Consider the following 248,230-nt stretch of genomic DNA (forward strand, 5'->3'; position numbering starts at 1 on the left):
CTTGAAGCCCTTTCCTCTTGCTCTTTCACTTGTTATCTAGGAGAAAAATCAACCCCCACCTCACTACAGCCTCCTTCCAGGCAGTTGTAGAAGGCAATAAGAGCCCCCCTAATTCTCCTTTTTTCCAGACTAAACAACCCCAGTTCCCCTAGCTGCTCCTCTCTAGACCCTTCGCCAGCTTCTTTTTTCTTCTCTGGACACGCTCCAGCACTCAATATCTTTCTTTATAGATTTATAGAGTAGTTTATCTTGGAAGAGACCTTTAAAGTTCATCTAATCCAGGAGCCCAAAACTGAACACAGGACTTGAGGTGGAGTGTACAGGGGGACAATCACTACCCTGGTCCTGCTGGCCACACTATTTTTGATCCAAGCCAGGATGTCATTGGTCTTCTTGGCCACCTGGGCACAGCTGGCTCATCCAGCTGCCAGCCAACATCTCCAGGTCCTGTTCAGACAATCTTCCTCAAGCCCATAGCACTGCAAGGGGTTGTTGTAACCCAAGGGCAGGACCCGCCACTTTGCTTTGTTGAACCTCATTCAATTGTCCTCAGCCCATGGATCCAGCCTGTCTAGATCCCTCTGCAGAACCTTCCCAGCCTCCAGCTGGTCATCACTCCCACCCAGCTCAGTGTCATCTGTGAACTTACTGAGGATGCACTCATCCCCTCAGTGTTAAACACAATTGGACCAAGCATTAAAAGAGAGCAAGTGACATGGCTACCAAAAATGTGCCTCATAAAGTATTTCCCCTAAGAAGAGGGGAATTTCAGTCTTGATCTGCACAAAACACACGGAGGACAACCTCCAAAGCAACAAAACAGATCCTAGTACATTACCTGTACTTAGGAGAGATGATCTCACGGTACAAAGCTACAGTGCTGAGATGCATCAGGAAATGGTGAACCCATGACATAGAAGAGGTAGATACATCTTGGCTTGTTTAGCTGAACAAAGCAAGGACTGGGATAACAGTGCTGATTTACATATAAATACATCAGGAGAGCAAACAGGGGGAAAAAAGATCTATTTAAAATAAAAGACAGCATGAACACAACAAATGGCATAAACTGAAACTAAATAAATACACACTGGTTGAAGAAAGACTAGGGTGAAAGACCTGAACAACTTCCAGTTAGTGCAATGAGAGCAAAAAACACACCAAGAAACATCCTTCCACATGAACCATTTTCAGCTCATGGAAGAGTTTAAAAGAGAGAAGAGATATAAATTGGAGAATCAAGAAATGCCCTCCAGTTTTACTCATCTGTATGTGAGAAAGAACATGTAAACTTCTTGAAGACAGTAAAACCTGTCTGGTATGCTACACCAAAAACTGCCTGGTTGTCCTTTTAGCACCTGGCACTTCCTTTTTCTCACCAGGCTGCTGGTGTTTCACTTGTAACAATACACTAATTGAATAGCACACTGACAGATTTGCATGCCACAGTCCTCCCGCTTCTGATTTCTTTGTTGTGTTTGTGTACATCTAAGCCCAGAGAAAAGAAAAGGGAAAAAAACTCAACAACAACTAGCAAGAGAAACAAAGCAAACACACATGCATACAGCACTTCCAAACTGGTCATGACACCAAACAATAGTAGAAAGGGATAACTACCACTCTCAGGGCTCTCAGATGAGCAGGTCGGCAAAGCAGACACAAGGAAAGGGGATTTCGAGAAACTAATAATACCTGTGCCTGAAATGGGAGCTTTGCTGTAAAGAGAAAAGAAACATATGCTTTTCAGCTGGAGTGGATTTCTTATGTTGCTCAGAAGTGACTGGCTCATCCTCAGTGTAAAGGACTGGTGTTGTATTAACTGTTCTGTATCAGTTTCCCTCTCGAGTCCCCTGCCTGAGCCGCTGGGTTATTTCATTTCTGGCAGGCAGCACAAACAGGAGCCTGGGGTAACTCAAGTCCCTGATGGTGCTGAGCAGACATCCATCTGTGCTTCCTGGCATGCATATCTATACCCTGTCAGGGCTGGATTGGCTGGGCAGTGTTGGTCAGGAGCTGGGACAAGTGGTGACTGTGGACTGACAAATGCAAGGCCCTAGTGTTCACAGGGTAGCACATCAGCTGAAGATTCTTCATAGGATCCCTGATGCCTGCCCCTTCTTCTCTGTGAGCTGACCACGTCCAAAAGGGAACACCAGAGTCTCAGCATCCTGCTTATTGAGGGCAGAAAGTCCCCTGGGAGCACATGGGCCTCAGGAAGCCCTGTGAGAGCCCCGGTTGTCAGAGCACAGGCAAAATGAGTGCTCTTGCAAGTAGTTTAACAAATTTTGGGTCCATCATCATTCTCCCTGTTCTCATGTGGTATTGTTTATGCTTAAGCCAGCATTCTGAAACAGGCACTGCCAGGTTCTGCATCATGACGGCAACAGAGTTGGCTCCTTTATTATGTATCCATTCCTAACTGAAAATAAGGCATTTGCCCCTGGGGAAGAGGGAGGTGAGCTACTGTCTGAGTTTTTCTCTGTACCACCCTCTGCCTCACATGGTTTCAGAGCCAACATACACAAAGTTTCCTTTGCCTTCAACCTACGTACCTGAACACAGTCCCACTCCCAACTATTCCCTCCCTGCAGTTGTTTGCCCACTTCTCGGAATTGTATTTCAGCTGTCTATGGCCTAGATCCAGTGGGGAAAAAAAAAGATCTCCCAACACCAGAGCTGTTATTTGCCTAGACCTAGATTCCTTTGGTACAGGAGCATTTGCTTCCTTGAAAGACCAAGACTCACACCTGAAAGGTAGATTTTCCTGAAACTAGAGCTGGAAATTATCCCCAAACCCTACATTTAAGCAGAATAACGTCAGGGGAGTCTGGACCTGCTTTGATCTTTATAGCATCAGCCCCTCTTTCTCCAAGCTCAAAGCAAAGCAGATTGGGACTTGCCATCTTGGCCCAAATGAACATCAAGATAGATGCTGAAGGCTTCTTTGTTCCTTGAGTGTCAACTGTAAGTGTGAGTCATTGTGGCTTCAGGAAGGAGGGAACCTCTCAGACAAGGTCTTTCTGAGGGAGAGATGGGAATTTATAGCTGATGCAGAAGATCCAGTTTTAAAGATATGAAGCTAGATTCTCAGGGGCACTTGTCTCCCATTGATTCCTAAGTACCTTATAACATCCATTCATAATGACTGAATCTGAAAATAATTTCAAGGGAATATGAGTGCATCGTTCCACTTTGTTGCAGTGCTTAATAAAACTAAATATCCATGTGTCGCCCAGATAACACCTTAAAGCTCAGTTGTACTCTTTATCTCCTGATAAACCTTTCCCCACAACCAGATCCACTTTCTTGGGCTGCAGGTGTGATCATTCCTCTCTCTGTACAGCTCTGTATTTTTTTCTCATTAAGTGAATTCATTGGGATTTCTTACATGAGGGTGGAGCAACTTAACAATGAACAACTTGGCAAAATTGGGCTTTATTTAATTACTTGAGGATTTGGCCCAACATACTGGTACAACATGAGATGTATCTCATGATCTTTCACTTGCGTAACCCTCTTCCTCTTGTTGTTTATTGTCATCCCTTGCTGGGTTAGTTCCTTGGGGCAGAGACCTTTTATTTAATTAGTCTGGAAAGGGCCTGGCACACCTACAGAGCCATATTAATAATGAGAAACAGTACTAACCTACCCACAAGAAGATGTGAGCTTCCTTGCAAGATATGTGACAGGGTACAACCACAGTGATCAGTCACACTCTGACCAATAGGGCTCACCTTGGTTTGTCTTGGGTGGGAAACTTATCACTGCCATGTCCCCAGGCTCTTTCTCCTCTTATATTCGGAGAAATGTCATTATGACAGATCATCTGCTGATTAGATTTACCTCAAATAATAAGCTAATAAGTGTTTCTTACACCTTCTGGAACTCCCTTTCCAAGCATTAGAAGAGGGAAAAAATAGTAGGTGGACAGCAGGTCTCATGGAGCTCGTGTCCAAGTGATTTTTATCTGCTAGTTGGTTGACTTCTAACAGGGTAGCACTAAGGTTGCAGCAGGAGATCCCTTATTAGCGGAAAAAAAAGAGAGAGAGATATCAAGAGTGAGAGAGAGACAGAGAGAGACAGAGAGAGACAGAAAGGAAAGAAAGGAAGGAAGAAAGGAAGAAAGGAAAGGAAGAAAAGAAAGGAAGAAAGGAAGAAAGGAAGAAAGGAAGAAAGGAAGAAAGGAAAGAAGAAAGGAAGAAAGGAAGAAGAAAGGAAGAAAGGAAAGGAAGAAAGGAAAGGAAGAAAGGAAAGGAAGAAAGGAAAGGAAGAAAGGAAAGGAAGAAAGGAAAGAAAGAAAGGAAAGAAAGAAAGGAAAGAAAGAAAGGAAAGAAAGAAAGGAAAGAAAGAAAGGAAAGAAAGAAAGAAAGGAAGGAAAGAAAGGAAAGAAAGGAAAGAAAGGAAAGAAAGGAAAGAAAGAAAGAAAGAAAGAAAGAAAGAAAGAAAGAAAGAAAAGAAAGAAAGAAAGAAAGAAAGAAAGAAAGAAAGAAAGAAAGAAAGAAAGAAAGAAAGAAAGAAAGAAAGAAAGAAAGAAAGAAAGAAAGAAAGAAAGAAACAGAAAGAGAAAGAAAGAAAGAAAAAAGAAAGAAAGAAAAGAAAGAAAAGAAAGAAAAGAAAGAAAAGAAAAGAAAAGAAAGAAAAGAAAGAAAAGAAAGAAAAGAAAGAAAGAAAAGAAAAGAAAAGAAAAGAAAGAAAAGAAAAGAAAAGAAAAGAAAAGAAAGAAAGAAAGAAAAGAAAGAAAGAAAGAAAGAAAGAAAGAAAGAAAGAAAGAAAGAAAGAAAGAAGAAAGAAAGAAAGAAAGAAAGAAAGAAAGAAAGAAAAAAAAAGAAAAAGAAAGAAAGAACGAGAAAGAAAGAACAGGAAAGATAGCAAAAGAAAGAACGAGAAAGAAAGAACAAGAACGAAAGGACGAGAAAGAAACAAAAAAGAAAGAATGATAGAATGAGAAAGAAAAAGAAAGAAAAAGAAAGAAAGAAAGAAAGAAAGAAAGAAAGAAAGAAAGAAAGAAAGAAAGAAAAAGAAAGAAAAAGAAAGAAAGAAAGAAAGAAAGAGAAAGAAAAATAGAACAAGAAAGAAAGAAAAAGGAAGAAAGAAAGAACAAGAAAGAAAGAAAAAGAAAGAAAGAAAGAAAGAAAGAAAGAAAGAAAGAAAGAAAGAAAGAAAGGGGAAGAGGAGAAGAGAAGAGAAGAGAAGAGAAGAGAAGAGAAGAGAAGAGAAGAGAAGAGAAGAGAAGAGAAGAGAAGAGAAGAGAAGAGAAGAGAAGAGAAGAGAAGATGAAAAAGAAAGAAAGCTTATGCAAGTGTTTGTGACTTTTTAGGTGCCACAGACAAAACAGAAGCAGGCAATTGTTTCTGTGGTATCTGATAGGGCATAAACCGATTAAAGCTGTTCCTACAGGTAGGGCATTCAAAATATCCTTCCTGCATGGATTCTTTAAGATCTAACAATGGTGGACCTAACATTGTCTTTCTTTCAAGAAAATCTCCAGCTCCAGTACTGTACTGTTGTCCAGCAGCTCACAGGAGCTGCATATCTCTAAATCTACAGTCCTGCTGTTAAATGTGATTGAATTTGGTTAATGGCTTCCAAAGATACCAGGCAGACAGACACACAGACATGTACACACATCCCGCCACATAGTATCGTCTCATGATCCAAATTTCCATCAGAAAGGAAGCTTATGGAAAGCAACATGACCAACTCCCCCTTGATCACACCCCAGGTGTGAAACACTGGTCTGCACCCACATGGAAGACCAGACTTTGCCAAGAGCCCAGCGACAGTCGGCCCAACAGCCCTCATTTATCTGTGCGTCACGCTGTGCCAAAAGCAGCATGTTTTCCTTTGTCACTGCTTAAGGAAGAGTCTGGAGGTGTCATTGACTTTCCCTTTTTGTCCCATCCAGCAAAGCCAGCATGGCAAAACAAAACTGGAAGAGCACGCTACATGTGTGGTTTTTTGTTGTACCTATGGCACAGCCTGAATTTCAGAGGCCATGTTTTGGAAGCTTTCTCTACTCTCGGCACCTCGGAAAGGCAATATGCGTGTTACATGAACTAATTTCAGGCACAGGTTTTTCGGTCAGATGTCAGAAGGAAGAGTTGAATCCTGCTCAGAATGCAGGGGTTTGAGGGTTGGGGTTTTTTAAGCTGAAGAGAGCCCCAAAGTTGTCAAACCCTCCCACCCTTCCTCAGTTCACCTGACTCTTTTGAGAGCTCCCACAGGCTGTGGATGTCAGCTTTTATCAGAGACAGAAGATAATCATAATGGCAACAAAACTATGCTGAGAATAAAACTGAAGTCTATTTAAAAATTTAAAAAAAAACAGAAGGAGAAAAAAAAAAACAACAATGCACACTAAAATATTCCATATGCTCTTATGGTGGGTTGCCCTCGGCACATAGAGAGAGATTGTAACTAGGCACAATCTGATAAGGCAGAATGCAACTGTGAGCTACTAGGCAACCACTAAAAAAAGAGGAAGAAAAAGGACAGAATCAGCATACACACAAAAAAGAATAGGGTGGAAGACAGAGGTGAAACTGAGTTTCTGCACATAAAATATCACTGTTCATGGACGACCAGATGTTAATAAAACTTTGCAGGGGTTTCCATGCCATGACTGAGGCTGCAGTCTGGATGCTGCACAACAATGCCTGTTGTAGCCTAGCTGGTTTTCTTTCCCTTTTCCTTGCATGGTGGAGAAACACACGCCAACCGCATAATCACAAGGCACCTTCAGCACCTCCTTCTCCCTCTCTTTGTAGGTCTCACCCCACTGTCAAGCCTTGTCATTAATAGAAGCCTTGATCCTGCCACATGCAGCACGCACGGGATGGCCGGTTCTCACACGGGGAGCTTCTCCTTGCATGGAGAACAGCTTTTCACTGGGATGCCAAGGAAGGGTGTTGCGCTGCGAAGATGTCAGCCATGGCCTGCAAAGCCAGTTTTGTTCCCATTTTATGGCTTCCCAATAAAACTCACGTGTTAGCAGATAATTAGAAGTTAAGCACTGGTGGATCTAGACCTGAGATCGTGAAGGATTATTGCTGTTTCCTAGCACAAGAGGTCTGGTTGCTGATTAGGAATTTGACGCTCTATTGCAATTAATAATAATAATAATAATAATAATAATAATAATTCACTAGATCTAGGCTTGCATCTCTGTTTCAAACAGAATTCTTACTGAAATTAAGCAGGCTTCCACGCATCCTGAGAAAGCGTGTCTCCTTACAAAATGGAAATGTGATCCTGCAGTCCTACCCTATGGTAGCAGTCAGGCCCAGGAACAGCGCCAAAAAGCACAGCAAGATGAGCCTGTACAAGGGCCATTTTACATAAAGCAGGAGTAATCATGGAAACATGGCTCTCTGGATTGGAACCAAGCCCCTGAGTCACAAACCGGGACCCCCCTGTTGTAGTTTCTGTAGAAACACAAAGCAACGTGGGAACACGGCCTCATTGGAAGAGACAAAGGGCAAAATCCCTTATTCTGGATTTTTAAGGCAAGTGCTTTCACACCAACCTGCTCTTTGGCTTTGAGCAAATCACTTTGCTTGCTTAAGTTTGTTGTTTTTTTAAATTAGTACTGAAAATGGGTTTCGACACATTTTTCCTCACGGGAGTGTTGGGAGGCTGAGTTAATAAATGCTTGCCAAGCAGTAGGAGATTCTCAGATGAATCTCACTTCCCCTGGATGTGTACCATGCTCATTGTGGCCATGTCTGAACACTTACGCATGTATAATTAAGAAGGACCGTGATAACAGAAAGTGCAAAGTGCTGCTCCTTTCTCACTGCATAATCATGTCTTGGAGGTGGGTGGCCCAAGAGGGAAGCATTGCATCAGGTGCAACAGAGCTTGCTGCTGAGGTATGTTCTGAGAACAGTGAGTTTTTGTCTTTCACCAAACTGGGGCTCAGTACAACCTTTAGATTTTTCACTATATGCTAATTAAACCTTCCCTGGGCACTCAGCTATTCCCTCCAGCCCCTGCTTGCTTTCTGTGCACAAACCCTCTACAAGCCTACACAAGCACCCATCAGCTTTCATTATAATTTACCTGCAAAATCCACACACTCCTGCTTTCATGTAAAAAAAAAAAAAAAAAAAACACTAAAAAAATCCTAAGATATAAAAACCATCGTGAAAGCCAGTGAAATAATCTGTTGCCTACAAATCAGGCCTGTGATGGTAGGAATTAGACCTCCCACATCACATTAGCTTGGAGGGCTCTCCCTTCCCCTTAGCCTGCAGTGGAATTCCCGTTCCTACCACCATGGTGGAAGCCAGCCCTGGCCCGGTGTCTGCATACCACCCGTCCTGTAGCTGCAGCATGTTTACTTCAGTATTAAAAAATCAGGAGTGGGGGAAATGGCTGTGAACTAACAGCAGTCTCTTTGTCGTGTGTGGCGGAGGCAGGGCAGGTGGAAGAATCCCACCTTGGTCGGAGGCCAGGCTGCATGGCCTCCCCATCTATTGTCACCAGGAGCTGGGTGATCTCAGGTGAGGGCACGTTACAAAGAAGGAAAAGGCAGGCTGTGTAAGGCAATCCAACAAGGTGGGATTAATGCATCCTTGGCCTTAAATACTCTATATGATACAGTTCCCACTTTTCTATAATAACTGCTCTGTTGTCCCTAAGGCCTCACAGCAAAGAAGGTTCCATCATGAGTTATTATAACATATAGCTGTGACACTGTATCCTCTCAGTGCTGCTGGTTTCACATTTTGCATTGTCAAAAATAACCCCACACACGTGTAGGCAGCTCTAGTTATCACAACGTACTTGCAAAGTGGGGACGCCTCCCAGCCGAGTGGTACAATTCAAACCCACAATGTCCTCTCAGAGATGAGGGCCTTGCATGGCCCAGTGGCCATCCCAATGCTGTGAGGAGCACGGGCTTGTTCTTGCCACATGGGTGTTGTTTCCTTTTCCTCATTCATGTCACCAAGATGGTCACCATCCCAAAGGCTCCCACCAGCATCCTTTGCCCTCATGCACCAGCCTCCCAAAGGAAGAGAGGAAGGAGGAAGAAGACCATGAGCAGAGCCAGTGCTCCAGGTTCCACCATCTGCAAAAATGAGGGCTTGAAAATACTGACTCAAGTCAGAGGGTGCCAACTCACCAAAGCCTGTGCCGCGCCCTCTATTTTTGGCATACCTGAAGCAAACACTGAGGAGCCTTCAAAATGAGGGCTGTGCAGTCATTAGGACCTAAGAAATGGCTTGCAGGACTCTGCCAAACTGGGTACTGCAGCAAGAGCTTGGAAAAGGCTGGAGTCAGCAAAATGTTTTTGGAGAAAAGGTGCAGTAGGATCTCAGATATCTGAGCATTTCACACACTGAGGCTTCCTAGAGTGTGTAACATGGAGTAGGTAGATGCCAGAGCCATATGAACTCATTGCCCCCTGCACATTCATTGACCACAGATACAGCTTTGCAACAAAATCCTGAGACAGGTATTCAGTGGTGAAGCTAATTAACCCCCCAGAATTCCTACTCCAAACACTCCCCTAAATATGCAGCCGCTTAGATTGCATAGTAAGTTCAGTAGTAGCTTTCCTGCTAGAATCTTCCTGAGGAAAGGAAGGCTGAGAAAAGAAGAGCAGGAGCACACAAAGAAGGATAAACAATTCCCTTTAAGAAGTGAAATGGTGTACAGAAAATCCAGTGAAGGAATAATTTAATCAGATTCAGGCTCCCTGAGGGAGACCCACTTCGATCAGGAGCAGACCATGCAGCGACACAGGTTCCCATCCAGAGACATCTAGGATTTTCCTAGGGACTGGAAGGGAATCTTGGAGAACATGCTACAAAAGGGCTTACAAATCTACTGAGCCCTATTGTGTTCATTAGTGCAGTAGTTAATTAAGGGATTGTTTTGAAGAATCCCGAAGACTGTCAACAGGACATCAATATACCAAAATCAGTCAGTTTATATTTTCCATGTTCACATCATGGGAAGGACAGTACACACCACCACATCCAGGAGAGAAACAAATGGACAGATCTCCTCTCCTTGGAAATTCTTGGGCAGAGAGGATATACAGAACGTGACCATGTGGAAAGTCACTTATGAAACAGGCACTTGTGTCTCCTGAATATAATGGGCCTGCAAGGGCAAAGATGACTGTTAGCTTTTTGTGCATAGCTAATTAATTTGGTAAATGATTATGAAGAGTCAAAAGCAGTACTCATAGACCTGTTGACATGGCAATGTTTTATAGTTCCTCCCATTGAAGATCCAAGTCCTCACTTGGCCTATGCTCACATTCAGAGTTCATATCTCACTGGTCTCATTGGATATTCCATAGGGTAGGAGGTCAGAGGGCTGCCAATGCCCAGTGGAAAAGCAGCAACCCCAGCGATGTACCCATGAACCCAAGGGGTTCATGAACCCCTTGGACAGCTGCATGTTTTTCCCTTGTGGTTTGCCAGCAAAGGAGATACCTTCTCTGTGATTCCCAGCTATGAAATGGTTGGCAGTTCCCTGACAAATCAAGCTCCTCGCTTATAATCCTCCCCTTTTCAGTTACCCAAAAGTCAGATCATTATTTTCCATAATGGGTAATGGCTTGCCCGAGGGGCAACTTGTGATCTCCTGGGATTGCCATATAACTAATAAGTAATTGGTGGTTTAGGGATACTGTTAAGTATTCTGTTTTTCCTGGGAGCCATCAGACTAGACAAGAGAAATTATTTCTAATGGTGAGTGTATTAATCACTGAAAGAGGAGATTTTAAGAAGTGCTGACAAATATCAACCTGTAAAGAGAAGAGCTGAACCTGTCTTCAGATGCCTCAAGGAGTGAAGGATTCACTTCCCTCACCCATGAAGCTCCTTCTCACGTTATTTTCTTTTTCAGGAAAATATTATGCTTCCTTCCATTCTGCTCTCTACAGAGAGAGAGGTCAGGTGGTCCCTGTACCACCTCCATCTGAAGGTGTTCAGACAGCTTTCAGTAACACTGGGAGGACCATGACTAGTGTTTTCAGCCAGCAGCAAGCCAAAGGCAGGCAGCAAAGGCAGCTGCCTTCATAGATACCCAGCTCAGCAACCTGGGGGGCTCACATAACCTGCAGCTGGAAACACTGCAACGCTTCTGAGCCACCCAGGACCTCGTCTACAGGGACGGGCTTGCTACAGGTTTGCTGCGGTCTCTTGCCACCTCGCCGTACATAAATCAAACATAATTAAAGACATAATCAAACAGATTCCTGAAAACAAGCCCTGACTGTAAAGTTTTGTTACAACCCCTAACACACCTGCTGGTGCAGCTATCGCCTGGCTGTGCACTATCAAAGGTGTAATAACACGGCCGTATCCTGCAAAAGCTCCAGGGGAAAGCTTGAACAGAAAAGCCTTCATAGTCTTAAGGCAAGGAAAATATTATTGCACTTCCACAAAGCAGCTTCCCTTCCTCCAGAATAACCACCTCAGGACTTTCATCTCAGTGAGTTCTTGGCATTTATTATTTTAGAGTTTTTTTGCATCGGGAAATGATTATTTTCTTTCTTGCTCCGAGATCACTCTTTATTGTTAGTTAAATAAATAAAATTGATGGAGAAAATAGCAAATGCTTAGCAAAAGTGTGTTTCATCAAACTGTCTGATCCTGGGGATCCCAGGTATTCATTCAACATGGAAAACCTACTCAGCTGGATTTATATATATATTATACACGCACATATAAATACACGCTTATATACCTCATAAGTGTGTGCACATTCATGTGATGGCTAATATCAAGTCTCTCTCTGTCCACTGCTGAACGTGATCATGTTTCTTGAGTACAGACCTAAAGTCTGTCTCTTTCATAGGTAACAAAGAGGGAAAGTCCCAGAGACTTCCATTGATTTCATTTCCCTTGAGAAATTTAAGTTTTGTCTGCAAGAGTGGCAAGCACTTCACTGGGAAAGGAAAGGAAATGAGATCATGTTCCCATCTGCCTCACTCTGTGCTTCTCTAGCAAAACTTCTCTGACAAACTCAGGGGAGATTTATATGGCTTGCAAACTCTGACAAAAAGTAATGAACCTAGGTTTCACAGGAGCTTAGAATAATCCCACACACATCCCTGGGTATACCATCACTTCTGGAGCATCCTTTCATGCCAGGTGGCTCCCTGATGCCTTTCAAACCCAAGGACTGCGGTTTCATGGAGCAGATGAATATTTGCTTTTTATTCACCCTTTGATCAAGACCAGCTCCAGCAGCAGCGGGCAGTGGGTTCTGACAACTTTCCTTTTGGATCTGACCCATTTTGGGTGCTGGTTTCTGCAGTAACTATCCATGCATGCTTTAAGGCATGTTTTTGTTCCTCATCTATCTATTCACTCAACAAATTAGCACAGTCTAGTCTTATGCAAATCAGAGGTTCGATTTCCTTGTGTACATTGAAACTCTTCCTCTGCCTTTACCAGCCAATGCACAGCTACTGCTATTTCCCTGCTCAGATGGGTTTTCATGGCTCGCTGCAGGCTGTAGAAATTAATACATGGGAACACAATCCAAGTAAGCTAAGCATGTGTTTTGCCACATACAGAGAGTAAAACATGGGGACAACAAAAAGATGGGAGATGGGGGGAGAAAAGAAAGGGTCAGACTCATTTGCTTTCAGATGACAGAAAGCAAAACATAAAGAATAAAAAATGTGATAGTTGGAGAGGAGAGGATACAACCAATTACCCACACTTAAATGCAAATGCAAAATGACAGTTCCATATTTGATGCCCTTAAACAGAAATGGAGGGTACCCTTCACATGTGAGAGCAGAGTAGGGGGAAAACAACATGTAATTTCCTTTCAGTAGCACCTAGGGATCATAGAATGATATAGGTTGGAAAACACATTTAGAATCATCAAGTCCAGTGACTGCCATTCCCACAAAACCATGTCCCTCCCTAAGTGTCACATCTACATGTGCCAAAGAGCCCATGGGTCAATTTTCCGGACAAAAACCAGAAACCTGTTTTTGGTGCTGACAGAAGGCCTGGAGAGTGTAGAAATAAGAAAAACTAAATGAAGGAAAATTTTATGAGGCCAAAAGAGGGATTACAAGGAGACAACCCCACAGCAGACCATGGGCTTGATCCTAGCCCTATAGTCCATCTCCAGACTCTGACCACTGGACAATAAAACCTGCTGCCCAACTGCTGTTTTCACTTATTTCAGTCAAGGTAAAATGGGGCCTGACTTCCATGAAACTGTAATTGTGTCAAGGGAATTGTAATGTGTCCTTTGCCAGCACAGTTAAAACACCCTAACAGATGTTATTCTGATGACAGACATCAAAATAAGTAGATAGATTAACTGACAGATAGACAGAAAGAGATTGAAATAAGGAAAATACATACAGGGAGGGAGTGAGAGAGATGGATAGATAGATGAGCAGGAAGAGCTGGGAATATAAAAGATTATATAGATAGATAGACAGACAGATCTTGGCATAAAGCACTCACATCAAGGTGCAGTTGGCAGCCCTGATTTAATGCATCATTTGCTCAAAGTGCTCATCTCCCTCCCTCTGAGTAAAACGAGGTTGTTTGTTATGTGTTACAGAACAAATCCGTGTGTGGGCTCCCTTGGGGTCATAGGATTGCATGAGGTGAAGGGCCTGATCCTGCCAAGTTCCCAGCACCCTCTCTCCCCTCTGAAGCACAGGGTGAAAGGATGATGCTCAGCACCAGCACCCAAAATGCCAAAGGCCCTGAGAGCCCTGGCCAGTGCTGGAGTAAGCACCAGGAGGAAGGAAGGAGGGTGGATCATGACTTACCCACATCATCTCATAACCTGCCTCAAGATGTATTCAAATTATAAATAAGTAGTAAGATTCCTTCTGTCAACACATTTCAATTTAGGACTTCTCTGGTTTGGCAAACAGTTTCACAAGAAAGCTTCTTACAATACCCAGGATGGTGTGAACACAGAGGACTCATGGCCACTCTTCTGCATCACAGAGCATCCTTTCCAATTTCACCTGAGAAATATTTCTTGTAATTTGTTTAAACTTTGAGACTCTCAGGAGGTTGCCTACCCTTGATTTTCATTTAAAGCAACTATACCTTGTTTTTGTACTGCATTAAACCCCAGCATTAAGGTCTTTTTGCCAATCCGAGTCTGAAGCCTAACACAATGTTTTAACAAAGACAGCTTTATGCAAAGCTTAGAGCTGGGGAAAAGAAACAATGCAAATAAAAGACTGTAATTCTCTTATTAAATAATCTTGGTTTATTCTCCCTGACTCCTGTGCTGTTGGTCCCTATCTGTTGGCTCACCTCTGCTTTGTTTTAAGATTGGTGTAAAATTTACCCTGTTTCAATGAGAATAGAAATTTTTGTATCCTCAATAAAAACTTGGCCAGGGCTGAACTAACATTAGTTCTTCACCCAGAGGGTGGTTGGGCACTGGAACAGTCTGCCCAAGGAAGTGGTCATGGCCCCAAGGCTGCCAGAGGCCCAGGAGTGTTTGGCACATGGTGGGGTTCATGGGGCTGTCCTGGGCAAGGCCAGGAATCTGATTTAATGGTCCTTGTGGGTCTCTTCCAACTCAGGATATTCTTGATTTTGTGATTCTAGTTTAGGAACAAAGATTTTATTTTGCCCTCTTTGAATCCATAAGCCAGACCCATTCTCAGTCACCCACAAGAAAGATTCAGTCTTTGCACTCAGGACAGCGAGGCTGGGGGAACGTTTGCACTCAGGAGAAAGGCCCCACCTCCAAACCTGCTCATGAGCAAGAGCCATCCTGAGCCCTGCAAAAACGTGTTGGAAACCTCCTCAGACCAGGCGGCCCTTTGTGGTATTTCAGCACATCCTGCTTCTTGTCCTACCTTGGAGGAGTGAAAATGAAAATATGAATATACTTTCCAAAACCTCAACATAGTTTTGGTGCAAGGGTGGAGAAGAGACAAAGTTGTGGTTTTGTTTGCATTGCACATCCACAGAAAGTTCAGCTGGGTTTTTTTTTTTTTTTTTCTTTATTTTTGCACCAGTGCCTGATTACCCACTGTGAAATGTCCCAGACAAGGCAACATTGTGGCTTGGAGAGTGTCATTTATCCATATTAAAAAAATCATAATTTCTAAGCCATAGTTACTTGTGGCTGCATTCCTGACCGCTTTACATGGACAGACAACCCCAACAGTGGTGCAGAATCACCTATTGTGGTTTGAGGAGGAAACAGTCCAAGAATTTCAGTTTTACTCCTTGCTTGGAAAAAATGATGGTCCTGATATCTCTAACGGGGTCACATAAAATCCTGCATTCATTTTATGGTAATAGCTTTCTTCCCTTGGCACTGTGTGGCAATGCTTAATTAACAAATGCTCAGACCTGAGGAAAGACATGAAAAATTGGAGATATTTGAGTTGTATCACCAAAACTATTTTCAAAGAGGTCACCAGTGGTGATTCACTTCAGAGAATTACTGCATTTTCCAGCAGCAGGGCCAAGCATAATAAATGCAGAGGAAAAAAAATTATGAGAGTCAAAGCAAAGCAAAACGGGAAGTTTGAAGGTTTTCATTTGGCTTTAATGAAACAAACAACAACAAAAATCGTTTGAGTCAGCTCAAAACATTTTCTTCATCTGAAAATGAAATGTTGAGTACCATTTGGAAGTCATTTAAAAGTTTTCTTTCTTATCTCTTTCTTTTAATATAAATTAGGTCAATCCTTCAAGGAAAATGCCATTTGGAAATGAAAAATGCAAAAAGCTTCAAATAGTTATTTTTCATAAAGGAAGCATTTTACCCCTGTGACATGATTTTTAAACACTTCCCTTATTTATTTAGGTGACAAATTTCTTCAGCAAATTCAAGCAGTGTTTAGTCCCTGGTAAAAATATTCTGTTTATTAAAACATATATAGTGCCCTCCACACCATAGATTACAAAGTGCTAATTGCTTGTCACCAAAAGCTGAATTCAGTAAGTGAGCATGAAACACGACAGTGTTCCCAATCATCACCAGTGCTCTGGCAAAAATACCCAGCAAGTATCAGGCTCTGTATCAAACCAGACCAGAACCAGAGTGTGTTTTGTGGCCATTATCCTTGGGAAGGGGCTCACAGACAGCGTGATGAAAGAATTCAGGCAGGAGTTCAGGTTCACCACTGAACTTGTGCAGGTCTACAATAACATCTGCAGACTGAAAAGCTGGTCAAATGTCAAGAGAAGGCTACAGCCCATGCCCCTCACGTTTTCTCTGGTGGTTCTCATGGCAGTAAGGGCCAGACGAGGTCAAAAAAGTGATTAGAGGGATGGAACTCCTCTCCTACAAGGAAAGATTTAGACAATTGAGTTTGTTCAGACTGGAGAAGAGGAGGCTCCAGGGTGACCTTATTGCAGCCTTTTAATACCTGAAGGGGCTACAAAAGCTGAAGAAGAGCTGTTTACAAGGGCATGGAGTCGTGGCCAAGGGGGAATGGCTTTAAATTGACAGAGGACAGTTTTAGATATTAGGAGGTAGAAATTCTCTACTGTGAGGGTGGTGAGACTCTGGCAAGGGCTGCCCAGAGATGTTGTAGCAGCCCCATCCCTGGAAGTGTCCAAGGCCAGGTTGGACAGGGCTTGGAACAACTTGTTTTAGTGGAAAGTGCCCCTGCCCATGGCAGGGAGACTGGAACTAGACAATCTTCAAGGACCTTTCCAGCCCAAACCAACCTATGGACATTCGGGAATCTAACAGAAAAATCACTTGTCCAGTGGTCATATGGACATTTCTCATAATAGAAGCATCTCTCAGCTTAGTAACTGGGTATTTGCCTACCTGAAAAAGTGGTGATTGGTATGGGAACTATTGGAGTGTTCAGGGGTTTTATCTTTTATCTTGAAACCTTGGGGTCAAGTCATGCCTGTCCCACTTGTGAATATATGCCATGAATTTTTTTTTTTTTTTAATACAAAATGCTGTTACTCTGAGTGTTCCATAAAAGGTAAGGTTTATTCTTCCTAAAGGCTTTGGAGTACTTTTGGCTGAATGGCCACGTGTGTGTCATGTTGGATGCTGGATATTTTGCCCCCAGGGTAAGGGGTACAACCCACGTATTTATGCATGTGCTAAAGTACAGTAACCCTGACCACCCTATCAGCCTATCTCACTATCAGCACCTCCATCTGCCCGTATATTTTATCTCATCATTCTCTATTTATTTATATTGCCATGATATCTGAGATCCTGCCTACACTCAGCTGCCAATGTCTCAAGCTCGTGTGCTGCACGGGAGGGGAAGGCATGAGGAGGGGTGCAAGGCTCAGCCTGGCCAGACATAGTTGTATAACAAAGGCAGATTTGCCTCTACAAAGTACAAAATCTGTGTGGGTTTGCCTTTTTTTCTTTCTTTTTTTTTTTTTTTTTTTTTTTTTTTTGGCTGAGTTGTTGTTTTTCTGCAAGGTGATCGTGTGGGGAGGTGCAAAAAAGTATTCAGCTCATTTCCAAACAAGCTCAAATTCACCCAAGTGGTGTCAGAGTTGGTTGGGGTTTTTTTTCTCTCTGATATTTGTTTTTCAAGCATTCGCTCCCCAGCCGTGTTGTTTGCTCGTCTCTCAGTGTTAAATACAGGGAGGCAACGTCTAATTGTGGTTTTCCTGAGGGTGCTGAAACACATAAAATGCACACGGGCTTGAGGTCAGTGTCCTGGAAGTGTCAGCTTTCTCCCTCGGAGGAAGCCAGTGCGAGTGGTACCTCGTGAATCACTCTCCCAGGGCTGTATACCTGAGATTCTCAAATTCTGCCTGAAGGAGGGGAGGAACGTGGCTCAAATGCTATTTATCACCCCTGTCTTTCAACAGCACAAGCGGAGTCATCCAACATCTGCAGCACCGCTGAAAGGCTCCGTCCATGTTTGCTAGGAAGGTCACGCAGAGGTAACTGAGCACTGCTGCACTTAACCATTTCTCTTGACCTGATGGGTTGTTCCCCTCTTAAATCAACTTTGGGCACAGCCTGCCTATGTTCCCAAGAGATTTACTCTTTTTTACTAATCTTTTTAGGAGTGGGAGATTAAAGGCAAGGTGTGAAAAATTTCGTGAGCTCTCTTCTGGGGTTCTCTTGTCAGGAACTCCCATTTCCTGGCTGGCAAGACCTCTGTTAACAAAAATTAGAAATGTCAGCACTGTTTTTGTTACAGAACATTTGATTCACACTGGGTCTTACTTGTAAGACCCAGATGGCCTTACAAATGTCAGTGAGTTGTGCCCCATGTCTAGTAGGTGGAGCTATTATTAGTAGTAGAACAAACATAACCAAGATATTAGATTGGGATTTACACCCCTACGTTCCTGGATTATGGGGGAGCAGCTGAAGGACTTGTGAAAATACACAGCTTTGGCTCATGTAGGCTGACTTCTCTTCCCTTGCCAGTACCTGATGTCTTGGAAGAATCTGTTGTATCACAATATTTTAGCAACCTTCCAAAAGTCTGTCCTAAAGAAGTAAAACAATTCACATTCCATGAACCTGGCAAGATACCTACCCTTCAGGATGAGGTTTCTGAAACCATCTGAGACCGATTCCTTGTCTTGAAAAGAACCTATTTCTGTCCTTGGAACCTCGATGTTGGGGCACTTAATTTGTTTTGGAAAGACAGTGATGGAAAAAAAGAGGAGAGGAGAGGAGAGGAGAGGAGAGGAGAGGAGAGGAGAGGAGAGGAGAGGAGAGGAGAGGAGAGGAGAGGAGAGGAGAGGAGAGGAGAGGAGAGGAGAGGAGAGGAGAGGAGAGGAGAGGAGAGGAGAGGAGAGGAGAGGAGAGGAGAGGAGAGGAGAGGAGAGGAGAGGAGAGGAGAGGAGAGGAGAGGAGAGGAGAGGAGAGGAGAGGAGAGGAGAGGAGAGGAGAGGAGAGGAGAGGAGAGGAGAGGAGAGGAGAGGAGAGGAGAGGAGAGGAGAGGAGAGGAGAGGAGAGGAGAGGAGAGGAGAGGAGAGGAGAGGAGAGGAGAGGAGAGGAGAGGAGAGGAGAGGAGAGGAGAGGAGAGGAGAGGAGAGGAGAGGAGAGGAGAGGAGAGGAGAGGAGAGGAGAGGAGAGGAGAGGAGAGGAGAGGAGAGGAGAGGAGAGAAGAGGAGAGAAGAGGAGAGAAGAGGAGAGAAGAGGAGAGAAGAGGAGAGAAGAGGAGAGAAGAGGAGAGAAGAGGAGAGAAGAGGAGAGAAGAGGAGAGAAGAGGAGAGAAGAGAAGAATGCAAACTCTCATGTCCTCTACATTTTAGTGCTCTTCTGGCAAGATTGTCTTAGAAATCTTCATGCCAAAAACCCAGTGTGAAGAGGTACAATTATTGGACAGCTGAATTGATAACTCTGTCATTTAAAGCCTTTAAATTTTTATTCCCAACCCAGAAGTCCAGCTTCTCACTCTGCACATGTATGCACACACACTTTTTACGTGGCTCCATCATTGTTCATGGTTCTGCCTGGACAGAAATGTGTGATGTCATTCATGGGTACATTCAATATGTCAGTCATAGATAAAATAAAGCTTCTCTTACACTGGATATCTCTATAGGGTGCCTAAAAAGAGCAGCAAAATGTCACGATCCCTGTTAATGACGGGATTTCTGAAGTCAGGCTGTGTTGGTCAAGCTCAATTATTGATCACAAAGATTAAGTCCAAGAATAATCTGGGTGTGTAAAAAATTACCCTTTGCTAGAAATGTCCCTCCTGTTGGAAGGATTCCATTTAGAAATGGAATACAAAAAATTAAACATGGTTAACACTCATTTTTCATTTTGTGCTGAATTATTTTAAAATGCATTATAGGTTAAGGCAAAATATTTTGTTCAACTTGACCCTAACATTTTCACATTAATTTGCCTTATTAATATATTTTTTGGTTGGTTAGCTTTTTTTCTTAAGTAAATCCCTTTTTTATGTAGATTGCTTTTACAAAATGAAATATCAAAAGTTTTTGCTTTTTAAGCATTAAAGTAAATACATTTCCAAATGAGAAATATTTTGAAAATATAGAAATTATATATTTGGGGATTAATTTCCCCACAGCTTTTTTCTGTCACCTTCAAGCTCAGTTTTGAAATGAGTCTCATCCCTTTCACATGTTATTTTTATTTAGTAAAACCAACTTGAAAATAAAACCCAGATTCAGGGAGACTACAAACTTATTTGACTCACCAGGAACTTGGCTCCTGTGAGAAGAACACAATGCAGTGCAACAATCTAACAGTCTTTAGTAGCCAAAATTATTTTTCATGTTATTAACATCTAACTTTTTTTAAGATTGACAGCTGAAACAACTACTGATTTTTCTGCACAGCCATGTTTTGTATGTTGGCATGGTTGCAGATTTAGAAGATCTATCAGGATTTTAATCTCAGAAAACAATATTTCTCAGACAGAGCATCACCTTGTTCCTGCCATGGCAAAGTACTGCAATAATAGGTTTATTGTAGAGGGGCTTTTGGCATTTCTGTGGTCACTGATTGGGGTTGGTACTATTATGGCAGTGACTTTACTCTTGTCTTTTAGCTTTAAAGCTTTTAACCTCACCCTCAGAAGTGCATTGTTATCCTTGCATAATGAAGGAGATAACAATACTTAGCATCTCAAATGCTTTCACAATGTTTGATGACATGAGGCTAATTAGCTCAATTTTTCATTAGTTCTCATCAAAAACATGAGAACCTAATAATTTACAGAATTAGACATTGGAGCCTAAAGGTCTCTGCCACCATCCCTGATAAAGTCAAATCTAATGTGAGCAAAGAAAAATAAATATAATTTGTAAAGGCCACTTCATAGGTTTGTGTCTACATGACCATAATATTGCAACAGGTTAAATGAACAAGTTAAAATAGGCCTCAGTAGTCCTGACTTGATTTTAAAACTTTAACAATGCTTTACCATGAAATAACATCCCCTTAAGATGTGTGAAGCATTAATTTTATGTAGCTGAGAATCAAAGTATTTATGTGTTTGTTTATTTACCTATATAATGGCATTTCAAGCTTCTTTAACATCATTGCTGTGTCTGGGTGCCCTCCAAATACATGCTCAGATTTAGATAAGATAAATATTAAAATTATTTGTGTCTATAATTATTGCTGCTGCTGCCAGGAGCCCTTTTGATACCAAAAAGAAAACCTGATTAATGCAAATTAGTTGATCATAATAAACATAAAGAAGAATCACTGCAGCACTGAGCACAATTTTGACATAAAAACAAAGATGTGTAGATCTGAAAATGTTTGGGCCTCAGAGGCTTTAATGGGATGCCATTTTGGGTGAAAATTTTTAGAAGAGGAGCATTATGAGTCTCTCTCCTAACCTACCCACAGTATTCCTTGGAAAATCCCTTGCAGTCAAAGAGTGCATGGCCACTTCCAAACTAACCAGAAAATCTTCTGTGGGAAGGTCAAAGACAGGAAAGTCATCCTTGCTTTGCATGCAGTCAGTTCTGGCTGGCACTTATCTCTCTCATTTGCAGATATTGGCAAAGCCCACATCTTCAGTAGAGCTACTCCATGGAAAGAAATGGACCTTTCCAGGATGTGGATGGCATCCTAAAAAGGCTGTCTGAAATGCGCATAACATTAAAGCTTTAGAAGTGCCTTTTTCTCTCGACTTGCTGTCGAGAAGCTCCAGGCAACTACTGGTAAGTAAACCTAGTATTTGTATCCTGGAAAACCTTAAGCCTGAGGACATGTATTTTATTAGATATGCCTGAAAAGGTCACGTCTCCAGCAGGACATTTAGCCTGGTCTAAGGACCTAATACCAAGCCTGGACAGTAGAGAAACGTGCAAAATGGTCCTGGTAATGAACAGTCAGAAATTTGTTGCAAGAAACCTCAGGTTTTTTCAATGTCCCAGTGAGTCACTGGCCAGCTCCCAACCAGCACTGATGCAGGTTTTGGGGATCAGAGGATTCTAAATAAAAGCCTTTCTAAAGAGGATTCTAAATAAAAGCTTTTTCTCAAAACCCGGAACATTGCTACTGGATACTCACTGCAAAGATAGTTTGAACACAAATGTTGCTCCTGTTTCATGCAGCTCAACTAATAGGTATAATTCAGACATAACTTCCCAGATTAATTCCAGCCTTAGTGTCACAGCTCTGACACCATCGAAACCAATTACACTGGTACAACTGAGGGCAGAGATAGACTTCTTCTGACTACCTAAAATTTTAAAGGACCAGCCCAAATGATGACTCCAGTCTAGGGGTGTTGCCCTGTTCTTTTAAAAGTTTTAAAGTTCTTTTAAAAGTTTTCTATACCTTCTGATGTTTACATATTTCTACTAGAGCTTCTCACACACTGTCATGTAAATAATGATTGTTTTACATTCCTCTCTGTGAGAAGCGAGAATTAAGACTATTAGTTTGACCAGTGTCGTTAGAGAGGTGGCAATTTCATCCTCCAATCCACTACCACTTTTAGAATTCAATATATTACAAAGTCAAAAATAAAGTTCCCTCCTTTTGCTTCCTTTTGCTCTTTTGATCTTAGTGTGCATGCATGAGTAATTTCATGTCGTAGTGCGACATAGGAGTAATTCCACTTTCCCTAGGTATAAAGGAGGGAAAAAAAAAATACTGGGATACTGGTACCAAAAAACCAAACCAAACCAAACCAAACCAAACCAAAATGAAAAAAAAAAAAAAAAAAAAAAAAAAAAAACAAAAAAGAAACAAAAAAAAAAAACAGCGACAGAGAAGGATTAGACAACTCTTTTTCTTCTGTTTTTTCATTACCTGCACATGTGCTGTGAACATTTGGAAGGAAGGCTCCACATTCATAACTGCCTCTCACTGAATGTCAACTGAGTGTGGTCAAGATTACATCCCAAGTTTGAATCTCCTCCTGGGAGTTTCTTTTTGAAAAGCCTCACACACCAGAGCAGGCAATGGCATCTATTGATCACCTGTAAAAGGTTGTCTGTTCCTTTGAGGACCAAGAATGGCTGACAGCCAGGAAATCCAACCTTCACTCAGGGCTCTGCCAAAGCCGACAAATGAGGCAGGAGGCTTTCCATCAACACCTCAAGGGATAGGAGAGGGTTTTTTCAGAAGCCATCTCTTCCACAGAATCAGGATTTGGGTTGATTCATATTTCTGTATCAACTGCTGAATCAACTGAATCTATCCTGCTGCACTTATTGCTTCAAGGTGCATTGCTGAACACAAGTAGCAAATCTAGCCAAGACTAGAGGCCTTAAGGATGGATTATTCCCATTATGAGATGGGAATAGACTCAGAAATTAAGAAGCAGACACTTGAGTGCAGGGTCTTTTGAAGAGATATCATGTGGTTTTATATACCAGAAAGGTTTCACTTTGGTTTAGCAAAAGAGATGCAGAATAAATTATTTTGAAAGTCAATCTGATAATGTTTGTGGGTGCTCACCCCATCACTTGATATGTTTCAATGTGCTATAGCTCCTGTAGACTCACGTGTGAGTCTCTTACACTGCTCCTAATCCCATATTACTGCAGGTAATGGGAACATAAATATCTCTGTACCCATAAACTGTGGAGAGGGCACATCCTCCACCTAGGTTATGTTAACTACCCTGTTCCTAAGCCATAGTCAGTCACCAAACTGAAAAATTGTCAAAGATTATGTTTAAATTACATTACAGAGCTATCTAAAAACACCTGAAATCTTTCTGATTATCCTGCAACTGTAGGAATATGTTTATATGGATCAATCTCAGCCAGAGCACTTATCAAAATCAATAAACTCCTATAAGCATGATAGATGTTTTCCCTTCCATGTGCCTTGATTGTCAGTGACTACAGACTTCCACTGCCTTAAAGGAAAAATGGCTCATTCCTAAACCAGGAGATTTATGCTGGAGAAGAGAGAAAAATTGTTTATCCAATAGCCTGAAAAGAGAATTCAGTAGTTCCTGAGAGTGAGCAAGAATGAGATCTGGAAACTGATTTTAGCAACACTGACATGAAGATCTGGTCATCAAAGTCTGAAGACACATTTGATTTGGAGAGTTATTCGCTCTACATGCACAGTGAAGATGCATGACATCATGTCAGAGAGGTGGATCAAGTAGACCAGTGGGAATGGAAAGAAAATTCCATGAAAACATGGGATTTTCTCATCTCTCTAAACATCATAAATCACGTCTGAGCTGCTTAGTCACTCTGTGCTGATCTATCATACTCCAGTAAAGGAAGCACTTAAATGCTTGACTATCCTGAGGTCTTTGAGAATGCAAGGAGGTTTGAAAATCTTGTTGCCTCTTCTCTTCCATCTCAATTCTAAAAAAAAAAGAAATCTTCTAAAGACCAACTCCTTCCACTCAGATAGGACAGGAACAGTTTGGGCAGATATTCTCTGCATCACAGACAAGTGAAATCTGAGGCCTGCTGCTAAAGTCAGAAGCCAAGGAAGACCTGGGTGTTTTCCACTCCAAGGGCAAGAGCTGAGAGACAGGGCACTGAAACAGCCACTCAGAGCAGAGATACAGAATTTGCTGCTCAAGGTTTGTGTGATAAAACTTCCAGTCAATTTTCCAATGAAGTGATAAGGAGAGTCGTCCCCACCAGAGCCTGCACACCAGTTTTACATCTCTTGATGCAAAAGGACAACTCTGTAAAACAAAAAACAACCATTCCCAATGTGACATCCATGAAGTACCTATGCAGAGACAACAGGGACAAATATGCATTATCAAATCCATAGGCTTTCACCTTCCTCTCTCATGACCCCTTTGGAAAAGGTCTCTAAATACAAATAAGGTTCACAAGAGCAGATGGAAGCATAATTTTTTTTGGATGTCCAAGATTTTAGAGAAAAGCCACCCTACGGAAATTAACAGGCAAGAATATCCCTTGTACGTCCATGGATCCAGTACACAGAATGAAAATCCTTATAGAAAGGTTATCAGTGTCCGACAAACTTAATTGGGGTTTCATAAAGGAAAACATCCTGCCTGCTATTAATGGAAAGACCCTGGGTGACTGTTCAGAAATCCATCATATGTTCAGTCCCTCCTTCCTCATTTTTGGCTTTCCCATGGGTCTTGTTCAATTCCTGCTTGAGGATCCTCCTTTCTCTGGGCTCAGCATAATTTTATATTCCCCTCCACTTCCTGTCCCATACTGATACTTTTAAAAAAAATCTATTATGAAGCAGCTGCAATCAAGAATAACAGTTCAGGACCTGTGTCTATTCATTACTGTTTCCTCAGAGTCCCTAAATATAGTTTAAAATTTATCACAGAATCTATAAATCTGCTCCAGTGCTACGCTGCAGGAAGTAAATTCATCGGCCATCATTTCTGCATGCGTGGAGAAGAGGGATGACCTTCTGTAACTGGCTTGAGGTTTTGCAAGGCAGGCAACTTCACCTCTTGCAGAGAGGGATCCTCTGCCCTCCCTAGCCATGGGCAGTCTTGGTATGTGGGGGAACATAACATAACATAACAGTGTTAAAACCAAGTCATCATCAACCCCCTGCATTCACAGCAGCCCGTACTGTGACTTCTCCATTTCTTCTGACTTCTTAATTTTTCACAATGGCTGCAACTGAGAGAAGAAGCTCCTCTATGCCTGGTGAATATCAGGGAAGAGTGTAATTAAAAGCAGAAGTGGAGCTGAAGGATTGTATTCTGACTTGGAATAAAGAAATGCAGGTCTGCAGACGGCAGTGCTACCTGCAGCAATGGGACCAACCTGAGTTATGCACTGGGTGATTTGTGATTTAGCAGAAAAAGAGTTATCCATTCAAGAAGCATAAGAAGGTTAATATGATTCTAATACAGAGTGAAATAAACAGTTGCACTGTAATATTACAATGAAATAATAATTGGGAATTAAAATGGTCATGGGCTAAGTCTAAGTACGCATGCAGGTGGTTCACTAATTATACATGTTAGCATGAAGACCAGCATTTTTGCAAGGAAAATTTCCCTGAGCATTTCAGTCACTTTTGTCTTCCCAGAGGACAAGTTTTCATTAATTATTTCAGTGCTTCTGCAGTCGACAGTAACCCAGAGTGGAAATGTAAAAGGACAGGTTAAATAACCAGGTGTTTTGTACCTTGAGAGAAAAAAATGAGTTGAGCTTCAGGTCAAAGCTTTAATTTAAACTTATAACAAGGGAAATATACTTCTACAATAGAGTGATCCAACATGCAGCCGGGAGTCTGCATAGCCTCAGGGAATTGTGTGAAACAGGTATAAATTTGCTATACATTTGTGTTGTGCCTTGGTTTCTGTAGAGCTGTTGCTTAGATATGCACACAGGCGCACACAGAACCAGCACAGACAAACAGGTGACACAGGGGCCCTCCAAGTCTCTGGGTATAGACACACCTATGCACAGGCACAACACACATTCCATTTCCTTTGTGACAAGGTGGGAGTCCATACCACCCATAAGCTCCACCTGTAGCTGTACATGTGCATTTCTACAGAAGAATTCAACTAAAAATTACATTAAAAAAAAAAAAAAAAAAAAAAAAAAGCGTGACGATTAAACAATCAGCCACCAAAATGTTAGGAAACACCAGATTGAATTATTCACACTCTCTCCTCCTCTATTGTTCCTTCTACATATGACAGTCACACTGTTTTTTTTCCTTTACCTCATTCAGGGCACAGGGAGGACATTGCCCTTCCTGAGCCATGGACCTGTATTTTGCTTATTCCTCCCTCCTGCTTTCCTGCAGACATGTCAAAGCTTATGGGTTTCCCATGGTGCTCATCAATCTGCATCCAAACATTGCACAAGTGATGGATTTATCTTCATAACATATCTTCTCCCCTGATTTAGGGATGGGAGGAAGTGGAAGAAATTAAGCACTGGATTTGCAGATCAGGTAGAAATGAACATTGTATTTTTAAATAATTTTATATTTGATATTCTGAAGGATAAACACAGGCATGAGACTCTCTGGCTTTAGATGCCACTGAGAGTTCTGCACCCAAAAAGCAGAGTTCAGGGTGTGAAATTTGGCATCTTAATGATGATCACACATTTAGTACCTGTTTCCATGTGACGAGACTGGGTTGAATTTTCCAATGCCATATAGGACCTCTATAGAAGGGGTAAACAGGCTTAAATTAAAGGCTTCATTTACAGGGTTTTTTCAATAAGAACTTCTTTTGGTTTGTTTAATACCTCCTAAGCTTTGCAAAAAACAAAACAGGTTCCCTCTTGTCCCTTCATCACCCACCCTGATTCTTCCACAGATTAAAGCCAGTCTTGAGTGAATCAAGAGTCTCAGTGACCAAAAAGGAGAATGAGAATTTGTGGTCCATGAGTCTGTGGACATTAGAAATACAAGTGATTCTGCAGGGGAAAACAACCTATGCTGAGGACTCAAAGACCATATTTTTGGGGTAACTTCAGCTTAGTTTTATTCTGGCCCTGAGGACTGAGTTGCCATGAGTGTAGTAGGTGGAGGTCCAAGGAAACCATGCTTCATGAGCCAAGGTAAAATCTCAAAACCACATTGCTAATCTGAACCTAAATGCAGGTCTAGATGCATCCTAAGTCAACCTGTGATTCAAAAGCACAGGATAAAAATTTAAAGTTTGCAGATTGCGCTAATTGCAATATTTCTATTTTCTTCAACCTCAAAGCACTGAGGCTGGTTATCTTAAAACTATCCCTTCAATATCACAACAGCTGTGTGCACTGTGTGTACCACTATGGGAACAGTAGAGCTAAAATATTAACTGAGCTCCTGGAATCTTAGAATGTTCTGAGTTGGAGGGGACCCACAAGAACCATTGAGTCCAACTCCTGCACAGGACAGCCCCAGGAGTCACACCATGTGCCTTGAGGGCATTGTCCAAAAACTCCTTGAACTCTGTCACAGTTGGTGCTGTGACCACTTCCCCAGGGAGGCTGTTCCAGTGCCCAAACACCCTCTGAGTGAAGAACCTTTTTCTAATACCCAACCTAAACCTGCCCTGACTCAGGTTCAGGCCATGCCCTCAGGTCGTGTCATTGGTCACCAGAGAGGAGACATCAGTTCCTGTCACTGCACATCCCCTTTGGGTGAGGAAGCTGTAGATTGCTATGAGGCCTCTCCTCAGTCTCCTCTTCTGTGGGCTGGGTAAATCAAGGTGAGAAAGTTGAAAATAATACACAGGATGTCTCGATTCAAGTCTCCTTGCATTACTCATTAGGAATCTTTCCACTGAGTTCAATGGAGTTTTGCTTGGAGTAAAATGTAGCTGCAACAGACACAGCAGCACAGCAGCTATTACTCACTCAAATTCCCAAAAGGAATTTTGCCTGCAAAAAGACCACGAGATTTGACCCCACTAATGACTTCCATGGTGTTTTCTGCACAATATAGATTACCAAAGTGGAGCCATGACTCAGAGGGTTTTCCTGCTCCAACCTGCCCATCATCAGCTCTTCCCTGCAATCTCAGAAATGAAGAAAGGCAGAGTGGCCATTCACAAGGTGTTTGCCCAAGAACAACAGCTCTCAGCCTGTTCTGTAAACCAGATTTTAGTCATCAAAGGGAAGAAAAGAAGGAATAAAAGTCCACCCAAGCAAACAAAACAAAGCAAACGTAAAGCATAAGCACAAACACACAAACAAAACCCTTCAAGACATTAAAATTTGCTCAAAAAGAATACAATTTTTTAAAATAAAAATTAATTGAGAAATTGATAGAACACTAATGTTACTTTAGCATCTTATGTGGTAGTTGGGGGGATGTGATCTTAGGGATTCTGTTCATCCTCCTCTTGACATTGAAATATAAGATAATTGATGTAAGAAGTCTCTAGACAAAATGTATATATTTCCTAGAGTATATGCAGACAGAGTGTCTCCATTTGTGTCCTTTACAGGATGCTCATTCTCTGGGCTGGCCCCAATCCTGCTTCATTTCACTCAATGCCCCTAAGACCTGTGAAACAACATCAGAAGGAAACTGCAAGAACGTATTTCAAGAACTTTTGAGGAAAAAAGGGTTAGAGAGAGAAACTCAGGAGCTAGTTCCATCTAAAGAAAATGGAAAAAAACCAAAATAATTGCCGACTGCAAAAATCTGCCATGCAAATCCTCCTCTAATTTTTGCCATTACTGAGATCCTGGAATCAATATTTCAGTCCAACTGCAATCTGTTGATGAGCAAAAGGAGGGAAAGGTTGTAGCATTGCGAATTAAAAAATAATAATCTCTCAAGCTTAATATCAGCAAAGATGATTATTTCCTTTGATTTGTCAGGCTAATTGAAAATAGCTTTATAGTTCACAGATGATTAATTAGGAGCCAACAAGATCTCCATTTGCATCTCAGTAATTCTTCATTCTGTTTTATTTCGACATTTAGTCTTTATGCTGAAAATATTCATTGAGAAAGCAGAAAGGTGATTAACATAAGATTTTAAATGTGTACCATTTGTTCTGATTTTTTTTTTTACACATTTATGTCAACAGAGAAGAAAGGAAAGAATATACAACATTACAAAATGATTACTGCTGGTTCTGCTTCCATCTGCCAAATCGTCCTTTACGGTAGACGTACTTTAACCAGGTTCACTTTGAAACAGGAGAGAAAGAACCCAAATAAAGGTCAACCCTTCGCCCCTCCTCCCCCATTCCCAAATCACCAACTATCTGACCTCTGTATAATCATCCTGGAAGTTTTGAAGTGTTTTATTCCTTACATGCAACACCCTCGCACATGTGAACCATCCTGCAGCAGCAGATTAGACCATGCCACCGTTACCCCTCCCTCCAGAGATCACCCAAGAGAAAGTGGGTTCAAACAGCTGTGACAGATATGATGGTATTTTTCCATCCACCTGGCATTGAAAGGCAGGAGTGCACATATTTCTGGGTGAAATATTTCACTCTGCATTAAAAATATAAAAATAATTTGCAGGTCACGTTCTGTTGAGGTTTTCTACATTTGGGGGTTGTATTTTTGTTTGGGATTTTTCAAGCATTTTCTCACAGCCTTGGTAACCTCTGTCTTATCACACTGCGCTTAAATCTCCAGCAAATGGAGTGGTTTGATAAGAAGTTTAACCCTTCATTTGGAAGGTGAATTCTCAACCCTTATGATAGTATAAAGAAGCTGGATGAGTAAACTCTGAAAACTAAAAGAAGGATGGATTCCTAAGGATTAAATGACCAGAAATGAAACAATAAGAGCCAAACTCTGCTGTTATCAATAGTAATATTCATTTAAATTGTACTGTTTCAAAGAGAGGTCTTGCAGGATGAGACTGGCTAATGACCTTTGAATTTTTCTGAATTTTCTTCTCTCATCAAATCCAGCCTTTCATAATGAATTCTGCCTATTCCTCCAAGAGAGGGACAGACCTGGTCCATCCTGATTTCACATCAAGATCTCAACTGTTGCTTATTTGATCTGTCACTGAGTACCCAATGAGACAGAGCAGAATGTGCTTTTCCATCTCCTGTCCAAAACCCTTGCTTTTTTTCAAAAGCAGCTGGGATCATAAGCACCCTGCTGTACCTCTGCACTTATCCCAGCCCCAAATTGTCCTCAACACCAGTTTGGTCGTGTTTGCCTAAGACCCAAAGGGACCCATCCCACCTGGGAGCCCGAAATCACACAGGGGCAGTGGCTGGGCTGCAATTCAAGGGACAGGGAGCACACACCGGACAGTGGGGTTACACTAACATGCAGTCCATTTATTTTTGAGGGTGTTTTTTTTCCTTTGTTCTGTGATTTATCTTTTTTTTTTTATCAAGCCACTGCAAACATTGCTTTGGCTGTCAGCATGAGCGCAGAGACAGACATTCCCGTACCCGTGGAAACTATGTAATAAATACCATCCAAAAAAAGCTAAGAAAAATTAATAAAGAAAGAAAAATATTCCTTTTCCCACCCCCAAGCACAAAACACTGTTAAGTCAACAGAATTTAATCTAGTTTATTCTCAAAAAAAAAAAAAAAAGAGGAAAAAATATGAAAACAAAACAAAAGAAAACAAAAAAAAAAAGCAGGTCTTATCACTAGCAGTAAATAAATTTGTACAACCATTCAGTCTGTATAATAGGATGAAATAAATCTACATCTTTCTTATTTTGGTGCGTTGAATTATACATACAAACAACAATTACAGGAACTTGTTCACAATGCGTATAGACCTGGAGAATGGCTATCTGAAACCCCCTTGGCAATGTCTGCATGTTAACACTGATTGCCTGACACCATTGGTACCTCCTACGTAAAAGGCCCGTGGCCCAAAATGAATGATCTCCCTACAGGTTTTATTTATTTAGTTATTTAGTTAGTTAGTTAGTTAATGCATCATCAAAACCGTTCTAGCCAGCCCCCTCCCCCTCCCCGGAAACGAAAAAAAAAAAAAAGAAACCAAAATAAAAACTAACCAAAAAAAAAAAACCCAAAATAAAAATAAAATAAAAGGAGAAGACATGACTGGCAGTTGGTCCATTTGTTCATAAGACCGCGTTTCCTCTTGGTCTGCATTGTTTGTTTTTCTGGTTTTTAAATTGTCCTCCCATCTTCTTTTTTTTTTTTTCTTTTCCTTTAAAAAAATTCTCTTGGAGTCCTTCATGCCTTTTTCTTTACAGCTCCTCAGATGCAATAAAGTCTTCCTCAAATGTACAGTATTTCTTACAATATAAGTTATATGCAATGTTCAGCGTTTTTTATTTTATTTTATTTTATTTTTTCACAGCACTAGAGATCCTGTCCAATAGGGAATGCAAGTTCTGAATGGCTTATTCACAAATGGTATCCAGATTCAGTGGGTAAGAATACATAGACGCCATAGTGAGTTCCTTTAAAAAGTGGCAAACATCACTTTTTTAAAACTTTTTTTTTACTTTTTTCTCTTTTTTTTCTTTTTTTTTCCTTTTTTTGTGCTTTTTGTAGTTTTTTTCTGCATTTTTTAATTTTTTTTCTCTCTCTCTCTTACGCCTTCAAATAACTTTTTTTTTTTTTAATTTTTTTTAATTCTTTTTTTTTTCCCTCTCCCATTTGATTCGGGACGTCAGACCCATAACCACACGCCTGCAAAAATGCAAGTAGTATATAAAGTAAATCTCATTTTGAGACCGTAAGCATTCAGCAGGGGAGTCTCTTGCTAACCCATGGCAGTGACCATACTGGAGGGGTGGTGAGGTCCGAAGGAGAGGCTGGATGGAGGATGCATCGGTGTCGGTGTGGTCAGCATGTGGCTGGAGTGACTGAAAGGTGAAATGTGGCTGATGGAGGACATGTGTCTGGAGAGGGCGGCGGGGTTAAAGGAGCTGCTCTTGGGAAAGTCTTCAAGGTTGTCATGGACCTTTTTGCACTTTTTGGATTTGCTAGACATCTTTCGGTTTCTGGTCTGAATTCCTTCTTTCTTCATAGTCAGGGGTCTGTTAATCTAAACAAAAATCAATTATTTTTTTGTGCTTCCATCCCTTCTCCCCAAATCACCATGGGATCCATGTACCCTATGCCCCAGCCCAGCAGGACCAGCTGGTCACAGCCCCTCTCCTCCCCTGTACACACCATGTGCTACCCAACCTCTCCATTTCCATCCCAAAATTCAGATCCCTCCAGGAAATCCCAAGCTCAGTTGAAATTTCTGAAGACAAGACAACAGAAAATTGCTGGCAGAGCCACACAGGAGCAAAACATATGTGAATAATTCACAGCAGCTGAAAAATTTCAACTATCTGCACATTAGGTAATTGCATTGTGTTTAGGTATGAAACCAATCATTACCTCCTGGAAATATTCCCCACAGACACTGTCTCACCCTGAGGCTTCCTGTCTGATCTAAAACCATTAGCAGCAAGAACTGCTGGCATTTCAGTGCTGTGAGGGGTCTCAGGCTTTCACAGCTCCATTAGGAAGCTGGGCAGCTCTTCACAAAAGGGACAGGTTTTTGTCTTATTTTTCTTCTTTCCAAAGATTTTGCTCTGATCATCCTTTCTGGTTTTCTTTAGCTAATCTGATTTTATTTCTAAATGCTTCCAGGTTTTTTTTTAGGGAGGCTGAAACAGGTATCTGTGCTGACCAGCAAAGCATTTTCTACATGCATACAAATGTATCTCTGGGGAAAATAAACATTAAATTCTCCTCCTGAAACTACACAGCAGAAATGTTCATCCATGCATCCATCAGGGTTAGGAAATGGTAGCAAATGATCTGTTGGACGCGCTGTAAGAAATTCTTATTATTCTTATTACTTGAGGCTGTCCTGTGCAGGGCCAGGGGTTGGACTTTGATGATTCCAGTGTGTCTCTTCCAACTCAAAATATTCCATGATTTTACGATTCTATACTGCACAGAGAGCCAGCATCACAACATGCACTAGCACAAGTGACATGAAATTCCCACAAACCACACTTGGGAAGGGATTTATGCCTCCAGTGTCCCTAAACAACCTTAAAAATCTGGGCTTGAGAATGTAAATGGGTCTTGCTCTGGCTCCTCTGCAGGATTTCACCTATAGCAGAAGGCAGTAAAATCACCCTGAGGCAGAACCATTTTTTATAATAAATGTGAGCACATGATGGTGCTGATGGATGCTGATTCTACAAAAGTTAGAAAAAATTGATCCACTGTCCACCAGGATCTGCTGTGAAGGACAATGAAAAGATGTTCCTGCAAAGGTCCTGAGCAACTCTTTGTCCATAAGACCTTAAATCAGCACAAGGAACAAAGCACTCCCTTCTTCCAGATCATAGCAAAGTTTCACTAGTTGCTCCTCAGCCCCTTTCTAGTCCCTTTTCACAGCATGAGAATCATTCTTGGATTTCTCTCCCCAGGGAGTCTGGGACAAAATAGCTCCCTGCTACATGCAAAGATGGAATTATGGGGAGAGGAAGGACCAGGCTCATCTCTGGTTTGTCATTCCAGTCTGAATTTGTGAGCCCAGGCTCTTTTTACCAGCAGTGACAAGAGCCTTCACCTCACCTAAAAATAGGTGAATAAAAGGCTGATTCCTCTGCCTCTGGATAAAGGAAGCTGGAGAGAGCAGCTGTGCTTGCCACCAGCTAAAGGTAGGAAGGAAAAATCTGCCCAACAGCCCTGTGGCAGCAACAAGCAAAATTTAAAGTGTCGTGGGTTCCAAACACAATATAACTCGCTTCCCTGGCTTTCTGTCCTCACTGAGGGAATGAGTATGCCCACAAAAGGAAGGCCCTTTGCTCCAGACTGGGATTGTAAAGCTTTGCCTGGCCTGTTTTAAGTTTTTAACAGGGATGTGTTGACCAGGTTCAAAGCCAGGAAGAAGTCCCAGCTAAGCCCCACTAGGCAGCAACATTAGAGGAGGCCAGGAAGTGCCAATCCCTGACAAATCCAGCTCAGATCTGGGGAGGCACACACAGCCCCTGCCCCACCAGCTTCAAATGAGGATCAACACAAAGGCTCAGGGGCAGCCAGAGCCAATTTCCAGTTGAAGCAGCAAAGTTTCAAGCTTGGGAGCTGGTTGTGACAAAGTGACATAAGCCTGGTGGTTGGCACTGGGGCTGTTCTGGGTCTTGGAACAAGCACCCTTGCTTGATGTCATGTCCCACAGGACAGTGAACACTTCCCCAAAGCAACATCTCTCCTGTTTCACTCAATGTCTAAGAACAGGATGGCCCAGGCCATGATTTGTTGTGAAACTCAAGGATGTGAACACCAGCTCTGTGTCAGGATGATGACAAAGCCATGGCCAGCCTCACAGCTGGGGTCAGAGCTGCCATCCAAGCTGTTGGCTGGCCACATCATCCCAGTGTAAATGGTCTCACACTCTGAGCAGGTAACTAACCCGAGAGCCAAACAGATAAAGACTCAGATAAATGTCAGGAACCAGCACAATCAAAGCGGCAAATTTTTTCCAGTGACTTCAAAGACCAGTCACAGCAGGGTAAAAGTGGACCCCAAAACATCAAAGCCAAGGACCCATCTCTGTTTCTGGAGTAGAGAAATGAAAGACCCGGAGGGAAGACCTTCTCCGTGAAAATTCATTCTGATAAAAATGACAAACACATGCAAAATTAAAATTAAACCAGCCCAACGCATGTATATGAAATGCATTAATTTCGGATGGAGCCAATTAATTATGGGCAGGAATTATGCTCTTTGTTTTATCATATGCAAAAGACTGACTGCTCTGCTCTCGGGATACACAGGCCTGCTTTAGGGTATTGTGAAAGGGGCCTTTTCTGATTAATTTTACCAAAAATAATGGCAAATCCCTCACTTCTATGGGCCCAGGCCAGCCTGCTGTGCACCTCCAGGAAGGTATATCCCCCCCTATCCCTGAAGTGTGAGAAGGCTCATCCCACTTCTAAGGACTAAAATACCAAGGATGAGAACCTCATATTCAGCAGATCAAATCCAGGGGATAGTCTTAACTATTATAGGTCTGATCTTGCTCTGACTGAAGACAATGGGATTTTGCCATTGACCTCAATAAGGTCCTGTCACTGAAGTGGGTTTATCCTTCAGACACAGTCATTACAACGTTGGGTTAATCTTCCAGGCTGGCTGTATCTTAGAGAGCACTCTGGGATGCCTCTGGGATGAAAGGCACCGTATCAATGTGAAATATTACTCATTGTTAATACTGGTGTTAATGGAGCCAGCTCTTGTTGAAGTCAGTGGGAGGAATGCCAACAGCTTCACTAAATGCACCCCAAGACTATTATGATTATTGCTTATATCCTACTGACAAATGGGTTTGCTTAAGCTGTGGGAATCAACAGTAAAACAAACTGATATAGCTCCATGAAAAAATTAACACCATGGAAAAAAATTAGCCTTTTCACTGCAATCGTTCCCGGTGTGGACATAAAATCTGAGTAAGTTTCAACCGCAGATCAATCCATTAAAATATCCTAATGATGTTAAGGTCCCAGAAAATTTCATTAAACCCAAAGAAAAGAAAAAATGGCGAGGGGGGGTGGATAAATCAGCAGGCAGGAATTTGCTACAGCCTAGCCTGAAACAGGGTTAAGTCAACTTCCAAGCATCCAAAGACCTTTCACTGGCACTGGCACAACATCCATGCTGACAGCTGCTTGGGAGGGACATGCCACAATCAGCCTCTCTATTTCTGACCCCTCTCCTGATGGAAATCAGGAGATAATATACACACAGGGATCAAGACCACACTTCTCACCACAGTCATAACTAAATACTTTAGTAAATACTTCACTAAATATTAAATACTTTGGTAAGTACTTTAACAAAATTAAAAAAAAAAAAAAAGTATCTACCCACTCATATCTGGATTTTAGTATCATTGCCTGGTTATTTTGCTGCACACAGGAGCTCAGTCCTCTGGGGGTTTCATTTAAGCAGGATCCATTAATGGCGTTGCTCATAAGACAAGATGCTACTTGACTTTGGTAAGTAGCTGTGCTGAGCTTTTAAGCAGCTGTTGGTGTTTTTAATGAATATGAAAATGGTTCCAATGTGCTCAAGGCCTGCCCCATGTCACAAATTTCACAGCTGGATCGGCATTTCCCTAAACACTGGATCTAGGGGTCAATTCAGGCCAACTAGTTTTGCAGTGTTAGTGCAAAAAATAAAAGGATGTGCCCTTGCAGGCACATTTCTGGAGAACCTCAGCACTCAGACACCACTCTAAACAATTCAGGAGGAGATTTCTCAAGTCAGATGTCTACAGTGGAAGTAGACACATCATAACTCATCATCCTGCCATCTTTTGCAGGCATGGGGAGGAGCTACGCTGTCTTCAAGGGTAGAAGTCACCCCATTGAAACACAGGCATCCACCAGCACCAACTGAGAAAGGCCTATTTTCTTCAAAGGGCTTTGCTGGCTACAGGAGGAGCAGCTCCTTAGAGGTTTCCCAAGCTATATGATTTAAGCCCTACCACTGGTGGTTACAAGGCCAAAATGGGAACAGAGCATAAGCATAGATCCACTGCTCAGTGAAGCTGGCTGACCTTGATCCCTTCTTGCCAAGGAAATAGCAAATGGAATATTTTCTCATGATATTCTCGTGATATTCTGAGTTTTCACTCTGGGTCCAGCCCAGTGTGTTTTCAGTGACCACACTGAGAGTTTGATGACAAGCTTTACTTGCTACATGAGACTCAAAGCATGCTGAGACACCTGCCCCCTTAAAGGTAAACACATTTTCCTTTTTTCCAAGAGAGATGCCTCCCATGAAACAGGTGAAAAATTAGCCTGGTTGTTTGTTGGGGTTTTTTCCTACTTAATCCAAACTTGTTTACTCATCCTAAAAAGCCAAACAGTTTGAAATAACAAATGGAAGGGACTGAGATACCACAAGGTTTGGATGCCCCATGAAACCCGATACATCTTTGATGTGTTTCCATGGGTGGACATAAGGGCAAAACATAACCCCAGATTTCCAAACCAAACACAAAGCAATCAACCACTAGTGGAAAAAAAAAAATATCAAAGCAGAGAAATTGCAAGTCTTTTCCTTCTTTTGACATAATAATTATTCTAATGCCACATGTGGAATGAGAGGAACGGGAGTAGTCTTAAGTCTCCTTTATTAGCAGTATTATTCAGTAGAAGACTTTTCAGGTCCCTTTAGCTCTTTCCCTGGGGCACATATCCCTGATTCCTGCAAGCTGGCTTTGCATGGAGATATTAGATTAAATCTGCCAGCCATTTCATTTCATTTCATTTCTCCTTCCCTTCCATGACAGATGCTTTGAAATTCACATCACAGGTTAAGCAGACTCTGCAACCCACTAACTAAATCAAGGCCTTTTTTGGTTTGGGACTCATTTGCATCAACCAGCACAAACACAGGGCCTAAATAAATCATCTTTGGGGACAGGGCAAAGGCAGCCACAAACCCAAGAATGATCTAAATAGTTTCTGGCACGTACTTCTTTTTTTTCCAGAGTTTGTATTTGCTGGAGGAACCAAGCTACACATTGGAGGGGTACCGGCTTGCAGGACAGTGTGCCGTCTTTTCCAACTCTCTGAGCCCAATCAGCAGCAGGTAATGTCTCTCTGTGTTGACCTACCTCTCCTTTCTTGGCTCAGGCAAGGAAAAGCTCTAACATTACCCATGGACAGCCTTGTTTTATACCTCCCCAAGTTGGATAGGCTACATTCAAGAGGCTGACGACTCATCGCTCCAAACCCCAAGGTCCCCAAAGGGATAACAGAGGTCTCGGCACCACCCGAGACTGGAAATCCTCAAGTTAAGAAAGAGTTTGGATCATTGAGCACCAAAGCTGAGGCCCCATTATTGAGTATTACAGTCACACTTACATTGTGCAGCTTGTAGTAGAGCCCACAGGCATTACAGACGGGATCGCCGTTGGCATTTCTCCTCCACAGGGTGGTAGTGGTGGTCTGACAGTTTGCACAGGACGTGCCCGCCCTCCTGGCTGCAGACTGTGGGAAGGAGGGAAAGAGAAGAGAGGAAGAGAAAAACACCCATGTTAAAAAAAAAAAAAATGCAATCAGCAAAATTTCTGAGAAAGAAAACATCAACCCTGCAAGACTGACGCACATCAGCAGAGGCCTCCAGAAACTGACTTGTGAGAACAAATAATAATTGTGAAAAAAAATCCCCAAGGTACTTTAATCCCAAATTATATGTGAACTGAATCAGGTGCCAAAGGGCATCCTAAAAGTGAGTGCTAAACCTCTGATAGAACTCATCAAAATTAGCAGCACTGGCACAGCCCATTCCAGAGGGGAAAATGTTATTTAAATGCCAACATGTCTTTCCATCTTAATTCTCCCAGACCCCCCAGGGGTCTAATTCTGCAGTCAGGGCCTGAACTGACAATTGCTGGAGTCAAGGCGTGAGTCACTCCGGCTCCAGCGAGCGCCGGGTGAGAGCCGGGTGGGCAGCTGCTCGCCGGGCCCGACCGCAAGCACAGCCCGGTCCCGTAAGCTCAGCTCAGCTTCAAAGGAGACAGGCTCCAGATCGGAAATAACACTGTGGCAAAGAGCAAGAATCCCAACTTTTTAATTACACCCTTTTCTCAGCCCAAACATTCATGTTTATTTAAGGATTGGTAACAAGCCTGAAAGAAGAATTTACCGTTTCATAAAGGGGTAGGAACAAGAAAAAAATCTACGTGGCAAAGTGTATACAGAAGCTTTTTTTGTTAGCTGTGATAATGACTTAGCAAAGTCAAATTTAGTAAAGTTGCTCTTCTTTCACATGCATAAATTCCTACTTATCATTTAAAAACTGTAACTTTAGCAAACAAATTGTCCTTCTGCCTCTGAAGGAGGAGCAGGAGTTTTCACTGCTGTGTGAGTGCGTATGTGTGTTTGCGTGTGTGCGAATGCCTACGGCTCCTAAAAAAAAAGACCTTTAGATCCCCATCCTATCTATTCTTCATCAATATGACATGGTCCCAGAGCTCTGATTTCATCCCGATGCGTTGCTTTCAATGGAACTGCTCATGTGCTTAAAGTTAAAACATGTGCTTAAGCGATTTGCCAGATCATAGCAATGCTTGGCACCTTGCAGAACTGAGCCTTTAATGCTCTCTTTTGTGCTCTTACTGTTTCAAATTTACCCCTCACCCCACACAGCCGCACACTGTAGCACATCCAACGTTAAAAAAAAAAAAATAAAAAAAAAGAAAATACCACATCTTTGGATACCGTACAACAAACCCAAAATGCAAACATGGACACTGGCACAGCCTTAGCATTAATACCAACTCTTGTTAGGTCATGTTGCAATTTTAATCATAATTGAACGCGGCGTAGGTGGAGAGAGGACGGGTTGGTTTTGCTTTAGATAGGGGAGGATTTTTTTTTTCTTTTAATTAGACAAAAAGGACTGTCTAAAAAATAAATAAGACAATGCCCATGAGCACTAGGAAGCATCACAAAGTGCCTGATCTGACAGCGAGTGGCTCTCTCAGGCTGCCCGGTGGGACAGTTCCATTTTGCCTGACCATAAACCACTCTGAACCAAGCCAGTCCCAAGGAGGCCTTTAGCTGACTTCTCTGTGCTGGTGACAAGCAGGAGCAGGGGACAGCACATGGGACTTGAAGAAATCCCAGGACCAGCAGAGAAGATGAAACATCCCACCATGAAGAGCAGAGCCCTGAACTGATGCACGCACACCTCCTGATCACGCCATGGACCCAAACTGGACTCCCTTCAAAATCACCAGGATAATGAAATGTGTTCCAAAGGCAGCATGGAGAAAACAGCTTGCAAAGCCAGGTTCTCACTAAAGAGTTGGAGAAGAGTCTGCAGCTCACTGGCCCCAAACTCCAGACACTCGGCATGGGTGGCTTGGAGCGTCACGAGGCTGGATTGAGTCTCTTGGTGGCAGCTTTGCCTTTATCAGACCCAAAAATCAAGCCTAAGGAAATTTCTAAAAACCAGTGATATTTGGCTCAGCCCACACAGGGGAAACATCTCCTTTGAAGATATCTGGGGTTTCTACACAGCACTTGCCGTAATTTCTCTTACAGCAAGCGCGTTCAAAAGACACGCCTGGTCACCACCTTGCTGCCTTCAAACACATTCTGACATTAAATAAGCAAATAAATCACAACATCTACTGTCTTCTCTTAAACTATTTCCAACTACTGTGTTTCATTTGCAAAAATTCAGCATCATTAGCTGAGTATTTTAAGCTCTTTTGGTCCCAGGCTGCACCTTCTATGCTGTACCAACTTCTACTGGGGACACAGGCAGCGGGCAGGAAACAATGAATAATAATGCTATTGTAAAGCTCCCAGCAATGGCATCCACTGACGCTAATCAACCACTCGGGCCTGGCCATGTCAGTAATGGGATGACTAATTAGCTGCCCCATATCATCTATAGGGCCACAGCCCATGGCACAGCTGCCGGTGAGCAAAGGCACAACTTCACAAGTGCTAGCAGTGATGAAAAGGTGAAATTGAGGAGGTTGGAGTAACCAAGTACTAATAAAGATCCTTAATTAAGGGACATTTTCAGTGTCTGCATTTACCCACAAAGCTCCAAGCATCATTTTCCTAAAATAAGATTGCATGTGCATGGGCCTGCTGAGAAATTGACTACAATCCTTCCAAAACCAGCTTGGCTAGACATGGAAACGGAGAGCTCTGCATCTGCATGGGCAGGGAATGGGAGAAAAAGTAAAGATTTGTATCTCAGCAGCAATGGGGCTGCCACTGCCTATGACAGGGACAGGAATGGCCTCCAGGAGGGCTGAAGACGTTTCAGGCAGTGATGGTGTGGTACCACCTGCCTGTTCTTGATCCCTCTGCCAACATCTCCAGGTCTTCCACCTTCCCTCTCGAGATGAAGCAGAGCTGTCTGAGCCCCCTCAGCCAGCAAGACTTCATCCCTGTCACCTAAAGGACACCCTCACTAAGACGCCCATTGAATTTAACAAGGCTTGGGCTGGGTTCTCAGCATCTAAGAATTTCTTTGCTTCCTCTCTCCCACCCATCAAATCCTATCATTAGTTTCAGTGCAGCTGTGATCAGAGCCTATGAAACCACCCCGAGGTTACGCAGCAAACTTGTGGCAGAGGGAAGGAGCTGGATCCCCACCCTCAGCCTCCATCCACAGCCTTGCCCAGCCCGCCTGCCTTCACAGCAGGAGAGATCCAGTCAAGCCACAGCTACATGCACGTCCACATCCAGGCACAGAAAATGCAAATGCAAGCCCAGCTCTGGTGCCTTCTGACTATTTTTTTTTCAGAGGTTAGCAAGGGAAATTAATATAGGTGCAAACAGCATCAGGGACGTTTCTCTTTTTTTTTCCTTTTCCCAGGCAGTGCTGGGGGTGGGGAGTTGGTGGGGTGGGGGAAGTAGAAAAATCAAATTTCACATTTAGCAAAGGCCGCATTTAAAGAAGGGGAGCTTTTTGTAACTTTAACTAAAAAGTCCAAAGATTGGAACGATAATGCAAGACAAGGTCTCTCTTTACTTCTTTTCTTTCTTCCTCTTTTTTTTTTTTTTTTCCCCAAGAATGACCTTTTACTATGTATTTATTTATATAGTTCATTTTACATGTGCCGGGCTCAGGGTGACTCGGGACATTCTTTCGTGGTTCCATCAGACACTTTTTGAAAGCTCTCCCCCTCTTTCCAGCCGCTTTCCTATTCTGCCTCCCCCTCTGCTTGTTTGGATACGCTCAAGCTCCTGTGTGTTTGGACTGGGGAAACGGAGCTGTTGTTTAGGAGTTATCTCCAGGGCTCAGATATCCGGCAGCTTTTTCCTAGGAAGTTAACTTTACACATAGAGAGAGAACGAGGAAAAAAAAAAAAATAAAGAAAACGAGGGCTGTGTGTTTAAGACAGAAGGGCCGGGGGGAGGAGGAGAAGAGAACAAGAGAGCTGCCCAAAAAAATCAAAATTCCAGTCTGTACTTCCCTCCCTAGAAAGCTTTTCCTCTTTTCTAACAAGGCTATGAAAGATGAGAGAGACAAACATTTTCCTGTACGGGAAAAGCCTGTAAAGGAGGGCACGGAGAGGTTTCACACGCAGGAAGTTTGGCGGGGTAGAGAAGCAAACCCACATCTTCCCCAAAACTCACATGGCCAGACAGAGTTATTGTTGATGCCACTCACAGCGTAGCCCTTCCTGGGAAGGTACCCTGCAAATGCTTCCCAGAGCCAGAGGGAACAAAGCTGATACAATTTTATGGGTGTCTCACAGGTGAGGAAGCTGATCCTGACCTAAGAGCTGTGAGCACCTTCAAGGGGAACACGAATGAACCAGCCTTGTCCTGCCTGCAGGGTCTGTCCATGCTGGGCACAAGCCTCACCAAACTGGCCAGATCCAACCATCAGCTCAGAAATTCCACAGAGAGGTGATTCCTCCACATTTTAGGCAGCCCCCAGGAGCCCTTCCACGTCTTTAATCCTGACAAAACCAAATGTGCCTCGATTCGAAACATTCAATAACTTCCCAAGCAGGGACCATAATTTTTCCCCTGCTTGATATATTTTTCCCCTTGTGGTCTGCCTGATTATTTGCCAAATACACTTTAACACATTTACATTAAGCCATGCCCACAGCTTCCAGACCTTTTTGTGGCTTCCAGGGAAATGCACAAACAGATCGCTGGGGATGCTGTAACGTATTGCCTGTGCTCAGAGCAGTCACCAGTCTTGTAACTATTATTTCAAACATTTACCCACTCATTTTGTCTTCCTCCAGTTTCTGTAGCCTGGGCACACACTTGGCTTTGCACACTCACCATCCTCTCTGCCTCATGTCCTTGTGACACCTTTTGAGACCCAGATGGCACAGACATAAATGACCACACCATGTACCAGTGGCACCAGAACCTGGTGGTTCCAGCTTTTTGCAGGACCAAGGTCTGTCTGATGCCCCAGTAATGCTCCAGATCCTGTTTGGGTCCCTTCTCCATGACACCACCAGCCAAGGGGGATAGAGACACATTAAGAACAGGAGGGCAGAAGTTTGGAGAGCCCGGGAGAAACCCTGTATTCCTGATAATCTCTTTGGACACTGGGAAATTATTATCCTGCCCTTAGTCCCTGGAACATCTCACTATCCTCGGGTCACCATCCAGAAGCACCGTGTGGAGTTGAAAACTCCATTCTGGTTTGCAAGAAGCCCTGGATATTGATTTTTAAACCTGTTTTGCAGTTTGCAAGAGGATCAGACAACTGAGGCCCACAGCAGCTGGGCCCATCTCTCCAAGCATCCCTCCCTCCCAGCCCTCTGACACAATGGGACCAGTGGGAGCTGGCTGAGGTTCCCTGTCCATCCTGAGCGGCAGATAGGAAGCAGAAGTTGCAGAAGAAGAAGAAGAAAGAATAAAACAGAAGGAGACTCACCAGTCTTCTCTTGGGTTTGATCAGGGGCCGGTTCTGCCCGTTCATTTTGTGGTAGAGTCCACAGGCGTTACACAAATAGTGCCCAGTGCCGTCTCTTCTCCACAGAGGGGTTGAGGTAGCCCCACAATTTACACACTCCCTGCCTTCTGGAAACAAGAGAGCACATGGTTCACTTAGGGAAAGCAGAGATAAAAGAGGCTGAGGAAAGCCCCCCTCCCCAAAACAAAACCCACAACCTCCCAAGAGACCCAGCCATGCCAGACCCTGTCAGGCCCCCCCAAGCTCAGGATTTCCAAGCAAGGGTCCAAAGCCATGAGTGGACGATGTCCCTGGCACAGTCTGGTGGGCTCTGGTCCTGTTCCCCTCCCCAGTGCCGCTCCACAGGCAGCATCAGGCCTGTGTCCCAGCAGCAGGGAAGAGGGATGGTGACAATGACAACCCAAATGCCACGGTGGCTCAATGGACTCCCCAAAGAAGCTCTCACTCCTCCCATGAGTCTTTTTGGAGGAGTAGGGGGAGCTGACAATTTCCCCTCACCCTTGGATTAAGGGCTTCTACAACTCTGGAGACCCCATGTTTCCGTAGGCACCAGAAAAACCCTGGCAGGCCTTGCAAGAAACCTCCAACCCTCTACACCCAAAATAATGGATACAGAGTTTAAGTCCATGACCCCCTTTCTGATGTGTATGAGGACCCCAGTGTCACTCCTTGAGCACTCTTCCAGCTCCCAGGGGCATTCATGAGCCTGGAGGGCTCTTCCTCTGGTCTCAGGTCAAACCACATCAAGGACCCCCAAAATAATCACAAAACATCTCCCCAGCTCCAGCCAATACATAACAACTCCAACAATATCTGCTACTGATTAATTTGAAATTAAGCTTCTACCACCCAAAACTTTCAGAACCCCCCCTGCTTTCCCCACATCTGCAGCCTGGTGGTCCATCCTGGCTATCTGGGATAGCAAACAGCCCCAAGCCTACCTCATAAGTTCTTTCCCTCCTTCTTCTCCTTCTTTTTGGGCACCTCTTTATCCTCTCCCTGGCTATTGCAGTGGGAGATCTCCCCCAGCCCACCAGTTCCCAGCTTGTAGGAGGGAACTGGGAGTGTGCAGACCCTGCCTCCCAGCTACTTTGAGAGGGTTTGAGGGGGTTTTTGTTGCCTCTTTGGTTTAGTGGGGGAAGTTTTTTGTACCTAACGTCAGTCGTGGCCCACCTGAGAGCAGTGGCAGACCTCAGCCGGGCAGAGCAGAGCAGAGCCAGCTCAGCACAGAGCCGGCTCCCCGCTGCCCCAGCCCGTGCTGCCTTCGAGCAAGAGGCATCCGTGCCCTAACCACAAACGGCAACCGTTTTTCCAGAGCCTTCGCACTGAACCCCTCTTCTCTCACACCTCCCCAACAACTACAACAACAAAAAAAAAAAAAAAAACCAAAAAAAAAAAAACCCAAAACATTTGCAGCCGTCTCTCCCTCTTTTATCCTGCAAAATCACCTCCTTCCTCCTTTTTCTCCAGCTCTAACCCTCTTTGTCTGAGAGGTCCTAGCTTGCTAAGATCAACTTCTGAAGGGGAAAATGAAAGAGAGAGAAAGAAAAAAAAAAAAAATAGGTGTTGCTGCTGGTGTTGGTTTATCACGAACCGCAATGTCTTTCTAGAAGGTAAAGCAACAGAAAGTGGCAAAAGGAAAACAAGAGGGGAGGGCGGAGGGGGGGGCGAGACGGTTTGAAAATACCGCGCAGCCGGTGGGTGCCCCGGCGGGAGCTGCGGCTCGGCGGGCGCCGAAGCGGCCGGGGGATGCTCAGCATCGCCCTGGGCGACAATAAACCGGTCCCTACGCCGGACATAGCACCCGGTCCGTACCGGGGCCAGACGGGGAGCCCGTCCCGTTAATACCCAGGTCGTTTTGTTCCCCTCCGGTTAAACGGGGCAGCCGCTCCCGGGCTGTTTGAGTCTCTGTCCCTCTCTTTTGTTTCACCCCATCTCTCTCTCTCTCCTGCTTTCATGTACAAAACATACAGGTCTGGGTTTTTTTGTCACTCTAACCGCATCCGGACTCTATTAAAGTTCCTGGCGCTGGATAAACAATGCAACTGTCGCGTGCAGCAGTCTGAAAATAATTGGATTAGCTCAAACATATCAGCTAAATAGAGACAGTCCCTGCTCAGACAGACAGAGTAAATGTCACCCTGGAAAAACCCTGAAAACTGATCTCATTCATGCCAGGCAACCCCGCAGCAGCCTCCTCGGAAAAACAAAATAGAGAGAGAAAAAAAAAAAAAAATAAAAGGGGGAAAAAGAGTTTTGACTAATCGCCCTTTCCTCTGCACACAAACACACTCCCCTCGGCTCACTCCCACCCCTCCGTGCACACAAACGTCCAAGCCCGGTGTGTTCAGGCGTCGGGAGCCGGAGCCGCGCAGCCTCTCGCACCCCATTCCGCGGGGTGCGCACAGAGCTGGGGCCCTCCAGCTCCCGCCGGGAAAGGCGGCCAGGGGGACACTTTTAGGGACTCTCCTTGAGGGTGATCCAAGCCCCCTGGCACGGAGCTGGCTGGGGCTGGGGGCTGCGTGGGCGAACTCTCCGCAGCGCCCCGGGGAAAACCCTCCTCGCATCCCCGGGCGCCGCATGGGAAGAGGCCCTGGGAAGAGCGAGGCGGAGGGCGGGCGGGGGAAGTTGGCCGGGATTTAGCACCATTATTAAAATACAGAGAGATCACTAATGCTGCGGTTCCCTCGGTTTCGCTTCCTCCCCGGGCTCCGCAGCTGAGCGCACCGTGGGCACCGGAGGGGCCGGATCGCCCCCGGGACTGGAGCCCCGCGGCACCGGGTGGGTGGTTTGAGTTCCTGGGCCTGTTTCTACCCCCAGCCAGGGCTGGACAAGGGGGAATTTGGTTATAAACCTAGCAGAGCAACCTGTGGGGAAGGTGAAGTGTCGTGTGCGTCCCCCACGAGGGCTTCAGCCCCTGCTGCTCATCACACGGATGCTTGAGCACATGTCCCTGCGTGCGGGGGGGAGCGAGGGGTCAGCCCTATCCCTTTGCCCCCCACTTTTCCCCCCCAACAGCTTCCTCTCCCGAGCAGCGGGAATGAAGAAGCCAAAAGCCCTACCTGTGCTTGACCGTGCTTTTGGTCGCGATTTACACCCAAACCCGGTTGGCGATCCTCCTAAGAGGCTACTGGGGGGAAAAAGTCCAGAGCCATATTCTGGGACATACGGTGGGTAGGTAGTGATGGGATGATGAGCGGAGGAGGTGGCTCCTCCTAAAGAGGCCATGCTGCTCCGAGAGTGAGAGGACTCCAGCTTCATGGTATCGGCCAGGGACACCTGGTATTTGATGCATTCCTTCTCGTCCTGCCGGGTGGAGCCGGTGGAGCCAGGGGTGGAGATGGACGGATCCGGGGACACATCTTTAGGAGGGGTCGGCGGGAAGGTGAAAAGGTGCGGGCTGGAGTGGCCGGCGGATAAAGTGGAAGAGGAGGCGGGTGGGTAGACGGAAAGGGGTCCCGGTGAGCTGTGATGGATGGAGGTCTTGGAGAAGGGGCTGAGGTTCCAGGGGGAAGCGCTGTGATGGCTGCTCAGCGCCTTGCTCCCGTCCAGCCAGGGCAGCGAGCCGTGCAGCAGCGGGGGGCGGCACACCTGGCTCCCTGCTCGGAGAAAACACGGAGACACGTCGGTCACATCCCTCTGCCACCCTGACAAAGTCCCCCGTGGGGGTCCCGGGACGTGCATCCCCCACCACCACCCCTCGTCCTTCCCAAAGCGCTCAGCATGCCCGGGGGGAGCAAGGAAAATTACATCTGATGAGAAACCCCGTTCTTCATAAAAAATTAAATTTTAAAAGCTACAAGAGCACGGGGTGGCAGCTCCGGTCCTGTTGAGGAACGGGTTTTGGGGTCGAGACCCTCCAAGCAGGGTGCCAGCCCTGTGACACGGGATTTGGCGAGCTCTGCTTCACTCTCTCCGTTTTCCAGGCAATCCCACGAAGACTTTGAAGGAAAGATTCTGCGTGAAATTGCCAAGTCCCGACTGCAGAAATATTTCTTTCTCTTAGCGAGAAAATGATTTCCCAAACAGAGCTATAAACCCTGGGAATTCTCTGGTCAAACGAAGAAGACCAGAAAATGCCCACAGATATGATTAATAACCTTTGCAACAGGGCTGATAAACTTTGCAAACCACTCAATTTGTCTTTCCTTCCTCCATGAGACTGTACAAAAATGTTAGAGGTCTTTTTCGCGATGATATGGCACACGCAGAGGGTACCAACTGCCTCAAAAGAAATGCTCCATACCCTTTTTGTGACAAGGGACACTTCACTTGTCTACTAAAATACAGACCTGAACTTTGTGGGGGAAAAAAATCCACTAGATTTCTGCAGCCAAATCTTTTTCCCTTTGGTTATAAATGTTCCTAAGGTATTGCACCTAGTATTTTTAATTATTTTTGGCCCTTGCTAAACAAATACAAAAAAAAATACGTCCTAAGAATTAAATCTATCCAAATCCACAGCAACTTGAGCGGATGGCTGTAAGATGGAAAACACAATTATTCAATTGGAAGGACGCAAGTTTGTGTCTGATAACAAATGCCTGGAAAGTCTCTGACACCTAGAGATCCTTAACCTCTGTAGGCACTGTGATATGTGCATAGAGATTGCTAAATGTGCAGAAGGAGAGATGCAAACACGGATGTATAGATAGTTATAGGGTGGACACATATGTTTGCATGGGGAGCTTCTAGGTGTCTAGAAAAGCTCCAAACTGGTTTTCACCATACCAGGCACTCGTGAACAATACTGAAAGTCGCTGCTCAAAAGGAAGAGAAGGTGGGTTATACGAATAGAAAGGGTCAAGATTCATTATCTTCTCCAGGAAGTAGCATAGTAAATAATATTCAGGCTAGATCAGAGAGACCACATTTCCACTTTCTGCTGATATATTGGGGAAAAAAAGAAATTAAAAGGGAAGAAAAGAAAGAAAGGACAAAGACTGCTGATCCTTAAAAATAATTGTTTTAAAGGGACTAATAGCAGAACAATGCAGTTACTGAGCGGAGCCTAATGCAGGCTCACACTCAACAAGTTGCTGAGGGCTGGGAGCAGCCTCCTGAACCCGCTCGGCTCCATCTCCACTCTGCTCAACCCATTTTCTCCATGATTTTGGGGTTATTTCCACTGCAAACCTCGGGGATTTAGGTTTTGCCAAGACAGAGATCACTGTCCGGCTTCACAAACCACCCTCTGTTCTTTTCCCTCCTTTTTTTTTTTTTTTTTTTTTTTTTTTTTTTTTTTTTTTTTGGTATTTTTTTCCTTATTTTCTAAGCCATCCAGGTAAACTCCAGCTATAAATACTGAATCTCTCCACTTCTTCATAAAAGATGGCACCAAAGTACTCAACACATCCCTCCGCAGACCTGGGCCCCATCGGCCCCAGGTATTTCACCTCCTTTCTAAGAGCTGTGACCCAGGAACAAGATTCACACTGTGGATCACTACCTTCCTGCAGGACCCTCAGGACAACACACCAGGTCTGATACCTAATTACACCACGGGCTATATTTTTTTTAGTTTATTTCTTATTTTAAACCCACGCCATGGTGCTGCCCTGGGTATGTGTGCAAAACTTTTGTAGCAAGCCTAACAAGCTCACCAAGTGTGAATTAAATAGCCCAAGCGTGAGGACAGCGGGGTCATTTTCACACCCCTGCTCTCCAGCTTGCTTTGCTTCCCCAGAGCAGCTTAATCGTGCAAAAACTAAACACAGTATGAAAACACTAACTGTTAACCCAATTAAAGAGAGGGGGGAGAAACCAGAGCGAAAGAGAAGGGGGCAAGAGGAAGAAATCAAGAGCAAGATGAAAAAGAAAGAAACAGAAGGAAGGCGAGCAAGAGGGAAAGAAGAGAGAGAGGGAAGAGGGATGTGAGATAAAAAGAGAGGATGAAAGAGAGGATGAAAGAGAGAAAGAGAGAAAGAGAAAGAGAGAAAGAGAGAAAGAGAGAAAGAGAGAGAGAAAGAGAGAAAGAGAGAAGAGAGAGAGAGAGAAAGAGAGAAAGAAAGAGAGAAAGAGAGAAAGAGAGAAAGAGAAAGAGAGAAAGAAAGAAAGAAAGAAAGAAAGAAAGAAAAGAAAGAAAGAAAGAAAGAAAGAAAGAAAGAAAGAAAGAAAGAAAAGAGAAAAATAAAATTTAAAAAAAAAAAAAAAAGAAAGAAAGTGAAAGAAAGAAAGGAAGGAAGGAAGCCCGAATTTTTATTTATTTCCAATAAGCCAAACCCAAAATCCACCCGTGACGTAGCTTCCCCGCCGGCAGGAGAGGGTCTGCCCGACGGCAGCGGGGGGCTCGGGGCAGCGCGGAGCCACCGGCACCGGGGCAGGACCGGGAGCGGCCCGCGGGAGCCGGGGCTCGGCGGGGGCACTCACCGTGGTGGGCCGTGGGGTATCTCTGCACCGTGGCTCTCACGGAGTTGCCGTAATACGGCGGGACGGGGTTGCCTTGTCCGTCGATATTAAAAAGTACATCCACTTCCTCGGCGAGAGGATACTGCGTGGGGTCCATGTAGGTATGGCCAAGCGAGGGGTGATGCGAGTCCGGGTGCTGCCCATTGAGCACGGCCGGGTGGTGGTGGCTCACCCACCGCGGCTGGTCCGTGGAGACCTCCATCTTCCGCGCTCGCTGCTCCGCCGCTGCTCTTCCTCCTCCTCCTCCTCCTCAGCAAGGCGCGGAGGGCTTGAGATCGGAGCGGGAGACGCTGCCGGAGTTATGCAGGGCGGGGAAAAGTGCTCGGCGAGTTTGGGGATGTTTCAGGTTAGGTTTGGTTTAAAGTGGAGGGAGTTGGGGGTATGGTGATAAACGATCGATTCCAAAAAAAAAATAAAAAAAAGGGGGAAATAATGAAATAAAAAGGGAGGAAAAAAGGGAAAACAAAAAAATCTCGGGGGAAAAATTTCTCTACGAAGCGAGATCCCCTCGTTTCTTCCGCTCTGTTGCAGATGTTTCTCTTCTTTGATCACCTGTAACGAGAAAGAGGAAAGGGAAGGAGCAGAGAGAGAGAGAGAGAGAGAGAGAGAGAGAGAGAGGCAGGGAGAGAAACGTACTTGAGAAGTTCTGAACTTTAGCACCTGACTTTTTAGGCAGGAGCAAACCCATCCCATCCCTCGGCAGCCATCCCTGGGAAGCGCCTGCTCTGCCCTGGACCCACCTCTCCCAGCGCCTCTTTCTCTTTCGCTCTCTCCCGGCTCAGAGCGGAGCCCAGCAGCTCCCACCGCGCTCCTGCCGCCCAGCTCTTACTTTTCCTTGGGTTTGGGGTTTTTTTTTTGGCTTTTCTTTTTTTTTTTTTTTTTTTAGGTCGTCGCGGTTGTTTGTTTATTTTTTTATTTGTTCCATTTGCACCTGAGAAGCTCCAGTGGCTTAAGCCGGTGAGAACTTGTGCCATTCGCTGCTGAGCAGCCCAGAGTCACTTTGCTCATTAATTATTATGCAACCGAGAAAGGGGGGAACAGGGGGAAAAGAGAAGGGAGGGAGGGGGTAAAGCGATGGGAGAAGAGAGTGGGGGTGAAAGGAAGGAGCGAGGAGAAAAGGAGGGTGGGGAGAGGAAGGAAAAAGAAAAATTTAAAAAGCGACAAGTTGCTCAAGAAATTCCGCACAAACCTTGGTGGAGAAGCAGTATGTGACCCAGGAGGGATGAAGCTGAAAGTGCTTGATCAGATCAGATTGTGCTCGCTCGCACTATTTTTTTCCCTACTTTTTTTTCCTCCTCTCTCTCCTTTTTTTTTTTTCTTTTTTTTTTTTTCTTTCTTTCTCTTTTTTTTTTTTTTTTTTTTTTTTTTTTTACAGGGAAGGCATTCTTTCTGAAAGGAGCAGGATGGCGCCAGCCGGCTCAGTGCTTACAGACAGCTGTGGCGAGACGCAACTTAAGGAGGTTCCAGTGTCATGAGCCCGGGGAGGCGGAGCCTGAGGAGGGGACCGGGCCGGGCGCTCCGGCCGCCCCCGCGCTGCCCCCGCGGGAACCCCCCGGCAACAAACTTCTGTTCATGCCCCCTCCACACACCCTTTCAAAATTTATTTTTGAAAACTTTCTACTTTTTTTTTTTTTTTTTTTTTTTTTTTAAGGGGGAAATTAAGTTTTCCCGCTGTCCCAGAAACTCTGAGAGTGGCCAGCCCGGAGAGATGGTGCGTGGAGGGGACGGGTTGGCTTCTCCGGCGGACAGCCCGGGGGATGCCAGCGGGCTGGGAGCCCCCGGGAGCAGGGATGTGCGGGCAGGTGCAGGACCGGGGGGCTCCCCCCTGGAATAAAGCTGCCTCCTCCAGCGGCGCGGCTCAGAAAGGATTTAATTATTGTTATATTTAAGGATACAAGCGCACAGCAACGGCCAAGTTTGTACACGCGATCTGGGGGGGGTTTAGGGTTTTTTTTTCCCCCCTTCCCGCCGCACTGGGGAGCCGGGGTGGGCAGGAAGGGCCGGGAACGCCGAGCGGGGCCGGGCGGGACGGCACCGAGCGGACCCCCGGGCGCCGCGCCCGGCCCCGCCCCCCCGCGGGCTCGGCCAATGGGCGACGAGCAGGAACTGGGGCGCCGGCCTCGGGCGGCGCTGATTGGCTGCGAGCCCGCGCCCCGCCGGCCCCCGGCGGCGCTGATTGGCTGCGGGCCCGCGGGCCGGCGGCCGCGCCGGGCGCTGCGTTGAGCCAGGGCATCCCCTAGCGGCACCCCGGGGTGATCCCGGCGGGGACGGGACAGGGACAGCGGGGACAGGGGGACAGGGACAGCGGGGACAGGGGGACAGGGGGACAGGGACAGCGGGGACAGGGGGACAGGGACAGGGGGACAGGGGGACAGGGGGACAGGGGGACAGGGACAGCGGGGACAGGGAGACAGGGGGACAGGGACAGGGGAACAGGGACAGCGGGGACAGAGGGACAGGGACAGCGGGGACAGGGAGACAGGGGGACAGGGACAGGGGAACAGGGACAGCGGGGACAGGGGGACAGGGACAGCGGGGACAGGGACAGCGCGGACAGGGGGACAGGGGGATAGGGGGACAGGGACAGCGGGGACAGGGGTACAGGGTTAGCGGGGACAGGGGTACAGGAGGGGACTGCGGGGACAGGGACAGAGCAGGGGAAAAGGGGAGAACCAGGGACAGAGGGTGGGGAGAGAGAGACACACAAAAGGCGTGGAGAGAAAGGAAAGATGGGGGGGGAAAGGGAAGAAGGGAAGAGAGGGAGAGAGAAGAAAAAGAATGAAAGAAAAGAAAAGAAAAGAAAAGAAAAGAAAAGAAAAGAAAAGAAAAGAAAAGAAAAGAAAAGAAAAGAAAAGAAAAGAAAAAAAGAAAAGAAAAGAAAAGAAAAGAAAAGAAAAGAAAAGAAAAGAAAAGAAAAGAAAAGAAAAGAAAAGAAAAGAAAAGAAAAGAAAAGAAAGAAAGAAAGAAAAAGAAAGAAAGAAAGAAAGAAAGAAGAAAGAAAGAAAGAAAGAAAGAAAGAAGAAAGAAAGAAAGAAAGAAAGAAAGGAGGATGATGGAGGAGGGGAAAAAAAAGGATAATATTAAATTTTTTAAAAAGTACTAGAACCAGTCACTCACTGCGTGCTCCGCACGCTGTCTCCGCACGCCGGCCAGAGCGCGTCAGCCCCGGTGCGGGAGGGAGCGGCTCTCCACAGTTTTTGTACCGGGGGTCTCGTTAAAACCCGAGGCTCCGCAGCTCCGGGGCCGCCTCCGGTCAGCGGGGCCGGGCTGGGCTCAGCCTGCGGCCGGGAACCCGCTCCTCTCCTCTAAGGCCAGCAGAGCCAAGCCTCCCGTCGGAGGGATTTATGGATGGATGGATGGATGGATGGATGGATGGATGGATGGATGGATGGATGGATGGATGGATGGATGGATGGATGGATAGTTCGGATCCTCGAGGACACCCGTTTTAAGCCCGAGTTTCAGCCCCCGGTGCAGCCCATCGCTGTTGGGCGTGGGGACAGAGGTTTCACACGTGAAAGATGCGCCGTGAGCATGCACATATATATATTTCTTAAAAAGAAAAAAAAAGAAAACCGACCAGCGTATAAGAGCCGTGAACCACCCACGAGTTAGGGTCGGTGCGGCCCATCCAGGGGGGAACCGCGGAAATGTGCCGCGTGGGGAGCGCCGAGGAGCGTGGGCAGGGGGTGACAGGTCGCCCCCAGCCAGAACTGTCCGGGGGACGGGGCTCGGTGCTCCCCGAGCTGTCCAGCCTCGCCGACGCCGCCAGGGCCGAGCGAGGAGCCCCGGGCAGTGGGAACCGCTCCCTGCAGCCCATTAGGGGGAAGGGGGAGAGAGGAGGGGGATGCTGATGGCCCTTCCCGAGCCGGGGGCTTTAACCCGCTCCGAGAAAGCTCGTGTTTCCTCTCTCCCCTCAGAGGACTCGCTTTGCCTGCAAGGTTTTACTTCGCGGGGTGTCCCCTCCTTTCCGTACTCCAGGAATTGGGGCGCGCTAGAAGGGGGAAACGGAGGGGAGAATGGCGCGGTCTGTCTGTCTGTCTGTCTGTCCTGACGCACTTTCCGGGATGCCTCTCGGGCTCTCTCCGCACCAGAAGGCCCCACGGCCGCCCCCGGAGTGTGGGGTGCCCCAGCACCAGGGTGGTCTCCTGCCCACCCCTCCTCCCCCGGGAGTGGGGGATTCCTTGGAGAGGAGGAGGACAGTGAAGAGGGGAGCAGCGTTCAGGAGCACAAACTTTCCTCTTCCCGCCACCCCCCTCCCCAACTTTTAGCATTTCATGGACGTGTCTCCCCGGGTTTGCCTCTTCATCCCTGCTCCCCAAACTTCCTCCCACCCCAAGCACATCCTGCGGGACAGAGGGGTTTCCGACACTTGGGAAAAGTCACTTTGTGTGTTTTAACATTGGTGGGGGGAGGTTTAAAGCTAGCTGAGATCTTTGGGCAGGTGAGCTGAGATTCCCACCCCCGCTCCCTCCGGCACTTACAGCCCTGAGACCTACAGCCGTGGGATCACAAGAGGGGAATTTCCATCCAAAGGTCACAAAATTGCTAAACCATTTTAAAACGTGCCTTTAGCCCTGTCCGGAGGTAGTGAGGAAACTGCTTTCCTTCAGCTGTTTGGAGGGCAGGGAATTATTAATGCAAAATGAAATGAATATTTTTTTTAAAAAAAACAGCAAAATGAAATAATAAATCAACAGCTACGCCAAGTCCCATCGGTGGCAGGGGGGAAAAGAAATGGGAAAACCCTGAGGGCTCCGTCCTGTCACGACAGGGGTGGCACGGCGGGACCCTGTTCCCCGCCTGTCCCTCGCAACCACAGCCCCGGTTACGGGAGGAGGACACTCGCTTTCAAATCTAGTTTGCTTAGGCTGTCCCTTTATTTTCAAGCCGTCCTCGATAGACTCGATCTTCCTATTCCCCTCCCAGCCGGGAGGAAGTAGCGGTGGGGAGTGCAAAAACACCCCTTACCAAAAAAAAAAAAAAAAAAAAAAAAAAAAAAAAAAAAAGGAATATTTAAAAAAGAAAAAGAGCAATCCCATCATTTTCCCCGTCTCCTCGGATTATCCTGTGATCCCCGGGGGTTTTGAGAGGAGCGCTGGCCTTGACCGTCCTTTTCCCAGGCTGTGGCTGCAGATCCATCACCTCGCCCCCTCCACGGCAGCCCCCAGCAGGGTTTCCAGTGACAGCGCGGCGTTAATAGGAGCCCATTGTTGGAGCAATTAGCCCCAAGCTCACCACCAGCCGCCAGATAAGGGTCGGGGGCTCGGGGGTTAATTCTGCCGGGGGGGGAGGGGGCTGCGGGGAGCGTGGCTCCAGCATCCCTCCTAGCTAGGGGAAGGATGGCAGGAATTGGGATAATGCATCTAAAAGGCCACGAGGAAACGCTTTGGACACTTTATTTGTCACTTAGAGACCCAAAAAGAGGGAAATTCAGAGGAAAAAAAAAAAAAAACTCACAGATAAAATCAACAAAAACAAAACCCCAGATTTGGTGGGATGGGGCGGCCCCCCAGCCTACCGCTCCCCTAAAAGTGACCAGTCAAAGGGCACTAAAGCTACCGCCTCCCTTTTGTTTTTTGGGTTTTTTTTTTTTAATCTCCCTCGGGTCTTCTAGTTAAAGTAGGTACAGGCAAGGTTGTTCTGGAGCCGGGAGCCGGGGCCAGCCGCTCCTCCGTGCTCGTTGGTGCCCACCGCCGCGACTGGCACCTCGGGGCGGGGACAGGCAGCCTCCCCCTTCTCCCCCCTCTCCTTTAGCCCCCTTTTAAACGACAATTGACTGAAAGGGGATTAAGTTACGTTTGTCGGGCTGGGCTTTTTTTTTTTTTTTTTTCCTTTCTAGGGTACCAGAATAGTACAGGTAAAGCTGTACAAACAGCCGGGAGCGAGGAATCGGGGGGTTATGGAGAGGACACGGCCCAGGGCAGAGCTCCGAAGATTATTATTAATTTTTTTTAATTTTTTTTTTTTTTTGCCTGTGTACAGCAACTTGCTCTCTTACCGAGGGAGAGAGACCCGGGGTTGTGAGCCCGTTGCCACCTCCCCGGCTAGGGCAGCCCCTCCCGGGGCACGGAGCCTGCCAGTCCCCGGGACGGCCCCGCCGGGAGGGTGTTGGGCCCTGGTCAGGCTGCTGAGATAATCTCGGCTTAAACAAAGGCGCAGAGAAGAGGGAATATTTTGTTTTCCTCTTTTTTTTTTTTTTTTTTTTTTCCCTCCCTTCATGAATTAGGCAGGAATTACGATCCACTTCCCCAAGGCCACCCTCTCTTTATCATTTAAACGGTAAGCAGCATCCGTCCAGCTAGGAGCAGTAAATTATTACTAATAATGATAATAAAAATAATAATAGTAGTCAAAGAGAAAGAGACACTGACGTTTCTGCCTCTCTCCTTTCCCATCCCACATGAGTCTTCCCTTCCACTTCGAAACCAGCCAGATGGGTGGTTATTCTCTTTTTTTTATCACTCTCGTTGTTTCTCTTTTTATTTTTTTAATATACGTATATATTTCCGTTCTTTTCTAATAATTCAGTTATCTCCCCTTCGTGAAGATCGGGAGGAAACATAAACACGCACACAAAGAAGTGCCGAGCCATGCAAATTCAAAGAGAGAACAAATCATCGGCTGATTACACCGGGTCCAATTTTTTCTCCCTTCGTGCACCACCACCCACCACAGACGCGCACACTTTTTTTTTTTTTTTTTTTTAGCGCAAATGATGCTATTTGATGGAGGGGTGGGAAGAGATAGGGGAAAACCCTGGTCTGCCGTAGAACAGAAATTCGAAGAATTAAAATTGGGAGGAGAGAAACAGGGACTTTTCTTTCCCTCCTCTCCCCCCCCCCTTCTTTGAAGCTGAGAGAAGGGCGACTGCCCCGGGACACTGCAGGAGTAAAAAAAAAAAAAAAAAAAAAAGGTCTGAGAAAGATCAAAAACCGGCTCCGCAAGTCCCAGGGGCGACCTCTCCCCCCGACACATTCCCCAAACCGCGCGGCAGAGGCGCGGAGAGGAGCCGGGCAAAGGGGAGAAGGGGAGGGGGACTCGTGTCACCCCTGCTGCCCGTGCCCCGTCCTGCTCCGGGCGGCAGCACCCAGGCAGGACCCAGCTCCCTTCCCTCCTTCCTCCCCCACCTCCGCAGACAGCCCCGCTTCGAGCTCAACCCTGTGAGTCCCTTTTCTCCCTTCCCCCCCCCCACCTTTTCCTTTCTCTGACAGCAAAAGTGCGCTTTGGCAAGGGGTTCTCCTTCTCCCCTTTTTTCCCCTCTCCAGGCTGCGGGAGAGGCTCCCGACCCGGGAGCGGGTCCCCGGGTGCCCGGCACCGGCCGCTGCTATCGCTGCATGGAGCTGGGCAGCGCTCCCGAAAGGCTTCGACCCCACAAATTAAAAAGAAGAGAGGAGAAAAAGCCAGCAAATCGCCTAAACAGCCGCTCCAAATTGCGGCGAGCTTAAAAGAAATGCTCAATAGGAAAAAAAAAAAAAAATATATATATATATATATAAAAATGAGGGAGTCGGGGGAGCCGGTTTGTTTCGGATTTCTCGATTTTGCTTTATCTCTCAGCAAGTTTTGAGCGATAGATTGAAGCATCTTGCGGGGTTTAAACCCGGCAAGAGCAGTTTTCCTCTCACCGCACGGAGAAGGTGAAGCTGCCGACGTGTTTAACGATTCTTTTTGTCTATTTTTTTTTCCTTCCCCCCCCCCTTTTTTTTTTTTTTTTTTTTCCCGAAAGCAGAAATTACCACAGGACTTAGATAAAGAAAAAAAAAAAAAAAAAAAAAAACCCACAAATTTCCCGGCGGCTGGCGTGAGAGAAGGCGACAGAATTAGCACCAGCTCCTTGGTGAGATGCAGGGGCATATCCCCGGATTAAAACCGGAGCGATTTACTCCGGCAGGCGCCCGGCTGCTGTCAGTTTAAAGCCGTCCTTGCACCCCCTGCACCCCCCAAAACAAAACAAACCCCACAGACCCCAGCGGCTGTAACCCCGCACGACACGGCCGCCCCGCACGGTGACAACCCACTCCGTGAATGTGGGGCTCGCGTTTACCCTCACAGGCTCCAAAATTCAAATAGCACCGAGGGTGTCAGACTGCACACGACTTCTTTTCGCCCTAAAGAGAGGGCTACCGCTCTCCAAATTCCTCTGAGGAGCACAAGAGGCACGCCGAGATGCTGTCCCGCCCCCGTCCAAGCACAAGGCGATGCCCTCCGCATCCCGGGCGCCGAGAGAAGCCCCCGGCCGGGTGCTCCCCCCTCCTCCGCCTCCCACTCCCTACCTGCCGGGAAAAACCTCCTCGTCTTATTTTCCCCCCTTGAAATGAAAACGCTTCCCTCGGCTCTGTAAAAAGAAATTCACATCCCCGGGAGAAGGAAGTGCTTCGCCCCAGCCGGGAGCAAAATGCCGCGGCGGGGTGGGGGTAGAGCTTCCCTCTCCCCTCCTTCCTTTCCGAGAGCCTGTTTCTCCTTCCTGAGAACCTGTTTCTCCTTTCCCGGATTGCCGGGAGCCTCTCTGTCCCCCCTGTCTGTCCGGGCACTCATCCCGGTGCAGCCGGGGAGCTGGGACCGGTGTCCGCCTCAGCAGCCCCTGCCCGCGGCACCGACAGGTCCCGGCTCCCCCGCTCCGCACCTGCGGCCCATAAATAATGGAGAAAACAAGCAGGGCCGGTGGTTATTAATTATCCGGTTTCATTAAAATCCGTCACCCGGAGCCCGCTGCCTGTGTACGGACACGTGAGGGTAAGAGGAGCTGGGATGGATGGATGGATGGATGGATGGATGGATGGATGGATGGATGGATGGATGGATGGATAGATAGATAGATAGATAGATAGATAGATAGATAGATAGATAGATAGATAGATAGATAGATAGATTTTCTCCCCTTTCTGCTTTCAAAACGCTCGATGACAGATAATGTGGATTTTTTGACAGCACAAGCCATTCCCATTGCTCCCTCCGGAAACATCCTCCACACGGTTTGGAAGGTGAAAAATTCTCCTACAAGGCGGGGAAGGAGGAGAGAGACTTAATGCAGGGATGCCGGGAGAGAGAGGAAATTCTCCTCCCGCCCTTCGGCGCCCAGTCCTGCCGGAGCTCACGACGGCCCAGCCCGGCCCGGCCCGGCCCGGCCCGCAGATCCCCTCAGCAGGACCAGGAGCCGCGGGGAAGGTGCGTGTCGGGCCCCGGAGCGGAGCCATCTCCCTCCTCATCCCAGCCTGCCTTAACCACACACCTCTAGGGTAGCTCTGCTTTGCGTTTCTAAGGTAAAAAAAAAAAAAACTGAGAAATATCTGCCTAAAATCGCCCTAAGTAGATTCTGTTAAAAGCATTCTTGTTATGCATTATGTACAGATATTTTTAATCTGAAGAGATAGAGTACTACATGTACAGGGTATTTTATATTATACAGCACATATCAACCTAACAGAATCAAACCGAATCGGAATTATTCGTGGGAAGAGCACAAAACAGCAGCCATCGACACACGCCTGCCTGCATGAAAATCGCTGTACACAAAGTAATACACAGAGTATGGGTCCGGATATACAATATAAATATACACAAATATATATATATATATATATATATATATATATATATTCATATGCACATAGGTACAAAGCCAGGCACAGAAAGGCCCCACATATCCCTCAGATATAAATCCATTCCCGTCCTGAGATTAATATTTCTCATCCCAGCTGTATCAATGCCGTGTCCCATCTCCCAGCCCCCGCCAGCCTAGCCTCACCCCCAAAACCCACGGGTAAAACATCTTCTTCTCCCCAGCTTCCCAAAAATCGTTCCCTTACGGATCTGGGGGTTTTCCCCAAAGTCACCGAGAAAACTCGACTCTCCCCTCCATCCACCCCAAGCAATAAAGGGGGGTCGGGGCTGAGTTTCAAATCCTTGGAGCCGAGCTCCCGTCCCAATGCCCTCCACGTGGAGAAAAGGAGGATATATTTTTTAAAAAAGAAAGGAAAAAAAAAAAAAAAAGAAGAAGAAATTTAAAAAAAAAAAAAAAAAAACGAAAAAAAAGGAGGAGGGTAGGATGGAGGGACACACAAATCGGTGTTCACTGACCTGGGCAGATGCTTTTGATTTTGTCCGGTTCCGCTGGAGCGCTCAGAGCAGGAGTGCGGGAGGAGCGGAGCCGCTGCTGGCATGTCGCAAGCTCTCACCGAGGGGGAAAACCTGGGGGAGCCGCATCCTCCGAACGCCCACCCTTGCCCTCCTCCTCCTCCTCCGGGCTGGGCTGAAGATCAGAGCTCTTCCGGGTTGGGAAAGGGCAGAGCAGGAGTGAGAGGAATATGATGGGCCATTTCTTTACACACCCATCGATGGGGCGGGGAGGTGGAGGTGGGGGGGACAGGGGCAGGGCCAGGGGGACGCGCCAGGTACAGCGGTGTGAGCGTGATGTAACCCGTCCCGGGAGCAACTGTCAGAGCCAGGAGCCGGGAACGCCGGGAAGAGAGGGGGGAAATGTAATTAAGCGTATGATCATACAAATAACGCCGGGGCTCGCTCCGCCGCGTCGAAAGCTTTCGAGGAAAAGTGGTGACATTAGCGACAAGGGGCTGGTTCTTCTCCTCCGTACCCCCTTCTCCTCCCGGGGGGATTTTTAATGACCCTATTCTCCTGTCTTTTTTTTTTTTTTTTTTTTTTTTTTTTTTTTTTTTTAATTTTATTTTGCGTATGTGTCTGTGTCTGTATCTCCACGATACAGACAAAAAAAATAATAATAATGATGGACACGCATCCCCTGGCGCTTCGAGGACGAGGATTGTTCCCCCTCTCCCACTCCTCCTCGGAACGAGGAAGGCTCCCGGCCGAGGGCGGGAGCGCAGCACCTTTACAGGGAGATCGTAGGGGTTAGCCCCAGCCCTGGGGGTCCTGGGGGTCCCCCTCTCTCTCCCCTCAGACTCGCACGGGATTAAACCCCGGGGCCGATGAGGAGCGAAAGGGACGGGCCGGGGGGATCTGCAGCCCCCTGCCCGCTCCTCAGCCTCCTTTCCCCGGGAACACCTGGGGGTTTTCGAGGGCTGGGGGAGGAGGGAAGATAAACAGCCCCCTAAAATGCTGTAGGGGGGCAGCAGAAGCCAGGGAGCGGGACTGTGGCCACGCCGCAGACTCCAGGGGATGCCCCAGATCTTTCAGCGATGAGGAGATGGAGGAACCGACGGGGGAAGGGGCGAGGGGCTCTGATTTTCCACATTTAACCCTCCACTCATGTCACTCTCCCAAACCTAATGCTGCAGCCTCAGTGTTCTCCCCCGCTGGCCTCGATCCACGAGCAGATTCGCTTACAAGAAAACTTCCCCAGGTTTTGGTGATGATATTTTTATTCGCTAGGGCTGGGTGCTCATTTCGAAGTGGGTGGGTGGGTGTCCTGCCACCAAAACCAGACAAGACGTGGAGGACCAGCCTGAGGCAGCCGGGAGGGGGCTTATCCACGGAAAACACGTCCGGGAATGACCACTCTCACCTACCGGGATGGGCAGCCACCTCCGAGGGCGAGAAGTGGGGAGGGGGAAAAACACCCCCCACGCTGCACATCTACCCTCGGTGTGAAGATGCTTCCTCGGGAATAAACCAAGAATAAAGCTTTATTTCCGGGGCTAAACCAGGTGCGTGCGGCAGATCCCAGGCCCCACGGGTGGGTGCTGGGGGGATGCAGAGCCGCCCTCCCCGGCCCCGCTCCGTGGGACCCGGCCGAGACCCCCAGGGCACATCCCGGCAGCGCTGAGCCCCGGCACTTCAGAAAGTGGGGCGAAAATTGGTCACCTAGGGGGAAAAAATAAATATATATGTATATACACACCCTCCTGGTCCTGGAGGGATATTGTTGGGTTTTTCTGCTGACGTTGGGAGTTCGCTATCGCTGCTTCTAGAGTGACTCTCTGTGAGGTGAAAGGTAACGCGATCGCCTCCCAATTCTATCTTTAGAAAACACATTCAATTAAGGTAATAACTTAAAGCTCATTAGAGGCACGAAGGGAACCGTCCCAGCGCCAAACACCGATGGAAACAGCTCGGGTACCCCAACGGCGGGGGGAGGAGGGTTGAGCCCATCTCCCATCGACAAGAAATGTGCCTTTTGCTAGGGAAAGGCTTCGAAAAAGAGGATTTTAAAGCCACGAGGTTTGTGTGGTTTGGACTGAGCCGTGTGGACGAACCGGGGATAAATCCTTGCGGGGTATGGGATAAGAAAAAAAAAAAATAAAGATGAATACAGCTGAAATCACTCGGGGTGTGTTTTCCTCATCACAGGGCTGGGAAAATCCCTGCGGAATCTTCTGCTCCCCAAAACAGTGCTGCGGCGGGGAGACGAGATCAGCCTGGAAGATGATGCCGGATCCGTCCAAAACTGCCCAGAAAAAGAAAAATAAAATAAAAAAAGCGTGGGGTAGGGAGCTAAATCCAGGCTGTCTGAGCACATCGTGGTACTGGGGTGGGGGCGAGGTGGAGAAACGAAAGATCAAGGATCCTTCTGCAAAAACCGCTTGGGAGGACCGCGGAGATGGAGTCCCCGCACTATTGTCTCTGTTCCTCCGGCTGGGGCTTGATGGGGGGCGGGAGGGGAGAGAAGGAATTTGGGCACAGGCGCAGGCGCGTCCACACTCATCCCCCCCTCCCGCATCCACCCCGCACCGCGAAGTTCATTTCCAGCCACGATGGCCGGTGATTCAAAGGTTAAACATAACTAATGAGGCTTTAAATGGCACCCGGGGTTTATCATAAATATCACAGACCCGCCTCGATGCCTGCAGTTGAGGTCCGAACATACATTCAAAGCAATAGTCAGACACCCGGAGGTCATTTAAATAAATAAATACACGGGAAAAGAAATTATGCGCATACACACATATTTGTCCGTGTTTGTATATATATATATATATATATATATATATATATATATATATATATATGCAGTATATACATATGTGGAATATTTATATGGTGTGCGTGTACAGTGTACACATATATATATATATATATTCCATATATAAATATACGGAAATTTTTTTTTCCTTGTGTTTTCCAACTTGCTAGGGGAGCCTGTGATTCTCCCACTGCATGTGCTTGACCCCACCTCTTGCTCTCCTCCTGGCACACATTTAGACGGGTATACACCGAAATAAATACCTACACAGACACAGACACACACACACACACACAATCGATTTCGGCTCCGCCTGAACCGAGATTTGCAGTCGAACCCTCCCTAAATAAAATCCATACGTTATTGTTAGGGATAACCGCTCTGCCGGCTGCACAGAGGAGGCTGGGGATGTTTTATTTGCTATAATTAAACTGCCTCTCGTGTTCTGGAAAGAAAACCCACCCTCTTAGCCCCCACCCCGGGTAAAAGTTGCCAATAATCAATAATTCCCCCTTCGCCGGCTGTGAAAACACACTCTCGGAGAGGTTATTTTTCTAATATCAGTGTTGCAATCTGCGTTTCCAAGGAGGGGAAGAAAGCACCCTCCGTCTTGATCTCCCCAAATCAGGCGCTTTGGCATTGATCCTGCGCTTTGTGTGCGCGGAGTATATTCGCTTTAAAACGATTTCCATTAAACGCGGCCGCCTACATTGGTAGGATCGACCTAATGACTTTGTGGGAGCGCTGGGGAGGGACAGAGGGGCCGGGGGGGACCCTCGGAAATTAAAATAATCGCTCCCCCCCACCCTCTTTCCCCCCTCGTCCACATCTTCCATTCACCCAAATCAGGGACTTGGGAATAAAGTCAAAGCCAGACCCCAACAAATAGCCGCAATTGTAAATTCCTATCCGTTACAACCAAGGTGCAAAATATATTTATAAAAATATATAAAACACGTGGGAGAGGAGAATTTTAATTAAATCTTACTGCGGCTCTAACAACATCGAAGTGATATTTCATTCGGAGCCCGCCTCTTGCTTGTGTTTTATAGCGTTTTCTTGCCTCTGACTTTTTTTTTTAAATATTAGACGAGGTACAGAATTATAAATGACTCTTTCCTTATCTGTGCTGCTCACATATCCAGGATCAGAGGAGCTGATTAAGAAAGAAGTCAGAGGCAACGTTGGATTCATAATGATTCGGAATAATGAATCCTTATCTCTGCTTTCCAGATTATCACCCTTTCAGCTCCCAATGTTTTGTTACATGGGATAATTTATTGCATCTAATACATCACAATGAATCTGATGGCGGAAAGCGATGGGCAACGTTGGGGGAAAAAATTCGTGGGTCCTTATTTTAGTTTAGTTTCATCCTGGGGGCAGCGAAACTGATTTTTTTTTCCTTTTTAATTGGGAAAATATAAGGTAAATCTGATAATAATAATAATAAAAAGAAGTTGGAGGGGGATGATGAGGAGCTTTAATTAGTGTGTCACTTTCAGACTGAAATTAAGAAAATCGACCGGAGCTTCTCCTCTCGGTGGCTTCGAGATCCTAATTTTACATGATTTATTTTTTATTTAAGGGGGAGATAATGCATCATAAACATTGAATAAAGCACGGAGCCGGGTTAAGATAAAATAAAATTTGTATCTCTCTTTCCCCCCCCCCCTTTTTTTTTTTTTTTCCGAAAGGGAGGGCTGCCAATAATGTTCTTTTTTTTTTGTTTCCTCCCCGCCCCGTTGCCAAATAAATACATGCATAGCAAAAAATCGATAAGATTTCTGCGAGGAGTCTCTCCCCTCTCTCTTCCTGTGTCTCTGCCTCCTTTTTTTTTTTTTTTTTTTTTTTTTTTTTTTAAAGGCATTTCTCATAAACTGGAGAAACTCCGAGTGTTGCTTTGTATGCAAATGAACTCTGAGCTGTGTTTCTGGCTGCTGAAATGAAATAGGGGATGGAGGGCAGGGTGGGGGGAAACATTCACCTGAAATTATTGATATTCGTGTGCCTGAGGAGGGGAAGATCTGCTGATATTTTGCTGGATTTGAATGTATTCGTTTGAATTCTTGAAGGGAAGCAGCAGCCGGGCTCTGCCTCCTCACCTGCGCAGGGAAAAGCTGCATTTCAAACATTTTCTGTGGCGAATAAACCCCCTTTGCTCCATTCCGAAGGATGAGGGGAGGAGGGAGGGATTCCCACAACAGTAACAACTCAGCCCAAAACTTGATCTCAACAAAAATCACCGCAAGGGTCAAACCCGATAAAAGGGTTTGGGATAACCCCCTCAAAACCCTGCGAGGGGCTGGGGGATGCTCCCGACCCGTGCTAGAGCATCCCCGCCTCTGAGAAAATGGTGCCTAAAATCCTCTTCGTGGTCAGTTTGCTGCGTCTCGATTGTTTTTTGGTTTAGGTGGGTTTTTCCTTATTTTTCTTTTTTTTTTTCCTTTGTGTGCAGCCACTCCTGATGCTAAAATTTCTGGGGACAGGTGCTGGCAGCTCTGTCCTGCCTTGGTTTAAGTTTCCCTTGCTCCTTCTCATCCCTTCCTGGCTCTCATGGCACAGGGACGGTGTTTAATCATTAACCAGGTCTAGCACGGTCCTTTTTTCCAGGAAGTGGGAGCCGCTTCTAAAATGAGGTTGAAAAATAACTTGTTTTTCCCTTTTGCCTAAAGGGAAAGGCTCCCACCTGGGGTCTGGAGTGGGGGGGACCCCACGCCGCCCCCTCCCCGCTATAGAATTCATCGTTTCACATGCGGTGTTTCACAAATCCCATCCAAACGCTAATCTCGGCTTCCTTACTCTTCCTCCTCCGTACATTCTGTGCAATATTTGTCAAGGAATTTCAAGTATCAATTATAGCCGCAATTTTTGATATCCCCCCTCCCCCCCCAATCTGAAGTGTAGATGATTTGATAGGAATATACATATATATAATACCGGTTCTCCCTCAGATGAATTTATTGGACCGCGTCCCACCCTTAGCTGAACATTCAATATTCCAGCATTATCTCCACACTTAAACTCGCTTTCTCCATTTCTGTGCCAAGATAAATTTGCATAATATTTGCAGTTGTAATTAGCTGATGAACATCTCCCAGCCTTCCCCTTTGTTTTCCGCGCGTTTGGTCTTCAATTGATGCCACTTTTGATCTTTAATATTACAGGATCCCGATAGAGCATTTTATATCTTATCTGCAGCGCATGAAAGTCGCGCAGAAAGGGAGTGAGAAGGGGGAAAAAATGGGGAGAAAGGAGAGGGAGGAAAAGGCACTGAACGAAGCTGAACTAATCAGAGTTTCGAAAGGTTGTTTCAGATGCCTGAATCCGCAGTTACGGGCCAAATGAGATAAATGGTGAAATTAGAGCCATTTAAAATAACACAGGGCTCGATCAGGTGAGGTACCGCCAGCATCTCCAGCATCTCCGCATCACCCGAGAAGGGCGCCGAGGGCTCCGGCGGCAGAGCCGGGCTGGGGACACGGGGTGCCGGGGTGGGGGTGGCAGCGTGTGCGTGTCCCCCTCCAGGATTGGGGACGGCGGGGGGAGGCGCCCTGCCGACTTTTAGGGACGCGAGCACCAAAGTTGAGCTCTGTTTTTTGGTGGTTTTTTTTTGTTGTTTTTTTTTTTTTTTTTTTGGCGTGGAGGGGGGAAGGTGTGGGGAAGATGCTTTTCCTCACCCAACAACTGGGTCGGGAGTAGCCGGTACCCCCCGACCCCCGCCCCCCGGAGCACCTTGAGTGAGCAGCCCACCCTCAGGGTCACCTCCGCTCGCAGAGCCGGGAGTAAAGGATGTTATCACATCGGGAGGGTTATTAAACCGCTAATGAATGAGTGTCTGTGAGACTCTGGACGGGCTGGAGAGACTGCGGGAGGGGGGTCGGGAGGAGAGGAGGCAGAAAGGCTCGATCTTCATGCCAATCTCTGGAACAAATAGCTAACATTTAACGTTTACACCCTGCTTGGCGACGAACTGGCGCTCCACGGACCCCTGATCCAGGCTAAAATGTCCAGAAAGCCTTTGGAGAGAACAAGTTCCTAGCTATCAGGTTCTTCTGATCTCTCTCCTCCTTTCATAGGGCTTTGGTTTCAGGCTGGACTTGTCCAATGTCTGCTTTACCGCTGCGCGCTCCTAAATGAGTGTCAAGGAGGCGAATATCAAATAGCAGAGAGGTCAAGGCGATTTGGTTAACCGTTGGCTGGGCTGATGGCTTTAAACTTGTGTGGGAGGCTGGGGACGTGGCAGGGGGGAGGGAAGGGAAGGGGGGAAGGAGTGGGAGTGGAGGGGAAATAAACCCGATAGAAGTGAAAGCAAGGAGGGGGAAGGAAGAGGGTGGTGGCTTAGAGAACCCCCCAAAAAAGCCAGGGTCAAGGGTTTCACCCTGCTGGAGGGCTGTGGAAACCTTGGGTAGAGGGTTTAGTGGTGGCCCTGGCTACTGTGGCCCTGTCCATCAGAGGGGAGTGTGTTTGGGAGCGTTTGGGAGCATTTAGGTGATGGATGAGGGTTGATGGCATCCACCTTTGGGCTTGTGCAGGCTGGATCCTGGGTGTTTTCTGTGGGAAGCTGCAGGGTGTGGGTGGGTGCACCCCAGATGAGTGGGTGCAGCCACAGGGGGTGGGAAATACGGGGGATTTTGCAGCGTGTGGTCGGGGGAGGTCACACTGAGTTTGTGCTGGGGGAAAACCCACAGGTGCATCTGAGAAGGTGCCCTTGGGCAAAGGGTGCAGGAGGGAAGGGCTGAGCCTCAGTGGGGTTTGTGGTCCTGGGGGTGATTCTGGGCATGAGGGCTCTGTGGGCATGTATGACAATGCCCAGGTAGGACAACGCCATCAGGGTGTTAGGAAAAAGAGGGATGTGCAGGAGTATTTTCCTATCATGATGGAATGGCAGGACAAGGCAGGAGAAGAGTCCATGCACAGATGGAACATAAAGGGATGGCTGCAAAGTGACTGTGGCTCTAGCTGTAGAGTGTGGGATGGGCTGTGGGTGTGGGATGAGCAGTGCAGGGATGCAGGATCAATGTGAGGGGCCAGGTGCGAGAGGGACATGCTGGGTGATGGGCACAGGGTAAACCTGGGGCTCTCAAGAGCTGGGTGGCTCAGCAATGTTTTCAGGGGGCAAATCCCTTCCCTGAGTGCTCTTGCACTGCCCAGCATGAGCAAGCAGTGAAGAAACCAAAGCAAAATTCTACTTTGCCTGCAATAAGAGTCTACTCAAAATTTAAAAAACAAAACAAAACAAAACAAAACAAAATAGAGAAAGAATTTCCTGGAAGAAAAACTTTTCTATTACCGAAGTGGCCAGTGAACAGAACAACTACCCAAGGCCTTTTCCGGCCACACTCCTCAGCTCTGAGGCCACACAAGTCCTCCCTTCCCAGCAACCACATTTTGCTCCCAACATTAGCAGAAAACTCACTCTGGTCCCAGGTAATGTAAAGCTTGTCAGCTGAACCAAGGCAAACAATTGCCATAGGAAATGTGTGCACAGCCACACACGGCTGAGCAGCACCAGCCCTTGGAACCAGCAGAGAGTTTGCAGTAGCTAAAACCAAGAGGGCTTAGTTCCCATGCCCTTGACCGACAAGTTGCAGAGCTCAGGAGTGTGGCCCTGGTGGAAGAAATAGAGGTGAAGCCACTGGGACCCTCAGGATAAAGCTGGAGTCTTTATATTGCCCTGAATTTTGCATTTTGAATGCATTATAAGGGAAACTCTTTCTCTTTTGCTCTCCCTTTTGGAGGTACAAGAGAGACTTCAGGGGGTTCAGTCCCCTACAAGAACAAGGGATGCTATGACAGGCATTTCAATGAAGCCTGGTAAGGACAGGAGAGAGAATGAGAAAATTTCAGGATCAAATATGCATTTTGGATTCTTAAAAAAAAAAAAAAAATTGTTATGGGTTTCATTGACTTGTCTGCTTGGGGCAGCGTGGGGCCCAGCAAGTGTGGGCATCACAAAAGTGTGTCCCAACAGAGAGGTGCCTCGTGTGTGCATTTGGACACCAATGTACAGGGAATGTGTGTGCAAGGGCAGGCACACCAGTGATCTCAGATATATTGTGTTTCATAGATATATTTATGTATTCCATAGCAGGCTGAGAGCCCTAGGTCTCTCCACCGTGCCTGCATGCATCCACATACATACACCCACCGAGGCTGCGTTTCCGGAGACATTCTCAAATAGAGCAGTGTAATTTCTCCGCTGATTTTGATTGACATGCTGTCCCTGGGATCATGTGTTAATCCCTTCTTCACTCAAGCCTTTTCATAACTCATTTCTCTCTGCTAGATGGAGACTCTGATGGTTACCGAGGCAACGATGATAGCACTAAGCCATTTCCCTCTCTGCACGGAGACCATTATTCCGCATGCATAGGCCATTTGCAACAAAGGTCGCCACAAAGTCATCCACAACACAGCACACGTTTATTAAACTTTTATTCTTTTTTTTTTCCCTCCCCCTAACAGAGAAACTAGCCAGCATATGTACAATATCTCTCACTTTTTTTTTTTTTTTTTGTGAGATCTTTGTAATATAGGTAATAATAACTGCAGCAGATATTATTGTACCCAAAGTCTGTATCACACAGATCAGGGGCTTAGAGTTCCTGGTCTAGAAAGATCATGCTTAGATGGTGAGGTTTTGAACCAATGATTCCTATTTGTCTTTTATTCTCCTATCAAACAGCAACTTTAATAGCAGTTGGAGGATAAAACAGCCGACAGCAATGATATGAGAGAGGTGTGAGGTGAATATTTGAATGTAAAACCCACACAGAGCTTTGCCCTGCACAACCAAGCACCTCCCAAAACCGAATAACCATCAGCAATGACCACCTCTTTTAATTTAATTTCTACCTGGTTCCTTACCTGGACTTCCTGGCTCTGGGCAAAAGTTGAAGGGGGTCTGTCTTGTGGAGCTGGTCCCAGGGAATTAAAAGCCAGCTCTGGCTCTATGAGAACAGAGTTTAAGTGCTGCTGGAAAGGCCCCCTGCTAACCTGAGGTGTCCCTCCCCACCAGTGAGGCTTTGCCCATATGGGGCCACGCTGCTGGATTTTATTTCAGCCCCATCCTTCTCCTCTGGAGACCGAACGCGATGCGACGCTTTGGGACGGCTTTTAGCGAGCAGCCCTTTCCCACCGGGAACGCCACGGATGGAGGCATAAATGCCTCGTGGTGGATTCATGGATTTAGCCTTGGAGTCAAGCTCAGCAATGTTACAGATCCCTGGAGTCTGTGTTTCCCCAGCCCCACCCCCTGCTCTGGTGGGTCTTGCAGCCTGACGGCAGCGGGACAGGCGAGGGCTGGGCGGCTGCTCGGACAGTCCTGCGGCACCAGGGCTGCTGCGGATGTGAAAGAGGAGGAGAAGATGGCCCACGGTGATAAGCTCCCAGGAAATTTCTATGGTGCCTCCTACTCTTCCCTGTCCAGACAGCTCCAGCTCTGCTCTGGGCTCTTATCTCTCTGTATTGCTGCACCTCTCTGGCCTCCCTCCTACAGAGTCCTGCTCAGCTTGGTGCAAACACACTCCTAATTGCACTGACCTGCCCCAAAGCCCTGATCCCATCTGCCCTCCCTGACTCCCATCACTGGCTTCACTGGTTTTAACACCTATTTCATTTAAATGCTCCATGCCGCCTCTTCAGCGCCCAGCCCTGGCTATTCCACTGCTCCTCCCTTTATCTTCAGTTTGGAAATTAAAAAAAAAAATATATAAATTGACAAGCTTTAAACATTCAGTTTACTTTCCTGGATACATGGAGATGCTTAAATGACTGGGAAGTCCACAAGAGCCCAACCTCTGCAAGTGCATGAAGTAAGTGCTGTGCTTGGAGGTGCATCTAAAGGAAAACGCCTCCAGTGAGTAACCATCACTTGGAGGCAGCCACAGTGGTTTCCAAACCAGCCCCTGTGCTTGCTTACAAAGTGTCTGTTTTGCAAGACATTCAAGTAGTCAGAGACAAACAGGAGCTGGGGTTAAACCTCCCAATCTGCCATTTATCTGGAGAATCACTTTCCCACTGAGGTACAACCACCGCAGGGGGGGTGAAACACCACTGGTCCAGCTGGCACATGGGAGGTTTATGGTGGGAAGTGACTCCTGTGCTGAGGGGCTGATTTAGCACAGATGTTTGAAGAAAGCAGCTGCCCTGGATCCACGGGGGTTGGTGTCCAAAGCCTGTCACTTCCACCTTCCTGAGCTGATGTGGAGCCAGAGTGAGAATTGTTCCACTAGTGGGGGGATCTGAGAGGGATTGATCCTGCAGACAAGGTCCTGCTCTCAGGAGGAGGCACTGTCTCATGGCACTCTTCACTGAATTCCCAAATCATATCCAGCGAATCTGAATAAAAGCCTTGGCTGCTGTTGCATCACTCCTTTCATGGGAAGTCCCCAGCATATGTGCCTTGATATTAAAAAAAGGAGTGAAAAAAAGTATTTATCATTATTTCTGCTCATAATGAGCTCTCCTATATCATTCAGGGATGCTTGAGGCCAGGAATTGCACAAGGATATTCACTTGTGATGCAGCCCTGGGACGGTGCTGGGACTTTTGAGCGAAGCGTGGCAGGTATATCCAAGCCCCCTGCACTAATTGATGGGCTCTCTATATATCATGCCAGATAAAGGGCTCTTGCACAGTAAATGCTGATGTTTAGAACATCCTGATAGTGTTTTGTTAACAAGAAGATAACAGGAGAGCAAGATACGTTTGTTTAGCTGCCTATAGATAAACCAAATAGGGTCTTTGTTAAGTTTTCATGACTGATGGCAGGTACTAAGTGCGATAAATAATACCCCAGGTCCTGATTGGAGCTACTGTAGCACAAATTCCAACCCATGGCACTGACCTGTGAAGGGGGGATGGAGGGGTTAAAGGCTACAGGAGTGAAAACCTGGGATTTTTTTTTTTTTGGGTGGCAACTCTTTTTTTCTGAACTGACAGTGGCCTGCTATGGCTCTTGCAATATCCCAGCAAAGTGGTGCCCACCAGAAAAGCAGGGAATGAAAAAGATGCTGGTAATAAAGTATTTATTTATAAGCAGAAGGGCAGAGAGAATACAAAAACATACAAGGAGAGGGTGGCACTGGATGGCAGCAGTCTAAGATCACCAGCTCATCTAGGATGGGATGCCCCAGAAATCTTTGGAATTGGAGGGTGAGCAAGGCTGTGTCGCAAAATCCCATTGAGCAGATCCCAAGCATCCTTCTCCCCCCACCCCAGGAGGATGCTGAGTCAAGGCAGCACCCACCTCCCTCCCAGGTTTGCCTGCCCAGGGTGCTTATTAGCACTTCTCCCCAAACCACCTGCTAATTGCAAGGTGGGTCACTGCCAGCCCTCTTACAAAAGACTGAATTGTTATTGAGAGGTGATGGGGAGGCCCTGAGTCACTGGAGAAGAGGAGCCATGGGGTCTGCCCACGATGCTCCCCGGTGGTGTCCCAAAGGTGTCCCCACGGATGCTCCAACCTGCCAAGGCCAGGGACAGATCCCCAGCAGGGGGAGAGCTGCTCAGCCAGGCTTCCAAAGCCTACAGCTGCAAAACCTGTCCAGGTTTGGAAGCCAGGCCATGAAACACCCCAATGCCTCTCAGGTGTTGAAAAGGATTGTAATTACAGTATCTTCAGCACAATCTTCCCTGAGAAGTCAGTAATTTGCTCCCCTTTTGTTTGTTTTCTGCTGCTTGTTTCATGTCTCGTTTCCTTCTTCTCGTGACTTTTAGGAGAGGAGGATGCAGGAGCTGCACTGGGCTGATGCTAAAAGCACTCATGACCCTTGGGTTGGTGCCTTCCTGGTGCCTCCTGCTGAAGAAGAGGAGGAGGAAGGCTTCAAACTTGACTCCATGGATTAAAACCTCTGGGATACTGTGCTCCTCAGCTACTGCTCTGATGGAGGTGAAACCAAAAAGCAGCTGGGGTACCCCCAAGCTGGTGCTGGTTTTGCACAGGAGCTTTGATGCCCAGCTGAGTGTCATGTTTTGGCTCCCTAAAAACTGGGAATTAGGAGCTCAGTGTCCTGCTTTTCACTTAAAAATGGGATGGGTCTGTGAGGAGGTTGTACAGTTTGGGTTTTGTTTTTCTATCTCAGCTGCTCACATGGGTATTTATTTGTCGGGGGTTTTTAAAACTTTTAAGGAGATGTGAAGGGCTGGAGAAGAAAGCACTGAACTGTGTTTGTGTGGTGTCCCAAATTATTTAAAAAAATACCTGGACTAGCCCTGTTCCTTGCCCAGGGATAGACCAAGAGCTGCTAATTTCCTAGTCCTGCTTCAGAGCCAGGGCCATGCCAAACCCAGTCTAAATCCAGAAAAATCTACAGTTCTCCCCAAGCAGAAACACTGAAAGAGGATGGAAACTTTGCACTCAAGGCTGGACTACACACATTTAAACACTCAAAGCCTGGAAATCGATGGATGGGGGTGGAAACTCTGCCCCATAACTCATGGGGAAGATCCTAAATTTGCATTTCACAACAACTTGCAATGTGGGACTCTGTGCTTCCGAGCGAGCGCTGGGCTTCAGAGCAAGCCCAGAGCCATGGAGAGGTGTAAATGAAAAGCTAGTGGATCTTCCTGAGACAACTTTGAACAGGCATCCAAAAAAAATGAATGTGTTTTCTTCTAATTAGGAGTGTTCGTTATATCTCATGGTGATCTACAAAACAAGCCACATGCCAGTTATTGCTGGTACAAGCACAACAATTCTGACTGTGGGAAAAAAGTATTTCCAGGCATGTAGGACACAAAACGTACTAAAGGCATTTTAATGACACTTTAATTAATCTCTAGGCATAGGTTAAACAGAGAATATCTAAAAAGGTGTATATGTGTGTGGGGGGTAATAACAAAAGTTAGGACTCAAATCAAAAGATGCTTTAGTACCTGCATATGTCATTAAATATAATTATATTCATTTAAAATATCCCCACGCACAAAAAATGGTGAACTGGAATGAAGGTTGCAAGCAAATCTCAGTAAATCAAGGCTGACAAAAAAATGTATCAAAAGAATGTTATGATTACCATACGAACAAAAACAAACCTGAATAAATTTAGAGTTAAGGTGAGACTTAAGAAAAGAAATCCAAAGGTGCTAGGTATGGAAAACTACCCAGTGAAGGCAGCTAAACCACTTCAACTCAGAGATGGGTTGCAACAACCTAAAGAAAAAGCAAGTGTGGATTTAGAAACACATTATCCTCACCCAGGACCACAGAAATGGAAATGCCTTTCTCAGATATCTGTTGACTGATAGAGTTTATTGCAATGATTTGGGAGACTCTCACTTCCAGGTTGCTCACCAGACCACAGAACTGTCTGTGCAAACACTCGTGACAAAGCAACTGGGCTCTCTGCAGAGGTGCATCTTTTGGTTCAGGAAGAAATAAACCTGATTTTACCCCAGATCACCACTTCCTGCCCAGTTTTTGCAAGGGCTTTGCTGAGCTCTACTTGCAGCGTATCCCAGCTGTGGTTTAGAGGTGCGTCAGGCAGCCTCGGGGGGAGCCCATGCACAGACATCTCCCCATGCCTTTGGTTTGGAAGGACCTTGCAGAGGGATCCAGACTTTTGCATGTCTGTTACAGGGAGATCTTGGCTGCTGAGCTCTATTTTTGGGATAAAAACTCAATGTATACTTGTGCCCCCAGTGACATGTTCGTGTAAAGGTGCCTGGAAAAGGAGTTGGACAGGTACCCAAGGATGAAAGAGTCTCAAAGGTGTATTCTGCAAGAAATGTCACTATTAAAGCAAGGATTAACTACTAGAGGGGACATCAGGTTTAGAAAGCAGAAGAAAGTTTCCTTTCTTGTACCATCAGGTGACCCCTCTGCAGACACTGACCCTCTTGGCCTCAGACAGCTCCGGCACCAGTTGTCAGCTTGGCGTCGATGGGAGCTCAGAGGTGCCTGTTCCCATCCTGGCTGTGCCCCCGACGTGCTCTGTGACCTGGCACAAATCACGTCACCGCCCTGCTTTGGTTTCGCTGCTCGTAACGCCAGCAGAAAACAAATCAGTCCTTGTTCACGGAAAGTGAGTGATGCTCGCCCGGCCCCACGATTTCTCCAGGCACATCTGATGGGAACTGCCACAGCTTTTGAGTCCCTAAGCCATTAAACAAATACCAACGCCGAATAGTTCCCTGGTTTTATTGCCCTCTCCCGGCAGTCACTGGGGACACCCAGCTGCCTTGCCCAAAGTATGGGAATGGCAAGGTGGGATGTGCTGCACCAGGATGGGAAATTTGACTGGATATCACAGGTAATAGAAGCATAAAATGGTTTGGGTTGGAAGAGACTTTGAAGATCATCCTGTTCCAACCCTCCTGCCATGGGCAGGGACACTTTCCACTAAACCAGGTTGCTCCAAGCCCCATCCAACCTGGCCTTGAATACTTCCAGGGACGGGTCATCAACCTCTACTCTGGGCAACCTCCCAGTGCCTCATCAACCTCACAGTCAAGAATAATATCCTAATATCCAACCTCAATCAGGATAACCTCTTTCAGGATAGAAAATTTGGAAGATCCACCTCCAGAAAAAGATAACAGGCACTTGCACAGAGGGGAAATGTGGTGTCAGACAAGTGAAAGTGAGGGACCCACTGCAAGGAGCAGGACACTTCTGATTGAGAGAAGGATAACCCAAAATGGAAGTAAACAGCTAAATTACTACCTTGTTGCAGAAAATCAGAGTACCTTGGGGGAGACAATGCCAAGAGCGTGTTCAGCTCTGAAACTATTTTGCAACGTGTGCATCCAAGGCTGGATTCATATCAGAGGCCTGAGCAATGTGATTTGGCAAGTGTTAACTCCATGACCAGTGCATGCCATCCAGAAGCCAGAAGAAAAACAAAGATGTGATGCAGCTCTGCAGCCATTTAAGCATGGCTTTGGTAAACAGAGCGGGTTTAACACTCACCAGAGCCTCGGGCACGGGCTAAGGCACTGGCTCCTCCCTCCACCCACCTGCACACTCAGTGACTTGTACAAAACTTGGCCTAGTCGGAGCTCTGGAAATTAATCTGGTCCCCCCTGTGTCTCTGCACCGCCCTCCTTCCTTGACACCAAACCAGCACGCTTGGTTCTGCTCATAAACACCACCAGACCACCAACCAAGACCAACGGAAAACAAGGAGCCAGGCGGGGTATCCCAAGATCTGTACCCTGTTAAAATCCCAGGGAATGCTTTCCAGCGAGCTGGTACAGCACAGCTTTGCCAACACGGGCACCTGGGTGTGGGAAGAATGCTGGCAGGGCGATGAACTCATTAAGGTGGAGCTCTGTCACCACCTCCTGCAGGAATCCGAGATGAGTCCATCGCTGCGCCGTATCCTTGTGCAAGTGGGTGTAGGAAGGATCAGTCACTGGAGCTCCGCGCTCTCCGGCTCTACGCGCCGGAGCCAACGCCACCAGGAGAAATAGGAGCCCTTTCCATGTAAGCGAACTGATCCGGCTGATATCAAGTGACTCATTAAGGGCTTACAAAACTTAAGTAGACCATACTGTTGCTCTCTAGTAGTGGGAACTTCTTGGCTTGAGAGGAGGATTTGATACCAGCCAAAAGCTCACCTTGGGCCTTCAGCAGCGGATCTGCCCTGGGAGGTGCTCGCAGGAAGTTGCAAACTGCTCCTGTTTTTACTCTAAAGAATTAAGTTTTCCAAAGATGCTGGGCAGGAAGGTCTGGCCCTGCACTTGCAAATGATGAACACCAAAGCCTGAAATGGAGGTGAAGAGGGGTGAAGGTGGAATCCAGCTGGACAAATACATCTGCTCTGTATTTTCTCAGTAGCTTAAAACATTTCACTCTCTGCTCTCCCCTTCATCCTATTCCCATCCAAGCTCTCCGACAGAATGAAAACATCTCATGCTGATTAGATTAATTAGAGACAAATGTACACACAGATAGTGATTGGACATGGCTTTAAACTAAGAGAGGACAGACTTAGATTAGTTATTAGGAAGAAAATTCTTGATTGTGAGCGTGCTGAGGCCCTGGCACAGGTTGCCTAGAGAAGCTGTGGCTGCCCCCTGGAAGTGTTCAAGGTCAGGTTGGGCAGGGCTTGGAGCAACCTGGGATAGTGGAAGGTGTCCCTGCCCATGGCAGGAGGGTTGGAACGACATGTTTTTTAAGGCCCCTTCCAACCCAAATATTCTATGATTCTGTGATTCTATGATATTCCAAGCAGCTAAATAGTAATCTTAAACACATCTGAATTGGAATCACTGTGACTTGGGTGCACAGGGCAAAACCTTATGGCCTCCACAGAAGTGTTTTTGTAGCCAAAATTTGCAGACAACAGAAACCACGGACACAGAGAATCAAATGGAGCAGGATCTGCTTCTAAAGAGGTTTGTAGGCAGATATTTTTCCCAATTCTAAGGGATACAAGAGTTTTGCAAAATAGATCCTTGTGACTTACTTAACGTAAGTAAATGACATCCTAATAAAGGTTAGGTGGGTGAACAGCAATGGTTGATTGAGCTTTGCCATGTTTGCTGTGAAACCTCCAGGTAGACTTAAACATCACCCCAGACAGCATGGGCTTGTGGCACATGAAGTTTACATTCAGTGAATTTGGAAGACACTTCTCCATTGCAAGCTTCCCCAAATTCAAGCATTTTCATCTGACTCTCACTGTGTCAGCTCAAGACATTGCACAGGTCATGGTTATATTCCCAAAACATCATCTCATGTATTAGAGAGCTACAACTCCTTCACTGGAGTCCTCAGCATGAAATCGATGAACATCCTTGCTTTGGGAAACATTGTTTTGGTCAGCAATCCTGAAAACAAAAAATGCACACAAGACTGTGAGGGCTGGAGGGATGTGGCTCCTCCTGAGCCGTGGCACTGCAAATCCAGCCTTTTAGAGAGTAGGTGGCACTGAGAGCCGATGGTTGGGTCAGGTTATTAGATATCAAGGCAAAGTCCTGGATTTTGGGCTTGACTGAGCATCTGTCTTTGCAGAAAATACAGAGAACAACAGCATCACTTCATCTGCAGCATCTTAATACATGCCAGCTCCAAGCACCAACGCAGACATTTCACAGCCCACAAGGCCCAGAGAAGGCAGCTATTGTACGAATTATGAGAGGCGTTTTTTGACGTCCCCGAAGTAATTTTAAGCAAGAAGCTGCTTCTCAGATAAACTCCACCAGATATCCCTGGAAGCAAAGAAGAGCTAGTGGGTGAATAAGGTCTTAATGTGAGCTCAGCTCGGCTCCTTTCACAGAAAAGCTCGAAATCAGTGGAGGAAAAGAGAGTTGGTTTCATGTTGGAAAAGTTATTGGAAGAGGGTCAAGTAAAGCCTGCAAAGCCAAAAGATCTCTTTGGTTCTGGAGGGTTGTAGATGGTTGCTGGCTCCCAACCTCAATGGAAACATATTTTCAGCTGAGGAGCAGGTTCAAGGACAGTTCTGTCACTGGGGAAGCTCCCAATGGCTCTGTAGTTTTATCCAGCCCTTGTGAAGGGTGTTATTGTTATTTAACCCATGGGAATGTCTGGGCTTCACAGAGCAGGAAACGTTATCCTCCTCCTGTGGATGGAAACTGGGACACGCTCTCATCCTGTGCCTAAACACATCACGGCAGAACTGAGAACTGTGCCCTGCTTTCTTGGTAGCAAGACCAAGTTGGTCCCTTTGAATCCATGCAGTAGTGACCATGTGGACAAGAAAAACCCACCAGCAGATGTGTATCACTAAAAAGACAATTCTTACAGCATTTATAAAAAAGTGTGTAAATTACAATTCAATAAAAAATAAACAACTGCACACCATCTCCTGTCCTTAATCCCTAATTAATTTATGTAAAAGGAAAATAAAAATTCTATTTTTTTTCGAAATCTGGATGCCAAATTAAAAAAAAAAAAATCCACTGCAAACAGTGCCCAGTCCCACACCTGGGGAGGGATCACCTTGAAGGAAGAAGGATGAAGGTCACCTGCACACAGTTAAGTAGCAGTGGCATTGGAGGCCCCAGGTGACACCAGGGCTGGTGACATGCCATCACACTTGTCATTAGTCCCACAGTAAGCTAATGACAGGCACAGTGAGATGCTGGCTTAGGGAGGAATTGCCAAGAAAGACTCTGGAATCTGTAAACCAAATTCCTGCTCATGGCAGCTGATGAAACCTAAATTTTTGTAAACGTGTTCCAAGTCTACTTCTCTGTCATCCCCTCGTTTAGGCAATAAAATAAATTATTTTCTGTTTGGTTTTGTAATGCTGTTTTGTAGTCATTATGGGAGCATTCATATTGAAAACATAACAGGGAGTTGTGTTCACATGAAATGATTTTCTCATTGTGTTTTACAAATTGCATGGAAAATCTTCCATCTATCCCAGGTTTACCTCACATTTTGTTTTCTGAAGAAAATTTGCCTTCTTGATCAAAGCTTGAGGCAGCAATCACTGAATAATAGAAATGCTTGGGTTGGAAGGGATCATCTGTTTAAAGGTGATCTATTTCCAACCAATATTGCACCAAACCTCAACTGTGAGCACGTTTGGTGTCACCATGCTGCAATGGAGTCCCCACTTGCTCAAGGCACCCAGCAGCTGCCGAGCTGTGTTGGCTTTGGCACGGGCCACCAGACACCTGAGTTAAGGGGCCGGGACTCTGGAGCAGACAAGGGCTAGAAGGAAAATTTAAGGGGTGAGTGCCAAGGGCGAACAAATGGTCTGGAAGCCCTCAGCTCTCCTCTCTCCCTGTGAGGAATATCACAGGATTTAGAGTCCTGGTGCAAAAGGTCACCCCCTACAGTCATAGAACCCTAGGATGGCTTAGGTTGGAAGGGACCTTAAAGACCATCTGATTCCAACCCCTCTGCCATGTGCAGGGACACCTTCCACTAGACCAGGTTGCTCCAAGACCTGTCCAACTTTGACATGGAAAGTTCCCAAGGATGGGGCATCCACCACCCCTCTGGGTAACCTGTTACAGGGTTCACCACTGTCATCATAAAAACCCTTTTCCTTACACTTACTCTGAATGAACCCTCCTTTTGTTTTGTCCTACCACCACAGACCCTGTTAAATAAAAAGTCTGACGCCCTTCCTTCATCCACTGCAAACCTGGAAGAGGCTGAAGCAGCACCTTGGAGGGAAAGCACCCTTGGCTCAGCTGCCACAGCTCACGATTAAAGGTTTCTGCTCACAAGAGCCAGGTACGAGCTGTTTGCCGGCTGTAAATCTCCCGTTACAGCCTCCTCTGCCATACAGCACACATGGATTAATAGCAGCTTTCTACTTTTGAGGTTACAGCTGATCCAAAAGTCCCCAGAAGAAAGGGCGAGTTTCCTAAGCAGCATGACTGACAAGACGGCGAAGAGGGAGTTTATTCAGAGCATTATCTAATTCATTCCCCAGTGAAGGAAACTCATCTACTTTTGAGACTTAAAACTTCTAAAGAAAACTGCTATGATCTAAAGAGATTGGCCATAAAACTATTTGTATTGAAAACTTAGCCAGCATGCCTTTAGTGAACTTCATTCATTAACATTCTTCCTGGCAAGGTTTCCATATCTCAGCGTTCATTTTATACTTTAATTTGGTTAGTAGGTCTTTGTTTAATCGTCCTATTGAAAGGAGAACAAAGAAGGTTTAGGTGATACAGTGAAGTAATACACTATATTTTATCTCTGTAAAGCCCAGACAAAGTCAGCAAGCTCTGATACCCTCTGATTTGTTTTTTTTTTTTTTTTTTTTATTCCCTTTCTCTTCCAGGACATTTGGAATCACAAATCAGTTGCAGAGCATAAAGATCCTCACTGTACTTAGCTGTGGACACCTTCAGAAGAGAAACACCTTGTCAAGCAGAGAAATGATGCTCTGAGCACAACATATAGCCCCAAAGGAAGATTATCTTGGGAAAAGGGCATTCCCATTACTTCGGGGATGGATGCTCTGCTTCTATATCTCTGTCCTCCAATAAAAATCAGCAGCCAAGATAGTTTCTTCCATTTCTGAGCTTTGTGCTTACTGTCTCAATATCAACTCCATGTTTTTTTTCTGGATGCAAAACTCATTACCAAGCTGCAGTTTTGCCTAATGACTAACCTGCTTCACAGCCAGCACCCAGCACAGCGACCCACAGGCACAGGCTGCCCGGGATAAAAAGGATGAAAAGGATAAAAAGGATGAAAACCTCTCCAAATGGAGCTGCTCCCCAGCCCCAACACCAGCCATGTGAGTGGGCAGCTCCTGGGCTGCTGTAAACTGACACAGCTCCAACTGACTCCCAGCTGACTCCAGATAAAAATCTGGCCCCAGAGTAATGGCAGGATTCAACAAGCTTTTCTCACGGAATAGTTTTTGTGCTCTTCTCTTGAATATTTACAACCCATCCCCACTGTCCTCCTTAAATCCACTACACACAGTGCATCCATAAAGGAGGAAAATTGTACCTGTCTACTCTTTATAGTGCAGCAGATGGCGAGTTGTCTCCTCACTGAAAACTCTTTAATTCTTTACTTTCTAAACTCTACACCAGTTCTACACCAACCACCCAGCTGCAGTGCCCCATACTGATGCTTCTCCTGATGAAGCTGCATTTCAAGGCAGGAAAACCATTCAGAGACGTGGTGGTGGCCCTCCCATGACATGCAGTGAGCAAACCAACCTGCAGCCCACCCACTGTGCCCCCCTTCTCATGGATGGTGGTGTCCAAAACACAAATCGTAAAAGGACTCATATCCCAACCCCAAAATCAAGCAGTGACTCTAGGGAGCAGCCCCAACTGCTCCCTCACTTTCCATACACCAAGTTTATGGAGAAGACACCCAACCCGTGAAGTTGCCAGTGGCAAATACAAAGGTCTGGGGAAGGAGCTGGGCTTGCTCAGTGCTGGATGGGGCCAGGGGCTGTAAAGAAGGTCCAAGCCACATTGCTGCTCAGGGATAACCATTTCTGCAATGATTATTCATTTATGCCACTGATTCCTGATCCACAGCAGCGTTAAGTGAAAGGGAGGCAGGCTCAGCACCAAGCGTGGCTTCAAACTGATGACCCGGAGGTGAAGGGCCCCTTCTCCCGTTACTAATCCCCTCAGCCACACAAGCCTCCTGAAAATGATGCTTTGGTTTTATTGCCACAGGGGTCATTTATAAAATCATAAAAGCCAGGTTAGGAAATCAACCCAGCAGCAGCAAGGCCAAGCATGCGGAGGAAGAGCTGAACAGCCATCGAATGGGGCAAGTTCAGCCCTCCCATGGCATCCTGAGTAATTCAGCTGACTAAATGTGAGAAGTTCTGACTCATGGAGAGGAGGAGGAAATGCATAAACAACTTATCAAAAGCTAACTTCTTTATTATTGCAACCAGAAATGACCAAAGACGGCGTATTTTGTATGTCTGCACATTACATGTGGAAAAAACCAAAAATCAGCATTGCAACATCCAACAATTCAAAATAAAATAGAATAAAAAAATCAAACCCAAGAACTTTCTTGACTGGTAATTAACAGGGACGGAATATAAACGAGATGGCATTGAACAAAGCAGGTAACAGTGCACTTTTAATAAACCAATTTCATCCATATCTCCACTGATTTGCAATTTAACAGTTCTATCAGCAAAGCCTCATTTCCCTAACTAGACTGGTACTTTTAAAAACATGACTAATTCACTCTCATTAATATCAATTTGGATGCATTTAAAAAATAACTCTTAATATCTGCACAACAGGCTAAAGGGTCATATTTCTCCAACATCAGACGTTCTCACTGCATTGGTTTAAAATACGAATATCCCCAAATTAACCAATGCAACCTAAAATTGATTAGAAAACAAAAGGCATAAATTGTTTTCAAGATTTATTCTTATTTAGTTCTGAGACCCATTGCACTACAACATCTAACATTGACTTTTATTTCAGTTTCTTTGCACCCTCCTCCCACATTTTCAACGGGGAATGTGACTGGGATCCAGTTTACTGGTCTTTCTAAGGGGATACACAAAGCAGAGGAACACACCTGCATCTCCTCTACCTAAATACAATGCTTTTGGCAAAGTCACTAACCACTTGTTAAAAAAAAAAAAAAAAGGAGAAAAAGGAAAAAAAAAAGTTCCAGCTACAGATTAAAATGCTGTAGCTGCCACCAGAAGTGCAGAGCCCCCCTGGCCTAAGCTCCCAATTCAGAAGGCATTTAAGCACATGTATAACCAAGTGTGGGAACAGGCTCCTTGAAGGCAATAGGATTACTCACTTCTTAAGAAGTTACCACATGTTTAAGTATCTGAATCAAGGCCTAATTATGGTGCTGGCCACCTCCTCGTGCACGCACAGCTGGGGCAGAGCTCACCAATCCCTCACAGCCATGAGGACAGGCGTTTGTCACACGGGCTTTTAGTGGCTATGTCTGTATTCTTGGGCAAACGACAACAAAAATCCTCAAGCCCTAAAAAATAATTAAAAAAAATTACTTTATAAATATCAGCTATTTACACGTGTGAAAATCTTTTAATGGGAAGTGTTTTTACACACTGATGAAATGTACAAGCAATGAAAAGTTACGTTGACAAAGACTTAAAAAAAAAAAACAAACAACCAAAAATCAAAGTATAAAATATATTACAAGTCCACTAAAAGAAATTCACACGGAAGAAAAAAATTGACACAATAGAAACTTTTTTTTTTAAAAAATAGAAGATATATCACAAAAGCTTGAACATGTTTATTTTATGTTAGTACTAAAAATCAAGGAAAAAAGCTTCATATATTCTCATCACAAAAATATTTACCAGCCACTTTTTATTTCCACATTATGATTATCTGGCTCAGCAAGACTCGAGGCTGAACTGTATCCAGACTACAGAAATCATTCCAGAAGGTTGTCTCGGTTTACAACTTACTGCAATTTACATTTTCTCCTCCTCTCAGCACCTTACTGCAAAGGTTCAAGAGGGATTAATAACAAATCGAGAAAGAATAGGACAGATATCTGTATTTACAACATTCATCCGTGTTGCTGCCGAGCCACAGGAGCGGGAGCGGTCCCAGGAACCACCGAAGCCTTCGCGGCGCTCCGTGCAAACTCCCCTTGCCAGAGGAAGGAAACAGCATCAGAATGTACCAAAATCCAATGCCCTGGGCTCGGACGTTCTGTGAAACCCAACAGCCCCCGACCAAGGGCATCCCCTCGCCCCTGGTTCACTGCAGAGACACAAACGACCCTGGCAGCCGCGGGGGACGCGGGCAGGGTGGATCCCTCCTGCAGCCGAGTCGGGGCAGGAGGCGCCGCGGTGACCGCACGATTTCAGTCCCCTGCCAAGCCTTCAGTGTGCCCTGTGCTTCCTCTTCTTGTGTTTTTTATCCTTCCTTTTGTTGGCACACTTGGAGCAGAACCACTGCATCTCTTCTGGGGGTGCAGCCGTAAGCCCAACGCAAGGCCTGTGAAGGACAGGAAAATATCACATCATCTCAGTGGAGTAACAATGCTTTTGTTTCCAAAAAAATTGCAACTTTCCAGTGGGAGACAGGATCTGGCCTTTGAATTAATACAGCAATTATCATTATCTTTACAAATATAATGATCAAAACCTAAAAAACAATGATCGAAACCTAAGAACTCTTGCTTTGAAACAAAAGAGAAATATCAAAAGGATACTCAGATAAAAAGTGCTATTTTAGTAGAAAATCTGAGTGTACTTTCAGGTGTAATAGACTAGATTTAAAATAATTTCAAATGCTTCTTTAACACATCTGCAAAAACCCTTATGATTTTATGTAGCTTTTAAAAAAAAAATTGCCTAAAAAGTGATTAATTTCCCCTAACCTTTTTATAAGAGCTGACATTTATATTACTGTTCACACAATGCTTCATAATTTGAACTGTCTATCTGTATACACTGTGCTCATAATCCTGTAGTTCTCACAAAATTACCGGAATCAGCAATATTTCCCAGCAGTTTCAAAAACAACCGTTATCACCAGTGCCCACTAATTAAAAAGTAACTCTCCTTCACAGCTTAAAATCTGCCTTTTCAAATTTCAGAGCAACAGAGATAAAAATATCTTCCAGATTATTAAATTGGACACAGTAAAGCTATTTAAATATTCCCAACGTCATGAACTATTAGAAAAAAAAAGTTTTTTTTAATAATATAGCCCCAATCTGCCAGGCACTGGCAGAGCAGGATGGATGAGAGGAACTTACCAGTGATACCAATCATCGCAGTCGTCACAACCTATCATTGGACTGCCATCATCTGGCTTGTTACAGCCAGGACAGATCCAGATCTGGTTACCCCACTCGTCTCGGATCTGGTGCAAAGAAAAGCAAAGTGAGCTGGTTTTCAGGACTAAGCAGGCAGGAAAATTGACATTAAAAAAAAAAAAAACAACCAACAAAAAAAAAGAGGTTTCTTGCTTATCTGGCTAAGCCATTCAGCAGCCCCTGTTGTTATGTGTGAATTCTCTGATCATGAGAGCTCAGTGTTACGTCTTAATTGATTTTCCTACACTGCTCATGACGACAAAATCATGTATTTTCCTGCACTGTCCTGTAAACCAGTAAAGCCAGTTACACCACCCAACCTAAGCACAGGCATTCACACACAGAGCCAGGGCTTAAGGACACAATTCCCTCTCTGTCTATACTTTTAAAATTCGACCCTGTTAATGGCAAGCAGGAGCCACGGCAGCCTCCTGCGTTAAGATAACAGTTCTTATGTGCATGTAAAATATACAGCGCCGTGTGTATATATTGCTGCATTACTTATTAGCCAAAGTCTTCAACTCCAACGAGCTGATAAGATCAGGATATAAAAAAAGTTGTTACTGAGTAACTTTCCATTCCCCTTATGACATTTATGTCGCTGTACAATTTACTAAAGGGTAAATGAAACAAGAAAGGCAGATCATTTACAGTACTGGGCAGCTGCTCACCGGGTTCATCATATGCATTTTTTTAATGTTTATATCCTGCTTGACCCATTGTTTGTATTTTTAGATTTCCAGTGGTTCTTGAACAGCTCTTTGCTAAAAACATACACGCAAAATGTCACAGAATCCACCTAAAGGAGTGCAATTAACAATACAAAGTACAAAATGTCTGGGGCATTACCCTGACTCCATCACTCCTTTATGAAGATTTGCACATTATCGCTGAATCTCAAAAGCAGAAACTGTTTTGTTCTCAGCTTTTGTGCATTTACACATATCTCAGGCAATAACTTTTTGTTATCTGTACAGCTTACAAACACAATATTAAAAAGTAGCAGATGAAAAGCCCCAAATGTTCTTAGTTAAAAAAAAAAAAAAAAAGCCACTACAACACGGTGGTCTGTACATCTTACACCACTTCCTGAAAAATCAATAGGAATGTACCAGAGCTGCAACCAACACATCACTCTTCCCTGATTCTTCTTAAAGCCTTGAATGTTTTTGTGGTTTAAAACTCAAAAATACAAGTCCTAGGAATACTTACCAGGGAACAATTCCCTTCCCAGCACAGATACAGAGCAGGCACTATCATAAAATTAACTCAATTTCCAAGCTGATTGAGTGCAATAATCATTCCTATCTACCATCTAATCTCACATCTGCCAAGTAATTTTTAAGTTGCTAGAGAAGCATCTGCTCCCCAGGTGAAGTGTCTGGGCTCAGAGTGAAGAGGTGCAGAGGCATTTTGGTGGGATAACCCTGCTGGGGAGAGAGGGGATGCTGTGCAATGGTGCTGCAGAGAAGGAATGCTGTGGGATGTTGGGCTGACGGCTACAAAACCTGCCTGAACACCTGGCTGCACCCCCATCATCCCCCAAGCACAGGCACTTCATTTCTGGTGCTGCCTGTTTTGGGCACTGGCCCTGTCACGTGTAGGCAGCACTGCCAGATGTTGCCCCATCAGAAAATAGACACCCTAACTTTTCCAAACTTAGTTTTTTTAGGTATTTTTTTCCCCTGCAGAATGCCTGCCCCAGGCTCTCAGGGGCTGGAGAGGGGCAGGGTGGTCTGTAAGCACAGAAACCTCTGCCTGTTTGCTAAACAAGAACTTGGGCTGCTGAATAAGGATATTAAAAATATTGCATAACTTCTCATTCCTCAATGAGCCAAGGGTCATGCAAGGAGGGACAGAGTGGGATTGCTGATTGCTGTGTTAATACAAACCACTGAGAGCTAATGAGCAGAGAACATGGACTGAGATGCTATCCAACAGAGAGATGTGTATCCTTTCTTTTTTGAACTATAAAATCACTCTCCTCTCCTCCCCTGCAGAAGGGAGTTGGGCACCTCTGTCACACTGGCTCCACTCTTATCTCTAGAACAGCTTTCTCATGTGATCTGAGGAAAATGATTTTGTCTCCTGGATTTCCTTCATACAAGAGGCTAATAGTTATTAATCATTTTCTTCTCCCCCAACCTCTCTCTGAGCATTTTGATTTATAAATCTGTCAGGTCAGGTGTCTCCCTGCATGTGCACATAGTTGGGTCCCAATGCAGTAGAACCTTGGTTTCAACTATAATGTTGTAAAACATCATTTTCACAAGGGCTTGGAGTGATAGGACAAGAGGGAATGGTCTTAAGTTGAAGAGAGGTAGGTTTAGATTGCATATTAGGAAAAAAATATTTACAATAAGGGTGGTGAGACCCTGTACAGGTTGTCCAGGGAGGTGCTGTACTTCCTATCCCTGGAACTCTTCGAAGCCAGATTGGATGGGGCTCTGAATAACCTGTCTGAGTGGAAGGTCCCTGCCTGTGGCAGAGAGGCTGTATCAAGATGGTCTTTAAGGTTCCTTCCAACCCAAACTATTCTGTGATAATCTATGGTTCTGTGAAAAGCAGAAATGACCTGGTGCCTCCATATCCTCTGAATTCTCCAAAAAGGTGCTAAGTGTGTTACCACTGGAAGTATCTAGGCAAAGTGCTAGGTTTTTCTTTTTAAAACTAACATAATCTCTCACTTATTTCTTTTCATAATCACAGAAAAAAAAAATGGGATGTAGTAGAGCATTTAGGAAATTATTCTCCCTTAAAGTAAACTTTGAAACCTTTGGGCACTACTGTAATAATAACAATGACAATAATACTAGTGCCTGTAATACTAAAAGTGACTGTGGGTTTACACCTGTGATACCAAAGGTGAGGCTGTGTTCTGCACCCTAAAGATATGCAGAGCCTGTGTGACGTTGTCCAGTGCTGTAACTAACTCAGGAGTGAAATGTAGCAGCTGTTTAAATAGAGACCAGTAACATGATACAGCAGTTTAAGTTAAGGGAAGCACCTTTTCATTAGAAATGCAGGGTGGATTTATATTAGAAATCAATACTAAAACAAGAATCATACAAATGAAAAAAAAAATCATGCATATGTTGCAATTCAAGCATGGCAAACTCAGTAATAAAAGTAAGCCTTAGGTGTTTTAAATGGTGAGATTTTTAAACAAGGTGTTACCAATCAAGCTGGAATTCAGCCAGGACAGGGAGGATAACAACACTGCTACCCTTGTGTTGCTTTTCAAGCATCAGGAATGCTCAGGACTTCATTTCACAGAGCATTTAAAGCAGAAATTCTCAACAGCACAGCAAGCCTTGTCCTACCCAGACATATATCCACATTCTTTTAGGGAATGCAGTTCCTACACCATGCTACTCAAGAGACTTTTCTAAAAGAATGAAGAATGCTGCCAGACACAGGCCAAGTTCAGAGCACGTGTCAAACACAACAAATGAAGTGTAGACTAATGAACAATCTACAGACTTCTGAGATGCACAAACATCTGCAATTTCTGTATGTTGAGGAAACCAGGAAAGAGATTAGTGGACTCCACACATTTCAAATGAGGGCTAAGTCAAGTTCTTGATGTTGTATGAGGGTTTTGTACTTTACCTGACTGACAGCAAAATCTATGGCGAGTCTGACATTTGAGGTTTCAATTCAGCACTTTTGAAAACACCTATAAAAAACCTCCACCTCCAAAAATAAGTGCTCTTCTAGCTCAGTTAGCAGAAAATATCATAGGGGATATAATTGGACTTGTTAGAAGGAACTTAAATTTGGAACTGGAAACCAATGAAAAATTCAGTCCAAGTTGTAGTGTTTCAATTAAGTTATTAATCCCTCAAAACATGGATGTAGAAACAAGGGTTGGATAAACAGCAGTTGAACAAAGAGCAACATCAGGAATCCAGGAACCATCAGTGTGAGATGATGAGCCACCCAGGAGCTCACCAATTCCAGGGAGGAATGCCCCTGGCACTGGGACAGAGCATGGCATGTGTTACCTACCACGTAAGTACTGACGGTCTCGGTCACCACGCTCCGAACGGGAGCTTTGGAGCCCCCAGCTGCTGACACGGCTGGGGAGGGTGGTGGGATCAGGACTGGTGAGATGGTGGCCTGTGGAGGAGGAGGAGCTGGAGCCGGAGGAGGGGTGACGTGAACGGGAGCTGGCAGCGGTGACGGCACAGGCGGAGGTGTTTTGGGCCGCGCCGCGGGAGTGGAAGGTTTGCCCTCTGGAGCTGACACCACTTTGCTGATGACTCTGTAGGACCAACATTGAGAATTGTTAGAGCTGATGGGAGAGAAAGCAACAATTGATCACCCATTAAAGAGAAAGAAAATATAGAGCAGCTAATTCACGTCACCCTGGAGTCACCAAAGAGGTTGTTTCAACCCCACAGAAGCAGTGTTGTCATTGCTGCACCCATCCATTTACAGGACAAAGCACAGAGCCATTACAAAGTGAATGCCAGGACACCCTGAGCCAGTCTGTACCTCACTGTCGTATAAATATTCTCTGTGGCTTTCCTAAACCTTGTTTCGTTAAGTTTTATTGCATTAGCTCAATTTGTGGGAAATATTAGAAAGGAAAGTTAATCAGCTGTGAACAGCACTGATTTTAATCTTCAAACTGAGAGACGATATCATCCTGTTAAGATCCTACATTAGGGGGTTCTGCAAATATTTGCTAGTTTGGTATTTCTTTCCCCAAATGTTTATGGAATCAGCAGTGGATCTAGTCAGGACAAATAAATGACGCACACTATACACTCAGCAGTTAAAATATTGCTACTTACTCGAGTAGCTGAAGTAGACAGGATGTAGCTGTAGTAAATACACTGTATAGAACAATCTTGCCCAGGAAGGGGGATACATAGAGGACCCAGTCTTTATTAATGACTGTTGATACACAGTGTTATTGATGTGCATGCAATTTCACAGACAAGCCAGAAAAAGCCCTTACTACAAGGCTCTAGGTTAGAAACATAAAGAGAAGGAAAAGGATGTTAAAAAAACAGAACAAAAACAACCCAAAAAAAACCCAAAACCTCAAACAAAACACAGAATAGGTTGATTTTGGTAATTAATTTAACAAATTTATTTATATTTGAATAGTAACTGTGGGAATGCAATTGATTTGTGATGTGTACGAGAGGGTGATTGAAAGAAAGGTTAGACATTCCAGGGACAAGGATCATTTAAGAAAGTAAAGAATTGAGACATCAGTAAAGAAATCATGACAAAAATCAAATTGCAAGAACTCCTGAGAACTAGGAATATGTGGCTCCACTGTCAATGGGAATTCTAAGTTCAACTTTAGAGTTTATTGCAACTCCAATGGCAGTATCACTACGATTGGAGACATTGTCTGAATTTCAAGTCAGTAAAATTCCAAGTCATCATTTGAGAAAGGCTTGAATAATACAGTATGTGATGCCTGGCTGAGATAATGGTGTTTTTTCTCACAAGATATGCCACTTGCACTACAAAATCAGAACTATGGTGAGTTATAGTAAAAACATACTTGGTAAAAGGAAACAAGAGCAATGAGTTTGGTAGTCCTGCCTAACTCCCTGCTGCAGCATCACACCTTCTAAGAATGAACAGGAGAAAACAATCAAAGAATGAAATCTAAAGGCTGACAGATGATTCTTCCATCAGCAACACTGAAGACATTCACACTACATATGTCCCAGTGATTGCTTCAGGTACCTAATGTGGGGCTCAGGCTCTGTATACGTGTCAGTAAAGTGCCAGACTGTGAGTCGAAGTGCGGGAGTCTTAATTCATGTTGTCTGTGACTTGCAGAAGGAAGGAAGTCCTACTATCAGGCCATCCTGGGAGCAACCTACGCATCAAAACCAGCCTCCTTCTCCTGTTAGTGGGGAACATCCAAAACCCCACTGTTATCTCTCACCAAGGAAGTTTTCTCTTTGGCTCATGATGTGTGTCTGGTTCAGTGAAAGTCTCAGTGTGTGGCTCTTGGGGCTCCTGCCAGACTTGCCATACCCAACTCAGATGCTTCTTCTGTGTCTTCCCCATTCCACAGACAGCCCTGGCTCCCAATGCTGAATGCCTGAGACTTTGGTTGGTGCCAATTCTCCCCTGGTTTGCAAAGTTATCCTCATGACTGGAGAGCCATCTCTCAATAAACAAACTCTTAGATATAATAAAAGCAAGGACAGGGACCCACAGCAAAATATTGGTACAGCAGAAGTCATTTGTATGGTTTCAAATATCATTGCCCCTTGTTTCCATGACTCCCTCTCTTACCTCCTGCAAGTAAACAAAGTCCTGCTAGGAGTTCTTCAGGGAGTCAACCGTCCCCAAGTCTAGACTAGGAGATGTATTAGCTAATAGGGATTTAAACACAACTTTGCACACAGTGTAAACAGTCTGAAAGAGTTATTAGCTAATACAATTTGAATAAGAGTGACCAGGCCCAGCTAACACATGAAATTAAATTACAGAGTTTCTTGGTCTAAAGCCAGGTTCTCCTCCTGCACAGGGTCTTGGAAGCCACTTCGCTAATAACTGCAGAAGCAGCAAGGAACACCACATGTGAAATCTTCCAAAACTACAAATATTCATTAGCGAGCGACACACGCTCATCGATTGGCTGGCATGCCTGAAGTGTGCAATTAGGACATGTTCAGTATATAGGGCAGCTTGTTTATCTTGATTTTAGAGCTCAGTTATCAAAACAGGAGATCGGCATTTCGGAGCACGCTTGGGCCTACCACTCCCTTGGGCTAATGGAGTTCAGAGACTTTAGACTCCAGAGTGGAGAAATGAATGGTTTTGTGCTGCACCATTAGAGGTGATGGGGTAATCTCAGAGAGGGTGGTTTAGCCTGTCCTGAAGAAGGGGCTGCACACACGGAATATGGAGGTGGAGAGAAATCAAAGGGAAATAGCAGTCCCACGACTAATAATTACTGTTACTTCAGACTTGGAGAGAAACCTGATATCAAAACACTATGCAAATGCTGGCAAGATTTATGAGCTCTGTTTTATAGACAGGAAAATTGAGGCACAGAGCTCACTGCAAGTAGGCGGCTCTCACTGCAGCAGAGCCTCGATCCTCCCGGTATCTGAGTCCTGCTGGGATTTAAACTCTTCCTTGGGACATCACCATACACATATTGGTACCTTCTTTCCCAAATGCGTTTTCGTGTGTCCAAAATCATCACTTAGTCTGCAAGTACAATACTGTATAAAACAAACTTTCACCTCCTTCTCCACACCAATCCAAGAACTCTAAAACTGAGGCTAAATGAGTGTTTTTTGCAGAAATCAAACACAAATGAACATCAACCACCACCACCACAATCAGAGTCGTGAGACAAGAACTGAATTTCTCTGCAGGCTGCTTGCCTGGCAATGTACCACAAACAGATTCTACGCTGAAAGATAAAAGGTCAATTAAAAGTTGTTTTTGAATCAAAACAGTTCCTCCAGAATAAAGGGGTGAGAAAACCTTTGGAATAGATGTGGTAATAAGAGCCTCCATAAATTGTGACTACAAGTTACCACTCCCTTTGAAAAAAACCCCAGAATTAATGTAAACACTGTGTATTTGGTTGTGTCCAACCTAAATTCACTTTGGATTGCCAGCAGGAGCTGTCCTGCTCACAGAACCTCAGTGTATTTATCATTGAACACATGCACTGATTTGTCACAGTGTGCTTGGTAATAACCAAGAAAAAATATCTAAATGTAATAAAAAGGATAAATAGCTAAGGGATGTGAAATTTCAAGTGGAAGGACAGAAGGACAGAGAAATCCTTAAATACCATGATTACCAATTATTTTTCCATATTGTTTTTTTATAACCCCTTTGCTGAAAGAGCAGAGCATAAAGCTTCCTGACAAAGGCATTTTTAAGTTATTTTTATTTCTCACAACCTTTTCCAGTGCAAACACCATTTCAACACAATAGGAGAACTAATGAGATCTTCTCATTGCCATTTCTGCTCAACTACATCAAGGATGTGTTGGGGCCAAGACAATAGTGTGTAATATCTGAATCTCAGCTGAGGAGCCAGATCTCATGGAATTAAAGGATGGATGGGGTTGGAAGGGACCTTAATGATCTTCCAGCCTCAACCCCTCTGCCATGGGCAGGGACACCTTCCTCTAGATCAGGTTTTTCAGAGCCTCATCCAAGCTGATCTTGAACACCTCCAGGGATAGTGAGTCCACAACCTCCCTGGGTAATCTGTGCCAGTGTCTCACCAACCTTACAGTAAAGATTCAATACTTATCTACTGGTTTAAAACTGTGTCCAACACTGCTCCAAGGGGAAGGAGGAAAAGAAAACTTCAGTGAAGTTTTTCTGTTTCTCAGGAGGGGAGAGTGAATGAAAACCCTTTTTAACCATCACTCTGGGGCAATCACCCTGTTCACAGTTATAGTTCCAAGCCCAAACAGGATGAACACAAAGTGTCAGCTTGCAGGCAAATGGCAAATTCTACCAAGATTTGAGGTGTTGCAACAGGTCAGTTGGTTTCTAATTGGCTCTAAGTGGCAGGAGTTGTAACATGCTACATCTGGAGCAAAATGAAGCTCCAAGGTGTGAAATGGTTTCCTATTTTTGAAAGTAATTATTTGATTTCATTCTGATCCTTATGGCTGAAAGCCCCATTGACTGCTTCACCTAAACAGAGGGGAAAGATGTGCACCAAAAGGAAATGGCTTTTCAAAAACAGGATATGGGCCACAGGGAGGAATGACTGCTATGGGCAATGAGCTCCAAAACAATGCTGTATCACTACTTTGAAAGGTCTAGTAAAAAAATCACAGCAATCTTTGTTTCTCAGAGGCAGAGCTCCCAAGAAGCTGTTTCTCTGCTCAGAGGAAAGAAGCAACATTTGAAAAGTCCTAATGCTTTTCCGAACCCATGACCCATTTCTAAGCAAGGAGAAGGAGCTAAATGGGTCTCTGTGTCTAGGAAAATGACACAATCAACTGCACTGACATAACTGGAACTGGTGCAATTCACTTGGATTATCAATCATCATATTGTCTATTAGCTTTGATATTCCCTTATTGATATAAATTCCTTGATGCTAGAAAGCAATGTAACTATTTTGTTTCTGAAAAATCTCACACCTGGAACTGAGATTGTTGCACCAGAAAAAACCTAAGCACCCTAAGACCTATGGGTAAGAGTGTCAAAAACACCTAAGGAAATCAGGAAATTTCCATATGGTTTAGATTCTTCAAAGATAAGAGGTGATTCTGAAAATTTTATTCCAGCCCTGGAGGAGAATCAGTGTGATTTAAGCTCTGTAATGTAGGCTAATTCCCATATTACTTTTAGAAAGGGAAATTTATTTGCTGTTTCATGCCCTGCTGAATATTTTATTTTGTGCAAACAAGTCATATTGGCAAACAGAAGCTCCACAAGAACACAGTGCAACCAACTTGTGAGTTTGTGGAGTGCCAGAATGCACCAAACCTCCAACGAAGCCCCAAGCAATTTTGCAAGTGGAAAGACCTCAGCACTTTAACATCACCTGCCATGTGGTATTCTTCTCTATCAAGGAAAATGAACTTTGAGCACTAATTCCAAGATAACATCCACTTTTTTGTGTGCCTCCCTCTCCCAGGTAAAGCGTGTTGATCTTCGGTGGTGCACATGGAGATCAACAGCTCATTCTCAATTTCAACAGAGCTGGGGAAGGGTCTGGAGCAGAAGGAGCAGCTGAGGGAGCTGGAGGGGCTCAGCCTGGAGAGAAGGAGGCTCAGGGAGGACTTTATCACTTCCTAGAACTCCCCACCAGGAGGTACAACCAGGTGGGGGGTTTGTCTTTTCTGCCAAGTAACAAGTGAAAGGACAAGAGAAAATGGCCTCTAGTTGAGCCTGAGGAGGTTCAGATTGGATATTAGGGAAAATGATTTCATGAAAAGGGTTGTGAAGCACTGGAACAGGCTGCCCATGGCAGTGGTGGAGTCACCCATCCCTGGAGGTATTTAAAAGACATGTAGATGTGGTACTTGTGTACACAGTTCAGTGATGGACTTTGCAGTGCTGGTTTAATGGTTGGACTTGATGATCTAAGATGTCTTTTACAACCTAAATAATTCTATGATTCTACTATTCTAACATTATGGCAAAGCCTCACAAACATCTGGACATTCAGCCCAGCTGACATTTCCTGCTAACTCCTTTGCTTTAGGGACACATGCACATTGAAACTGAATTACAGGTTTTCTACTGTTTATTTTCCCATTACTTTAAGCGAAACAGAGTTCTGCCCTTGGCCTTCACCCTCTGTATCTGTTACACCCAGAGTATTTCTCCCAACAACCACAGTTGATGACTCCTAAATCTCCCTCCCATTTTCTCACCGTTCTGACTTACACCTCTGGATGGTTCATTGCCAGTCTGACAAAACAAAACTGAGCTGGTAGCGTGGCGTCTTGGTATCTTTCATCTTATTTTTTCCCTTATCATCAATAACAAACATCTTCAATGTTAAAACCACCTGGCACCAGCCCCTTCTGCTGAGTTCTCAAGAGCAAAACCAGAACCTGGTAAAACATGTTTATGTCAATGAGCTCTTTGCAAACTTTCTCTTCTGTGTTCCCAGCAAACTGCCTTTTATTGTCATTTGCTTTGGGAAATGTTATGGGATGCATGATCTAGGAGCTTGCCCATAAACCAGTCCTATATCCACCCTTTTTGGTGGGAACTGGTATAGAACACAAATTGTATTAACTACCAGAAAGTTGTACCAGTATGGGTTTAGAAAATATTTAAAGCTGTAATTTTCAGCTTGTTACCAAGCTTGTTTTTGAAAGAAACAAGTAAGACAGATGGTCCTGGACTTGGAGATTCTGTAAGCTAAAGATCAATTGCTAACAGGACAATTTCACTAAATTCAGGTAGGATCATCTGTTCTTCTGTGGCTATTTCTTTATGGTCTTTTTGTCCACATCCAGCTCCCAGGAACCATTCCACAAATCCTTGGGTCTGTGGAGTTTCCTCACTTTTGTTTAAAAACCTCAGTAAAAGAGCGAGTAAAATAAGCACCTCTGTCAAAGACAAGAAGAAATCAGCACCTTTCTCTTGCAGTCATCCTCTATGAAAAGTTTATTTTTGAAACAAATACCCATCTGCCTTTCTAATCTTTCACATATATTTGATCAGTTTCTGTTGTGCTTCATAAGGGCAGCATTTACACAAACAATTCCCTCATGTGTCTAAACCTGCCAGAGGTATTTTTTTTTAATTGTGGTATACAGTATACAAGTTTTTTTTTTTTTTTTTTTTTTTTTTTACTCTTGAGCAATAAGCAGCAAAATCAAAGAATCTCACAGTCAGTTGTTTTGTTTTCTAATGACTCAAGCCTTTTTATGGATTCACTTTTGGAGTCATCACCCAATATGGCCAAAAGCAAAATGAAAATAATTTGCCACAGACTGCTGCCTACCATAAACAGGATGAATAATTAGTTGGGGTGGCTTCAGTAATTAAATAAAATAGAAGGAAGTAAAAAACTAAGGATGACATCTGAAATTGTAAATGCAATTCATGCTAAAAGAAGAAAAAGCTGCGCTAAATCACCTCTAGAAATATAAACAAAAATGATCATTTACTTGGTTTGGTAAAAGCGATGTGCTGTTCTTCACTTTTTTTTTTTCATGTAAAAGCTGCAATCCTGCAGCAAGGGAGAGGCTGGGGAACCTCCACCAAAGTGAAAGAGCTTTTTGGATGGATACAGGACCACACATGAGGATTTTACAGCAGGGTTTGGGCCAATATGTTACACTAAAAAAGAACAATTGGGAAAGGGATATGAATCATAGCTGAGACAGTATCTTCATTAAAATACATTCAGCATTTCAAAAGGCACCAAAAATCAGTCCTCCAGCTCTTATAATTTAAAAGACCACAGAACAGAGAAATGTGGGTATGTCAGTAAATACACTCACAAAGATTGATGAAAGCTGTAAAGATCACTGGAATTCCTTCAGCACACCTTGGAGAGGAGCAAGATCATTTTTCATTACTCTGCCTCCTCACTTAGGTGGTCTATTGATCATATCAAAAATGATTTCACCATTACATGCTCTTTTACAGCACAAGTTGGATTGACACCCAGAGCAGTAGTTCTGTCAGCGCACAGTTAACATGGCCTTTCCCTGCTCAAATAATTGGGATGCCCATTAGCACTGCAATAAACACAGACTTTTACTGCTTGCGCTCTATTGTTTAATTTTCCCAAACAGTGGTTAGCCCTTCTCCATTTTTCTCCCTGAAGTATCACTTTTTTTCCCCCCCCTCCTTCTCTTGAATTCCTCAATGAATTCTCCTCTGGAGCTTTCCCTTGAATAAGCAACGTCTCGCAGGGTAACCAACACCGCCCACAGCTGTGTCCCACAATGGCCCCACGCTGCTGCCACTCCGTCTGTCCAAGGGTTTGGTCACGGTGCCTTAACTGCTCCAAACACTGCCCTTATTCATCAAAACGTGCAGAAGGAGGGGCTTCCAGCAGGATTCCTTTACCTGTTTCCCCACCACAAAACAGTGCAATAAATGGAATGGGTCATGAGCTACTTGGCTGGTAATGCAAACCTAAGGCTTGACAAGTCAATAAAAAGCCAATCCTTCCCTCCCCAGCCACATGTAGGGAGCCAAGGCTGGAGGCAAACAATTTGGATATGCCTGTACAGCTTAATGAACCCCATCATTCAACTTTTGTGGGCAAACACTATGAAGACAATAATGTAAATTATCAAAGTCTGACTAGTGCACCACTAAATAGCACCCGAAGTTCAAAAGTTTCTTCACACCCTCTGATTTATCTGTATGAGAACAACCCTATTAAAAACTGAACCTCGTGAATATACACTAAAGATGATTCTGTAACAATCAGGTGCATTCTTAGAAGCTGCATAGGGCAGGATTCTAGTTTAACTCAAACTAGCAGCAAAGTCTTGGATATCCAGCTTTTTTTCCCCACAACTCACATAGAGCTTGAACAGTTTTAAAAGAACATATATTCATGTTACAGGAGCAACTCAGTGAACTTTGGGGAGCACCAACACAGTCCTTGCCTAATTTCTTTCTTCAGCCAGGTCAATAAGAAGCATATGGATGTATTTGTTAAAACCTTCTTTCTTCTTTCCTTTCTTGGTGCCATGACCTTTTAAAGTCTGATTGTGTACGTGTGCGTGCAGTTTTCCCAAGAAAATTCAATCTCTGGAGAGTTTGCAACTCAACTCTTTTGTAAATTAAGCTTGGTGTAGATAGAAGATCCCTCATTAAGGCATCTCTTTTTGGTGAACATACACTTGGTGGCACTCTGCATGCTACAGGTGAGATTGTATACTTCTGTGGGATTTCAGAAAGTGTGAGTGAAGAACTGATTTATGGCAACTTTGTGTTGCACTTAAAATAACAAATTCTTGAGCAAATAGAACTGAAAGAGGGAAGGCTTAGATTGGATATTGGGAAAAAAAAATTCCCTGTGGGGGCTGTAGAAGTTCTTGGATAATCAAGAAACTTGGTGTAATAAACTAAGTTCTCCTGTTCTCCTAGTCCCAAAAATATTCTTCTGGGCCACTGATGTTACACAGCAGAGAGGTCACATCTATGATCACAGGATAATTTCTCTATCTTAATCCTTGGTTTTGAGATCCTCTACACAGGATGTCAGCTGGTTCTGCTCATGGCTTTTGTCATGAGGGTATTGTGCAGCTGAAGGAGCCTCCACACAAAAATAAGTTGGCCTTGGACTGATAATATCCTACCAAGTAATAAAGATTTTTAGTAGGGCCAATTAAGTATCTGGGTAACAATTTTTTTTTCATCCCTTAATCCTTTTAGGATTTTATCTTACAATTCACAGGTTATTTAATATACATTTTTATAGGCACACACACATATATATTGAGCATGTGTGTGATTTGTTTTTGGAGAAAGTCACGTATCTACTCACTTAAAAAATACAGAAGACAAGGGGCAATTTCATTAGAGCAGCAGGTCAGGTTTACCAGTTAAACATTGTTAAAATGCCTGTCTTTCCCCTTCTTCCTGTCTGCTTTCCAGGTTCCCTGCTGATGGCAGAGTTATGATACAGGTCTGGCGTAGAAGTCTGAAATTTAAGGTAAATTTGGAGACCTGATTTCACAAAAAACATATATCCTGCTTCCAGGGCACAGAAACACTGAAACAGCACTCAGTGAGTAGTACTGTGCTTTGTGGTCTGGCATTAGTGTCAGCAGCCATGTGTTTTTCCTTAAAAGCTGTATTTAAAAATGTAGAATAAATTTATCGGAAGTATCAAACATTACAGCATGTACTTTTGCTGAAGTTTATGTCAGCTGTAGTAGCAGCTGGAATGTCAACACCTTATCAATAGATATGATTTAAAAAAACTTATGTGTATGAAAAATGATAGTGCTTAGGAAAAATAACAAGACAAAAAGAAGCCATGATGTAATTGAATAAAAGTATTAAACCCTACTCATCATTTGCAGTTCATTTAAAATTTAAAAGTCTGAGTTTTTTGTTGCTTGTTTTGTTTTGAAAAACGATAGCATCAGTGGTTCCTTCCTATACTAACTCAGTTAGCAATCTACCTTGATAACACTGGAATGGAAAAAAAAAAAGTGAAAAACCCTTCCAACATATCATTCAAATCATATCTAAAAAAGTGGTCATAAATATTTTAGAACCCAAGCAAACCAATAAGAGCAAGGCCCATTAAGGATAAGATCTTTTACAACAAATTAAATAAAACAATTTACTGAAGCCTGGACTTGAGATAAACTAGATTTACTAGCTGACCTTTTATTCATTTAAAGAACAAAATTAGCTCTAATTGCATTAGAATGGAATCCACTAAATTTCTTCTAATGTGGCATCCATGCAAGTATTGCTGTAATTGTTTACAACTAAGATGGAAATGCTTTGATAATAATCTACTTTCTTCTTGTTTTACTGTGCAGTTAAAACACTTGCAAAAAAACTCTTAAGTAGGGCAGTTTTTCCAATATTGGTTTGTCCATCCTTCAGCAATAATACATTTTCATGTCTATTAAACCAATGTTATTAATAGCCACTTCTTTTGAGCTGATGCATGTTGTAGGAACATTTGCACTCCAGACAAGCCTGAATGCAAGTATTACTTTGAATCTGGGATAAAATATGTACTTTTATTCACAAACACAAGAGAAAAGACTTTCCTGCTGCTGCTGTCACTCCTTTGTACAGTGGTCCAAGCAAAGGAGTTAAGAAGTAAAATTATAAAATCATAGAATGATTTGGGTTGGAAGGGACCTTAAAGATCATCCAGTTCCAACCCCCTGCCATGGGCAGGGACATCTTCCACTATCCCAGGATGCTCCAAGTCCTGTCCAGTCTGGCTTTGGACACTTCCAAAGGGATGGGGCAGCCACAGCTCCTCTGGGCAACCTGTGCCAGGGTCTCCCCATCCTCACAGGAAGAATTTCCTCCTCATATCCCAGCTAACTCTGCCCTCTGTCAGTTTGAAGCCATTCCCCCACCCCTATCCTTCACTCCTTTGTGGAAAGTCCCTCTGCAGCTTTTTTGGAGCCCCCTAGGCACTGGAAGGGGCTCTAAGGTCTCTCCACAGCCTTCACTTCTCCAGGTTGAAGAGCCCCAACTGCTCACTGCACTGCAAAGGCATTTTGCTCACTACTGCTGTGTTATTCAGCCAACTTGTGCTGAGTTTATGGTGTGATGTGAATCTCCATTCCATGCACCATCAATCTGACACTTTTGCTTCAGACCCCTAAAAGCCCTGTGGCCCCATGAAGATCTGTAAGTGCTGCTATTAAAGATGTTCTATATGAAGCTCCCCCAAACAAATAAACTTCCAGCTGAACAGGTACTTGAGTACTTCCAAAAGCCTCCAAACAACTCTTCTCTCTAACAGAGAAATTTAAATAACCTATTTCTCCATCTAGTTTCTACTCATATCAAATTCTAAGAATCCCTAAAAATTGTCCTTGCACCTTTCCATGTAGAGTCATGGTATCCTCAAACAATCCCAGTTAACTCCAGAGACAGACTAATTGAAACACAACATTTTTATATGACAATTGCCAGATATTTAGAACCTCATTACCAACACAGATGAAACATAAGTTTAACTTTTCCTTACTATAACACATTAAAAGGCATTTCTTTCTGCCTGTTATGAGATCCTCAGATGGGGGACAAGGTGCCAGTAAAGATGCAAAAATTAATCTGGAATAAAAGTGAGTTTCCCAAAAGCCCATGAAACAAGATGTCAGACCCACTAAGGGCTGGCAGGGATGACAATGATGCACCCACATGATTTGTAACAAACAGACGGAGTCTGAAGTCCCCCTTCAAAATGTGTGTCAAAAAACACTGAGGTGAGGTAAGGCTGGAAGATAACTGGTGCTAAAATATAGCTTCAGAACTTTAATTCAGAAGTTGAAAATATGAGTTCATTTCCTCCATATAAACACTCTACAGTCCTTGAAAAAGCAGAATTTAAAAGTATCCATGTCTCCTCAAGGAGGAAAATGGATCTGTGGGCTTTCAAGGGACAGCATGTCCAGCCATGCACATTCAAATCATGCTCAGCAGGACAGACAAGTATTCTGGAAGAGCTGGAACTCTGTACAGCAACCTGAGGCACAGAAATTTTAGATCACACTCAAATACTGTGAAAGGAAGAAAGCAAAAATGGTTAATAATTGGGGTGAGGGTGTCCCTTAGAAATCAAGGAATGACTGAAGTCCCTTAGCAGCTTCAAACCAGTAAAAGCCAGGTTTACCTACTGGGAAGAAGTAGGACAGCAGAGAAAAAGAAAATAATCATCAAAATCCCATTTAACTTCTAGCACAGAAAAATTAGTGATTAGGGGGTTTAGTTCATAATGGCTCATTAAGAGAAACAACTGCATTAGCACTACTTAATGTGAGGAATGGAAATGAAAGATCTGTGTGATGCTCATGTTTACCATTGGACATGAAAGTGTGCTTTGTGCCATGAAATCAACACGAAAAACCTGATTAAAAGAAACCCTTCACATACAACACAGGAGCAGCCTAAGAAGCCTGGTGACGCATGGTTTCCCCAGCCTCTCCGGCCTCCTGTTTATGCTGGATGATCTCAGGATAGGGATCACCCTATTTATGCTCATCCAGTACAAAGTAAGTATTATTTGTACAACAGCACCCAATAATTAGGGAGCTAATGAAGCAGCACTTGAAATGTGTTAGGTACACTCATGAATAATCATCAACAGTTATAATAAAACAGACGTGTATAAAGGAATTCCAACTGTTATGTTTTAAAGCATAAAACAACTGTTAGCTGGGGAGTGTTGTGAAACTTAGCTGTAGGTTACACTCGGGATAAGCATCCATTACAGAAACCTCACTAAATGTCACTGGAGGCATCATACCAGCCTAGATGGAGTCCTGTAATCCATGCCCTAGAAAGACATGGAATGGGACACACAGGAGGATGGATGGAAGGTGATGGGTCTCACTTTGCCGTATAAATGTAATTTGCCACTAATTTTTAAGCTTTTCCCACTGAAAAGAAGAGCTCCCACAAGTGCCAGAGGATGGACTGTGGTGAGCATACACCTCACAGATGGATTTATTTGTACTTACATCTTGTCTTGGCCTGCGCCCACTCTTAAAGTCAGCCGAGGAATAACCGGTGATGGAGCTGGAACAACTGGTTCCACCTTTATCTGTACAGGGGAACACAATCATCAATCAAAGACTGCAAGCAGACTCCCAAAATATATTAATTACATGAAAGCACTGATGGAGTTAACCAGAGTATATCAACTTAATGAGACAAAACTACGACAGACTAATCACTGCTCTCTCACACTTCGTCCCCCAGCATGGATGGGTCTCAGTCTGCAGGGAGTCCCAGCTGTAGCAATTCACAAATACAAACTCTAAGCTAAAAAAATCAACTTGAAATTTTGCTGCATTTGTACCTCCTGATACAATTTATTAGCAAATCTTCCTGATTAAGTACTTTTCTAGACACAAAACTTCCCAGTTTGTTTCTAAACAATGACATGAAATGCTTTGATCTTAGTTCTCAAACTTGTCAGGCACCCATTGGTGTTTGCACGTTTTTCTGAGATTGAAATTAAATTATTTCCCAGGTTCATCACATAAATGTACCGTGATTCTCTTGCATCAAAAGGAGAGACAAAGGAAGCAAATAAACTCCAAGCTGAAATCACCAACACCGAATACTTTATGAAAGTTCTTATCCACACAGGCTTAACAGCCATTGCATTTTACTGCAATTAGGCTGAGGTTTTTAATGACTATTTTTCAAGTGGCCTAGGATTCCAGTCTTGGTATCTGGCGGAGTTTAGACCACTTGAATATGCCCTTGAACTTATGGAACCAGTATATGCCAAAATTACCAACTCTCATTGATCTACTGGTTTGCAAAACCTGTACAGACTGACCACAGATGCTACAGCTGACACTCTAATGATTCTCCAGGCATTCATTACTCAACTTATATTCATATATGACAAGTACATATATGTTATATATATAGAGAGAGATACATATAAGAAGAGAGATGGAGACTGATCTCATTTTGAGCATGTGTGTCACCATATTTAATAAAACAACCACTTGGCTGAATCTGCTCCAGGAACTTAAGAGACAAAACTAATATGCATACATTAAATGGAAACCTGATCAAATCTCCAGTTTCACAAAGCTTTCACAGAAAAAGGGAGGGCAAACAATCAATGCAAAGCACAGAATGCAGTGTGGGAGAGAGCAGGCCAGAGTGGAAGGGCTCAAGTGGGACTTATTTTGAGAAAGGTAATAACAAAATCTTGTGCCACACATTTTGGCAAAAGAATTGGAGCTGCTCTCCAGGAGATGTCTAGGCCAGAGAGAGAAAGAGAGCACCCTGAGTGGTGTTCCTGCTCTAACACAGTGAACTGTGCTTTGCAATACAGCTCTCCATGGATATGGATTAGCTGATTTCACAGGCCTCTCTGCACTCTTTGTTTATGTAGAACCATTTTTTGTTACATCATTCCCCTGGAGTGTTGCAAGTGCTTTTTTCCTCTGAAGCTTCTAATGCCTGCAACAATTTCACTGCCATCTTCCATAGGTGAGTCTTCTCTATTTTCCCAGCATCTTAACCTGTAACATCACCCACTGCTTAGAGACTGAAACTGAACCCTGGTACTGGAGGCTCAGGACTATGGCTTTGCACAGCCTATCTTGCCTCTTTTCCTGCAGGTTTCTCCTCCTTCTTTAGTGCCTGTTTTGAATACAAAATGTCTCAGGACAGGCACTGCTGCTGCAGCTTCCAGCACACAGCACAGAGAGATGCCCACACCATTTATAAAGGTCCTTGGTCCATTCTAAACAATGGTGGTGTGGGCTCACGGGGCAGAAGAAAAGCACATAAACCATTTCTTTATGCTCGGATACCAACACCACAGTCTGCTAGGAGAGGAAAACAGGGCTCCACCCGAATGCTAAATTTTATCCTTTGATACAAGAGGACAGGAAGCATCTTTCTACAATGTGGGTTTGTGTGTAGGGTTTACATCATTAGACCAGGGAGAAAACTAAGGAGCATACAGAGTTACATCCTGCAGAGCTTTGTCTTCATCTACATTATGACAGGATTTTGATACAGGAGCAAGGGCAGCTTACTTTGGGACAGCTCTGGCAAGTGCTGCCCTGATGTAAGGATGGCTCCATTTCTCATGAAGCAGTTCCTCAACTACTTTAGTTTCCAGCTCAGCTTATTAAGGTTAGCTGAAACTGGGTCAGCAGCTGCTCCCTGAGCTGCTCAGTCACTCCTACAGCATGCCTGGTAATCTCTGGAGTACAAATGGGGTGTAACTGCTCCAAGTGTTTGCTTTTCATTTGGTGAAGCTCGCAAGGCAGTGCCCCAGATCTGCTTTTCTGGCTCCGTGGGCAGCACCCAACACAACTGCAGGGCACGGAGCTGCAGGCAAAGCCCTGAGACAAAGCTTCTCCTCCTTGGTGCCACCACCAAACACTCCCAGCACGAAGCCTTCAGCTTCTGTTTTCTGCCATTTATGCAGTGTTCTGTCTGCTGCCCTGTACCTTTCAGCAGCCTGGGGCAAAATTCCAGGAAAAGCTTGATAAAAAGCCTCAATTACCCAACAGGATGGGATGCGCACAAAGGTAATAACTACAACAAGGCTCAAAAATGGGAATACTACAGCTGAGTCAGTTTTTGTTTAACTACAGCAACATTGGAAATGGGACTGTGATATTTTCTCCTGGCCATCAGGAGCTGAAACTGCAGCGAGCCCACAAACTCATCTCCCAGGTTGTGCTCACACCTCCGAGGCGGACGCGCTGTGGCAGATTAAATGTCCAAGCCGTAACTTGATCATTTGCTCTTGCAGCACAACTTCTGGCTAAATAAGTCATTGTGTGATCTAAAAGCTAAATTAAGGAAACATGTACTTTTAGGGGTTAAAACGAAAGAGCAGCATTCTGGAGTAATACTGGGAATTGGGGCCAGCAGAAGAGCATTTACAGTGGATTACTAAGCTTCCCAAATCACCAAAGAGGTAAAGTCCAGCAATATAAGACTCCTTTGTAGCTAACTAAAAATACATTGTCAGTGGATTTGTCCAGTTTTATGTATAAGCAATACTTCTTTCACCTGAACTAATACTAGTAGTCATATAAGCCCCTTATTGCCATGTGCTGCATTTTTTTTGCTAATCTTCAAGGATTTAGCTTCTTTGCCACATACCTCAGGGCACCAACTGATAAAGCTCTAACTCTCCATTTTTCCAGGACACCAGCAGTGCGGCCTTGCAAAAAATGAAAATCGCTCAAGAGATTTAAAGGGGAAATTTATTTTTAAAATCCTGACTTGCAGCAAAGAGGTGGATTTAAAAAAAGCTTATCTCTCAAGAATCAGTTTAAATTTTAATTCTATCTGGGGACTCTTTCATGCATTCTAGCTTTAAAGTTTATCTTTTGACAGGGACTTTTTCCAAGGTAATGGGCAGCTTTGTCAATTTAATTTGTCAAAGTTTTTATTAGTGTTGAACTCCTTTTCCTAACATATACACATATATATACATATGTATATATGTATATATGGTGAGCCTATACTGAAGCTTTACAGTTTGTATTTGTTTATGTGTCCATTTATCACTGTAAAAGCAAAGTTGACACAGACAACTGCAGAAGAAATGCAAAACTGAAAATATGGAAAACAAGCAACTCATTGCCTCTATTTTACATACACCCATATTTAACTTAAAAAAGAAATCTCAGCAGAAATTCTCAACAAAATACTGCCAAAACTGCTCAGGCACAAGGGGCAGACAGATAAAATGGGGAATCTGTGTTTAAAATGCAGAATCTGTGTCTAAAACCAGACATGAAATTATCATGGACAACTGGGCCACCACCCTGTTGATCACCAACTCATCCACAGCAGACAAATGTTAGCTCCCCATATCACCCAGATTCTGCATGGAAAAACCATTTGTAAACTTAAAAAAAAACATATAAAGTTTTGAAATCAGCACTTTGTTGCAAGTCCAGCAGGTAACATACGAGTGGCAACAAAAGGAGAGTGAGGGATGTCCCACATCTGAGCTCGTACAAACTGAGCATTGCACTCAAAGCAGGATGTAAAGAGTATCTTGGTAAAACTGGAACTCACACAGTGCTTCCTAAGGCTAAGGATAGAGATTTAGGAACTCTTGAATCCAAGGTTATCACACAGGAAGACAATCTTCCTTCTTCTTTCTTTTCAATATTAACAATTTAATGTGTATTATAAGGTGAAGTGACAAAAAAATTAGAGCAAATCCTGAATTAGGGGAGCTGCTTCTAATGGGATTTCAAATCTGATAACATGCAAATATGCTGGTTTCATTTCTTAAATATTAAATATATTCTCAAGATTAGGTGATATTGGAAAGAAGAAATTATCTTTGGCTGATGTAAATCAGTAAGAGGTACAGGAATGGAAGGAGCTCAAACCCCTTGAAAATTAGCTCTCCCCTTCTGTCTCTCAAGCATAAGACTCGAAACGAAAGGTGACATTTGAACACTGAGACCATAATTTGATAATAATTTTCTTACTTCAAACAAATTGGAGCAACAAGGGGGCAGATTTGCTAAGAGAAGACTCAGCAACTCTTTTGAGCATGCGAGATAACATTTATTTGAAGGCAGTCTGCTTCTCATTTCTGTCCACCTGGGAATTTCCAGGCTTCTACAAACTTTGAAACAGCTTTGAAACAAAATTTCAAGTTTATATGAAAGGTGTAGGGCTGCTGTCCTTCTAGTAGAAACCTACAGAACAAACTTTCTGCATCACAACACTGTATCCCTTTGCTGTGTGTGTTGTTGTTGCATCTGAGCCTCAGCTTTTTCAAGCGAAAAGAAGGTTGAGAAAAGCCAGGACAATCTCACATTTCAAATTCACAGAACTAGAATTCCACTGTTTTGTTTTCCAAAGATGTGGGACAATCTCTGAAGCTCTTGGTTAACACCTTCCTTGGAGCTGTTATTATTAAGAAACACCAAACCTGTAGCCACACTTCTCCTCAAAGCTCTTAGACAATGCTCAGCAGCAAACACAGGAATCCATGTGGATTCTTCAAGCAAGTGTGCCATTTCCACTCATCCAACCAGCTTACCTTTTCATGTTTGTGTTTCTCCTTTTCTTTCTCTTTCTTTTCTCTTTCTTTCCTCTCCTTTTCCTTCTCTTTCTTTTCCTTTTCTTTGTCCTTCTCCCTTTCTTTCTTTTTCTTCTTCTCTTTTTTATCCTTCTTCTTCTCTTTTGGTTTCTCTTTGTCCTCAAATAGTTTTTCAGGTAGCATGGGAGACAAGGAAGGTAACATACTGGGCAGCCTCATGGCAGATGGTGTGCTGAACAAGGGCATAGACATTTCTTTGGGAGGTAACACAAGAGGTGCTGATGGCACCTTTATCTTATCTTCCTTACCCTTATCTTTGAGTTTCTCTTTGTCTTTTTTATCCTTGTCCTTTTTGCCTTTCTCCTTCTCTTTCTTTTTATCTTTATGTTTTTCTCTCTCTTTTTTGGTATTGCCATCTTTCAACTTCACTTTTGTGTCAGCATCCTCAAAGTCCTTTAGTTTGAATTTATATGGATCAGGATCATCCTCTTTGAGTAGTTCCTTCCACTGAAACTTTGCTTCCTTGTTTCCTTCCTTGTCTTTATCTTTCTCCTTGTTCTTTTCCTTGTCCTTATTTTTCTCCTTGTTCTTCTCTTTATCTTTTTCTTTTTGTTTCTCCTTCTTCTTCATTTTAGTTTTCAGCTCTTTTTTCAATTTCTTTTTCACTTCTGTCGATGAAGCCAACTTGGTTTTCTCCTCATAGACTTTGAGAAGAGGCTCTGGAGTTGGGGGTGAAGCAGAAGGAGAGGAGAAATAAGTGAAGTTGGTAGGTGGATTAGACGGTGTCCCCATGTTTGCCTTCCGAATGACCTCATCAATTGAGTCATCCATTGTCCATGAAATGTCTGAACTTGAAGTCCCACCTGAGACAGGTATTGGAGTTGCTCCCGCCTTATTTGCATTATTGGCAGGAACAGAAGGTTTAGGAGTTGTAGACTCTGAAATAGAAAGTCTTTTAGGACTGGTAAAAATTTCCCCTTCTGATTCGGACCCAGAGGAAAACTCGAAGGGATCTGGCTCTCGTTCTGCACATGCACGAGCTATCACAGCATCGATTGAATCATCAATGGTCTTGTCCATGACTGGGACTTTCTTCACCTGGTTGTCCATATTTGGCTTGGGGGCAGGCTCAGGTGGTGTCTGTCCCTGTTTCACTTGGATATTTTCCTTTCCTATCTTCTCACTCAATGCAGCCAGAGGGGTTCTACTCGGTGTTTCAGGCTTCACAGGTGGTTGCGGAACATGAGCAGGAACCTTTGGACTTTTGGGACTTTTTGGGCTCTTGGCGCGTCCTGGTGACTTTTTTTCTTTGGATCCAGTTTTTGGTGAACGAATGGGACTCCCAGATACCACTGGTGAAGGTGTAGTTTTCGGTGATTTTGTCTTTTGTCCTGGAGAACTTGTTTTTGACTTTGTTTTGGGTACGAACGGCTTTGCCTCTGAAGTTTTGGGGGTCGGCACTTGGGATTTTGCAATGGGAGCCAACATCGGTGGTTCTGGCGAAGGGGGGGCTAAGTCTGTACTGTCCTGAACATGAACTGGAGAAAGCATTGGTGGTACTTTTTGTGTATTTATTGAGCTAAGAGGCTCACGTGGTTCCACAGTTCCATCCAAGCTGTCGCCTTTGGAAACAGACAGTTTTGGCCTTTTCACAGGTGGGAATTCCTCAGCATCAGGACTTTCTAATGGTCTCTTGCTCAAGTAGTTCTCATCATTAATTGCCTCATCCTCTTCCATATCTCCTTCTTCTTCCAGTGGGACCTGCATGGCCTCTGCAGATGTACCTCCATCGGTAGGAACCTGCTCCTCTTCCTCTTCTGCAACAGAGAACATTTAGAAAAGCATTAGGATAATTGAAATGTTTTTTACAGAAACAAACAAGCACCAGAGCAAATATTCATGTGCAGCTCAGCCCAGAAGAGACAACTGGCCACCTAAGGGCTTCTTACTGGTCTGTCTGGAGGAACATGTGGCACCTCCTGTGTCACATCAGCCACCACTGGAACTGGCAGGTGCCCTCACTGCAGTGTAACTCTGAACCCATGAGCAAGGGAGGAGAGGGCAGAGCTCACCAATGGCAGAGCAGGCCCCAAGTGTCAGCTCTACCCAAAACCACCCTAGTAACTTCTTCATTCATTTTTAAATGAAGGGAAAGTGGTTGAAGCATTTTTTGCTGTAATACAGTGTCAAAGCAAAGTGCCAAAGTAAAATTAACCAGAACTGTCTTTCTTGCCTATATATCACAAAAGTTTGACTGCAGATTAACTACTAGGAAAACATCTTCCTAAACCTAGTTTATTCTTCCTGAAACAGCACAGTCTGAAGGTTAAAGCAGACGACTAAGCCCCATTCAACCTGCCAGATTCTGTCTCTGATACCATCTTAAGAGCTGCTGCAGGTGGACATTATCTATTATGACTTTATGGGAACGCCCCACATCGTGTGTGTGTGTTGGTTCAGATCAGGAACATGCCTTTGAAATGCATTTTCCCATTATCTCCCTTACTGTTGTTTTGCTTGCATCATGGGACAATCCTGGAGTGCATATGCCAGCTTCCTGCAGCAGTGAAACCAAAATGAAGGAGGAATTCACCTAGCACACTTCAGAGCAAGTGGGCACTTGGGCTTTGAGATCAAAAAACAGCTTTTGAAAACACGATAAACCTGAAATCTACACAGTGTAGACATCAGACATCAATTATTCCAAACCAGTATGGATATCACCTGTATGATTGTTCTGTTTTTTTGTTTAATAACAATTATTTTTTTCCTTACATGCAACACAATCTTCAGACCCACATATGACATTATGGTGCAGAGAAAGGAGAAAATCCACTTGAGATCTCCCAACAAATCCACAGTAGATTTAAAAAGAGAACCTCTGATCTCCACAACCACAGCCAAGCACTTTATCCTCTTTGATACACTTCCTCACTTTCAAAATGGAATCATCCAAGCAGGAAAAAGGATTCTTAGTCCCGAATAAGAATGTCTACACAGGCATTAACCTGACACATTTGTATTTGGAGTAATTACATCATTACACCTCTGCTGGTTAACATTCCTACACAGACAACCTCCTTTCGCTTTACCCCAAGTTTCTGTTTGCCCACCTGCAAAAACTCATGGCATTTTGTCCAGCAGAGTTTCTGAGGAAAGCTATCCAGTGCCCCAAGATTCTCATATGAAATATGTAGTAAAAAACATTTATGAGGACAGTGGCTAAAACCAAACTTCCTAATGAGCAGGTGGCTTTAACGAAGAAAGCACCAAGAAACTTGAAACTTTCCACTAAACTCTATTTAAAATTCAGTAAGACAGCATCTTTCTGAAATATCTCTTTTCAAGGAGTTTATTTTCAGGTTTTCTGTGCTGGTGTTTCTCTACTGTAATGTGTCAATGCTCTGATTTAGGAGAGTTGAGTCAAGAGCCCTGGGCTGCAGCACAAATCTTGCCAGCATCACAAATTAAGTAAAATGAGCTAGCAAGTCTGGCTTTTGCCAGGGCCCAGAGGATTTACAGCAGCCAGCCCAGAGAGGAGACTTTGCCTGAGGATAAAGTCTTAGCCTTCCGTGAAAAACAGAAATGTTAGGGAGTTAGGTTTTGCCTGGCTGGGCACTGACATTAAATTTTTTAAACTGCAAAGTTAGAGTATAACTGAGAAATCACTGTGGACTGAGCCTGCACCTGCTATGGGGGAAAAAAAAATCTGCTTCCCCATCATGGAAGTAATTTCAATCTCTGTTTAAGCTGCTGCAGAAATCAGCTGCTTTCACCCGCTCAGAAGGTTTTGGGGATGAAGAATCAGCATTCATCAGATGTCACACTGCACTGGTTGCTACTGAGCAATTCCCTCCCAACTCCATTCCACCTACTTCACAACTGAGAGTTTGTTTTCATTTAAAAGTAGGAGATAAAATTTAAAACAAACATCATACTTTAAAATTGAGATTTAAAGAAATCTTCTGCCTCAGCCACAAGATGAAAAGTTTAGCCAAATTAAAATATTAGGAAAGATAGGGTTTGATGATACAGACTTTAGAATAGAATAGGAATATTAGAAAAGAGATAGGAATATTAACCATTTTAATACAAGAAACATGGAGATAAGAAGAGTCAATAAAATGGAAAATAAACTACTGCACCAGTAAAAAATATACATTTACTAGAAAAATCAGAACAGTTATTTGCTAAAGATTTCTGCCCAGTGTCCATTTAAAACAGCTCCTCTCTTACACGGTATCTCACAGAAGGTTACTGCGATATTTCATATTTTTATAACTCCTTCCCATCCCAAGGTGCTTCTCATGTTTTACCTACTCAGGACTGCAGAATACCAGCAGCTGCTGGATCAAAGGCAAAAAAACAATTTCAGAGGAGCTTTGGAGAACAGGGACTGGAGTTCCGTACAATAAAAAAAAGAGCAATGCTTATTTTTTTTTTAATAAGGCCAAGTAAAGTTTGCAGCGGGTCCATGAAGTTTCTGTGATCTTGTGTGGAGGTGCCAGGGAAGGGCAGAAAGGTTAAAGTGCAGTTTGTAGAGGTGAGACAAAAAATCAGGGTGTCTTGGCTCCAGCTTTCATGCACATTCCTGCAAGCCACAAAGACAACTTAGTAAGGAAGCAGAAGCATTACCATCCCTTTTATATGGACTTGGATTCCCCAAAACATCTGGAAAAAATTGCCTGGGTCAGTCCTGAACAATCCAGGGACTAAGGAAGTTCATGAGCACTTAACTACTGACACACATTCACCACTTTTCAGACATGCTCAGATGACAATCTGGAATCCTATCGTGGTCAAATGAAATCCAAATTTCTCTTGGAACAAGGCCACAGTCTGATCCTTAGCAAGGACTGGTTTTCAGCCAGGCAGCAGCTTTCAAACCTGAGCCACCACAGCTGTGGCAGAAAACAATGGAGCAATTTTTTTTTTTTTTTTTTTTGGTGGTGGGGTGGGTTAGTTAATTAAAGAAAGTGAAATTTCTATCTTGAGTTCAAGACCTGCAGCTCTTTTTCCTCCCAAAGGATTCACACCAGAGCAGGAACTAAATACGGAAAAACATCAGCTTTTAAGTGTTTGCTGCCTGACTTGGTGATGAGCATTTACAACCACGTGGCCACTTCCTCACCTCTGTCCATCTCATTTGCCACCAAGCACTTCTGGACACACCATCCTTTGTGCACAAGATTGCTTTTTAACTCTCTTTACTGCCATTTCTCCCCATCTCCAGCCACCTTATTAATGATCCAGCCCGAGTTAGCATCTATAGGTCAAATGGATATCACCTCAACCATCTGCCCTCATAACTCTCCCCTGTAATGAAAGGAGACTGGAGCTGTTTGGGAGGTTTCTCAAGATAACAGATACATTTTTTTTTGGTCGTTAGAGAAGTCAGTGCTGGATCAATATTAATGCTCACATTACTAAAGCTATAGAGAGCAATTGTTTATGATGTCAGCGGGCCCCCTGTGCAGAGCCTGGGTTACAGGAGAGATGAGTTCTGCCACTGCAGCACTGAATTTGTCCATCACTGAAATAAAACAAGCTGAGAGCTGTCAGCATGCTGCCTATGAGAAATCTAGTTAGAAAGGCAGCATTTCTTACTTGAGAATATTAGGCTGTGCCAGGGAAGTGGTGGAATCACCGTCCCTGGAATTGTTCAAAAAACATGTGGATGTGTCACTTGGGGACATGGATTTAGTGGTGACTTGGCAGTGTTGGGTAAATGGACTTGATGATCTCAGAGGGCTTTTCCAACCTAAATGATTCAATGGGTAACAACATCACCTGGTTCTGTGTCAGAAGGCAAATTCACTTTTATGAAAGGATGATTTCGAAGTTAGGGGGGAAAGGAAATCACTCCTCTCTTGACACAGGTCTGCAGGGTGATTTGGGGCAGGTCACTCCACATCCTGCTACCTTCCCATCTGACAAATTATCATAATTCCATCTCACAGAAGTGCTGTAAAAGCTGAACTTGATAAATATGCAGCATCTGGACAGAAAGTATCAGAATCCCAAATGCAAACTGTGGGGATCTGTCACCACTTCAAATGCTAGAAAATTTCTTAAGCTGAACAGTTCAGGCAAGAAACTGAAACTCCTGTATCTTTTTTAAGGAACAACCACTAAAGAAGCTCAAACTCTATTTCTTGGTACATCATGTCCCTGTAGCACAGCAGGGACCCCATACCAAAGGGTTATTGAATATATACCTTCTTAATTTAGCCACAGCTTAGTTTCAGGACAGCAATACTCAACACTTCAGTAATGAATTTCCAGGTTTATGAAAACTGAGGGACTATTTGTCCCTAAAATTGACATGAGGGTACAAAGGAACAGAAATTCTGCCTTTCTGCAGAAGAAGAAGTGCAATCACATGTACCACGTTATCATGCTCACCTGGCTGCCTTGTCAGAGGATGCAGCACAACAGGTCACATAAAACTGAAGGCAGGAAAAACAGATGCAAAACTCATCTGATTGAGTAGAAATGCACCTATGTATGGGGACTCTTCAAGCAAGAAAACCTATCATATATAAACATGTCTATAAAATTAAAATTGTCGTCATTTTGGTTGTCACCAGACTTTTTATTTGGTAGCTTCAGTGAAAATGGGTGTCCTAGATGAACAGCTAGATGGGTGTCCTAGAGAACATGGCACAGACTGGGACAGACAAAATCTCTGTTCAGCTCCTGACCCTGCCAAAAACTTGCCCTGTCTGTTGGCTGGCATTTAATTTAAGTAAAGTTCCAGTCTCTCTTCTGAAAACTGGATTAACATTTCACTCTGTCACGGGGTGGTGACAGGATAAAACCATCTGGGTAAGACATACAGATTTAAGAATAAACAAATGTTTCTTATGTACAAGATGAAGCAGAGTCAGACATGCTGGCCTAAAGCTGGACACCGCTTGCTGAAGAAAGAGTTACTTGATTTCAGTAGCAGCAGCTCTTACCTCCAATGCTACATCTAATGTATTAATTGCACAAAGCTCTGGGAGGTAACAGTTCCTGTGGAAGCCAACTCTTGTTATTGTAATAATGTAAGATTTAGGCATTTGGCATTTGATATTAACTGCAGTATGGCAGATAAACAGGATCAGCTATCAGGGCAAACCCATTAAGGATACAATTCTCAAAAAGCAGATGTTTCCATCCAACTCACACATGCCTATTTTCAACTCTTAAATTTCTTCCATAATACTTTTCTTTTAAAACAGAACTTGAATAATTTATTTTCTAAGAGAATGCAAAATGACCAAGTAAGATCAGTAGATCACAGAATTCTTTCACACATAGATCAGATCTCTGATCAGATCTGCTCTGGTCTCAGATCAGTCTCTCTGCTCCTCTGCACTGCATGGTACCAAGTACCTGAGAGTGAGAGTTGGAAGCATCAGGGTTTCTAAGGAAAATTAGGATTTGGGAAAGGAAGTGATCTGGCAGTGCCTGCACTGAAATCTTCAATCCATCTTCATTTCCAAGCATATCCTCATTAGGACCACATGGATATCAAGGCTCATGGCTTTATACACAGCCAGCTCAGACTCTCAAATGTAAGGAAGGAAGGGATTGTTCCCACCCAACATATGAAACATTTTAGTGAGAAAAAAAAAAAAAGGAAAAAACTTCCTGCAGGCTTCCAGAATAATTTTCCTATTGTCTAGTTAAAGCATGAGATGAAGCCAAAGATAAGTTTTTGGAAATTTTAAGTCATTAAGTCAAGAGCTTACATCCCTATCATATCCTAATAAGCAGGAGCTTTTGATTTCTGTTAAAATTGAAGTCTTTTTCTTGTGCCATGATATGTTTTATCTCTTTAACTTGTAATAACAATGGCCTTCTCCCAAAACAAACAGAAAGTGTGCTTGCAGTCCATAAAGGAAATTAATGGAAGAGGGACAAAATTCAATCCTGATATCCTACAGGCCAATATCCTGATACCTTAATGCAAAATGAACACACTGAGATACCTGTGACACATGTGGGGCTTAGAATACTGGATTTTATATAGATACTTGTGTATATGTTACACATATATATATTTATAATTGTATATATAATTTTTCTGTTGTATGAACACAACTGATCACTGATGTGACCTGTTTACCAAACGGACAACAGAACAACAGACTTCTCCTTTACTTTATAAAGATCAACCAACCTATTACCAAACCCTGACATTTTCCAGTTGATACTTCCTATGGGAAGAGAACTGGCAAGAGAGCACCACCAAGGAACTCATCTTCCATGTGTCTCAGATTTTTCCACTGACTTTGTCAGAAAGTTCATTGCAGTGCCTTCTCAGCACGTCACCAAATGCAAAAACCACCAATGCATTAAAAAAAAAAAATAAAGAAAAAGAGCTTTCAGGTATGGCAAGTGATTTTGCATGAATAACTAAAATACTGTAAGGAAGAAGTGAAAGGTGCTTGAAGTTAAACATCTCAACTTGTTAATCACACTGGAAAATGCTGCCCTAAATGGATGGGTGGTGCTTTCAGTCCTTAGTATTAGCCAGCACTGAACTTTGAGGTGCTCAGCAGGACTGAGACTTGGTGTATACATTTATCAATCACTCCAGAAGCCCTTATTAACCTGTCCAAGAAGCTACATGAGGTCAACAAAACACTCCTCCATCCCTGATGATATAATACATCCAACCATCTGGAAATATGAATGATAGTAATAATCAGGTTCTGGACTCAAAAGTTCCCAGATTGATTCAGTTACTTCTCCATCCTCCCCATCTTGGTATGAAATCATTGGAGATGAACTACTGAGCACCAGTATGAGAAGAGAGTATCGACAGTTTTCCAGGAACAAATCACAACTCCTAAACCTGTAGTTCTACATTTAAATGGAAACTGTCTCATCCTTTCTTTTGTCCTGGTTCAAGCATTTGTGCAGGAGAATGAGGAAATAATTGAGGTTAAAATAAGGAAGATTGTCTGCTAGTTCGTACTAGAAGTGAACTAATGGGATAACTCAAATGGAAATATATCTGAGGGTGGAAAGAAAAAAAACAAAGATAAAGTATTTTATGTCCAGCTGGCAAAGTAAAAAACCCCCCTCAGGATCACACAGGCATAAGGGAGTGAAAAAAAAGGGGGGAGTTGTGAGGAGCATCACTCTGGGCATCAGATCTTGATTTAGGATATAATGTGAGATTTTGGCTTCCAATGCTGCTTTAGGATACCAGATGCAATGAGAATAACACTTCTAAGTAGTTACTAGTGGCTGCCCTCATTCAAAGATTTTTTAAAAATATGGATTTTTTTGGAAGCCAAATTACACAGGATTCTTAAAATGACACAGCTAGTTCCCTGCTGAAGACAGAAAAACAGAGTTGGCAGATTGTTATCTGCTACACCCGCAATCTCTGTCTGACCTGACAAAATATTAGTCCAGAATTTGTGCTGCTACAGCAAGCAAAAACATGTTTCTGTCTAAATACAACAAGGGAGACTTTATTTTTGCTTTGACTTTTAAGCAGCAGCTCAACATTTTTTGTAGCTCATGCACAAATACATGAACACACAGCAGTGCTGGGCTAATGGGTCTGGAGAGTAGAAACAACCCCAGAAGCATCTTTAGGAAGTGTTGGAATGAGAAATGTGTGGGATCCAGCCAGCTCCCTGTCAGCAGGGCAGCCTTGGCTCAGTCACTTTGGTGTTGCTCTGAATTACTTGGGATTGAGTCTCTCCCCTGAACTCTGCAGAGTGTAATGTGAAAACCACTGCAGTTAGATCAAAACATAGAGCCAGGGACAGAAAACCTCTACAACAAAATTTGGCTTTGTCTGCACGCTTTTATTTCACTTTTTACTCCCTCTGGGATGTATGATTCTTAACACAACCAAGAACTTGTCCCAGAGTATGCGTGCAGGCACAGAGGTTTTCTCTTTAAAGGATCATTTTGACTTCTAAAAAATAAAATTATTAGCAAAGACAAGGTAATTAGGCAATGACAATTCACAGAGTACAACCAATCAATAACAGAGTACATTAGCAAGACTGACAGAGGTGTGAAGCTGATACATTATAAATGGCTCTATACTGACCTGTAAAAATGCAGCGTTTCCCTAACATTCGGCACAATAAAAAAACTAAAATGCTATATAAGCAAGCCAACCTGAAATGACACCTAGTATTATAAATGGCCTAATCTATATGTTAATACTGTTGTATCACATAACTGCAGCAAGACTAAGATAACAATATGACTTTGGGGTTTCTATGGCTACATCCTGGGCTAACGTGCCTGAAAGGGCTTGCTGCTGACACCACACAAGCTTTCTGAGTGCTTCTCTTTGGTTATTTATGATATGATTTATGATAACGACAACATCTCCTATTTTCTCCCCTCGTCAGATACAATAAATTGCCATCGTTAATCACCGTTCTTGCTTCAGCTATGATTACAATAGTATAATAGGGCCTAGCTATGGTAATACTGTGTATTAAGGAGTTTTTCCCCCCCTTTAAAGAAATATGCACAAGTAGATCTTTGTAGCCGATGTCAGTACCTGTAGTATTTTAATAACCTTCCCAGGAGTATTCCTGGATGAGAATTTCTATTAGAACTGAGATTCAGCACCACTCCACTTGCAAAGATCAAATTTACCATCTAAAGAATCAAAATCCACATTATATTATCTGTATCTAATAATTCTCAGATGTAATAAGAGGGGTTTATATGTATTTTTTCTTAAGAAAAGGGAAGCAGACCATCAGTCTTTTCACTTTGCAGCTCGGTATCTAATCTTCCTGGCTGAGCTCTCCAAACCAGCTTTTCAAGTACCACAAATCTTACTAAAAACAAAAACACTGAACCTATATAAACATCTGGAAGGATTTTTACAGTGCTTTCCCTTTTCTATACTATGGTCTTGTATAAGAAAACACACTGTTCTACCTTCCATAAAATCCTAGGTTGAAAATCCCTAGGCTTTTACAAATATTTTAGGAAGCAACTATTTGTACCTCCTGGCAAAGGAACAGACTAGGTATTTATTGCACTGGGGTACCTGTACTTCTTCCATATTAATAATTTTTACCTGCACTGCAGAATTTTAGTCCTTCACAGATTTGCAACCTACATGTATATTTGGGTACTTGGATTTGGTAGTGGGAAAATACTGTGATTATTTAATGTCTTATTTTGCAATGGAGTTAAAGAACTCCAGAAACAAGAAGGTGTAACTGTCCCATAGACATCACATATTTCTTCCACTATATTACTTCAGATCCCACTCTTTCTCCCCAGAAGTTCAAAATTTAAGCCCAAAGAGTTTGCGGTTTTTTGTGTATTGCACCTGTGGAGCAGAAATGTGGTTTAAGGCCCTTAGAATTGAAGAGTCACATTTCTCATCCTCAGGAGTTCCAGTGGCAAAGTAAGAGGCAGACAGAATGGCATGATGAGCTATTTTAGATTGTACTGACAAGCATATTTGTGCTTATTTTGCTGCCAAAAATAGCTAAGGTGTCCTTCAGCCCAGAGTGACTCGTTACTGGTTTTGTGGCCATGGTAGAGGAGATGGGAGGGGAGATCGTAGCAATTCTGATCAGCACAGGGAAGATGTCTGGCATGGAAGAAATGGCAACATGAAGACAGTGGTCTCCTATTAAATCATGAGCTCATCTCCAAATTCACAGGATAAATACAGACACTGCCAGGTGGGGCACAAAATCCTCACGGAGAGAGAATTCCTCTGGCAGACAAGGTGTGTGATCAGCTACAATTACCTGTGTCTGCCTTCGACTCCTTTACTCCCTCAAAAGTAGACCTGGGTTATTTTGGGTCTTAATCTCTTATATTCTTATTCACATGAGGGAGCTTCTGCAAAAATGCATTCCCAGAAGGAAGTCCTGGCTCAACTCAGCTTAAAGACCATCATCACTCTGGCTATGCAGGACAAAGATGCAATTCTGCTGTCATAAAAAAGGCTCTGAGTGTTTAAATCACCTTCAAGTAACTTTTTAGTTCAACAACTCATTTGGCCATTAATTGCCTTTCCTCTCCTCCTCCTCTTGTGCATCACTTGCAATTGCAAGGGCATGTTTGAATCCCAGTGATAAGCTGCTCAGGGCAAGAACTGTATCTGTGTTTTCCAAAGTGCTTTGCTTACTTCTGGCACTATAAGAAAAACAAACAGAGCACGTATTTAAGAGACTCCTCTATCCATCTTTGTTCTTCACTGGGTAAGAAAAGGAAATTCAGTATTTTCTCAACAATTCAAAAATATTTTCTAAAAAAGAGAAAGATTGGGATAGAGAGAAGTTTCTTTTCAACAGATTAATTGAGAGTTATAGAAAAAGCTAACCAGGGCCTGTGCTCTAGAATAAATTGGAAAAGCTCTGTCTATTCTGTTAGGTGAAATCCTGATCTGTGGTATTGATCCATAGTGTCACAAATTAAAAGAAGTCACAGAAATTTAATTAAAAATAAATAAAAAAGCTCTGCAATCGACTGGAAAACTCTCACTAATGTAAATGGAATTACTTAAGAGTAAAAAAAAAAAGGCACATGTTCACCCTCTCCCTTAATAAATGTATACACACCATGCCCCAAAGTGTTTACCAAACATTCCAGCTGTTGGGAATGGGTTGGGAATATTTCAGATGTTGGGATCCCATTTCTTTAATGATACCAGCAGCAATCATGAATGCTTTTGCCCTGCAGAGCAATGAGTTTATATTCACAACCACTAACTCAGAAACACAACTGCAGTTACACCTTCCATCTCTGTCTAAACAGCATCCAAAGCCTTCAGGAAGAGGCACTGACCACATTTATCCCAGGACTTCAGTGCTCTGAACTGGCACTGGTGTGTCCTGGTACATCTGTGAACCCCCCATTCCTTTGCTGGGATGAATTCTGAGCCACAATACGAATCCCATAACAAATACAATCTTCTTGATCTAGCAGAGAAGGAAATCACTGATGATAAGGTTTTAATAAAGCCTGACAAGCCTCAAAATTAAATTTGCTGGGAAGGGTTCACCCCCGAAACAGATACTTTCAAGCGGTCTTCACGAAAGAAGCCATGGAGACTTAAAGAGAGGAAAATGTTTACTTTAAGAGTTTTTTTTTCCTTACAGCTACAAATCCAATTAGTGACTTTCTTTGTCTTCCAGCCTCTCTGCTTTATTCCGTATGGGAGCACATGTGTGTCCAGGCTCTCCCCGTTACCCTGCCCTGCAAAAGGTGCCCATAGGCAGAGAGAAAACTAATCAGGGCAGTGTGATCACCTAGCCAGCAGCACTTCCCCGGCGACACTCCAGAGCCATTTGAAACCAGATCGGGCAGCCCGACACCACCAAGGGTTCAAAATGCTGCTGTCAGCACCGCTGGGGAAAAAGTGCTCTGAGAGCATGGGGTGACTGTGCTGAGCAATAATTCTGTGGGCAGCTTCCCACTCCGGCAAGGAGCCCGATTCAGGAGGCCATAGGAAAATTTAAACCACATCCAATTTAAAACCTCTGCTTTTTTTTCCGGTGACCTTATAATTTTTCAGGGACAGCTGCTAAAATCTATTGCTTCTTTCCGTAGGACCTCATGGATCACAGCAACATCTTCAAATAAATCTCACTTTCAAGGGAGCTCAGAGGCTGAAAACACAGCATGGGGGTCAGTTAGATGCTCTCACTACACAAGAGCTTTTCGGGGAGACAACTGGAAAGACCACATGGGCTTTTACAAGGCCACAGCCATAAAACAATCCTGCGCCTCTGAGGTTGCTGCAAGACTTTGTAGGACAATTAAGCTAAGCAAAAAGCAGTGAAAAACATCAGAGCAAAAAAATAAAAGGAAGATTCAGAGATACCAGAGTCCTGCATTTGCAGAAGTAGAGCTGGGCATGGATGTGAAATGATTGTGTGAATGACTCTCGTGGTGTCACTTGCAAAGGACACACAGCAAGAGAGGACACTCTTTTACAAGAGTATATAGTGATAGAACAAGGGGGAAAGACTTCAAACTGACAGAGAGTAGGTTTGGATTGGATATGGGGTAGAAAATATTTACTGTGAGGGTGGTGAGGCCCTGGCACAGATTGCCCAGAGAAGCTGTGGCTGCCCCATCCCTGGAAGTGTCCAAGGCCAGGCTGGATGGGTCTTGGAGTAACCTCAGATAGTGGAAGGTGCCCCTGTCCATAACAGTGGAGTGGCACAAGACGAGCTTCAGGATCCCTTCCAACCCAAATAATTCTCTTGGTCTATGACTTTTGTGGAAGCATTAATCAAGTTTTATAATATTACCTCTGTTTAGAAACAATCCAACTCATTTTTTAAAATAAAAACTCACGGCTCTGACAAGGACCTCGAGGTCCACATTGTGTGATGCTGCACTTCAGATGCAACTCCCTCTTTATGCCGCAGCCTTCATTTGGATGCAAGGCCTGCCCCTATGCTACCAATGACCTTGGCAAAACTCTTAAAAACAAAACAAAAACAAAACAGAAAAAAACCACACTGAAAAACCTTCAGGACCTCAGGCTCTAAAGCTATTTTAGAATTAGCTTTGAATAATTGTCCCACAATAGGAGTTTTCTTGATTAATTGCTTAAGATAAGGCCTCCTTTTCCTTGCTGGCCTCCAGTGACTCCCTCCACTTCCCATAATCACTTTTGTCTCAGTCTCCTGTTTACTGGGAACAGCTAAGAGAAAAATCAGAGATACACCAACTCCATTACCTGAGGATTAGCCAGAAGATAACCCTATGTATTCCATTACTGACCATTATTTGAGTAATTATTCAATCAAGTTTAGACCATGTGAAAGATGCACTAATTGTTTTGCAGAGCTTGCCCAAGCTGTTTATCTAAGGGATGCAACTTGTGTCCTTTAACAAAACAAAAATGATGTGCCGATAGCAAAGGAAAATGAGAAGTGGCTTTGTATTAAACTCTGTATCCTAATTAGGCTTAACCAGGAGTTAAGGATCTATTTTGATCAAGTTTCCACACAAGCTGGATTGGGTAATACTTGATTACAGAAATTCTGCAGGATATTGCTTTTCCATCTGAATTATTTAAAAAATGGTACATGGCCATTATTTTTCTAGTTTATGAGATAAGCATCCTGAATATAGGGAAAGCAGGGATAGTGGAGAAACAAACGAGCCAGTAACCAGCAGGCTTAATTTAAACAAGAAACTTGTGCACACATCAGTACTAGAGTCAGAAGGCTTGATACTCTGATTTAAACTGAATTAATGCCTTTTAGCTAAGTAATATTTTTCTTGGACACATGGAAGGAATGAAAAAAATCCAACGAAAACAAATTTAGTGAAGGAATTGGCTTCAGTAGGCAGTTTTACGTAACATTAACTTTCCACTCAGACATAAAAAAATATAACACCCCTTCATTTCAGAGTTGTTGGATTCCCCTGTAACCTTCCCCGCTTCATGGACCTCAGGCTGGTTCACTACCAGGTGACTCCCTGCTGAGAGGGAACTGCAATTCCCAGGGACATCTGCTGATGATCCACAAAGACCCCAAAGAAGGCACAGACTGAAGACAACTTCTTCATCTCGAGATACAAAACTTCCCTTACTCGTGAAACCTTGCAAAAGCATTTGCAGCTGACGCAGTTCATCCGTAACTTTATTTGCTCTGCTGCTTGTTGCCACTCTTTCTAACCCCCTGTTCCATAAACTCAGGCCTTTACCTCCTCTGCCTTCGTGAGTTTGGGAGGGTGGAGGGGAGATTTATCTTCAGGAGTGAGCACAAACTGTTGGTATTCTTGGGATTGAGGCAGAACGAAGCGCGCTCAGCCGTGGCAATGGAGCTCCTTCCAAGCCAGGATTAAAGCCAGTGGTGGGGAAGCTCGAGTTTTAATGGATAAATTGTTGCAGAATACGCTCAGCCAAACATCTCTGCTGATGAAGGGGACTCGGAATTGGGTGGGGAGGGGATTATCATCCTGCTGTGCCATGCCATTTTTGAGAACACCCTCCTCTTAATTTAGTTACGTGCCAAACACGGAGCAGCAGTTTGACCCAAATCCTATTAGCAACAACAATCTGTCGTTCCCTCCTCTCCCCAAAATGGAATGTGCTCTAGGATGCGTTACAGAGAAATAAATTGAAATGAGGGAGGTTTTCCCCATTTATTTCTCCCATTTCCCAATTCAAGTTGTAAGTTCATGGGACAGGGACCTGAATTAGGTTTGTAAAGCAAGGACTTTAAGCACACTGCTGCCTGGATAAATCGGGAACAAAAAATACTGAAGATTTTCTTTCACATTTTTTTTATTTTTGTTCTGATTTTCTGTTTTCTTTCATTGTTGCATTTTTCTCTTTTCCACCTCTTCATTGCAGGTGTCCCTGCCTGTGGCAGAGGGTTGGAACTAAACAATCTTTAAAATCCCTTCCAAACCATTCCAGGATTCTGTGATTTTACAATTCCTTAACTGCTCCTTCCAAAACCCAGAAAACCACAGATTTGCTGTATTACAGAATTTTTCTGCTTTTTCCTCTCCCTCACTCTGAGGTTTCCTGAGCTTTCTCTTTGTCTAGCATTTAGCAGGAAGATAAAAACTAGAAGAGGGAAGAACACACTTGTTTTTCGTGTCACTCAGGATATTTTCATGGAGGAGACTGATGGCCAAAGGCCAGACTAAAGCAAAAGGTAAAGGACAAAACACTCAAAAAGCCAATGAAATATGGAATTATAAGAAACAGTAAGAAGAGGAAGAGGAAGTAAAGAGGAGTTACACTAAATAAATATTTCCAGACCAAAATAAGGAAGATGAGACAAGTACATATGTTGTGGACACATGCTCAAAGTGGCTGTAAGACAAGCCAGAATGTAAATGGGCAGCAATTGCTTGCCGGTTTGTTTTTTTCTATCACATGATGCTAAATGCTTCAAGTTTTGGTCCTCAGGGTCTTGTTTAGGCAGAGTCTCTTCAGTCCTGAGTTCTTCCATCTCACACCTGTCACTGTAGTTACTGGGGCTTCATTTCTTGCGCACATTCAGAAAAATAAAATAAATGCCTGAGGAATACTTCTAGATAAAAAGCTGCTCAGATGTGACATAGCTCGGCAATTATTAAGAAGTACACTTATTTACATCTCTGAATACTGACTTTGCAGTATGGGAGAGGACTCTTTTTCCAGCTGAGGTAGGATATATATTTACTTCTCTTATATGGCATCTCTGACTCAGCAGAGATTGCTCCTCAATTCACCTTCTAAATTTTTTTCTTTTCCTCTCTTCAGGAGTTGGACTTTGATGCTCATTATGGGTTCGTTCCAACTCAGAATATTTTATGACACAATGATTATTTTTACACCATATTATTCCCTAATAAAGTGGGAAATGGCAAACCCCTTCCTCTCTATCCCCCACCACAAACTGTCACTGCTCCCAGTGGCAAGAAAGACAGCACGGCTTCAGATAATGCCTAGAAATCTCTCTCAAATATGAAATATCACTGAAATGTACAAAAAAAGATCTGCCACCACTTCTTCTGCAAGGAGCTAAAGATCCTTTTATAAGGAATTTCAAATCCAGAAACAGATCTGAATTTGTTTCAAGCTCTAAATAAGACTCTGGCAGACATCAGATTCTTGTTGTATTTTGGAGCTCCTCCCCCTCCTCCACCATTTCTGGGCTAGAGAAATATACCCAAAAGGTTGGCGTGCTCTGCGTACACCCAGGAACTCATTAAGTTCAACTAAAATGACCTCCAGAACTCTGGGATGAAGTAACAAGAAAAATGAAGCATGAGGTATTTTAACATGGTAACAACTTGTTTCCTTTTGCCACAACCAGCTACCACAGAATAAGTATCTTGTACCCTGGCTAAAAAAGGTTTCCTACAAAAATTTAAGATTTACTACTCAAATCTAAGATTTTACTTATCTCCACAGAAAGCTCTTTAAAAAGCCTAGATGCCTTACAAGGAGAAAGAAATATAACCATAACAAGCATAAACATGGAAACTGTCTTAATCCTCTAAGTAAGAAGGGTGTGTTGTCAGGACTTGCATCTCTGCCTTCTGCAAATTAAAAAGGGGAAAAAAAAAGTCAGTGATGGTCAAAAGCATAAGGAACTGGGAGGAGAAAAGACAAGTTACAATTTTAGTCAGGATACCTGAGAAACTGTAAAGATATTATTTCCATTTTCAATATGCTACAGCACTACAAGAGAATATTACCTTTGACATACACCAGACATACTGAATGACAGAGTGGCCAAAAATATCATTTGTCATAAGCAATATGATTAACAAGCTCTCAAGAATAGCAGGTATTTAGGGACACAAGATATCCAATTCAGAATAAAGGTTTAAATTCATTCATACCCAGGAGTAAAATGTTTGCCAAATCACTGTCTGGGGAATTTTCTATTACTGAGACCAGATATTTCAGGACAACTTGCTCAGGGCATGGCCACATATTTTTACAGGCTCTTCATCCACAGATGGGAAAGAATTTGCACAGACAACCAAAATCATTGAATCATAGATTGGTTTGGGTTGGAAGGGACCTTGAAGATTATCTTGTTCAAATCCCTCTGCCATGGGCAGGGACACCTTCCACTACACCACAGGTCTCTAGATCGACAGAGGAAAAAAACAAGCAGGGCTCAGAAATGATAAGCTATTGATGCATGGTCATTGCCACACAAAATACTGATGGCAAGGATGAAAATTCAAAGTCTAGGATGTTTGGAAACCAAATTCTTTACTTTAGAAAAGGTGTAATCTGGCTAATCAGATACTTTCAATACAGTCAGAAGAGGAAAGAGTCCATGTCTCTTGCTGCCTGGATTAGAGGAGACACCTTGTTCATCTGCATTATGATCCTGCATCTCTCCTGAGGAGAGGGACACTCCTCCTGTCACTGAAACCTGGTTTCTCCTGGCAGAAAGAGTAGTTTAATTCCTTGTAATGCACTTACGGCTGATTTGGGAATGACCACCACTTTATGGCTGATGCCCATCCAGGAAAGGTATAATTTTTGATTTCAAAATAAATCACAAAAGGACTGTGAGATTTTAACCTTTGGTTTTTGCACCACATCCTTCTCCTTGCCTCCATCCCCGCTCGGTGCGGATTAGGATGGGGAGAGGGATGAATTATCTCTGGAGAACTATAAAAGATAGAATTGATTTTTGGTAAGAACTCCAAGGAAGTTCTTAATACCTCCTTATCTTTGTGAGTAATACAGCAATGTTCTTCCACTGAGTGAGCGCCTATCTTCGGAGCTATCCTTGCCAATGTTATCTCTACAGAAAAGCAGCTTTGAAGGACAGAAAATAATATGTGTTCCCCATTGGTTGCAAAGGAGTTGTGTCAAAACTTGTAATACACAGTTTAGGTTCTACACCAGGTATTTCCATAACTTAGGGGAATTCAACAAGTTTGCTGCTGTGACGCCGGCATGAGGCAGAGATAAGATTTGCTCATCTTGCATTGTGAAATTTAATAACTGGGAAGCACTTCAGAGCACCTGCACAAACCTAACGAAGTGACAGTGCCCAAACTCACTGTCTTGCATGTTAATATTTCTATTACAGTGTGAATTTATGAAACTTCTTTAAATAAATTTTAAAAATCCATCGTATTAAGTATTTTCTGAAGAAAGGCAGCAAATTCTAGGTTTATAAGGGGAAGCAATTTCCTCTTAGACTTGAAAGGAGGGATGGAAAAACCAGACATCATTTTGGATGCACAAACTATTTGCCAGGACAGAGGCTCATGTACTGCTGCTTTTTTCCTGACCAGAATAATTTGTATAAGAGGAGATCCTTCCTCCTCTTACAAACGATCTGATTCTGTCTGCAACATTAACAACACAAATATTGGACTGTTCCACCCCTGATAATTTTGGGTAGTCCCCTACAACTTCTGAGCTTTTAGGTCAAATGGTTGATTTTCTGAGAAAGTGAAGCCTTTGATTCAAAAGTTCCAGTTTCTAAGAGAGATTCATTTAAATGTGGATGGATCTCTGCACGTCACCCCTTCGTCAGTCCAAGGTTATGTATAATAATTTCCTTTTTGTTTTCAGCCCTTGACAGCTAGCAAGGAGAACACATACAGAAAGTGTCTTGCACTTCCTCTAAAAACAATCCTCTACTGCAGCTGAACAGCCTCTCCTGAGAAAAAGAACTTTTTGGTCATCTACCGAAGCCAGTAATTCTGTTCTTCGGACTCCCAGGATTTCTGCTATCTGATGGAATATTTAAGCGGAGACTTCATTCCCCCGGCGGAGCGCTGACGGCTCAGCCACTCCACTCCGGTGTTCAATGAGCTCTTGTGTTCTATTACAGAATAAATGTGATTTTCTGCCCAGCTGGAAAATGATACTTCTTCCTAGTGCAGAGATTTGTACCCCACTCTAACCCGTCTAAATAGGTCACAGTCACATTTTCACAATACTACCAAAATATCCCTTCAGAAAACGCAAAAGCTTGGTGCACCCAGGACAAAGACTATCTAATGTTGTGTACTGCAGACTCTCTCCTTAGCAAAGAAAAATAAATCAAACTAAGGAACGCGTTACATCTCTCTATAAACCCTCTCCTTGACTTGGAAGGTTGGAAGAACCCTCCCATATCTCTGTGTCTCATCAACTTTCTTATTTCAAGCAGATTTGAAGGTCCTGTTCTGCCACTGACCAGCTTGGCAGTGCCTGACAAGACAGAGCTCCGTGCCTGACTCCCGCTCTCTATCAAATGGGGATTACTGGTATTTTCCCCAAGTGCCTTGAGCTCTCAGAGTGTACCAAGAAACCTTATTTATTCATTTGCCTGCTCCAAATAAAACAAGCTCTGTCAATCTTACCAGCACTACTCTACATGGTGCAAGTCTCCCAAAATATGGGGCCTGAGGTCTACTGCGATGATTTGAGAAAGCAAGACGTGTGATTTGTTGCTTCATTTCCTCTTCAGCTGCTTCCTCTGCAGGCTTTTCTTAGGCTGTTTTACCAGTCAAATGACAGTGGGATGTGATGATCTTAAAGGTTTTTTCCAACCTTAGCAACTATATGGTTCTATAAAGTAATTAAGCACTATGAATGTGCCCTTCAAAATCAAATGTTGTTTTCAGCCACTGTGGTATGACCCTGAAGTAAGCTCAAAAAAAGCTGGGAGAGTCAAACCCTGCATGTGGGCAGACTGAAACTTCAGTGTCAAAATACATTTGAGGTAAAATGCATCAAAATGTGGAGAAAGGAGACGCCCAGAATTGATTTTTCCAACAAGGCATTTACAGGCACTCCAAACACGATCTCCACTTCAAACATAAAATAGTCACTGTGCTGATTTGTTACAGTACGACTTGCTAACGTATTTGATTCCACATTATCTGAAACTCCGAGTTATCCAAGGTCTCATCTTCTTAATGGAAGTGAATGTACAAAAGTAGAGCACTCACTTGAACACACAATATATTATCTATACAAATTGGGACTCATTCAACAGACAAACTTAAAAACCAAATTATGTTTGACTATCAATTTGATACTCTGCAGGAGAAAGCACCACTTACAGCCTGATGGTTTATAAAGCCTTTTAGCTACACATCTTGGCATTACAAAACATCAGATCTTGACCATGTCCTAGAACTCACAAGAAAGCTCCCATGAGAAGAAAATTTTTGCTAGTTGATTGTTGTGGCTGAGACCTTACCAAATATTAAACAAATGCAGTGCTGTGGGCTAAGATATCAATATTCAAAAAATGTCTCTTGGCAGAATACCCCACTGCTGTGTCAAAAGCAGATTCCTGCCGAAGCAACAGGCTGGGTATCCCAAAATAATTTTGGAAGCAAAAAACTCAGGAACCCTGCCTGAGACACTGCTCCAGGAGACAGTGAATTTCAGCTTTTCTCTTTGCTTCACTGCACCTACCTCTGAACTAAGTCATCTGCAAAATAAATTCAGATCCTTGCCTCAATTTCCCCACTCTTAGAGGCTGGAGAAGCTGCTTAAGAATGGTGAATTCAAAGTCAAACACAGAAACATAATTTGCCAAATACACATGCAGAAATTCAAATTGCTTTTCCATTCAAAGTCAAATGCTAGAGATGTCACTAGAGATGTCACTAGAGATGTTTCTATGTGGTAATAAATAATACTTTCTAAAGCACAGGGAATTTTTGCCATCAGCACAGATATTTTTGAACTCAAACTTTCATCGGCACTTCATAGGATCTTTTAAGTGATCTTTAAAGATCATCCAGTTGCAATCCTCCTGCCATGGCCAGGGACACCTCCACTAGATCAGACTGCTCAAAGCCCCATCCAGCCTGGCCTTGAACACTTCCAGGGATGATGAGATCACCCTCCTGGAGCCATTCCCCATGTCCTATCATTCTATGCCCCTGTGAAAAGTCCTCCTCCAGCCTTATTGTAAGCCCCCTTTATGACATTTTGTGATATTTTAGAAAAAAGTCCAACAAACATCAGTAAATTAAGACTAAGTATCCCAACATTTTTCAGCAGAAATATTATTTTTTATTTTTTACTCAGAAAAAAACCTTAATTTGTCAACTCCTTTAATTAAAAATTATTAAAAGCTCTAACTTGCAATCAGAATTCTGTAACAAAAATAGTAACCCCCACATCTCATTCTGCAGCTTTTCATCAGGGTACGAGCCAGACTTCAGCTGTATAGCACCAGACACACTATGAACAACAGCACAGTACAGTTCACCAAATAAAAATTCAGTCCACAGTGCAGTGACAGATACTTGGATGCTACTGGGCAGTTCATGTTATAAACAGAGGCATTTCTCTTGAAAGTTCAATAAGGTTGAAAGCCAAAACAGTGATACGGCATCAGGGATTTATCATCTAATAATAAAAGAGTGTTTGTTCCTCCGGATCTGCTTCGAACAAGTGGAGTCTCATGCTGAAAGAGCAGGTTCAGTAGGCATGCAGCTCTTCAATTGCACTCCTTATTGTATGCTTTATATTAAAGAAAGCAATTTAACTTTTGAGGACAAGAAAATTATCTTGAAACTGAAGTCCTGCCTAAGCTCAAAGCCAAGCTAGTAAAGAACATACAAAATTATTAAAAGGTCTTCAATTATTAAGATAGCTGGAACACTTGCAACAGCTGTAATTCAGGGTGCCTACACATTTTAATTATATCCCCCAGTGTCAGCAGGTTATAGCTTTCCCTCTCTATCATGCTAAAATTTATCAGGCCTGGCCTGTCATAGCCTTTAGGGAAAAAAAAGTTTAGGCCACACTGCTCACTCCTGCTCAAATTATGGGAAAGCAGAACAAAAGTGGAAGTAACTGCAGTTTTGCTGCCCCACTGGTGAGGAAGCAGAGATAAAAACACTTGAGCACCTTCTCTTAATCGTACTTTGTAGACTTTTGGTGAAAACTAGGTATGGTGTCACTGAATCCACTTGTTATTTGATAAAATATAAAATAATGTGAGAATTTACATGACTGCCAAAGCAATGTGAAACAGAGAGGCACCATTGTCCAAGAATCCTAGAAAGGTTTGGGTTAGAAGGGACATGAAAGATCATCTCATTCCAGCCCCTGCCATGGGCAGGGACACCTTCCACTGGACCAAGGCTGCTCAGAGCCCCATCCAGCCTGGCCTTGGCTGAAGCTGTGCTGTACCAGGTATATATGGAAATTAACTGGCCCCACTTCCATAAACAAACAAGGTTTCCCACTTCAGAAAGTCAAGGCTTTGGGATCTGTGCCTTGCTCCTTATCAAGCACAAGTGAACACAACACGACTCTGCAGAAATGATCTGGGGCAGCATTTTCTGGACCTCAAATTCCCACTCACGGTCTTTGCTACCGTAGTAAACCCCTTCCCCACCCATGCAAGCTTTGATGCAAGGCAGAACTCTGGCCATGTACAGAAGACAATCTGCTGGTGTGCAGCTAAAATTAATTCTACATTAACATTCAACAAATTTAAACATTCAACAAATTTAAAGCTAAACCATCCCAAGACAGTGACAGGGATGTCTGATAACTCTTGAAAGACTGGAGGAGCTTTGACAGTGGACTGTAAAGTACAGTGTAAATATACATGTAAAGTACAATATCAGAAGTGAGTAAAATTCAAGGAGACAAGAATCTCATATATGCACAATTACCCACAAAACTATGCCAAGGACTAAAGTAGATATTAGGATGTAAATACCAAGCAAAACTAATACACTGTAGTTTTGTAGATCCAGATTTGCCAAAGCAAGCTCCAGCAAATCACTGCTCTGAATGCAGAACTTCATGCACCATCATTTCCTGTTTGCAGAGTTAGGATAAGTCAAATATTAATGATACGGTGCACTAGAAAAAATAAATCGTGATGGTAACACCGTCATGCAATGACATTTTAGGATTCTATGTCCACCCTCACCTGAACATTTTTGAGTTCAACAAGTGCAACTTCGTATGTGTCAATGTTTAGAAGATGGATGTAACATAGTAGCATGACTGAATTTATGATGGCTTTTATTAAAGAGGCATCTTGGAAACCCCAGCTAACAACAGAACTCCGTTGTGGTAGATGCTGTCCAGACTTGAACTGAAAAGCCCTCAGTCAGAACAGTTTACAAATCAAATATGGAAGACATAGCTAAGCTGAAGGACAGGAAATATTACTGTAATAATACTGATTTATGGAGGAACTGACCTAGCTAAGGTCACAAAGCAAGTGTGACCCCATGTCCCGAATCTCAGTCCATTAACTGCAAACTGTTCTTTGTCTTCCTCCTGAGGTGAGGAGCTGGCACAGCAAGGAAAGCACAGCTCCAACAGTCTGTGCGGGACCTCAAAGGCCTTTTTAAATGAGGTACATTATCCTTCATGGTGGATTAAAAAAAGTTTATTCTCACACAATACTTAAGAACACAACTGTACTGTCCCTTCTACACCGTGTTAAAAAAATTTAGCATAATACCATTGTTCTACCACCCAACAGCAAATTCTCTCTACATAATATTCTATTAACTTGCAGGATATACTGGTGTACTAAGTACATTTTTAAAGTATTACATCACATAGGCTGTTAAAACACCCATTTCACAGGTGAACAAACTGAGATTAAATGATAAAAGAAGCATGTTTGCTGGATCAGCTGAAGGCTTGACACAAATTCAAGGAGCTCTTGAAGATTCTGTTCACAATAATAAACTTGCAAGATGCACAGAGAAACCTGTTTAAAATTAATTTACCAGATTCCACACAACAGAAAACGGTCACTGCAAAGCTAACTGTTCCAAGGCCTTCAACTTACACTAGCTGAAGCTGATGAAGAACAGCAAAACAGATCATTTCTAGGCTAGTGCAAAAGCAGCTGTCCCTTCAGTGCCTCTAAACTTTCCTGGATGCTGAGTAGAATTTTCTAATGTTTTAAATACAACATTTGTATTTAAAATTCACACTTCCATGATACTCTAGGTCAGTCCCAGGAATTTAGGTAGAAGTTTAGTTATGGTTTCACTGGGAATTAAGCTGCTGGTGTAAATCATCATTATGGATGGTTAAACCATAAGCATCACCACACCCTTTCAGCAGACAGAGTTGGAACCAGAGCCTGGAAGCTGTCTTTGTTCACTTATTTTTGTCTCAATCTCCCTGAAAGAAAGCAAAAAGCTCCCATTTTGGGTTAGCACAGGACCAATTAAGAACCTATTTTAACTGGGTGGAAGTCAAGCTTTCCTCCAGGACTATGGGCCTTGTATTCACTGACCAGAGGGATTTCTCCCCTGTGTGACTCTTCAGGAAATTTTCCTTGTGTGCACACAGGCTCAGATGTCAAACCTTAATTGCTGGGCCACGTCGTTCTTTAAGATGATTTTAGGTATTCTAATTTAAAGCACTAAAACCAAATAAAAGGTCAACTCTTCAAACACAGCCCATGTTAAACAAGAGCATTTATAGGGTTACAACTAAGGAAACAAGTGCATTTATAAGGCTGCAAGAGAAAAGCAACTTGAGCTTCTGCTAGAGGTGAAAGGGGTGGGAGGGAAGGGAACATAAAGAAAGTTTCTGGCAGTTTTTGCCTGACCTGTGTATTTTGATTTCTGATTTTTCTGCCTGTCAAACAGTCACACATACAGACTCAACAAGTAACTCTCAACAGGGACTGAAATCTCTGCAGGAAAAAAAGTCCTCAAAGTGCAGGCTTGTTATCCTGTGTCGGAGCAGCTCGACTAGAAGATGGTGATGGTGAGGGAGAAGGACAGACCAACAGGGTTAGGAAGCCACAGCAGGTAATGCCTTCACCTCCACTTCAGCTGCAGCTGCTGTGCAAGCCCTGCACTTCCCTAAACCAGGAAAGCACCAGGATATCCTTCCTGTTACCTGGAATAAACCCCATTTCATCCAGGGCTATTACGGAACAAAACAAGGTAAGAACTACAAAAGCAGATGCATTGTTCCTGTAAAATCCACGAGGAGGAGGTTTTTTTCCCCTCCTGTGCCTGCAGCCTGGCGCCAGGGAACAAAAGCCAGGTCCCAAGGACGGATGCTGTCAGAGACGATCCCATTGACGACACACAGCCGTGAATGCCTTCTCCTCTTACTGTAAGGAATGAGGGGTGGGTGGGTGGTGTTATTTTTTTCCCCCAACTCCATCCTCGAGCCTGTCATTGGGTACAGAAGCAGCCTTTATGCTGCAGTTGTACCGTCCCGTTTCCTGGCTTCTGTCAAGCTCAACAAAACCCAAGTACTAAACACTTTTTATGCCTTGGAGTATCAAATGTTCTTTGCTATCAGTCGAAATGGAGCTCTGTTAATTTTTATTATTGCTTCATATGAAAATGTTAGCTCTATTCATATTCCATATTCAAGATGTTTAACCTGGGTTCACTGTATGAAAAGTCAATCATGTGTGCATAAATTCAATGTATTTCCCCCATTTACTGCAGTACAATGAATATCTTATAGAGAGTGATGTTTGTGTCCTGATTCAAAAATATTATCTCTTTCTTCTGCCCAATTTATTTTGTATTTATTTGAGGTGAGGCAGGTATACTTGGGTTAAATAAGTTTTATCATAGCTCAGGGTTTATTATGTTTAGCACAAGAAAGAAATGTGGTGTAAGAGAAGGAAATAAAAAATCCCTCTTCGAAGTCATGCCAGCAAGTGGGAAGAAACACTTTTGCTGATAAACAGGAAATCTTTTATTTCTAAAGTTAACATTCTTAAGTAAAAAAACAAACACTTCAGCTAAATTTGTGGGTTTTAAAACAAACTGTGGCAAACATGAAGGGAACTAAATAGAAACCATCTTTCAAGATGGTAAAACTAGGACAACTGCACACAGGAGGTATTAAACAAGCCACGACAACCAACACACACAGCGGCCAATTTCAACACCAATTAAACATATCTGTGATCAAAACCTGGAAAAAAACAAACTTAGAGAAATACCAACCAAATAATTATGTAATAATATAAAGTCTTTACTATTATTTATATTTCAGGAAGTCACACATGCTCCAGTACCCTACAATCTCCTCAATGTACCCTACAACTTCCAAGAAAGATAAATGAAGAGAGTCCTTGCTCCAGAAAATGTGGGACACAGTCCATGACTACAGAAAGTGAGGGTAGAAGGGTGAAAGAACAAATAATTGATGCAGCTCATCTCGGAAAACCAGCCAATATTGGCAACATTTTGGCAGGGTTCTACTCTACCTCTGCAAAAAGCACCAGTTTTGTGCTGCTCATGGGAATTTTTAGATACTCCTCTAAATTAAAATAAAAAAGTAAAAGCATTAAACATCAGTGTTTGACTTTGTCCCTCTTCCCCTTTCCTTTCTGCAAGTTTTCTCAATAATTTAAATGAGAGATCTAAAGGGAGTTTTGCATCTCTGTGCCCTGTGCTGAAAGTGAAAGCTGGATTTCAGATGCTTTAAAAACAGAACTGTAAAGTTTCCTTCCAAAACGAATAGGCAACTTTGATGTATTTTTTTGGAGAAAAAAAAAAAATCAACTACACACAGAGTTTCCTTTCATCAGTCTGTCTACTCTCTCAAGTTTTTTACCTGTTGGGAAAGCAGACTGAGCCCAATTAGTAGATTAAAACACAACGTGTGGTGACAGCAAGGACTGCCCATATCAGGCACAGGTTTCTTATGGCCAAATATGTTTTTTTCTGCAAGTAAAAATAAGATTTTTATAGTTAGTGAAATATAACACGTGCTAGGGGATAATAAGCACTGCTGACTAATGTCCACCAGGCTGCTACCCACCTGTGCAGCCACTCTGGGCACGCTGTACAGCAGTGAGCACTGGGCAGACTGGGACACTGGGAAGATCAGTTAATGTGTGCAAAGTGCTTTGAAGCTGAAAAGCAAGAAGTGCTAAGTATTATATCTTATTTCAGCAGCTGATCAAGCTTATGATAAATGCAATGTATCTTCAAAAAAAAAAAAAAAGCACACAGGTAAGGAAAATGTAGAAATTCAGCTGCAATATTTCTACCTGTAAAATACTCCACATGGTGACACACGTAACCAACTCCTACTGTACAGAAGGAATGCAAGCACCCAAAGAAGAGTAAAACTTTCCTTCAAAATACCAGGGTTCAGACAGCAGCCGTGTGTTTCACTTAATCGTGGAGCATTTAAAGGAACTTAATATTCCTGCAAAGAGGCGATTCTGAGGAAGCCCTGCTCTAATTTCTCTCTTCTATTCAGATTCATAAACCAACGCCAATATTGGGCTATCAAATTATTTACCTTTGGTGGGGGGAGATAAAGAGTTTTAACAGAGTGAAAGCAAGGAAGAAAAACTCGACTTCAAAGCAAAAACTAATTATGTGTTTTACTAATTACATTTTAGAAAGATACACAGGGCATTACCAACGAACCCTGCAAAACTGAAAACACAACTGTGTCTCAGGCTGCCTTGGCCTGGAAAAGAGCTCCTGAGAATTACCAAGGGATTCCTGCTTCCCGCAAACACAGCGCCACTAATATTCTCCAGATTTGCTGGCCCTGCTACGAACCATCTCAAGAAAATGTTTACATTAAAGTCGGGTTCAGCGAGGAGGTCAGCTAACTTTAAGGCTTTAAGAAATCAGCAGCCGTCTTGTCTCCTGAGCAGTGCAGGGGGATGGGGAAACTATTTTTTTTTAAAAAAGAAAATCATTAACTTGCTACATGGACAAAACCCCAGTTTTTCAGTCTCTTTCATTTGCTGTCAGTGATGTGAAAGTTTTGGGGTTTTGCTTGGGTTTTTTTCCCCTCCATCTTTAGGTGTCCATCAATAAACTGTCAGACACACAGTGTGATTGTTGGGGGTGTCCTGTGCAGGGCCAGGAGTCGAACTCTTATGTTTCTTGTGGGTCTCTTCCAACTCAGGACCATGATTCTATGATTTCCAAAGTTTCTGTGTGCTCTGAAGCTGCTTTTAGCCCAAGCCACACCTCACATTTTAGACCCCTAATGAAAATAACCAGTACTATCTCACGCAATTAGGCTCAATTTTTATCAGGCTCCTGACTTCCAAACTGCACATGTACATCACATAAAGAAGATAAGGAATTTACATTGTACGTATTCAGCTTTTATTCTTTAAAAATTGCTTTGGTGAGTACTGATTGGCTGTCAGATGATTTTCCATTTCATTCTGTACCACACAAGAATCAATACAATCTGGTTTTACTTGAGCCAGGCTCCTAAGCTTACGTCTTATTTGCATCTCGCTACTGATAAATGATAGCAATAAAAGTGTGGCATTCCACAGGAAGAAAGTGAGATTACACTTCATCTAATTGTTTAAAGTAGGAGAAACAGTATTCCCACTCAGAAATAAATGCCTTAAAGGCTTCTACTGGTGTAATTGTACTGCAAAGGTCTAACAGCTCTACACTGAGCGAGAACGGCTACAAATACAACAATAAAAAGTCAGTTTTTCCTGTTCTTTATTTTTTTATAGCTATGTATACATGTAAACACATCAGAAATACACTGTCTTGGTTAGAGGTTCTTATAAATAATCAAAACCCCTTGATGGTGGTTCTGCATAGGAGACTTTGTGTGTGCTGTTAAATGAAATCAGCTGCGCCTCGGCCAAGAGCACGAAGGCAACTGGTGATATTTGCTTCTCCCACAAAACATGTTTAGCAGATCAGGGTTATACAGAGAGTACAAAAATCCCAGAACCAGTTCCTAACAGCACACAACCACAGGGAAGGTAAATACCTGTGCCATGTTCCGGTTCTGTCTCATTAACTTTAATTTATCTCTGTACTAAACGCAACTACTTTACCAAGTTAAAAAGCACAAGCATGCCTGTGAGAGCTACACAGGGAAAAAGTGGGGTAGAAACAGATAAGTAAAACCCAAATTAGAAATAATTGGTTGCAGAAATTATTTGATTAAGTTAAAAGTCTGAGTTAGCACTGGGAATGGATGCAGAAAACTTTCAGAAGGGAATTGCTGCTGTCCATTTTAACTTGGGAAGCCAGCCTTTCTGCAGGGTCTGCCTCTTTCGAGCAGTTCCTTTTCCTGCTCAGTGAATCCCAAAATGATTTCCAAAGCCTTCACTCATTCTGACACAAAGGGTACAGGAGACTGTTTAGACTCCTAATAAGCCCGGAGCCGCTAAAGCTGCACAGTCCTGTTAAACACGGGATGGCGGCAGCCAAGAAAACAATTCCTTGGAGAGGAAAACAGCCAGCATGTGCCCTCATGTAAAAATCACATTCCAGAGGAAAAGAACTTACTTTGGGCTGGCGTGTGACGTGACTTTAAGATGCTTATTGTGCATGAAGGGGCTCCATTTCCCTGGAAAAGGGACATTTAGTTCACCCACCCAACCTGGTCATCGTCACCTGCTGAAGAGCTCAGCGCTTGGCAAGCGCCGGTATTGCTGTCATCGGGCAACTGGTAATAAATGTTAGGGATATAGTAACATGGAATCTTCTGAAAATTAGGCAGGAAATTTTTGAAATTCTATGAGAAATGTTCCTTTTTTTTTTCCTCTTCTACCAGAAAATGCTGGATACCCCTTATGAGCTCCTGAGAGGTAAATATAGAAATGCAAAATTACACTCATGTGAAGTCCAGTAATCTCAAACTATGCCATAACAAGGGAAAGAGCACAACTCAGTAATTAACACATCACCACATATTTCTTCCAATTCAGCAAATTTACAGCTGAAAACAATTCCACAGAACCCAATTTAATTACATTAAAAATTATGCAACTTATTTTATTAAAAGGGGATTGATTGCTCTACAAAGAATTTAGATCCAACAATGACCTTCTGTGCTACTGTAAAAGGTGTTCAGAACCCAATGAACATACAATAAGGCTCTAAACCAGAAACTAATTAGCTCACACACAAAGTATTAAATCTGTTTCACAAATTATGTAAATCATATAAAAAATGAGGTATAATACCAATGGCAAACTTTATAGTGCCAAAATGGAATAAGCTGTATGTATACCTGCCTTCAAATTAACTAAAGCAATTATACTGTAAAATCATTAGCCCAAGACATAGTTTAAAGTCAAGCTTTAATAACTTAATGCTACATGTATTTCCTAACCACAGAAAAAGCATTACATACATTTACACTTCCCACTAAATTTAGAGGAGGTTATGCTGCATTAAACCAAGCAGGAAAAATAAAGTATTAAAAAAAAAGACCAAAAAAAAAAAAAAGGGAATGCCAGAAATGTTTACTGCAGAAAATATGCACAAAATCAAACTATCATTTCCTTTGGAGCTTTGTTTCCACAAATAAACAATATATTATTATGTTTTTTGTAACACTAGCACATTTATTCTAAATGTCAGCACCAAAAAAAAAAATTTAAATGAATAACACTTCTGAACGATGAGCAAATAAAGCACCATTTTATATGATCCTGGCAATACTTTCAAATGCCAATTATCTGGTCTCATGGTTCTGCATTTCCTATGGCCAAAAAAATCTCTTACTACTTCACTTCAGAGTAGATGGAACAGCTGCTCACGGTCCAAGGGTCTCTCTCGAGGAGCGGTGCTGCCTCCACTATCCCAAAGGTTGGGCTGAAATGTTTAATTTTTTTAGCTGCTGAGGAGTGCTTAGAGACCCTCATGTGGAATCTTAACAGGATTTCCAACCTGCTTTTCAGCCTCAAGATAACTGCCCTAGCGCTTGATGCATCTATGTAGGAGTGAAGGAACTGCAAACAAGGTATAAACAAACAAGTTTTCTCATTCTGCTCAAAATATTGCCATTTTCACAGCACTGGGGTGTGTAAGAGAAAGTTCTTCATGCCATTGTGCAGGAGGACAGAATTTAGCAAAGGGCTGGGAATCATCTACCTGTTCTTTTTCATAGGGGTGGCTCTGCTGTTTCTACACGTAACCTCCTCAGGTGTGACTTTCCAGGTGCTTTGGGATTCCCTCAGCATAAAATCAAGGTACTCTGTGCATGATTTATGCCTGCAAATGTGCACATAAAAACCACCTGTGTAACAGTTCTCCTGGCCTGATGTGAGATGGATGTATTTTTTTTTGGGGTGAAATTAAAAGTTGAAGCACAACTGAGATGCTGTGTGTGTGTTTAGAAGTAAAGATTATACTTCAGCTTTAACGAATAAACATTCAGACCATTTCAAATCTCTCCTAGCTGTTCACAGCCAAATGTCACTGTCAAACTTTTGACAGAAACACATTTTGCATTGCTACAATTTATTTTTTTTAATTATAATTTAAAGGACAACAGGGTTTTTTTGTGTATCAGTGTTGTTTGATACATCATGAACTACACAAGCTCAAATGTGGTGCTTCATACCCCTTCCAAATAATGTCCTGTCAGAATACACAGAAAGCCTAAACACTGCTATAGGAATGAACATAATTTTGCTGTATCAGAGAGGAGGAACTGCAGAAGATCTTTCAAAAATCAAGTGAGAAAGGTAAGAAATTTTCCTGTTTCCCAGATAATGAGCAATTAAAACTCAACTTTCTGAATTTGCTAAAGAACGTTTAAATACTACAAATCCAATGGGAGACTGATCAGCAGCGAGGTCAAGTGGCCAGAGATGTACAACAACTATTTTTATGTTTCTGCATAACTGCTGTCACTAATCCCATGTAACCAATACACACAGACTCCACATTTACTAGGGGCTGCTGTAATATTGTTTTAATATCACCTTCCTACACACAGTACAGGTGTATCCAGGGAAGAATTACTTGGGATGAAGGAGGGAATGGAAAGAATTACAGAGGGTAGAAACTGGGAAAATCTGGGCCATATCTGTGCTAACCTGTGGTGAAAACCAGTAACATCAAAGCAGCCAAGTGAGAAAGGAGGACTGCAAGGCAGGATCGAGGACTGAATCTTCTAATAAAATGCATCTGACTGGAAAAAGAATTTCCTTGCTTCAGAGTCATATTCCCATGGTGATCACGCTATGATAGAAATTGTCCCCTAAATATCAGCTGCCTCTTGATGTTTGCTGCATGACCACCTCCCTCCCCTCTCCCAGACAGAATGTAACCACTGAGGTAATTACAATGACATGTAAATATTTAATACAGTTCAGGTTTTGTCTTTAAAATGCGTTTTCGAAAGCAAAGTCCATCAGTCCTCAGATCTGACTCCGGAACTTATTTGTGGAGAATAAGTATTGAAAAGGAGACAGTCAAGGAAAAACAATTTGTCTGCCTGAGACTCTAAATTTGATGGAAAAAATATTTGCTGCATTTCTAGTTCGTAAAAATAATTCAAAATTAGATCTTCATCATGAAAACAGATGCAACAAAGCCAGGTCCCTGACAGTATTTAATCTGTGCCTTTCTGACTTGCTGCTCGAGTCCCCACATGTGCCAAACGCCACAGCACTTGTGAATCACTTAATCTGCTGCCTTTGAAACCCATCATCAAATGCTCATTTCTGCACAGTTAAAGGCAGGGCCTTTGTAACCTACTTTCTTTTTTAAATGTAAATCCTGTGTCTTGGGAAGGTTGGGGTTTTTTGGTTCAGTTTGTTTGTTTTTTTTTTTTAAACACAAACCTATGAAGTCTTGTTCCATGCTTTTAAACAGCAATGCTAAGTATAACATGTTAAAGGGAAAAGATGTAATGGAATTGAAAATTCCTTAGAGTGTCATATTACCTCTTTTACACACCTGTAATATGTTTTTAAATATTTTAAAATATTTTTAAAAGAACAAAATTATATTTCTGATATTTCTATCTGTTTTTTCAGCCGCACTAAACTCCTTTTTATTGTCAGCTTTGAGAAACTCATATTTTTAAGGAAAAACAGAGACAGAGAATGAATGAATGAATAGGTAATGAAATATCCTAAAAAACAAACAGCAAGAAAAACATTATTTCAACTGCATTACAGCTCCAATTACTACTTACACCCCACTTTCCTGGGTTAGACTGTATCTCGATCAATGATATCCCAGCTGGTTTTAGTTGAAAAAGTTTCCATTTCTATCTCTACTAATGGTGCCACTGATAAAGAAGGAGAAATCCATCGCGTCTGCCGCAGAACTGAAACTCCATCAAGGGATATATATTCATTAACACATGCAGGAACTGAAACCGTCAGGGGCCATATATATTTATGAACCCTTGCCCATCCACATAACACTTCAGCAGTATAGAAATCCAAACAGGGAAGTGGAGAGCAAGAAGCATACCGGTATTAAAAAATACGCCAGGGAAAGGACAGCAGATCTGCCATCTCTAAACGCTGAATAAAAGATCAGAGGGAAGCGAAGTTGCATGAGAAACTCTCAGCTTTGCTCTATCACCCTGTACTACCATATTTAATTCCCACTTTTAATTTTATTAAGAGCACGCTGGCTGCAGCTACAGATACACCAGTTAGACCAAAAGAAAATAAAATATGCAAGGTTAAGCACCCTCAGAAGTTGCTGCTGTAGCTCAGCTGAACCCTGCACTGCTCCTTCCCCTTGTTTTATTGCTTTTCCAATTTACGCTGACATGCAGGTTTAAGGAAAGGTGGCAGGAGGACATTCTCACTCCCTGCTTCTGGAAAACTTCGGCAGAGAACGAAAGCACAGCATGAAATGAAAACAATGAAAATCATGGCAGCCTCTTTTAAACTACCAGCTCCCTCTTCTACACAAGCTGAGAGCACAACTGAGCCGATTTCTGCTGTGCCTGGGGAACTGAAAGCCCAGCCAGGGACCTGCAGGCTAACGCCGTGAGTCCCAGCATCCCATCCCCATCCCCATCCATGAGCCCACAGGGAGCTCAGCACAATTCCCTGCAGGCTGATCCAGCTGGAAATTAGCTACAAGATTGTCACATGAAAAAAAAAAAAACAAACTTTAATGAAAACTCAGCCCAATTTTGCTCATTTTGCTTCCCCTTCTGCTTGTATGGAGGGTTTTGTTTCCCTGCTTTGGGGAGGGGGCACAGGGGAAGGCTTGAAAACGGTACATAAACCACAAAAATATCCCATCACATGCACTAAGGCTGCAAACTTTTTGTTTTCTTACATGTTGCTCCTTCATGCTTAAAAGACAAAACAGAGGAGCATGAAACAAAGCTTTGGCTAAAAGGAGTAACTGTAAAGCCCAATTCCTTTGACAGGGTCCTTTTCAAATTCCCATTCATCTTCCAAGGAAAGCTAGTCTGGCATCAAGGATTCAACAAGTTATATTGTAACAGAGTCCTTGTGTGTTCTTAAAATAAACATTTCATCTCTTTGCGTGGAAATGGCATCTCTTTCAATTTACATCTTTGGAAACAAAAGGCCCTGAAAAAGTATACAGAAAAAGCTGGAAAAACCCCATCCTAGTTTGCAAAACCAAAGTAAGATATACAAAGGAAATGAACCTGTGATACTATTGCTGTAACACAAACACTCGCTGGCCACCACCACCATTTAATTCACATTACGTGCTTTTTTTTAATCCTGGGTTCTTCAATTTAGCAGTGATGAGCCACATTAAAAATGAAAACTTAAATAATTGCATTTCTGTAGATTGTGCAGTGTTTAAGGCCAAAACCATCTGCAAAACTAAGTAGGGAAAAGCCCTTTTTTTTTAAACTAATGGATTAGTATAAATGTCTGTTGGAAGAACAGGGTGGAGAAGTAAAGAGGGGAGAATCCAAGGTATTTATATAATTTTCTTTAGGCATCCAGTTTAGATATCCAGCATTTTGAATCATCTTCACTGAGGTGTCTGTTCAATGGATTTATAGGAATCTTTGATTCCTATTCGTAATGACTTGCCAAACAACTTCAGTATCTGTGTTAGCCAGTGTAAACATCCCCATACATGTTTAAAGTGGGTCCTGAACCAAACCCCTCCATTTTGATTCAATTTTTTTAATATTTAGACATAAAAGAGCTTAAGTCTGCCTCCATGTTTAATTTTAAAAGTTAATGAGATTATAGCCAAAAAACCATACCAAGGCCTGAAAAGACACTTTGTAGCAGAAATTTCTTTGTTCTGGATTAGTTTTTGAGTACAACTGCAACGTGAACTCTTCTGTACTGGCAGCAAATCCCCATTTATCCATTCCCAATATTTTGTGCTCTGGGCATGGCTCTTCCACAACCAAAAACAGATTTCCAGAGTTTGGTCTACCAAAATCCATATTCATGCTACAACCAAAGAAGAATTTAACTTGTGGATATTTTATGAACTATGGAGCCAAATTAAAAGAGCTACCAAAAACCCAAGCCTGATTTCCTGCCTTTTCTATCTCTGTATTTCTACTGCACCATGTTAATAATCAATTTTCCCACTGGATTTCCTCCTGTCTAAGTAAGGGGCTGACCTCCTCCTGATCAGCTCTTCAGACATAATTTATATGAATGGGCAACATGAAATTGGAATGGAGGCACAGGCTCTGTCTGAATCTCCTCACACACTGAAATAAACACAGATGGGGAAAATTTTGGTGTGCTGAGCACTCCAAAACCACACTCCCATTACACTGGAGGGGAAGATCTGGAAGGCTACATGAAAAGCTACTGCTTGGTGAGGAGGAAAATAGGCACGATGAGCAGCCTGTATATACACAGTTTAGAATTAGTGAAAAACTGGGAAAAATTGGGAAAACTAGTGAAAAATTAGTTAAAAATTGGGAAAAGACACTTTTTAGAGCCAGAAAGAATAAACCACCCCATGCCATCAAAATTCTCATGGAGAGGAGACTTTGAGGTTAATAATAAGGAAGTGGATCCCAAGTGTTCTCAATCCACCCTTCAAATAAAGTCTTGCTGTCTTAAAAAACATTGCAAAACAGGGTTCCTCCACCACAGTGACAGAGCTACATTACTTTGGCACAAGCCAGCCAAACATAGGGATAATGTAACAAAAAAATATCTCACTTGGAGTCATCCCCAACTCCAAACTTCTGGGAATTGATGGACACCTTGTACTGCTACTGAAAAAAACCTCAAACACACAGACATATACCTCTCACCATTCAAAGTACCATGAAAACCCAATTTTATGGTGGATGTGTAGCTAAGATATTTCTCCCATCTCCATTCCCAGGCAGGATGCAGCTCCAACCTGGCTGATGTGGAGAGCAGGCACACACCAGAGCCACTGGAGGGGAATCTGTGGCAGCCCCTTGCTATAGTGGCTGCCAATATCACAGAACACCAACAAAGCTGGTTCATCTATTTTAACTTGGATTTTGCTTGTTTGGGCTAGAGGCTCTGACCAGATGACTGCCAAAATGAAAAAATACATAGATTTTTTTTTTTTTAATTAAAGCCCCTAAGAAAACACCAATTATTGTGCTCTTTAAGGTCAGGTGAGAGGAAAGGAATGAAGTCCAGGCAGAGAACCCAGGTGGGGAAGAGAAGGCACAGGAGTCGACCCAGTAATATCACAGCAGCATTTCCAAATGGAAACTGGTTTCTCCTGTGAAAAGCTTTTGTTGTATCAATGTTTGGCAAAACTCACAATTTCCTGGAAAAAGCCAATATAATTTCCTCTTGCTTCCCCTCCTCTCACCCCACATGTTTTTAAACGTTTTAGGTTGCTGCTGCAAGTGGCACCAACAAGCACAGCTTCAGAGAGGAGGCAGGAAAGCACTGAAGCAGCTAAAGCTCTCACTAGTAACCCTGGAGGCAAAAATACCCTGGTATATATATTTTATTTCGTTTTCTTCCTCTTCTGGGGTATGGAGAGAGGATAAAACAGCAAGGACCTTTTCTAGCTTTCAATAAACCTCACATAATGGTGATAGTTTAGCATTTCATTTCCTTAGGAGTGATGAGAAAAAAACTCTAAGTGGTCTTCGCTATCTCTGCATTTTAAAGTCCAGAAAAGGTCAGAAAATGGTTTTATGCAAAACCTCTTCCCTATAAGGAGAAAAAAAAGTTTTCTGGTCTACCACAAAAAGGCAGTTTTCTACAGAAAGGAAAAGCTGTTTCAAGGAAAGTATTAGGGCAATTGAGAACTTAATTTTCTGTTCAAGAACAGACTAAAACTTTTTAACCAGCAGTTACAGTTAAAACTGTTCAGAATTAGCCATTGTTTACCGCTTCCTGCATTATCAAATCCAACATCTGATGCCCCAAGACTGAGGCTTTCAGGGCAAAAACTGCCCTTTTCTGTGCACAAAGCACCCAGAAAACACTGCTGGAGCATTAAGTTAGGGAACTAATGAAGTTATGGAAATATGGAGATAATGAATTCTTTCAAGTGCTATTTTAATTTTTTTCTTCCATACAAAACATCTATTTATATTCTAAAATTCTACCACCTATAACTCTAAGCGAAAATATTAAAGTGTTAACACTTTGTCTATAATAGAAGTCAGCTGCCTGTAATGAAAAATACACAGAATAGTCACATTTACAGTAAGAGTCTTCAAATCCTCACTGAAAGCTTCACCCTCTGAAGAAACACCTTCTGAAATGCCAATACAGAACATTAGTTTATATTTTACTGACATGCCATGAAAAATACCCACAGAGTGTAATCTGATGCATTATCACCTCAGAAGCTAAATGTGGTGTCAAGTTTACTGGGCCAATTTCAATCTGCAGGAAACTGGAACTCCATCATTATTATTATTATTACTTCATTTTGGTGCAAGTTTCGAGCTCTGTGGTGTATTTAAGGTCCCTTCATACAAATCAACAGCAAATCCTTTAGAAAGGAGTCAATGGCAGAGAGAAGGTAGCATTTTGATTCCCAGGATATGCAAAGAGAAATGGTTTAAACCCAATGGAGTGCTGATTTCTTTGCTGAAACACATTTGCTTCTCTCTTCCCACACCTCCTCTCAGACACATGGCTCCATTTGGCTACCACTGCTGTTGTCTGTGAAATTCAAAGGACATGCCAGCATGGAGAGAAACATGATTTCATTAGTGGCAGCATTAACTTTACACCTGGATCTTCAGACATGGATAAAGGAGGTGCATCAATTTACTGTCTAACCTTTTCTCCCCCTGGCAAATCTTCCCTGTGCCTTTGAAGGGAGCAGAGCAGAGGACCCCATGTCCATGCTTAGGTCACTCCTTCAAAAAGCTTCTTCTGTAAAATAAACAGCTATCAAATGCAACTCCAACACATCTCAAGCTGAGAAAATAATTAGTTCATGCTACAATTGCTACAAAAATGAAGAGGGAATAAATGACCGAACACAGCTCTGCACATGCACTGCTCCAACAACTGCAATCATGAAAAATATTCCTCACACTCCTTAGTCCAGCATTAACCAGCAGCAGAAGAGGTAAAATGACAAATACTTCAAGAAAATATATACACTGAGGAAATAGGCTTCACTTACAGTGCTGAGGTGTTCTTAAATGAATTTGATTATGTCTCTTTTTATTTGGAGTATGGGACTCTGGTCCCACTGCCAGAGGATCATTTAAATGTCAAATGGAAAAAAACCAGTCATGACATGGTCTCATCTTGGTAACATAGGGATGTTACATGTGGTGATATATATACATGTGTGTGTGTATTTCTGGAACCACATGTTTTATTTTTCCATAAAAGACTGGTTACACTGTCAGCCCATCTGGGGAAAGATCTAGTTCAAGTCACTCAAACTTCACATTTGGTATCTCAGCTCCCCTGCAAACACAGCAGTGCACAGCGCGGCCTCGATGCTGCCTGCAGCCCTGGCCACTGCTCTGCTGTTGTTTTTTAGGAAGGTAAAACAACTGGAAAGTTGTTAATTCTCTCCCAATTCATTTTTAAACACCCATGAGGCCAAAGGCCTCTAAGCACTAATGCAAAACGCAAAACATATCAAAGCAAAACCAAGGGGTGTTTGACTCAAGACTCTTCTGCAGACTTTTACTCAAGGAAACATCTGATGAGCAGTTTAGTCCTTGAGGTGAGACTCCTGTGACACCACACCAGAGTGGTTTTAGCAGCTCAGCATCAAAGGCTGCTTGGAAACTCAGCTGGGAAATGAGATACAGAGCGGAATCCTGACTGCAGGTCCAAACAGCGGAGCTGTGGCAGAGCAGGGAGCAGCTCCCACCTGCACAGCTCCATTTCACCCAGCTGAGGAGGGAACACGGTGCTGCACTATATGGATCAGCTTTTTGGAGCTAAAAGGACAAATCTTGATCCAAAATATAATTACCAAAGAGCAGGGGAATGAAGAATGCTGTATATGGGTAAGGGGCGGGTGCAGGACTTGGTGTATTTGAGCAAACTCATGGACCCAAGGAATGGTGCTGGCGAGCTCCCTGCTCCCTGAAGCAGCCTGGTATCGCTTTCAGGCTCGGAGCAGGGACACAACACAAAGGTGGAAAGGACCAGGAGGGGGAGAGGAGCCTTGAAGTCAGAGGAAATGAGCAAAAAATGAGAAAAAGCCAAAACGCGTAAGGAGTAAACGACGGAGTCACTGAAGTGGCTTCAGTGGAAGGTGGCTTCACCTTCTCCCAGCAGCACCTTTAATCATCCTTGATGCAATTTCACTAAAGCAAATTCTATTTAATTTCATTGTGCCTGACCAAGCAGTGCAATTCCTACTAGCTGGACACTTTCTAGCCTTCATCAGGCTTTTGCAATAGCACTCATTCCCTCGAATTTATCAGTGCATTTATCACAGCGGTTCCAAAAGCGCCAGCTCCATGAGGCAGAACCTGGTGCTCAATACTTTATTTGTATTCAGCAGATCGACCTTTGCATTCTGTCCTAGTACGCTGATAATTTCCCCTGTTTCCAAGAGAACTCCTACTGCCCTGCCACACAATCACTCCCTCGTTTGACGAGCAGAGCGCTTTCCTTCACATCAGCTTTGGCCCTGCATATTTATACATCATTTAGCAGCTCAACCAACTACGTTTAACCCACAGATATTTAATTTTGTTCTGCTACAAGAACAACAAAACTCAGCTATCTAGTTTAATTACAAATTTCACAATGTTAGTGATCCTTTTGAGAAAAAAAAAATTATGTACAACAAATAAAGATCAATTTGAGAATCTTTACATACCGGATGCACTTGAAAAAATTAATATGCAAATTTACCTTGTAGCAGTTTGATTTTTATTGCCCAACTAAAGAACATCACACACACAATAAAAATCCCAGAGAATCTTTTCCTTCTGATTGTTTCAGTACATAATCACTTGCTAGTAAAGCAGCATGAGATTAATGATGAAATGGGATTATAAATTATATCAATGTACACAGAAAGAGGTAAAAGTTCTACAAAAACACAGTTATTCAAGTTCTTCTCATGCGTTATTCTTAAAATATATTCGTCATCATGTCAGCTCTTCCTTCAGAAGTCAACATTTCTTAAAGTTTGGGGTTTACACTTGTACTGTTGGATATTTTAACAGTAGAAAATGTGATCTATGTGGCATAATTCATCTTTGGCTTGGACTGGATCCAGGTCAAAGAGCTCCATATTTTCAGCCCATTAGTCATGGGAATTACAAGTATTATACAGTTGCTTTTAATTGGTAGTTCATGCTCAACCACTGCGAACCAGTCTATGATTGCAAAACTAGCTAAATTATATTCTCAATAAAACATCATCCAGCCTGCAAAAAAAAAAAAAAACAACCAAACCAAAACCAACCTTGTCCCAAAGCAAATTACATCTCATATGCATAAGTAAAATATAACTAGCTTCACACTCAATGATCATGGGAAAAATGTTGATGACCAGCCCCGACTGGCCAGCGGAGCAGAGCTCCAGCCCAGTGCCACGTTCCACCCCAGCTCCCTCTCAAAGGAAAGTCGTTCTCAATGCTCGAGTGGTCAAACACAACATTAAGTAGCAAGCACTAAAAAGTTAATTGAATGTTTGCCAGGAGACGTATGTCTCATTTTTATACTGGATAATTAATTTCTTTGTTTTTATAAGAATTTTAAAGAGTGACCAACATGCACCCTGAGGGTAATGATCTTCATTCAAGGGAGACTTCTGACTCTTTGTGGCACAGGACTTATTTGTAACTGGAAACACTTCAAGATTGTTCTCCTGTAGGTGCCCACTTTTAACATTACACAAACTCTTGCATCTGTTCTATCTTAAGCAGCTGGCATCTTTGCACACCTCTCCTAAGAGATGATAATTTTAATTCAAGGATCTCAAAAATAAATTTGTTCTTAACATTTTTTAGAAGCAAGGTGAGAGAGGCACAGGTGAAGCACCTTGGGCTGGAGGCTCAGTGGAAGGGACTATCTCTACTTCTAGTCACGGATTTTCAAATTACAAGACCTGTCCTTTCTCATCATGATAGTCTCTAAACCCTATTACACACAGTAACAGGGCTTTGCTGTTGACAGTGTGAGCTACTCATTAAGATAAACTGCAGTTTTGGGGTTTAAAAATGTTTTTCTTAAGTTACTATCAACCCTGTCAGGATTAATCGCTTTACAGTATATTTAAACTGTCAAAACAGTTCCATATTTAGAGCCAGAAAGGAAATATGGACTATTAGCATCTCACAACACAGGCCAAAGCTTCAACTTACCTACAGACTTCTGTTCTACTACTGTTTGGGAATAAAAATCCAGAATTATCTTTACCACAATTATACTTTTGCTCTTTACAATGAATGTTGCTGTAAGTTAAAACTTTAATCATTCCCATGCTGTTGCCATCTGTGAGTAACTTTTATTGCTTTTGTAAACAAGGTCTTTAAACAGTCAGCCCCCTATACTAAAGAAAATACTGACAAGTAAACAAGCAATATTGTGCCTCTTTCTTCAAACACTCCTGTGACAACTGCAGGAACTTCTGCTGATTATAGCTGTCAGAAAATGTACTGCCTACATATATGGCATTTAAGTTCCTTGGGCCTTGCCATTAAATATGACCAATTATAAGAATGAACACAGAAACACCAAACTCCTGAACAAGTGAGCTCTAAAATTTCTTATAGCTTTCATCTGTTTGTATGGTTTTTGGACTGTGATTTTTGACTGTCATTCCAACTGCTGTGTCATCTAAACTTATCTGAGTTAACATAAAGAGATGTTTTTTATCAACAATAAAAACAGAACTAGGACGGGAGTATGAAAGAGTAACAGGGCGATTACATGGTTTAGCTGCTCACCTGGCTGGCTCCTGCAGGTCTGAGCATGTTTCCACTCCAAAGGAATCAACAGGCATTCACTCTGCACAGCCACCTCCAAGCTCCTCACTGCTATCACTACTATGAGATTTTTATGAGCTTTTGCACTGCCTAAATATCTGTATAAGAGCAAATTTTAAATTATCTGCATCATAAAAGACAACCTGGTGTAAAGCTGAAGCATCTTTCTACTGCCATCTGGACCTTCTCTGAAACTCCCACCTGAACTGTTGGCAACAGCAGAGTGCCAGGAAAACAAACTCTGCCATCCACCTCCCTTCAGTCTGCTCACTGTGCAGGTTACCCATGTGCTGGTGTGGAGTACAAAAACTCACACTGTCAGCTCACCTTTCAATTTGACTCCTGGATTGCAGTTTTCCTGCTTGAACGAAACTCAGAGAATCGCAGAATAGTTTGGATTGGAAAGGAACTTAAAGATCATCCACTTCAAACCCTGTTCCATGGGTAGGGAAACCTTCCACTAGACCAGGTTGTTCAGAGCCCCATCCAACCTGGCCTTGGACACTTCCAGGAATGGGGCAGCCACAGCTTCTCTGGGCACCCTGTGCCAGGGCATTGCCACTGTCACAGTAAAAAATTTCTTCCCTATATCTAATTACCCTCAAGCTGGACACTGCAGCTCCAAGTAAGCTCCACTGCTAAGACTCAGGTGAAGGGCACAAAGGCTGGTGTGGATATTCTAATAAGGAAAACTTATCTTTGTGACCTCCTTTGCATCTGGAAATACACTCCACAGTTTTATGTGTTGAGAGTTTAGGGCTCCTGCCCAGTCAGCAAACTCAGCTGAGTGGAACTTGGCTGTCCTCCAGGGAGAGCAATGGGGAGACACTGGAGCATCACCAGCACATGGATTGATGCCTGCAGCTCATGGACACGTCCACACATCCCAGCTGGAGTGCAGGCAGCACCTGCCCCTAAGCAGAGCAGCCTACTCCAGGGTAAAAGCACTGACAGATCAGACCTGCAGGTCTTCTGCAGGTGGATGGCAGCAGATTTCACCTCTGACCCAAGTAATGCAAATGAGAAAGAAAATCTCCTCTCTTCACACTACCAAAATGACAGAGAAGATGTAAAGTGAGTGCTCTTTTTGCAGAGCAAGAAAAACCTGTACTCTGCACTCTCCCAGATCTTTGTTGACATGATGACAAATAAAAAAAAACCCTACTGTTTCTTGTATAAGTGAAAATATGTTTAACAGCATGTGCACACACAAATATTTAGGAGCAGACAAAGCTGTGGTGATGATGAGGGGCTTGCCATGCCCCAGCAGCAGGCCGCAGCAATAATTCATTTCACTGTAACAGATCAACTGGAAAGGCTGGAGAAGCTCTTAGGACCTGAGAGGATGGCAGGGGAGATTCAGGTTGGATTCTATGAGAAAGATTCTTTCCCCCGTGGGTGGCTGGGCACTCAAAGAGGCTCCCCAGGGAAGTGGTCAGAGAACCAAGCCTGACAGAGCTCAAGAAGCTTTTGGACAATGTTCTCAGGCACAGAGTGGAATTCCTGGGGCTGTTCTGTCCAGGACCAGGAATTGGACTCAATGATCCATGGACTCCATGATCCCTCCCAACTCAGGATATTCTATAATTTTAAGCTAGTGGGCTGGTGCTGTCTTCTGCCTGAGGTTGTAATAAGCTAAGTTTATACCTCCCTTCTGTTCTAAAATAAAGCACACACATTTACTGATCAAATATTAATTAAATGCAAATGATTTCACAGCTGTAGCCTTCCCAGACCATGTACCACCATGCTACAACAGTGCCATAGTCGAGTTAAAGCCAATATTCCATTCACACTGGCAATTTTCCACTAACAACAAACCCAAGTCTAGTAGATGCAACATTTCAAAATGCATGTAAACTATTTAGATGAATTCTTTTTATTGACAATCCCAGGGGAATGGAGAGAAAATGATTTGTTTTACCCTCAGAGCTCAAAGCTCTCTTGGGAGGTAATTCAATTGAAATTTCACATTCAGTCTAGCCAGGCAGTGATAAACAGATGCTTAAATTAGCTGCATTACACCATAATCAACTATCTTAAGACCGGGGAAAAGTTTCCAATAAACAATGGGGGTGGAGGGAGCTTCCCAGTATTTTTAGAAGGAATATTTTTCATACCTCTCTGAAGCTCCTGCAGCAGCCCCACTCCTACAGCCGCAGAGGCATCTGACAATGCAGGGAATAAATACACAAACACAAACCAAAACACAACTGGCATTGCTCTGAGATCTCTGGCAGATTAGGCGACCTGCACCCCCAGCACTTCCTTTACCTACTACACTTAGAAATTTCTAGTCTGATGTCCTGCTACACAGCACTACTCCTTCTCCAGCTTTACAAAATGCTGCTCGTGTTTTCATTTAAACAAACTGTTTCATAAAACAACCTCACACAAGAGAGGCAGAAGAAGTAACCAGACCGGTGCTGCCGTTGAGCATTTGCAGCTAAGATCCAAACCCTCCCTGGAACCACACTGAGGATCTCCATCCCCAGCTCCCAACACCTGAGCTGCTTCCTCTCCCTCTCCTTCTTGGTCCTTCCCTACCCTGCTGAGCAAAAAGGCAGCAAGAAGCAGAGGATCTATGTTTTGCTCCTGTTCCAATAGTTGGAAAGGAGAAATTTCTCCAAATATAACTAAATGCTTTGTCCACCCAGGACAGCTGGGTTATCCACCCAGGAGGGTGAGAAATGCCTGGAAAGGTGTGAATGGTGGTGGAGTCACCGTCCCTGGAGGTGTTTAAGGAAAGACTGGACGTGGCAGTCAGTACTGGGATCAGTTTGATCAATCATACGTTGGACTTGATGCTCTCAGAGGTCTTTTCCAACCGAATTAATTCTCTGATTTTGTAAATAGTCTGTTAGAATGTTACAAATACAAGTCATATATAGTTGTCCCAACCAAATTTCCTAATTACAGAAGTTAAGGGAAATAACAGATGGAAAGAAAAAAAAAGCATAGAAGGCATTTTTTACATTTTCCCACTTTCTTTTTCTAAAAAGGGGTATTTTGCATTTCTCTCTAGACTTTCTGTGCAGGTCTGTGACACTGAATGAGTGATGCTGGCTGTCAGTGCACTTCCCAGTTCTCATAGTTATCAGTGTAATGTGCTTTAAGCACATCAAGAAGTTTCAAAAAGCAAGACAAACAAAATAATCAAGATATTCCCCAATAATCAAGACTTAATCCCTGCAAAGTTTTCAGTTATGGGGTTTGGTGCTCACTCAGTGTTGCTGCAGACCTACAGCCACCCCTTGGCATCCAAAACAAACAAAATGCCCTGAAACAGAGGGTCAGGTTAGCAGAGGTCAGGCTTCCAAACATTGTGTGTTTTAGGGGTTGATGTTTGGTTTCTTTTGAAGTTCACTGCCACTTTCCTCAACAGTGAGTGCTCCTCAGGCTGCCCTGCCAGGGAAAGCATTTGCCTGCTGCAAGAGGTTCACACAGGCAATTCTAGAGGGGAAAATATGATTTAAAACTCCAGACATCCTGGACTCCATAAAAAGCAAGCTTATGAAAAAACTACAGCCTGTTATACTGAAAGTTGAAATAAATATCATAATGATTCCTCTGGCTCAAAAAAAAACCAACCCCATGATACCAATTGCAGGATAAGTCTGATTGAACCACCCTGTGTGGTTATCACAACTGTAAAATCCAAAGTGCAAACGCCTCCTTGGGTTTGTAATGCTCAAAATCCAAAGCTTGTATTTCACAAAAAAAAAAAAAATATTGGTCTTCTTTTCTAATTTAAGTTTTAAGTAAACCCAAATAGCAATACTGGGGGAAATTCTTAAAAAGACAATTTGTCTGTCCTCCAGGCCAGCTACCACCCAAGTTTTTCAAGTAACTTTTTGAACCAAGGATGTGTTTACTAAATGGATGCTGTAAAAGAGCTATTCCTACAAAGACTAGATTGTATTTTAAAGCAGTATGGAGTACCACAATCAGAAGAATGAAGCTAAGAGCAGACAGTTACTTAGAGAAAGCTGATTTGAACACTAAGTGAGCACCAAAAATGTGTTTGCTAGATCAAATAAAATGTGAAATATTGCATCTAGTTTTTTAGTCTGTGATAAAAAAAGGCTACAACGTTAAGACACTAGCAACTCCTATTGTAACAGATACCTGGCATGCTTAAACATCTTTCTCTTTAAATGGCATTACTTCCATCACAACAGCTCAGGAAAAGTTGTCAGCAGTGTGAAACAAGAAGGTAAAAGCTCCTTCTGCCCAGAGAAGGCAAATCCAGCGGGTGATGAGTTTCCCTCTTCTCTTCTGTGCCAAACACACCAGGAAGGAGCTGTTTGGAAAACTCAGCAGCAGCAGCCCAGGAGCCTCAGGCAGCAGCTTGGGGAGCAGCAGCTCACAGGAAAAGCTTGATGGGCTTCACAACAGCCCTAATGCTGCAGTTCAAGTCTGCCTGACCCCCAGGTTACCACCACACTGCAGGTGATGCTGGGGGCATCTCTCGCTGAAACCCAAGGCATCAAAGTTGCTGATTTTTAAATTTTTTTCTTTTTAGGGGATAGTTGAGTTTCCAACTTGTTTTTACTTATAGGCTTAAGAATGTACAGTAAGTGCAGCAGATTAAAAAGCAGTAAGGAAAGGGTCTTGAATCTGTCTTTCATGACTTACATCTTTGCTTTCATAAACTAGACAGACTCATCTCTAAAAAAAACAGTAATAAAATACCCTAAACCCACAGCTTTCAGGCACCCAATGCTTTCTAGTGCTAATATTTCCAAAGAGAATTCATGACTTTAAAGGCTCCATGAATTAGAATAATGCCATGAAATCAGTAATTTAAACAAAGTAATATTTTAATTGATTCTGACATTCAGAGACATTTCTTAGCATTTCCACCTCTTTCTGACCTTTCACCCCAAGTGGGTTTCACTCCAGTGATGGGGACCAGAGGTTTATTGTCATCTTTGAAGTTATAAATGCACAGTAGCAAGATCTGCCCCCAAAGAAATAAGGGGGACATTTCCTACTGATCTTACAGAAAACAAGATTTGCCTATGAGAAGTGTCATAAAAATTACTCAAAAATACTAAAGTAATATATCCAACACACCCAGGGAAAGGGCTGCAAATCACAGGCCACTTCAATTATTGTAGTTTCTCTTTATAGGAGGGTTAGGAAAAAATAATAGGTGACTGTTACACAACAGTAGAAAACAGAGCAATAAAACAGTTTCTCTTACATGCTCACTTAAAAAAAAAAGGACAAAAAAAGAGCTGTATAGGTAGAGGTACAGAGAAGATAAAGCAAAATTAGGGATTTAATTCCCAAAGACAAAAATATAAAAATGCATCTTTAATTCCCCCCATCCCAAAAGCATACTACTAAATGCAGGAAATGCATTGCCAAAAAACTTTGAAGTTCATTAACAACTTCAACACAATTTCAGATATTTAGTAAGATCAGCCAAAGTTCTAATAAAAAGAAAATTTCTAGGTCCTTACGATCCAGAGGAAAACACTAGTATTTTGGGGGGTAGGCTCCTCTACAGTTGCCTTCCAAAGGACATTTTATACTGTTCTGTGATAAATGTGGAATTACCTATCACACAGAAAGTAACACACCAAATCTTCTATGAGGATACAGACCCACCATTACAACACCTGGATTTCTGCGTTCTTAAAAGCAGTTAGAGATTTCTGTCATTCCAGCTCCTATTTTCACCTATGTTAATTACCAAATTCTGAAGAACTTGTTGGCTTCTGACTCATCCTTCACATCCTACCCCCCCCTCCTCCTCCTCCATCCTTCATGCAACACACCTTCTTTAGTTTTGTCTAATCATTTATCATTTTTCTGATCAGCTCTCTGGAAAGCACAGAACTATCTATAATCATACACAGCAGTATGAACATTTTCATTTAATAGCCTGTACGTACAAGATTTCAAGTGGTTCGGGTCATAACACAGTACCACCTTCAGCAGATTATTCCTAGAGCAAAATAACCTAACAGACAAATAATGTTCCCATTTGTTCCCAGAGTGAATGCATAAATATTTCCTGAGTGCAGTGCATTATTGGGAAATCGGACAACAGGGGCAAAAATTCAAGCAACATGTATGAGAGTGTGAAGAATGTGAAGGTCTGTCTGACAAAACCATGAAAGCACAAGAATATGTGAAATGTGAGAAGCTCCATGCAAAGCTTCACAATCGTCCTTTGCTCTCACTTAAAAATAAAAATTATTTTGAAAACGTTGGCTTTTTGTACTATCTGTTGTTTGTATGATCAGTTGTTTATTTAAGCAACAGCAAATTATAATCCTAAATCATTTATCTGAGCCACTAGAGTATTTTTATAAACTTATTATTATTTACAGTCCTACTTGGTTTTCTTAAACTTCATTTTCCAAAGCTTTGCAACATACATTTTAAATCAAGCACACTTAGTGTCATGTCAATTAAATATAAGCAGTCCTGAAATGAATAGCTGAGCACAGAAACCCTTTTACTCCTACACTATGACTGATGTAACCACTGCTGAATGAAGAAGAAAGTTGCTCACCCCATCATATTTTTACCCTGTTTCTCCCTGCTTTTTAAGAGTATCACAAGTTGTCCTGTCTATTCAAGCAATATCAACACATTCATTTCTACAAATTTGTGACCCAAACAAGCACAAGCATTTGAACAATTCTACTTTATATTTCTTTTACCCGAAACTGCTACCAGCACGCTTTTGAAACACAGGATTAAAAACAACCGTAAAAGAGAAAAAAATATAATGCAATTTATTTGTATATCCCATCCACATGACAACGTACCTCCTTTGTCTAATCGACTCCCAGGGAAAAAAAAGGAGGTCAGGAGGTGAGATCTGAAGAGAGGATGGAGCTCAGTGGGACAGAGGAGAGCAGAAAGCTCCCCAGACCCAGGCAACACAAGTGAGATTCTGTGGAACCACAGGAAGGGGAAAAGGAGAGACTAGAGGTCAGATCCTGGTGGTTTTGCACATCAAACTCAGCCAAGGCTGGTATTTTGTGCTACCAGTGTCAGGCTGCAATCCCAGGACACCGGAGTCGAGGCTGGGATTTGAACAAGACACTGGGCTGTGTTAGGGGAACTGAGTATCTCAGGGGCTGCCCGAGCCTGGCCCGAAAGGGGTCCGCAGCCAGGGCGCAAAAAATCGACAAGAAATCAAACAAGGACGAAAATGGAGAAAATGAAACACAGAAAAGAAAAGAGCAGTTTGGCTCTTGCTTTCTGGACTCATAAATCCTTAGTTGCAGAAGAGAAGTCAGATGGAACAAAGCATAAATAAAGTAGAAGGTGAGTGTTAACCATTTTTCAGTGCAGGGAGAAGGAAAGCTAAATAGACTGCACCTCTACACTCTCATTGAGATGCAAACCACACAAAGGCAAAAAACTCATCTTGATGCACTGGTAGTTACGCATGTAAATTCCAGTGCAGGGAGCAAGATAAGCTCAAAGAATGCAGTTTCTCTCACCAGAAAGATTCAGCTTTGTGTATAATGCTGTAGTCTAACTACTGTAACCATCAGGACAACTCTGTTTAATATCAATAAAGTGAGCAATGTGTTTGCCTCATGCTAAACGAGCTGAAAACCTGGAGCAACCAATTCCCACAACCTAGAAACACCCAAACGTGAAACAGCATCCAACTTTGCTTTGATACAAAAAAACCCTTCTTTCCACTTCAGGCTCTTCTTTCTTAACCGGAGCAGAGTGGCAGAGAGGAGTCTGAAATGAGAGCCCACCTGTGCAGCGCAACGTGAACCTCAGTCTCCTCTCCTAGTGGAAAATAAAGTTTTATTTTAATAAGACAGGTCTGTGACATGTCCTTGTAGGAGCCCTGTATGGCAACACTGACAAAACGACTCTGCAACCTTTTTTTCTTTCCTCTCCCTCATCTCTAGCTATTTTTTTTTTTTATAGTTCAGTTATTTTTGCAGCTGCAGAACACACAAATCTGCACACTGCAGAACACTGGTTTAGTTATCTAGATGCATATTTTTTTTTATTTTAATCATTAATAGCAATTATGAAGCATTGCTTTTGAAAGGCCATAATTAGGGATGACAGACAAACAGTGGATGTGGCAGGAAAAGATAGTACCAGTTCTTTGATAGTACAAAGCAAACCACCAAGGCAGCATGATAGTACTAGTTTCATTCCTTTTGGAGTTCATCAGTTGCGAGCGATTGAATTCTGCCTTGTGACTGATAAATGCATATTTTGATTTGTTTCCCCTTGAAAGCCAAGTACTCTTTTATTGGCAGGCTGATTAAAGTGGAATTAAAATGTTCTCTGAGGAAAGAGGTGAAAACTTGTCACCTTTTCTGCAGTGCTCTTTCTTCCCCCCTTAGTAGATAAGGGTTTTTCAGAGTCACAGACACCGGATACTTGGGGGTAAATTAACCAAACTAGTCATGTTTTAAAAGGACAATTGTTCTATTTTTAAAGCTGTCATTTTCTGAATATTTGATTAGGGCTGCGTTACAAAAGATAACTTTTGCAAACAGTCTGCTCTCCCCCAACCCCCCCCTTATTAATTTTACATTAGAGTTCCACTCTGTTCCAGCAAAGCCCGTGGTGACTCCCTGCTCCGTTGAGGCTTCCTTCCTACAGCGATCTCTGCAGGATTTCGGCATGGCAGAGTTCAGCTACATCAGCAAACAGGCAGCCAGAAACCTCGGGCCCTGAGCTAAAGTGCAGCTAAGCTTGAAAGAAATACAAATATTTAAAGACAGTGCAGAGAACCAATAAAAAGAAGAAAAAAAATATTCTGCGAAGCATTTACACGACATAAAGCTACTAGACCAAAATAAATGTGACCCTGGTGAATTTGCTATACCAGAAGTTTATGCTTCCCTCAATTTAAAAATTTCAAATAAAGAGACTAAATACAAAGCCCTGGAGAGAAAAATAGTAGAAAGTAATACAGTTATGAGAGCAACAGCAGCCACTGCAAGTGATATTGTTATTCTCCATCAAGGAAGCAATAACTTTGATGAATAATCCCCTTAATGAACACCAAGATGGGGTTCTGCCTCCCTAATTAAATTAAATTAAAAGTGTCAGGTATCAAACCTCCGCGGTAAAGACGAAGAGAAGCTACACAGCAGCTTCCCAACATGGCATTATCAATCCTGATTTTAAATCTCAAAGTATTAACAATAAAAATAAGCAGTCTCTGGTGTTCTGGAGACAGGAGGGCTAGAAAACAGACCTATGAAAGATGACAGATTAATAAAAGACCCAAAAGTAAGTGGCTGTTATAAAAGTGGAAACTTTCTCCTTAACTTAGCCCTTACCACGGTTGTGCCGTGTGGCTTAAAAGACCAACTGCAGAAAGCAGAGAAAGCAAAATGAGTTCAAGCAAGCCATGAAGTCTTATCAAGAAATTATCTTTACCAGATAGAAGGCAGATCTTCATTATTACTTTAGCAGGATTTTTTGTGGGTTAATTTTCTTACTCTCTATCTGATGCAACAGAAAAATACAAAGCCTGAAGAAAAATAATCCCTATAATTTGCATTTTTAAATGCCCCTACATAAAATACATATTTAAGCAGATGCATCATAATGGCTAGAATTATTAAGTTACATAAGTATTTAGAGAGATTATGAAATACTTATTGATTTAACTGCATAAATATGTGCCTAGGGAAATTTATATCACAAATGAAACTGGCCAAAGCCACTCTGTCAAAGCCAAAACAAAGTCAATTATCTTGTCAATAAAAAACTGATGGTAAAATTAAAAAAAAAACCTATTAGTGTGCTAAAAATAGAGCAATTTTATAATCATAATAAGTAGGGGACAAGCCTCATAAATCCCTATACAGACCCCCAAGTGAATGGAAAGTAAATACTTATTTTGATGGTGTCATAAGAATCTGTTAGGATTTGGGTGAGGAGGAGCATAAAGCTTTACCTTGTCAAAAAACATGAAGTTGTACAATTTTTTATTTTCAGGAAGTATTTAACTGTATAATTATAAATAACCATTTAGGGCATCCTGACTCCACTGACAGAGTCTTCCAAGCTTTAAAAATTCATTAGGATCTTGGCAATAAATATTGCCAATGTATTTTACTGTAACTGTATCGATCCTAATGCACTTGACTTATCTATAGAGATAAAACTTATCTTGACCTTGTTGAATACAAACAGTCTGGACTAAAAACCTGCGATAGCCTCTCGTGGGGAAAACACACAGCAGATAACAGCTACAGGGATGATACAGGAGCAGAACATCAGTATTAATGTTTCAGACAAAACAGAAATTTGCCTGAATATTACCCTACCGAGCTCACGTAAGGAGACACTAATAGGAAATGATATGAAAGAAGGCTGTAAAAAACAAATATGTACATTTAATTAGAGTCTTCTTGGGCACTGTATTAGTCCCTTCAGAAAATACATGACAGAGGTGGTTACAACCCGCTGCATGGCAATACTACTGTGCGCTTTTTTTTTTTTGGAGGCAACCACCTCTCTTTTTGAAAGTTAAAACCAGTGTTGCACTAAGAAGGAACCCAACCAACTTTTGCCTTTGTTATTTAAAGTTGCTGTTTCCAGCTGCAATCCCAGCGGTGACTGCAGACAGCGGCATTGGCCTTGAGACATGAATCCCACTGCAGGCAGGGACAGACCCTGCACTGCCATCCCTATGGATCCTACAACACCAGCAAGGCACAGAGCCCGCAGCAGGATCAGGATCAGGATCAGGATCAGGCTGCAGCCCCGGGATTTCCCCTGGAAGCCAAGAGCCGTACGGACCCACACCGAACGCTTTCATTTCAAACTCTTTGGTCCTCCTTCCCTTGCAATCCGTCTGCCTTCAGCTGCCGATAACTTAATTAACATTTTCAAGCAGGGGAAAAAAAAATCTCCCTGCTATTTCTAAGGCAACAGAATTTTTTGGAGAAGATGTCTTCTGTGCTTGATTTTGAAATTAATGCAAGAGTGTCCTGCCAGTCAACAGCAGAGCGTATCCCTCGATCTTTAACGCAAACTTCTCCAGGTTGTTCGTGTAACTCAACCAGTTACGGACAAAGAGGCACTTTCTGAAAGAAACCTACAACGTGTTTTTTGCAATTAATGCTCTGTGCATTTGCCAATTCAAGAGCCAAACACATCAGACTTCCATCTTCCAAATATCTCTCCTTTACAAGCAGTAAGAGAAGTCTAATGTAACGTCAGTGTTAAGTACTCTAATACCTCAGAAAATTATTTCTTTCTGACACAATCTTTTGTAGTTGGTCCTCATAAATTATAAAAAAAATAGGATGCTTACAGGAATTTGGACAAGAGAACTATTTCTAGGTCACAGCATTTACTTTGCATTTGCAATTAATGAAAAATAATTATGTCTGATCACTCTAATTAATATTTCAATATGCTAAACAGCACCAATACAAGACAAGTTCTTGCAAAGATCCAGAGGAAAACAAACTAAAGAAAAAAAAATCTGCCAAATAAAATCATTAGGTTTCACACAGAGTTAAATATTACATGTTTCATATATATTTTTGACAATCTGCAAGTCGTGACAATTCAAAAATACTATAATACACATTTGGATACAAATGTAAAATTATTGTGGTGCATTAACTCTGCTCCTTCCCAGGCGATGAGCAGTAATTTTAAAGATTTCCTATTTACTCTGAGCAACTAAATGAAAGTAACTCCATAGTTTTCTTTTTCTACCTTTAAATATTGCTTAGCTTTGGGAGATAGCAATAAAACTCTCTACCTTTTGATAGGCAACAATATTTTGCATTGACTGAGGGCAAATAGAGACAAAAATAATACTATCCACAGCAGTGGCACAAAGAATAAGGCTCCATTGCTAATTATACAGGGAACTGAATTTAATTACATGGAGAACATTAAACACTTTCCAAACAGGAAAAAAAAAAGTCAAGAAAAGCTGGAGATGAGCCTTTCAAGTGCCTTTAATGCTCCAACAGTGCCCTCTGCCGAGGCTCCCAAATAGCGCTGGATTAGTGCTCCAGCACCAAACACCATACACGACCAGGCATCGCTAGTTTGGGATCGTTTCTGCCTAAAATTCAGCACCTCACAAAACCCAATCCAGCCAACTTCCTGCAGGATGAATATGTCACATATGCAGTGCAGCACGGCAGTCAGGGTGATGGCAACTAACAATTTCAAAGCCTGCTGTAGTTGTTCAAACACATCCAAAAAGCAACATCTGAGGTCTGAATTGCTTTGGTCTCACTCACAAGATCCATCTAACGAGGATATTCCCAAAGATGAATCTGTTTAGGATTCAATAATAAAGCACTGCTATTCTTAAAATCCAACTCAGTTTGCTTTTGCATTATGATAGATACGACTGGGTGATACCAGAAACAGCTCTGAAAGCAAAGAGGCTCCAAATAATCTAAAGCAAATAACAAAAAAATCTGTTTTGTTACTCTATACGTTTTAGTATGAATTTTTTCAGAACGTAACTATATCCCAAAATATTGCTGTCTGGCTCCTGAAAACAAACCAGTGAACTAAATGCCATCCTAGGCACCGAGGAAAGACTGGATGATGTGTTTCAAAACTCCAGTTTCAGGTGGCCAAGGGAAAAAGGGAAAGGGGAAAGAAAATAGGAGGCAAAGGATCGTAGCACAGCTGAAAAGCATAGCATAGAATTCCTGACAGCTCCCTCACCCTTCTTTTTTTCTTAAGAAAACACAGTTGTTTTTTTCTTAAGTCACCCCTTGGCTTTCCTACGTTAACCTGGAGAATAAAAAATAGCAAAGAGTTATTTATTTCCATTTCAATATGTTTTCTTTTTCTTTGACCAAATTTTTAGAATTTCCACTAATACAAATGAACCACACTTTTGAAAGTCTGAGCCTTGCCTTTTCCCCAAATTCACGAGTTATTCTATAGCTCTAATGATTAACTGGCAAATAGTTTATCACCCGAACAAAAGTGCAGCCACAAGCGCCTAGATATTTCAGATTAGATTGTAGCCATAGAATTTAGATAATTTTATGGCTGCAGGAAGAAGACGATGCCAAAATGGCCATGAATTGTATAAGCCTGCTTCACACCAGCAGCTCCCTGAAACTCGGCTCCTTGGAGCAGCAGACTCTGCACTCTCCGGGTACTCAGAGAAGCAAGGGGCAAAGAGACTCAGTTAAAACTCACAACTTTCTACCTCAGTGATACCTTTTAGAAATCTGGAGGGTATCTCCCTTTCATTTTAAAATTAGAAATTCAGAAAACTCCCCTATTCTTAAGGAATCTTAAATGTATGTGGTTTAAAATAACAGGGAGTGTTCAGTGTAAAAACCAAATGCAGACTGGCAGCCCTGAGGTGAGGTTTTTTAGCACATCCTGCAGGTTACAGCAACTTTTTCCACCACCTCACAAGTCCCCTGGGAAGTAGCAAACTATCAGAGCCTCATCCAGCTGGTGATGCTGGAGAATGGGAGCAGGAGGCTCGCTCAGCTGTTGATACAGACACCGATTTCCCCAACATTTATCGAGCACAGCGGCTCGAAATCAGGCTGCTAAAACTAGGTGCAAACATCCAGGGCTGAGAGTACCTAAAGGTGCTGCTAATTTTAAAGAAATAAGGGAGTTCTTAGCAATCCAAACAGCCTTTCTATTTACTACACACTGTGACAAACCCTGGGCTTCCTCCATCCAGCTCTGCCTCTGTTCGGCCTCTGTTTTATTTCAGCAAATCTGTAATATTTTGTTTAACTGTGTTGAAGAATTAGCTGCTTAAACACAGTAGTATAGAAAAGGCTGAGATCAAAAGTGAGGCTTTTTCAGGAGCCTGGCACCTCTCCTCACACACCACTACAATTTCAAATCTGTGTTATGAACCTAATTTTTATAAATCTCTCTACCCTCCTCAAGAGAGATGACTGCACAGATGTTGCCTCCACTCACTTCATATATTTAAGTATATATAAGAATATATATTTATATATATATATATATACACACTCACATATATCAGTATATATATTTAAGAGTAATACACACCAAAGGTTACATGGAGGTGATAAAATTACTTCAAGCCACATCAGTGCAGTATCAACAATAAAAAAAAGCATATATTAATACAGCAATATCAAAGATATGTAATATTACCCTAAGTTCAAGCTAGACAAAAACATTTAACAGCTTGCTTACTCAAAATACAATGCAAATTATGGCAGATTTACTGCTGCTGTTGGATCCTAAAGGTCCATTTTCTGCCTGTTTAAATCTGTAGCCTTAAAGCAAAATCCTGCTTGTAGGTGGCTTGGTTTTGGCTTTCTAAAAGGAATGTTAATTTTGCAGGACAGTTGTACAATCTAAAAATCTCAATCCATTGCCTTCCAGTTGTTTCAGACAGGTAATGCCAGGAGTGATTAACTGCATTAAGTTATTCCTTTTCATTCCCCAAAGACTTTTAAATTCAGTATGTATTTTTAAGAAAACCCAACACACTGTGATTCACAGAAGTTCTCTGGCATAAACTCATCTCCTTGTCAACAAAGCTTCAGAGATGACTGCATAATCTTCTGAATAATCACAATAATGAAGACAGTTCAGGATGCAAAATACACAGATGCAGTGGGCAATAAAGGCAAAAACCATTTTCTTCCACTTGGGGTTAAATTAGGAATTTTTTAAGCACATGGTAGATAAAAGTGAGAAGATCTGTCCACCTTTTGTCCCCACGGAGAATTTAAGCAGGTTAGTGTAATCAAAACAGTGAACAAATAACCAATTTACTACAGACCTATCCATTCACTAATCTGAAAATCCAGATTTTCAGGAATTTTCAATTCAGATGCCACAGAAGGACATTCCCTGAACTTTTGAGATCCATCTTGGGAGACACCAGGTTCTCTCCCTTCCTCAATACAACAAGGAGGAAAGGAATTCTGGAGGCAGCAGAGGAGAGGGGAAGGAGAATGAGGCAGGAGTGCCTGGCATCCCCCAAATGATCAGTGCTACCCAAACAAACCTGCAGCAATCTGCAAATTCAAGTAATTTCTAGAACAAGGGAGCCCATTTCAGGAACAATTTTTTTTCTTTTTCTCCCAACAAACACAACTTTTTTTTTTAAACCAGGGGAAAAAAATGAAACCATATTTTACTCAGAAGCAATCTGTCCACATATGATTCCTATGAAAAGGCAGAGAGGATGTACAGATGTCAAAGCCAGCTAAAACTGGGGAGTACAAATCCACCTTCCCCTGAGTGTCCCACACACTCTGCTGCACCTACAGAACAGATTACACAGCATGCAAAAGGCACTTTGCAAAGTAGTTTACTCCCCTATCTCAAAAATCCTGGCCTCTGCCCTAAAAGTGTTTTTTTTTTTAGCATTTAATCAGCATATTTAGCTCTCTGATCAATGAAAATGAGAGAATGCCTTAATTTCTGTGTGTAAGTTATCCCGGTTAACCAACTAGTTGCCAACAGCTGGGATGTACATGGTAGTTTTTGTGATTAATATTTACTGGGATGGAAAATTCAGGCTTAAAAGTGAAAAGCAGGGTTTTTTCCACCAGTAAATTTAGGTTTTTACCAGAGATTCATGCATTGCCTCAAACTAATTTTTTAGTTGCATTTTCTACAACATGAAAATCAATATTAGATTTGATCTTCCAGAAACGATTTTGCACATTCAGTAAAGGAATATAGGAAACTTCTCCCAAAACAGTGTATCTATCACTAACAAGCACTAAAAGGAGAACTTTTTACCCACAGATTGTGCCTGTAAAAGGTAATGGAGTCAGCCCATTTAAACTTTGGTCTGTAAAGGAAACAAAGTTTTCTCCATGTATGTAATATTTTAGCCCAAAAAGATGCTCTAATTTGGGTGATTTAAAAAGTATTGAAATGCACTGAAATTCTACCTCTCATCCCTCCAAAAAAAACTCAGCCTAAACCAGGACACCTAATAAAAAGGAACTAGAACAGCTTATTATATTCAAATTAAATTCTTAGCCAAACTCAGGAAATAATGTAACTCCAAAAATGTTCATTTCAGAGTATAAATAACTTGCATATATAGGTAGAAGACTCTTGCCAAATAGTGACAGCTATCAAACAGATCTAAACTGCATCATTCTTCTGTGAAAGATTTCTACAAGATTCAGAAAAAATCTGAAAGTTGAGAAAACAGAGAAGAATCATCACATATATAAAAAAAGTAACTAGAAGAGGGAAAACTAATTGTGACTGTGAGAACTTTAAGAGGCACTTACCGGGAACATTTTGCCTTTTTGGTACCTTTGTATTGTATCTGTCCTTTTAGATTTACACACAGCAGTAACAAATGCTGTCAACAAGAGTCTGTTCATCAGAGCAAACCACTCTCAGCACTGCAGATGCAGTGAGAACAGCAAGAAAAGATGCTCAGGGAAGATCATGAGCATCAGGGTGAAATCAATCTTTGCAGGACACATCCAGCTTTTTGCATTCTTACTACCCAAGTATCAGAAAGCTCATCTAGGACCCGATCGAGGTGATTAAATAGGCTGCTACACTGGCAAAGTCGTCACATTTTTCTTCCCTTCTACTCATCTGCACAAAAGTTGTTTACAAAAATTAAGCCAGATGTTCATTTAAAAAACCAAACCAAAATAACAAGAAAACAACAAAACCATCTGCTGCTGTAGCATTTTATTTCCAGCAAAAGTGACATTTCAGCATTTTCAGCTTTTCTTCCTTGTTAGTTTTGTTCCTTGTATCCTCAATATCTCATATCAGGCTTTACTAAGGAAACTGATGAATCTTACTGAAAGGATAAGGGATACGTAAGCCAAGATAAGCACATTTAATAGGGGAAAATAATAGGATATAATAGTAAATCTGTTATTTGATTTTTTAAAAATGCAATTAGCGCTGATGCAACAGTGTCAACATCCATGTCAAAACTTTATTCATGTTAAGGAAACATAAAAATTCAAACTTCTCAGACCTGGGCCACAGCAGCCATCAAGTTTGGGCATAAACCTAGAAAGAAAAATTAACAGCCAAAGACTCCTGCACTGTCCAGCTCTGCAAGGAAAACCCTTTTGCTCAGACAAACACAAACTAGGGAAATAAAATGAAATTCTAATGAAAATAGACTGACAATTATTTTCTTTTTATTCTTTAGCAAGAACTTTAGAGAAAAATATTTCTATGTAAGGGCAGCCACAGGTTACAGCCACACACAGCTGGTCCCAAGTACAAAGCCAGGGCAAGCTTCCCCAACAGCAAACAGGGATAGAAATACAAACTGCAAACACTTGAAGCCTCCTTTCTCTGCACCTTATGCTGACTTTTCAGAACTTCTTGAACAGTTTCCCTTTTCGGGACAAAACTGCTTCTGTTCACTTATTAATACTTTTACATTTCTGTAATAAAACTTGTAGAGAAGAAAAGCTTTTTCAGTGATATAAAACCAACATTTTTTATTTCACCTTTTATTCACTCTCCGTAGCTTCAGATTTTAACCACTGCTACCAGAATTTTAGAATTATGAACAGCGAGTTGGTACCACACGTGTGTATCCCAAATGCAAGAAATAGGCACGTAGCATGAAACACTCCTTTAATACTGAAACAAAGAGCATCCGAATCATTTTGTCTTTCTGTTTGAGACAATGTCTCAAACTATTGTGCTGTCTCTATTAGGAGTTCATTAATTACTAAAGCTACTTGTTATTACATGTATCTAATTACTACTATCAGTAAGTCCAGAATATAGTCACACTTCAAAAGAACGACCCTAACAACTACCACTTCTACCCACAACAGATTAGGATGTATTAAGAAAAAAAACCCACTACAAGATTAGACAAGAAAAAAAAAAGATAGCTTGATCAATTTTCAGATTGTTCTGAAAGAACTACAAAAATAATAGATAACTGGAAACCATAATAGAAGCTTTAAAGTTCGACATCTGACAGTATCACAAAATCTTACTTGAAAAGTCTTGGACAAAAAAATTAAACATGCTGAAAGAAAGCAGGCAAGTGGTAATGAACAAGTGGGGAGAGCTAGGAAGGAACTGAAAGAATATCATTTAGGCATGGTTTTATTGTGGCATATTCCAAAAACAAGGGTGATCTCACTTAATGGAAGTTCAAATGTGGGACAAATGTTCCCAGAAAATGACAGCTCTGAGAAACAGATGTATAAATAAACTACCATGCTTAGAACAATGTAAGCTGATCGTGGCATGCAGGAAAAGATATTTAGTGTATTTCAAGAAACTTGTTTATTAGGAATAGAATCATGGAATACATAGGAGTGAGAACTACTGGTACAAGGCTCTGGCAGAGAAAAGGCAGAGCACATTTGACCATAGCATTTAGGTCAGTCCTAGTATTAGAAGATCCACAACAGAGCATGGAAACAGCATAGAACTGTTTGTTAAAACCAGGCTCCAACTGGGAAAATGGCACACAAACTGGAAGGGGCTTAGGAAAATTAAAAATTCCAGAATGATGGAAAGACTGAACTTTAAGGGAGAAAAAAAAAAGCCCCTAAACATGCCAGTTGCACAAAGTAATCCATGAGATGGGGGAAAGAACACATGAGGTTTGCAAAAACATAGGTTAATAAAGAAACCAAAACTCACTGAGCACCAAGAGTATTTAGTCTCTTTAGTCCATTTCATTAATATCACAAGCACATATATAGTGCTCTCTTTGCACTAGGATAAAGCCCATTTAAACAGAAAGGCTGGGAGATCCTATCTGATAGCTCCACTGAATCTATTTCATCTCCTTGAATGGTTTAACTCTACCAAATTATGCAGTGACACAACAGTGAAGGCTCAGATGCTATTTCCATTTTAAGTCATGCTTTAAACATTTGTATTTCTCAGAGGAAAAATCCAAACACAACTGTATCTATTAGAAATATAACATCTTAAGCCTGGATTCCACCTAGAAGATGAATTTCTGGGAGAAAGTTACCATAAAGACTTAAGTTATTTGAGCTCACAAAGTATTTACTCCACATTCTTTTTTTTTTTTTTTTTTTTTTTTAATTACCAGAATGCAGCTAAAATATAAAAAATGTTTTAAATCAAAGTTTATTGAATATGTCATTGTGCATAATAAGCAGGCCTTTTGTTGCACATGAAGAAGGGTTTAAAAATAGCAGAACTTGCAGCTGTCTGAAAATTCCATGTCCAATAGCCTTAAGACATTAACTTCTCTCAACTTGAGGCTTGGAACGATGCTGTAAAATTTTTGCACGTGTGGTATCTGAAGGGAGAAGAGTGATAGAAACCTTTTGGGCTTTTACACCTTGGGATTTTCTAGCTCATAAAAAGCTCACCGCACTTTCAAGTTGGAAATTCCTCTGAAAATAAAGTGCAACCATACACCTTTCTGCAGTGATTTGTAAAATACTACTGCTAAAACACTGATGTTAAAACTCAGTGTATAAGAATGAACAAATATGATCACTGAATCTGCATTAAGCAGCAAATCAGATATAGTAACTAGGGTGAAAAAACCACAGCTGTGTTTTTGGAAAACACCTAATCTCATCTGATTGAGAAGAGGGAAGAGGAAAACATCTAATTTTCCAGGATTTCTAAAAGATCGATGAAGAGAAAACATAGTGGAACATAGATTTTCTGTACAAGGGGCTCACTAACAACACTGACCAAATCCCTTATTTTTCAGGGAGGAAGGACAGCTGCAAACCCATTTAAACTGAGTGGTGTCCCAGTATCCTAAATTCTTGTTCAGCTAGCAACCCTTTAACATGACACTCCACCTGGACTGATGTGTTCTGCTTCTCAGTAGAGATTCCTGCTCTTCCTTAGGGGATCCAGAAAGGAAAATTGAGCAATAAATGTGGATGTAGCCTCTGAATAACGAGGTCCGAGCAGACATCCTTACATGCACTACTGTAACAAGTTTGTGGGAAGAGCTTGGCTCTCTCCAAGGCTCTCTCATCTCCTGTCACCCAGCATCACTGCGTCCTTGGCACTCCAAATTTATTAGGGTGCAGATGGGGACAGATCGTGGTGCTGTGCTCTTCCCAGAGCTGCAAGAGGAAGGGCACTGACACTGCCCTGATGGCTCTGGTTCAACTCCACAGTGTGGATTTGTGCTCTAGTTATTTTCCTTTTCCCCAAACTCTAGCTCCTGCTAAAGCCCCTTTGTGGTTCCACTGTTGTGTCTCTGTTTTTTTTGTCTCCCAAGGACTGCCAGGAGCAAACCCCTAGACCTTGTGCTCCAAACTGTGCCATGTACATCACACACTTGTTCTTCAGTAGTGATCACTGCAGAGGAACTACTAATTCCACCTCCAAGAAGAGACATCATGACTGTAGTTATCTGATCTCTACTGCTCAGACTGTCCTGAAACATTTAATTTTCCTTTCATGTGCTCATCTGGCTCCTCTCAGCTTCCCTCCTGAAGTTTCCATTCTGAGAGCAAGTAATCTGTCCCTCTGGATATATGCTCCTTTGTTTTCTTTTTGAGTGCTAGTAAGCAATTTCAAGTAAACTTAGAAATGAACATATTTAATTAATTTTAATTAAAATTAATTAAACATTACTAATCTTTTAGTGCTTCTAAGTTTTAAAAAAAGTTAATAATTTATTAATTGCATATATATAATAATTTAAAATATTCCACTTGTGCAGTGCAATTTATAGCCACATAACATATAGCAATATAAGATGCCACATGGACTCAGACTAGGGAAAGCCTAGATTTTTCATCTGTATTATTTCCTTTGCCATATGTAACCAGATTATGCTGTTGTTATTTAAAGAACACATATTTTGTTGTAAATGAGACATGAACATAAAAGGCAAAATAAAAACTGGAGAGGAATTACATGGGTTTTGCAGAATAAAAGTTGCAGCTTTGATACAGCACAGTGAAGTTAGGCAGGTGGCTCAATACCGAGAGCTAACATTAAAGAAATATAAATTCTCGATAAGTATAGCAATAATATGCTCTCCAGTAGAAGTGTGAGGGAAAAAAAAAATCTTGAAAATCTCCACTTATATCTCTAACTTTCCTTCTATTACATGAGAAGGTGTGATGACAGGACAGCTCAGGTGCCTCACTCTGCAGCAGGAGGCAATGAGGCTGAATATTGCTCTGGATTTTTGCCAAATGTCATTCTTTGTCAGCTCAGTAGTAATTAGGAACCTGTCTCTTTGCATGAGGAAGCAAGTCTCCTCACAGACTTTCTTACAGAGACTGAACTGCCTTAGATATGTTCATGTACCATGTACCTCTGACCAGGAAAGATTCCAGGTTTAACAAAGTTTTGGCTCATTAAAATGACAAGGTTACAGTTCATTCCTAATGCCACAAAAAGGAATGACCTACCCTTCACAGAGAGAATGGCACTAATGCAGCTGTTCAAAAAGCAACCCTGACTTCTGCAGAATGCTGGGACAACAAATGCAGGGAAGGAAACAAAGTCATCTAATTCTGGAGAATAGTGTTTAGGTGTTACCTGATCACTGTCCTGTTCTCTCCCTGTTAAACTGATACTAAGTGGACACAACTTATTGCTGGGATCTCTCCCTCTGGAGCTCGCTTGTTCCCTCATCTCACTTGTCCTTTCAGAAAAGATTATCTGGGAAAGCCAAACTTACACCAATTAAGGCAGCAAAGAAATTGCAAAACTGGACATGCAAAGACTGCAGTAACTCCGAGGAGTGTGAGCTACAGTTAGCTCGAGACAAGCAAAAAAGCAAGCAGGTTTTTAATCCACATCTAAGCTTTTCCTCAGAAAACCAGTATCTAGAGTATTCCCCTTGAGACACTACCAGTATATTTCATTTCTTCCAAATGTTATTAAAAGGTAATAACAACTTAATGCAAAAATGTGCCGCACTGAGAAACAGATCTAAGACAATGAGACTGTAGCAGAAAGCTCCTCTACCACTTAACAATAGAGAGTGAGAACTCTTTCATTTATTTTCACTTAAAAAGGAAGTCAGAGTCCTGTGACTGCATTGATAGGAACGATGTACACATACTTCTTTGCCTTGAACTAAGGAAAAAGGAGCTGGTTCTTTCAGATGGAGTGGCAGTGCACAGAAGTCTTCAGCTCTGCCTCCCTTTGCTCCCGATAAAAGCTTGGAGGAATGAACTCTCAGGAGATTAGCGCACACACACGCCACTCCAAAAACTTTAGGCAGCATACATGTTCCTTTGAGTCTTGTACATGTGTTGTGTATAATGTGCTCTTTTTGATACTAAAAAGTTGCTAAATTGTTCTCAAGCTGGAAAGGGTTTTCCATTTAGATAAGGCCAAAGCTACTGCACAGCACAAGCACATGGGTAACACTGGAGTCTGAGAGCAGCTGCACAACAAGCGCTGGCCGCTCCACCAGGGGCTGATAAGAACGATTCCATTTTACACAAATCCTACTGGAAGTTATTTAACCCCAACATGCATTCTTCTGGTGGCACTCAGCATCACCTTCCCACATCCCGCACCTTTCTTTCACAGCAGATTGTAACCAGCTGTCCTGTCCCTCTGCTTGGCTCTTTGCATTTAATCATTCTGTAAGTCCACACCTTTTCTAAACATTGGTTCCTAAAAATACCACATGGACATTACTCTCTATATCATGCACAGAATCAGCCCTTATATATAAGGAAGAAAGAAAGAAGGAATATTATTGAGATTAAAAAAATAAACATTTCTATTTGCCTCAGTTTCTTCACTGTCATGGCAGCACCTTTGGATCAAACATGGTTCTCTCCTCTGCAAACACAGATTTGACACCAGGATGGGCTCTACTCCCTGTTGTTAAAGAACGTAACAACTTTGCACTTACTTATCTTCATTCACACATACAGGTCTAACACCAAGTTAGGAAATATGCAGTGCTGGATTTGCCCTGAAAAAAATAAACAGAGGCTTGCTGGATGCTTTCAGTGAATGGGACTGCCTTTAGCACAACATCCCTTCAATTGCTGCTGAAACACAGGAATTGTGGTGGGAGGATGTGGCGGCTACTTGGCGGCACAGAACAGCACTGAGCTCTCCTCCACGAATTTGAAACTGCTTGGGGCATTTAGGTTGGCAGAACTCTATAACCCAACTGGAACTATGCCAGCAGGGTTCACATGCTGCTCTTGAAAAGTGAGCCACCAAGGCTTTAATCACCACAAGTGCAAGGACTTAATTTTTCATCTCATTTGAAATATGCCAGGCTTGACAGCAGACCAAGCCTCTTATAGACTGCCATCTATTAATCAACAGTTTCCTGCTTCTCTGGATTGCCTTGGGTGTCTCCTGTTAGGAGTCCTGCAGTAGCCCTGCTTGGCTTAGCCTGTGACCTAGGAAAATCTTAACCCACAGCAGCAGGGCACAGGAGACATCCCGCACACAGGGCATATGGATCATCCATACTGCAAAATTCAACCTCCAGTTTCATCTGACATTCTTCATTTTCCACAGCAGTGGGAACATTTTGCCTTTGGCCAGGCAGCAGGTCCTGGATTTTAGGACCACAGCTGTACCCGGGCATCCCATCCGTGTGACTTTCCACCAGGGGATCTAGGAGATGTGATGGGAGCTTGTCTCAACAGAGACGGTCCAAACATACCTGCAAGGAGCTCAGCTCGGTGAGCTCATGTCAGAAGGAATATCTGTGTGAAGGAAAAACTCCCTAAATAGATATGCTCCTTGTAAAACTGAGTTTTTGAGGAAATTCAGTGTTTCAGCCTGAATCACTGGAAATTTTAAACAGATACTAAGCATAAACTGTACTCTGTGAAAATCAGCTCATCTAAGGGAAATTGTTGTTTGCAATATCAGCATTAAGATACTTATCACTTTTTAATTCACGCAAAGGTTACTTTCCCAAGAGTCCTAAAAAAATACTGAATTGCATCAATAGACACGATACTGTGACAAACCCTTTACATGCTGGAGTTTATAAGTGTAACTGAACTATGCAGCAACACCACGACAATAAAATTCCACCTTGTTTTTTCAGCTCATCACAACCAGCTTGATTTAATACCGTGGTTTTAAAGACTTTGGAAAGAAAAGTTAGGGTCTGATGCTACAGAAGGATAAACAGATGGCTAAATCTCACCAAAATCCAAAAAGATTTTCACTTGTAATTCTAAAGTTTCTTAAAATCCCCCCCAAAATATCCCATCTCAAGATCCCTGTCCAAGGATATTCTATTTAACTGTACCTTTTATATTAAAAGACCCCAAAGAACATATGTACATGTTTTGATCACACCAAAAATATTTGTAGAATATTTCATACACACCCCAATAAAAAGTAACTGAATATAAACTTTGCTTTTCTGAACATGGTAAAGCCTGTAATACAGAAAAGTAAAACTCCATGGTAATAAATCATCGATTTTCTTTAAAACAGCAAAAGAAACAAGTTATTTCTGAAAGACTAGAGATGAGCTATCACCTCCAGCAGTACTGTGATTTAAAATACTCAGAGCAGAGAGAAAGCCTCGTGAGTGACTGTGTTAAAAAGTTTCCCATGCAAAACCCAGCGCATCCTTGTTTCATATTTAATTTGCAATAGGATCCCCAGCAGCTGAGCTGTGAGAGCTCTCCTGGCTGGTGCCCTGCTTCCTGCTGAGACGGGCTCCACACGAAGGGAGCACACGATTGAAGCCTAAATCCTCAGAGCTGCACCTCAGCTCCCTTTAAAGTTAATCTGCACACACTGGACTCCAAAGGAAATGAGAAGTGAGTTTCTCTCCCTTCCTATGGCACCGGGACTTCCTGTGTTTTAGTGATTGGTCAAGAACTATTATTTCCTCCATGCTATTCCCAGTTGTGACTGTCAGACGTAATTAGCGCTGTCCGCACGCCAGTGCAAAATATTTGTTTAAATAAGCCTGGAACCCAAGTCCCACATGCACAGAAACCCAGAGAAACGTGGAGAAACTCAGAGAATATTAAGATTCAAATATGCTGTGCCTGAACGAACATGCTGCTCTAAATATTTAGAAATGCAAAGTTCATTTGCTGAGATGAATATCCATAAAAATCTATGCAAGATAAGGGGTATTAAAATTATTCACTCTCCAGTTCAGGATGGATTATTTGGCCAATCTGTTAAGCTGCACTGCTCAGACACCCAGAATCTGTACCATCCTCCTCCCCTCAGGGAAAAGAGCTCATAACGTTTGAAGAAAAGTATGCTCCATCCCAACTGTAGAAATACACATGAAACACAGAGTCTTCCTTTAACACAACCCTTTGGAATGGGAAAGCAGCAGACATCAACAGTGAGAATGCAGAGGGCAAACAAGTTCACCAAAGAAAATAAATTAAGCAGAATGCTGCAGATTGAAAAGTGGCCAGAAGAAAGGCCATTTAAGTTGTTATCGACCTCTTTCAAACACACACACGCAGAGCTGAACTTCAGTTTATCTCTCCATATAAAATACCACCCCTGGCAGCGAGGCGTCATCGCTTATATTCATCACCAAAAAATTAATCTCAAACCAAGTCAGAGAAATTTGTGACTTACTGTGTTACCACCTGAAGACCCACTGTTTTCCAGCCTTGGGCTAAGTACAAGCCAGATCCAGCCCTGCTCAAGTTTAACACTGCTCCTCAAAAACACAGGTATGCTATGGTAGGCTTTGCTTAACCGACCCAAACAATGCACACTTATACACAACATGCACACAGGGTTACATTTTACCCAGTCACGCTGTTCAAAGAAACAGAATCCAAACTAGAGAAATACAGAAAAATACTGTCTTGTCAAATCATCAGAAAACCATTAATGTTTCTAATGAGTGCAATTACGAAAATGAAAGATTCCGAAAAAACAGAGCTAAAGATGAACTTCAATTATCCAAGCATCTGGCTGCATGAACCAGGGTCATGTCTCCAAATGCCTTCTCATTTGAACTCTCCCTGTTATCCATCCAACTTTGCATTTCCCCAAGCCCTGCAGAATTAACTGGAATTGCCTACACACAAAAATGAGTTATCCCTTCCTAATGACTTACCCAGTCACTAGCATTCTCTTTAGCTGACAGCTGGAGGAAACAGGAGCATGTACCAAAGGTGAAGAGTGGAAGAAGATGATCTCTAAGGTCCCTTCCAACCCTAATTCTAAGAAGACACTGAAGTCAAGAGCTGTATGGTAAAGTTAAAGTGCTTATCTGTGTGTGGCAAAAGACAAATAATTCAAATGAGCTTTCTTAGTCATAATTTCAAAAATTAGAAGGCAGAATTCCTTAGACTTAACCTGGACTGTACCACCTGCAGAAGTTTATAATGAGTCATTCCCCTGATTAATGCAAGAGAGATACAGGGTCCTGTAATCCACTCATGATCTTTGTCTAGACAATGTTTTTTTCTGATGCTGAGATCAAGGTTAGGCAGGCTCAGCTATACTTGAAAAGGTGCACAAAACACCAAACAGTATCTGTTCCCAAGCTCCAAGCATGGATATTTTTTGCAGCAGGTAAGAAACATTTCAGACACTTCAGAGGTGTTAAACTGAGAAAAGTTACTCTGCAAGTAACAGTTTTCTGGGCAGTTGTGTTATTCAGAACAACTACCTGGAGGGCCAGCTCCTGAATTCCGAGTGCCACTGCTGCTAATAAGCAGCAGGAGGATGTTGACATTGCTTAAGGCCACGTCTCAAAATCAGACACACGTAGGTCTCAACCAGCTTATTCTACTTCTACACCCCAGTACAAAATTAAGGCTTGCTTGGACAGAGATGATTCTCCAGAATTTTGGCACAAATTCCCATGCAGGTAGGTAAAAATCAAATTTGTGGCTTTGCTCCCAGTAGCTAAAATGATTTTTATTTGTTTTTTAAGTGCCAGGAATTGTTAGCAATCACTAACATGTTCATTAAGTTAAAGCATCCTTGGTGGCAGAAGACAGAGAAAGAAAGAAAAACATTTGATTTAAGAAAAATAGGAAACATTTCTGCATGAAGTGAAAACACTGAAAAATAATAAAGTTACATGGTCAGCCCTTAAAATAGGCCAGTTGTGCTTCTCTTTTATGCTGCTTAAAGAATCAGGCAGATTTTCCATTTCCCACTCTCTTCCCTCAAGTCCCCAAAAATACTCAGAGCAGTCTGGGGAAGTCTGAAAAGACCAAGAACAGTAACACCCAGCTATCAGACGATAACCTAATTTGAAACTTATGCTTCCAAAGGCACAAAGGTGTCTGATGATCCAGCTGAAATAAAATCCTCAAACATAGCTGCAGTAGACAGTGCAGGAAGCAACGCAGGCACTAAACAAAGTCACACATTGTCAGAAAAGGGAAAAAACTGATGTGACGTGACGAGTCAAGACAAGTGACAAAAGTTTTGCTGAAAAAGGATCAGTAGGAAATTAAAATCATGACAGCATTTCTGTTCAAAATACACAAGACAATAGAATCCTTTTATCACAAAGTCCCATTTTCTCCTCCAGTTTTATTCGAACCAAAATTGCAATTTGCACATCACAATGCAGTGAAAGGATCCATGACTTTCATTCCCATTCCATATAAATAATTTACTGCAAAAGGCTGGCTTTTATCAGGCAACTTCTGTGTTTTGTAGTTTTTATTTTTGAATCCTTAAGAATCACTAACTTGTAAGTTATCTAAACAGGTCTGAAAAACAGAAAAATCTTTGTGAGAAGGTTTTAAAAGGACGATATCCCCTTGAAGTCACATTAGCTTCATTTCAATTACTATATGCAGCAAATAAAACTAGATAGCTTAAGAAACTAAACAAATAAATTTTCACAATGCTGAATTTTTGTGGTTAGTTTTACTAACTCCTTGCTATTACTTGTAAAAAAATGGAGGCAGCATCTTTACAAAATTTATTTTCTGATTTGCTTCTTCATGTATAGTCAGGTTCCACCTGGCTTATTTATTTTGAAGGATAAAAAACTTAAAAGACCCCAACAAACAAAAACATGAAAATTCATCACAAGCCTCTTCTACAATTAAAAAAAAAAAAACAAAACATTTTTAATCTGTGTCCTCCATTCCCCATTTCTAGCTGCCATTAAGTTTCTTAAAAAATAGCAAGAGTTTTGGGCCTTTTTTCCAAAGACATGAATTATTAGAAGTTAGGTACTAGTCTCCTAGACAATATAAAATAGTGCATGTGTCTGTCTCCACAGTCTACAGATCCCAGCTATGTGAGTTAGTTCCTGCCACAGAAAAAGTTTTACTATGGCACTTATTACATTGAGGTATTTTTTCCTCTAAGTGCTGCAAATTAAAGAAGCTTTCCTGTAAAAATTTATTTAACTCCACATTTAAAAAAAAAAACAAACTTCACTAAATCCTTTTTTTGCAGGATTTCACTGGAAATTATGCTTTTGATTATGATACAGCTTCTTAAGAATAGGCAGAGATACAGTTGTCCTCCCAACTACAGCTCTATCAGCACGCCTTGCAGAAAAATTATTTTTCTCTTAAATAGCAAGATTTAAAGCAGGCACATTTTCTGTACACTTTTTTTTCTTCCTGTCTCGTATTTTCCTTTTTGCCTTTGAAACCTGCCTCTCCTATTGGCTCCTTCTCAGTGCCTTTCTTCTGGCTGCATCTCAAGCTCGGCTGCTTTTCTCATTTTGTCTTTTTCTCCTGTTGCTCCTTCCTTGCTGGGCTGCTGCAGACATGAGGATCCCTTCTCACAAAAGCAATCAGAGTCTGACTCTCAGGGCACTGCACACACAGGTAAAGGATGCCTGGAGTATCAGCAACCAGGCACAGGGAGCAGCCAGGAGCAAAATCTTCACACTCTGGTAGGGGTTTAAGTCTTCAGACTGCTTGAATACACAGTACCTGTTTGTCGAGGAGTGGTGGTTTCCTAACCAACTGTACTGGAAAAGCTCTGTTGAAAAGATCACTGCTGCTTTAGAATCATTGGTGCAGCTGCTAGAATAAGGGAGAGTTAGTCTATGGGGTTAAACTAGAGCTGGGGAAAGGCAGAAAGGTCAAAAAATGACAACAGCGAGACCTGTGCTACCGAAGTGAATACCCCAGCATCCCTTTAAAAGCCCATCATATTCTGATTTACAAAGAGGGACTGGCTTTGTTTAACCCTTGTAGAAACCAGAGCCTGAAATCACCCTGGTGTGAGATCCACGGCTTGCTACATTCCCTTCTGGACCATGGTCACAGAAAGCACTGCCAGCCTGAAGGGACAGTGACAATTTTTAAGTTCTGATCTATTTCCCAATGGAGCTCGACACTAATGCTTTTTGTCACCCTGATGCTTAATGCTTTATACAATTCTAGCACTGGCAGAACCTAAACACAAAAATGTGCTCTTTTGGTTAGCACCTTGCTTCACCAGCACCCCGAATTCTCATCAATTCAAATGAGATTTGCAGCAGCTACCACGGCATGAAAAAAACTAGAGATGTGCTGAGATGAGCTGCAATTTGACAGCTGGGTTTCCACGCTTCCAGGTGGCTGGGAGCATCAGGTTTTGGGAGGTAACAGGTCCTAGCATCACATCACCAGCAAAAAGGGGAAAAGGCAGGAGTGTAAGAAGATCAGCAATTTTAGGCTTTGATCTGACAGGGAAATAAAATGCTCTGACAGAAAAGGCTACAAATAAATCTGAATTTGTAAACTGTGCCAAGAACTTGTCCTGACTCAATGATCAGAAATACAATGCCACTCTTGATCACACATTACCAGGAATGAAAGACAACACAATTTAATGCCTGGTAAAAATTACATTTGTTCCCAGATCGTTTTCAAGGGAAAGGAGCTGAACCTCGAGGAGTGGGAGTGAAGGGGTATGAAGCAGAGGACAGAAAAAAATGCAGCTGGAACTGCAGAGAAAATCTAACTCTCTAAAAGCTACCCTTCTCCCCACAAAATATCTAAACTAGTGGGAAGAGATTCTCGTGTCTTCTCCCTCACATCCTGCTTACATGCACCAGCACAACCAGAGTGTAAGAGAGGAACAAGGGTCTAATGTGAATACCACAGACTATGAACAGCACTGCACACACAAAAACAATGTGTTTTCTTCAGTTTTTCGGACAGAAAAGCAGGGATGGAAGCCTGTGACTTCAAAAAGTCACAAAAAAGAGAGCAGTTGACATAAAGTGGTCATTTAAAAAAAAATTATTATTATTTTTTAACTGAAGTGATAACAAGAGGCAGCAAGCGTAGGTAGAGATTAATTCCAGGAAGCTTAAAAATAAGGATCCCGTGGCACATGCAGGATTCACATCTCACTTTTCTTTGTTTTAATCATGGAGAATGGTGCATGTTCTTACAACACCAGGACTCAGGCCTCTCAACATTATCATAAAATGCAACAGTGATTATTATTAGCTGTGGAGAAGTATCTGGGCTTTCTCAGCTGGCCTAGTTTCAGCACATACTCTTTTGTTTCAAATGCAATCAACAAATTCTATGAAGTTGATTTATTATTGCAAAATGTATGTTCTCTTGCATTAAAGCACAAGAAATAAAGCATGACCATCATGTTTTGTAACTAATTTATTTTTTTCTCCTTTTTTAATCTGTCTTACAAGTTTACCATGACATTTTAGTGACAACAGTGCTAAACTAACTCAAAAACAAAAAGGAGACTAATTAAAAATAGGCAGACAGCGAACATCATGATACATTGGCATAAAATTATCCCTTCAGTGTCCTTTGTAAAAATACTGCTAAAAATCCAACATTTTCCATGGCAATACTGAGTCAGATTGTTTTATAATATATAGAATTTTATATGGAGATCCTCACAGCTCAAGCATTTGGTTAGAGCTTGCACTCCATATTTAAGGCAAGAAAACATTTTCTGCTTTCTTGAAACAAAACTTGTATCACTGAACTGAACTTCTAACTGACACAACTTATGGTTCTTGAAAACTTATTTGCCTTCCTCCCTTTCCCCCACAACTTCAGGAATCACTCAGAGTTCTTTCAGAATTTCTTACTGCTGAGCACAATGAAGGAGATGGCTCCTCTCAGGTTGGAAGGGCTTTCTGCTCTTATGGACTTCTCTGGCAATGATAACTACGACATCTCTCGAGCTGCTGGGCAGCCTCTGCACAGCCTGAACCACCACCAGTTCTGGAGTAAGTGGAAATAAGAAATTGGTTACATGTGCAGAGAACTAAAGGACTTTTGGGAAGGAGGGCAGCAACACCTACTGGTCGTGGTGCAGACTGAACACTGCTTTGGTTTTTAAATTAACAGCACTGATAAAAGAGTTTTTTCTTACTAAATGTCATGGCTACATTATTGCTAAAATATACCAGCACTCATAATTTCTGACCCCAATAGTAAATAAATATTCATAACTGAATTGAGCTATGGGCTTTGATATAAAATGGGACATAAGGAATCCTGCTGATGATTCCCTAAAGTCACTCTAAGATTTACAACACACATCTTAATGTGCACAAAGCCCTTCTCGATTTCTAACTATTGCCTATTCAAAGCAACTCAAATATTGTGGACTGAACAATCTGAGCAGCCTCATTTTTTTTTATACATTATAAAATATTGCAAAGTGTTTAAATGGCTTCTGCAATTCTTCAGTATTTTTACCATGCATTCCTTTAATCTCCAAAAGTAAGTTTTTCTTACAAATTTTACTTGGAATAATATACAACAAAACATATACAGAAGTTTTATGATCCACCTCATCCTTTTCAAAAATAAACCACAGAGTACAAACACCATTTTCAGAAAACACTAAATTCAAATTAAAATGTTCTCAACTGTAAATATTTTAAATCAACTATAACAAAGCTGCATTCAGCAACTGTATTTAATGCTTCCTTTAAATTTCCATTAAAAATATTTTATTCATTTTTTCAAGTTGTGTGTGTCTATAGGTCCTCTGATACACTACCCTTAGGCATCAGAAGTTTTCCTGGTTCTCATCCAACTTTGGAAATAATATCTTCTTGCTTCAGGTGTTAAAAGGATTCATACATTATTTATAAGGACTGCTAAAATCTAACTCCTGGATCTAACTTGCAAGAGAAAGAGTATAAAAAGTTACATATAGAAAAAAAGAAAAAGCACAACTGAGCACAACTGTCCCCATTTCAATTTTTAGCCTCTCTTTGTTAGTCGTGTATTGCCAGGCTGAGTCTGTAACTCTCCTCTCTCCCTCCCCACGCTCAGATATTTGTCTGCAGCTGCTTTGAGACTCGCTGGATTTGACTTTTCTTGCATATTTTAAAATATGATTTTCCCAGGGAAAAAAAAACCAAAACAACTGCAACACTGCTGGGCAACTTATATTACACTTCAAAGATGCCAGATTTCTCTGACAGAATGGTGTTTGTTTACCTCCTGAAGAATCAGGCTAAAGCAAGCAGCCAGAACAGGGGAGCTAAAAATCCCCATTCACTTCCCAAAGTCTTCTTCCTCAGTACTCTTCTTTTATATATGCTGTCTACACATATGATATTTACATTTTGTTTACCTCTTCCTGGTTTGAGAGAGTTCATTGTTAGATTTTTTAACAAACTTCACAAGGGTGAGACTTGTAAGGATCTCCTTACCAATTTAAGAAAGTATTTCTGTTTGAACAGCAGTTTCATTTCCTGGCTTGTATTAAAGCAAGAAACACTGAAATGCCTTTGATCTATAAAACACAACTAAAGGAAACAGAAAATTAAAAGTCTACAGAGCCTCAGAAATACTCACCAGAATGAGTAAGTCCTTACCTTATTACTGGAATGAGCATATTTGTGCTCAGAACACACCAAACCCAGTACCTGCTCCTCAGATAGCTGTTCCTGACCACAATTTCACTTGCTCTAACTGGAGCACACAGCAACTGCATCTTTAGCTGAACATGATGTCAGAAAGCTTGAACATACACTTCCTACAGCTTGCTAAATCACTGGAATACTGCCCCATGCCACGCTTGTAGCAGCCCAGCAATGGATTTCTTTGCCCAACAAGGTGATTTTGCTTATGTTCATCTTCACATGGGCAGAGTTTTTACACCTATTTCAACATGCAGACTTTGAGCCCTTACTTCTTAAAAAAGGAGCATGATATCCCTTCTGTCCCCACAAAATTCTAAATTATCTTGTGCAGGTTGCACCTGTTCATTACACTCTTTTGGAAAGTTAAGTTCTTCTGTCTGGAATTTTTATACCCACGACCTTACATATATTTATTTCCACACAGAGCACAGTTGTGTGCTGTTTGCTATTCAAAGGGCAAGTCAGATTAGGTGATGTTTCTTAAAGGTTTATCTTATAAGCAATCAAGTCTCATATAGCTGAAAAATAGAGAAAACAAGTATGCTTTTTCCACTGCCACAGTTAAAATTTTCAGGTCGATTGCATCTCATAGCACTTGTATAGCTGGTTTCACTGTTTCCTCAACCCTTGCCTCTGTGGGACAAGAAAGGGAAGGAGCAACTGGAACAGTGATGATGAAACCCTAATCAGTGTTAGCAAAGAGACTTAAAACCCAGTACAATGCCTCTAAAATACTCTTACTTCCTATATCTTAAAGCAGAATTCATTTTAATTGGAAAATGAGGTTTTTCTGTTTGGTTGGGTTTGGGTTTTTTGGTGAAATTTGCTACCAAAGCAAAGTAAGTAGAAACAGCTATCAGAAGTAAGGAGAAACAGCTATCAGGAGCAGGAAATGCTGTGCCAGTCTCACCAGCCTTCCTTCTTCTACCTTTACCAAATTACAGAAGCTCTTGCAGGATGCAGAAGGGGGAGGCTAACACATAAAAGGTAATGCTAAGCACTTATTCCTATTGTCATCTGAAAATTTAAAATTTAGAATGCATTATTGAAATATGGAGCAACATGCTGAATTTTTGGCACAAGTTAATCTGGAAGGAAAGCAAAAACAGTGGAGAACAAACCTGCCACAGCACTGCTACCTGTTTTGCAACCCTGCTTTGGTTACACCCCACGGTCCCTTCCTGAGCCACAGGGCAGCACAGCTTGAGCTGCTGGGGGATGCCCACAAATTCCCAAATACACCAAAAGTGAAAGCAAAGGATGGATTTCGCACCTTCTTGAGAGGAGACAATAGGTGGCAGGTAATCAGGGATGTACTCCTTCCTCTCTTCTGCATCCTTACTTCCCAGCTGGGGGAACTGGAGGACATTGTTCTTGCTGACAGGGAACGAAGGGATTTGATGTGCAAAAGTGACAGGTTCAATATTGTGTATGTAATCTTCCAGCTCGTGCAGGTTAACCCCCATAAGCTTGAAGGCATCGCCTACGTCATCCAAAATTGGATCTGTGCGGCCATCTGGAACAAAAAAAAAACAACAGGAGAACAATATTTTCACAGAAATCCAGGTTAAAAAATTCAGCCTGAAGATGCTTTGAGATTACAGCCCCCCAGCTCATCACCAGTAAGAGAGGTGGATTTACTGCCCCACAGTTCTACCAGGTTTACTTTCAGAAGGGTTTTGCTTTGAGCCATCACTTTGTTTCAAATCCTACCACTGAAGAATTGCACTCCAGGAAGCAAATAAAGCCCAAACGAGGGAACAACAACAGGCAGCTTTACCTGGCAACAGTCAATTAACACCACACGACCCCTTATGCAGAAAGCGCTCTTTATCAGTTGGAACAGATCAAACATTATTTCTCAACCTAGAAAAGGAATAATTTCTTTTTTTTTTTTTTTTTAACTGACTGTTGTTTACGGAGAGAAAAGAAAAAAAAGAGTCTCTTGATATAAAAAACCTTCACAAACTATCTTTCCACCAGATGAAATCTACAGGCTTCATAAACTATGAGCCATTTCATCTACTGGTTAGCTACACCTCCTGGATAAAAGAGAGGAATATTAAGTAGTGGTCTGATGAGGAGACAATATTTTATACTATACTTCAGGGACTGATTTCCTGCGGGGCAACTTAAGATTGATTCTACAGCAAAAATATTGCTTTTTTCACAAAAAGCACAGTGAAACCTCACTGGCCAGGCAGGCAGGATCTTTATTTAATAGGATTTCCAAGAAAACAGTCCAACAGAGGATGCAGTTTGTGCTATACAATTAATTTGGCTCAAAGCTTTAAATTACACTTGCAGAAGTCCAAGTACCTCAGTTTCCCTGACTTGACAGAGGAAAATCCCTCTAAAGGCCTCCGGAGGGAGAACTGGGCACCTGGCTTTGGCAGCCAAGGCAACACTTCGAGTCTCTTCCTGACTTTTCATAACAACAATAACCCAAAAACAATGCTGTAAACCCCAAACATGATTTTTAATTCAATAAAATGATATACAGAATTATTACAATTCTGTAGAATTGGCTTATGAAGATATTACATCCCTATATGATGATAAGCTGTGATTTACTTTAAAAAGTAATTATGGAAAAGCAGCCTGTGCTTATTGAAGGAACACAATGGCTATTGTGGAGGCCTGGCTCCAGAGAATGGGGGGATGCTCTTTTGTTTGTCCTTTAACCTAATCTCTTCTTGGTTTATCTTGAAGCCAAGGCAGCTGAGAGGGCTGGTTCTCACATCACTGCATGAATTCCAACCCCCAGCCAACTCACGCCTGCAGGTACGTTTAGAAAATGAGAATTTTGTTCTAGAATTTCCCTTCTTAAGTCTTGTGGTGAAGATAAGGATAATACTCAGATTATGGGGTTGATTCTCAGCTCTCCAACACTGGCCTCTTGTGTGACTCTGGGCAAGACTCGCTTGTGTTTTAATTCTTTCCACAGCTAAAAGGGAGATCAGACCAAGTTACTGCCAGTTTTACCCTCCTGTATTTGGAATGTGAACTCTGCAGGGTGAGAAGCACCTCGCAGTTTGTGTTTGTGTAATACCCGTGTTTGTATAAGTGCAATACCAGTCTGCTTTGCAAAATCCAGGCTTGCATGCACATAATTACGTAAGGATATCACCACTTCAGAGTAGTTATGAAAGCCTTATACTTAGGGGGGGGGAAAAAGTGTGCTTTATGCTTAAAAAATTAAATTCAGGTAATTGACACCACTAAGAAGTTTTGTGTTGCTGCTTTTAGTTGCTCTGCAGGCTATGAAGCTACCTGTGAACTCACTGAAGCATTTTCTAAGCTGTCAAGATTTAACAGGTACAAGTTTGACAGAGAGCTGAAAAGAAAAACTTGGGGAAAACTTTCTAAGTCTTTCCTAGATCTGCACATGATCTTTTTAATGTCCAGAAAAGTGTGCTGACATGATTAGCAAGTGATAAATGCTAAAAAGGAATTATTTCTACAAGTGCTTTTTAAGAACACGTGGCAGAGAAGCAGCTACTAAGTGTAACTGAAGCATGGAAATATTTAACAACTGTATCATAAAACAATTATGTGTATTAGAAAGTGGGTTCAAAAGGTGACCAAAAAAACCCCAAAGAAGATTCAATTTTCCCAGAGCTTTGACATTTGCCTCCAAAGAGACAATGCCAAATTTAAAGTTTGATTGAAAGTTAAAAATAATGTTTAAACCTGCAACTGTCAGAGGGATGAAAGGATGGAGCCGTTAACCCTTCTTTTCAAGAGAGTGTCCTCAGTGATAAAAGTGTTTGAAAAAACTTTCAGGTCTGTATTCATATCTGTATTTAAAATCAAACCAGTTATCGACTGGAAATTATCACAGCATAAAAATACATTAAATGTATTTCCAGGTTATTCATCAAATAAAGACTTTACATTTTTATTTCAACAGTTTAGCATTTCTCTTCTTTCTCTGGCTTAATAAAAAAAATCAGTAAAACAGCAGAAGCCAGACACATGAAAGGGAATGCTGACAAACATGTAACACACTCTCTCCTGGTGTTTCATTTAGTCTTTTTTCTGTGAGCAAATGATGCCAAGAAAAGAAGTTTAATCTGTGCATACTGAATTTATCTCAATATTCTTCACATATCTGTGCTATCCTCAGTTTAAAAATTCAGATGCTGAAGCCTTCCAGTGAAATAATTAATCTAATGTCACACAGCAAGTCAGTGCCAGATCACAGACACTTACAGAGCTTTGGTTTCCAGTCTCTGCTGTTCTTTATACCACAACATTTTAAATACTATCGTTGTTCAGGGAATGAGAAGGAAGGAGGTGGAAATAGTTTATCCAGGAAGTTACAACTCTCCTCCTTATGCCCCATGAACAGTGAACTAGGAAAATACCTTTCTCACAAGATTTTAAGCTGCACTATCTCCCTGAATGGGAATTGTGCTCCAAAAGTGGTAAAGCTGTGCCAGCAGCAGAGCTAAATTAAGACCATTTGGTCTCAAAACAGCTCACCAGAAACCTGTGGGAAAGCCCATGCAGCTAAGATACTCTCAGCTTCCCTGGGTATGAGAATGAGCACCAGGTGAGGAGGAATCTGCACATGGAATTGCATCCCAAAAAAGTACTGGACTGAAGTGATGGGCAAGGAGAATCCAGGCAGAGCAGAGTATTTGTGTGGAAAGTTATCCAGCCCTCAGTCCCACTGCTCAGCATCACCAACCCATCTACAAGGAAAACCTAATCAAACAGAATGAGGATGGAGCACTAATCTCCCCTACAAACAAGGGTTTGGGCTGTGGGGAAAAGGAATTTTTAGAAGCTCCTAAAGCTGAGTTATTTTTGCAAAAGTCACAAGAACACCTCCAGCAAACAGCCTGGCCAGTGCTTATGTCATCCAAAGGCACTGTGAGGGGCTCTGTGGCAGTTAGGGAACTGTCTTGCCTTAAATTCTGTCTCAGGAATAGCTGATTTCATTTTGTCAAACTCACCCCCTCCATCTCCTCCTTCCTGGCCCAAAGTTTGTATGAATGAGTGAAAATTTAACAGGCAAGTAAGTACAGAACAGAAGAGCTTTTAGTTTCATGCCAGGTTTCTTAAAGGAAGCAACTACAGTTCTGTAATAAATATACTGAGAAAAATTAATGAGTCACCACCCATGCAACATGCACACATGTTATTAATAGCTCAGCATTCTCCCTCACGGCTGCTGTAAAAGAGATTTTTTTTAGATTTTATTTTAACCAGCAAATTATTAGGTATAGCTCCTTGGTATTTTAATTACAGGCTCTATCACAAATTCCTTGTGCTCCAGCACGTCACACCAAGTTACTCCAGGATAACTGTTTCATAGAGACAACACAGCTTCTATCCAGCAAAGTCATAAGCATGCACAATAGGTTATTTAATAAGTTTAGATGCCTTACTTAAATGCACTTAAGTGGGGAAAAAAGGGTCCAATAAATGTAGTTACCAGTCAGGCAAAAGCATCTTCTTGCTATTGGTGGTCAGAGTCTGCTCCTCCTCCCAGTAACTTCAGAAACGTCAAGCAAAAAAACCACATTGTCCTTCTTTATATTAGTAGCCAGTAAGAAGTTAATTAGCTTAAAAGCATCAATATTTAAGATTATCAGGACATAAAATGCACACTTATAATGAATGTTGCAGGCCCAGGATAGATCCTTGCTACAAAATCCTTCAAGGACCAGCAGAGAGAATCATCTCATTTAAACTGATCACCAACAATCTAATCCTTTCATAGAGATTATTTCTGTATAGTGGTAAGAATGAAGTAACTAAAAAAAAGAACAAAACCAAAGAAAACATACGAGGTAAATTTGACATTATAAAGAAATAAAAAATTGGCTGATGCCAGGAGAATTCTCTCCTCTGTGGTAATTACCAACGAAAATACTGGTCTGCTGTTTGCATTCTCCCTTTGTCATAATGAAGTTTACAGGAGACTGTGCAGACCTTGGAGCAATTTTGGAGCCAGTTTTGCCTTGGAAAACATTTTGCAATATCAGTAATTTTTCCTTCCAGTTATAATACTATGCTCCCCAGATCAGAACCTGCCTTTCAACAAAAATGCAGCTGCATTAATAATACCAATTTCAATAAAGTCATTAATATTTTTATATGTATATATAATTAGTATGTAGTCCTGCAAGGAATAGGGACTTGGACTCAATGATCCATGTGGGTCCCTTCCAACTTGAGATATTCTACAATTCTGTGTTTGCATAAAAATAATCTTCAAAAACGTAGTCAAACAATATGAAACCAAATACCAACTTTTAAACTTTATTTCCTAACTGTTAGCAAATTTTGGGAGGAAAAAAAAATCACAGCATATAAGATCAACACTGAAAATGGAAGGAAAGCAAAGGAAAATACACCTCTAAATTCAAAAAGTTAATTATCCAGCTTGTTACACTTCTAGATGGAGCAGCAGGTAATCTAAATTTGTCCTGTTGAAATATGCCCAGGTGCCCTCAGTGCTGGAAGTTAAATAGCTTCTATCTGACTGGTTTTTAGAGCAATGTACCACAAAAAAGAGACTTTAGGAGGTGTGAGCAACAGCTCCCCTCCTCATCCCTCCCATGAACTGCACCACTCACATAAATACACTGGAAACTGAACTCCCTCACTGGATGTGTTAAGAGGTAAAACATGACATATTCTGCATGTCTACAACCCACTACTCAAGCTACATTAGCTAAATTCATGGCAAACAAAGCAGATTCTGATCTGTCCTCATGGGCAGCTCCCCAGTATAAAAAAAACCCCAACCTATACAATCCAGAGCAGATAACTCAAAGCACCAGCTCTGCCACCCCTCTATCAAACCATGTGAAACAGGAGGGCAAAACAAAGTGGCACCTAACGGGAAGCCTTTCCCTTTTCACCTCTGCTTAAAACCAACAACGCAGAACTCTGCTCTCAGAAACCACTCCACATCAGTTTGTTTTGTAGCCTGATACCTTAATTACATACTCCAACACTGGTTTTCAAATATTTAATTTAAATTTTAGGATAAAACAGCTCACAGCATATTGAATGGTGTTCCTTTGACAAGCTTTCCACAAATTTGAGCAGCATAATATGGTGTACTTTAAGAGGAAAACCCTGATTTTCTCCCTGTAAGTTCAGCCTCTCCTCCACCCCCCAACACATCATTCAGAAGCATTTCACGGCATCAAACACATCTCAAACCCACTTTGCAAATCCTTTTGCCTTCTCTTTGCAGCCACAGAAGCTCCCATCAACTACAGCTACTGCAAATGCAAAGAAACAACAGCAGAAAAGTAATGAAAATCTTGAATGTAGCTCTCCTAATGGGATGTAACAGCTGGAACAAAGATCTAACCCAGCTGGGAGAGCCATAATTTTCTTCTGCAAGTGAGAGGACACGTGAGCAGCGATGACAGGCTTTTCACAGCGATACCACGGTGTCTCAACTACGTCAGAGTAAATCCATTCAGTTTGGAACACAAAGATTATGTCCCTCAGCTGACAGCCCTGCTAACTCAAACCCCACTGGTCTGACTCAGAGATAACGCCCTGACAATGAAGATGCTACAATTGGAATTTAATTAATTCTACTTATGCAAAACCATGGCAGAATTAAGCTCATTCATCCAGAGATGGGTTCGTACAGTAACTTATTTCAGGAGCAAAAGGAAACAATTCTGAAATTGCAGGGAGATGTCAGCTCAGTATTAAGATGTTCTTTTACAAACCTTTATAAAGAAAGAAATACAAGGATCATTTTAAGAGACATTATACAAAAAATAGCACATCACTGGCACAAATACAGCATATTCCCCTTCTCCTCAAAGAAAAAAAAAAAAAAAACACAAAAAAACACCAAACAAAAAGACTGTGATACTTGTGGTACTTCCTTCCCCATTCATAGAGGGGACAAATGCCTTTCGCCACTTTCAGTAAGCAAACCCAAAGCCAAAGAGGTATGGCTGAACTCTACAAACTCCAGTTCTCAGCACCAAAAATTTTATTTGCATCATCTCTATGTCTTTTCCTCCCAGTCTTAGAAACACTGCAGCACAAGCATCTTCCCCAGAATTTGTAACAACCCTATGAAAGGACAACTGAGGCCAAACCTAGGTGAGCTTCTTTTTCACCTCAAAACTCCTACCTCCTAAACCCTCTCTGTTGTCTCCTTTAATCACTTTAAAGATAATTTCTTTGTGGATAGGGATACAAACTTCAGAGCTGCATTTGTGCTGCTGGGATATATGGGTTAATATTGCACAGTCCCATTTCTAGACTAACTTGCTCTCAAACCTGGGGAAAGTTGTACAAGTAAACCTATTCAACCTGAGAAATCCACTTTGCAGCACACAGTTATTCCTAAGCTTGGTTACACTGGCACTGTCAGACTTGAACTCAATTATTCCTGAAATGATGAAGCAGAGCCAGGAGCAGGTACACTCAGCTCATCACTTTGCTTCACAAGGGATCCCTGCAGCAGTGAGAACTTCTCTTCCCTTCTTCAGAGAAGGAGCACAACATCCAGCAGCAGCACTTCCAGGTTGTGGTTACTCCTCTCCTGACCAAGCCACTCACAGCGTGCTTCCCATCCTCTGCACACCCTCCAAATTCACCCCTGCAGAGGAATCCAACACACCCAGCCCTCACAGTTCCTTGGATCTTGATGCTGCATCCAATCCAGCACCAGCTGACAGCAACATGCCTCTGATGTTCCTCTCAACCTGTGGCTGACACCTCATTAGCACAGTTCCCACAGCTTGGACACAAGTACTGGCAAACATTCCCAGTGGTGCATTTCAGGGCTCCCACCCCTGTTACCTCTCCAGCAACCTCCTGCAGGTCCCAGCATATTCTCTGAACTGGTGGTGGCTACAGTAACCCTCAAATCCACCACAAGTCACCTTCTCCCTACCCTGGACTTCAGGCAATCAATTATCCATCCCAGCTCCAACCCCTGCCAGACCCAAATGCTCTGACCTCTGCCCCAGGGGCCCTCCAGGACTCTCCCAGCACACATGGAGCAGCAGTTGCCTACAATGCCACAGCTCTCCAGCATGCCAGAGGAAGGGGGGACATGTCCCTCCTGGCACAGCAGGCACAAGCAGCCCTGTTGTCCCAGGCATACAGCCTACATCCACCTCTCCAGAGTACCCCTGCTCCCCAAAGTCCCTCCACTATGGAGATCCCCCTTCATCTCCTTCCTATTACTCACAGATGCAGCAGGAGCACTGGCAGCCCCATCTGTGCACACAAATCTCTGCCACATGACACCCTCCCTGCCCCACATGTAGGGCAGCAAAGGCTCCACACACAGACCCATGACCCTCTAACCACACCCACAGCCTGAGCCTTGCTCCTCATTCCCCACATTTCCTGTGTTTAGAGCCGGCAGTGACCCTGACAGCCTCCCTCTCCCTGCAGATTGTCACCTCCCCACCCCTTCCTGACATTCCCAGACCCAGCACACGCCTACCACCCTCTCAGCCCCACTGGCAGCATTACTGACCAAGCAAGCAACTGGGCATCCCACCCTCCAACCCCCCATGTTCTGCAGGTACCAGCAGGACATCCAACCTCTCAGCAGCTCCACTGCAGGCTCTGCAGGGACACTCACAATCCCAAAGGACACACAACTGCATCCTCTGCCACACACGCAGACCCAGCAGTGGTGCTCCCTTCCCAGCCCCATCAACCCCCATATTCCACGCTCCTGTGTGACCCAGACAGCAGTCCTTGGCACTGATTCCCAGGCCTCTCCTCCTTCTCTTCTCCCACTTGCTGTAAACTCAGCCTTTCCATGCTCCCACCCCAACACCACCTCACTCCAAATCCAGTGAGGCCCTGGGCATCCTGCTCCCCCACCATCATTTCCAGCTCCTTCTGTACAACCTCAATGGCAGCATTGGCTATGTCCAGTCCCTCCACATGCAGCCAAATCTCTTCCTCTGCCTCCACACGAGGACACCCATACCTCATGCCACGTGCACTAAATTATCCCCAGCCCCAACCCACCCCTTCTGCACTCCACAGTTCCAGTGTGCAGCCCTGCCACACTCCCACATCCTGTGCACTACAGCTCCACTTCCCCCAAAACACGTTAGGGCATCCCTGCCTTCCCACATTCACCACACACATGTTCCCAGTCCCACAGTACCACTGCTTCCCCCCTCTACACAAACATTCCCAGAGCACCCCAGCAACAGGACTTCCAGGCACACCACTCCCTCCCCATGCAGGAGGGAGTCCAAGCCTTGCACCCTCCATCCTCTTGGCACTTCCCCTTGGGCCAGAATAGGAAACCCCACACACATCTCCACCTGCACTGGGCCCCTACAGCCCCCTCAGCACTGGCCCCAGGCACAAAAGATGACCCAAAGATGAGCCACGACAACACAGCACCAAATCCTCCCATGTACACATCCCACCAGGAAAAGAGGCTGGCTGCCCCTTCTCCTTCCAGTTCAATCTCCTCCCAGATTCAGAACATCCCAGCAATGGGGCCAACACTCCCCTCTTCCCCTCCCATACTCGTGTCTCCCCCTCCCCAGCACCCTGCGTGCTGTAGCCAGAGAGAGTGGGACAGCACCCCCATGTCCCCACATCCCAGACCCACTGCCATAGAGCCTCCTTTTCTCCAACTCCAGCCCCACAGTCCCAACTCCTCACCCATACCCAGACCCACTGCCCCACACTCCTCCCTGGCACCAGGACCCCCCTGCCCCAGCACTGCCCCACGGCTTCCCTCCCCATCCTCCCAGTCCTGTGCACTGCCCCACGGCCCCGCTCCCCTTCCCAGAGCCCCCAGCCCATGGGCTGATCTTCCCCAAACCCACACCTCGCACTCACTGACCCAAGACCTCAGCACTGCCCAAATCCCACCTCCCCGCACTCTTCTGCCCTGCCCAAATGACCACACCCCCATGACCCTCCCCTGCCAAGCATCCCCAGCTCCTGGCACTGCCCGACCAGCAGCAGCTTCCAGCTGCCCTCCCCACACCTCCACAATGCTCCCCCACAGCCTTTCCCCACTCCCAGAGCCCCCAGCGCTGCCCAAACTCACCTCCCTGTGCCCTCCTGCCCTGTCCCCCAGACCCTTGCCCTGCCCAAACCCACCCCGTGCCCTCCTGCCCTGTCCCCCAGACCCCTCCGCAAATCACCTGTGTTCTCCTGCTCTCCCCAAATCACACCTCCCCATACTCTCCTGCACTGCCGCCCAGACCCTAGCACTACCCAAATCCCACCTCTCCGTGCCGTCCTGCCCTGACCCCCAGACCCCAGCAGTGTCCCAAACCACCTCTCCGTGCCCTGCTGCCCTGCCCAGATCCCACCACCCCGCGCTCCTGCCCTGCCCCAGCAGTGCTCAGCGCTGTTTCCTTGGCGGGATGGCCGAGACTGGCAGGGCTCACGGAGCTCACTCAGCCCGGACCCTGCTCAAGCAGGGCCACTCACAGTGGCCTCCGAGGGCCGTGTCCAGCCGCATCCCCCCCGGCCCAGCCCCAGCCCGCACTCACAGAGCTCGCAGTAGCGGTGGCAGCCCCGGCCCAGCCCCTGCAGGTACCGCTGCAGCACGTCGGTGAGCAGGTCGCAGGCCGAGACCTGCACGGAGTCCCAGCCGAGGGCCTGGCAGATCTGCGCCACCGACACCCGCAGCAGCCAGCGGGAGTAGGTCTCGCACATCCCGCCGGGGCCGGGGGGCCGCGGGAGCTCTCACGCACCGCCCGCCACCGCCGCCATCGCCGCCGCCATCTTGGCACCGCCCCGCCCCCGGCAGGCAGCGCCGCTCCAGCGCCGAGCGCATCGAGCGGGGCGGGGCGCGGAGCGCGGGAACGCCGCCCCGAGCGGCCGAGGGCCGCGGCGCTGCGGGACGCGCTGGGGTCGGGAGAAGGGAAATGTGTCAGCGTCGGAATCTGTGCACCGCTAAATGTCCCCCACTGCCCGGAGGGTGCCACAAGGCTCTTTACAAGGGCAGGTAGTTTGAGGCGGAACGCCTTCAAACTGAGGGGAGTTTTTGATGGGATATGGGGAAGAAATTCTGCACTGCGGAGGTGATGATACACCGACACACGGTGCCCAGAGAAGCTGGGGATGCCTCAATCGTGCTGGTACTCAAAGTCAGGTGGGACGGGGCTCGGAGCAGCCTGGGATAGTGAAAAGTGTCCCTGCCCATCACAGTGGGTTCAACAAGGTGATCTTTAAGGTCTCCTGTAACCCAAACCATCCTGTGATTCTATGATCTCTGTAAAAAATCTCATTATCTCTAAATAAATATAACTATCTCAATATATCTCAGAGACAGCTGTCAAGAGGATGGTGCCAGACTCTTCTAAGTGATGTCCAGTGACAAGATAAGCAGCAATGGCCATAACAAAACCAAATCACAAGGAACTTCACCTCATCAAGATGAAGAACTTCCTTACACAGAGGGTGGCAGAGCACTGGAACAGGCTGCCCAGGAAGATATTTTTCCTCTTCTTATTTTCCTTTCCAGCTGGATGGAACACCAAATTGGCAGCAATGAGGAAAAAGGGTTTCTGGGTGAGTTGTTTAATTGAAAAAAAAAAATAAACCAAGTAGGAAAAGGGTGGAACTCCAGTGGCAAAAAGGATCCAGAAACAAAATTTACAGTAATTGAGTGGTGTAGGAGCTGCAGGGAGGAGCAGCACAGCTCTTACTCAGTGGTGGCTGTGGAGATACACAAGAGCTAAACTGTAACTCAGAAGCTGCACAAAACTAATCAGGGCACAGAAGACAGAACTGTAAATAATAGAACTCTATTATTATTATATTATTACTCTAGTATAAAAACCTAATTATTTCATAAATTAGCACTTTGGTTTATGAGTAGTCTGTTGTATCAGTCACACTCACATCTCACATCTGCAGCCTGAAGAGCAGGACCTGGACCCTGAACAAAGTCCTGAAGCTCCTGGTTTGGTTAACAGCTCAAGGTCCTGAGGGTGGTGCCCCTCAGGGCTCCATACTGGGACCAGCATCAGCTTCTCTGGGCAACCTGTGCCAGGACCTCACCCCTTCACAGCAAAGAATTTCTTCCCAATAATCAATCTATCCCTGCACTCCATCAGTTTAAAGCCATTGCCCCTTGTCCTGCTGCTCCATGTCCTTATCCAAAGTCGCTTTCCAGTTCCCCTGGAGCCCCTTCAGATGCTGAAAGGTCTCCCTGGGACCTTCTCTTCTCCAGGCTGAACAAAACTCTGAGGGTTTGAGAACAAACTCTCCACAGCAGAGGTGCCCCAGCCCTCTGACATTTACATTTCTATACACACACAGGCAATGCTATAAACTGTGCATTCTAAATAACCTTTGTAGTGAGTCACCTAATCACATCAGTTAATTTTAAAAATTCAACATCTGCAAACAGTAGCAATACAAAATTCCAGTAAGAGAGGTCAATGTTCTAGCTGTGTGATGCAGAGGTTATTCCAGTCTCCTCCTTCAGCCCACAATACAATGTACCCCTCAAAGTAGATCACTTCATTTTCAAAGACAGGGTGAAGTTAGAAAATCTCTTCCACTCTTCAAAAGAAACATCCACTTACATGTTTCACATGGCAAATAAAAAAAAAAAGGCAAAAAAAGTGTAGAGCAGAGACTTTTAAAAAATAAAGTTTCACAGCACACCCAAGCCCAACCCAGCTATTTAGACTCCAAGAGCATTTGCTTCACAGACAAGCAAAAGGATCTGTTTCATGGAGGTGGTTTATTTTAAGAATTTACAGATTTCTGGGGCTTTTCCATTTCTTCACAAGATAACAGAGCAGTCTTGTTAACACAGACACAGGCAGGCTAAACCACATATGCTCAGAAGAGCTCCTCTTCACCTGTAAATAAAATTGAAACAAATTAAAACAAATTAAAACCCTTTCATCTATTTATGTATTTATTTTAAACTGCTATCTTCTCCAATTTGAATACTTCATTAATATTCCTCACCACCTCCCCCAACTATTCATCAAATTTTTTTTTTTTCTTACATTTTAAATTCTGAAATTCTCCTTACATTTTAGATTTTGAATATGTTCATGTTAATACAGAAACCTCTTTAGGTTATGTCTTACACAGAGACACCTTTAAGCAATTGCATAAAGTCAGGCCACTATGCAAAAATTCAAACAGCCATTGCAAATGAATCCAACAATATAGAAAAAAAACCCACAGAAAATTATAACTCATCTGGGATTATGCTCCCATGGGCATATTTTCCTTAAAATTACTGAAAATTAAGAACTCCTTGGACAAATTCATATTAAAAATGTCCAATTTCACAGCTCTTTAGGAAGAAAAGTTTCTGACCAAGACCACTCAATTCTGACTTCCTTATCTGACTTTGTATTTTCTGTGTTAATTCATTTTAAAACACAATCCAGTTTCTATGACACAACTTTACCTCTTGGATTTGGCTGAACCGCTTTTTCCGATTAATCCCTGGTTATGGTATTATGAGAAAAAACAAAACAAGCAGGTTAGGAAGCAACTCATGCAAATTCAGGCAAAACTCTGCACGGATTTATGACCACGAATGTATTGTGAGGAGCACAATACAGCACCAAAATCATATAAAGTACATATTCCAGGCATTCTGTAAATACACAGGATATGAACACATGTAATTCCATACAGAGCACAAATTTTTAACTGTCACAGTAATACATATGAGCTACATGCAGTTACAAATTGTGGTCTAAACCCACACATTTGTAACCTGCAGCACACACCTGCACAAAGCCTCATCCGCAGGCAAACAAGCAAAATACTGAACTTCAAGTAAAATACATATTCCATATGAAAAGATTCTGGAAATTCCCTCCTTGCAAACCCAGCCCCAAACTCTCAGCTTTCTCAACACTTGATTTATCCAAAAGCATTTCAGTCACACCATTTGCTATCCCCCACTCAACACTACTGGGCAATTTGACCAGGCAAAGTAGGAAGTGTCCAGGTAAAAGGGAGGAGGGGGGAAATCCACCAAAGGCCAGGAGGAAAACCCTCACCTCCCCAGGCAAGGATGCCTGGTGAGGCTGAAGATCTATTTTACCAGCTTTTAAATTGTATTTGATTAGAAAAAAACCTGCCAAACTTTGCTCTGGTTAGTAGAACTGCACAAGCTGAAAAGCTTGGGAGCCATGCCAGGGACTGCCTTCCCTCTGGTTTTAGGGCCTACAATCCCAATGTTTGCCTGTTACCCTGGCACACAAGCAGCACATGACTGCAACAGCTCTGACTGCATGTTCACACAAATACTCACAGAGCAGCAGCACCAGAGATGATCTCAATGAGCTCCTTGGTGATGACGGCTTGACGGGTGCGGTTGAACGTCAAGGTCAGCTTGTCAATCATCTCGGCTGGAACAAGGCAAGATTGGAGTTTACACACAAAATGAGTGTATAAATGCAGATACAGAGAAGCTGTATGAGCACAATATCCAAGTGTCTTGTAAACCACCACAAATACCAAGAGGCCTAGTGCACCTGACATTTTTTCCCTACAGGTAATATTAGCAGTAAACAATCTAGAAACCAGCTTGAGAATTCAGCTTGTCAAACATCTGGCAGACTTGCAAATTATTTTGTAACATAACACAAGCAGGCATCATTAGCTTTGAAATTAGATTTCACTGTCAATTAACTGCATTGTTATTTCCTTCAAGTTGTGGCAAAAGGAGACAGATTTTTCTCAATTATTTTTTTCTCAATTATTTCTAAACACAGCAGGTATCACCTCTTTCTCTCAAGCTGGTCATCAGAGCCATGCCTACCATTGCAGGCAGCCCAATTGCACATCACATCAGCTTCACACAATCACCAGTATCCTTCCAAGGAATACTCATATATTCTCTACTTGCTCCATGACATGTGGTATTTAACTACTGTTTAAGTTTCCCCACCTTTAAATTGCACTGCACTAATTATATTTGGTGAACAAGTACAGATTTATAAAAATTCAGGAAATCTTCAGAGCAGCCACACGAGAGGAGCATAGAGAATATTGAGCCATTACAAGATTAATTTAGTATTTTATTTGCCTTTTAAATAATCTGTTATTTCACTTCCAGTCCTAGGCTTGTTTCTTGACAGCAATCCCTCTTTCCAGGGACTACCCCCAGTTCATGTTTGAAACAGAATGTCAATTGAACTGGCTCAAAAAAACCACTCAAAGTGGAATTAAGATAGGAAATAGCTGATTTTTGAAGCAAAGGATTACACAAAGGGAGGTGAACACTTTCTTGCTGAACAGCTGAAGTCCTGGAGAACCCAGGGAGTAGCTTACAAGCATTCTTGCTAGCATTGTCCATGGCAGTCATCCTGGCGCTCTGCTCGCTGGTGGTGGATTCTTTCAGGGAGTAGTACAGAATGTTTGCTAGTGTGAACTCCTGGTAGTTTCTCAGCACATCAGCATCAAGATCATCATAGATACTTAGGCTTTCTGCAAAACATGGAGGAGCAACCTTAGACACATCCAAGATTTACTACTTCCAGCAAAATACAATGACACAGAGAAGATTACTTGTCTGGGCTGTTTCAGTACTTAAGGCAGCACAGAGGGATTTCCTGAACATATTATGTGTGCCTTCAGAACCTCTATGCTAGTTATATTTCTGTTACACTGTTTTATGTGTTTTCATTCAATTTAATATTAGGAAAGTCAGACCAAAGCAAAATACATTATTGCCATATTATGTTTAACCTTCCCATACAATGCTGCAGAAACATTCTGGGGTATTTTTACTCACTACTCAGGCTATTCAGTGCTGAAAATTTTGGAACTGACAGAATTTAGATATGCACAAATCTTGCTTGAGACAGAATCTCAAACCAGAATTAGCATCACCTTTCCTTGCCCCAGAGCACCTTTGTGAGCCAGCCTCAGACTGATCTTGGCCAAGATAAAACCATCTGTTAAACTATGACACAAGCACCATAATAAGATGTTTTAATACCATATTCCCATTTTCAGAGTACTTTTCTTGTGATTTATCACTGCATGTAACTGGTGGTTTCTAGCTCCCTACTTACCCGAACCAGCCACAGTTTCAAAGGAGAAGATTGGTTTTTCATCAGTCTTGTAAGAGATGACAGACCTGTACAAAAAGAGCAAAATAGGCTCTTCAGTTCAACTGAACTGACTCTAAACAGAATGGTTCAAATCAAATTAGAATAGACAACTTCTGGCTTTGCAATGCCACAAAGTTTTGTGATAACCCTGACAAAAAGATCTTGGATACCACATGGATATAATGATGTGCTGACTGTAAATTTAACAGTGTTCACTACACGCAAGTCAAAAGGGAGTTCCAACCACAGCTACTAGAAAAAACAGCCCAGTTCTTGACACACAACAAAATCAAGAAGTAAAGTGAATATGCCATATATTCACTTTCAGTTTTCAGTTATATTCAGTTTTCATACAACTTCAATAGGCCAATATACTCTTTGAAGCATTCTGCCAAGTATTTTTCCAGTGAAGTTTCAGTTCAACCTTACCTGAACCGATTGTAGATGACAGAGCCTTCATCAAATTCATATCCAGAGTTTAACAGCTCTAAAGCAATGGCTGAAGCATCTCCAAAGCTCGGAGGTCTCCGTCCCACCTCTTTGAATGTCAGCAGGAAATAGTTGCCATGTGTCCTGCAGCAACAACAAACCTGTGTTAGAACCAAGTGGATGCTCTAAAATACAACGAGCAGCAAGACTTACTAGAAGTAACTGATTGTAATTGAGGAGTGTTCAGAATGAAACATTTTACTGAATTAGTCTCAAAGAAACTTTGCCTTTAGTTAAATTACAATAGCTTCACAATACACACATGTGTAACAGCACCAGTTGCCAGCTTTCAGACTTTTATTTCAAGAATATAATAGTGCTGTGCAGCAGTCTGTCAAATTGTGACTTTTAAGATATTTGCAGATTTTTTTTTTACAGGAACTTGCCTTTAACACAGCTCCCTTCAAAGAAATTTCCTGCCAATGGCAGTCTTACAGTCTTGAAATTTCTACCAGAGAAAACAAAACTCCAAACTAAACTTTTGGGCCCCATCCTTTTTACCTTTGAAGCAGGCCTCTGATCTTGTCACCTACTCCAACCACCATAACCTCCTTCCCTGCATTTGATAGGTTGGTAATCTCATTCTTCAAGGTTTTAGCAATAGATGTATGGATAGCACCACACAGGCCTCGGTCAGAGGACACACCAATAAGGAGGTGCTTCTTCTTGTCCTCAGGTGCCTTTATTTCTGCTTTCTCATAAAGAGCTGGAAAAAAAAAAAAGATCATTACATTTTTCAAGGGTGCTCAAACAGCAAGTATGTAATAAAAAATGCTCTGGATTATTCTAACTAAAACCAATACCAAAGGGGCTCCAGATCTCAGCCAGATGAATTTTATCTCCTTTGCAATTGTTCCAAGTTTGCTCACGGTCAGACCAGATGTGAGCAAGAAACAATTCAAAGCCAGTCACAGCTCTGATCAGACGTCACTCAGTGAAGTTCACTGTGCAAATTCTTTTGGAAACGGACTACTGGAAAATTAAAAAGCCTTGGCATTTTATCACCACTATGAAAACCTCCTCTTCTGCTCCCCCATCACTAAGTGCAAGATCTTTCTCTCACACAGAGCTCCTGTTCCATAGACCCTCGCAGGCTTCAGCTCCCTCTCAGCTCTTGCGTATTTGGCTGCAGAAACCATCTTCATGGACTTGGTGATCTTCTGGATGTTCTTGATGGACTTCAAACGCCTGGTGACTGCAAGGTTAACAGTTGAAGGTCATGGGCTGTACTGGGCATAATGACTCAAACCCAAACAACAAAATGCCAGCAAGAGCCATCCAAAAATATTTTGCTATATTCCTCAAAGAAGAAGAAATAAATAAACAAACAGCACACAAATAAACCTCATGAAAGACCTCAGTACTTGCAGTAAGACTAAGAACGTAGTTAACACAAATTCATCTATACAATAGGGATGTTATTTCCTTCAGACATAACATTGATTTAATATTTATCCCAAGTCTATTTACTATTCTCTTTGCTTCCACATCTACCTGTTTCACAAATATATTATTTGAGGTATAATGTCATCTTTCACAGATGATGAGCAGAGGAAACAAACAAACAAAGAAGTCCCCATAGAGTGAAGACAGAATAAATTTCCTCCTCTGTTTAGACTGTGGTAAAATGAGATCTATAAAACCACTAAAGGAAAAAGTAACCAAAACAGGTATCCCATTGACAAGCACAATTCCAAGGCAATATCCCTATATAAGAACTATGAGGGATGGCTTAAGGAAGCATTATCACACTAAAACCATTCAGTCAATCCTTTTCCCCCCCAAATGCTGCATAAAAGCACAAGGAAATAAACATAAGAGAAACTAAGTTAACTCTTATAGATGAGCAGAAATCTGGTTTAGCACATATGATAAAAATATTTTTAAAATCTATTTGAGTAAAACTATAAAAAGACAGCTAAATTACTGCCAAAGCCACTTCTAGCAACTCCTTTTCTGAAGGATACTTGTTTAATGTAATTAGCACTGCAGGCCTATATATCATTGTTATATATCACAATCATTTTACCCAACAGAGGCTAAACAGAATTATGTTTTAACATGGTTTTCCTGCAACATTTTTCCTCTCTCAAGAGCAGACAAAACTTTTACTTACTGTCTTTTAGCGTTGCCATATTCCTGACTTGGCCCCTGAAAAGGAATGCAGGAGAAATTAGGATAATTCACCAACTCTCCAGCAAACTAACACCTGCCATGGGCAAATCCCTTTCAGAGTGATGAAGATTTGCTGTTTCTTAAAAAACATCTGTGGCAGAGACAAGCCACTCAGACCTGTATGCACACCTTCATCCTTCCCTATCTTATATAATTTCACAGAATCAATTGGGTTGGAAAAGACCTCTGAGATCGAGTCCAACCTATGACTGAACACCACCTTATCAACTAAACCACAGGCACTGAGTGTCACATCCAGTCTTTCTTCAGATACCTCCAGGGACAGTGACTCCACAGCCTCCCTGGGCAGCTCATTCCAATGCCTAATCACGCTTTCTGTGAAGAAATTGTTCCTAATGTACAACCTGAACCTGTGTTCTCAACCTAAACCTGTGTCGCTCGCTGCCTGGCAGAAGAGGCCAACTCCCACCTGACTGCACTGTGCTGTCAGGGAGCTGTAGAGTGATAAGGTCACCCCGAGCCTCCTTTTCTCCAGGCTGAGCTCCCCCAGCTGCTCTTCAGAGGACTTGGGCTCCAGACCCTTCCCCAGTTCCACTGCCCTTCTCTGGACCCGCTCCAGCCCCTCAATGTCCTTCCTGAGCTGAGGGGCCCCGAACTGGCCCCAGGATTTGAGGCGGCGCCTCAGCACTGCTGAGTACAGAGAAAGGTTTAACGCATTACCCACCGCCTTGGGTAAGGGCACGGGGCAAACGAGGGCATTAGAAGGGCAAATTAGAAATAAAAAAAAATAATAATAATTTTAAACAAAGCTTCATGCAATGTAATTCATTTCTAAAGACTATCAAAACGGAGCAGAGGTGGCCGCACCATTTCCTAGCCAGAGCAGGGTCTCCTGCCATGTACAAACGTGTCCTTTAACCCTTGCCTGTCCCATTCACCCACCCCGGCCAAGCGCTCCCACCCACGAAGGACGCACCCTCCATCCCTGCGGGTCCTCGCTGCCCTCATCTCCCGGTGCTCGCTCCGCCACCACCCCTCAGAGCCCACAGCCCCTCACGGGCCGCCCGCGGCCGCGACCCCGCCGCCCCCAGGCGCCGCACGGCCAAGGGAAGCCATCACCCCCTCACCCCGCAGAGCCGCCCCGGCCATCGGGACGCGTTCCCCCGTCCCCAGAGCGCCCGTCCCAGCCCGTGCCGGTACCATTGCGGCTGGACCAGCGCGACCGCGGCGCCCCGGGCGAACATGGCGGCGCCTCCACCACAGCCCCGCTGAAGGTCAGCGCGCCCGCACCGCGCCTGCGCCGCCCCGCCGGGATCCGCTTCCAGGGCGCCGCCGCCATTTCCGGAGGGGGCGGGCTCCGGAGCGGGATCGGGACCGGGAACGGGAACACACCGGCGTCATGGGGAAGTCGGATTTCCTCAGCCCCAAGGCCATCGCCAACCGCATCAAGTCCAAGGGGCTGCAGAAGCTGCGCTGGTACTGCCAGATGTGCCAGAAGCAGTGCCGCGATGAGGTAACTGGGGGCGCGCGGGGGGGGACCCCGCTCCTTCGGGCGGCTCCGATCTCCGTCTAAGGAGTCCCGGTTCTCCTGGGGTCACGTCCCCTTGGTTGGAATCAGCTCTTGTGGCAGCTCCGATCTCATGGAATCACAGGATAGTTTGGTTTGGGAGGATCTTAAAGATCATCCACTTCCAACCCCCTGCCATGTGCAGGGACACCTTCCGCTGTCCCAGGATGCTCCAAGCCCCGTCCAGCCTGGCCTTGGACACTTCCAGGGATGGGACAGCCACAGCTTCTCTGGGCACCCTGTGCCGGGGCCTCACCACCCTCCGAGGGAAGAATTTCTTCCCAATATCCCATCTAACCCTGCCCTCTATCAGTTTAAAGCCATTGTCCCTCGTTCTATCAATCTCCCTTGTAAATGTCCCCAGTGCTATCGAGGGGAACATTGTGGGACCTGCGATCACACCTGTAGGATTTTATTTGTAGGATTTTATTTGTAGGATTTTAGTACTCTCTTCTTCTGTGAGTGTTGCAAATTGAGACAAAGACAAGCCAAGTATTTATTTCTGCTTTATAGAATGGCTTCAAGTGTCACTGCATGTCTGAGTCCCACCAGAGGCAGTTGCTGCTGGCTTCTGAAAATCCTCAGCAATTCATGGATTACTTCTCTGAGTAAGTTTTCTGTATATTCTTACCCAGATCTTCATGCCTGTATCAGCTCTGCACAGCCATACCCCTAAGGCCCAATAATGTCCCATTGAAGACACTTTATTGTGATACATGTTGGTGTCAGCTCTTCTTGTAATTGAAAATAACAATGCCACCTTTAAACTTTAGGTAAGAGATTTTATGATTTTATTCAGTTTTGTCTCGTGTTTTAATCCTGTTTAAAGTTGCTCTGTGTTAAAAATACATCACTTTTCTGTCCCTGCTGAGTGACTGCCACACACACACGAGCTAAAAGAGCCATAACAGAGAACAAGTCAGGGGAGGGACTGACATCCCCCAGCCTTTCCCAGGCCTTTGTCCAGCTGACCTACATGACAGCTGGGATGACTGGAGCTGTCCTCAGCACGAGTTTGAAGCGAGGCTTTATGCTGCAGCCCTGGAATTAGCAGGGAGATGAGTGATCCATCTGCTCCATCCACTCCTCTGCCCTTTGTCCTGCCCTGTGCTCTGTGTCTGTCAGCCTGGGAAGACTCCTGGTAACCAAACGCCAGCAATTAGTGGGAAGTGTTGAGATTCCTTTGCTCCATTTTATCCCTTTGAGAGGCTGTTACTCTCTTGGGCATTTAAGGTATGTGCATGTATCATATTGTGTTTCATGCTGTGTTTAATCCTGGCCTGCTGAAAAAGGGAAATGTGTCTGAATATCATCACGCTCAGCTCAAAGGAATAATCAGATGTTTAATTGTTAATGACAACAGAAAATCGCTTCTTGGGTTCCAGACCCTTGGAGTTGTTAAAGTTTACTAAAGATACTTTTTTTTTTTTATTTCCTAAGGGAATTCCGAAATGATTTCCTAGAATTGCTCAGGAGGCGATTCGGTAAATATTTTGCTGTTTGTTTGTTTGTTTTTAGTGTCTTTTGTTGGTTCAGTGCGAGCCACATAATAGTAATAATAATTCTGTATTTTAGGAACAAAGAGAGTCCACAATAATATTGTGTACAATGAATACATCAGCCATCGAGAACACATCCACATGAATGCCACACAATGGGAGACACTGACTGATTTTACAAAATGGTTGGGCAGAGAAGGTGAGTGGACCCACTCAGGGTTGGGAAGTCTTAAAATTATTGGGTAATCGAATTCTTGGTAATCGATCAGTAAATATTTATGTTAGTTCTCTTTCTTTCTTCCCCTCCCCTCCTGTATATACATGAAAGGATTTCCAAACATATTTCTGTGCTAACCATTAGGCATTTGCTTATGGAAAATGTGAGAAGTCTGGGATGAGTATATCAGTTGTGAGCCTTTCCTTGTTTCATCTGCTGTTCTGTATTTACTGGATATATTGCTAAATTCTAAACCAACTTCTAACAGTTGCCATTTAAAAATTACAGATTCTTTCCATGTCTGAGGTGACAAGAAGCAAGCAGTCACTTTCATTCCTGGCCTAGTGGAAGGTTAGAGCTGGAGATCTGCAGTTCTGTGTTTAGTGGGAGGAAGAGAGATTAAATGGCACTGTGGTGTGACAAAAAGTTTACTTTGGCTCTGGATGCCCTTGTTCTGCAGGATACATCCAACAGTTACAGAGTGTTTGGAAAGTCACTCTAGCCAGTGTCAGTAACAATAGCACAGTGCTGCAATATTTCCTTTAGTATGATACTGTGAGTGTGTATCATTTATACATGTTAGATTTCTGTCTTCTTCCTTGTTAAAACAGTGGGAAGGCAACATTTTCTTCAGTAAGGAAAGTATTGTAAAACACTTCCTGCACTTTGTGATGCACACCGGCCTGTGTCCAAACACATCTGGTACAGATAATTCAAAGTCAGTTTTAGCAGCCCACTTGTCTCTGGTGAAGTATCTGCATTTCTACAGTGACCGTGGACTAAAAATGATCTTGATATTGTTAATATTAATTTTATTTTGTTTTGCCTTGACTTTGTAGGTCTTTGCAAGGTTGATGAGACTCCTAAAGGGTGGTACATTCAGTACATCGACAGGGACCCAGAGACCATTCGCAGGCAGCAAGAACAAGAGAGGAAGAAGAAACAGGACCTTGATGATGAGGAAAAAACTGCTAAATTCATTGAGCAACAAGTTAGAAGAGGTTTGGAGGGGAAAGAACTGGTGAGAAAAATTGCACTGTGTGTGAACCTTCAGCTCAAAGCTCCTTGTAGTTAAGCCAGTGGGGAATTTGATGCTGCTGGAAGCCTTGCACTGGTATTTCCTTTGCTTCCTAGGTTGGAGTTATATTGTACCCAACTTGCAGGAGTACTAAGGAAGTAATAATTGCTGCTCTTCTAGTGATTAGTGATTTAAAAATCACTCTTGAATTTATGAAGGGGGAGCAAACAATCCATTAAGCTGTATGATGTCTTCATTTATGGTATTTCACAACTATGTAGGGCTGCAGATAACAAGTACCTTGTGCACTGAGGAGGCTGAAATAAATAACCAGGGGGGTCTGGCATAATCAAGTTCACATAATGAAAAGTTCTATTTTGGTGGTGCTGGTGTGGTTATTTGGGATCTGTTTACTTGGCCTCATGCCATGACCCCCATACACGTTGCCTAGGGCTGAAAGCTCCCATTTGATCCTGGGTATTGATGGGTACATTTAAATGCTGTTGTAAACAATTACCTGCTTCTTAATTTAAAACTAATTGAAATTTAAATGGTCTGAGCCTTCGGTGCTGAAAAATTGGAAAGATACCAGAATTTCCTTCTTTGAGTTATCAGTCTGTCCAGAAACCAGTCAGATCATGCTGGTTCAGATAGAGGAAACTGATGCAGCAAGGCCACTTGCCTTTTATGCTGGAATTGAGCGAGTTTAGGCAGCATCTCTATTAATTGGAAAGTTTTGCACAGGAGCCTGTAATGAGATGATGTTTTCAGTTTTAATCTTTTACTAATCAAGCCAGGTTGAATATTACAGTTACTGTCTGTAAAACTGAGCTAATCAATGATCATACCTTGACTCAGTTTTCTGTTTGATTCTTTAAATGTGCTTTGTGTTTTTTTGGCAGGAAATGCCAGTCTATACTGAACTGAATAGAGAAAATGAAGAAGAAAAAGGTAACTAGATTTTGATGGATGTAATTTTCTAGAACATAGTGGAGCTGATTTTGTGATTCAGATGAAATGAGCATTGAAGCCTGCTTGGTGCTTCATAAAGTGCTTTGAGATCAGAGCAGATTTATAAAGAGCATTGGAATGTGGAAATACAGAGTATTCTGTATTACAAAGTTTAGTTTACTTTAAAAGCTAAACCAAAGTATAGATTAGTAAATATTTTCAAATTTATGATTCTTTTCTATATGCAGATTTTAAAAATTGTTAACATCCTTCAATGCAATTATTTTTAAAGATAGAAATAATGTCTCTTTATTTTTTAGTTACATTTAATTTAAACAAAGGAGCAAGTACTTCAGTTGCAGCATCTTCTAAAACAAGGTGAGAAAAGAATTTAAGGCCAACCTTTACTGTTACAAAGCACTTCTATGACAATGGTATTTGTATGAACAGGAAGGTTTGTCTTGTCCCAGTATATTTGGAGTCTAATCTCTCATCCTCTGTTGGTGTTCAGAAGGGTGACTAGGTGACTTCATGGTTGGTTTTGTATTTAAAATGGGTGATTGGGTGTATCTTAACTGTGAGCTGTGAGGAGCCTTCCTGAATTCTCTGTGCTTCATGGCAGATGCCCATAAAGTAATAGGCAGTCACAGGTGGGAGGAGTGGGAGTGGGAGTCCATGGAGGGTGGGAAAAGGATCCAGCCAAAGCATTTGCAAGTGGTGCCATCTAGTCCCATCTGCCTTCTATGAATGGATATTCCTGCCTTGTTAATTTGGGTTCCTAAAAGGTTTGATTGCCTTGTCTAATTGGAGACAATGCTTTCTTTGGTCATCGTTTAAGCAGCTGAATCTACCTGAAATAAATCTTCCCAGAGCTCTGGAATTTAATTGTCGTCATGTAACCACAAGCAATGCAGGACAAAAGGGATCAATAATGCAAATAATACTGACTTACAGCAGTCTGGGGAACTGTTTGATGAGCAGTACATCTTCTCATGTGAGGCAATATTGTAATTAAATGTATTCCAGGTAAAAAGAAAGCTTTTCCCTCATCTCACTCAGCTCTTAGATAAGGTATCTGATGGGATATATGCCAGGCAGAAAATGAGACAGTAAAGCAGTTCTTTGCAATAATTGAGACAGATTGCAGGCTTTAAGGAAAACTTGTAAATTATCCCTAAGCACTGAGTTGTGCTTAAGATGATTCTGAAACTTAATTCAGGCTCTCACTTGAATAGTTTCAGTGAGGAATAGTTCAGGTCCTTGCTAAAATTTGGCCAAATGTGAAATCATATATCAAATAGTCTTAATTTCTTCACAGCATATACTAAATACTTATCTGTAAACTTTGAAATGGTAGTGTAGTAAGTTCACAGCTAGATATGTTTGTCTTCTTAAATATGGACACTGCAGTTGTTATGTTTTAATTGTATGTTGCCCTTTATATGATTTTTTTTTAATTACTTGCTATTTGATTTGTGATTTAATGTGCAATTTTTTTCTCAAACTCTATGATTATTCAGATTTTCTCTGAAATACAGTTTTTCTCTTAAAGTTGCTTCTACTGCAATTCCTGCATCTTCATTCCTGTGGGGTATCTTCCATGTGGGAGTCTATCCAACATCCTCACCACAGGCAGAACATGCAATTTGTCCTAAGGGCATATTAATTATTGCATCACTGTTCACATCAGAGCAGTTGCCTTCATCTTTTGGGTTGAAACAATACCTAAATTTTTTTACTGTGTTCAAATGTCTGTTATAAAAGTGACTGAACTGAAGCTGCCTGTGGGTAGTTCTCACTTCACCTAGATATTCCCTCATCCCTGAGATAAAACTTTTTCTGCTAATTGCTCTTTATGTTTCACAATTCTTAGGCTGTTTGCCTATTTTAAATATGGTTGTGAAGGTGACATTTGTTTACTGAGCATGGAGCTTCTCTACAGATTCCAGGGTGTTTTCTCCCATTGCCAGATAGGCTCAATATCTCTGTCTGGAAGGAATTCTAAGATATCTGCCACATCTGAGAGTTCCTCTGTCCAGGTGGCTTCTCTAAAGTTTGTCCTTTCAAATTTGAAAACCTTATTTGGAGACCAGCTTTTGTCTTCTTCATTGAACTCAAGTCCTTGATCAACTTTCTGCTTGTGCAGTGGTGAACTGGTCATTGGGCTGTGTTCATTCTGCTGGACTGCCAGCAGTGACCCTCAGTGGACATGGAGTTTGCACCCCAAGGAGACCAGTTCTAGAGGAGGAGCTGTGTAGGGTCTGCAAGGGGACTGAGACAACTGAAATCAAGTGGACCAGCACAGCCAGTTCTTCAAATGCATCTTGGTAGTGGAAAAAAATGTAAGATCTGCTGTGAAAATACCATCTTACTTTTGCAGCAGTGTCCTTGGACAGAATGCACTGAAGATGGTGGAGGGGGCAGTTAAAAGAAAAGAAGCAGCTCATAGCTCTGGTCAGTCCAAAGAGAAAAAGAAGAAATCAGCACTGGATGAGATCATGGAGGTAATAATAATGCAGGATCTGTTTCTGTGTGCCCCTGTACCTGTGACAATGTCCACTTCACCAGGGCATCCGTTTGAAGTGACTTCAGACCTTCAGTTTATATGGAATTCCAACTTTCACATCTTACCAGGCAAAATTCATTTCCCCATAAAACTTGTTTCATTTCTTCATAAAACTGGCTGCTCAACTCTGTCTATTCCCCAGATGACTGAGGTGTTGGGAAGTAAAGGAGTACAGATTTTGCAAGAGAAGAAAATAACTAGAAACACTTGCCAAAAAAAAAATACAAATCACCATCATTTTATCATGAGTTCCTGGATTCATCAAATCGATTTATGAGGCAAGACCATACTGACTTACCCTTATTTAGGGTTCGGGGATTGTTTTTGTTCCCCACATGACATGGGGCTGGTGAATTGGTTCAAAGCTGTTCAAAGGTGTGGGAAAGCTGCAGTGGAAGGAGGAAGTAAATGGTGATTATTTGTTGATGTTCTTTAGCTTGAAGAGGAGAAGAAAAGAACATCTCGAAGAGACTACTGGTTACAGCCTGTAAGTGATTTAAAAATTATTATTATACCAAGTACAACCAATTCTGCATTTCTAAAGCCATTGTTGATTAATGTAAAGATCCAAAAGCAGATTGCAAACTCAATTCACAGTTATTTTCCCTTTCCTGCTCTTGACCCATTGTGGGCTGTCACATTAGATCGTGAATCGAAGTGTAACTATTTGTCAAAGAAACCCAAAAAAGTGTTGAGAGATGCTACTTTGAGCCAGTAATTTGACAATATACACAAATTCCTGAAAGCCACATCTTTACTGTTGTTGCTTCCTGCACTGTGCTGTATTGTTAATTTAGTTTGTAGAGTTGTTTGCGTGTTTTGGCACTTTATTTTATTTTTTCTCTCCTTTGAAATCTCCCAGGAAATTATTGTAAAAATTGTAACAAAAAAGCTTGGAGAGAAATACCACAAGAAGAAGGCAGTTGTTAAGGTAAGGTAGACCATGGGGAACATTGGTTTGGCTTTTCTGGAATTAGATGACTTAGGAAGATTTGTTTATTGCACAGGTTGTTCAGCCTTAAGACAACACTGTTGGGGACTGAAATGTCACCTCACCTGTATTGGGACTTATTCTGGACAGGCAGTGAATTGGTTTCATGTCATTTATGAAGCCTCTGAATTGGGTTAATGTCATTTATTCAGTGATCCTTTCTTAAGCACGGCTTTGTCCTGTGTAATTTGTCCCTATTAATACATCCATCTTGGGGAATAATCCCTGTGTCCATGGGATGTGATCAGCACCGATGCAGTTGGATTTTAACCCAAGACTGGTCAGTTCTACACTGATATTTTAAGCTGCAGGATCTTATTTGCACACAAAATCTCCAGGCTGAAGCCCTTGCATTTTGCTGGTTTTGAAAATGCAGAATTGCAGTCACAGTGCCAAAGTTTGTTAACTTGGAAATGTAAATTTAGAGAAAAATGTTTGGTATTTCTGATTGGCCTCTGCCTTTCAAAACAGGAAGTGATTGACAAATACACAGCAGTTGTGAAGGTGATTGACTCTGGGGACAAGCTGAAGCTTGATCAGACACATCTAGAAACTGTAATACCAGCACCAGGTACAGCTGTTTCCTTCTGTTTTCAGCTTCTGCCACTGCAAAACTTACATTTAAGTTCTTGTAAACTACAATTCATCCACTTGAAAGTACCATAACCTCTCCTGAGGAGACAGGCTGAGAGAGTTGGGGTTGTTCAGCCTGGAAAAGGGAAGGTGCTGTGAAGACCATAGAGCACCTTCAAATACTTAAAGGGGGTTTATAAGAAAGATGGGGAAAAACTTTTCAGCAGAAGTTTGGAAGCCTGTTGTGTAACTCTTTTATTTTTATTTCAGGCAAGAAGGTGATGGTATTAAATGGTGGGTACAGGGGAAATGAAGGCATTTTGGAATCCATCAATGAGAAGAGGTTTTCAGTGACAATAACCATTGACTCAGTAAGTATCAAACATTGCAAGCTCTCGTTTGCAGAGAGCTTTCCATCTGTACATGGAGAGCTTTCACAAAGAACCATGTTATCCTTAATCCTGCCTTACAGGTGGGATTTGTGGTGTGCAGAGTTCTGTGGACACCCCCCACCTATCAACAGCCACATAGTCCCACCTATCACAGGTTTAGTCTTTGCTGTTTGCAGAGAATCTTCAAAAATATGCTAGGGTGCTGAATTTAGCAAGTTTTGAAATTGAAAGAGATTTTGTGTGTTTATGAACTTGAAAATATTTTCTGTATTTATTTTGAACATGGCTGTTGTGGTACTGTTTTGTGGGGAGGTAAAAAGTGCAAAATATGCAAGGATGTGAATTTTCTCCTGCCTTTTCCAGATGGAATGTGGGGCTTTACATGCTCATTTGTTGTCTTGTTTATGGTTAACAGTTATGGTTAACAATCAGTCCATGCCATGTATCTGTGTGGCTCTTTCTTTGTTCTGCTTTGCAAAACCAGTCTTTAAACTGATTGATAAAGCACAGAGGATATTGACTGAAAGTCAAACTTCTTAAACACAGCTTGCAATTCGAAGAAGGGCTGCACAAACTCAGCCCAGGTTGGATTCTGGAGGATTTGGGAAGCGACTGTGCAGATGCCCTAATGAGAGGAGGAACTTTGGTACTAAAAGCAAACTGAAAGTGAAAGGATTTCTGGGATGGTGTGGAGGCCCTGTCACATTCTCTGGTCAGGCTGAAAATTATGAATCAAGGAACATTGTATCATGAACAAATCCCCCTTACTTCTCCTACCATAATCTCCCTGTTGGGAATTCAAGAAACAAACTATTTTATTTTGTGGTGTTGTTTTTTTTTTTTTTTCTGTCATTCTCCAGGGACCTTTAAAAGGGCGCAGAGTCGAAGATATCCAGTATGAAGATGTTTCCAAACTTGCCTGAGGTGCTAAATTGTGCATCAGAGAAGATTTTGTTTCTCAAAACCTTCTTTCTGACATCTTGCAGGCAGACACAAGACTCTACCATGTCAGGGTTTTAATTGTGTGTATATGTATTTATAATGTATATAGACATTAAAAACAACAAACTTGATTTATTTAAAGAGAGCCATCAATTTGTTACATAAAATGTTTATGGAAATACTATCAGTGGAAATTTTTCATCTGATTTTATATCAAAGTTATAATATTTGCTTTAATTTCCTTTTGTAAAAATGTAGCAGAGAGCTGCAAACTGGAGTATGTGGGCAGGTCCTGAAGAGAGAATTACCTACAGGGAGGCAGTGTGTGTTGGAGCCAGTGGAGTTTAAACAACACACTTCTCAATCCAGAGCCAAAATGGACTTCTGAGTGCATGAACAAGGCAAGGGATTTATGGGATAGCAGGAAGATACCAGTGCTGCATATCTCCTGGATGCTGTAAGAATGGTCTGGCTTATTATGTGCAGCCACCAGTTTATTTTTGATCAGTACATCAGTGATGGTAGAATACAAGTCATTACTCCTCCAGCAGGTTTGTCAGGGCTCCTGATAATACTGATACGGAATTTATCTTCATATGGACTCCGTATGGAGCTGCTGCATGGATGTTAATTGTGCAGTGTCTTGGAATGCCAGCTGAAGTTTGTGCAGCTATGAATTGGGGGTTGCTCCTTTGGTTTTCCAAAGCCTTTTCCTTTCTTCCATGGTTGCTCTGCTACATGAGTAATATTAGTCATGCTAAATGATATAGCATTACTTGCTTTATTTTTTTTTTAAAGTGTCACATTTTGTACAATGTTTAATTTCTAAGGCACTTTAAGGAATAAACATAAACCTTTCTTAGGCCGGTGTGTTTCTTACCAACCTTTCCAATTTGTGAGGCAGGTGCTGATTTAATTCCACCAAAGAGCACAGTGAAGTGCTGGGTTGGCGCACCACATTAGTTGGGTAAAAAAACCCAAACATTTGGGTGATCCTGGGCAAAATAAAACCCATCACCTGAAGGTTGTGTGTCTCTGGAACCTTCTCCCTTCCCTCAAAAGGTCTTGTTGATTTGTGATTTCCAGGGGAAGCCCGCACAAAACTGGAAGTCTGCAGAGGTTTAATGAAACAGCTGCTGTCTGAGGTAGCCTGGAACAACCTCACACAGGACATCAGCTGTCTTCTCAGGCATAAATAGTGGAAACTTATGAGAACTGGAGGCAGAGAACACTTGTCTGTAAATCCTGGCTCTTTGTGCAACCTGGGCTGTGTAAACAGCACTGCCCTCTCCCAGAGAACAGGTAGTGAGAGAGAGGAGGTTTGTGGGAGGGTAATCAGGGCAAGTGACAGAATAGATCAGCTTCTGTATCACTGAAAATAATTACACTTGACATTCTGCAACCTGATGAATTAGAGAAAATATAGTAGACAATTTATAAGTTGTGTAGGGAAGACCAGAGAATGGTATCTCACTGAAGTGCCTGCTGCAGAATGTTGTGGAGGCCAGAACTGAGGGCTGAGTCGAAAGAAGCAATAAATAATTTGTAGGAAGTCGCTGACACTTCCAAGAGGAACTTTGAAGGGACATTTCAAAACCACATTGATCCTGACAGCTGTAAGAAAGATCCTGTACCAGCTTTTAGTGCCTAAGTGAAGGAAACCAAAGTTGGGAAGGGTAAGGAGACTACTTGAGTTCCTTTCCTAAATTAGGGCTGCTGAAAAGGATAAGGCTAATGTGTTTTAATAAGGTGTTCAAAAAGCAGAGTTTTAAATCCAGCTTTTGGTACACATACAGATATGTTTATTTCACTACTGATCTCATTCATTGCTGAATGCTTCTGAAAAGTAAGTGATCTTTTGGGAGCTAAGCCCTCTGGAAGGGAAACTTTTAGTACTGATGATTATTTCTATACAGTGTGAATGTTTCCCACTTTCAAAGGTCTGTGTGTGAAGCCCCATTCTGATGTTGAATTTTCACAAAAAGGCTGGAGGCTGAGACTCATGTAATTAATTTCTTGCCAATATAGTAGCAACAATTATTTCAAGGACCCTCCTCACCACTGGTTAATCCATCTTTAAATACTGGAGACTGCTCATGACACTCATTCCAGACCCATGTTCCTTTTCTGTTAAATTTTCTTTACTTAATGCACATCCTTCTTTTTGCCCAGTCCAACATTATTTTCCAAATATATATTTTCCTAGCAGTCTGGAAACATAAAGGTGTAAGTATTAAATACATATTAAATCTGGTCATATGTATTACCCACACTGCAGGAGCCGCAATGATCTTAGACATCTACTATGAAGTGGATATTAGAAAATAGTAGAATTTTTTAATGGAGTTTACAGCCCATTAAATCAGACACAGCAAGAGGAAGACACCTCCTCCAACCCAGCATGTCACTTTATTACAGATTTAATTTCTCAGCAGAAAAGGGAGTTTACATGTCTTTGAAACACTGATAAAACAAAATAAACAGTGGTGGGGTCGCCTCCAGTCGCCCTGGTGTGACAGCTGCTGCTCAGAGGAGTTGTTTTGGCATGAAGGAGCAGATGGGAATTTTTTGGAGCATTCAGGGTTTCTTCATGAAGCTGTAGAGGTGGGGGACCAGGTAATCCCTGTAGTGGCCATCTATGAAGCCTTTGCCACTGTTGTGCACAAACCAGCACAGCACGTCAGTCCCCAGCACACGGTCTGTCCTGTAGTCCTTCTGCACGCCCCTGCAGGGAGAGGACACCCAAAGGAGGGTCACAACATGGCAAATAGACACAGAGACATCCTGCTCAATGTTGCTGCTGTTCTTCCAAAGTGGGGAGATGTGTCTTCCACCAGCAGGAAGTGGCAATAACCACAAAACACAATTAATTTTACAGTTCCGTGACCTCGTGGGCCTGTTCTGGGGGGGTTCCAGGCAGCTCCAAGGACAGAACTGATTTATAAAGAGAGCAGTAAAGCACAGGATTCCTACCTGGTAACAGTGAACTTGTTGCCCTTCACTTCCATGATGGCTTGTGGTTTCTCTGGAGCTTGCCCAGGTGTTTGGTGGTGGATTGACACTTCTGGTTCAGACACAAACTGACCTGGTCAGGGAGAGTTTAAAGCTGTTTGTGTGGCCTGACCTTTGAAGCTCCATGTCAGCTGCTGCCAGGCACTTTTGGAAAATCAAACTAGCTCCAGCAGGCAAACCAATCCTGCATGGACCACAGGGCACTGTCTCTCACAAATCAGGAAAACAACCTCTGTTCCTCAAAAGGAGTTCTGCGTGGGTCCAGGACTCGGAAGGTTGATTTACCTTATGAACTGAGGCCTTGCTTTTGTTTTATACCACTGCCAGAAAGGACTGTCATTTAGGGAAGAGATTATTACAGATGTTTGCACAGAAATCTCCCCAGAAGGTTTTGAGGGGTTTGTTTTGAGGAGCTTGCTTTTGTCTTTTTATTTTCACCATGTAGCAGTTTAGCCAGACAGGGAAAGTCCTGTCTCAGTGTCACCAAGTCTACTCAGGTCTGTTTTGAAAACACCCAGCTGGAATAAGGAATAATGTCCTGGTCCCTGATGTTCCACTATGTCCTTGGGGCTTCCAGGACATTACAGGAATTTCTCTATTCTCTTTTTGAATAATTTCCATAGCTTTTTCATCAGGACACAAACAAACTGACAGCATGAAGATGTGCCAGGAGATGTTTAGGCTGGATATTAGGAAAAGGTTCTTCGCTCAGGGGGTGGTTGGACACTGGAAGGGGCTCCCCAGGAAGTGGTCACAGCACTAAACAAGAGTTAAGGAGCATTTGCAAAATGCTGTCAGGCACATGGTGGAATTCTTGGGAGTGTCCTGTGCAAGAGCTGGACTCCTTGTGGGTCCCTTCCACCTCAGGATATTTTAAGTCTGTGATTCTGTAAAATTCCCTTCAAGATCTAGCAAAACCCCTTCCTAGTGTCCCAGCATTCCCACTGCCCGGCCCCCAGCCCTTACCTATCAGCCCATGGGCTGCAGGAGAGAACTGGTTTTCTGGGGGAATGTAGATTCCCAGGAAGTCAACATTCACTGGGTGTTTCTTCCACACGCGGTGCAGCAGAACCATGAAGGACATCTCCTCCCCCACAGTGATGGTAACGTTGCTTTCTTTCTTCACAGATATGAGGAGCCTGGCAGAGAGGGACCAAAAGGACAGGGTCAATTCATCTGCCCACCCCACAGCCCCTTGAGATTCACTCAGGCATCCAGAATAATCCCACAGGGATGGCAGGTATGTCAGAGGATCCATTAAAAACCTTGAACTTGCGAGTGGTACCCAGAGTTCTGGTAGGACAGTGCCTAATAAACAGACACTTCACCCCCATGTTGAGGCAACCTAATTTCCCCTACAAATTTAAGCTCCTTCTACAGTGAATACAGACTTTGGATGTGATCCTGTTGCCTAAACAGTGCTGTAGGGTGTCCAGCATGGCTGACAGCTGTTAACCTGCAGGGGAAGCTCTCCTGGATGATGTGAGTCAAGGCATGGCAGGAACCCTGAGGGGATCTCAAATAGAATTGGGTGGGAGCAGGTGAAAAACGATCAACTCACTGTTTGCGAATGATGTGCCCTGTGTCAGCCCAGGTCAGTGTGATGGCATAGGAGCCATCTTTCAGCGTGATCGTTTCCGTGGTTATCTCCACTTTCAGGCCTTTCTTTTTGAAATAAAACCCAATTTTGCCAAAGTATGTGTTGAGTTTCTTATTCTCTGCTTTCTTGGCCCCGACGAGCTGCCCATTGACCACAACTCCTGTGAAGAGCAGAGAAGGAAATATTGCCTCACTCTTGGAGCACTGCCTGGAGACTTGGAGTTCTGATCTCAACAGATCAACAGAACAGGATCAACAGAAACAGGAACCCTTCTGATCCCCGGTTTTTCTCATTTTTCCAGCCAAGAGAAGAGAAAAATTTATTAAATTGCCTCCTGATGCTACTGTTCACCCCTTAGCACAATAATCTGGTGGGAATTGTTGTTAGATCTTGCTGGGAGTAGGAGCAAAACCCCTGCAGGTGTAGTGTAAGGGATGCATAGGACAAGAGGAAGTGGCCTCAGGTTGTGCCATGGGAGGTTTAGATTGGATATCAGGAAAAGTTTCTTCACTGAAAGGGTGGTCATTGGAACAGGCTGCTCAGGGAAATGGTGGAGTCACCATCCCTGAAAATGTTAAAAAAAACTCTGATGTGATGTTTGGGGACATGGTTTCGTGGTGGAGTTGGCAGTGCTGGGTTAAAATTTGGACTTGATATTCTTTATGGTCTTAGTCAACTTTTAGTGTCCTGTTATTCCATGATCTTGGCTCCTTTCCCTATGTTTGGCCATCCTCACAGTGAAAGGGTCTTCCCCAGTAGCTCACTTCTACTCTGAATTTCACCTTGTTTCTGTAGCCTCTTGTCCCTTAGCTGTGCACCTTGGACATGTGCAAGGCTTCACCTTCACCTTCTGATCACATAGTTGAGAACAACAAGATCCATCATAGATCCACCACTTCTTTTCTTAAGCTTGACCAAACCCAGCTGGCTCAGCCTCTCCCTCTCTGTCCTCTGCTCCAGCCCCAAAATCATCTTGGTGGCCATCACTGAATTCAGTCCAGTTTGTCAACATCTCTCTTGTACTGGCAAGGCCCAAACTGGACACAATACTCCAGATGTGGATGGAAATAACCATTTTCCTCAGCTTGCTGCTCACACTCCTGCCAGCACACAGTCTCCCCTGTAGGAAATTCCCCTGGTCCTTCCAAACACTTTTCAGACCAAAAGAAAAAAAATGTGCTGTAAAATAAGCCATGTTTTATTCCCTTACCAGTGCCAGGATCAGAAACCAAGTTTAGGATCTTCCCAGGCTCCGAGTTGATATTGAAGCAGATGTTCCTTTGGCTCTTGGGCAGGTGTATGATGAAATGTGGGTCATTGTCCACTGAAACACAGAAACAAACAAGTGTGAGAAGCAGGTCAGCACCTGCCCTAGAGGGGAGAGACACAAAAGCTTTCCAAAAAGATTTTTAAGCAGTTTTTGGGATTCCTCATAGTAAAATGAGGGCCCTTTCCACCCTAAGGTAGCTAAAAAAGTTCTCAGCTGCTCCTCACAAAAGCCCCTCAGACACTTCCTCCTCATACAATTCCCTGGTTTAAGGGGAGGAAGTGACATTCCTGGTTTGAGAGCTGCCAAATGCAGAGAACCATACTGATGCCAGGTAAAGACACACCCTGCCTACTAATCCCACTGAGGAATACAATCCAGGACTGGTTCTCACAGTATATTTAATGACCTGATAAGACTGCAGATGCCTGAGACAAATAACTGCACCCAACACTGAAGGCAGCTGCTTCCAGCCTTGTCTTGCAGTGCAGAGCTCTGCCCAGCTCCTGCTGGGCTGGTGGTGTCTGGCATTTCCCTGTGCTGAGAAGGAGTTTGAGAGCTCTTTGTGTAATCACTACATAAATACACACATCTCACAGAGAGTTATTGTAGTAACACCGTGTTTTTTATGGGCAGTGGTTCTCACAGCTGGCTTGCTCAAATAAACTGCCACTAAACTGTGGCAAAGGCCCAAGAATTAGCAGGATCCATCAGTCACCAGTGCACTCAGAGATTTTTATCTACCACAGAACATTTATCTGCCATTTACAACAGCAGTAACTCTACAATAGCTTTCATCTGTCATTTACAATGGAGGTAACTTCGCTACTGCAGAGAAGCTAAAGTTAAGCTCAGCAAACAGCCCCAGCCTCAGGGAAGCACACAGCAGCTTATGAGGTCACTTAGCTACTTTAGATCCTATTAGGATCCAAAATAGTATCATCCTTGTAGCTTACAGCATATTTTTACAGGTTCATCCATTCAAAATCAAAATTACTCCATGATTTATAAAGAAGAAGCTTGGGTTGGAAGGGACCTTAAAGAGCATCTTGTTCCAAGCCCCCTGCCAGGGGTAGGGACACCTTCCACTAGACCAGGTTGCTCAAATGCCCATCCAGCCTGGCCTTGAACACTTCTAGGGATGGTGGTGAGTCATTAGGTGATGAGTGTTGGTGTGTCTGGTGTTCTTGGCAGAGAAATGCTGTAGGTTTTACCTCTGTTGATGCTCAGAGAGGACACAGGTGGGCTCCTTTGCTCAGGCATGAAGCTGACTGGCACAGCTGTGACATTGGCCCAGGCTGGGATCCCTTTGTTGTTATTGGGTGCATTTGGGGTTAATCCCAGAGTACCTGTTAGATGACAGTCACAATTAGGGTTCTGCAAGTGCTGACATATTTTATAGTGTAATTTTTAGAGCTCTTCAGTAAAAATCAAAAAAATCAGTAAAAAATCAAAAAATCAGCTCTTCAGTAAAATCAAAGCCTGGTGTTGTTATACCAATGTAAAGCAGGTGCAACACCATTTACAATGGATCTGTATAATGACATTGGGTTGGATTTGCTCCAGTGTCTTCACCAATGAAATCTGAGGGTAGATAGCTCACCATAAGTTATTAGTGAAAAAAATGTAGCCTGGCTTTTTATCTCTCATTCATGAGAGCAGCTCCCACTTTAGCAAAGCCTCCAATGTAAGGGCTGAAGTGTTTTGGCAAGAAAAAAGCTGACTTTTAAAAACTCAGCATATAGTAAAAGCTTTGCTGACTTGGGTCCTGAGTTTGAGGTGCCTGAGAAAAGGCAGGGCTCTTCCTGCATGCTGTGGGATGACCCATGTGAATAAAGGTTTCAGAGAAGTGCAATAATTTAATAGCTGTGATCATGTTCCTCTAGACTAGAGCTCTCTCTGCCTTTTGCCATGATGGAGACAGGACAAAGTAACTTGTCCTGTCTCTCTCCCATTCAGTTCATAAAGCAACATGATCCTAAGCAATCCATGAAACTTGGTTTGTTTAATGTGTTGGGCTGACATTCACATCTGCTGACCCTACTCTGAAGAGGAGTAAGGGGCAACAGGAGCTGGGGAGAACAGCAGGGCTGAAGATTGCACAGGTCACATCTCTGTCAGTATCTTCATCCTTGTGTCTCTAATTCAGACCAGAGGCTGTTTTCACACAATTTAAAAGACAGTAATTGGCACAGTGAGACACTGACCTGGGCAGCAGCCCTTCCTGGGGTCTTTGGGCTGGTCTGCCAGCATTATCTCATCCTTTTCAGCATTCTCTATCAGCATGGCCGTGAAGGGGGTGACGATGTGATGGTCCAGAGACATCTGCAGGATGGATTTGGTGATGTTCCTCTTCAAAGCTGCAGTGGGGGCTGCGTTTCTGGGTGGAAGCAGAAGCAGAACTCCTGGTTAGCAGCTCTACAGGGCAGCTGCCATGGCAATTCTGTCATGGAGGGGTTACAGAGCCAAGTGGTGTTGCAAGAGGAAAGGCTGAGGAGATTAATCCTGAGCTGCTCCATGGCTCTCACTCAGGCTCCCTAAGGTAAATCTCCATCATTTCATTCCCTCAGCCCCACAGCCAGGCCTGTTTGAGCACATTTCTCCTCACCTCTCTGCCATCATCTGGTTGACAGTCAGATAGGCCCACAGCTTCCTGGTGAAGTCAGGATCTGCATATTTGTCCTTCTTCATGAATCCATCCAGCTCTTCAACATCTCTCAGGGTTTCCATGACGAGCTCTGCGTTTGCCTGTGCAATCAGAGAGAGAGAAAGATGAGGGATGGGAGCCAGAAGAATGGGATGCCTTGAATTCCCCTCTTGGTTGGTGTTAAGGACCCACTCTGGCTCTGTCCTTGGTCACTTCTAGATCAGAAAGTCCCAGCACCATTGGCCTGACTGCAATGGAGAGGGAAGATGTAGCAGGAGGTCCTTCTGTTGAAGACAGACACTTCTGTGGCAGTGGATTAAAGTAGTTCAAGGAGGTGTTAGCAGTAGCCCAAGAGGTGCTACTTCATGCCAGAAGAAGGATGACAGAGCTTGACAGAGCTCTGTAATCTGTCCCTCAGGCTTTTTCACATCCAATTCCAGTGAAGAACACAAACCGAATTCTACTTTCTCACACAAACCCTTGGACTGCACTGTGCTTTGGCAGGAAAAAATACTGAAGATGTTTGGGTTTTTTCCAACAACTGACAAATGATAACTCCTAAGCCCTGTAAGAGTGCAGATAATTCTGTTCCTCCTCTGAAAGAAGGGTCTCGATGTACTATTCCCATCCCACCACACTCCACCTGGAAGAGCAACCCTGAAAACATGGGAAAGGCTCACCACACATAAAAGGGCAGTGCTAGGACTTGGTATGCTCTAGATCCACTAGCTTGAACTCCCTGATGGTGGGAAGTTCAGTCATGAAAAGAATTACCTTAGGGGATCACTCCTGCATCTCCACAAAACATGAAGGAAAATCCATACTTTTGTCCAGATTTAATCTTTTTGGTACATTTATTAGCAGGAAGTTCCTCTGGCAGGCTACAGGGTGCAGGGAGTGACTATTGCTGGCTGTACTTGAAGCTGTTGTGAAATACTCTTGGAAAAATCTCCCCATGAGTATCCCCACGTTCCCACCCAGAACCCAAGAGGACAAAACCCTCCACTGGCATTAACCTTCAGCAGGGAGACTGTACACAGGAGGGAATGGACCAGCCCAAATCCCCTGAGCAGGTGTCCCAGGGACACCTTCACTCACTGCAGTCGCTGTGACGATGCTCTCCAAGTGCTGCAGGTTTTCCGTGTCCACCTTCCCAGCCACTACTATCTCTGAGCCACCAAAGTAGTTGTGGAAGCTGCTCTGGGTGACATCTGACACTGACTCCTGGGGGTAGTTGAACTGAATCTTCTTCAGGAGTGGGGTGGAGACCTGGTTGTAGAAATTCTGAGAGGGAAGGAGGCAGAGAAGTGAGTCTGTTGTGCATGAAGTGACTCTCTTGCACAGGCCACTCTTACTGAAAGGACAGCGAGTGACAAAACCTGGAGCCCTAATGAGCAAGAGGGAATTTCCTCATCTCATTGAATGCAGACTTCTTCATACTTGGCACACTCTTAAGGGGATACAGCAAGAATATCTGGTCCAATTCTTGTGAAAGTCAAAGGATGGCCAGAAGTCCATGGGCTATGGACTTCATCCAGGCCTTTGTTCCCAGACCTAAAAGTCTTGAGCACAGATGTATGTGGGCCTGAATCCCTCCTCAGGATGGTCAGCTCTGGGCTGCTGCGTAAGACACACATCTCCTCCCCACTTAATTCTTGTATAGATGGTGAAATCAGGGAACAGTAACAGTCTAAGGATGTCAGAGTTTGATCAGCAACAATTCCTGCTCACTGATTTGGAGCCAGAGCTAGACCTGCACTTTTTCTTACATTGGTTAAATCTGGATTATCCTTTACCACTTATATCTAGAGATTTTGTTAGTGATGAAATGGCCTAAAGTAACATCCAGACCTTAATTCAGACTTTAATTCAGAAAGTCTTTTTCTATAGTCAAAGCTGTTTTATAGAATATTAATCCTACACAGGGAAGTAAAGTGTGTGTTATAGATATTATTAAAACTGTAACTAGTACCGCTTAAACTGAAATTCTTGATATTTTGCAGGACTCTCCAGAAGAAATGATGGGTTTTGAGAACTTCTTGCTAGTGGAGTTACAGCTGTGAACAGAACAGGAGAGTTTCAGAGGCAACGAGGCAGAAGCTCACCTTCATTTGGAGAGAAGTCTCCTGGTTTCCAAAAATCCTCTGGGCCATGCCACGGTTGTCGGTTGCGATCCTCTGCAGGAAATCGTAATCTACATCAAACCCAATCCCGAGGCAGAAGAGAGAGAATTCATCCTTTATGCTCTGCTTCACGTTCTTCTGGATTGTTGTCAGCTTCAGCTCACCTTGGAGACACAGAAAGGGTGACATTCACCTGAGCAACAGGAAAGTCTCCATCGAGGTGAGCACATTCCTGCTCTCCCTGTGTCTCTGGTTCTCTCTGGATATTAGGGAAATCCAGACAGCAAGCTCAATGCCAGATTTCCATTGCCTACAGCAACGTTTGAGCTTCTCCTGGATAGAGATTAACAAAGTGTTTGCACTGAAGAAGATCCTTTTGGACACTTTTTTTGATATCTGATGAGTTTTCATTGTATATCCAGGGCTCTTAGTAACTTCCTAGGGGGATTTGAAATTCTAGTACATCTAGAATTCTTCCAGAATTAATGATTCAAGCTCTCTGCAGATTAAGGCATCTCCATGAAGACTTTACTTTGTTTCTCATACTTAAGATGTTCTCTGTCATCATTGGGACTGGTTTTTTTTTTTTTTCAGGCTTATTTTTAATGGCAGAATTTTTGGACCTGACATCTTCAAGTCAGCAATTGCTTTGACCTGTACCAAATTAATTCCAGATTAATTTGCTTTCCACTCTCTTTTCCTGCTTTTGATGTTATGCTTGTGACTGCATAGATCTGTGTGGGCTAAGTTCATAGGAAGAGGAAATTTTTGTACAATCATAGGATCATAGAATGGTTTGTGTTGAAAGGAACTTCAAAGATCATCCAGTTACAGCCCCCCTGCTATGGGCAGGGACACTTTCCACTAGACCAGGTTGCTCAAAAGCCCAATTTCTCTAAGGTTGTTCTGATTACCTGTCCTACAGGACTTGTGCACTTCTGTAAATTGCAAAAAAATCATAACCTGCATAACAAGCTGCTCATCTTTTGAAAGCTTCTGTGCAAAGCCCCGTAGCACTTCTAGCACTTGGCAAAAGGGAAGCAGAAGGGATTGGAAGAAAGATGAATGGAATTTTTTTAACTTACTGCCAAATTGTCTACTTGTTGCTTTTTTCAGGCTTAACTTGCCAGCCTTTCTTCTCACCCAAAGCAGGGTCCTTACCTACTGTCGGGTCTCCATCAGATACCAATACAATCATGGAAACTGAGTTTGGGTCCAACATGCCTAAACTTTTGGCTTCGTTCAGGATGAAAGTGGCTCGGAGAAGAGCTTCATTGATATTTGTGCCTGTCAAAGACACAATGAAGAAAACAAGTTTTTTACTCTTGTTGACTCCAGATTAGTTCTAAGATTCTAGTGGAGTTAAGAGGGACAAGAGCTGAGATCAAGGCAGCAAAACCTCTCCTCTCTGATGTTTAGGTACACCTTTCTGCAGTCTGGTTCCCTTTTTCATCCCAGGCTGTCATCTTCATGAGGCTCCTCCACTCCCCCTCACTAATTCCAGTGTGACAATTTGTGGTGTTGGGAACTACTTGGTGTAGGAAGAATTACTGGGTTTGCAGGCAGGTGATTGAATGAGAGCATGAAAAAACTTCCTGTTCTGGTCATCAGCCCATTCCTTGGACAAGAAGAGATATATGTTTGCTGAGCTTATCTAAGGTTTGATTTGTGACACAGAAGGAGCAGAGTAAGAAATCAGGATAAGAGGAACAGAAACCTGAAGACCGAGCAGTCAGAAAATAGGTAATTTTTTTTGTCAAGAAAGAAAAAAAACAGCAGTTCCAAAAACAAGATAATAAAATGCTGCATTTAAAGTGGCTTTGCTGGATGGGAGCTGATCTCTAAACTTATCTGTCAATTCTTTTTGGGGTAACAAAGTCACTCATATATTGGTTTCCTCTTTCCAACACACTGAAGATTTTGGACAAGTCTGTAACTTCATGTTCACTGTAGTGAAAACTTCTGAAAATGAAGGTGCCACAGCACCAGAAGGCTCTGATGTTAGGGAGAGTCTCTCTACACTATTGATGCAGAAATAACTGAATAACAAATCCAGAACTGCACTTCAGAGAGTGGCAGATTAAAATCATTGTAAGCCCCTTCCAAAGACCTGTGCAGCTGAAAAAGGCATCTGTCCTTGTTTATCAGACAGGGAATGAAGGCACAAAAAGGATAAATAGTTTGCCCACATGGCATTTAGTCGCTCATAGAATCATTGAATCGTTAAGGTTGGGAATGACTTCTAAGATTGAGTCCAACCATTAACCCTAGTCCAACACTAAACCATGTCCTTAAATTCCTGCAGTTGTTTTTTGTAGGACTTGTGGTCCAGACCCTTTCCCAGCTCCATTGCCCTTCTCTGGACATGCTCCAGCCCCTCCATCTGTTTTCTGTCAAGAGGGGCCCAAAACTGAACATGGGACTGGAGGTGTGGCCTCACCAGTGCCCAGCACAGGGAACGGTCACTGGCCTGGTCCTGCTGGCCACACAAGTGCTGATCCAAGCCAGGACACCATTGGCTTTCCTGGCCACCTGGGCACACTGCTGGCTCGTGTTTAGCTGGCTGCCAGCCCAGGGCGAATTATTGTGATTCTCTGCTTAGGGAATATTTCATCTGCCTGTTCATCCAGACCTATGAGACGGACTTCATCTTTCAATGATATTTGGGATCTCTGAGGTGGGAGGTAAGATGGATTAAAGGCAGCTCTTCTGTGGTCTGTGTTCTATCTGCCATAGAAGGAAATGCTATCCCATCCTCTAGTACAATAAACTGCAATTCTTGCTCCTCTTTTAGGCATGCTTTTTCTATTTTGGGAATCAGACTCTTTTTTTAGGAATACTCTGAGAGTCTGAAGGCTGTCTGAGGCACCCATTCCTGTGAGAAGCAACTTCTGCGAGCACCCTGCAATCAAAACCTCATACCCCCGTTGGGATGGATTGTCTGGATGTACTTCTTAGCATCTTCCACCTGCGATGGGGTGGCTGAGACCAGATTATCTCTCCAGCACCGGACGTTGTGGTTGAAGTCGATCAGGGAGAACTGGTCAGCAGCACGGAGCTCACTCAATATTGCCTTCATGGCCTCGATGGTCTGAGGAGAAGTTTAGGAGAAGACAGGTTTATGCTTCATGCTTATAAAAGCCTCTTCTTAACTTGTGACCAGGGGAAAATATTAGCCTTTGAGGAATAAGCACATTAGCCTTTGAGGAATAAGCACATGAGCACTGAAATCCAAATTAGAATCTCCTGTCCAAATCTCTCCCTCTTTTGGGTTTTTCTTTTTTTTTTTTTTTTTTTTTTTTCACTTCTTGCATAATGTTGACATTTTCACTGAAGAAACAGAAAAATTGCAATTAGAATTCATGTGGCTCAACTTGCTTAACTCCTGCTAACACAGAGTGAAGTGAAAGGGAGAAACATTTCTGGTTTAGGAGAGAGCAACTGCTCAGATCAGCTCAGGAGACTTAGCTCTGTCTGCAACGCAGTCATTTCATAACATCTCTTTGAAGATGTGTGATTTAAACAAGTGACAATTAATCTGTATCCCAGTTTTGCAGCACTGATTTCCCCAAGGAAGCAATCTGCCAAGCCTTACTATTGTGCTCTGAAGGAAATTCAAATACACCTGGATGATCCTCAGCTAATGTTTGTCTGGATAGTTCTTAAAACCCTTCAGTGACACATGATATACCATCTCCCAAACTCCTCACTCAGACCTACAGGGTTTCCCTAATATATAGCTTAAACCTCTCCTGCTGCAAATCCATCTGATTCCATCTTATTCTACCCTGTCTGGGCATGAAAGTCAGTTGATGAGTTTCCCTTTCAGAAAAATTGTTTGCATATTTGGAGGCTGATTATCTTTCTTGAAGCATTTTCTCTTGCAGACTAAAATATCTTATTTTAACATGTTTTCCCCTTTATGGGTAATGTTGTCTAAACAATCCTTAGTGGTCTTCAGAATGCTGTCAACAATTCATCCATGTTTGGAAAGCAGGGATGTAGTATCCCCATCGAGACTTTCCCAGGATTCAGTATGGAGCATTAGAGAAAAAGGGGGTCAGAGCCTTTGCAAAATATTTTGTGATCTTTCCATTAAAATTTAAATTTAGAGTTAAAATCTGGCACCACCTCTTCCTTAAAGCATGGAAGAAGCATTATAAATAAAAGGGTGAAATCATGAAGTCTTTGGTTCCAAATATTTTCCAAATTAAGCTGCTAATTTTACATGCCAGTGTGCTACAGAACTGCATGGTAAAGCACATGGGGAAAGTTGGCAGTACATTCATTTTACAGCAGAGGTCAAACACTTACTTGTTTCATTTTTAGTCCCCACATCGAGCCACTGACATCTATAACAAATAAAATGTTTTTGGGCAGTGGATCAAGATTTTCCGGAGCAAAGAAGTGAATAAAATAGCCATTAAAAATCTGTAAAATAAAATTAAAAAATCCCAGTGAAATGAGCTATAGCAAAGCTTTCAGAAAACTCAAGACAGCAAAGAGCAGAAAATTCTTATTTTCTTAATGAGCTAATTATTTTTCCCTATTGTCTTTTTCTCTTCTTTATTGGCCAGTTCTAACTTTCATCTTTGCATGTCTCTGTAGCCTTACACCATTTTTACTCAATAAAAGCTGAGCCTGGTTCTCAGACAACTTCCATGCCGTAGCATAGGGAGGAATGAAAAATGCTTTGAAAAAGACTGTTCTGCCTGTAATAATTCAACCTCATAACTCAGCTTCATGTTAACATAAAAATAGTGATGTTCTGGTTGTCTCCTTGTGATGTATTGGTACTACATCCAATGACTCCATCCTCTGATTCTACATTAAATCACCAGAGTGCTGCCAGGTATAAAGACATTGGCTTTTGGACATGACAGAAATCTTCTCCTACTATATGTAAGCCCATTTCTTAGTCATAAATTAAATAAATCCATTCTGCCCACTTAAAATCCCTCTGTTCTTTCAATTGGATACAGAGCTCGTCCTCATGCTTATTTCCCTGAAGGATGAAGTTCAGGCACAGTTTGCTGAAGGACAGCAATTCCTTTATTCACAGCTCTCTGGTCCCAGCTGAGCAGCCACACTTACTTCCAGTTCTCCCCCCGTGGTTTCTCTGTTCACATCATACTGCACCACAAAATTTCCATCCACGGCCGTGGACGAGCACTTGGGGCATTTTCGTTGTTGATCCATTGTTGGTTTGAAAGAAACGTGAGCCTTGAAATGAGGAGAGATCATCAGTCAGCCAGGTGTTGTGTGAGAGGGGGTGATTGACACAAGGAAACTCCACATCTTCATGAAATGTCTGATTTCACTGAACACTCTCCTGCTTTCATTATTTGTGGAAAATGTGGACTTTGTCACTTCAGAAGAAAAACAGCACTAAGGTTTGCCTGGATATGTTGATTCAGTAGTAGCAACTGTGATACAAATCACATGACCCATCTACAGCACCAAATATTTCAACTAGAGCTGTGCAAACCATTTGTATTAAGCAACACATTGGGTTTTATTAACATTTTCCTAGTTGAAACAATCCATAATTTTATCAACATTTTTAATAGGTTTCTACTTGAATTTTCCCCCCAAGAAAAGAGGATTGCCATTTGTCTGTGAATTGAGTAGTAGGAAACATTTTCATTGGTCATGTGATTGATTATGCAGACTTTATGGCATTTTTTTCTGTTTTAACTGGATAACTTGAAATTGCCTGAGAAGATAAGACTTAATATAGACACACAGTACCTCGAAATAATTTGCTAAACTAGGAATGGGGGTGAATTTGAATATTGAATACTACCTCTCATATTACTATGGAATTATCGACAGATTTTGTTGCATTTTCGCATGCTTCCAGCAGGTACAAAAAATTTTCAGGACTGTGTAGAGTAAGCATGAAAGCGGAAGATTTTGTGCTATTTCCAGTCTGTGACTGGCTACCTTTTTCTCTCCCTTGGAGATGGTGGTGATTCCATTGAAATGATCTCCGAGGGAATTAGGAACGTGCACGTAGCGCAGTCCCTGCGGCTCAATGATGCGGACATCCACCTAAAGGCAGGAAGGGAAGACATATATTGTGGAGAGCTGCCCCATCCCTGGAAGTGTTCAAGGCCAGGTTGGACTGGGTTTGGAGCAACCTGGTCTAGAGAGGAACAAATGTGTCCTGCCCCCACTCGTAAACACAGCCAAGAATCTCCTGAATTGTGACTGACTCACGTCAGAACCACTCGGCCAAACAAGCTTTGACATTTTTATACTCTGGTGTAAACTTGACTGAAGGAAAACAAACAGTACTTGCTATTTATTTGGAGCAGTGCTTTTCACAAAAACCCCAGCTTCATGAGGTAGTGTCTTATGAGAGCTGATGATCTCTGGTTGTCCCTCGAGAACCATGATTTGTCTTGGAATCACAGAATGGTTTGGGATGGAAGGCATCCTAAAGTTCATCCAGTTCCAAGCCCCCTGCCATGGGAAGGAACAGCTCCCTGAAAACTATGGGTGTTTTCTCAGCAAGGATTCACCTGTGAGGTTCTTCCTACACACTCCAGCTCTGCTTTACCTCCATGTGCTTGGCCAGGCGTCCTGGCTTCACAGAGATGATGTGCTCGTAGGAGCTCAGCTTCCTTCGGATCATTTCATGGTAGTGGAGCTGGAACTGGATCCTCATTCCTGGCGGCACATTCACTTCGGTTTGGAAGTTTTCCATGTCCAAGGCATTGCTCCTGAAAAATCAGCTGTGGGGTTATTTTGAGAAAATACAAGGAGAAGGAAAAGCTTCTTTAAACTTTGGTTTAGATTGAGGCTTTTGATTCTAACTGTGGCCTCTGTCAGGGAGCTGCAGTTGTCTGCTAGCACAGGGTGTTTTAGCAAGCTGAAAGCTGAAACACAGTTTAAGTCCACGACAATTAAATAGCAGAGCTGCTGTAAATAAGCATTTTCCTTTCCAGGATCCCCCCTCATCTATCTCCTCCTGGGATGGGTCTTCTCAGTTGTCCTGTGAGTAAGTTCAGGACAAAACCCATATGCCAGAGTGTTTATACCTGACTATTCCAGCAGCTTTGCCTTTGGCTTTTGCTTGAGCGTACATTTTTCTGGCTTCAGATTTTTCCCGAATATGGCTGGTAAATGTGATACCATTGATATCCCTAGGAGAGAGAAACACAGTCAGCTTGCAAAAGAAACAACTTTACAATCGAGGACTGTTTCTTCAGTTTACATCAGTGAAATCTAAGCTGGTGGGAAATGAAATAACAAGGTTCTTGTTTAACCCCAAGGTAATGAATTCTGATTTTCACTAGAGCTCTATCTTTTTCCCTACCTAATTTTTATTTCAAGTAACCAGCACCACTCTGCTCTGAGGAGGATCTGCTCTCCTCCAGCTCCTTCACACTTTCCTCATGCTTTGGGCAGGGAAGGTAGTTCCTGATGTCATGGCTGGTTTGGAACATGGATCAGGACATCTCCTGTCCAGCAACCTGGCTGCTGCCTTTCTGAATGGATACTGAACCAGGCCAGTTTCTGTTCAGTGAGGGCTCTGGTTTGGGTCTCTCTCCTTTGATCTGGCAAGGTGGGGGCTTAGTCTCTTTGAGACTTTTGTCCATTTTTGTTGATATTGACCAACAGCTCAATAATTACTGGAGAGGAGGATCTAGACAGACAGACAGACTGATGACATGAACCTCTTTAGAAAGCCTGCAAAAAAATACTGAACCTGGAAAATAGTAAGAGCTTTTTGTGTTTACAAATACTTCCTTCCCAGCCCATTGAATGCTTCCAGAAGACAAGGCTGATACCTTGTCGATTTTAGTTGGGCCTTGGGTCTTCAAAGAGATACAAGTAGTTGTTATAAAGTTCTTTATTGTATGAATATATTAGTTTCAAAGGTAAAGAGTTTAAGGTATTAAAGTCTGTGTTAAAAACTTTCTGGTATAGAGTTCTAAAGTTCTGTGTAGGAACAATGGTAATAGTAGTGATAGTTGTTCTCTGATATAGAGTCTGATATTTTTAGTAGTAGTAGGAACTATAGTTTTTTCTTTTTCTTTCTTCTCTTTTTCTTCTTGTTGTTCTTTTTTCTAGTACAGGGGGATGTTTATACATAAAACCACTAATTAGCTAAAAGCACGATTCTAAAATATTCTTTCTAAACTAATCTAATCTTAATGTGTGAAAGTAGTGCTAGTTTTTACTTAAAAAACTATGTATGTAATATTTATTTATGCAATTGTATAATTTGTTTTCTTACTTAAAATTTACATATATAAGTTTATTTATTTATGTGAATAGTTCTATTTATTTATGCATATAGTTCTATCTATTTTAGATGGGTAAGTAAAGTTCTGTTATGCTTTTGTTATGTTTGGAGTTAAGTTATTGAACTTTAAACTTAGCCTTGGGGCCTTTATTAGTTAACACAGTTTTTAAAGCTACTTAAAATGTACTTCTACTTATTTAAAATCATAATTTATACTTCTATTTACTTTAAACGTGAACTTTTACTTCATATTTATGTGGTTTAATATCTCTTAATTTTTTTTAAAGGTTTTAATTTTACTTTTGTATTCATCTGAGGAACTCAGAGAGGCTTGTATTCTAGCATCACCTGACCACTACTTACATGGTAAAGTTGTCAATGAAAGCTCCTTTGGGCACTTGCACGTCAAACACGATGGGCTGGGGCCGCCTGGCGTTGTTCACCATCTTGGCTTGGATCATTGTGTTGGCCAGCCGAGATGTGATGGTGGATTGCACCTTGTAGCTGTAAAGACCTATCTTGTCATCATCCTCCCCCTGCATTTGACAAAATCGCTCTATAAATTTAGGGTGCCGCTGGAAAACAATGCCCTAGAGGACAATATCAGTCCTCTTTATAGTCTCAGTGCTACTTTTTAATTGCTGCTCCTTACAATATGGCAGCTAGAGGGGGCATGAGCTCAAGTGCAGGACATCTGCATATTTTACCTGGAAATTGTGGCAGGACAGTCATATGAATATACTTCATGATAACATTTCAGCTGAAAAAGGGTATTTTTTAAGCTGGAAGGTTTTCCTTGCTTTTTACCATGTAACCAGTCCTTGGAATGACTCTATGAGTGCAATCCAGCATGGAAAGCTACACAGTAATCCTGAATATCATATAATGAGGAGAGAGCTCACATTTTCATTTTCCCAAAATTTAGGACTTTCAATAGAAGTCCTAAATAGAGGAGACTTGAAGTGCTGGTTACTGACCTAGTGTTGTACGTGGTTAGAGCAGGGGGATAACAATATTTAAGCGTTTTATTAAGACATTGTCTTTTTCTAATCAGTTTTGATGCTTATTTCTTCATATTTACCATACCCTTCTCCCTCCAAGAGGAGATGTATCAATAGTATTGTGCAAACAGCACTCTGTTTAAAGAAAATAGGTTAATACCCAACCGGCAGTAAAAACAAGGAACTAAGCAAACAGAGGGATTGATTTCCAAAAAAATGGTTAACTAGAAAATCACTCTGTTCAGTATTACTTACCACAGAGGAAGAAAAATACTCACCAGATCTCCAACGTACCCCCAGTCAGATGTGCTCCGCTGGAAAACAAAAATATGGAGGGGATATTTCAGCAAAGCTAAGAGCACTGGCTGGCTGTTTCACGGCAGGGATCAGTGTCTAAAAGTAGTTTTCAAAGATTATGAATCATAGAATCATAGGGAATCCCAGAACCATAAAGTTTGGAAAAGACATCTAAGATCAAGTCCAACCATTAAGCCAACACTGCCAGGGTCACTAAACATTTACAAGTTTTTTTGAATACTTCCATCAATAGTGACTCCAACACTTCCGTGGGAAACCTGTTTAAATTCTTGACAACCCTTTCATTGAAGAACTGTTCCCTAATATCCAACCTAAACCTCTCCTGGCACAACTTGAGGCCTTTTCTTCTTGTCCTGTCCCTTGTACCCTGGGAGCAGAGCCTGACCCCCACCTGATTGCCCCCTCCTGTAAGGATTGTGCAGAGCCACAAGAACCCTCCTGAGCCTCCTTTTCTCCAGGCTGAGCCCCTTTCCCAGCTCCCTCAGCTGCTCCTTCTCAGACTTGTGCTCCAGACCCTTACCCATCTCTATTGCCCTTCTCTGGACATGAATGAGAATTAGTTTGAGCTCCCAAAGTGTGACTATTCCTTCTGTCTTATTTCGTGTATTTCTACATGAGATATTAGAGCATGTGATCTCCCAGCTGTGCCTCAGAACCTGTCATAAACAGGACAGCTTTCTTCCTCTGTCTTTTATTTTATTTTTAAAGAAAACATTCTCTTCTAGAAAAACATTCTTCCTGAAAGCAAATGACGCTGGCAGAAAGTCATCCTCAGACACCCTTGTTTTTAACAGAAAAGTTCTCTTTGTTTTTTCCATGAAAAGTGAAATATCCTAAACCCCAGACTTCTTTAGCTCACTTTGTTGCCATTTACATTAGAAAATATTTATGTATTATATGCAATATGTATAAATAAAAAAACCCATTGTGTAATCGATATTACATTTACATGCTTGTGCCTATGGAAATTAGTTATGCATGGATTACTTAGACAAAATTGCTCATTTAATGGTCGTGGTTTTCCCCCTGCCCAATGAAATGCTCCATTTGGAAATATCTATGGCAAGATGATGACATCTTGTGGCCATTCAAATAATTCTCTTTAATTCCAAAAAAAAATCTCCCCCACATAAGGAATGTTTCTGTTAATCCCCTGAAAGGGAATTTGCCTCACCTAGATGCAACTTTTAATGCAGAGATCTACTTTCATGTTATCATCATACCTAGACCAGCTCAGCTCTCCAGGGTCAAGAGAACCCAAAACCACAGAAGATGCTCATGAAAACAGCTTTAATCCCGTGGTGTACTGGAAGATTGCTCTGCAATTGTTAAATTCATTTGAAGCTAATTGATACACTGTTCTAGGGAAATCTTGTGCTGTATAAGAGATGATGACATCATAGAAAGCTCATGTTAAAGACATGATTTTAAGGACCCTTTCAGGGCCGATGGAGAGGATTTCTCCCTGCCTGAGAACAAATGCAGGTTTTAATTTTCTAGCTCTAAAGACTCTACCTGAACCATTCAGACTGGGATTTCAGGATATGGAAGTTTATGGCTCTCTAGAGACCCTCTGCAGACTGATCCTGTCACACCCCACAATCTTCACTGTACAGTGGACTGGACCTTCACACCTGATAAAAGACCAGACCATGAGGAATGATTTTTGGCCCCACACATACCCTTGGCACAGGGGACATCACCAGCTTGAATACAAATTAAGATCAAACCAACATTAACTGAAACAAATTTGATTTTGGAAAGATGAAGACCAAGACCTTAGAATACAGGGGTTTTGTTTTATTGGGGGTAGGTACTTTTCTACTTTTCTGGTTCTCAGCTTAGGGCTCCTGACCCACGTTAGGAATGGTGGTTAAAGCTTTCAGGGTGCCCAGGTTTCCCTCCTGATAGTTCTTGGTGGAGAAGAGGGGAGCTTATCACTGGCACATGTAGTGACTGCCATGGCTGTTGTTAGGGATCAGACATGGGCTGGGCCAGCCATACCCCAGGGAACTCAGAGGTTGCAGAGGGCAGCCACTCCAACAGGCCAGGAGGACAGAGCTTTATCTTCAGGCATCTGAACCCCAGAATCATGGAAACACAGAATGATTTGGAATGGAAGGAACGCTAAAGATCCTCTAGTTCCACTTCCCTTGCCATGGGCAGGGACACTTTCCACTAGATCAGGTTACTCCAAGCCCCAGCCAACCTGGCCTTGAAGATCCTACTTCAGGTCTGAGTGCTGAAGTGATTGTTGAGAACAGGGACTTCTGTGGTACCTGAGACTATTTCCAGCATGAGGATTCATGGCAGATCCTGGCTTTTAAACCACATCCAGACCTGCTGATCACTGCACAAAACCAGGATCTTGTGCCATATCTCATGCGTGCCAAATTGCTAATCGGAATGAAGACAACATGTGCCTCAGGAACTGTTTGAAGCACAGATGCTGAGCTCTGTCTGCAGATACTGAGATGCATCTTCTCCTGAAACCTGTGCAGGCCAGGGATATTTAACCCTTGACAGTGATCTTTGTTCAAATCACTGTGCATGGACATTGCAGCTAATTTGTAAAATAAGGAGAGCAGAATCACAGATGTTCTGCATTTGACAGATTTTTTTTTTTTCTACTGGGGCATGAAAAATGTTGAAAAGCAGATGCCCCACAGAAGAAACCAGAAAGAAGATGTGATCTTCAAGTGTTCAAGGCCAGGTTGAACAGGGCTTGGCGCAACCTGGTTGACTGGAAGGTGTCCCTGCCCGTGACAGGGGGTTGGGATTAGATGATCTTTCAGGTCCCTTCCTGTTGGAATACCAGGGTTCCAACACTTTCCAACCCAAACCATTCCATGTTTCTGTGATTTTATGATCTACCTGGAACACCCTTCCAGTTCTTTGAGGGGCTGTTCCCTCATAATTCACTTATTTTCCTGTAATTTCCTAAGCAGTTTTTAGCACACTCCAAATCCATTGCAGCCTCCTCACACTCCTTTCAGGGGATCCTCACTGTGAGATGCAAGAAGAGAAATTTCAGACCTAAGACAGTTTGTCTTCACAGTGCTGCAGATGGATCCTTGTCTGTTTGGTTATATTTAAACCCTGGCAGCTGGGGGAGTCTCCAACCAGCTGATTTAAGAAGAAATTCTCTGTGTGAGGGTGATGAAGTCCTGGCAGACGATGTTCAAAGAAGCTGTGGCTGCCCTGGAAGTGTTCAAGGCCATGTTGAGTGGGGCTTGGAGCACCCTGGTCTGGTGGAAGGTGTGGAAGGTGTTCGTGCCCGAGGCACAGAGGTTGGAATGAGATGAGCTTTAAACTCCCTTCCAACCCAAACCATACCACGATTCTATCATTCCACCCTATCTCTTTCCATATATCCTTCCTGTGCTGCTTCTCTTGGAGGGAAAACCAGGCAGGCAGAAAAGGAAAAAGGAGTGATCTCACTCACCTCTGGACAGCCAGAGATCAGGACCCAGATCTGGGCAATGTGCTGCAGAACATCCCACCTCACAGGGTGCCTCACAGGTCTAGACACTTTATCTGTCTCCCAAAGAGAGATAACAGCTGTGCACCACCATACAGAGGTTCACAAGGTCACCTGCATTCCAGCCCATGGAAAACTCTGCTGCTGTGGTCACGAGGACCATGCACACACCTGAGGCACAGCATTTTGAGAATTACTCATGAGCAAAATAGCAGAATACCTTATCTGTACCTAGAAAACCATCCTCTGTGTTTAGAGCCAATCAATAGGGTCTGCAGGGAACTCTGTTGCCTTGCTGCCAATGGGCTGGTGAGCTCTTTGCAGGAAAGCATAGTGCTGAAAAAATAATTTGGGAGACAGCCTTCCTGCAGTGATGAACAGGAAATAACTGTGTGCCTGCTGCTGGCCAAGAGCTGCTGTCTCAAGATGACTTCCACAGTTCAGTTTAATCTAATTTATCATATTGTGACTGTATTATTATATTAATCTATATTATTATATTGTGACTCAACTAATATAAGAGTAGCTGAGATCTTTGTTCCACTGGTTTGCAAAGATTTCTTTGATGGTAAAGGATGGGAAATAATGTATGGGAATAAAGGCATTAAATGGTATAATGAAACCAGTGGTAGAATTGCAAATTACTGCATGCATTTGTCTGTGCCTCTATGTACCCAGAAATTTTGGGAACAGAGGCAACATAATACATATGGCACTGATACAGACATATTGGAAAGAAATGATGCCCTGCAGAAGTGCAGCTAGGAGGGATTTCTGTTTGGATCATGATTCTGTTTGGATCATGATTCGATTATTTAAATACTGGACTGGCAAGTGTGAGAAGGCTTGATTCATACTCACTCTAAAATCTACCATTTTCTTCCACTGTTATGCAGGCTTTAGGTGTCAATAAATTCCATCCAAAGCCTTAGGAAAAAGGAAAATCAGGTTTGCCTGTGTGTGATTTCAGACTCTGGGAAATCCAACATTACTCAAGAGGATCTTTCGTTTTCACTACATTGAACAAGCTCAAGAAAATTGGCACCAGAGCTTGGTGGAGGACAAGCTCCACTCTGATCATCATTTCTTTCATACAATGTAATGAAAAATGAATACATTCAAACAACTGATTTAATGAGTATTATCATTAATTGCTACCGTGTAAAACACAGAAAAACTCTTGCAATGCTGCTCTAAATGTTTCTGTGTCTCAATCCAACAGAATAAAATAATCTGCAACCCATCAGCGTGCCAGAAGTAAATTTTCTTCCCAGATCTCAGATGGTACCAGCTCATCACTGAGTGTCACTCTCTGACCAGAGTTAAATGTGAATGCATGGACTGAATGTTTACAGCCTGCACTTGCCAATGTTTGAAGTCCTTTTTCACTTTCTCATGGAAAAACCTCACCTGTTTCTATGGGATTTTCCCCAGACATGAAGTTAGACAAGTATCTCCATTGTTTATCACCTCAGGAGCACAGATAACAGAACAAAGGCTTGCTGTGCTTAAGGGAGAGCAGCAGTTCTTGTCCCAGCCAGAGATATGGAAGTCTCAGTGCCTATAAAAACCAGCTGGTCCCACATGATTGTACACTCACCACCCTGGACATGGAAAAGACACCTGGAGAGAGCTCGCAGGCATTCTGGCTTCCCTCCTCTTTGAAGCATTTCTGAGTACTGTACCTGGTACCTGCCATTTCTCGCCTTGGAGCTTGTGGGAAATCCATCAATTTCCAGATCAATTAGGTTTTCCACTTCCTAGAGGAGGGAGAAGAAGAAAGAGTTGCTGCTGCCTTGCTGTTTGATTTATCACTCGATTCATTATTGATTAGCACTTTACAGGAGAGTTCCAAAGGGAATTTACCTCCCCTGGATGCTAATGGGGAGCACAAACCATCTCAGACCAAAATCCTCACACATTCAGTTTCCCTCAGTGGCCAACCAGCTCTATAAACACCTGTGAAATCATGACCTTTACCATCACTTTACTGCCTTTCCTTCTGAAACAAGGAGTAATATTTAACATAAAATGACCACAAAGAGCAAGAGGCAGATGATTATCATCAGGATGGGTCAAGCCATGGAAACTACAGCATTTCAGACACTGATCTCACTCAAAGCAAGTACAGAGAATTTCTCCTCAAACCAGTAGAAATTGTCTCTGGTTTTACACCAGTATACCTGAGAACTAAATTTCCCCCAGTGATAGCAGAGTAACATCACGTCTTTTCCAAGTGTAAAGCTGCACTGATTCATTTAGAAGTGTGGGTCACACCACAGCAACACTCTTAATTAAATTTTGTTATGAGTTTATTTTATGGCAATAAAGAAGTTTAAGTGCATGAGTTCTTTTCCAGCTTATGTGATAGCATACCCACAAAGGTTTTCACAAAATTAATTTAAATTGTTTAAGCACAGTGATGTTAAATTGGTAAGGCATCTACAATTAGAAAGAACCACAGGTCTGGAATATTTTTCCTGGGAATTACAAACTCAGTTTTAAAATCTCATTGAGTCAAGAAAATGGCTATAAAAATAAAGAAAAATAGGATATCCCAGCTCACTGAAGATTTTTATTGATCCTGGAAAGGAAAAGAAAGCCTCATATCATCTCTGCTGACTTCACAGAAATATTTCAAAACTACAGTGTGGAAATGGGTGTAGACACCAAAACTAAGTTCACCTGAGCCTGGGGGGTTTAAATTTAGACTCAGTTTCAGAGTCAAAGCTATAACTATACTTCTTTTCATCATACTATTATCCCAAGAAAGGATGGTCACTTTTATAAATTCTCTCATCCCTCTGCTGAGGAATGTAAAGTCAATAGGATATTCACTCTATATTTGAATTCCTGTTAACAAAAAATTAATTCCATACAGAGCTTTGCTGAAGTTCACAATTTTCCACCAAGGAGGCTCCATTCACAAAGATGTCTAGGTGCCCTGTTTCTGCTTATTCCAGGGAAACAGGGTATAAAATATGCTGAAGATCTGAGTATAGAAGCCCACTTAAATGTTTAAAGGTTAAAAAAAACACACCAGAAAAGGCAACACTGAAGTAAGAATATGAAACTGCTTGGAATGAAATTTGGACTTATGCTCACACTCTCCCTTTAATAATATTAAACAGTAATAATAATAAGCTTTAATAATATTAAAAAAAATAACATTACAAATGGCAAATGAAGACCAATTATCAGAGATATTTACAGCTAAAAGTAGAAGAGAATTGTGAAGCAGTGACCCAATTCTGCTCCCACTGCTGCTTCCACCCAGAGTTCAGCAAGGAAGGGAGACCTGGGCTCTGCCTCCAAATACTCACATCTGGGATGTCGTCGATAACCAGATCAAAGCCCTCGACTCCAGAAATGAGGAACAAAACCAGGAAGCTGCTCAGATACTTCATTTTCTTCCCACTTGTTTGCTCCTGAGCACAGCTCACACACAGGTACAGACACAAGTTCTTCCCTTCTCTGAGACAAGTTCAAGGAAACAGCCCAGGTTTGTGCAGCATTTTGAGCAAAGTTCTGAAATGCTGACTTTGTTTAGGCCGTAGGTAAATATTAGCCTTGCAACGCAAGCCTGAGCTGTGGTGCCTGAGCAAGGGTTATCCAAATAGTGTCTTCACTTGCCTCTGCCCTCGATAACAGCCCTGGCTTGGTTAGGCTCACTCCTTGCTTTTGTAGCTTCCCGTGATGTTTGACTAATTTCCTGCTAGGCACAGAGCTTGCAGTATCCAAAAACTTCAAAAGATCTCAGCAAGAACTCCAGCTTGTCTGTTTATAGCAAACGAGGCGAAGTTTGGTTCTCAGCGTGATGGAGGCAGCACTGCTGGGCTCCTCCAAGAGCCCTCCCACCCAGCCAACCCATGGGGGCTGGCTGAGACCTTGGGGTCAGATCCTGACCCACACAAACAACCTTTTTCCCATTCTCCTGGGGGGAAAAAAAAAAAGAAATCATGGCTGATGATGTGACAGTTCCAATTGTCCAAAATCAGTCACATGAGAACATCTGATGATATTTTCAGGTGCACATTCTATGGCTCCTGGGTGCTTTTGAAGGTTTTTTGCCTCCCGGGTTCTTTGGGTGCTTAAAGTGATGAGATAAAGGGAGCAAAGCAAAAGGGGGAAAGAAGGGAGGAAGACGCCTTTTGGAAAATGTTGCTGGGGTATCCCTTCCACTCTTCCACAAAGAAAGGATTGTTGGAGACACCTGAGCAGCTTCAATGCAAATGACAGAATTACTGTGTGAACTCTGGGACAAAACAGCAGTCAAATATATATTAATATAATATAATATAATATCATATCATATCATATCATATCATATCATATCATATAATATCATATATCATATAATAGCATATCATATATCATATCATATCATATATAACATAAAATAACATAATATAACATAATAGAATAGAATAGAATATATAATGAAATATATTATATAATGTACTATATTCCATTACAGTATATTACATTTTCTTGTATACTATATTGTGCTATATGATATGCACTATATAATACTAATAATATTCTGCTATCTTCCCTTATGTTATGTTACACTTTGATGTTTCAGTAAAAGATTTCTGTGGCACAAGTCTGCTGCTACTCATCCTTTCTTTTCCACTGACCTTTTCTCAGTCTGAGCCCTGAACTTACCTCCAGAAGTTCACAAGGAATGCCAGCAGAGTCTTTCAGCTCTCTGCCAGGTAATTGAGGTGGGAGAAGTGCTGTGTTTGGAAGAGGGGAGTGTAGAGGAGAGGAATAGAGGGGGTGGGAGCAGGGTTTTTCAATAATCATATAATCATTTAGGTTGGAACAGACCTTTAAGACCATCTGGTCCAGCCACTAACCCAGCACTGCCATGTCCACCACAGCGATCCCCAACTTCCACATCCACGCATTTTTTTAAATATTTCCAGGGATGGTGGTTCCACCACTGCCCTGATCTGCCTGCCCCATTGCTTGGCACCACTTTTGGTGAAGAAATTTTCCCTAATGTACAACCTGGATATCCCCTGGTGCAACTTGAGGCCATTTCCTCTCATCCTGGTTACCCAGGAGAAGAGATTGACCCTCACCTGGTTGCACCCTCCTCTCAGGGAGCTGTAGAGAGTGAGAACTTCACCCCTGAGCTTCCTTTTCTCTATGCTGAGCTCCTCCAGCTCCCTTATGGTGCTCCAGACCCTTCCCCTGCTCAGTTCCCTTCTCTGGACAGACTCCAGCACTCCAATTTCCTTCTTGTAATGAGTGGCCCAAAAATGAACCCAGGATTCAAGTTGTGGCCTCACCACTGACAAATTCAGGGGGGCAGTCACTGCCCTGTCCTCCTGACCCCACTATTTGTGGTACAATCTGGCAGTATTTGAGTTAACTACCTCAAAGTTAGCTTAGGAAAACCCTCAATGAGTGCCACGATGGCTGACAGGGCTTCTCCAGAGCTGCAAGAGCAGCAGCACAGGGCAGACAGTCTTTGCTGTGTTGATGGTACCTACGTTAGCTTGAATTTTGTATATAAACTGATTTTTGTTCACATGTGTGCCTCTAGTTTAGGGTGACCAGTCCTGTCTCATCAGAAACTTAAAGCTGTTCTGGAGTCATCTGAGCATTTGTACCAGGAAGCAAATCACTGCTGCTCTGAAGAGATTAAAAAATCCCTTTAGAACAAAGTTCATTTTTAAAAACAAATTTCCAACCCCTTATTTCAGTCATCTCACAACTCCTAAACGTGGTTTAATTTTTTTTTTTCGTAAAAATATCAAGATTGGGAAATTAGTTTGACCACTAGATGGCACAAACTGCTCAAATATACTGCCCGAAAGAGCCAAAAAAAGCTGAAACCTCCCAGACAATACACGGGAGAAACAAGTGCTGAGGATGCTCAGAGCCCTACCATCAGTTTAGGTGAACCTCCTCAGAACTTCATGAGGAGGACAGGATCTCAGCAGGATGTTTTGTGCTATGTGTCCATTGGGCTCTTCCATGAGTTGTCCTCTCATGGCTGGGATTCCTCTGGAAGGAAGTTTTCATGCACTGTCTGCCCTGAACCACCTGAATTAGTGCTGTGCAGAGCCTGTCCCTCAGAATAATTAAATTTTGCTAGTTTGGCTTGCACCTGGGGAGAAATGGCACAATTTCTGTGTCTGATGATATAGCCAGCATCCTCTTCTCATATTGCATTTCATATCTGGAAATTTCCAGTGATCCAGGACAGAACAGGGTGTACCTGCAAGGAACAGACTTGGTGTGACTGCCCTGACATTAATCCCATCACACACCAGCCATTCTGGGAAATTATAGGTACGAATGTACAGCAGTGCCCCAGGCACAGTCAGACACCCCCAGAATCAAGGCCCTTTTGCAGAGGCTTTGGGCAATTTTCATCAGAATAATACCAGACCTGGAAGTTTTGAAATGCTCTGCTGGGCCATGGTGCACACAGCTAATGACAGCAGGAAGATCAGCAGACACTGGGACCCCAGAAAATACCTTTCTACTCTTCTCTGTCCTCATGGAACCCTGCCTGGAGGGCTTCAACCAGGTTTGGAGCCTTCAACATGACAAAAATGTGTTGGTGCAGGTCCAGAGGAGGCCACAAAGGTGCTCTGGGGGCTGGAGAACCTCTGCTATGGAGACAGGCTGGGAGAGCTGGGGGTGTTCAGCCTGGAGAAGAAAAGGCTCTGGAGACACTTTATTGCAGCCTTTCAGAACTTACAGGGAGCTTATAAAAAACAGGGAGACTGACTTTTTACCTGGACATTTAGTGACAGGACAAGGGGTAACAGTTTTAAACTAAAAGAGGAGATGTTTAGATTAGATATTAGAAAGAAATTCTTTTTGCAGACGATGGTGAGGCATTGAACAGGTTGCCCAGAGAAGATGGGGGTGCCCCATCCCTGGAAGTGTGCAAGTCCAGGTTGGAGCAAGCTGGTGGCATTCCTGCTTATGGCAGGGGGGTTGGAACTAAGTGATGTTTATGCTCCCTTCCAACCCAAACCAATCTGTGATTCTTTCAGGAACGCAGGCACCTCTCAATAGTGTCAGAATTGGAGACCAGCAGATCACATCCAGATGTTTCAGAGGAGATTGCTTAGATTAAAACCTGAAGGAAAATATGGAATTTAATTCCCTGAACTTCATGGTAATTAATTTTACCTCTGGACATTTCTCTAGGACTACACCTGTGTAACCCTTTGGGACTCTTGCCAATTTCTTGATCCATTTGCTGGCTTTGAATGCCACTAAAGTGCACAGTTTGTTGGTGCTTTGGGTACATTTAGTTGCTGTTTCAGACACTTCTGGTTGGGCATTTAACCCTGCATGAGTTCACCAAGGTGCTCGTGTTTGTGTGCCAACACAGAGAGAATTCCTTGATATAAAATAATCTGTTCCAGGTGAAACGTGTGTGAAAGCTCAGCTGTTGGATCATGCCTCTCTCTCTGCTGTTTCTGCTCATGCTGGCTGCAGGCACATCAGGAAATTTAATTTCCTGAGCCCCCATCCAAAGAACAGCTGCTCATCTTGCTAAGTCTGCAAAAGTCAGCATTGAACATGTTTGATGTGAACACACCTGAGTAACTGCTTGTCTTGGACTCCAGCAGCATCCCTGGAACAGTGCCTGCCATGTTCACACCCCAAAGCAGGAGAATGTGTTCCAAGGAGGAGGAAGAGGGGATAATGTGAACAATGAAGACCCCAGGCTCAATGTTCACTCAGCAAACCTAACTGCATCCGAACCACGTTAAAACACACCCTGGTCTTACCCACGTGCTGTGTCCTTACGTGCCCTTGCTGAGGGGAGTATAAGCAGAACTGGCTGCTCCTAATCCCTTTAGGAAGGGCAGTGCATTTCCCACCTCACTCTGTCATGCCTGTTGGTTATCCTGTACCTGCTGGAGGATCCTGTTCTGGCTTGAATTCCCTCTTTTCACCGGGTGTGCTTAGGCTCAGCTTTATTGCAGCATCTTTGCAGTGCCTCACTGTTCTGATACACCTCAGATCCCTACGTGGGCAGTGGGAGATGCAGAGTGGCCAAATGCTGCAGCTGGTGAGATTTGGATGGTATTCCAAATGCCTCCTGACTGTGCAATGGTCATTTCAAACTGGCAATCATCTCCCCTTCCTGACCAGAATACTGTTACCCCTAGGGTTAGCAGGCTGCTTTTGGCTTGCATTTACAGGGGTGTTTTGATTCCCTTTAGGTTTTTGAGATCAGGAGGAAAATCATGCTATATGTATGGTTTGGATGCCTGTTTTCAACATTTCCACCACTGTAGGAGTTTTACACATCTGGGCCCCAGGTTAGTGAAACACAGAGCAGGTTGAGAGCATCCTAATGTCAGTAGTAAGGGCACAAGAGGCTGCAGTCCTATTTCCCACACTGCTCCCATGCACTTCTCTGAGCTAGGCAAGACATGTGGGAGCTGAAACTAACTGGAAACAGATGAAAGATACTTAAAACCATCCTGCTGGTGTGTTCTTAAGCCAGGTCTCAGTCTGAACCATCACAGTGTCTTCACTGATTCCCAAATGGATGGTTGAGACCTCTTCCACTGCACTTTGAAATGGTGAAGAGCTGAAGAAAATGCTTCAACTGTCTTCTGGCAGGAATCAAATCAGTGGAGGAACCACTTGGGGTGTCTCTGGGGGCCTGAAGCATCCTGTCCCAGCCTCCTTCCAGCTTTCTGCCAGCATCTTCTCTTCCCCATCCACATCAGCCTTCCATCATTCCCTGCAGTGCTGCCCAGTTCTGCAGCCCCCATTGAGAGTGTGGCCACTACAGAAGCCTTTGTAGCTGACAGTGGTCCCAGTGGGAAAAGGACTGGACAGGTTTTTGATTCCTTCTCTCCTGCTGGCAATGCCAGCAGGGCCTCGTGTGTGAACATGGTGTCACTTCAGCCTCAGTGACACCATCCATTTGCTAATAAGTGAGTTCCAAAGACAAGCTTCCCTTTGCTCCATCCCCAGCTGCCCTCCTCCCTTCTGAAAGGAGAGTATCTCAAAAACACTGGGGAGATTTGGAGGACACAAAGCTTCAGAAAGGCCAGAGAGACACTGAGCCACTCACTGGACTGTTACTGCCATGGATGGGAGATAAACCACAACAGCTCCAGTCCCTGGTGGCCCAGAGCTGGGAAGGAAAAATAAGATACAGTGGTTTGTATCATGTCAGGTTTGTGTGTGCAGCACAGGGAAGAGAGAAGGAGAAGGAGAAGAGAAGGAGAAGAGAAGGAGAAGAGAAGGAGAAGAGAAGGAGAAGAGAAGGAGAAGAGAAGGAGAAGGAGAAGGAGAAGAACAAACAAACAAAAAACCAAAACAAATCAAAAAGAGGAAGTTTGTGTCTGCTAGATTTGAGAAGTTACTGCTGTCATAGAAGAACAAAGTGGTAAATACGCCTGATTTGGGGTGAGGTGAGTGCTGCAGATACAAGCTCCCGAACGCCTGGGGGGTAAGAGCTGCCAGGTCGGTGCCAGCTGGCAGTGTCATGGCCCAGGAATGTCCCTGGCAGCTGCCAGGCAGAATCCAGCCTGTCCCACAAGTGTCCACCTTCACCCGGGGCCTTTGGGAAATGGAGGGAAGGGCAGGAGGTCACTCCAGCTTTTTCCGGCTGAGAAACACAGTGTGGATGGCCAGAGGCAGGTGGAATTACGTGTCTTGGCCACCTTCGCGGTCGGGTGGCTGCCAAGGTGAGGGTGCGGAGGGAGCCCTGCCCTGCCCTGGGGGCATCTTTCCTAAACCAGCCAGGGCTCTCCAGATGGGCTGTAAGGGAAGCTTTCCCTTCACAGAGGGTGGAACCAGAGGATTTTACCACCCTTTAGGAAAGCCCCAACCTTGAAGCATCTCCTGGGCTTGCGCTCCCCAAGGGCGTGGGTAGGAGACGCTGGCACTGGGGCACCATCCTGGCCCTTCCTCAGCACCCAGCCAGCTGTAGGAACTGTCCCCTCAGCATTCTCCTCGCTGTAGGTGCGGAAATGACAAGTGGCAACACCTCGGGGCCCCCCAGCACCGCCCCTGTG

The 248,230-nt window shown here is 42.8% G+C and overlaps 5 protein-coding genes and 1 long non-coding RNA gene across 14 annotated transcripts; 2 read left to right on the forward strand and 4 right to left on the reverse strand.

Annotated features, from left to right (window-relative positions):
- Positions 1 to 31,898: 31,898 nt before the first annotated feature.
- GATA3 (GATA binding protein 3) lies at positions 31,899 to 60,262 on the reverse strand. 4 transcript variants are annotated; one of them, XM_053942915.1, is made up of 6 exons: positions 60,188 to 60,262; positions 50,069 to 50,659; positions 46,762 to 47,298; positions 43,661 to 43,806; positions 38,140 to 38,265; positions 31,899 to 32,297 (listed from the first exon to the last, which is right to left on the reverse strand). In XM_053942915.1, exons 2-6 carry the CDS (start codon positions 50,307 to 50,309, stop codon positions 32,013 to 32,015), a joined length of 1,335 nt encoding a protein of 444 aa, XP_053798890.1. In that variant the 5' UTR covers positions 50,310 to 50,659; positions 60,188 to 60,262; the 3' UTR covers positions 31,899 to 32,012. The 4 variants fall into 4 exon arrangements, with proteins under 4 accessions (XP_053798890.1, XP_053798891.1, XP_053798888.1 ...); XM_053942916.1 differs by lacking the exon at positions 60,188 to 60,262 and adding an exon at positions 51,297 to 51,392 and having other exon boundaries at positions 43,661 to 43,803; XM_053942913.1 differs by lacking the exon at positions 60,188 to 60,262 and adding an exon at positions 51,297 to 51,392.
- A 22,009-nt stretch (positions 60,263 to 82,271) lies between these two features.
- TAF3 (TATA-box binding protein associated factor 3) lies at positions 82,272 to 195,840 on the reverse strand. Its single transcript, XM_053943525.1, has 7 exons — positions 195,600 to 195,840; positions 185,375 to 185,617; positions 107,888 to 109,704; positions 102,840 to 102,922; positions 89,212 to 89,467; positions 85,141 to 85,247; positions 82,272 to 84,374 (listed from the first exon to the last, which is right to left on the reverse strand). Exons 1-7 carry the CDS (start codon positions 195,763 to 195,765, stop codon positions 84,260 to 84,262), a joined length of 2,787 nt encoding a protein of 928 aa, XP_053799500.1. The 5' UTR covers positions 195,766 to 195,840; the 3' UTR covers positions 82,272 to 84,259.
- On the forward strand, positions 104,298 to 110,007 carry LOC128788467 (uncharacterized). 2 transcript variants are annotated; one of them, XR_008431103.1, is made up of 4 exons: positions 104,298 to 104,337; positions 105,687 to 105,787; positions 109,643 to 109,679; positions 109,759 to 110,007. It is a non-coding gene; the product is annotated as an uncharacterized LOC128788467 (long non-coding RNA). The 2 variants fall into 2 exon arrangements; XR_008431104.1 differs by lacking the exons at positions 109,643 to 109,679; positions 109,759 to 110,007 and adding an exon at positions 106,020 to 106,109.
- A 1,947-nt stretch (positions 195,841 to 197,787) lies between the features above and the next one.
- ATP5F1C (ATP synthase F1 subunit gamma) lies at positions 197,788 to 205,088 on the reverse strand. 2 transcript variants are annotated; one of them, XM_053943530.1, is made up of 10 exons: positions 204,984 to 205,088; positions 203,764 to 203,798; positions 202,711 to 202,842; positions 202,149 to 202,353; positions 201,588 to 201,731; positions 201,120 to 201,184; positions 200,374 to 200,529; positions 199,352 to 199,448; positions 198,494 to 198,531; positions 197,788 to 197,927 (listed from the first exon to the last, which is right to left on the reverse strand). In XM_053943530.1, exons 1-9 carry the CDS (start codon positions 205,025 to 205,027, stop codon positions 198,525 to 198,527), a joined length of 885 nt encoding a protein of 294 aa, XP_053799505.1. In that variant the 5' UTR covers positions 205,028 to 205,088; the 3' UTR covers positions 197,788 to 197,927; positions 198,494 to 198,524. The 2 variants fall into 2 exon arrangements, with proteins under 2 accessions (XP_053799505.1, XP_053799506.1); XM_053943531.1 differs by lacking the exons at positions 197,788 to 197,927; positions 198,494 to 198,531 and having other exon boundaries at positions 199,348 to 199,448.
- Positions 205,089 to 205,113: 25 nt separating this feature from the next.
- On the forward strand, positions 205,114 to 215,361 carry KIN (Kin17 DNA and RNA binding protein). Of its 4 annotated transcripts, none has more exons than XM_053943528.1 (13): positions 205,114 to 205,296; positions 205,864 to 205,958; positions 206,791 to 206,834; positions 206,926 to 207,048; positions 207,906 to 208,087; positions 208,987 to 209,035; positions 209,356 to 209,413; positions 211,416 to 211,539; positions 212,038 to 212,088; positions 212,464 to 212,532; positions 213,064 to 213,163; positions 213,436 to 213,536; positions 214,418 to 215,361. In XM_053943528.1, exons 1-13 carry the CDS (start codon positions 205,183 to 205,185, stop codon positions 214,478 to 214,480), a joined length of 1,173 nt encoding a protein of 390 aa, XP_053799503.1. In that variant the 5' UTR covers positions 205,114 to 205,182; the 3' UTR covers positions 214,481 to 215,361. The 4 variants fall into 4 exon arrangements, with proteins under 4 accessions (XP_053799503.1, XP_053799504.1, XP_053799501.1 ...); XM_053943529.1 differs by having other exon boundaries at positions 211,419 to 211,539; XM_053943526.1 differs by lacking the exon at positions 214,418 to 215,361 and adding an exon at positions 214,104 to 214,408.
- Positions 215,362 to 216,889: 1,528 nt separating this feature from the next.
- Positions 216,890 to 241,735, reverse strand: ITIH2 (inter-alpha-trypsin inhibitor heavy chain 2). The gene is made up of 21 exons (XM_053943524.1): positions 241,529 to 241,735; positions 239,891 to 239,965; positions 234,685 to 234,720; positions 233,769 to 233,941; positions 232,195 to 232,299; positions 231,714 to 231,876; positions 231,095 to 231,202; positions 230,243 to 230,371; positions 229,463 to 229,579; positions 228,071 to 228,239; positions 226,310 to 226,435; positions 225,131 to 225,312; positions 224,124 to 224,309; positions 222,987 to 223,126; positions 222,586 to 222,758; positions 221,593 to 221,727; positions 220,322 to 220,435; positions 219,073 to 219,271; positions 218,478 to 218,650; positions 217,473 to 217,584; positions 216,890 to 217,224 (listed from the first exon to the last, which is right to left on the reverse strand). The coding sequence occupies exons 1-21, from the start codon at positions 241,610 to 241,612 to the stop codon at positions 217,077 to 217,079; spliced, it is 2,847 nt and encodes a 948-aa protein (XP_053799499.1). The 5' UTR covers positions 241,613 to 241,735; the 3' UTR covers positions 216,890 to 217,076.
- Positions 241,736 to 248,230: the final 6,495 nt, after the last annotated feature.

This window comes from Vidua chalybeata, chromosome 5, assembly GCF_026979565.1.
Source record: "Vidua chalybeata isolate OUT-0048 chromosome 5, bVidCha1 merged haplotype, whole genome shotgun sequence".
NCBI classification, from domain to species: Eukaryota; Metazoa; Chordata; class Aves; order Passeriformes; family Viduidae; genus Vidua; species Vidua chalybeata.

Coding starts and splice junctions, on each gene's coding strand:
- ITIH2 (XM_053943524.1), bottom strand. CDS start 241,612: ATGAAGTATCTGAGCAGCTTCCTGGTTTTGTTCCTCATTTCTGGAGTC. Junction 233,942..234,684: donor GGGGGTACGTTGGAGATCTG/GTGAGTATTTTT, acceptor TGTCAAATGCAG/GGGGAGGATGATGACAAGAT. Junction 221,728..222,585: donor CAGGAAGGGCTGCTGCCCAG/GTCAGTGTCTCA, acceptor GTCATCTAACAG/GTACTCTGGGATTAACCCCA.
- GATA3 (XM_053942915.1), bottom strand. CDS start 50,309: ATGGAGGTCTCCACGGACCAGCCGCGGTGGGTGAGCCACCACCACCCG. Junction 43,807..46,761: donor AAAAGCACGGTCAAGCACAG/GTAGGGCTTTTG, acceptor TCTTGTTTCCAG/AAGGCAGGGAGTGTGTAAAT. Junction 32,298..38,139: donor TCTACTACAAGCTGCACAAT/GTAAGTGTGACT, acceptor ATTTTTGTTTAG/ATTAACAGACCCCTGACTAT.
- ATP5F1C (XM_053943530.1), bottom strand. CDS start 205,027: ATGTTCGCCCGGGGCGCCGCGGTCGCGCTGGTCCAGCCGCAATG. Junction 201,185..201,587: donor GTCATCTACAATCGGTTCAG/GTAAGGTTGAAC, acceptor CTTTTTGTACAG/GTCTGTCATCTCTTACAAGA. Junction 199,449..200,373: donor CAATGCTAGCAAGAATGCTT/GTAAGCTACTCC, acceptor GCCTTGTTCCAG/CCGAGATGATTGACAAGCTG.
- KIN (XM_053943526.1), top strand. CDS start 205,183: ATGGGGAAGTCGGATTTCCTCAGCCCCAAGGCCATCGCCAACCGCATC. Junction 205,959..206,790: donor TTCATGGATTACTTCTCTGA/GTAAGTTTTCTG, acceptor TTATTTCCTAAG/GGAATTCCGAAATGATTTCC. Junction 208,088..208,986: donor GTTTGGAGGGGAAAGAACTG/GTGAGAAAAATT, acceptor TTTTTTTGGCAG/GAAATGCCAGTCTATACTGA.
- TAF3 (XM_053943525.1), bottom strand. CDS start 195,765: ATGTGCGAGACCTACTCCCGCTGGCTGCTGCGGGTGTCGGTGGCGCAG. Junction 102,923..107,887: donor AGAAACACAAACATGAAAAG/GTAAGCTGGTTG, acceptor TCCCCTGTACAG/ATAAAGGTGGAACCAGTTGT. Junction 85,248..89,211: donor AGACCGTCAGTACTTACGTG/GTAGGTAACACA, acceptor TCTTTGCACCAG/ATCCGAGACGAGTGGGGTAA.